A 288,358-nucleotide genomic window follows, 5' to 3' on the forward strand; every position below is an offset into this window, starting at 1 on the left:
ACGGGTCATTTTTCCTATAAAATATTCCACGTTCTGGATTTGCCTGATTGTTTCTTAGTGGTGATGCTATACTTGTTCCTCTATCTCCTATATGTACCATAAACTGGCAGTTAGAGCTAGACACTTGATTAGATTTAGTTTCAATTTTTATTTTTGACATCAGTAAATTATAGGTGGTGCTGTATGCTCACTACTGCATTACATCAGGAGGTATATAATATCTAGCTATCCCACTCTTAGTGATGTTAAATTTGACCAGTGGGTTCAGGTGGTATTAATCTGATCCCTCCATTATAAAATTCTCCATCACCATTTGCCTAATCTTGTTCATCCATTCATGATCATTGCCCTAGATTAGTGATTTTCAACCAGAGATAATTGTCCTCCATGGGACATTTGACAACGTCTGGAGACATTTAAAATTTTTTTTGTAGTTTTTATTTATTTTGAGAGAGAGAGAGAGAGAGAGAGAGCAAGGGAGGAGCAGAGGTAGAGGGAGACACAGATCCAAAGCAGGCTCCAGGCTCTGAGCTGTCAGCACAGAGCCCAATGTGGGGCTCGACCTCATGAACTGTGAGATCATGACCTGAGCTGAAGTTGAACGTCAGATGCTTAACCAAATGAGCCACTCAAGTGCCCCACTTTTAGTGGTTTTAAAAGGAACGAAATTTACTTGCAATTAGTAGTAAATAAGCCTTAGAGAGCTAATGCACAGTATAGTGAATATAAACAATAGTGCATTAGAATCCTGAAACTTGCTAAGAGACTAAATCTTAATTATTCCAACCACAAAAAAGAAATTATAATTATGTGATGTGATAGAAGTGCTATCACTACAATGACAATCATATTGCAATATATAAATGTATCAAATTTCAATAAAAATAAACAAAATAAATACAAATATTTTAAAAGGAATAAAGTTTTGAAAAAGAGTTAAAAAGGGACACCAAGGTGGCTCCATCAGTTGAGCATCCAGCCAGCTCTTGATCTCGGCTCAGGTCGTGATCTCAGTTTGTGGGATCAAGCCCTGCGTTGGGCTCTGTGCTGACAGCATGGAGTCTGCTTGGGATTCTCTCTCTCCCTTTGTCTCTGCCCCTCCCCGTTCACAAGTGCTCTCACTCTCTTTCTCTCTCTCTCAAAAATAAATAAACTTCAAAAAAAAAAAGGAGGGGCACCTGGGTAGCTCAGTTGGTTGGGCATGTGACTTTGGCTCGGGTCACCATCTTGCAGTCTGTGAGTTCGAGCCCCACGTCGGGCTCTGCAGTGACAGCTCAGAGCCTGGAGCCTGCTTCAGATTCTATTTCCATCTCTCTCTGCCCCTCCCCTGCTCTCACTGTGTTTTTCTGTCTCAAAAATAAAATAAAAACATAAAAAATAATTTTAAAAAAGGAATAAAAAGTGTGATTAGGATTTTTAGCTACCAGCTTTGATATACTATAACAAGATGTACCCTTCCCACTCTTCAAACTTTTAAGAGACATTTAGGACAAGCACAAGAAGTCAGATTCCACACTTTGGTGAGTAAAACTGGAGAATGTGTTCTCTATTGTGCCTCTGTCTAAGCTCAGGCCCAGGGCCATGCTATATCCCACAAAGCTGACCTCCAGCACTGGAACAGATTTTGGGATTCCAGAGTTTTCCTAAAAGAGAGGGGTAAGATAGTTGGTTGGTCAGATGCTGTGTCAGAATGCAGGAGGATGTTCAGAGACCACGTGATGAGGCAGATAGGTAAGGAATCAAAAGTGTGAGTCAAACAGGGCAGAAGTCTGAAGGATCATAGTCAGAGTTGGTAAAGATTGAGGGAAGCTGAGACACAGAATTCCTCAGTCAGCATGTGGTGCAAACTGGGGAAATGGCTGGTTAGAATATGATGCAGTGTAACCTCATCTTTGCTGTCATCCCTCACAAACATGACTTTGCTCTCTTTGTGAGCCTTTCTTTTGGCCAGAGAAGGGCCCCAGTCACTGGAATCACATAGGTACAGGCTACCAGGGGCTAGATGTGTGCTTGAAGAAGGCCTTAAGCTCTTCCATTTTGTGCCCGCTGCATACCACCAGGCCTGCTGCTTCCCTCTGTAGGGCTGGCATCTCCTGGAAGCCATTGGTGGATCCCGAAGAGCCCATTCCTCAGTCTCCTGGTTGTTGATATGGCTATGGGAGTGCAGGGGGTGAGGCCTTGTCCTGCTGCAATGGCAGGTAGGGGCTGCTGAGCTGGATCCTTGATCATCATGAATGGGCTGGCAGGAGGGCTATGGCTGAGCTTAGGGAGATTTGGTTTGGTCCAAATGGAATGGGAAGAGCCCACCTCACCAGCTTCTAGACCCAAAGATCCTGGTGCTGAGTGGACTTGCCAATTTCCCTTTCTTTAGCCCAGTGAAGACTTGCAAACCACTAATGAGATGTCAGGGCCTGGATAAAGTAGATGTCAGACATCTCATTGTTGATAGTAGATATATTCTGAATGGGAACAGGCATAGAAGCAGAGAGCAAGCATAAGGAAATTCAGCGTCCTTAATGTTTTTGTGCTGCAGTTTCCTCATTTGTATGGTGAGAATAATATTAGTGCCGACCTCATCAGGGTGCTATGAGGTTTACATAAAATAGTAAAATACTTGTAAAATAGTGCCTGCATATAAATAAACCATTGATGAATGTTAATTATTTCATTATAATTGTGTGTAAATTATAAGTCATATCATGTCATTCCCTTGATAACTGCCCCCCAACCCCAAATGATTCTCACTGCAAGTGGGATAATATTCAAATCTCATACAATGGTCTGCAAAGCTTCAGGTGATTTGATTCCTGCCTGCACCTCTCTCCTCATCTTATATCACTCTCCTCCTTCTTGATCACCAAACTCAAGCCATTCTGGCCTTATTTTCATTTCTTAAAATTATGAAGCTTTTTTTACTCTCAGGATCTTTGCACTTGCTCTATACATTTATAACTGGACAAAAAAAAAACTTAAAAAAAGAGACACTAAAATCAAGAATCCATAAAGTCTGAGAATCTTAACTACCTAATAATTTTTTTTAATTTTTAAAATGTTTATTTATTTTTGAGAGAGAGAGAGAGAGAGAGAGAGAGAGAGAGAGAGACTGTGGGGGAGAGAGGGGCGGAGAGAGAGGGAGACACAGAATCTGAAGCCGGCTCCAGGCTCTGAGCTGTCAGCACAGAGCCTGATGCAGGGCTGGAACTCACCTAGCATGAGATCTTGCCCTGAGGCAAAGTCGGGTAGGATGCTCAACCGACTGAGCCACCCAGGCATCCCAACTACATAATTATCTTAAACACCATAAGGTTAAAAAATGAAATAAAACACAACAGTCAAATGGTAAATGGGAAAAATATACTAGATTATGACAGATGAAGGGCTAATAGCTTAGTGGTTAAGAATCCAAACTCTAGGTTCCGACTGCTGGGTTTGAATCCCAGGTCCATCATTTACTATCTGTGTGACATTGAGCATCAATCACTCAATCTCTCTGTGCCTCTATTTCCTCACCTGTAAAACAGTGATGATAACACCTACTTCCTAAAATTGTTGTAAGGGTTAAATCTCTTTAAGAAAGCAACTCTTGGCATACTTTAGGTGTCATACAACTGTTATTTATTATTGTTAGTAAGCAGCCAAAAATACCAGCAAAGGATGTGAACAGATACCTCACATGAACAGTGATACAAAATGGCCAATAAATATTTGAAAATATGGTCAACTTCAGTCATAACTAAAAGCATGCATTCGTTTATTTCACAAATATTTAAATATTTATCAAGTGCCAAAGATTCTTTGGGAATAGTGAACATCTTTCTCTTAGGGAGTTTACATTATAGTTATTTTTATATGTGTGTGTAATATTTAATATATCATGTGGTGATAGTATTTTGAAGACAAAGCAGAGATGAGGTGTTATTTTATATAGAGATCAAGGAAGGACTCTGAGATAAGGTGGCATTTAAGGAGTAATCTTAAGTAATCGAGAAAGCCATAAGGATTTCTAGGGGAAGAGCTTTCTAAGCAGAGGAAACAACAAAGGCAGAGGCTTAGAAGCAGGAGCCAGCTTAGCTTATTCAAGGAACAGCAGTAAATCCAGTTTGTTTGGGGCAAGGCTGAATTGATAGGAAGTGAGGTCTAAGAGACTGTGGTCAGATTCTCTAGGGCTTTAAAGGCTAGGATAAGGACTTGGGACATACTAGGAGTAAAATAGAAAGCTTGCCATCATTTAGAATTGTAATCACCTATACATGACTGGGATCCAAATAACAAAGGCTCAAATAGGATGATGTTTCAAGTGTGATATTGATTCTAAAACATAATCAACTGTAAGACATGCCATTGTCTTTTAAATTTAATTTTTTAAATCTTTATTTATTTTTGAGAAAGAGAGAGAGACAGAGCATGAGCGGGGGAGGGACAGAGGGAGAGGGAGACACAGAATTTGAAGCAGGCTCCAGGCTCTGAGCTGTCAGCACAGAGCCTGACATGGGGCTTGAAATCATGAGTTGTGAGATCATGACCTGAACCGAAGTTGGACACTTAACCGACTGAGCCACCCAGGCACCCCAAGACATGCCATTATTATACGTGCCATCGAGAAAGAAAAGAAAATGCTGCCAAGCAGAATCATAAACTGTCACTCAAAGATTTCAGAGATGTTGAAATATGAATGAAGAGATATACCTCTTAGAGTTGGTAAAAAATGGCATTTTTTTTTCTCACGTAAGAATAGGTCCAGAGGTAATCATTTTCTTGGTTGCAAGATGGCTACTCAGCTATAGTCATTATACCCTCATTTCCAGGAGGAAGAAGGGGAAACTAGGAGGGGGGAAATGCCTTTTATTCTTCTATATTAATTTTGTGAAAGTCTTCCCCTAAAAACTCATTGGAATTTTTATTGGCGTTGCTTTGGATATGTAGATCAACTTGGAGAAAACTGTCTGATGCCCAATGTACAGTGCTAATCTGTAGATCAATATGTATTTACAGTCCCATTTATATTTCATAAAAAGGATAAATGTATACAGCATGCTTGTATTTCCCTAGAAAATTTCTGAAACGAGAAACTGTTAACAAGTGGTCATTTCAGGGGAATAGATTGGGTGTGATTGGCAGGGAAGAGAGGGACTTTAAATTTTCATGTTATGCCTTCTTGTAAACCTTTTTTAAAAAACCACAGATATTGTACACATTACTTTTATAATAATAAATAGAAACCAGGAACCTTAAAAGTAGAGTGTGCATTAACCTGGGGACACAGGTAGACTTTCCCCGGGGTAAATAAGCACTTAGAGTTTTAAGGGGATAAACTTCTTTATCCTCAAATTTCCTATTTCATATTTCCTAAAATTGATCTGCCAGAGAACACATGTGGTGGCAGAATCAAGCTGATTCTTTCCATCTCCCCTTTCAAAATGGTTCTTTGTGCACTTTACAAAACAAAGCATTCCTTTTATGCATCCAGAATCTTACCTGGGTGCACTGCCCCACAGTATAAAATCCTCAGGGCACCAGAGAGACACTTCCAAACATTGTTGTCAATGGTGAAGAAAAAAAAAAATTGCTCTAACAAATGAATGGGGATCAAATCCTTTTGCAGTTCAGATGGCTTCCAATGAAATGAAGGAAAACCCAATGGAGCTGTCAGCTGATAAATCAGGGAAAATAATTTTGAAGATAAATCATTGTATAATCCCCTCCCCCATAGATCTCTAGAGGAACTCAGAGACTTGAGTGACATTGCTAAAACAAACGTCCATTTCCATTTAGTTACTTATATAAACGAGGTTTCTGTGTGCTAACATTTAGCCAAACAAAAAGTAGAAAGAGAATTGATGCTGAATCCTGTTTCATTCTAGCAATAAGCAATATTTACCCATGGAGACACCCACTAACTTTTTTCAAAAAAGGGCTTTTCTATCTCTAATACATTTTAATTTTTATGTTTAATAATTACCTATCAAAATTTGTAATATATTTATAATTTTTGATCTATCATATTCTAATATTAATTGTCCTAATTCAAGCAGGAGTAAAATTTTTAAAAGATTTTATTTTTTAGTAATCTCTACACCCAACATGGGCTCAAAGTCACAATCCTGAGATGAAGAATCGCATGCTCCACTGACTAGGCCAGGCAGGTGCCCCAAGCAGGAGTAAATTTTTAAACAACCTTTAGAGCTTTAGGCTCACAGGAACATTTAAAAAGCGTTTAAATAGCAAAATATATACATACAAATTAAATAGCAAAATATTTTTCCCTGCAGGGAAATATAATAGGATTGTCAATAAAATAATTTCCAGTGCAAAAAATGTATTATTGGGGTAAAATTCTGTTAGAAGACTAAAATGGAATCGAGAACTTAGGGAGAAAAGGAAAAATTTACAACTTCCTACCATCAAGAACTCATTTATGAATTTTTAAAACAGATGATGGTGGCTCTCAAATCATTAAGGTATTTGGGTTTGACTAGTTTCAGGTAAAATGGTGACATAACAGTTTTGTTTGTGAATGTTAACATTTGTCAGAAATCACATTATTTGCAGCTGATTTTTTGATGCAAAATTTTAGATGGCAACTTAAAAATGTGTGAAGGAGCAAAAGGTTAAAAAATATTTTTTAAATGTTTATTATTTATTTTGAGAGAGAGAGTGGAAGCGAGCACAAGCGGGAAGGGGGGGGGAGGAGCAGAGAGAGAGGAAGAGAAAGAATTCCGTGCTGACAGCACTGAGCCACCCTTGGGGCTAGAACTCACGAATCCTGAGATCATGATCTGAGCCGAAATCAAGAGTTGGACACTTAACCAACTGAGCCACCCAGGCACTCCCAAAAATATTTTTAAGAAAAAAATGGACATAGCTCCACACTTGAAGGCCCCAAGGTGTCCCTTCTGATCATAGTTCTCATCGGTCCTCAAGAAAGAATCCCTCTCCTGACTCTTCTCATAATCATTACCCTGCTTTTCCTTACATTTTGACTATTTGTTTCTGCATTCTAAAGCAATATGGTTTAGCAAACAAACAGAAAAACCAGAGACAGACTCATAAGTACAGAGAACAAACTGGTGGTTGCCAGAGAGGACGGGGGTGGGGGGATGGGTGAAATAGGTGAAGGGGATTAAGAGGCACAAATCGCCAGTTATAAAATAAGTAAGTCACAGGGGATGAAAAGTACACGATAGAGAACGTAGTCAATAACATCGTAATAACTTTGTATGGTGACAGATGGTAACTGTATTTATCACTGAGAACACTAAGTAATGCATAGAATTGTATCATGCTGTACCCCTGAAACTAACATAACATTGTATGCCAGCTATACTGCAAGTAAAAAAAGATGAAAAAATATTTGAGTGTATTTTGATGTAAACCGATAGTTTTATGTATGTTTATACAAAATAAATATCCCAGGAAGTGTCATATACTCTTTTGCCACCTTGTGGTCAGAACTGTGTTCAACCCCAGGCGCCCCGGCTGCATGAGGAGGGGTCTCACCTTAAGTCAGTCCCTTCTGCTAGCCTTCAGTCAGGTCGCTGTGAGATAGACACGGTGACACTTGCGCAGGACTGAACTGAGACACAGGCAAGCAAGCCCGAAGCATGAAAAGGATTAGGCTGTCACCCCCACCCCCACCCCTGAACGTGATTCACGTCAAAAGCAACATGCAATCAGGAAAGAAATGTAAGGAAGTACAATAAAATTCTGACTTTTCTCATGGGGGCTACTTAAAAAAATAGCAAATGTCAAACTGTTTCCGATATTTTTTTTCTTGATTCTTTTGTTTTTGGTGCCTATTCTCTGCTGGTGACCTAGACACTTCCTTAGTCTGCCCTGATTGGGGAACCCAGCCCTGATTGTGGCCCTGGGGCAAGTTTGTTTGGTTTAGTGCTGCCCATAGCCCCTAGTACAACACCTGGCTCTGGGTTGGAGCTTTTGAAAACACATTTGCTGAGTGACTGATTGGAAAGCCCCCCCCCTCCACCCCCTTCCAGAACCTCCTGGACACGTGGGCTTCTGCTGGAGGTTGGATAATAAAGTAGTCAGGTTGCTTTGGTTAGTCTTCAGGGGTAGACAGTCTTAGGTACATAGAGATCTTTAGGTCTCTTTGATATCTGTCACTCTGGGGAGGTGGGATGGAGTACCTCTCCCTCCTCCCTCCAGTTCATGACCTCAGGCATTTTTAGCAGCAGCATTAGGAGCAGGAGCAGGATTTCTTCAGTGGGTATGCTAGTTGCAGTTCCTCTGGTTGCAGGTCACAAAGGGCAGGCATTTATTGGAAAGATGCTGGGGTGCTTCAAGGAATTGAAGCAAGAGTTGGCTTTGAAAGGCAGGGCACCATGGCAGCTCTGGGGGACCTTAGCTGTATGGGAGCCAAGCATCTCATTCTCCTTAAGGGCGCATAATTCTTGACAACCAACTCTCGCTGCTAACTCCAGGAGGCTTAGGCACCACCTCCTCCCAGCAGGAAGGGGCCGGCTGAGAGGTGATGTCCAGTGCCAACCAAGGAGAAGTCTGCTAGGGTATACTCAAGCAGCACAGCCCCGTAGCCAGACTGTGTATACGGGGTCAAGGCCAGCCATTACGGGACTCAGGGAACTGACTCTTCCTAGAACACTGGCTATCTACCTCTTCTGAGCCCCTTCCTGACTCCCTGGGACCAGCACCTGTGGCCATTTTCCACTGCCAGCAGCTCAGTGCTCTCAGACCCAGGCCCGCCCCCTCCCCCTGCTGGCTGCTACAACTACCGAAGCTGCTCCCCACCCCCTACTCCCACCTGCTGCCTATCAGGGGCTCTCTGCCAGACTTGGGGGTCTTGGGGCGGTGTCTTCCCCTTTCTCAGCGGTAGGGGAGGTGCCAGCAGTAGGCATGGCCTGTCCCTTCTGGTGCCCCCGGGCGGCTCAGCGTCTGCTGGGGCAGAGGGCATACTGCCAAACCCTCATCCCACCCGCGGCCTTTGGAGCCCGAGAAGGTGAGGAGCAGGCATAGATTCTGCAGAGCACCAATAAGATGGGCAAAAGGGATGTGCCTCTCCGGGCCCAGCAACCTTGGGAGCTCTGCCTCTCCGGATGTGGGGTCCAAGCCCGCCCCCAGAATGGACCTGGTCCTTATCTGTGAGGACAGGACCTGGGGTGGGAGGGAGCCTGGGACAGGGCTGGGGGCAGGCTCAGCTGTAGGGATGATGGCCTATCGTGGTTTCCGACTGCTCCTGAGGACCTGGACTCTGAGGGGACATTTCACAGCCCCAAAGACCTTTCTGGACTTTACTATTCCTCCGTCCCCGGCCCCGCAGGGCTGGGGGAAGCTGCATAGACGAAGGGAAGGACGGGGAAAGGGGAGGAGACGATGAAGGGGGTCAGAGCTGCGATTGGAGCTGAGAACTGGAAGCGCCTTAAAGAGACTGCGCGGTCCCCGCCCCCCTTCCCGCCAGCCTCAATGAATTAGAGCTGTGTTTCCCAAACTTGCCTGATCATAAGAATCCTCCCGGGCCCTAGTTAAAGATACAGGTTCCGGAGCACCTCCCTTCGCGATTCTGATTCAGTACGTCTGCGGGTGGAGCCGAGGAATCTGTAATTTTAACACACTCCCCACGTGATTCTCATGAACAAGCAAGTTTGGGAAATACTGAATTAAAGGAAACGGGGCCTGGCTGCCGAAGCGGCCTCCGCTAGGGGGCTACGGCGGGAGGATTCCCGGGGGGCGTCGCCTGCTTCCGCCGCCGCCTCCTTCAGTGAAAGTCCCTTTTGGGTCCTGCTGTCACAGCCACCGCGCTCCCTCAGGCTGGGCGGGGGACACCCCAGGTCTGCGTGGCCCCCGTGCAGCCACGCCCAGTGGCCGCCCGAGCCCTGCCAGCAGGGGGAGGAGCCGCCGCCAGTGGAGGCGGAGGAGGTAGAGGAGGCGGAGACGGCGGAGACGGCGGAGAAGGCGGAGAGGAAGGTGGAGGCGGAGGCGAAGGTGGAGGGGAAGGTGGAGGCGGCGGGGAAGGTGGAGGCGGCGGGGAAGGTGGACACCACCGGGAACGTGGAGACAGCGGAGGGTCTGGGCCGCCAGGCTGAGCTCAAGCTGGAGTCCGAACCCGAGCCCGTACCGGAGGCGGAGCAGGAGCCGAAGGGGGAGCCGAAGCAGGAGCTGGAGGATGAGAACCCAGCGCGGAGCGGCGGTGGCGGCAGCAGCGACGAGGTTCCTCCCCCCACCCTTCCCTCCGAACCCCCGCGGCCCCCCGATCCCTCTCCGCGGCGCAGTCGTGCCCCCCGCCGCCGACCCCGGCCGCGGCCACAGACCCGGCTCCGTACCCCGCCGCAGCCTAGGCCACGGCCCCCGCCCCGGCCCCGGCCCCGGCGCGGCCCTGGGGGCGGATGCCTGGATGTGGATTTCGCTGTGGGTCCACCAGGCTGTTCCCACGTGAACAGCTTTAAGGTGGGAGAGAACTGGAGGCAGGAACTGCGGGTGATCTACCAGTGCTTCGTGTGGTGTGGAACCCCAGAGACCAGGAAAAGCAAGGCAAAGTCGTGCATCTGCCATGTGTGTGGCACCCATTTGAACAGACTTCACTCTTGCCTTTCTTGTGTCTTCTTTGGCTGCTTCACAGAGAAACACATTCATGAGCACGCCGAGACAAAACAACACAACTTAGCCGTAGACCTTTATTATGGAGGTATATACTGCTTTATGTGTAAGGATTATGTATATGACAGAGACATTGAGCAAATTGCCAAAGAAGAGCAAGGAGAAGCTTTGAAATTACAGGCCTCCACCTCAACCGAGGTTTCTCACCAGCAGTGTTCAATGCCAGGACTCGGTGAGAAATATCCAACCTGGGAGACAACCAAACCCGAGTTAGAACTGCTGGGACACAACCCAAGGAGAAGAAGAATCACCTCCAGCTTTACCATCGGTTTAAGAGGACTAATCAATCTTGGCAACACGTGCTTTATGAACTGCATCGTCCAGGCCCTTACCCATACTCCGATCCTGAGAGATTTCTTCCTGTCCGACAGGCACAGATGTGAAATGCCAAGTCCTGAGTTGTGTCTGGTCTGTGAGATGTCTTCGCTTTTTCGGGAGTTGTATTCTGGAAACCCATCTCCTCACGTTCCTTATAAATTACTGCACCTGGTATGGATACACGCTCGTCACTTAGCAGGATACAGGCAACAGGATGCCCACGAGTTCCTCATTGCCGCGTTAGATGTCCTGCACAGGCACTGCAAAGGTGATGATGCCGGGAAGGCTGCCAACAATCCCAACCACTGTAACTGCATCATAGACCAAATCTTCACAGGTGGCCTGCAGTCTGATGTCACCTGTCAAGCCTGCCATGGCGTCTCCACCACCATAGACCCATGCTGGGACATCAGTTTGGACTTGCCGGGCTCTTGCACCTCCTTCTGGCCCATGAGCCCAGGGAGGGAGAGCAGTGTGAATGGGGAAAGCCACATACCAGGAATCACCACCCTCACAGACTGCTTGCGAAGGTTTACAAGGCCAGAGCACTTAGGTAGCAGTGCCAAAATCAAATGCGGTAGTTGCCAAAGCTACCAGGAATCTACCAAACAGCTCACGATGAATAAATTACCTGTTGTTGCCTGTTTTCATTTCAAACGGTTTGAACACTCGGCCAAACAGAGGCGCAAGATCACTACATACATATCCTTTCCTCTGGAGCTGGATATGACACCATTTATGGCCTCGAGTAAAGAGAGCAGGATGAATGGACAGTTGCAGCTGCCAACCAATAGTGGAAACGATGAGAATAAGTATTCCTTGTTTGCTGTGGTTAATCACCAAGGAACCTTGGAGAGTGGCCACTACACCAGCTTCATCCGGCACCACAAGGACCAGTGGTTCAAGTGTGATGATGCCGTCATCACCAAGGCCAGTATTAAGGACGTTCTGGACAGTGAAGGGTATTTACTGTTCTATCACAAACAGGTCCTGGAACATGAGTCAGAAAAAGTGAAAGAAATGAATACACAAGCCTACTGAAGTGACACAGACCTACCTGTAATGGAAGATGACAACACCTATACTACAACTGGCTTCGAGATTTAAAGGACCTACTTGCATGGCCCATGGGCCTGACAGAGTAAGAATTGAACAGTACCCAGTGTCTAAAAGGTCCTGGTTGGAAGAGAAGTAGACGGGGTGGGAGAAGAGGCTCTAGTCTAAACAGTCACTTAAAGGAGAATTCAATGGCAGGAATGCTCTAGGTGGGGAAGGCAGGAGCAGGGAAATCCTGACACTGGTACATATCCTATATTCCTCCAAAAGATTGTGTGGGAAAGTGTGGGGTGGGAGGGGGGTGGTGTGGGGGGGGTGTGTGCCCTTGTAACCATAAAACATCTTTCTCCATGGGTGTTTCAGCTTCAACTGACCAATCACATAACAGTTATATGTTTGGAGGGGGGGAGAAAAGTCTATACAAATGTAGCCCATTACCTATATGGGTCTGAAAGCAGAAAAGTGGAGGAGGCAAGGATATCTCATTGACAAACACCTTTGCCAGTTTCTTTGTATTCGTGATTTTTTGTGCTATTAAATGCAGTATTAAAAAAAAGAAAAGCCCATGAGGCTAGTGAAAGGTGAAGAAGGAAGGGGGCTTGTATAAGGGGAGCAATTGCTCCAAATGTAGAGAAGACAAAAAAAAAAATACTGTAAGATAAGCAACCAACACAGACAGGCCTCAGCTAAGAGTATAGTGTGTGAGTGTTTAAAAAAAAGCTGTATGATATACTTGAGCAAATCAATGAACCTCTTTGCGATTGTTTTCTCATCTGTACAATGCAGATAATTCCTACCTTAAAGGGTTATTGTTAAAGATTAAACGATATAAAATGTGTCTAAGTATCAAGTAAAAGGTTTGGAACTTTGTAGGGGCTCAGTAAACGTTTGTTGGATCTGAAACTTCTTCGGACCAGGACCAGAATGCATCAGAGGTGAGGGTTGGTCCAACCTGAGACCCATGGACAGAATGGACACACCTCGTGTCACATGCAGTCACTCACGCACATACACACACATGCACACACACTTAACGACTCCCTCCCCAACACTGTCTACTTGGAGCCTCAAGGCAATGGATTCCACCTTTGTCCCTATGTAAGGGCATCACAACCAGTGCCACACCAGGGTGTGGGGGGAGAACTACAGCTGTCTCCCAAAGGCCTTCTGTCCATTTGGAAGACCATCCTGTTGTTTCCATGACTAAGCACCCTGATGAGGGGACTCTCAGGACCAGTAGGCTGCCAGGCCTCTGAATGAGGGTGTTTGCTAGTCTTTGCCTTCCACAATCATGTGTGGGCTGTCACATTCACCTGTAGGCCTGGATCAGTTGAAAGACTATTTTCCAAAGCTCACTGGTCCACCAGCCCAAGGAGATCGATGGAGTGGCACATTGGCCTCTTCCCTGATTCTCCCAGAGGGCAGAACAGCCTGCAGAGGGCTAAGCCAGAACAGATGGGATGTGCCCAGGAGGGGGTAAGCATTGATGGTTCCTTCTTTTCTCCCCGGCATCAGGTACAAAAGTATCTATAACCTAGAAAATCTTTGTGGGGAGGGGGGAGACTATCAGACCCATGGGGCTTGGATCCACTGGCTCTGGTAAAAGGCTGGCTCCCCCACCCCCACCTACAGGGCTTCCCAAATCTACTTCATGTTCCACTCATTTGGAAAATATACGTTTATGAATGTGGTTGGGGATGCATCCCCAGCTAGCTCATAGATGTTGTTTAGGACAGGGGTTGTGTCTCCTCTTGGACCCTAGGCTGCACACTCAGCCCCTAGCACAGTTCCTGGTGCATAGTAAGCAGACAGTCAAAACACGTACCGATGAATCAATGAACCAATGCACCTTCCTTTCATAAGCAAAATTTTGCCACCACCCGGGGCCCAAGATCCTCAAAATATATAAAAGTGTTACCTTTGGTATCTTGGAGGAAGGGGGAGATCCAGGGATGAGTGGCCTCAGGTGCCACTTGGCAAATCAGTGCAGGGTATCTGATTATTTTTTTGGGATGTGTCTGGTAGGACTGCCTGGGAAGACAGCCATGTCCTCATTCCTCCTCTCTGCCATAGGTAGCGTTCAGTAAGGCATGTGCCACCAGATTCTGACTGCTTGCAGAAACTATCTTTGACATTTTTAAGCTTTTTTATTTGGAAATATTTTAAACGTAGAGGAAAGTTGCAAAAATAAAAATAGTGTAAAGAACATCTGTATGCCAGATTCACCTATTGCTAACAGTTTTTACCCCATTTACTTTATTGTTTACGTGAATGCACACCCTCATAAGTGTGTGTGTGTGTGTGTGTGTGTGTGTGTGTGTGTGTGTGTGTGTGTCTGGACCATATCATGGTAGATTACATGCATCATAACCCTTCATGACTAACGTACTTCATGCATTGCCTAAAGATAGGCATGTTCTCTACATTGATGCAATACTAGTATCTAATCTACCATTAGCACTTCAAATTTATCTGCTGGCACAATGATGTCCTTTACAGCATTTCCTTGTCCATCATAGGATCTGGTCTAGGGTGAGGTATTGCTTTTAGTTGTCAGGTTTAACCTGGAACATTTCCACAAACTTACTTTGTCTTGTATGGCATTAGCATTTTTAATACAATGCTCCTCATTTTGGGTTTGTCTGATACAGAAACTGTCTTTTAAATACCCTGCACTCAGGAATAGTTCTAAGAGATATGAATGGCGCGAGACTGCTGAAGCTGACCTCCCTGTCTCCGCTGGTGGAAGGCACAGACCACCAGAGGGAGCAGCTGTGCCTGGCACCTCCTGATTGAAGCACGCACCACCTCTGGGAAACACCATTGTCCCTCAGCAACAGGGGAGCCATTCAAGCCCAGCCCAATGCCCCTACCTGTCACCAACCCCCAAATTGAGCCATGGAGTGTAACAACAGCAGCCAGGGCCTGCTTTCAGATCACACCACCGTGGGACCCAGGGAATCATGTATTCAGCAGGTATGTGTTACCTTGAGCCCAGATGGAGATTCAGGCATGTCTGGCACATTGGGCAGGCACCTCCATGGTGGGGCCTTTAGGGGGATCAGAACGGAATGTCCTTGGCACCTTTATCAACATTCGCATGGGGGGCACAAGGAGGGGAGCAGGGAAGGGGTTAAGTACTTCTTAAACAGCTTCATGGGCAGAGTACGTGAAGATGGGGCCCCGAATAAGGAAAAACACAGGAGATGTCAAAAACAGTGGTTTGTGACTTACTGGGAACTTTCAGACACAACTGGGGTATTTTACATGATGCCTGGAATTCCCGTGTGAGCAGATGTGGGCAAGAGCTGATGAAATTTAAGCTAATTTTTAACTGAGACTCCCACAAGCTGTCATCAGCCAGCCAGGGAAACTCAGTTCCCATGTACATTTATGATCAGGGCCCAGAAGGGCATGGGCAAAAGATGAGTGCTCACAACTGGGGTCTTATCCACCCACAGAGCTCAGAATGAGGGACCATTCTGAGCTCTCTTTCACCCATCATACATGCCTTATATGTATGTAGGTTTTTTTGGCCTAACCCGGTTGAAAATTCAGAAGGCTACTACTTCCCATTTCCTGGAGTAGCCGAATGCTGAAACTTATTCTGGCCCACAGTTCACATACTTAACTGCCTCACTTCTTCCCCATCCACAGGGAATCCTGATCAGGGATGCCATCAACCAAGAGGTCTTTTCCAATCAAGAAACAGAATGGCCCCCACACAACTCATGTTGTCATAATGCAGTAGACCTGATGCCAGGAACCCGTGTTTGCACCAAATGTACACTCACACCCAGAAGTGAAGGCCTAGGTCCTCTGAGAGTATGAAGTTCAGCGCCCACAGCGTATGTCATTATACACTGTCCTTTCCCTGTAGTTGACCCAATACCATTTTTTTAAACTCATGTATCAAAGTATGTCAGATATATAGGAAAATGCACATATCATAAGGGTACAACTTGATGAATTTCTAGAAAATGAACAGAGCCCTGCAAACAACATCCAGATCAAGAAACAGAACATTATCCATAAGTCAGGCCCCACTTCTGCTTCCTTCCAGTCAATAACCCCAAAAAGCAAACCCTATCCTGACTTCTTTCACTGTAGATCAGTGTTGCCTTTTTTATGCCTTCTATAAAAGGAATGGTTCAGTATGTTTACTTTTGTGTCTGGCTTCTTTGGCTCAACATTTATGAGCTTCAGCTATGAAGTCTTTTTGTCACAAAAAATTATGAGGAATGTCATTATTTCTGTCTAATGAACCAAAAGTAAGAATCCATACTCTTTCTAGTGATTTCTGACATTGAGTCAATTCAAAGGGACATAGGCATTGCAAAGTTAGACCTCGAGAGTGTCTAATCTCAGCTATAAGAAAATGGTGGATGGAAAATAACCTTCCAGAGAATCTTGGGATATTTAAGTACCCCAGAAATGTTAATCTTGGGTCCTGTTCTAATAATCTTGGACCCCAGCCCTGTTCCAGTAGCTCCTGAATGGGATACTCTTTTCTAGTAAATCCTCAAACTTTAACGTGTAGCAGAGTCACCTTGAGGGCTTATTAATCCATAGATGCCTGGGTCCTGCCCCTAGAATTTCTGATTTTGGTAGATTTGGGATGGGGGCTTGAGAATTTGCATTTCTAACAAATTCCTGAGTGACACTTTAGGTTCTGGGATCACACTTTGAGAACCAGTGTTCTATTCAGTTTGTTTTCGCACTGTGGTACTCGGAGCCCAAGGAGGCTATGAAGGTGCTCCAGGGAGCATCTTGGAGAGCATCTTGGGGAGCAAGGGGGTGGGTAAATTTTTCTTACCTTTTTTAATGTTTATTTATTTTTGAGAGAGAGACAGAGTGAGAGCGGAGGAGGGGCAGAGAGAGAGGGAGACACAGAATCTGAAGCAGGCTCCAGGCTCCAAGCTGTCAGCACAGAGCCCGATGGGGGGCTCAAACTCTCAAAATTACGAACTGCGAGATCATGACCTGAGCCCAAGTTGGACGCATAACTGACTGGTGCCCCAAGGGGTGGCTAAATTGGTGAAGATCAGGAACTCTTTTTTTAAATGTTTATTTATTTTGACAGGGGGAGGAGCAGAGTGAGAGAGAGAGAGAGAGAGAGAGAGAGAGAGAGAGAGAGAATGAGAGAGAAAATCCCAAGGAGGCTCTGTGCTGTCAGCACACAGCCTGATGCAGGGCTTGAACTCGTGAACCATGAGATCATGGCCTAGAGCTGAAATCCAGAGTCAGATGCTTAACTGCCTGAGCCACCTGGGTATCCTAAATATGAAGAACTCTTAATCTCACTTTAACCAGAGCAGCTCTCTTCTTACTTATTTTATATTGTGGAATTCCAAATAATATTTTTTTAAATTCCAAGTAATACTTGAAGCAAAAGTTCTGCTACTAAAATTTTTAAAAGTTGGAAATCACTGTGCTAAGGAATTGTAGCCCCTGGGGGAATGATGTATTTGAACTACATGGGTGGCCTATCTGGAAAATAATCCAACATGCTACAGAGACCTGGCCTCCTATATGCCCTTAATCTAGATGGTCCTGCAGGGAACTTAATTTCCTTGGAACTTAAAGAAGTACATATTTATGAGAATGAAAGTGATAAGGGAAAATGCTTAATTATAAATAAGGTGCATATACATAAAGTATGTTTTTTTTTCTGGCAATATAGCATGCTAAGATGACATGAATAGCACTCCCCAACTATACACACATATTAACACTAGATAATCTATAACACAAATTTTAATTTATAGGTGACCTTAAAAAATATAAAATCAGGGGCGCCTGGGTGGCTCAGTCAGTTAAGCGTCTGGATTTGGCTTAGGTCATGATCTCGCTGTTCGTGGGTTTGAGCCGTGCGTCGGGCTCTGTGCAGACAGCTTAGAGCCTGGAGCCTGCTTTGGATTCTGTGTCTCCCTTTCTCTCTGACCCTCCCCTGCTCACATTCTGTCTCTGTCTCTCTCTGAAAAGTAAATAAAACATAAAAAAAAATTTTTTTACATATAAAATCACCAGAGTAACAAAAAGAAAAATTAAAGCCAGGTGAGTAATTGTAAACGGACACTGTAATAGCCCATTATGGTGCTGGTCCCAGGTATCAGACACTAGTGGCTAGGGGCTTAGACCTGGTAATATCATGCCCATGCAGGAACTCACACCACAGCCTCAAGTCCACAAGAGGCAGAGAAGCTGTGACTGAAACCTCTGGATAAAGCCTCTAGTAGCTTCTCTGTCTGTTAAAACTGGTTTGGAAAGTGAGTAGTGAAAAGTCTTATGCTCTCTCTGGAGCTACCATAAGAAATGAACACTCCAGGCTTATGTTATATATGGAGGTGGGGTCAAAATTTACCCTCTTGTGTGCTATGGAAACCACATGTGGAAAATTAAAGTGAAAATGGGAGCAGAACCATTCAAATCTCTAGAACCCCAGCGAGAGCAAATGTACATTTTTATAATCCAGGGCACATGGAACCTCACAGAAAAAGACAATATCTGCTGAATATGGGTTCAGAAACGAACAATAGAAATATACTTGCAAAAGAAATGATACACCATGAAGGAGAGTCACCAGGTGGCACAAGGAATAGAATTAGTATCCCCAAGAAATACTGATGAGAACTACTAGTCTTTTCTTGAGAGTGAAATAAGGACATTTTCAGAAAAAAACAAACCTAAGAAAGTGTAGCAATAATAGACTGTCACTAGAATAACTATTGAAAGATATACTTCAGGAAGAAGGTAATTGAAATCAGGAAGAAGGGGTGAACAGGAGGCAAGGAAGAGTGGACAAAAACTGACAAATGTGGGGAAATCTAAGTAGGTGTTAAGTATATAAAACAATAACATTGAATACTATGGAGGTATAAAAACAAGCTGGCACCAAACAATGGAGCACAAAAACATCTAAGACAGTGGGAGACTATTAATATTTAAAGCATTCTGAAGCTCTTGTGTTGTTTGGAAGAAGGGTAGGGATATTTGGACCTGAATTTGGACCTTGTTAAGTCAAGATAAATGTTTAAACATTTAAGAATATGGGCTTCTAGTTTCTGGTAATGGCAGGCTTGGTTATTTGATTCAACTTCTCTATTGAAGTAATGAAGTATGCTGGATAAAATCCTTCAAAACCACTTTTTTAAAAAAAATATTTTTGAGAGAGAGAGTGCACGTGAGTGGGGAAAAGGGGCAGAGAGAGAGAGGGACAGAGAGAGCCCCAAGCTCCACTAACAGTACAGAGCCTGACTCTTGGGGCTCGATCTCATCAACCCTGAGATAATGACCTGAGCTGAAATCAAGAGTCAGACACTTAATTGACTGAGCCACCCAGGCGCCCTGTAAACTTTTTTAAATATTTTTTTTCAATGTTTATTTATTTTCTAGAGAGAGAGAGAGAGAGAGAGAGAGAGAGAGAGAGAGAGAGAGAGAGAACATGTGCGCACACACAAGTAGGGGAGGGGCAGAGAGAGAGGGGACAAAGGATCCGAAGCAGGCTCTGGGCTGACAGCCCAGAGCTGGATGCGGGACTCGAACTCATGAACTGTGAGATCATGACCTCAGCCAAAGTCAGGCGCATAACTGACTGAGCCACCCAGGTGCCCCTCAAAACCACTTTAAAAGGACTGAAGAGCCAAGAGGACAGAGGAAAATGTCCAGGCCAAATTTGGATGAAAGCTTGTAACCAGACAGGTAAGCAAAATATTGGTGCACCAAAGCAATTTGCTCTGAGCATATTTGCCTACATTGCCCACCTGAGTATTGATTCAATGGCCACATAGGGCTAGAGAGACAGAAGTTAAGGCTTAGGGGCAGCCCGAGGTAGGAGTTTAATAAAAGAACCTCTCCACATTGAGCTGAGACCCCAATGGGCTACATCCGCTGCGTAAGGGCCAACCAGAATGAACATGCCTATTCCCAGCAATCCCAGAGAACTGTACTGAACGGCTGCCTTGACACCAAGCAGAACTCTTTTGCTTAAAATAAAAGGGGGGGGGGTAAAAGGAGGGAGTGCATATACCTTTTTGAATTAGTGTTTTCGTTTTCTTTGGGCAAATGCCCTGCAGTGGAATTAATGCATCCTATGGTATCTTTATTTTTAATTTTTTGAGGCACCTCCATACTATTTTCCACAGTGGCTGTACCAATTTACAATCCCACCAATTTACAGTTTACATCCCACTATGAGGGTTCCTTTTACTCCACATTCTCACCAATACCTGTTGTTTCTTGTGTTTTTGAGTCTGGCCATTCTGGCAGGTGTGAGGTAATATCTTATGGTTTTGATTTGCATTTCCCTGATGATGAGTGATGTTGAGCATCTTTTCATGTGTCTGTTGGCCATCTGTATGTCTTCTTTGGAAAAAGGTTTATTCATGTCCTCTGCCCATTTTTAATTTTTAATTTATTTTTTATGTTTATTTTTTTAAAAAGATTCTCCAGTAATTTTATTTTGCAAACATTTTGTATTTTATGTTTTATTGGCTTACACGTTATAAGGAGAAAAGTGTATACAATTTTGAACACTGAACTACTTATCATTTTAATATGAATTCAGATATACTTTATGTTTATTTCTAATTGACCTCCAAGTTGCAGCAGCTCATGAGTTTAGTATAAGTATTCTTTATTTTGTATTTTTTTTATTCTTTTATTTTTTAATTTTAATTTTATTTTTATTATTTTTAAAGATAATTTATTGTCAAGTTAGCTAACATACAGTGTATACAGTGTGCTCTTGGTTTCAGGGGTAGATTTCCGTGAAGTATAAGTATTCTTGCCATCCCATCCCACTTAGTCAAAGAGTTCAAGATACATATACAAAACACACATGTAAACAGACACAAGCCTTTGTAAAGTAAACAAATCTTTTATAATGTAAATAACTGTTCCTGTTTGGAACTTTCTACATGCAGTTCATGTCTTTTCTGAAACTGAGATAGTCACACTTATTTGACACAATCTTTATAAAGCAAAGTGTTTATCACTTTGCAAACTCAAGTAATTCTTGAGAGCAACATTTTTTTTATTAATCTAAAAAGAATGGAGTGTGGAAGGCCAAAGAGGAAAAATCACTTCAAATGATCAAAACAGAAGAGGACTGAAAATAATATACCTAATCATGTAGGGAGTAAAATTTTAGGTATAGATTCTATTGAAAATATTGATATTCAAAGGAATAGCTTTGGACCCATTGCCAACACTTAGATTTTTTTCAGTTAATTAAAACCAAGCATGTTGGTTTTATTTAGGAAGATACATTAAGTCTTTTTTAAAAATATTTTTTTTATTTTTGAGAGAGACAGAGAGTGTGAGCAGGGGAGGGGCAGAGAGAGAGAGAGAGGGAGACAGAGTATCTAATTGGCTGGGTCTCCACACTGACAGGTTGCGAACCTGATGCAGGAATTGCAAGATCACTACCTGAGCCAAAGTCAGTCACTCAAAGGACTTAGCCACCCAGGTGCCCCAAGAAGATACATTAAGTCTTTGAAGTAAGAATGAAAGGGTTGTACAATTTAATTTCTACATAAACGATTGTTTGAATATACAAAGTATCAAATATAAACAGTAGTGTAGCAAGAAAATAAATTGGCAGAAATAATTACTCAGCCAGTAGCAATAATTAAGACCACCATTTGAAAGATCTTCTATACACAAAGAATGAAGGAATATTGTTATAAGATTTTACAGCACACAACTGAATTCAATCCTAATTCATTCCTATTATGCTTCTTTCTTCTTCAGTATTAGTGGACACCCACATTACCTCCTGTCAATACATTGTGTTTATTATGTGAACTATCACAGGCAGGTAACGTCTTAGAATGCGAACACCTACAATAAGCTGCTTTAGTGAGACCCAAATCTTCAATGTTTATTTCATTCACCACTTTGAGATTTTCCTTTTGTATTTTAAGATTAATCAAGCTGTCCTGTTGTTTTTCCTTCTGGAGAAATGGGCGAATTGCAAGGTAGCCAAGTAGTACAAGTATACCAAGGAAAGGCAATAACCAAAGCCATTCTGAAACTGTGAGCTGAGTGAACCTAATAATGCTCTCGGGGACAGGGCCACTCTAGATACACGGAGAGCTGCACCTTCCTGATGTGGGCCACACTCTCCAGTGCTATCCTTGCCAGCAGCGTGCACTGCTTCCAGAGGTGCCCCCCCGCCCCCACCAGTTGAGTTGCTGCACCTGCTGCCCAAGAGCAGAAGTGGTGGGCGGGATGCATTGTAGCCTAGGTCCCACCACTGGGCAGGCCTCTGCCCATTTTTAAATCAGATTATATGTTTTTTTAATGTTTATTTACTTTGAGAAAGAGAGAGAGGGCAGGAGGAGGGGCAGAGAGAGGGAGAAGAGAGAGACAATCTCAAGCAGGCTCCAAGCTTTCAGTGTGGAGCCCCACACGGGCCTCGATTCCACATATTGTGAGATCATGACCTGAGTTGAAATCAAGAGTCAGACGCTTAACCAACTGAGCCACCCAGGCACCCCAGATTATTTGTTTATTTTGGTGTTGAGTTGTATAAGTTATTTATATATTTTAGGTATTAACCCCTTATCAGATCTATGATTTGCAAACATCTTTTCCCATTCAGTAGGTTGCTTCTATGTTTTGTTGATAGTTTCTTTCTCTGTGCAGAAGCTTTTTACTATATGCATTGCAGTGCTATTTATAAGAGCCAAGATATGGAAGCAGTCCAAGACCATTGATAGATTAATGAAAAAAGAAGATGTGGTATATATGTATGTACATATATGATGGAATATTACACAGCCATAAAAAAGGATGAGGTCTTGCCATTTGCAACAACATGGATGGACCTAGAGGGTATTATGCCAAGTGAAGTAAATCAGAGAAAGACAAATACCATATGATTTCACTTATATGTGGAGTCTAAAAAACACAACAAATGAATAAACAACAGAAGCAGACATATAAACCCAGAGAACAAACTGATGTTTGCCAGAGGAGAGGAGGGTGGGGGATGGGCAAAAAGGGTGACAGGGAGAGGGACATACAGGCTCCCAGTTGTGGGATGAATAATTCATGGAATAAAAGGTACAGCATAGGGAATATAGTCAATGGTATTGTACACAGACACACATATATATTTCCTTCACCTAAGAATTAATACACTTTTTTTTATAGCATAGTTAGAAATAATGACCACAGTCTATAAAACAAGTCTCAATAAATACCACAGCATTAGTTTCATTCAGACTACCTTCCCTGATTATGATTAAGTTCTAAATAAAAAACAACTACAAAGATGTTAAAAGAGGTTTTTTTTGGAATGTTTAAAAAACACTTTTATATAACTCATGGGTTAAAGGTAAATCATAATGTGAATTAAAAAGTATTTAGAACTGAATAATCATATAGATATCAAAACTTGTGGGATATAGTTGAAGCAGAACTTAAAGGGAACCGTATAGCCTTGAAATCTTTTTATTAGAACACAAGTCTAAAATGTAACAAATTTAAGCTTCTGATTCAAGAAGTTAGAAAAGTGGCAACAAATTAAACCTAATGAAAGCAAAAGAAAAAGCATAATCTAATAAGACCATGAAGTGATGAAATAGAAAACAAGGATGCAAAGGAGAAGATCAATAAAATCAAAACTTTGTCCTTTGGAAAGAGAAACTTCTGGCAAGATTGTACAAGAAAACAAAAGAGAAGGCATAAGTGAATAATCTTGGGAATGAATAGAGGGACAAAACTGCAGGCACTACAGAGATTTTTAAAAATTAAATTAAATTAAATTAAATTAAATTAAATTAAATTTAGGGGTGCCTGGGTGGCTCAGTCAGTTAAGAGTTGGACTCCTGATTTCGGATCAAGTCATGATCTCATGGTTCATGAGTTCAAGCCCATATCAGGCTCTGTGCTGACAGTTTGGGGTCTGCCTGGGATTCTCTCTCACCCTATCTCTCTGCCCATCCCCTGCTCTCGCTCTCTCTCTCTCAAAAAAAATAATAAACTAATAAAAAATTTTAAATTATATTTAATTTAATTTTTAAGTAGGCTTCACACCTAATGCACAGCCTAATGCAGGGCTTGAACTCACAAACCGTGAGATCAAGACTTGGGCTGAGATCAAGAGTCAGACACTTAACTTACTGAACCATCCAAGAGCTCCCTGACAGAAATTTTTATTTTTATTTTATTTTATTTTTTATTTTAAATGTTTTATTTTTGAGAGAGAGAGAGAGAGCAAGTGGGGAAGGTGCAGAGAGAAGGGGACAGAGGATCTGAAGCCAGCTCCATAGTGACAGCAGAGAGCCTGATGAGGAGCTTGAACTCACCAACCATGAGATCACAACCCAAGTCAAAGTCGGAGGCCCACCTGACCAAGCCACCCAGGCATTCCTATTTTGTTTTTAAAGTTTGTTTGTTAAGTTTATTTTTTTGAGAGGGAGAGCACGCATGCACGAGCAGAGGAGGGGCAGAGAGAGAGGGAGAGAGAGAGAATCCCAAGCAGGCTCTGCACTGTCAGTGCAGAGCCTGATGTGGGGCTCAAATCACGAATGTGAGATCATGACCTAATCTGAAATCAAGAGTCAGACACCTAACTGACTGAGCCATCCAGGCAGCCCCAACAGAGATTTTTAAATAATTTTAAAATACTACAGATTTTTAAATAATTTTAAAATACTATAAACAACTTTCTACCAGATACATATAATAGTATGGATGAGATGAACAATTTTCTAGAAACACATAACTTTGCAAAACTTATTTAAGAAGGAATAGCCTAAAAATATATACACATTTAAAAAAATTGAATCAAAAAAGTTTTCTTGAGGAGAGAGGGAAGATGGCGGCGTAGGAGGACGCTGGGCTCACCGCGTGTCCTGCTGATCACTTAGATTCCACCTACACCTGCCTAAATAACCCAGAAAACCGCCAGAGGATCAGCAGAATGGAGTCGCCGGAGCCAAGCGCAGACGAGAGGCCCACGAAAGAGGGTAGGAAGGGCAGCGAGGCGGTGCGCGCTCCACAGACTGGCGGAAGGGAGCCAGGGCAGAGGGGCGGCTCGCTGGCCAAGCAGAGCCCCTGAGTCTGGCTTGCAAAAGCGGAGGGGCCTGACGGACTGTGTTCCCACAGCAAGCGCGACTTAGCGTCTGGGAGGTCATAAGTTAACAGCTCTGCTCAGAAAGCGGGAAGGCTGGAGGACAAAGGGAGGGAGAGCTGCTGAGCCCCCGGACGACAGACCTCAGTTTGGTGGGGAACAAAGGCGCTCGCCAGCGCCATCTCCCCCGCCCATCCCCCAGCCAAAATCCGAAAGAGAACCAGTTCCTGCCAGGGAACTTGCTTGCACCGCGCAAACACCCAACGCTGTGCTTCTGCGGAGCCAAACCTCCGGCAGCGGATCTGACTCCCTCCCACTGCCACAGGGCCCCTCCTGAAGTGGATCACCTAAGGAGAAGCTAGCTAAGCCTGCCCCTCCTGCCCCTGTGCACCTTGCCTACCTACCCCAGCTAATATGCCAGATCCCCAGCATCACAAGCCTGGCAGTGTGCAAGTAGCCCAGACGGGCCACGCCACCCCACAGTGAATCCCGCCCCTAGGAGAGGGGAAGAGAAGGCACACACCAGTCTGACTGTGGCCCCAGCGGTGGGCTGGGGGCAGACATCAGGTCAGACTGCGGCCCCGCCCACCAACTCCAGTTATACACCACAGCACAGGGGAAGTGCCCTGCAGGTCCTCACCACGCCAGGGACTATCCAAAATGACCAAGCGGAAGAATTCCCCTCAGAAGAATCTCCAGGAAATAACAACAGCTAATGAGCTGATCAAAAAGGATTTAAATAATATAACAGAAAGTGAATTTAGAATAATAGTCATAAAATTAATCGCTGGGCTTGAAAACAGTATAGAGGACAGCAGAGAATCTCTTGCTACAGAGATCAAGGGACTAAGGAACAGTCACGAGGAGCTGAAAAGCGCTTTAAACGAAATGCAAAACAAAATGGAAACGACGACAGCTCGGATTGAAGAGGCAGAGGAGAGAATAGGTGAACTAGAAGATAAAGTTATGGAAAAAGAGGAAGCTGAGAAAAGAGAGATAAAAAAATCCAGGAGTATGAGGGGAAAATTAGAGAACTAAGTGATACACTAAAAAGAAATAATATACGCATAATATGGTATATCCCAGAGGAGGAAGAGAGAGGGAAAGGTGCTGAAGGGGTACTTGAAGAAATTATAGCTGAGAACTTCCCTGAACTGGGGAAGGAAAAAGGCATTGAAATCCAAGAGGCACAGAGAACTCCCTTCAGACGTAACTTGAATCGATCTTCTGCACGACATATCATAGTGAAACTGGCAAAATACAAGGATAAAGAGAAAATTCTGAAAGCAGCAAGGGATAAACGTGCCCTCACATATAAAGGGAGACCTATAAGACTCGTGACTGATCTCTCTTTTGAAACTTGGCAGGCCAGAAAGAATTGGCACGAGATCTTCAGTGTGCTAAACAGAAAAAATATGCAGCCGAGAATCCTTTATCCAGCAAGTCTGTCATTTAGAATAGAAGGAGAGATAAAGGTCTTCCCAAACAAACAAAAACTGAAGGAATTTGTCACCACTAAACCAGCCCTACAAGAGATCCTAAGGGGGACCCTGTGAGACAAAGTACCAGAGACATCGCTACAAGCATAAAACATACAGACATCACAATGACTCTAAACCCGTATCTTTCTATAATAACACTGAATGTAAATGGATTAAATGCACCAACCAAAAGACATAGGGTATCAGAATAGATAAAAAAACAAGACCCACCTATTTGCTGTCTACAAGAGACTCATTTTAGATCTGAGGACACCTTTAGATGGAGAGTGAGGGGATGGAGAACTATTTATCATGCGACTGGAAGCCAAAAGAAACCTGGAGTAGCCATACTTCTATCAGACAAACTAGACTTTCAATTAAAGCTGTAACAAGAGATGAAGAAGGGCATTATATAATAATTACAGGGTCTATCCATCAGGAAGAGCTAACAATTATAAATGTCTATGCGCCAAATACTGGAGCCCCCAAATATATAAAACAATTACTCATAAACATAAGCAACCTTATTGATAAGAATGTGGTAATTGCAGGGGACTTTAACACCCCACTTACAGAAATGGATAGATCATCTAGACACACGGTCAATAAAGAAACAAGGGCCCTGAATGATACATTGGATCAGATGGACTTGACAGATCTATTTAGAACTCTGCATCCCAAAGCAACAGAATATACTTTCTTCTCGAGTGCACATGGAACATTCTCCAAGATAGATCATATACTGGGTCACAAAACAGCCCTTCATAAGTTTACAAGAATTGAAATTATACCATGCATACTTTCAGACCACAATGCTATGAAGCTTGAAATCAACCACAGGAAAAAGTCTGGAAAACCTCCAAAAGCATGGAGGTTAAAGAACACCCTACTAACGAATGAGTGGGTCAACCAGGCAATTAGAGAAGAAATTAAAAAATATATGGAAACGAACGAAAATGAAAATACAACAATCCAAACGCTTTGGGACGCAGCGAAGGCAGTCCTGAGAGGAAAATACATTGCAATCCAGGCCTATCTCAAGAAACAAGAAAAATCCCAGATACAAAATCTAACAGCACACCTAAAGGAAATAGAAGCAGAACAGCAAAGACAGCCTAAATCCAGCAGAAGAAGAGAAATAATAAAGATCAGAGCAGAAATAAACAATATAGAATCTAAAAAAACTGTAGAGCAGATCAACGAACCAAGAGTTGGGTTTTTGAAAAAATAAAGCAAATTGACAAACCTCTAGCCAGGCTTCTCAAAAAGAAAAGGGAGATGACCCAAATAGATAAATCATGAATGAAAATGGAATTATTACAACCAATCCCTCAGAGATACAAACAATTATCAGGGAATACTATGAAAAATTATATGCCAACAAATTGGACAACCTGGAAGAAATGGACAAATTCCTAAACACCCACACTCTTCCAAAACTCAATCAGGAGGAAATAGAAAGCTTGAACAGACCCATAACCAGCGAAGAAATTGAATCGGTTATCAAAAATCTCCCAACAAATAAGAGTCCAGGACCAGATGGCTTCCCAGGGGAGTTCTACCAGATGTTTCAAGCAGAGATAATACCTATCCTTCTGAAGATATTCCAAGAAATAGAAAGGGAAGGAAAACTTCCAGACTCATTCTATGAAGCCAGTATTACTTTCATTCCTAAACCAGAGATCCAGTAAAAAAAGAGAACTACAGGCCAATATCCCTGATGAATATGGATGCAAGAATTCTCAATAAGATACTAGCAAATCGAATTCAACGGCATATAAAAAGAATTATTCACCATGATCAAGTGGGATTCATTCCTGGGATGCAGGGCTGGTTCAACATTCGCAAATCCATCAACGTGATACATCACATTAACAAAAAAAAGAGAAGAACCATATGATCCTCTCAATCGATGCAGAAAAGGCTTTGACAAAATCCAGCACCCTTTCTTAATAAAAACCCTCGAGAAAGTCGGGATAGAAGGAACATACTTAAAGATCATAAAAGCCATTTATGAAAAGCCCACAGCTAACATCATCCTCAACGGGGAAAAACTGAGAGCTTTTTCCCTGAGATCAGGAACACGACAGGGATGCCCCCTCTCACCGCTGTTGTTTAATATAGTGCTGGAAGTTCTAGCATCAGCAATCAGACAACAAAAGGAAATCAAAGGCATTAAAATTGGCAAAGATGAAGTCAAGCTTTCGCTTTTTGCAGATGACATGATATTATACATGGAAAATCCGATAGACTCCACCAAAAGTCTGCTAGAACTGATACATGAATTCAGCAAAGTTGCAGGATACAAAATCAATGTACAGAAATCAGTTGCATTCTTATACACTAACAATGAAGCAACAGAAAGACAAATAAAGAAACTGATCCCATTCACAATTGCACCAAGAAGCATAAAATACCTAGGGATAAATCTAACCAAAGATGTAAAAGATCTGTATGCTGAAAACTATAGAAAACTTACGAAGGTAATTGAAGAAGATTTAAAGAAATGGAAAGACATTCCCTGCTCATGGATTGGAAGAAAAAATATTGTCAAAATGTCAATACTACCCAAAGCTATCTACACATTCAATGCAATCCCAATCAAAATTGCACCAGCATTCTTCTCGAAACTAGAACAAGCAATCCTAAAATTCATATGGAACCACAAAAGGCCCCGAATAGCCAAAGTAATTTTGAAGAATACCAAAGCAGGAGGCATCACAATCCCAGACTTTAGCCTCCACTACAAAGCTGTAATCCTCAAGACAGCATGGTATTGGCACAAAAACAGACACATAGACCAATGGAATAGAATAGAAACCCCAGAACTAGACCCACAAACGTATGGCCAACTCATCTTTGACAAAGCAGGAAAGAACATCCAATGGAAAAAAGACAGTCTCTTTAACAAATGGTGCTGGGAGAACTGGACAGCAACATGCAGAAGGTTGAAACTACACCACTTTCTCACACCATTCACAAAAATAAACTCAAAATGGATCAAGGACCTGAATGTGAGACAGGAAACCATCCAAACCTTAGAGGAGAAAGCAGGAAAAGACCTCTCTGACCTCAGCCGTAGCCATCTCTTACTCGACACATCCCCAAAGGCAAGGGAATTAAAAGCAAAAGTGAATTACTGGGACCTTATGAAGATAAAAAGCTTCTGCACAGCAAAGGAAACAACCAACAAAACTAAAAGGCAACCAACGGAATGGGAAAAGATATTTGCAAATGACATATCGGACAAAGGGCTAGTATCCAAAATCTATAAAGAGCTCACCAAACTCCATACCCGAAAAACAAATAACCCAGTGAAGAAATGGGCAGAAAACACGAATAGACACTTCTCTAAAGAAGACATCTGGATGGCCAACAGGCACATGAAAAGATGTTCAACGTCGCTCCTTATCAGGGAAATACAAATCAAAACCACACTCAGATATCACCTCACGCCAGTCAGAGTGGCCAAAGTGAACAAATCAGGAGACTATAGATGCTGGAGAGGATGTGGAGAAACGGGAACCCTCTTGCACTGTTGGTGGGAATGCAAATTGGTGCAGCCGCTCTGGAAAGCAGTGTGGAGGTTCCTCAGAAAATTAAAAATAGACCTACCCTATGACCCAGCAATAGCACTGCTAGGAATTTATCCAAGGGATACAGGAGTACTGATGCATAGGGGCACTTGTACCCCAATGTTTACAGCAGCACTCTCAACAATAGCCAAATTATGGAAAGAGCCTAAATGTCCATCAACTGATGAATGGATAAAGAAATTGTGGTTTATATACACAATGGAATACTACGTGGCAATGAGAAAGAATGAAATATGGCCTTTTGTAGCAACGTGGATGGAACTGGAGAGTGTGATGCTAAGTGAAATAAGCCATACAGAGAAAGACAGTTACCATATGTTTTCACTCTTATGTGGATCCTGAGAAACTTAACAGAAACCCATGGGGGAGGGGAAGGAAAAAAAAAAAAAAAGAGGTTAGAGTGGGAGAGAGCCAAAGCATAAGAGACTCTTAAAAACTGAGAACAAACTGAGGGTTGATGGGGGGTGGGAGGGAGGGAAGGGTGGGTGATGGGTATTGAGGAGGGCACCTTTTGGGATGAGCACTGGGTGTTGTATGGAAACCAATTTGACAATAAATTTCATATATTAAAAAAAAAGTTTTCTTTTTTTTTAAGTTTATTTATTTTGAGAGAGAGAGAGAGAGAACAAGCAGGGGAGGGGCAGAGGGAGAAGGAGAGAGAGAATCCCAAGCAGGCTCCTGCGCTGTCAGTGTAGAGCCTGATGTGGGGCTCGATCTCATGAACCCATGAGATCATGACCTGAGCAGAAATAAAGAGTTGGTCGCTTAACTGACTGAGCCACCCAGGCGCCCCTAAAAAAAGTTTTCTAAGGTAAGATCTACCTACTTGGAAACCTACTTAATACAAACTGTTTCAGGAAATGTAAAAAGAGGAAACACTCCCATATCATTATATGCAATTGATATATAGTCTTTATGGAGAATAACCAATCTCACATACAAACTTAGATACAAAAATCCTTAAAATGCTAGCAAACCAAAGTAGCAATGCATATGAAAAAGATATATCATGACCAAATTTTATTTTTCTCAAGAATGCAAGTATGGCTTAATATTAGAAAATTGATTGAGACTTCTGGTCAAAGATGGAGGGTTGAATCTCACATTAGTTTTTCCTCCCTCCTGAGACATTACTAAATGGATAGCAAAGGGATTTTAGAAAGCAAAAAAATCCACAAAGACAAGGAGAGAGTATGCAAGAGCAATAAAATTGGGGGACCTAGAAAGCTCAGTTTTCAACTCCAACATGTAAAAAATTTAGAAGTTATTGCTCCCATGCTTACAATAAGAATGCTGGGCCAACTGAAAATAGATGATTTTCTTAGACCCATTGGAGAACTGAAGTCACAGGGCAATGTGCCACCTTGAAATCTGGAGACACAGGAAGATACAAAGAAATTCGGTACCTGAGTTGTGCTTATCTGGAATGGAAGCCAGTATAAGCAATAGAGGTAAGACCACGTATTTGACTAGTAACTTGGACATATTGCTGGAAACTGTGGGCTGGTGTGCGCACACAAACACACACACACACAGGGAATATATCATTATATCTCTATATATCTATCATTATGTCTACATATAGAGAGAGGGATAGCCTGTTGACCCTGATTCTTTGAATAACCCTACTAATACAAAAACAAGAAATAGTTGAAGCTATTTGCAGCAGTAATGGCCAAAAATGGTCCCAAGTTAATGACTGACACAAAACCACAAATCTGGAAAGCTCAGAGAACAGCAAGGAAGATAAACACCAAACAAAAACAAAATAAAACACAAAAAGCCCACACCTAACTTCAGAAAACTAAGGACAGAGAAAATCTTAAAGGAATACAGAGAAAGCAGATAACTGACTTAGTAGTCCCAAGAAAGCTGAATCCTAAAATGGTAGTGGACCAAGTAGAGAGGCAATCCCAGTTTACACAATGAGATTCTCAAAAACTTTTAGGAATTGATGGCATCAATAACTTCTGAAGGTAGGGGTGATGGTGAGACTAAAAATAGGAGGCTTGGTTAAAAAATCATTTAAGAAGCAGTTAGTGCACAAAGAAAAGCCGGAAGCCAATGATTTCACTGGCAAATTCTACCAGATGTTCAAAAGAGAATTATGAACAATCTTTTACAAGTCTCCCACAAAGTACAAGAGGACGAACACTTCCCAGCTGATTGTATGAAGCTTATATTACCTTCATACCAATGCCAGACAAAAACATTACAAGAAAACTATAGACCAATATATTTTATGAAAATAGATGCGAAGCTCCTCAACGAAATGCTAATAAACTGAGTACAGCAGCATATTAAAAGGATTATAAACCATGACAAAGACGGATTCGTCCCATGGTGCAAGATTGAGTCAACGTATGAAAATCAAACAATGAAGGCACCTGGGTGGCTCAGTCGGTTAAGTGTCCAACTCTGGCACACGTCATGGTCTCAGAGTATGTGAGTTCGAGCCCCGCATTGGGCTCTATGCTGACAGCTCAGAGCCTGGAGCCTGCCTCAGATCTGTGTCTCCCTCTCTCTCTGCCCCTTCCCCACTTGCTGTCTCTCCCTCTCAAAAAATGAATAAACATTAAAAATTAAAAAAAATCAATCAATGTAATACACCCTATTGATAGAATGAAGTGAAAAAACTCCATGATAATTTCAACAGATTTGATAAAAAACAAACAATATCAAGAGTTATCAAAGATATGGAGAAATTGGAACTCTTGAACATTGCTGGTTGGAATATAAAATGATGCAGCTGCTTTGGAAAACAGTTTAGCAGTTCCTCAAAAAGTTGAAGACAGAGTTATCACATGACCCAGCAATTCCACTCCTAGGAATATACCCAAGAAATATGAAAACATGCACACACAAAAACTCATAGATATACGTTTATGGCAGAATTATTCATAATAGCCCAAATCCAGAAAGAACCCAAATGACCCTAAACTGGTGAATGGAAAACAAAATCTGGCATATCTATACAATGGAATATTCAGCTACAAGAGGAATGAAGTATGTGCTACAACACATGTGCTACAACGTAGGTGAATCTTGAAAACATTACGAAGTGAAAGAAGCCAGACACAAAGTACCATGCATTGTATGATTCCATGTATAGGAGATGCTCATGATAGGCAAATCCATAGAGTCGGAAATTAGATTAGTGGTCACTTGGGGCTGAGGGGAAGGGGGAATGTCAGTGACTGCTAAGGGACAGGGTTTCCTTTTGGGTTGATAAAAATGTTCTGGAATTAGAAAATGGTGATTATTGCATAATCCTGTGAATATACTAAAATCCACCAAATTGTACACTTCAAAAGTGTGAGTTTTAGCTTCTTCATAGCAAAGGAAACAATCAACAAAACTAAAAGGCAACCAACAGAATGGGAAAAGATATTTGCAAATGACATATCAGACAAAGGGCTAGTATCCAAAATCTATAAAGAGCTCACCAAACTCCACACCCGAAAAACAAATAACCCAGTGAAGAAATGGGCAGAAAACACGAATAGACACTTCTCTAAAGAAGACATCCGGATGGCCAACAGGCACATGAAAAGATGCTCAACGTCGCTCCTCATCAGGGAAATACAAATCAAAAACACACTCAGATATCACCTCACGCCAGAGTGGCCAAAATGAACAAATCAGGAGACTATAGATGCTGGAAAGGATGTGGAGAAACAGGAGCCCTCTTGCACTGTTGGTGGGAATGCAAACTGGTGTAGCCACTCTGGAAAACAGTGTGGAGGTTCCTCAAAAAATTAAAAATAGATCTACCCTATGACCCAGCAGTAGTACTGTTAGGAATTTACCCAAGGGATACAGGAGTACTGATGCATAGAGGCACTTGTACCCCAATGTTTATAGCAACACTCTCAACAATAGCCAAATTGTGGAAAGAGCCAAATTGTGGAAATGTCCATCAACTGATGAATGGATAAAGAAATTGTGGTTTATATACACAATGGAGTACTACGTGGCAATGAGAAAGAATGAAATATGGCCCTTTGTAGCCACGTGGATGGAACTGGAGAGTGTGATGCTAAGTGAAAGAAGCCATACAGAGAAAGACAGATACCATATGTTTTCACTCTTATGTGGATCCTGAGAAACTTAACAGAAACCCATGGGGGAGGGGAAGGAAAAAAAAAGAGGTTAGAGTGGGAGAGAGCCAAAGCATAAGAGACTCTTAAAAACTGAGAACAAACTGAGGGTTGATGGGGGGGTGGGAGGGAGGGGAGGGTAGGTGATGGGTATTGAGGAGGGCATCTTTTGGGATGGGCACTGGGTGTTGTATGGAAACCAATTTGACAATAAACTTCATATATTGAAAAAAAATAAGGTTATACAAAAAAAATAAATAAATGTTAAGAAAAATTAAAAAAACTGTTAATTCTGTTAATTTCATGTAAAGTGTGAATTTTATGTCAAAAACCAATTAAGAAATTTCAAATAGTTAAGTGGGACATAGGTTGGCCTTTAATGTCAATATTAAGAGAACATATTAGCTAGACAATTTTAGGAAAGGCATTATATGCTTTTTGGACAGATGTATATGTTATTTTACATAATAATCCAAGGTACAATAACAGATAATTGATTATATAATAATTTTATTATACGAAGATAAGAGGTGTTTACCTATAGAGCATTCATGTTAAACAAAATAATTTTTTAAGTTATATTTAATATTAAGTTGCTGAATTCCATTTAGACTATAAATCTTTTAAGAAAAAGCCTTGAGAATTCCTCATATCTTGTGAAGATTCCATCTTTTCATGCCATAAAAGCAAAATGTTAAAATTTCATGTGATAGAAAAATTCCAAAATCTTGTACAACATTCATGATAAATCTTTAGTTCAGACTTAATAAAGATTATAAAGAGTTCAAAGAAAGGGAAAAAGTTTAGAGAAAAATGAGAAACTCCTGCCCCAAATATCTCATTCTTTCATTGAACTCAATTGAAAGTGAGTAGGGGCTCCTGGGTGGCTCAGTCGGTTGAACGTCCTACTTCAGCTCAGGTCATGATCTCGCCGTTTGTGAATTTGAGCTCTGTGTCGGGTTCTGTGCTGACAGCTCAGAGCCTGGAGCCTGCTTCGGATTCTGTGTCTCCCTCTCTCTGCCCCTCCCCTGCCCATAGTCTGTCTGTCTCTCAAAAATAAATAAAATTAAAAAAAAGAAAGTATTTAGTACTGAACATATGCACTCTAGCGAGCATAGGAGTCCAGCTGCTGACGGTACTGAGAAATTCATATTCTTGCATTGTGTCAAATTGTTAAAAGCCCGTAATAAAATTGTGATTGTAAAAATGCTTACTGATAAAATTTCAGAATTATTCTTGCATTCCAGGAGTCTATTCTATAATAATTATATTCAGCTTTGGCCTTGACTTTGACTGAATGTCATTCATATGTGCTCTGTGTACCACTATTGTCCAGAATATAAAAATCTCACTCCCTTTTAAAAAATGTTTATTGAGAGAGAGAGAGAGAGAATATGTGCTAGCAAGGATAGAAGCAGAGAGACAGAATCCCAAACAGGCTCCTCGTTGTCAGTGCAGAACCTGACTCAAGGCTCGAGCACACGAACCGGGATGACCTGAGCTGAAACCAAGAGTTGGTCGCTTAACTGACTGAGCCATCCAGGCACCCCTTAAAATCTCTTTTATAAAACAATAAGGATGCACAAGCCAATGGAAAAAATGAACAACAAATGAATAGGTAATTTGCATAAGAGGAAACCCAGATGGATGATATTCAATTTTACTAGCAGTTAGGAAATGCACATTAAACAATATTGATTTACCATTCTCATACTCATCAGATTGGAAAATTTTAAAAGTCTGAAAATACCAACTTGGCGCTGGCAAGGATGTTAGAGTAACTAGGATTTTCATATACTGCTGGTTGTATATATTGGTACCACTTTAGAGAGCAGTTTGGAGGTTTTTTATTTTTTTCTCTCTCACAGGTTGTGAAAGGGATGTGGTACCATCCAGCTACTGCGCTTCTAGGCATAAACCCCAGAGAACTCTTGCACAGACAGTATTGCTTTTTATAGTAAAATTTCCACCAGTGAGGGAAGGGATGAACAAATGTTGATATGTTAACACAATGGAATGCTTTATAGAAATGAAAATCAATTAACTTGATCTATATGTACCACCTGTATAAGCCCTACAAACATAATATTGAGTAACAAAAAAAAAGTTTGGAGGTGATACATGGAGTTTGATGTCATTTATGTAGATTTAATTTTTTTAATGTTTATTTCTTTTTGAGAGAGAGAGAGAGAGAGACAGACAGAGCGCAAGCAGGGGAGGGGCAGAGAGAGAGGGGGACAAAAATCTGAGGCAGGCTCCAGGCTGTCAGCACAGAGCCCAAAGCAGGGCTCGAATTCACGAACCGCGAGATCATGACCTGAACCAAAGTCGGGTGTTAAACTGGGCCACCCAGGCACTCCTGTAGATTTTAAAAATATACCAAACAGTACAGTTTTTATGGACACATCCATATAGTAGAAGTATAGAAACATTAATAGGAAGAATACAAATTAATTTCAGAATAATGGTTACCTTGGGGGAGGGACAGAGGGGAAGGGATCTGAAACGAGTACAGAGGGGACTTCATCTGTATCTGGAACATTTTATGTCTTAAAAAAATTTTTTTTAATGTTTATTTTTGAGAGACAGAGACAGAGTATGAGCTGGGGGGGGGGGAGGGCAGAGAGAGAGGGAGACACAGAATCTGAAGCAGGCTCCAGGCTCTGAGCTGTCATCACAGAGCCAGACATGGGGCTTGAACCCATGAACTGTGAGATCATGACCTGAACCAAAGTCGGATGCTCAACTGACTGAGCCACCCAGGCGCCCATGGCACATTTTATTTAAAAAAAATTTTATGCAAACATGCCCCAAATAACAAAATTTAGGGTACATAGGTATTTGTTCTAGCATTCTGTGCACTTTCTATGTGTTTGAAATATTTAGTAATAAAAGCATGATTTATTGCTCTAATCCACCATAAGCAATGCCAAAAGACTGATAACAAACTGAAAAATAGTTACAACTCATATCACACCTGGCTTCTTTTTCTAAAATACAAAGAACTCCTACGAATTTATATGAAAAAGACCACAATAAATATGTGGGCAAAGAATATTGACAGTTCACAGAGAGAAAAATTTGCTCTTACACATCAATGATTCTCAACCTCAGTCATAATAACAGAAATGCAAATTAAGACTAAGTTGAAATGCCATATTATATATATCAGATTAACAAAGATGAAAATAAAAAGTCTGCTAACTCACCAAATTGGTGAGGATGTGAAGAGACAAGACAGAGAGATGTTGGTAGCTATTAAACTGGTGCAGCTTCTGTGTACAGCAACTAGTCACTTCCATTTGTAGGAATTTATCCTACCATATATGCTTGCACACATGCAAAATGATGTATAAAGTTATTTACTGAACCATTGGAGACAACCTAAATGTCTATCAACAGAGATATGGTTAAATAATTTATGGCACCTCTATACAATAGTCTAAAATGCAGCTATTAAAAAACAAATAAACTCTTGATGTGTTCACGTGGAATAATTGGCAAGACACAGTAAGTGAAAAAAAGCAAAGTACAGAATAATAAGCATGAAATGCCACCATCACATATGAATGTATTATCTATCCCAGAGATATGGTTTCAATTATGTAAGCCATGTATGTTTACCTTGTATTAATCTCTGTCCACAAACACATGTGAAATAAATATAACCATATATATATATTTATAATATATGAAATTTATTGTCAAATTGGTTTCCATACAACACCCAGTGCCCATCCCAAAAGATGCCCTCTTCAATACCCATCACCTACCCTCCCCTCCCTCCCACCCCCCCATCAACCCTCAGTTTGTTCTCAGTTTTTAAGAGTCTCTTATGCTTTGGCTCTCTCCCACTCTAACCTCTTTTTTTTTCCTTCCCCTCCCCCATGGGTTTCTGTTAAGTTTCTCAGGATCCACATAAGAGTGAAAACATATGGTATCTGTCTTTCTCTGTATGGCTTCTTTCACTTAGCATCACACTCTCCAGTTCCATCCACGTGGCTACAAAGGGCCATATTTCATTCTTTCTCATTGCCACGTAGTACTCCATTGTGTATATAAACCACAATTTCTTTATCCATTCATCAGTTGATGGACATTTCCACAATTTGGCTCTTTCCACAATTTGGCTATTGTTGAGAGTGTTGCTATAAACATTGGGGTACAAATGCCCCTATGCATCAGTACTCCTGCATCCCTTGGGTAAATTCCTAGCAGTGCTATTGCTCGGTCATAGGATAGGTCTATTTTTAATTTTTTGAGGAACCTCCACACTGTTTTCCAGAGTGGCTGCACCAGTTTGCATTCCCACCAACAGTGCAAGAGGGCTCCTGTTTCTCCACATCCTTTCCAGCATCTATAGTCTCCTGATTTGTTCATTTTGGCCACTCTGGCGTGAGGTGATATCTGAGTGTGTTTTTGATTTGTATTTCCCTGATGAGGAGCGACGTTGAGCATCTTTTCATGTGCCTGTTGGCCATCCGGATGTCTTCTTTAGAGAAGTGTCTATTCGTGTTTTCTGCCCATTTCTTCACTGGGTTATTTGTTTTTCGGGTGTGGAGTTTGGTGAGCTCTTTATAGATTTTGGATACTAGCCCTTTGTCCGATATGTCATTTGCAAATATCTTTTCCCATTCCGTTGGAATATAACCATATTTTCAATAATTCAATCTAATTTGTGTCTCTGAGCCTTCATTTCACCAGTAATACTATTTCAGACCTATCCCCATCTACCACCGAAATCCAGATATTTTAGATAGTGCCAGGATATTGGAGATTGGCGGTTGGTCCTCAATCATCTGTCTACATAGTTTGCCACTAAGTAAATCTTGGGCCTCACAGTCCCATGAAGTCTGGTGGCTATCTGATGAATCTATGCCATGTTGGGAACATGTAATTTTCATAATGCTGCCTATGGCACCATCTGTTGAGTTGTGCCACATAGCAATACAGAAAAATGTATGATCATGGCTGATTAGATAGATAGATAAATAGATAGACACATGGTACATAGATAACTACTATGTGCCAGACACTGTAATGAATGCTGGGTATATAGCAGTGAACAAAACATGTGAAAATCCCTGATTTAAAGAGTCTATATTCTAGAGGAAAAGGAGAAGCCTAACTCTGCAGTAGTTTTATGAGGAGGCTGGAATGGAGGTTGAAGCCCATCTTGCCAGTGGAGTCCCAGACAGGATTTGGGGGTTGGTAGGAATGAGAAAGGAGATGGAAAATAGAGGAATGAATGATAGATCTGTGTACAGAACAGCTTAGTCTGTTGTCCTCCCCCACGCTACCACAAATACACATAAGCAACCCAGCAAAAACCTCTTTTATAAAGATATTGTATCATAAAGGCCTTGAATCACATGAATCTGATGAATCAGTGGCAGGGGCAGGGAAGAGGTGGTGGGGGGGAGAGCAATGGGAGCATTCCCTGGAGGGAGCAGTATTTTATCACTGATATTATTTAGAATTGCTCATACTTGGTGATAAAAAGCAGACTGAATTTTAGTTGATTATTATTATTTTATTTACTTCTTAATGTTTATTTATTTTGAGAAACAGAGAGCGAGCAGGGGAAGGGCAGAGAGAGAGGGAGAAAGAAAATCCCGAGCAGGTTGTGCTCAGTGCAGAGTCTGACTTGGGGCTTGATCTCAACGAACTGTGAGATCATGACCTGAGCTGAAATCAAGAGTCAAGACGCTTAACCAACTGAGCCACCCAGGCACCCCTATTATTATTTTAAAATTATCTAAAGGTAATATACCCATTTAATGTCCTGCCACCTGGTGTGGAAAGCTGTTCCCACCACGTTTGCCCTTGGTAAGGAATGACAAAGATAGAGGAGAGATGTTCTCCTAGAAAAAATAAGCTGACATGATTTGAGATAGAGTATTTGATTCAATATACCTTTGTCAAGGATGTGGGCTGCTTTATAGTGTCTTCAACAGGTAGCCAGCCCATCAAAATATGAATGGTAATCAAAAAGGAACCAGTTTAAGACCTATGTGTAGAAACCAGTGGGGGAAATGAGGAAGAGAAAGGACCATAAGGAAAAGGCAAAAAACAAACAAACAAAACCCACAAACAAAAAACAAAAAAAAAGAAAAAGGCAAATGAAGAGCACACACAATTAGAAGGTTGACCAAGGAGGGGATCCTGGGTGGTTCAGTTGGTTGTGTCCAACTTTGGCTCAGGTCATGATATCACAGCTCGTTAGAGCTCCACATCAGGCTCTGTACTGACAGCTCAGAGCCTGGAGCCTGCTTCAGATTCTGTGTCTCCCTCTCTTTCTGCCCCTCCCCTGTTCACTCTTTGTCTCTCAAAAAAAGAAAAAAAAACTTAAGGAAAAGAAAGAAGGTTGACCAAGGAAACACTGGAAGTATTACAGATATCATGATCATGTATAGATATTATAAATATCATGATGGTATGTGGTTATTATAGGTATCACGACGGCTCTTTAAAAGGGAAGCAGAAATAAGGTAAAAACAAAGAGGGAGACAAACCATAAGACTTAAATACAGAGAACAAACGGAGGGTTGCTGGAGGGGCGTTGGATGGGGGGACCGGCTAAGTGCGCGATGGGCATTAAGGAGGACACTTGCTGGGATGAGCACTAGGCGCTATATGTAAGTGATGAATCACTAAATTCTACTCCTGAAATCATTATTACACTATATGTTAACTAACTGGGATTTAAATTAAAAAAAATAACAAATTAAAAAAATAAAAAAATAAAAAGAGCACAGTTAAGAAATAATAGAGTTCAAAGAAGATATGTAAGACAGTAGGAGATTAAGAAAACACGTTATACAGCTCAAAACAAAATAGAAAAGAAAAATAAATTACAAAGCCACATTAGAAGCAAGCAAGCAAGCAAACTCCACAACTGAAAGTTTAGAAACATTGTGGAAAGGCTCAAGGAAATCACATGGAACAAAATAGAAAATATCAATAACATCATGATGATAGAACGTCTTCATTCAACTTCAGATACATAAGTGCTGGATAAATGGAAATAAAATGGATATACCCATGTTTAGAATCAAGAAGCAGAAATCCCCAAGTACCAGAGACAAAAAGGGAAGGCAAAGTTAGATCAGTGACCCTGAGCTGAAGAGGAAAATTAGTTAGGAGGGTATCAGATTTTGGCATACACTAGCAGCAATAATGGAAGGGGGGTCTGGTGACCTCTGTGGATCTCCATGATCTTTTCCAGGGTCCACAAAGTAAAAACTATTTTCACAATAATATGGAGATTTTATTTGAACTGATCACTCTCTCTGTCAAGTAAAACTAGAGTTTTCCTGAAGCTACTTGACCTATGATATTATAACACATTGAATGGAAATAGACTCCAGCTGTCTTCTATTAAGCCAGACACTAAAGAGATTTACAAAAATGTAAAACAATGAGATTATATGTTTTGCACATTTTGAAATATATGGTTATTTTTTATTATAAGTAGGTTATTTATGTAACATGTTTTCAGTATTGTTTTTAAATGAACTAATTTTTTTATCACTTTTAACTTCCATTATGGCAAAACTGATAGATATAACCCATATAAACTGATACTATTTGGATGTTTAATAATTTATTTTATTTTTATTTTAAAATTAACATATAGTAAATGTACTTTGTTGGCATACAGTTCGGTGAATTTTAACACTTGTGTAGGTTCATGTAAACATCACCACAACCAGAATAAAAAACAGTTCTATTACTCTGAAAACTCCCTTGTGCTAAAAAAAGACTCTTTTTAAAAAGATTTTACTTTTGCGTAATCCCTATACCAATGTTGGGCTCAAACTTACATCCCTGAGATCAAGAGTTACATGCTCCATCGACTGGGCCAGCCAGGTGCCCCCAAAACAGACTCTTAACTATAGAGAACAAACTGATGGTTACCGGAGGGGTGGTGGGTGGGGGGATAGGTGAAATATGAGATGCGGATTAAGGAGGGCACTTGTGATGATGAGTGATGTATGGAAGTGTTGAATCACTATACCGTACACCTGAAACTAATATAACACTGTATGTTAAGTATACTGAAATTAAAAAAAAATAAATTAAAAAACCCTCCCGTGTGCTATCCCTTTGTAATACTCCCTGCTCCCAACTCTGAAGCCCTGATAACTACTAATCTATTCCCTGTCCCTATTGTTACATCTTTTTGAGAATGGAACCATATAATATATATCCTCTGGGGCTTAATTCTTTCAGCACAATGCCTTTGAGATCCATTCAGGTTGAGATCCATCAATAATAGTTCATTCTTGGGGCGCCTGGGTGGCGCAGCCGGTTAAGCGTCCGACTTCAGCCAGGTCACGATCTCGAGGTCTGTGAGTTCCAGCCCCGCGTCAGGCTCTGGGCTGATGGCTCAGAGCCTGGAGCCTCTTTCCGATTCTGTGTCTCCCTCTCTCTCTGCCCCTCCCCCGTTCATGCTCTGTCTCTCTCTGTCCCAAAGATAAATAAACGTTGAAAAAAAAATAATAGTTCATTCTTTTTTATTGCCGAGTAGTACCAAAGTTTGTTTATCCATTCACCCGCTGAAGAACATTTGGGTTGTTTCCACCTCGGGGCTATTACAAATCAAGCTACTATGAACATTTGTGTACATGTTTCTTGTGAATATTTCACTAAGGTAAATATCCAGGAATGAGACTGTAGGATCATATGGTGAGTATATGTTTAACTTTATTTAAAAAAAAAAAAAAAACCTTCAAACTGTTTTCCAAAGTGTCTAGAACATTTTGCAGTCTGAAAAGCAATGTAAAAGAGCACCTGTTGCTCTACATTATTTGTTTAAAAGTTTATTTATTTATTTTGAGAGAGAGAGAGGAGAGTGTGCACAGAGTGGGAGAAGGGCAGAGAGAGAATCCCAAGCAGGCCCCATGCTGTCAGTGCAGAGCCCACCAAAAGGGGCTCATGAACCGTGAGATCACGACCTGAGCTGAAATGAAGAGTTGGACACTCAGCCACCTGAGCAGTTGGTTTTGCCCATACTTTTTATTTTAGCCATTCTAATAAATATGTAGTTGCAGCTCATCCTGGTTTTAATACGTATTTTCCTAATGGCTAATGGTGTTGAACATCTTTTTATGTGCTTATTTTCATCCACATATCATCTTTGTTGGTGTAATTGTTTAAGTCTTTTGGCCATTTTTTAAAATAGAGTTTTAATTTTCTCACTATCAGCGTTCTTTATACATGCTGGATACAAGTCTTTTGTCAGATGTGAGAATTGCAACTATTTCCTCCTGGTCTGGAGCTCCTCTAGCCATTCTTTTAATAGTGTCTTTTACAGAACAAAACACTGATTTTGATGAGGTTCAACCTATCATCTTTTTTTTCTTTTATGGGTCCCACTATAGTGTCATGTGAAAAAAGCTTTACCTAACCCCAGGTCATGAAGCTATTTCTCGTACACTTTCTGTTAGAAGTTTTATATTTACATTTACATCTATTTATGATTTTTAGTTAATTTTTGTATAAAGTGTGAGGTTCAGGTTGAGGTAATTTTTTTAGTACATGGAAATCTAGTTTTTGCAATGTCCTTTGTTGAAAATCTATTCTTTCTCAGGGCACTTGTTGTGATGAGCACCGGGTATCGTATGGAAGTGGTGAATCACTAAATTCTATACCTGAAAATAATATTACACTGTATGTTAACTGGAATTTAAAGAAAAACTTGGAAGGAATGAAAAGACTATCTTTTCTCATTCGACTTGCTTAACACCTTTGTCAACAATCAATTGCTCTTATTGGTATGGTTCTATTTCTGGACTCTGTATTCTGCATTGATCTATGTGTGTGTCCCTTCACCAATACCACACTGTCTTGATTTATCTAACTTCGTAGTAAGTCTTAAAATCAAGTAGTGTGAGGGGTATCTGCTGACTCCGTTGGTGGAGCATGCAACTCTTGATCTCGGGGTCATGAGTTTGAGCCCCATGGTAGGTGTAGAGATTACTTAAAAAATACTTTAAAAAATCAGTATGATTACCTTGAGTTTTTCTCTTTTCAAAATTGTTTTAGCTATCCCATACCTTTGTCTTTTCTTATAACTGTTGGTATCAGCTTGTCAATATTAAAAAATATATATATTGCTTGGAGTTTGATTGTGTTGATTGTGTTGTGTTGCATTGAATGTATGAATTAATTTGGGGAAAACTGATATCTTTACTATGCTGAGACTTCCAGTCTGTGAACATATGTTCCTCCATTATTTAAGCCTTCACTGGTTTGTTCCACCAGCATTTTGTAAACACTCTTGGTTTTAGACTTCCATGGGTCCATGCCAGGTTATACCAGAAGAAAGAAAGTGGTAAACTTACTCAAAATTTAGTGATACTACAAGATCTGGTCTTCTTCCCCAATACACTCTCTATTATTTACTTTCTGAGTCCTAAAATAGCTGTTCCATACATTCTGTCCAAGTTTTACAGTTGTATTTGGTGGGAGAGACAGTTTGGAGTTTGGAGTGCTTCTTACCAGAATGAAACCATAATTTTTAAGGGTATATGGGGTACTGAGATAAAAGTTTGAGACCTGTGGCATTTTAGGGACTGGCATTTTAATATTTTCACAGAGATTGAAGATGAGGCCATGAAGCAGGAACTTATTTCCATCCATTAAGCCATGACCCCCCCTTTCACACAAAGGGAACTAGTAAAATTTCACCTACAGGACCAGAAATATGGCAAGGAAGCTCACCATTTGTTCAGGAAGATAGGTGGAAAATAGTCAACTCTAAAATAAAAGGCTATATAATGAACAGCTTCGAAATCATTAGAGAAATAAAGATTTTTTAAAAAAGTGATTAATCCAAGGGAGGCAGGAATAGAGGGGGTGGGAAGAGGAAATATGGTTCAAAGAAAACACAGGGGCTTGTGTTTTTCTGATCATGATGAAGTAAAAGGGACAGGGTTTACCTTTTTGCCTTAAACAACTAAAAAGAATGGATAAACTATGTGAAACAATGGTTTTCGGACACTGGACACCAGGCAGCAAAGGACACTGGTCCTTGAGAGAAAGGAAAGAACCAAAGAGAACCCTATGATTACCTCAGCTTACTGCTTAGAGACTTTTCAGGTCAGAGCACAGGCAGGGAGAATCTAAAGACAGTCTGGCAGTCTCTCTGAGTCAAGAACAGAGTTGAAAATTCAAGGAGCACAAGGCGATGAGATTCACAGCACAGAGTTGCATGTGTGAGAGAGAGAGAGAGAGAGAGAGAGAGAGAGAGAGAGAGAGAAGAAGAAGAAGAAGAGAGGGCGAGAGAGAGAGAGAGGGAGAGAGAGAGAGAGGGAGAGAGAGAGAGCGGGGGGAGAGACAGAGGGCCACAGGCTCAAGCTCTCTGGAAGTATGCAGAGGGTTCTCCTAGAGTCTCCAGATAGTACTGATCAGCACATGTATATGAGGAAACTACCCAAGGCCAGGTAATGAATCACAAGAAATGAATATGGAGAACAAATGCTGGAGCTGAAACAGGGCTGGGAAGAGTTCATACCCCCAATATCTAGAGTGGAGGAATCTTGTAATACACAGGGCTTTGGGTAGAGTGCTGAGAAGAATAGTGCCTCGGTAGAGAACAATATTCACCATAAATTGCTGCTATGATCTATCGAGAGAAAATTAGAAATAAAATTTCCTGCCAATCCAGGAAATCCTCTCTTTGAATACAGAAAAGATAGAAAGCAGTTTTACTATTGAATATGCATTAAACCAGACTGTGATGCATTACAGACAATCTGCTAACGAGACTGCAAAGACAAATAAATCCCATTCTTATGGATGTAATTTATCCATTACATACATGTTCTTAAAGCACTGTTCTTGAAAGCACTGTTTGCTATACACTCTTTCATAGTTCATCCTAAGTTCACCTGGTAATTGGAATGGCCATCTGTGCTGGTTAATTGCCTTTATCCAAAGGGAAAACAAAACTTCTCATATCTTTACAACAAGCAGGTGGTTACAGCTTAGAGCAAGGTGCTTAGGCTAAAATCCCAGGATGATAGAGATATATAGGGGCACTATCCTCCTTGATGTTAACATTTCAAAGTGATGGCTCCCAGTCCCTTAACAAAAGCATTTTGGGTTACAAGGCTGGCAAGAGGCTTATTCAGTTCTCAAAAAGATTTATGTATATATCAGAGGGACAGAGGAAGGATTCAAAAATACTAGATTTCTTAGGAAATACTCTAAGAAAGAGGAGAGAGAAAAGTGCTCTTTCCTTTTCGTCAAGTTCTAAAGGGGAAGAGCAATTTTATTTTGATTGACCCTTCCAGATTTTACCTTACAAATGTTAGAAGCAAGCCTCAAAAGGATCAAACTTTTGCCAAGTAACTTAACTTCCTCCCAAAAAAAAAGCTAAAAATTATTAAAGGAAATACAGAAAATTTAGTACCAAAAAACATAAAACTCACAATTTTGGCAGCCAATAAAAAGTTACCAGGTATACAAAGAAGCAGGTATAAGAAGAAAAAGATAATAGTAATAGACCCCAAAATGGCACGGATGATAAAGTTAGTGGAAAAGCCATTAAAACAACTGTTAAAACATATTTCAGGGGTGCTTGGGGTGGCTCAGTCGGTTGAGCATTCCACTTCAGCTCAGGTCATGATCTCGCGGTTCATGAGTTCGAGCCCCACCTCAGGCTCTGTGCTGACAACTTGGAGCCTGGAACCTGCTTTGGATTCTGTGTCTTCCTCTTTCTCTTCCCCTCCCCAGACCTCTCTCTCTCAAAAATAAATAAACATTAAAAAAGTAAAAATAATAAAAAGCATATTCATATATTGAAAGCATATAGGAAAGCATGAATGCATTAAGGCGATAAATGGAAAATATAAATAAAAATCCACATGATTTTGTAGAGATGAAAATATATGTCTATAATATAAAATACATTGGATGAGATCAAGAGCAGATTGGATACTCCAATAGAAAAGATTATTGAACTTGAGTATACAGCAATAAATATGATTCAAACAGAAACACACAGAAGAAAAGTCTGAATGGGTCACCTGGCTGGCTGAGTTAGTAGAGCCTGCAACTCTTGATATTGAGGTTGTGAGTTGAAGCCCCACGTTGGGTGTAGAGATTACTTAAAAAAAAAAAAAAACTTTAAAATCTCACAGTTCACGAGTTCGAGCCCCAAGTCAGGCTCTGTGCTGACAGCTCAGAGCCTGAAGCCTGCTTCGGATTCTGTGTCTCCCTCTCTCTCTGCACCTCCCCCACTTGCTATCTGTGTCTCTCTCAAAAATAAATAAACATTAACAAAACAAAATAAAATCTTAAAAAAGAAGAAATGTCTGAGAATAAATGAACACATTAGTGAGCTGTGCGACAACTACAGGCAACCTAATACATGTATGATTCCCGGGAATGGAGAGAGAGAAGGGCTAAGAAAAATTATTAGGAGAAATAATGGCTGAAATTACACCAAATATGATAAATCCATAAACTCACAAATCTAAGAAACAAGAAACTCCAGGTGCAAGAAACATAAAGAAAATTACATTAAGGCACACTAAAATCAAATTGCTCAAAAAAAATAGTGATAAAGAAAAAAAGAATCCTGAAAGGGACCAGAAAAAAGACATATTATGCACAGAGGAACAAAAATAAAAATGATTCATATTTTTCACCAGAAACCATGTAAGGCAGAAAATGGTGATGTAACATCTTTAAAGAACTGAAAGAAAAAATTGTCACCCTAGAATTGTATGCTTACCCGGCAATAATATTTCAAAAAGAAGGAAAAATAAAGACCTGTGCAGACACACAGAAGCTGAAATAATTCATCACCAGCAGCAGCAGTACTACAAAAAATGCTAAAGGAAGTCTTTCAGGCAGAAAGACAATACCAGGTGGAAACTACGTGGGTAAATACAGTTTCTTTTCTTTATTTTTAAAATCTCTTGAATAGATGATTGCCAGCTTAAAGCAAAACAAAGAAGCAATGTATTATGGGGTTGATAACATAGGTAGAAACAAAACATATGAAAACAACAGCACAAAAGGCAAGGAGAAGGAACATGGAAGAATACTGTTGTAAGGTTCTTCTGCTACATGTGAACTGTTACAATTGATTGTGATTGGTGAAAGATCTATACTGTGTACATATACCATATAAATTAAAGATATATACTGTAAATCCTAAAACAATCACTAAAGTAATACAGCAGAAAGTTATTAAAAAGGAGATAACGTGTAATCCAAAAAAAATACCCATTAATCCGAAAAGAAGACAATAAAAGAGCAAAATGGGAATAAAGAACAGATGAAATTAAGAGAAAATAAATAGCAAGATGGCAGATTTAAATGCAACCATATCAACAATCACATTAAAGTCCAGGCAGAGACTGTCAGATTGGATGAAAAGGCATGACCCAACTATATGCTACCTATAAGATATCCACTTTAAAAATTTTTTTAATATTTATTTATTTTTGAGAGAGACAGAGCATAAGTGGGGGAGGGCAGAGACAGAGGAAGACACAGAATTGGAAGCAGGCTCCAAGCTCTGAGCTATCAGCACAGAGCCTGATGTGGGGCTCAAACTCATGTGCTGTGAGATCATGACCTGAGCCGAAGTTGGATGCCCAACTGACTGAGCCACCCAGGAGCCCCTAAGATATCCACTTAAATATAAAACCACAAACAGACTAAAAACAAAAGGATAGATATTCCATGTTAATCATAAGGAAGCTGGAGCGGCTATATTAACAAAGGATAAAGTAGATTTCAGGGCAAAGAATATTACCAGAGATAGGTGCTGTTTCATAATAATAAAGTAGTCAATTCATCAGATAACTGAACTTTAAAATGCATGAAGTAAAAACTGACAGATCTTCAGGGAGAAATAGACAAATTCTTAAGTATGACATTTTTAACACCCTCTTCTCAATAATCAATAGAACAAGTCGAAAATCAGTAAGGATACAGAACACTTAAACAAAACTATCAACTAATATGTCCTAATTCACATTTATAGAACACTTCCCCCATAACAAAAGAATATGCATTTTTTCAAGGGTCACACAGAATATTTACCAAGACCCCAAATTTTGAGCCAGAAAACAAGTCTCAGTCCATTTAAATGGATTCAAGTAAGACTAAGTATGTTCTCTGGTCCCAAAAGAATTAAATCGCAAATCAACAACAAGAAACCTATCTGGATAATCTCAAATTATTTGGAAACTAATGCACTCATAAATAGAGAAGAGAAATCACAGGGGGTGCTAGAAAGTATTTTAAGCTTAATGAAAATGAAAATATGACGTATCAGATTATGAGGGTGACAAATAGGGCAGCACTTTGCGGGGATCTTATAGCACTAAACACATTAGAAAAGAAGAAAGGTCTCAAATAAATAACCCAAGCTTCCATCTTAGGAAACTAGAAGAAGAGAAGCAAATCAAACACGCTAAACAGAATAACAGAAATAATAAATATTAGAGAAGAAATCACTTAATATAAAATAAAAAATTAGGAAAAATATCAGTGAAACCAAAAGCAGTCTTTTTCAAAAAATCAATATAATTAATAAGGTTCTATTCATACTGACTAGAAAAAAAGAGAAGATACAATTTACTGGTATCAGGAATGAAACAAGCAAACACTACAGATTCTAAACGTATTACAGGGATAATGAAGGAATATTATGAACAACTTAATGCCAATAAATCCAGCAACATAAGTAAAATAGGAAAATAATATGAAAGATACAAACCACCAAAGTCCATGCTAGATGAAATAGATCATCAAAACTGACCCATAACTAATAAAGAAATTGAATTTTTGTTTACAAACTTCTCTACAAAGTAAACTCCTGGCACAGATGGCTTCAAGGATGAATTCTACCAAACATTTCTGGGAAAAATAATAAAAATTCTATATAAACTCTTCCAGAATATAGAAAAGGAATACTGTCTCTCTAATAGTATGTATGTGGCCAGCATTACTCTAATACCCAAACAAGACAAAACAAAAACAAAAGCTTTTAAAAACAGACTACAGACCAATACCTCTTCTGAACATAGATGCAAAAATTTTTAGCAGAATTTTTGCCAATAATCAAATATATCATGAATAAGTCATTCATTTCAAGAATACAAGGAGAGTTTAATTTTTGAAAACCAACTGATGTAATTCACAATATTAAATGATGAAAAATAACAAACCATGTGATCACAGTAGATTCAGAAAAAAGTATTTTACTTTCTCTGTATGACTTACTTCACTAGCATAACACTCTCCAGATACCATATGTTTTCACTCGTATGTGGATCCTGGGAAAATTAACAGAAGACCATGGGGGAGGGGAAGGAAAAAAAAAAGGTTAGAGAGGGAGGGAGCCAAAACATAAGAGACTCTTAAAAACTGAGAACAAACTGAGGGTTGATGGGGCGTGGGTGAGGGGTATTGAGGAGGGCACCTGTTGGGATGAGCATTAGGTGTTGTATGGAAACCAATTTGACAATAAATTTCATATTAAAAAAATAAAAATAAAAATAAGAAAAAAGTGTTTTACAAAATCCAACATCCCTTCCTGATAAAAAAGTTTCAGCAAATTAGGAAAAGAAGGGAACCTCCCCAATCTGTTAAGGAATGTCCACAAAAACCCTACATGTAACATCATACTTGTGATGAAAAATGTAATGCTTTGACCTAAAGATTGGGAAGAAGAGAAGAATATCTGCTCTCCACATATATTCATTATTCTATTGGGGGTCCTTGTTGATACAAGAAGAAACAAAGGGTATACAGAGTAGAAAGAAAGAGGCAAAACTCTCTTTTTATTCAGATGACATGGTATAGTCTATGTAGAGAATGCAAAGGAATTCACAAAAGAGGCTATTAGGACTAATAAAGGAGTTTAGCTATGTTGCAGGCTACAAGATCAATATACAAAAATCACTTGCATTTCTAAATATTAGCTGTAATATCAATATCAATCAGGAACTAAATTTAAAAATCTATACCATTAACTATGGCACAAAACACTTAGTGATACAAATCTAACAAAATATGTGCCAGTTCTGTGCATTGAAAATGGGAAAACATAAGTGACAGAAATTACAAAATACTTAAATAAATTGAGAAGTATATTATGATTGTAGATATGAAGACTCAATATTGTTAGGATGTCAGTTGTCCCCAAATTGATCTAAATATGGAGTGTAATCTCAACCAAAATCCTACTGGAATTTTTTAGAAACTGAAAAGCTGATTCTAAACTTCACATTAATTCCCAGAACTCTGAATAGTCAAATATGTTTTTGGTTTTGTTTTGTTTTGTTTTGTTTTTAGGGAAAATGCAATTGATATATTGCAGGGTCAGATCCTGTCTTTATTTAAAATTTTATATTTTGTTCAATATGGATTTTTAGCATTAATTTTGATTTAAAAATACTGCATTAATCTATTATTTTATTACTGAGGTTTTGGTTCCTGATGAAATCTTTTTCCAGCTTTGAGATGTAATTGATATATAACATGGTGTACGTTTAAGGTGAACAATGTAATGACTTGATACACACTATTTTGGAAGAGGAGAATACAGTAGGAATAATTGCAACAACTTCAGGACTTATTATAAAAGTACAGTAATCAAGACAGTGTGGTATTGGCATGAATATAGGTAAATAGATCAATGGAAAAGAACACAGAGTCCAAAACTAGGCCCACAGAAATGACTTTTGACAAAGATGGAAAGGCAATTCATTACAGAAAGGACAGTATTTTCAATCAATGGTGTTCAAATTATTAGATTTCCACATGCAAAAAATAAACTTTGATGTGTGCCTCTTTCCATTTATAAAAATGAACTCAAAATCTCCAAATGGTCATAAAACTAAACGAAAAACTTAAAGCTTTAGAAACACCTAAAAAAAAAAAAACCCGGAAGTTATAAAACTTCGGGAAGAAAACATAGTAGAAAAAATATTTTTACCTTGAGTCAGGCACATATTTCTCATATATAACATTGAAAGTAAATTGGAATCCATTAAATTTAAAGCTGTGCTTAGATAAATGCTGTCAGGAAAATGGAAAGACAAACCTCAGACTGGAATAAAATATTTGCAAATCTATATTTAACAAAAGACTTGTATCTAAAATACATAACTTTCAAAAGCTGAATAGACCAGTAACCATTAAATAAGTCAAACTGGTAGTAAAAATAAAAAAAAGAAACTCCTCTTACAGAAAGGCACCAGATCAAAATGACTGTACCATAGTTTTTGGGGGGGCAGGGTAGAGGGAGAGATTGAATCTTAAGCAGGCTCCATGCCCAGTATGGAGCCCTATGCAGGGCTCAATCTCACAATCATGAGATAGTGACCTGAGCTGAAATCAAGAGTTGGGCACTTAACTGACTGAGCCACCCAGATGCCCCATAGTTTTGTTTTTTTTTTTTAAACTAACCTTCAAAATTATAACTTCAACTTTACTGGTGAATAAGAAAACCTAATCTATTAAAATTTTTAAAAATGTTTATTTATTTTTGAAAGAGAGAGAGAGAGAGAGAGAGAGCACGAGTGGGGGAAGGGCAGAGAGAGAGGGAGACACAGAAATCAAAGCAGTCTCCAGGCTCTGAGCTGTCAGCACAAGCCCGACACAGGGCTTGAACCCACATACCATGAGATCATGGCCTGAGCTGAAGTCTGGCACTTAACCAACTGAGCCACCCAGGTGCCCCAACCATTTTTTAGCCTAGAATAATCTTGAAGCACAAGCCTGAACAAGACAGTGCATAAAAATTTTTTTATATATTTTTTCCATATATATATATATATATATATATATATATATATATATGCAAGTAGGGTTTGTCCCATTATTTCAAAAGTAGCTTAATTGAAGAGTCTGTTGCTGTAATTCACCACATTAACAGATAAAAAGGAGAAAAACCATATGACCATCTTCGTTGTAGAAAAAGCAGATGATAAAACTAAACACCCATTCATAATTTAAAAACAACAAAATACAAAGATACAGAGGCGGACAAGGGTATCTACCCAAAACTTATATCAAACCTACTGCCATTGTTATCCAACATTATACTGGAGGTTTTAACAAATGCACTGAAATAATAAAAAGAAAGAAAACAGAAAGAAAGATTGGAAAAGAAGATAAAAATATAATTCACATGATATGGCTGTCTATGTAAAAAATCTGAGATACTCTTGTATCTAGCAACATTGTTGAATTCTTTTTAAAAAATTTTTAACATGTATTTATTTTTGAGAGACAGAGTGCAAGTGGGGGAGGGGCAGAGAGAGAGGGAGACACAGAATCCGAAACAGGCTCTAGGTTCTGAGCTGTCAGCACAGAACCCGACTTGAGGCTCAAACTCACGAGATCATGACCTGAGCTGAAGTCGGACTGAGTCACCCAGGCGCCCCAAGATAAGTGTGTTCTTAATAGGCTTCACCTATTTCACCCATTCCCCTCACCCACCTCCCCTCTGGCAACACCAGTTTGTTCTCTACAGTTAAGAGTCTGGTTTTTTTTTTTACTCTTTTTTTCTTTGTTCATTTGTTTTGCTTCTTAACTTCTACATATGAGTGAAATCATATGGTATTTGTCTTTCCATAGAGCCTTTCTTGTAAGCCATGATAAGGGGTATAGATTTTCGTTTGAGTGAGATGGGGAAGCCATTTAAAGGGTTTTGAACACAGGTGTAGGATAATTTGGTTTGTGTTATAAAAGGATCATTTTGACTTCTGTGTTGTGAATAGAATATAAGGTGGCAAGGGTAGAATCAGGGAGACTAGTTAGGAGGATATTACAGTAATCTGAGTGGGAGATCATGGTGTTTAGGAATAGTGAGGTAGTGGTGGAGAAGGTGAGAAGTAGTACAATTCTTGGTATATTTTGGAAAGAAAGCCAAAAGGATTTGCTAGTAGATGGGATGTGGGGTGTGAGAAAAACAGACATACCAAAGAGAATCAGGGATAGAATTAGGGTTAAGATTATGGCCAAAGTATTTTTACTTGAGTAACTGGAAGGATAGTTTTCCATCAGCTGAGATGGGGCATGCTGGGGGTAGTACAACTTTTTTTTAAAGATTTTATTTATCTATTTTTAAAGTTTATTTTTAAACAATGTTTCTTTTTTTAATCTTTATTTATTTTTGAGAGAGAGAAAGAGCGCAAGCAGGGGATGGGCAGAGAGAGAGGGGGAGACACAGAATCTGAAACAGGCTCCAGGCTCTGACCTGTCAGCACAGAGCCCGATGCGGGGCTTGAACTCACCAACGGTGAGATCATGACCTGAGCTGAAGTCCGATGCTTAACGGACTGAGCCACCCAGGCACCCTGGGGGTAAGAACAAATTTTTAAGGAAAAATCAGGGGCTCAGGGTTGAACGTACTAAGTTTGAAACATCTGTTAGACGTCTGAGTTCAGATGTCAAGAAGGCAGTTGGATTGTGATCTGGAATTTAGGTGAGACATGAGATTTAGAGTGATAAGTTTGGAAGTCATCAGCATATTAATGGTGAATAATGCCATGAGACTGGATGAACCCACCTGGGGAATGAACACAGACAGCATAGAGGAATAAGAGCCTTTGAGTAGTTAAGCACCACCTTAACCATTTTGTTCTAGCACAGTTAGGTTTAGGGATCTAAATGGTCATGGACTCTATATATTTTTTTCCCCATTCACCTTGGTATCTTCTACATTTGTCAGTGTCAATGTGTTTCCCTATGGTTTCTGTTGGCAACACCACTGAGCCCCTTGTGTCTGCCATCCGCAGCTTTTCACAGCTGGGTCAGTTAATTTCCCTACCTTCAATCAGTCCAGTCCTAGCTCCTGAAATATTTTGTACTGGATGCACGAAGAGTTTCGGAAATATCAGGATCTTCCTCGGTGGGGCTTAGGATTGAGGTGCTTCCCTGTTGGTTAGGAATAAAATGTCCTTCTCTGGGACTCTGCATCTCCATGAGCAGGAGTGAAGGGGATCGCCTAAACACTCACCCATTTCTCCCTCTTAACACTCACAGACTTGCCACCACTAGGTGCCTCAATAGTACCAGAACCAAGCTCTTTATGCCCTTCAACTTTTTGTCAGTCATCACAAGAACCCTGGTCACTACCTGCACATCTCATGTTATAATCCCATACAATTTTGTGTATTTATCTAACTTATCCCCACTTCTTAGCCCCATCCAGATCCTGAAATCCTCCTACTGTGCACTCTAGAATCATAATCCTGGTTTGCCCAGGACAATTCCGGTTTATGCATGTTGTGCCACTGTCCTTCCCAGTTTTAATATTTGTCATTCTCAAGTGTCCTGGATCAGATAGTAAATTATATAGTCACCTTATCTTGAACCCAAAATCTTAAAAAAATTTAACTTTATTTATTTGAGAGAGAGAGAGAGCGAGAGGGCAGGGGAAGAGAGAGAGAGAGAGAGAGGGACAGAGAATCTCAAGCAGGCTCCGGGCTGTCAGCGCAGAGCCCAATGCGGGGCTGGAACTCATGAACTGTGAGATCATGACCTGAGCTGAAATCAAGAGTCTGACACTTAACTGACCAAGTCACCCAGGTGCCCCTGAACTCAAAATCTTTAGCAAAGTTCCCTATATTCTTTCCCTGTTTGCTGAATGTTTCCCTCACCTTCTTGATCTGACTGAAATCTGGATCTACCCAAGGACTTTACAGCCCTCACCTGCAGCTTGAGGTCCCTCATGGCCACTTCAAAATCATTCTCCCTTTCCTCTCATTAAAAATTCCCATCTTTAGGAGCACCTGGGTGGCTCAGTTGGTTAAGCATCTGACTCTTGATTTCAGCTCAGGTCAAGATCTCACAGTTGTGAGATTGAGACCTGAGCTGGGTGTGGACCCTGCTTGGGAATCTCTCTCTTCCCTCCCACCTCTCTCTGCACCCCTCCCACACTTGCACACATACTCTCTCTCTTTCAAAAAAAAATTCCCATCTTTGAATTCTCTGTCACAGAATATATTATATATTATTTGATATAATATATCTGTATTTTTGTATAGACATATAACTATATTTTTGTATCCTACCTATGGTAGTTACCTATAGACCCTCAGGTTCCCCTCCAGTTTCTCAAAGATTTTAACTTCTGTCTCACTGTCACTCTCTCCAATTAATCCTGTCTTAATTCTTTGTGATTTCAATATCTCAATAGCTGATCCTTCCAACACCCTAGCCTCCAGTTTTTTGAAATCCTCCCTTCCAGTTTTGTCTTACACCTAATCATGGTCATTTGCCTCCATCATGTCATTACCAATAATTCCTACTCCTCTCCTGTATCCCCAGAGCTGAACATTGCTGGAGAAAAACACAAAATGACACTTTCGCTTTAAATTCAAGACCATGAACCTGAAGTGGGCACTTAATGTTGCCAGGAAATCACATAATATTATCCTGGTCCATTTGCTCTCCTGGTTTCCTAGACAACTATTTCATATCTTCTCGTCTCCCTTCAAACCTCTACCACCTCCACACCCATCCTCGCTCTCAGCTCATGACCTTGCTTCTGATTTCACTGAGAAAACAGAGACAATTAGAAAACAAAGCCCACTACTCATTGTGATGAGCACTGGGTGTTATATGTAAGTGATGAATCACCAAATTCTACTCCTGAAACCAATTTTACCTTATATGTTAGCTAACTAGAATTTAAATAAATACTTGAAATTAAAAAAAAGAAAGAAAACAAAGCTCACAAATTTCAACCACTGCATCTACCCAGCTACCTAAATCTATGTGTATATCCTACCCTTCCTCCTGTGACTACGGATGAACTGTCCTGCTCCCAGCTCAGCCAACCCCTCCACCTTTTTGCTAGACCCCATCCTCTCTGGCAATTCTCTCCTCTGTTGCCCCGTTTTCTCCTCTACAGGTTCTTTCCCATCAGCTTCACCATGGTATTATTGCTCCCACTAAAAGACGTAAGGGGTGCCTGGGTGGTTCAGTGGTTAGTTAAGCATCTGACTCTTGATTTCAGTTCAGCTCATGATCTCACATTTCGTGCGTTTGAGTCCCACATCAGGCTCTGTGCTGACAGTGTGGAGCCTGCTTGGGATTCCCTCCCTCCCCCTCTGACTCTCCCCCGCCCTTCCTCTCAAAAAACAAATAAACATCTAAAAAAATTAAAACATTTTCTTTTGAGCCACTTTTCCTTGCTTACAATCAACCCCATTTCTCTGTTCCTCTTTACTAGAATTGTCTATACTTGACGTCTACAATTCTTCTTTTCCAGTTCTTTTAAAACAGTTTTATTATTTGGAAATATAGATTTACAGGAAGTTGTAAAAATACTACAGAGAGGTCCTTTGTAAATGTTTATTTATTTTTGAGAGAGAAAGAGAGGGGTGGAGGGGCAGAGAGAGGGGGAGAGAGGATCTGAAGTGGGGTCTGTGCTAATACCAGTGAGCCAGATGTGGGGCTTGAACTCACCAACCAAGAGATCATGACCTGAGGCAAAGTCCGATGCTCAGCCAAGTGAGCCGCCAGGCACCCCAAGAGGTCTTTTGTAAAGTTCATCCAGATTCTCCCGAGTTATATCTTACAAACTATAGTATAATGTATAATCCAGGAAAGTGACATTGGGATAAAGTCTGTGAATAATTCTATGTCATCTTATCACATGTGTAGATTCGTGTATCCACCACTGCAATCAGGATACAGAACTGTTCCATCACCATGAAGATCTCTCTCCGGCTTCTCCTTTACAGTCACACCCACTCCCTTCCCTCCACCATCCCTAAGTCCTGGAAATCACTAATCTGTTCTCCATCTCTATATTAATTAAGTAAATAAATAAATAAAGTAAACAGAATCCTATAAGACCCCTTGAGATTGCATTTTTATGCTTACCATAATGTCCTTGAGATCCATTTAAGTTATTACATGCATCAATCTTTTTTTCCTCCCCTCTTGTTTCCATGTGTGTTACATAAAAAGGAGGTGGGAGGTAGTGCACCAGGGCAGTGGTGACAGCATTCATAGGTGCTGGATTAAATGGGTGGTGCCGTTGTGGGTCTCCATCAGGTGGTCCAGGATTAAGTCGGGCTTGGTGCTAATCTTTCTGTCCAGCTTGCAGTGCTCCACAGGGGAGAAGATTGAAGTTTGGGTGAGGTTAGTCTACACGGAGTTCTGTGGGACATCACAGTCCACATGCCACATCTGTCCAGCAAGGGGGTTTGGGCCAGCAGCACTGTGGCCTGCGCATTCTGCAGTATCAGGAGTCACCAGTAGGTCTTGTCCTGCATGTGTCCATGCAGTGGGGGCCCAATGCTGCTTTCCAGTGTGATGAACCATGAGATGTGCTTCTTCTCCCACACCACTGACTTTCTGCTGGGCCCCTCAGTGCCCACTCTTCCTCCCTGCAGAGATCCTCTAGAACATGTTCATGTGGGTGCCCACGTGGAATTCTGCCCAGCATGGCAGGCATATGCCCCCAAACTTCCTAAGCTCCCAACAGGTACATGTGGACCATGAAGTTACTGTTTCAAGCAGACACCCTGAAGCCCAGATGGGCTTTGTCCACCAGGAAGTCCACGCTGAACACCGCAAGGGGCTTGGGGTCCCAGGACCGGAGGTTCAGCATCTTGCTGTCTTCTTGGTAGCATAGCAAGGAGATGCTCTTCATGACAGCCTTGGCCCGGATGGAGTGCTTCATGCTGATCAGCTGGTGGATGTATAGCTAGTTTTCAATGAAGCCCAAGTCCCTCAGCTCACTGGCCTGCAGGCTCCACGGGAAGCTCTTCTGGCTGATGGCCATCAGGTGTCAGTTGACACAGAGTAATCATGGCCCCTTCTCTTCCTTCTCGTACAGGACCTTGTTCTAGGTCATATGGTATGTGTATATTTAGTTTATTAAGACACTGCTATTTTCCACAGTGGCTGGACCATTTTACATTCCAACAGAAGTATATGAAACATTGTTTCTACGTATCCTTGCCAGCATTTAGTATTTTCACTGTATTTTACTTAGTTTAGCAGTCCTAGTAGGTATGTAGAGATAGCTCATCATAGTCTTAATTTGCATTTCCCTAAAGGCTAGTACTATTGAGCATCTTTTTGTATGTTTATATACCCTCTGTATATTCTCTTCAGTGAAATGCTTCTTGGTGTCTTTTGCTCATTTTTGAATTGGATTTTTTGTTTTCTTTTAATGTCCAACTTTGAGTGTTCTTTATATATTCCATTCTTTTAGGCCTTGAAAAATGCTGTGCCACTTCCTTCTGGCCTCCATGGTTTCTGATGAGAAACAATGGCTTCATTCAAATAATTTTGTCTCCCTGAGTAAGGTGTCATTTATCACTTGATTCAAGATTTTTACTCTCTCTTCACTTTTGAAAAGTTTGATTACAATGTGTCTTGGCATGGATTTCTTTGGGTTTATTTTGTTTGTGGTTTGCTTAGCCATTGAGTCTGTAGGTTGATGTCTATTTATTTATTTGAGAGAGAGATAGAGAAAGAGAGAGAGAGAGAGAGAGAGAGAGAGAGCGAGCAGGGGACAGGGGCAGAGGGAGAGAGAGAGAATCTTAAGTAGGCTCTTTGTTCAGCATGGAGCCCAATGCAGGGCTCAATCCCACAACCCTGGGATCATGACCTGAGTTGAAATCAAGAGTCAGATGTTCAACCAACTGAGTCACCTAGGCGCCCCTGTAGGTTGATATCTTTTCCCAAATTTTGGAAATTTTTAGTTATTGTAGCTTTTGGTCCCCAAATTTCCATTTGGTTCTCCTTTATGTCATCTATTTCTTTGTTGAGACTTTATACTTTTTCATTTATTTCAAACCTGTTCTGAACTACTCTTTGAAGCATTTTATGTTGAATGTTTAAAATCCTTGTAATGTCATTCCAACATCTGTGTTGGATAGGTCTTGGTGTCTGTTGACTGATTTTTATTAGTAAGATTTTCCTGTTTCTTGTTATGAGAAGTGATTTTCATTTGTGACCTGGACATTTTCGATGTTATGTGATGAGTCTTTGGATCTTATTTAAGTCTTCTGTTTAGCTGATCTTTCCTGATACCATGTGAAGAAGGGGATGCCACATTGTTACTGCCAGTTGGAAGTGGAAGACCATGTTTCCTACCTTGTTTTCCCTATGGTGCAGGAAAGGCACGTGCATACAATTGGGAAGAGGTGAAAATTAAAGCTCCACACTAGGCCTCCAATGACACCACTCAAGCACTGTGTCATTCCTTAGGCTCCAAGGTCCCTAGCTGGTTTTATTTCTCTTTTTCTTTCAAAATCTTAGATTTATTTTATATCTAATGTCCAGGATTTTTGCTTAGTGAGAGGAGTAGGGATAAGTGTGTTTGCTTCATCATATCAACTGGAAGTTCCTCCTTTTCCATTTTTCTCCTAAACCCATTTGTACCAAGCTTCCATCTTCCATGGCTCTACCAAAACTGGCCTTGTCAAGGTCACCAGTAATTTTAACATTGCCAAATCCAATGTTGTCCTCATTTTACTTGACCCATCAGTTTAGTTACCTCCTTCGATCCTTCTTCTTAAAACTTTCTTCACTTGTTTCCAGGACACCATACCACTCTGGATTTTCTTCTATGATGTGGCTTCTCTTTCTTAGTTTTCTTTTCAGTTCCTTCTTGGCTTCCTGATTTCTTCATGTAGCAGTACTCCAGGGTTCAGTCTTATCCTATTCTCTCCTATATCTCTACTTTCTCTCTTGGTCATCTTATCTGATTTCATGGCTTTACACGCCATCTACTGTCAGCCTTTAAATTTGTATCTTTGGTCCAAACCTCTGCCCTAAGCTACATAGTAGTATATCCAGCTGCCTATTTAATATCTCTACTTGGATATATAATACGTATTTCAAAATGTAAAATATAAAAAACTAAATTTCTGATTTCCACCCTTCCCAAACCAGCTTGTCCTTCATTATTCCCAATGGCTCAGGCCACAAACTTTGGGATCATTCTTGACTTCCCTCTTTCTCTAACACCTCACATCCAATCCATTACCAAATCCTGATGGTGCTACCTTGAAAATAAATGCACAATCTGACCAATTCTGATCATCCCCACTGCTATCACTTTGGTCCAAGCTACCATTATGTCTTGTCTGGATTGTTGAAAGAGCCTCCTAACTTGTGCTTCTCCCTCCCACATAACACAGTAACCAGAGCGATCTTTTTAAGAGAGCAGTCAATCAAATCACCCCTCTTCTGAAACCCTCCCATAATTCCCAAGCCATGGCTCAAGCAAGAGCAAAATCAAAGTCCTTATGCTAGCCTACATAATCTGGCCCACGGTGAGTTCTCGGACCTCATCACCAACTAGTGTCTCTCTTCCGCCACACTAGCCTCCTCACTGTCCCCAGTCACATCAGGTATGCTCCCATCTAAGAGCCTCACACTTGCTTTCCCTCTGCTGGAAAAACTCCTTTATGTTCCAGCATGAGCTATTCTCTCACTTGCTTCAAATTCTTCTCAAGTGTCACCTCTTCTCAAAATCTTCTCTGACAACTCTATTTTAAATTGTAACCCACCCTCCAGATCTCTGCATACCCTTTTTGCAGATTCTTTTTTTAATGTTTATTTATTTATTTTGAGAGAGAGAGAGAGAGAGAGGTGGAAGGGTGGCGGGGGGAGAGAGAATCCCAAACAGGCTCTGCATTGTCAACACAGCCCGATGTGGGGCTCGATTCCACAACCATGGGATCATGACCTAAGCTGAAATCAAGAGTTGGACACTTAACCAACTGAGCCACCCAGGTGCCCTGAAGATTCTTTTTCACCTTACCTCCTACATATACCACATAGTATTCTTATTTATCTTGTTCACCGTGTGTCTTCACCTCCTTCCAAAAAGTATAAGCTTAATGAGAGTATGGACTTTTGTTTTTCTGTTCAGTGCTGTACTTTTTGTACCTGGAACAGTATGGCACATGGTAAGTACTCAGTTTATAAACAAATGAATATATCACCGAACTTTGGCTGTAGCATCCCAGTTCTAATGGGTAATGGCCATTTCATGTTTTGCAGGCTTAGAGTCTTAAAGTTTTGTTTTAAATTTGAATTATTAGGGGCACCTGGGTGGCTCAGTCGGTTGAGCGTCTGACTTCAGCTCAGGTCATGATCTCATGGCTCGTGGGTTCAAGCCCTGCATAGGGTTCTGTGCTGACAGCTCAGAGCCTGGAGCCTGTTTCAGATTCTTCATTTCCCTCTCTATCTGCCCCTCCCTTGCTTGTGCTGTCTCTCTCTGTCTCAAAAATAAACATTAAAAATAAATAAATTCGAATTATTAGTATTATTTGTTTTTACCTCCATTACATCTTAGAGTCAACTTATCTATTTTTGTAGGTATTGTTAGATTCTGGAGGTTGCCAGGATAATGGACCAATAGTAACAAAAAATAGAATGTATTTTTGTCATATTTTTATATTTTTATCTACATTAATAAATCACCATTCTGCATATTCTTTTTTTTAATGTTTATTTATTTTCAATGTTTATTTATTATTGAGAGAGAGAGAGCAAGCACAAATGGGGGAGGGACATTGAGAGAGGGAGACAGAATCTGAAGCAGGCTTCAGGCTCTGAGCTGTCAGCACAGAGGCCGACATGGGGCTTGGACCCATGAACTGCAAGATCATGACCTGAACAGAAGTCAGACATTTAATCAACTGAGCCACCCAGGCATCCCAATGTTTATTTATTTTTTTGAGAGAGAGAGTGGGGGGGGGGGCAGAGAGAGAGAGAGAGAGAGAGGGAGACAGAGGATCCCAAGCAGGTTCCGTGCTGATAGCAGAGAGCCTGACTCGGGATTTGAACTCACAACCATAGGATCAGGACCATAGCCGAAGTCAGACACTTAAACTACTGAGCCACCCAAGTCCCCCAATAAATCACCATTCTGCATATTCTAAAGTGAAGTAAGTCAGAGAAAGACAAATAGTACATAATTTCACTCATATGTGGAAGTTAAGAAACAAAACAAATGAGCAAAGGGAAGTAAAGAGACAAAGCAAAAACAGACTCTTAACTATAGAGAACAAACAGGTGGTTACGGGGGGGGGGGTGGGGGGATCGGTGAAACAGGTGATGAGGATTAAGGAATGCAGTTATCTTGATGAGCACTGAGTAATAGATGGAACTGTTGAATCACTATGTTGTACACTGAAAACTAATATAACACTGTATGTTAACTATACTGGAATTACATAAAAAATAAAATGGCCTACAAAAAAATATAAACAATGAGATAATGAAGGGAACATACAGACAGGAAAAATAGAACATAGCTCAAGGTGAGGTTAACACAAAATACAATCTATAAAGTTCTGTTCACTTACTAGGGTGGGCCAAACATTTGGCTCCGGGCTATCTAGTAGCCAAGGCAAAAAGAGAAAGACAAAAACGGCACCATCCACGCTGGTCCCATTCCTGAGAGCAATGTTGCCTAGTCCACCAGTAGATGGCGTACACTTCACGTGATTAGATTACAGAGCAAGCCCTTTAATAGGGGCCTTCTAAACTCAGCCTGATATAGATAACAACAACCATTCTTTCTGAATTACATACCTGGCTATTTACATACACCATTTACTTCTTAGTGCGGTTTTGGGGAGAAGCTGTTATTATCCCCGCTTTAGAGATACGGAGACAGTCTCAGAAGTAAAATCTCTTGCTCAAGCCTGGATTCCAAACTAGCTCTTATTCCAGAGTCTCTGCTTTTTCTATCACGCCACCCTGTCAACCTGCTGTCATTGGAAGAGTCTAAGGCAGATTTTCTTTTTTCTAATGGGTGGAGCTCTTGGGAAGCTGTCTTTGACTGGAGGGCTTTCTTGTTTTAATTTTTAAATATTTATTTTTGAGAGAGAGACAGAGTGCAAGTGGGGAAGGGACGGAGAGAGAGAGGGAGACACAGAATCCGAAGCAGACTCCAGGCTCTGAGCTCTCAGCGCAGAGCCCAACGTGGGGCTCGAACTCATGAACCGTGAGATCATGACCCGAGATGAAGTTGGACACTCAACCGAGTGAGCCACCTAGGCGCCCCTAGGCTCATTTGTAATTGCCCTGTGTATGGACAGCTTCAAAATTAACAAATGGCGTCTATGCCAATAATGGTAACTAACCTCATGACTGGAGAAACACTAATGAATACTACAGTGGGATAACATTGATCAAATATAAAAACATCGATAATACATTGTGTTGATAAAGCCAGGATGAGGGAGAGCCCTCTCGTAAATTGCTGGTGGGAGTGTAACTAACCAATCGAGGGCAATTTTGCAATAACTATAAAAAGTACACATACATGAGACTTTCATACCAAGATTCCATTTCTAGGAATTTCTCCTCCAGTTATGTTTTCATAGGTATAAACCGTTGTGTGTACAAGGTTATTCACTGTAGCATTGTGTGTAATAACAAAAAATGAGAAACAACCAGATGTCCATCAATGGAGGACTGACCAAATAAATACTGGTACATCCATCCAATGAGAAAACTCTTTATGTACTTATATGTAAAAGTCTATGAAAAAGCAAGATGTGGGAGCTGTGTACTTTCTCAATTTTATGCCATGGAAGTGTTTTAACTATTCAATGACATATCTGAAAGGTAATGTAGAAAAACAGTGTGGATAGCCTGTCAACAAATAGTTTTTAGATTGAAAAGCCAGTTAGTCAGCGTGCTGCCTTAGTATCAGCTAAAGAAAGATCCCATTAGCCTGTGAGCATATACTGGAAAGTCTATGATATGCAAAAACCCAGTTTTTACTGTTCTCTAATTGGTTCCAGCATAATTTTTCACAGATGGTTTCCCTGAGAAATTTTACTTTTACTTTTTAAAAATTTTTAATGTTTATTTTTGAGAGAGAGAGAGAGAGAGAGAGAGAGAGAGAGGCAGAGTGCAAACGGGGGAGGGGCAGATAGAGAGGGAGACATGGAATCCACATGGAATCTGTCAGCACAGAGCCCAATGTGGGGCTCAAACCCATTAGTCGTGAGATCATGACCTGAGCTGAAGTCGGATGCTCAACCGACTGAGCCACCCAGGCGCCCCAAGAAATTTTACTTTTAGAAAATCACATGTCAAATTGCCCTCAATCGGAGAGAAGTCCAATTCTATGTAGATTAGAGATGCTAGTATTCTGAGGGGGGGCAAATATGAAAGTTTGTTTCCTTTGAGGATTTGCAGGTCTCTAATCTATAAATTCATCCAGCTCTGTATAGCCCACTGTTCCGTGAGGGAGTTGGAGCACATGAAATAGCAGTGACTTCTCAGAACCACTGTGATACCTGTTCACCCACTAGCATGAGAGCTCCCTGAGGGCATGGCCCGTGTCCCATATATCCTTTATATTCATCACAGCTGTGCTTTTCAAACCATTTGTGACAGGAAGGACCATTTTCCCCCAAATCCATCGTGTACTAACACTTTTATAAAATACAATACAAATGAATTACTAGAAAACTCAAATCAAAACAAACACAGACAAAATATAAGCTCAATGTTTTGATGATTATATCCAACAGACATAGAATTACTCTGTCAAATTGTTAAGGTTTTGAAACATTTACTCTCAATTTCTTGTTGTGAACCAGTAATAAACAGTTTGTGGACTGGCACTGAGCCATGGACCACACTTTGAGTAGTACTGCCTTACAGCACTACCACAGCGCCCAGCTCATAGTAGGCATTCGATAAATGCCAGGTTCCATACATCATTCTTATGGTGTTTCCTATTTTGCAGAGTGTTTTCATATCCCTTTCCCCCTTCTATCCTCATACCACCTTCAGGATCCAGTGGAGCAGATATTATCACTTCCATTTGGCAGAAGAGGAAGTTGAGGCATGCAGATTAAGTGATTTGCCTGATGTGAAACAGCTTCTTAGTGTCAGAGCCCAAATTTGGTCTGTGACTCCTACCGCATTTGGGGGCAACAGCACTAAGAAAGCCCTCCAGTCAGGGCCGGGGTGGCTCAGTCGGTTTAAGGCTCTGACTTGGGCTCGGGTCACGATCTCACGGTTTGTGGGTTCGGGCCCTGCGTCGGGTTCTGTGCTGACAGCTTGGAGCCTGGAGCCTGCTTCAGATTCTGTATCTCCCTCTCTCTCCACCCCTCCCCTGCTCGCGCTCTGTCTCTCAAAAATGAATAAATGTTAAAAAAATTAAAAACAAAAACAAATGATCCTAGATCACTCTCTTTTCAGAATTTCCTAACCTGTTTCAGTAGGGCCCCTAAACTAGAGAATTTTGTTCATTTCCTTTGATTCTGCCCCCATTTTTCTAGAATGATCCCAGGTATTTCTTGGGCACCCCAGATATTTTATTTTAAAGCCAGTATCCCTGTGGGCTAACACAGTGCCTGGCACAATAGGAAGGGTTCAAACAAAATGTGGAACAAATAAATAAAAACAATACCATAATCATCCACTCGCTACTTTGTATGGCTATGTACTCATGTAATTATTTGTCTACATTTGCAATGACAATTTCAAAATTAAAGATAAAGCTGCTTTAGACATTCTAGGTGCCACAGTGAGCTATTGCTCTGGGGCCTTTGCTTTTGCGAAATTCACATTCAAGTGCTACCTTTTATTATATAGAGAAGTTTACAGTTTTATTCTTTTGTTATAGTTAACTTTTAAGAGCACATTGTGTTTACTCTTTGCTTTATAAGACCTGAAATGGCTTTTGATCAAAAGTCTGTTGACCGTTGTGGGAGGTAGGGTGGGAACATTTTTTTTCAATTTCTTCCACGCAAGTGGGGGGAAAGCAGAGGATGTGTTTATGTTGATTTATCTACACTCTTTTGGCCAGATTCCCTTGTGACCATGTACACACACTTGTAGGACGCCTGGCTAAGGATAAGGGTAAGAGAACACAGAGTTAACAGAATCTATAACTTTTTTTAAAAAGGTGTTTAGCTATTTACTTTGAGAGTGGGGGGAAGAGGAGCAGAGAGAGAGGGATAGAGAGAATCCCAAGCAGGGCACTGGCAGTGCAGAGCCTGACTCAGGGCTTGATTGTACAACTGTGAGATCATGACCTGAGCTGAAATCAAGAGTCGGATGCTTAACTGACTGAGCCACCTAGGTGCCCCAGAATCTATAACTCTTGACTAAATTATTAACTTTGCTTCATGAGCACCACATTCTAACCACTTCACTCAGCAAGGTACTGTATAGGCATTTATTACTCACCACATGAATAGCTCCTGCAAAACTCGGGGATCCAAAGGCTGAAAGAGAATTCATCATTATCATCATCAATAGTAATACTAGCTGACATTTACTGAGTGTTAGTCTTTTCTATTTTGCATCTTTTAGTACATTTTATCCTATTATCCCATTTTACAAGTAAGAAACCCGCAGCAGAGTGAAATTAGGTAATTTGAACGAGATGACACAGCTATTAAGTGTCTGAGTCTGGTTAGTTTTGAGCTCAGGAAGTCTGGGTCCAGAGCCCACTGCTATTACTATTTTGTTTTGCATTTCACAAAAGGTGAAATACTCTTTTTTTGAAATGTGTTCCTAAAGTCCCCAATGGGAGCCCTCCAACCTGTCGGCGGCCAGTGGCGACACCAAGTGGTAATATACATGTACTGCAGCCTTCTCCAACTCCAACGTAATTATCACTCCTGCTCAAGCTTTCCCAAATAAATTTACGTTCTAAGGTAGCTTCATGACAAGTCTGCTTCCAACCAGATTGCTATCCCTCAACCTCTCTTTTTATGGTCTCAGAGGAAAATACATCTTTTCCAAGGTTAGCTTCTCTTTTGCATTTCATTTCTATATCCCATGTATTTTACTCCATTATCTATCCCCTCCTTTTCTTGCCTCTTCAATTTCCGTTTCACCAGGGGCTCTTCCTGCTAAACCTGCAAATAAACTCTGGTTTCTTCTATCCTGCAATGACAAAAACAATAATGAACATTTCTCTGAATAATCACCCCATTACAATTTTTTTAATGTTTATTTATTTTTGAGGGGGAGAGAGTGCGCGCGCACGCGCGCGCGCGAGGGGGTAGGGGCAGAGAGAGAGGAAGACAGAATTCGAAGCAGGCTCCAGGCTCTGAGTTGTCAGCACAGAGCCCGATGTGGGGCTTGAACGCACAAACAGTGAGATCTTGACCTGAGCCAAAGTCGGATGCTTAATCGACTGAGCCACCCAGGAACCCCACCCCAGGTTCACCCTTTTAAAGAGGAGTTCCAATAACCGGATTCCCTTGCTCAAAAACCTTAATACTTTTTCAATCACTTTCTGAATGAAGGACAAATCTCAGTATGACATTCAGGATCTTCTAAAATTCGGTGTGAATTTCTGGTTGTATCCCCCATACACTTCCCTACCGTAAGCTTCAGTCACACAGGAGTACTCACACACGTCCTCATAGGTGATTTCCTTTGCACAAGGTATTATTTCCACTTGGGTTTACCTTTATCAGAGGAGTCCGCATAACTTTCCCTGGATTTTTTCTAGTTAACTTGTGGCTGTCTCCCACCCTCCCACCCATTACACTATGAGTGCCTGAAGGCAAGGAGGGACTAAATGTTACCAGATAAAGTAAAAATAAGCTTGGACTGAGAAAGCAAAAATCTGGCCATTCATCAGGCTGAAGTATCAGACACAGATAACGCCAGCTGCAAATATAACAGGGAACAGTCTTTCTCTCAAAGACACGCTACAGCTATAAAATGATAACAACTCCCTTTGAGTGACCACCACTTTTTTTTATTCCCTGAGAAACTTTGTTCTCTACAAACATAGACTATCAGAGACTTTGCTGCTTGAAATCATGCCAGTGAGAATAAAACATCCCGCATTTGTGTGGAGGACGTAAGGTTCTTGGAAACAAAGAAGCAGCCTGGAATTCCTATCCAGGTGCAGAACTTCGGATAAGGGCTATCTGGACACAACATTCCACATCTATTTTTTACTTTGGGTTCCCAAGGAAACCGGTGTCTGGGTTCATTTCACAGCCCAGACTCGATGTTGTTGACCCCTTCACACAGTGCTGCTTTGAGCTTACAGAAAACAGTCCTTCATTAAAATTTATTTAAACTCCACTCTTCCCTCCAATTCTGTAATGATTGTTTTCCTTTGGTTAGATGCCCCATGGTTTCTCTTGTGCGTGGTCTTCTTCATTGCAATAGTCAAAAAGCCTGACTTTTAGATTGCCTGGATTGACTATATGGATTCTGGTCTCAGTTTTGCTGATAACTAATTAGGATCATCTTAAATAAGTCAATGCACTCCATTGGCCTATTTCCTCTTCTGTAAAATGAGGGGCCTTTCTTTCAATCCTACGGTAATCACTTTGGCATCAGGAAGGTCTATTTTGGACTCTCAGTTCTACCACTTACTAAAACCTATGATTTTTGCTTTTCCGAGCCTCTGTTTAGTAAATTATTAAAATGGTGAGATAATACTGGGGCGCCTGGGTGGCTCAGTTGGTTAAGTGTGGGACTCTTGATTTAGGCTCAGTTCATGATGTCACAGTTGTGATATCCAAAGCCTTGCGTTGGCCACAGGGAGCCTGCTTGGGATTCTCCCCCCTTCCTCCTTCTCTCTCTCTCTCTCTCTCTCTGCCCCTCCCCTGCTCATGCTCTCTCTCTCACAATAAATAAACTTTAAAAAATGGTGATAATAGGGAAAACTGCTATGTAGATTATCCAGTGCTGCAACGAGGCTCAAGTACACTGTTATAAGCATCACTATATTTGATCACTATTCCTACTCCTGTTATGTGAGCTCAGAGAAGTTACCTAATCTGTCTGTGCGTCTGTTTTCTCATGAATAAAAGCGGAGAATGATAGTACGTACCCCAGTGCAATTATTGTGGGCACTAAATGAGATGAAAGTGAGTTAAGGGCTTAGCACAGTGCCTGGCACGTAATTAGAGGCTCAAAATATGTCAGCTAATGTAATTAGTATTAGATTACTACTGGCTATTCTGTCGGCCAGAAGCTCGGCATAAACAGTTTCATTCTAAGGACAAAACCCCAAAGAATCGTACTCCAGGTTATTAACAGTGAAGCATAATGGGAGCACTTCTTTTTCAAAAGCAATCGGCACGCCCAACACAGGGTTAGGGGCCGCCCAGTCCTCATTAAATATGGCAGCGAGCAGGGCCGACTTACTGCGGTTGCGCACGCGGAAACTCCTCCTACGTCGCTTTCTCCGCCCGGCCTCCTTCCCACCTCGCCTTACCCCCGCCCTGCCAGGGCAGAGGTGCCGGGAGAAGGCCGGGTAGGACGCGCAAGCGCAGACTTTGGCTGTGTTTGGCCGATACTTGTGAGGCGCCTGTCACATGAGCCGCGCGCCCGCTCCGCTCCCCCTCCTCCCGGCTGGGCTGTGAATGAAGCTCTGCCGGCTACGTGGGGCGCTAGCTCGGCTTGGTGTACTGGACGCCAGAGCCGACTGAGCGCTCGGCCCGCCGGCGGCCGAGACGGGCTCCGCCGCCCCTGACTTCGGCGACAGGTAAAGACAGATGGGCTGTCGCTTCCCCAACAGGTCCTTGGCGGGCCTCCGGCCCCCGGCCCACCCGCGGAGCACCCCCTGGGCGCAGCGACACAGGGGAAGCGCTTCCCCGATGGCTCGGTACCCCGGAGAGGGGGGTTCCCGTTGCCCGGCCGCCGCCGCCTGGCACTCGGAGGAGTTAGACCGGCTAGTTCCAGCCAGTGCAGGGCGGCATCTTCCCGGGAGCCCTGCCCTATTCTCCGAGCCAGGGTCCTTGCGCTGTCCCAGCGAAGTTTTCTCGCGGAGCGGCGCCAAGCCCGTCCCGCTTTTGAATGGGGGGGAGGCTGGCTGTAGGCGTCGCCTTTCCAGGACTGGGGCAGAGTGGTTTTGTCTGGTGAAGCTCTTTCGAGGCCCCGCTGTTCTTCCTCCCGCTCTGGACTCGCAGGTTGGTGTGGGTCTTAGCGAAGTGGACTCCAGACTCTCAGAAAAGTCGTTGTGGCGAGTTTTCCTTTTTCCCACTTAGCGCGGGTGGCTGGTTCTCTCCAGACATTCCAGGCTTGCGCTTGAGCGCCTTCACCCTGAAGGGGAAAGCTTTACCTTCACATTGATGCACGTTTACGTTTCTTAACATTTCAGAGCAAATCAGTTTCCTGGAGTGCTAAGCGAAATTGTACGTGTGCCCGTGTGATAAAGTCAGTGTAAGCTACCCCGAGTAAGTGAGGGAAATCCTGAAGTGTGGAGCATAAAAAGCCAGTAAGAATCTGCTTTACATAAACTTCATACATTTATTAGCAACTACCCGGGTTTGACTTCAGAGATGTTAAATTTCTCCTGGTCCCACGAGGCGCGGACCACTACTTAACGCGAAATAAGAGAGAGAGAGAGAGAGAGAAAGAAAGAGAGAGAAAGAAAACGGCAAACCAAAACAAACTGTCCGGGGTTCTAGACAAGTCATCGGAGCGCTTTTTCCTGGTGAATTCATCCTTGGACTTGGGACTTCCTAAGTTTTCTTGGACTTTCGCAAACCTTTGCTTATCCAAAGCATTGGTTCCCCCCCCCCCCCCATTGGTGCTGTTGGGGCTAGTGTCCACATTTACATTCTTTTCCTTAAACAAAAGTCATCAAGGAAGACCCAAATGATGACTCTCAAATTCGTATTAGTCTTCATGCATGCATTAGAGCTTTCATTTCGTGGGCGGAGGTGCTACTTGTGTAAAAGCTATGGAAATAGCAACCTACTTTCATGTTGACCAAGTCAAAAACGTGAGGTCTTTTGCTTAGAAAAAGCTGATGACTTGGGTGCTAAATAAGGAAGACCAATTTATTAAGAACTTGTTTAAATGAGCAGCACAGCGTTTAATATATTAAGCCTCTGAATCAAACGAAGTAGTCAGACATTATGTTTTTGTCCCCCTGATTCCTAGCTCCTTTCATATCCTTGCAAATAGTATTGTCCTAAGACCGAATTTGACTTTTTAAGTTTAGGAATTAGCTGAATTAATTGGTAGTACTTAAATTCGTATTCTATTTTTATTTTTTTTTCTTTTCTTCTTCTTACCCCTGATTATAAAAGCAATATATGCTTCTTTTAGGACATTGGCAAAGTGTGGGGAAGTATAGTGAAGCAGAGAGAAAGAACCACGACCCAAAGGGCATTGCTCTTAACTTTTTATTATGCTTGCTTGCTTCTCCATTCCTATACAGGGTCTATTTTAAAACTTTAAATATTACAAAAGTTGTTCTCCTTTCTACTAAGTTTTAAATGGCAAGTTGGGTGCTGGGGCGAGCGGTAGGAGAGGGCAATAGATATTATGGTGTTCTTCATTCCCCAAACTGTGGAATGTGAATATAGGGAAGACATTTAATGGTTATCTCATCCAACCACGCATCCTTTGAGATTCTGAAACCCATTTACTGAAGATCCAGTGATTCACGCAGAATTGGACAGCACTCAGTGGCAATAGTAACTGACTCTGGATCTTACCATTCTATGTTTGTAAAGCAGTACTTCGCTGGGAAAAACTCGGCACTACCCATGTCTGCATGTCTTTGAAGGAGAGGTTCAAAGAGGGACAGGAGGTAATTCTTAAAGATTTGAATTTTTTTTTCATTTCGATATTCATTTTGCTATTCACATTTTCAGGTTGAGGGCTTGAACTTCTTGCAGAAAACAAGGCCACACAGCGGCTGGTCTGTCTACATCCCATTCAAGCCTTCTTATGAAACTGGAGGGCTTTGGAAAAACAAGTGTGTGACACCAGCGTGGGAGAAGAAAGGCTGAAGATGGCCATGTGGCAGGGTAAGAAATCAGAACTTATTTCTCTAACTGGTTTTTCCTCCATCCCAACCCAACCCCCCAAGCTGGTGGCAGGCAGCCAGCCAACCCTTTCTCTAACCCTTTGTCTCCACAAGGACAAAAGTATATTAATTTAAAAGAAGATCAGGTGAACATAAGGGAAGCAAAACAAAAATAATATAAAAACGGAGGAGCACAAAACAGAAGAGACTCATAAATATGGAGAACAAACTGAGGGTTGCTGGAGGGGTTGTGGGAGGGCGGATGGGCTAAATGGGTAAGGGGCACTAAGGAATCTCCTGAAATCACTGTTTCACTATATGCTAACTAATTTGGATGTCAATTTTAAAAAATAAAAAATAAAATTAAAAAGAAGTTGCTGCTACCTAGAAGTTTCACCTATTTTAAAGTAGGGATGGAGAGGTAGGGGGTTATGTGTGAGGAAACACGATTTTTTTTTTCAAATTTGTGTTTTTCATTTGTTTCCTGCAAATTCCTTATCATAAGGTTCTCAATGGTGGGGGAGACAGATGTCAGCACCTCCCTGGCTTCCTCTTACCAGTAAAGACTTTAAAGCATATTTAATATTATAGTGTTTATATTTGGTGATGGAAGGAAAATGCCCGTTTTAATAGTATGAACTACCCAAGAGCAAAACTCAACGGTGGTGTCTTACCTGATGGATTTACATCTCTTGTGAACCTAGGAATTCCTACCACCTGCAAAGTTATTTTTATTTTTGGTAGCGTTCAGGGTCGTGTCCTTGGGGGAGTATCAGAATTTCTGGGGCTGTGTGGGATTTTTATGTTTTTCAAAAAGGAGCGTGGGTTTAAGAAATGATAGACAAACACTACCCAGACTGGTCTGTGACCCAGAAAAGGTTAAGAACCACTTGGAGTCGAATGCAAGAAGTTACATAGCTATAGGTATTCATCAGGTAGGTTTGTTGGTTGCTAATGTATCTGTTAAAACTTTCTCCTGTTGGTTATGGCTTCAAATACGAAGGCACACAAATGCAACATGTATTTTTGATGTATGAGGATTGTTACTTTGAAGATGTTTGTTGAAATGGGAATTGGCTTGTATCACTCGCTTTGGATGTTTATCAGAAGCAGTTTGGAAATCCTTGTTTAAATCGCGAGGTATTCTTTCATTCAACAAACATAATACAGACGTGAATAAGACACAGAGCCCTAGAGGGTTCCTTCTCTTATGGGAAAGGCAGACATGTAGACAAATGATTGTGTTAGGTTAAATTAAGTGTTAGAATAGGGAGAGGTGCAAAATGTCATGGAAGCCCAGAGAAAGGCATGATGAATTCTGAGTTTTGAGCTGGTCTAAAAAAAAAAAATGAGTGGGAGTTTGCCAGATGGGTGAATGAGAGAATTGCATTCTGGGCAGACAGAGAAGCACTGTTTGGGAACTTCCAAGTTGCTCCGTTTGCCTCGTGTGAGATGTGTGGGCCACGACCTCAGATGAAGCTGGGAAGGTAGTTGGAGGCCGGATAATAAAGGACCTTGTATGTTCTAGGAAGGATTTTACACTTTATCTGGGAGACAAAGATTCTAAACAGGGAAGTAACATAATCAGATTTTATTTCAGAAAGATTACTTTGGCCGCAGTGTTGAGGTGGAGTTGGAGCTGGAGAGAAAGAAAGCCAAGAGCTGGTTGGGAGGTTTCTGGTAGAGCACTTGAGGGAAGGAGTTGGGAGTCTGAGCAGAAGCGGGGGCAGCAAGGATAGAGAGCACAGGATGAATTCTACAAATGTTCTGTGACCAGATGTGGGGGGAACAGGGCCCGGGTTGACACCCAGTTTGGGTGCTTGGGGCGGGTGGTGCCAGTCCCCGAGATTGGGGACCTAGCCTCGGGAAGATGTGAGAAGAGCATATGGGGATGGATGGTGGGGAGTTAGTGTACTGACTTTGGTTTGGCTTCTTTTGCTTGAGACACCTATGGGCTGTTAGGTTCATGATTAAAAGGTGGTGCTGGAAGTTTGGAATGGAAGTTTGTGAAGGTGGGGATCTAAAATTTTGTTCCTAATGATGCATAAAGAGCTTGTGTTTTTTCTCTTTAGTGGAAACACCATTAGTAGTTAATGATTTATTTATTTTCTAATAAAAACATTCTAGTGAATACCAATTCTTAATAAAATGTCATAGTTTCTTCTTTTTTAAAGTTTATTTATTTTGAGAGAGAATGATAGAGTGAGAATGTGTGAGCCAGGAGGGGCAGAGAGAGAGGGAGAGAGAGAGTCCCAAGCAGGTTCTGTGCTCTCAGCAAATGGAGCCCGATGCAGGGCTCAATCACATGTACTGTGAGATCATAACTGGGACCAAATCAAGAGTCAGACACTTAACGGACTGAGCCACCTAGGTATCCCTGTCATATATATTTTTTGCCCCTGTCGTATTTTCTTAATAAATCATATATTTTGTTCTCTCAGGCCCTAAAATCGGATCTGCTTAAAATGACCTTGGAGTAAAACCACATTTTCTTAGCATTAGTGAATAGGGGAGTATTCCATATAAGTAATTGCAACTTATTTTTTGTTATGTGCAACATCTAAAGAGACAAGCAATAGTGACAATGATAGTTTGGCTGGCACTATGGTAGAATAGTTAAAAATACAGATTTGGGTTCAACTCTGATGGGTCCATCACTTGGTAGCTGTGAGACCTGGGACAAGTCCCTTACCCTCTCTGTGTCTCAGTTTCCTCCTCTGTAAAATGAGGATAATAATAAAACTCACCTTATAGGGTCATTTTGAAGATTAATATATACAAAGCACTTAGGACATAGTACGTGCCATGTAAATGTGTGCCTTTATTATTAGTAAGACATTTAGAATATTGCCCAGCATATAATACGTGCTCATTAAAATTTATCAGTAGCTGCTGTTGTTACTATTACTACTGCTACTACTTATACAACCACCATTATTATTGTCACTATTACTTTGCTATATCCTGGGGTGACCCTGGGACCCTGTTCTGTTGAGGGAATTTCAGGTTGTCCTTGGAAGCCCTACCCTGTGGTAGTCTGTTTGAGTCTTTAGGTAGAGGCTTAGATCTGAAGAGATCCTTAGAAAACATCTAGCCCAACCCCTAGAAGTAAAGTGACATGCCCGTGCTCAAACAGGTTGATGGTGATGACAGGACTAAAACCCAGGTGTCCTGGTTCCCTATTCCAGTTTTTCCATGGGCTCGGAGGAGGGAATGGGTGTGTCTATCCTCAGCTCAAGGAAGCTTGGAGTCAGTTTCTGGAGGTAGTTAAGGAACTCTAAGAGCTAGAAGAAGCCAATCCTCCTTAGTCTCTTGGGTCAGTGGTATCTAGTTCCTCCACAGAGAGTTTTGTCAGAACTCCCATACCCCTCAAACATGGCCAACATTATTATTTTGACTTCATTTGATGAAACCCTGTAACATATTCCCTGGCCGCTTTAAACATAGCCTCCTGGGCATAATTTAGTATTTTTGATAACTCAGGGTCATCATTAATACCATCAGATTTATTGATCTAATTGTCAAGAAGTTATTGACAAGAGAACTAGCCAGTTTGGGGTTGGATGAGGTTGGACACATATTATCAGGTATTATTTATTCAATTATCATTAAAATTTTTTTAATGTTTATTTTTGAGGGAGAGAGAGAGCAAGTGAGCATGAGCAGGGGAGGAACAGAGAGAAAGGGAGACAGAACCCGAAGCAGGTTCCAGGCTCTGAGCTGTCAGCACAGAGCCCAATGTGGGGCTGGAACCCAAGATCATGACCTGAGCCAAAGTCGGATGCTTAACTGAGCCACCCAGGCGCTCCCCAATTATCATTTATTAGGTACCAGTTGTGCACCAGGCACAGTGCTGAGCCCTAGAGGTGCAATAGTTAGTAAAAATAGGTATGGTCTCTACTCTCATGGAGCTTGCCAACTAGGATAAAGGTAGCATTTCAAATTCATAAAATCATTTATTTAACAGATGTGCTGAAGTAATTTGGAAAAAAAATGACACCAATATAAATTTAGAAGATTAAACTACTGTTTCTTAATAAAGGAGAGGGTGCATCAGAGTTGTCCATGGGGCTTTAAAAACTATTCCTACTCAGGTCTCAGACTCCCCAAATTGGAATTCAGTCTTAGGACCTGCACATTAAAAAAAAAAAACAAAACCAAAAAAACAAAACTCTGTAAGCAGTTCTGATGTGTAATCCTTTTTGGATTACATGTACACTGCTACATTGAAGAATGAAAACTTTGAAAAAGAGAGATGATAGGAGAGTATATAGTGTTGGGGTAGGGAAGGTATTTGTATGCATAATATCAAAGGTAAAGTAATAAATAAAATATTAATATAATCAACTATATGCAAATTTAAAATCCTGCAAAACCCGTGAAGTTAATGACAAAACTGGAAGCAGTTGCAACAAGACTCATTATTCAGAGCAATAAGAAAAATACAAGTATCTGACTAGAAAAATGTGCCAAGGTTGGGAATAGGAAAATATGTAAAAGAAGAAATCTAAGTGGCCAATAAATGTGAAAAAATGTTCTATCTCAGTGGTAGTCGAAAGGAGATTTAAGATGGCATACCATTTTCTCCAATATAATTTGCAAAGATTAAAAAGGAATGACAGGGGCGCCTGGGTGGCTTAGTCGGTTAAGCCTCCAACTTCAGCTTAGGTCATGATCTCATGGTTCATGGGTTTGAGTCCCGCGTCAGGCTCTGTGCTGACAACTCAGAACCTGGAGCCTGCTTCAGATTCTTTGTCTCCCTTTTCTGTCCCTCCCCTGCTCATGCTCTGTCTCTCTCTCTCTTTCTCAAAAATAAACATTAAAAGAAATATAAATAAATAAATAAATAAATAAAAGGAATGACAAAACTCAGTGTTGGCAAGGACATGAGGAAACAGGCATTCTCTTGCACTTCTGGTGGGAATGTCAGTTTGGCATTATCAAAAGCTTTAAAAAACACGTTTACCTTTTGACCCAGCATTTTTTTTGGAATTTATCCCAAGGAAGTAATTAACGACGTACACAAAAGTGTGTCAAGAAGGGTATTCATGGCAGCATTTTCTATAGTGGGAAAAATTGGTAACACTTGCATTCTGATGTAGTAATACAGTAGAATAGTATATCACTCCTACAAATGATTATAAATGTATCATTCCTATAAATGTATAATCATTCCTAAAAATGATTAGTGCCGAGTTCTACATAGAAATAAGTTCAGGGGTGCCTGGGTGGCTCAGTTGGTTAAGCGTCTGACTTCAGCTCGGGTTATAATCTTGTAGTCTGTGAATTTGAAGCTCGCATCAGGCTCTGTGCTAACAGCTCACAGCCTGGAGCCTGCTTCCGATTCTGTGTGTGTGTGTCCTTCTCTCTGCCCCTCCTGTGCTCACACTCTGTCTCTCAAAAATGTATAAATGTTAAAAAAAATAATAGGTTCATAATATGATGTTATATGAGTGGTGGGCGGGGGGAATCATATCCCAGATTATTGGTAGTTAAAAGCCTGGGATCTGGGGATGAAAGGTACATTGTAGGGAATATAGTCAATGGTATCGTAATAGCATTGCATGGTGACAGATGGTAACTACACTTATGTTGAGCACAGCATAATGTATAGACTTGTGGAATCACTGTAATGTATACCTGAAATAATGTAACATTATGTGTCAGCTATACTCAAATAGGAAAAAAAGTCTGGGAGGGGCCCTTGGGTGGCTCATTTGGTTAAGTGTCTGACTTTTGGTTTCGGCTCAGGTCATGATCTCCTAACAGTTACAGTGCGAAGCCTGCTTAGGATTTCTCTCTTCCTCTCTCTCTGCCCCTCCCCTGCTTAAGCTCTGTCTCTCTCAAAAAATAAAGAAACATCAAAAAGTTAAAAAAGAAAAGAAAAAAGTCTGGGCTCTGGGCTTAGGGTTAGATCGAAATCCTAGCCTTATCAACTGGGTAATGTTGGGAAGTTATTACCTGAGTGTTCCTCAGCTTCCATGTTAGTAAGAGAGGGATAAAATAGCAGCAAACCTAATAGTTCCCAACACCCAGTAGGATCACCTGGGGATCTCTTAAACCCTCCCAAGGCCAGGCCTCACCCAGTCGATTAAAATCCTCAGTCCTTAGGGACTGGATGCAGCCCTCAGGGTTTTTGAAGCTCCCTGGGTGACTTCAGTGTGTAGACAAGTTTTGGAACCATTGAGCTAACATATAAGGTGGTTGTAAATATGAGAAAATCACAGTGGCTGGCATGTGGTAAGTAGTCAATACGTGGTAACTATTATTAGTAACTGTTATTTTTTTTATTAATAATATGACCCCATTTTAATATATGTGTTTGTGTCCATGTATGTAAAATAAGAAAAACCTGAGGGGATGTGCACAAAAGTATTTAAAAAAGAAATTAGAATTGACTTTGTTTTTGCTTACTTGTATCTTCCAATTTCTCTGTAAATACCATGGATTCCTCACTAATTTTTGAAAAGTGTAACTTCTGAAGGAAATATCCAATATATGTGCACAGCTTTTATATGCTATTGTGTTTATAATAGTGAAAAACTGAAGACACAGTTTCTATAGTAGGGGAATGTAAGTAAATTATGGAAGGTCCATATAGTAAAATATGGGGCCATTAAATATGAAGACCAATGCTGAGGAAAATCATTATGATACAGTGGGAGAGTATATGGGATGATGCCATTTCCATCTTTGTAATTTAAGTGTGCAGTTCTTTGTGTCTCTGTGTTTACATGTTACACATATACCTGTGGATGTGATGATAAATATGGAATGGAAAGAAAGGAACCAAAGTTGTTTTTGGGGGGGGGGGGCGGGGGGGAGAATGTATGAACGGGGGAGGGGCAGAGAAAGAGGGAAACACAGAATCCGAAGCAGGCTCCAGGCTCCAGGTTTTGAGCTGTCAGCACAGAGCCCGATTTAGGGCTCAAACTCAGGAACCATGAGGTCATGACCTGAGTCAGACGCTTAACTGATTGAGCCACACAGGTGCCCCTGGAAAGGAACCAAAGTTGTTAAAGTGGCTATCTCAAGACAGTAGGACGCATTTCTGTTTTTTCCCCTTTTCATTCTTTTATTTTCCAAATTTTATATGATGAATATGTATTACTTTTGTAATAAAAATGAGTTATTTGAAAATGAGATACGCAATGATAGTGCCACCAACAAGGAGTGAATTGTGTGGGCTTCTTGACAACTGCTTCAGTCACTTTGTACCCCTTGCCCCTCCTCCACATTAAAAAAAAAAAAAAAGAAACCAAGACCCCAGGGGTTTGTTCAGAGCAGTTTTTTTTCTTTCTTTCTTTTCTTTTCTTTTTCTTTTTCTTTTTTTTTTTTTGCTATTAATACTTCCTCAAGTCCTCTTGTAATTTTTGGCCATCTCTCCTATTGACTCCAGAAACTCTTTTGGGAGTGAGAGTGGGGACAGGCAGAGAGATTATGCAAAAATTGGGAAATTACACTTACTCTCGTGTGGAGGTTACATAATGAGGTGAGGCGGCAAAATATGCCAGGATAAGCATGAAAATAAGACAGAGGAAAACTGTAATAAAACTTAGTTGCAACGAGAAACTCAGATTTAAAGGAAGTACATTTCAACCTTACAGATTTTTTTTCTTAGCACATCACAGTGTATCTTTAAACACTTTGGTGATTTAGCTAACACATGGGGGCCGGGGGAGCATCACAAAGCAGTTAGTGAGTTGGAGACAGAGTTTCAGTGTGAAATCTGGATAGCTGTGTGGCTTGATAGTTGGACCACCATCATCTAGGAAAAGCCATCTGCTCCTGCCTGTTGACCAAAACGTTAGTATCTGCACGGCTCTTAAACAAAAATCATGTTGTTAGAGCAGGAATAAGGAAGCAGAGCACCCACCCTCCCCTTTTTTTTCTTTATCTGGCATAGTGTCTCAACTATGGTAGGTACAAGAAAAGAATTCTTCATCTCTTTTCACTATTGCCTCTACAACTCCTCAGCGGGGCAGAAGAGGTGGGGATGAATAGGAGGTAAACAAACATGATCTTTCAGAAGATTTCTGTTTCTCTAAGAGCCAGCCATTCCGGGGCGCCTGGGTGGCTCAGTCGGTTAAGCGTCCGACTTCGGCTCGGGTCACGATCTCGCGGTCCGTGAGTTCGAGCCCCGCGTCGGGCTCTGGGCTGATGGCTCGGAGCCTGGAGCTCGCTTCGGATTCTGTGTCTCCCTCTCTCTCTGCCCCTCCCCCATTCATGCTCTGTCTCTCTCTGTCCCCAAAATAAATAAAAACATTAAAAAAAAATTTAAAACAAAGAGCCAGCCATTCCTTCTCAAGCATACAGTTGTGGAAGGAGCATGGACCGTGGAATCTGATACACCTGAATCTGAACCTGGCCCTGCCAGGTGGTGGCCAAAGTACCTAAACTCTGAAAGCCTCAATTGTCTCATCAGGGGTCAAGTGCGGTCTCTGGAGACAGACTCCCTGGGTTTGTGTATTCGCTGTCACTGCTACCTGTGGGCAAGTTATTTTATATACTGTGCCTCACTCTCTTCATCGGCAAAATGGGTTAATAATAATTGTACCTACTCAAAGGATTATTGGGAAGATGGAATGAGTTAATACATATATAGCCTTTGAACACTGCCTGGCACAGGTTAAGCACTCACAAATGTTGACCTTTGCTATTAAAATATGCAAAAGTATATGACAATATTTGCCTCACATGATTGTAGATGAGAATGAGAATCACCAAAATGTTCACCTGTTGTAGCTGTTCTGACTGTATTATAATCGCAGCAGAAAAAAAAATCGATATATTCTTAAAGGGATTTAAAAAAAGTTTCTTTTAAGTTTATTTATTTTGAGACAGAGACAGTGAGCAGGGGAATGGCAGAGAGAAGGAGAGAGAGAATCCCAAGCAGACTCCCCACTATCAGTACAGAGCCTGATGCAGGGCTCGAACTCACAAACCATGAGATCATGACCTGAGCTGAAACCAACAGTCGGACGCTTAACTGACAGAGCTACTCAGGCACCCCTTAAAGGGATGTTTTTAAACAGGAAAGGATCTTTCAAGGTGATCCATTTCAAACATTTCATCTTACAAAGGAGGAAACTGAGGCCCGGGGAAACTGTGAGTATCACAGCTGTCATATGGTGCTTTGAGCCAGGACGATGCCCCAGGCTACTGATAATCAGTGCTGCCTAGTGTGCTCTCTCTGCCAGTCTGTCTGCCTCTTTAGCCCTACTGCAGTTATACTGCCTCCCCTAGGCTTGGCTGTTTTATAATTTTCTGCTAAACATTAGTCTTTCCCCACTATGCATTATTGCTACTTTGAAAAGTTTAGGGTTTTTTTCTTCCCAAAGAATTGTTTTTTCACTGAGGCTTCCAAGGTGGTTTTTTTTTTCCTGTCACTCTGTTGGCATTTTTGAAATAAACTATAGGTTATGTTTTAACCAGAATTATGATTCAAAGCTTCCTGTTTCATGTAATGCTGTTCTGTGTGTGGCAGGATGGGAGGGGGGACTAGAAAGTTTCACTATGGGTGGCAGCAAATGCCAGATTCTTCTTATTTTTCCTACTTTCTGTTATAGACCTGTGGCCAAACCAGAGAAGCTGTTGAGGAGTTAATAGGATGAGGTAACCCCCTTAAGTAATGGCTTATTTTGATGCTTTTCAACCTGATACCATTCAGGCATTAGGTAGCATTTTCTTATATGTATTTAGGATTTCTGCCCTGACTACTTCCATGAAGAGCAACCCAGAAATTGCAACATAGAGCAGTTAGAAATAAATTCAGGAAAGGGACTATCTGGTGGAAATGAAATAGGTATTACCAAGCATGTGAGATACTCAGGACACTGAATCTTTTTCTTTCCTTCTTCTGCAACCCCCTACAAAAAGATAAGCACACTAAATTCCATTATTATTACTGTTATTTGTTTTAGGTTTTAATTTTAATCCTAGTTAGTTAACATACAGTGTTATATTAGTTTTAGGTGTACAATATAGTGATTTGACAGTTCTATACATTACATTATTGACATCTTCTGGTCAAAAAAGGTGTTCAGATGTAGAGAGCTCTCCTGGCCCTGTGTGTGCTAAGTCTTCTGGTCCTCACACCACCCTCCACTGCCCTGGTCTGGCCTGCGGCCACCTACAGCTCAACACTGAATATTCTCAGGTTGAAGTCATGGTTTTTCCTATTTAGCTTAAGAGTGGTAAGAAGCAGGTGGGCAGAGGAATCACTGCCATCCGAATTTTCAATTTTCTGCCAAGGCCTTCTTTTCCTTGGGTTCTGTACCCTGGTAATAAATAATAATAATAGAGCCTCACTCTCTCCATTGAATGTGCACCATCCACCCAGATATCAAAGCCAAAAGTCTGAGACGCACTGCACAGCCCTTGCCCTTCTCTGCTTGCAGTCGCCTCCTGATGGCCTAGATCGTATTCCTAGCAAATGTCTACTTTCCACCATCAGCTAAGGGTCCTCTATTTGTAGTCCTTCCTGAAACCTTGCCCATCCTCTGGTAAAATTAGCCTTTCCCTTCTTTGCGTGTTTCCCTGCTCTCTCGTATACGTCTTGAGGGCATTGGCTGTATTTGTTCAGTACATTTGTTTTCATGTCTGCTGTGTGCCAGGCACTGCATTGGATAGGTGCTGGGGTTAGAGCAGTGAACACAAAAGCCATGATTCTTGCCCTCCTGAGCCCTGCAGTCATGTGGGGGAGCTGGTATTCAAACATATGCACAAACATTTCAGTATGAAGTATTATGATATGAAGTAAAGTTCTAAAAAAAAAGAATAAGTGAGGCAGAATTTATTGGGAGAAGGGGTCTGAAATGAAGTAACAAGTTCAGCAGAGGCCAAAAGATGGATAGGAGCTATCTAGGTGAAGAGCTGGTGGAAGGGCATACCAGGGAGAGGAAATGAAGTGGAAATCCCTGAGGTGGCAAGAACCTGGATTCTTCTCCAGTGTGGTGGTCCATTGTGGCTGGACAATTGTGAATGAGATATACAGGGGATTGGGATGAACTGGAAGGGTGGGCAGTGCTCTGGTAACACAAGGTTTATAGGCCGTGTTACTCAGTATCCTAAGTGCAGTGTTAGGGCTTCAGGGATAGATTGCATGGGGCAGGGCAACAGTGAATGAGGGGAGGGCCTCATTCATCTTTGCATCCCAGCTACCTGACAGAGAGTACCCAGAACATACTATGTGCTCATGGAATCTTTGTTTAATGAGTAATAATTGCCTTGCCTTCCTACCAGGATTGTCATGAAGATTAAATGGGGTAAAATATGCTAAGGTGCTTTGCAACATACACAATGTTAAACAAGTGTTATTCTAGATGTGGTCCACTAGATTCTGTGCAGTGACGCTTACAGATGTTCACTATCATTGGAAAAAACCCGATTCTCTGTTAAAGTAGCAAAATCTTTCAATCAGATCATCCCATACCATGAATATTCTGATATACTGAGGTGTACATATTCAAAGTGTGCCTGCATTGCCAGTGACTTTAATTATGGGTGAGTGAAAACCACCTTATGTGACACCATTATATGTTAGAGATAAATTACCAGGAGCAGTGTATGTTTCTCTTCTGTGCTAAATTCACTCAGTAAATCTCCGAACCTAAGGAATGCATTATTTAGGAGCTGGATTAATTCTGTGGAATGGCACCCTCTGAATTTGCATTTGGACAAGGGCAAGGTTAATCACAGCAAGGTGAGGCTGCCACCAACTGTGGCATTTGGCTTCCAGAGTATGTTAAAATAAAAAATGTGACAAAATCATTAGGGCTTTGCTATTTTTGTGTTAAAATATCTAGTTCCTTATTTGAGCTACAGAAACTTCAGACGAGGTGATTGGTTTAAAAGCCCCCTTCTGACTTTGTCTCAGGTCATGATCTCACGGTTCATGGGTTTGAGCCCTGCGTCAGGCTCTGTGCTGACAGCTCAGAGCCTGGAGCTTGCTTCAGATTGTGTGTCTTCCTCTCTCTCTCTGCCCCTCCCCTGCTCATGCTCTGTCTCTCAAAAATAAATAAGCATTAAAAAAATTTTTTTAAAGCCCCTTTCTGTACAGAGTCAGAGGAAGTATTAGAGCCCACTTGGAGGGCAGATTGGAAGTTCTTATGAAAATGTAAGATGTGTATACCTTTTGTCTCTGAATCTAGTCTAAGAAGGAAGTGCACAAAAGTCACTTTTTACGAGGATGCTAGTCATTTCATTGTTGCTCCATTTTCACTACTGACAGTCTTGACGTCCGTCATGAGAGGCTGGTTATATTAATAATGGTGTATGGGGGCGCCTGGGTGGCGCAGTCGGTTAAGCGTCCGACTTCAGCCAGGTCATGATCTCGCGGTCTGTGAGTTCGAGCCCCGCGTCAGGCTCTGAGCTGATGGCTCGGAGCCTGGAGCCTGTTTCCGATTCTGTGTCTCCCTCTCTCTCTGCCCCTCCCCCGTTCATGCTCTGTCTCTCTCTGTCCCAAAAATAAATAAACGTTGAAAAAAAAATTAAAAAAAAAATAATGGTGTATGTATGCACCCAATGGAATGCTGTGCATTTTATGAAAAAGAATGAGGTAGATCTGTAGATAATGATAGGGAGTGGTGTCCAAGATACATTTTAAATGGAAAAAAAAGGTACAGAATGGTATTGTATGATCCCATCCGTACAACTGAAAGAAGGGGGGAGGTAAAAGGTAGATGGATATGAGTTTGTATATACATATGCATAGACATTTTCTGGAATGATAGATGAGAAACAGCAGTTGTTACCTTAGAGTTTAGGCATTGGCAGGGGTAAGGGTTTTCATTTTCACCCGATACCTTTCTATATTGCTTGATTTGTTTACAACAAGCTATAATGCCTTTAGGTAATAAAACTTGAATAAAACCTGTACCTCACTTGATTCTTTTCTTGATGCTATTCTAAGAAATAAAAGGTATAATAATGGCTGAGGTGAGAGGTCAGGTCTGAAGTATAGGAGGCAGAGTCTGGGCAAATCAAGGGCCTCTGAAAGCTGCCAGGGAATCATCATGGCCAGGGGGCTTAGGGGGGCTGTGGTTTTGTTAAAGCTTAATGCTAAGGGGTGCCTGGGTCACTCAGTAGGTTAAGCAACTGACTTCAGCTCAGGTCATGATCTTACAGTTCGTGAGTTCGAGCCCCGCATAGGGCTTGGTGCTGTCAGCGCAGCGCCCGCATCAGATCCTCTGTTTCCCCTCTCTCTCTGCCCCTCCCCTGCTTGCTTGCTTGTTCTCTCAAAAATAAATAAACATTAAAAAAAAGCTTAATGCTAAGAAAGTAAGTGAGAAAATTAGGTGAAAAAAATCATGATTTTATTCATTTTTTTCCTTTGTTCTTTTTTTTTGATGAAGCAATTTTAATTGTGTCATTAGTTTTGATATGTAGGTATTTTAATACCTAAGTTGCAGAGTAATTGTATTCTAGGCCACAATTAAGCAGTTAAGTGTCTTCGTGTCTGGATAAATAGTTGTTGTTCTTGTTCAACTTGTTTAAATATTGTATAAGGGAATGCTGGGCTACAGTTCCTTGAGCTTTTTGCTCAAGGTCCTGACAAGGAATACAGATATAGTCTTATGTTTGAAATGAAGAAGATACAGGTTGCCTTCCATTTACATAAGAAAGTCTTGATTAAACCCTCAAATGCTTTAAGCTCATTTTAGCTCACTCCCCCCACCAAAAAGACCACTTTTGCATGTGATATGAGAAGTAAAAGGTATGTTCAAATGAATGTCCTCTGGATTTGCTATAGTGAATAACTCTTTTACTCAGCTGTGTGTGTAGAGACCAGAGTCCCTAGCCTCTCAACTGGCTCTGGTTTGCTAATATTTGGAATTGTGGCCAGTGGATTAAGAAGCAAGATAAGTTTTACTCTTGGATGTATAACTGTACACATACGATGTATAATTGGGCAGGTGGCAGAGACTGGAATGATGGGAACAACTGTGAGAAAGGAGAAAGGCTCAGTAATTTCAGGTTGTAGATTGGCATAGAAAAAGGGACTCAAAGAGTTTAATTTTTGCGATATTTCCTGCTTGTGGAAACATAGAGCCCGAGGTGCTGCCTAGAGTGTGGTTTGAGGTTGAACCTGAACCTGGACCTGGAAGTTATGCTTAGAGAAGCAGACAGGAAGATTTGTTGATGATCAGAGAAGCTGTTAGAAATGGCCCTAGCTTGGAGTTGGCATAAATGAGGGAGGAACTGGGAGAAGAAACCAGATATTCTAAAAAGAGAAGACCCTGAGCCGAGAGTGGGCTGGACTTGGTATCTGCTGAGAGCCTGTGCTTGGCTGCCCTGTGTAGAAAGCAGAGGCTTAAATAAACAGTTGATGGGTGAGTGAAATGCAATTTGGTGGCCAAAATTCTGGATTATTTCTAAGTTTAAATCATTTAGTATCTTATGTGTGGACGACACTATTAGGTGTCACATGTTCAACTAAGAGGAAAGAGAAGCAGACACTGTCTTCCCCACAGCTAGTCTCTGAGGCAGTTAAAGCATGTGTACGAATTACCACGACCCAAGCTAGTGTTAGATATACATTATAAGAGAGGTTTAGAATACCACAGAAGTCAGACAAATGTGAGGAGGGAGCATCTGAGGTAGACCGTGTAGTATGAGATAGGTTCTTCTATAGCTGTTGATGTTAGAGATATGATTTCAGGCAGCAAAGTATAAGGGGCATTTGAGGGAATGGGAAAAAAATCATGCCAGGCCTGTTATATGCATCGTGTCATTAAATCCTTCTAACAACCCTTTATTGACTGAATTATTTATTGTCATAACTAGGGCACTTCTCAGAGTGAAGTCATATGCTAATCAGATGGGGTAGGCATAGACAGTGGCTGAACCAGATAGACCAGGACATATGAGGCAGTTGATATTAACCTCATTTAACAAATGAGAAAAAGGGTGTTCCAAGTCACATAGCTAAGAAGTGATAGAGCCAGGACTTGAATCTAACTGTGGCCCCCCAACTAAGAGATTCGTACTTCTATGAGCATGGGGGCAGTTGAAGGGCTTGGAGCAGGGAATGCCATGGTTGGAACTATGTAAGGCAGATGGGAGGGACATACTGGAGACTGGAAACCGGGAGGTTAGTTAGGACATTGCTGAAAGAGATGCAGGTAGAACTTCACAAGGGTCTGGATGTCAGATGTTGACCTTGGGGGTTTAAAGGAAGGGGTAAATGGGAAACACACCACAAAGGAAGAAGTGACAAACCTTGACTACTGCTCTGCTTTGGAGGGAGAAGAGTAAAAGGTGACTCAGGATTTTAAACTCTTTTAGTGAAAACATCATGTAGCCAAAAGCAGCCATCATAACCTAGAAAGGTTATGTGAGTTTTCATTAGCCTTCCAGACTCCAGAGAATATCTGCTTTGGGGCGCCTGGGTGGCTCAGTTGGTTAAGCGTCTGACTTTGGCGCAGGTCATAATCTTACGGTTCGTGAGTTCAAGCCCTGGTCCAGCTGTGTGCTGACAGCTCAGAGGCTGGAGCCTGCTTTGGATTCTGTGTGTCTCTGTCTCTGCTCCTCCCCTGCTTGTGTGTGTGCTTTCTCTCTTTGTCAGACAAAATTTAAAAAAAGAAAACCTGTTTCTGAGTACAATTGACTTACTGACTTATAGTCATGAACAAATTATTTGATCTTTGTTTGCCCACATGTACTTATTTGTAAAATGTAATGTTATTTGTCACTAAAAAGCCTCCAAAATAGCAGAGCTGGAATTTTTTTTTTTTAACCTCCACATTTTCGAAATTTCAACGCTTGTGCTCAGTAATGTGAAATTGAATCCCAGTATTGAGTACACTCAGTTTTATATTATATTGGCAACACAATAATGATAATATTGGTAAACGATGTATTGTCTTCTGCTTCTGTTAACATCTTTAATTGCCAGATGAATTCTAATGCCCGCTCTATAACATCTTTTCTATAGTTGTCTTAAACTGCTTTTTAAATTATTATGATTTAACTTTTTAATATGTTTATCTTAGCTCCCCAGACACCATAAAAAATACTCAAGGGACAGGAACATATACATCCCTCTGTTCTTCCTAATGCCTTGGAGGCATGCAGGAAATATTTATTAATTTGATTTGACCAGTTCATATGGCACAATAAGACCGTTTTACTTTTGTTTTGTACATTATACTTTGTTCATATGGTCTCAAGTAGCATTGGGTTTTTGGTAACTACATCTTACTATAAGCTCATAATGAGCCCAAAGCCTACTTCATTCTCCAAGTATGTGTGTACATGCACGCGCGCGCGCGCTTGTGTGTGTGTGTCTGTCATCGTCTTCTTCTTCTCCTTGTTAAAACTTTTCTGTCTTGGCTTTTACTCTTTTTGAACATTAACATAGTTAATTTATATTTCTTTTTCCTCTTGTTAGGTTTAGCATTATCATATTTACTTCATAAATATTTTGATCTAAGTAACAAAATATTGCTTGGTCTATTAGTTTTCTATTGCTGCATAATAAATGACCACAACTGTAGTGGCTCAAAACAATACTACCCACTTACTGTCTCACAGTTTCCATGGCTTATGAGTCTGTCATGGATTATCTGGATCCTTTGCTCAGTCTCTCAGGCTGCTGTCAAGATGTTGGCTGAGACCACAATCTCATCTGAGGCTTGCATCTCTTTCCAAGTTTATGTAGCTCTTGGGCAGAATTTAGTTCTTTGTAGTTGGAGGTTTGAGGCCCTCAGCTCCTAGAGGCCACCTGTAGCTCCCTGCCACATGGTCCTCTTCAGAGGTACTTCACAGCAGCTTGCTTTCAGGCAAACAAGGGATAAAGTCTGTGTCATGCTAGCAAGAAGGAATCCCCTATACAGTAGTCCCCCCTTAACCGTGGTTTCAGTTTTCCCAGATCAACTTGGTTTGGAAGTAGATGCCTTCTTTCTGACATGTTGTCAAAATTCATTCACATCACTTCATCTCGTCATGTAGGCATTTTATCATTTCCCATCATTACAAGAAGAAAAGGGTGAGTACAGTACAATATTTTGAGAGAACACATTCCCATAAATTTTATTGTATATTGTTATAATTGTTGTCTTTTATTGTTGTTGTTAATCTTTTGTGGTACCTATTTATACATTAAACTTTATCATAGGTATGTATGTATAGGAAAAAATATGGTATATATAGGGTTTGGTGCTATCCACGATTTCAGGCATCCACTGGGGGTCTTGAAACATATCCCCCATAGATAAGGGAGAGGGAACTACTGTATGTATGTACACAGTATGTATGTACACACACACACACACACACCCTAATCATGGGAGTGACCTCTCATTACCTTAGCTGTATTCTGTTGGCTAGAAGCTAGTTACAGGTCCCTCCCACACTCAAGGCAAAGAGATTATATAAGGACATGAACACAAGGAGGTAGGCATTATTCAGGGTTACCTATAGGTGTCTGGTACACTTGGCATAGAACTAAATGAGGCTAATTGAAGACTTAGCAGCTTACCATTCATTAATGGACACTTACCGGGTAAGGCTGTTCTAGCAGCTGTGACTCTACCTTTACTGTCATCCGACAGGTGCTTTTTTTTCATCTTGCTTACAAAGATGTAATGAGAGATGATGTTTAATAATATGCCTAAAATCATCATGCGAGGCCTTTTACTGAGACAGAGAGCACTGGAGCAGGAGTAGAATTGTGGACGGGGATTTCAGCGTGGATGGCTATAGATATTCAAGTAGAAATTCATCTCCTGCGGGCCTGTGGCTTAGGAGAGGGTTTGGGCTTAAATAGAGATTTGGGAATCTTTCATGTATAGATGGTAAATGGAGCCTAGGGTATGTGTATAGTGTGAGAGGGGAAAGGCGCCAAGGGTGGAGTTCTGGCGAAATCCAGGTACTCTGAGTGACTCCCCTAACCTTGTTATCTAACAACCCAAATGGAAAAGGAAACACATTATCCAGCTTCAGAGGGAAAGTTGTATTATTTTTGTTTGCTTCTGTCTTCATTCTCCTCTCTTCCTGTCTATTCTAGGTACTCCTTATCCAATTACCCCCCTTTTCTTCTGGTATCTTTTCTTCCTTTCCACTGGATCCATTTGCTAGCCTGTCCATAAACATGTTGTGGACTTCTTTGCTGTGCCCTCTAGGTACCAATACCCGTCTAGCTAGCCACTTAACCTTTCTGGACCTCAGGTCTCTCAAAGATTGAGGGACATAATGAAGGGAGAAGGTTATGATTTTTAAGTAGCCTCTTTCAGATCTGAATTCTGCACTGCCATGTTCTTGGCCTCCCGTTTTCCCTTTTTGGTTCTGCTGACAGTTGAGTTCCTTTTTGAAACTTCCCTCCCTTGGCCGCAGAGTTGTTGTACTCTTCTAGTTCTCTTTCTGCCTGCCTCTCCCGCTACTTCTTTGCTTTTGCTTTCTTCTGCTGCCTAATTACGTCCATATTTGGGAGTGTCAAGTTCTTCACCTTTTCTCTTTATACTCTCTCCCACTGTGATTTCGTCTTCCCTCCTCACTTCAGCTTTTTCGGTTTTTAATTATAGAAGTAATACATGATCACATGTTTATCTTAAGAAGCTAAAATATAAATATCTTGAGTAAAAAGTGAAAGTGTCCCTTCAGCCTCCTCCTCAGAGGGAACCACCATTATCATGCTGGTGTCCTTTCTTCTAGGGGTTGAGTCCCAGACCCGTAGCTTGAGCTCTATAGTTTTTTCGTCTGTGGCTGCAATCAAGATACCCTTACTCAAATGCTTCACTCTCAGCACGTCAATTAGTTAGCCGAATGACTTTGGGCATGTGGTTGATGTGATTCTTTCTGTGGTTGTTTCTATTCTGTGGTTCTTTTCATGTCTAACACGTATTTCTTTTGTGTCCCTGTAGCATTAAAAAGTAGATATTCCCTATATGTTTGTATGATCCTGTTATTTTATGGCTGATAAGTTCTCAATTTGCTTATATGTACAGGCCCCAGAAAGTAGAACAACTCTGTCAAAACTTTAGATGAAAAGGTAGTTGAATGGGCATGAGACCCAGTCATTGGGAACCAGACTGATCAGTAAATTAAAGCCAGGGTGCTACCATTAAAGAAATAAAATCATGGGCTCTAAAACTTAAATATCTTAGTCTAAAATAGTAGCTACAGCATCACTATTTGTGTAGAAACATTATTTTGACTCTGAAAAAGATATATGGATAACCTCTGTAGTGTAATAGGTCATTTTACAAAATTATTTTCCACTATATGTTCATTAAATGCAAATTAATGGGAAAGGTTATCCCTTTTGAGAATCCAGATTGCCAGTGGAAGTTGATCACTCCATATTGTATTAATGAAGCTGTGTCACAAGTAATGATACACTGAAAATTGCAGGTCTCTGTATAATCTTAATTCCAAAGGAATTCAGGGTAGGCATGGTAGAGGATCCATGGTAGTGGTTCTCACCTGGGAGCAGTTTTGCTCCTCTGAGGACATTTGGCAATGTCTGGAGGCATTTATGGTTGTCACATAACCATATCTAACTTCTATCTGGTGGGTAGAAGTTAGGGAAGGTGCTGAATATCCTATAATGCCCAGGCCAGTCCCCCACAACAAAGAGTTACCTGACCCAAGATGGCAGCAGTGCTGAAATTGAGAAACCCTACTTCAGGGAATTTGGGGTTAGGGGGAGATCCATGGAGGTGGTCATTGATGCCCCTTTGTGTTTATGCTGATGTCCTATAGTTCTTAACCTTGGAGGATATGACGTTTGTTTGGATTTCAGTGATAGCAACATCAATATCAGATAGATGAATGCTACTTACTTTTCTAGGTATTCTAATTATTTGGTTATTAATGGAAATTATCCCCAAACTTTGTCAATACTCTTTTTTTTTTCCAAGAGAAACTTCTCTTTAAGAGAGATAAACAAGAATGCTAAGATCTGATACAATTTTATCTTGAGATATTGCTCTGGTGTATTGCATTTTAACTCTTAGTCCTGAATATTGCAGGTGATCTTAAACTGAGATATAGTTCAGGAGTTTAAGTGGGTTGCCCAAGGCCGTGTACTGATTTAATCATAGAACCTGGTCTAGAAATCAGATAACTTAATTTCTAGGCCATTGTTCCTTCACTTCTGCCATTGCTTCTGTATTGCTGCTTCTCTGCTTTAAGTCTCCTGAAGAGCAGGATCAAGTATGTCAAAGATTGGATGGTCTTAGGTGCAGGCCATTTTGCAGATGTATACAAAAATATTCAACCTTACTAGTCATCTAAAACAACAACAACAGCAACACAAAAGTAACCCAAAATAATGCAAAGTGAAACTTTAAGGACCTATACTTTGTCACTTACCAGAGTGGATGCAGTATTACAGCAAATGGGGGACAGAGCTCAAAGGAAGTGGTAGGGTGAAAGGGTGCTAGTTTAACACAGCTGGATGGCATTTCTCTAAGCTACCATTTTGAAGAATGTTGCCTTTTGGGCTGGCTCCCAAACTGCATTTGGCTAACACTTTGGAATTTTAAATGGGTAAAAAAAATATGATTTTCTGTTGCTCCCAGCTGTCCTGCATGGTTTAATAGACAACTGTTTGAAAGAGAATAGAGGCAGCATTGATTTGCTTTATGAACTTGGGATATATGCTTTCTTCTTCGTGTGCTCAGTTACTTCATATAGTAAATTGAGGATGATAATGATGAAGGTAGTTAATATTTATTGAGCCCTTACAATTTGCCAGGTACTGTTCTGAAGCCCTTGTATGCATATTATATTATTAAAATTCAATACAGCTCTATAAGGTAAATGCTGTTATTCACATTTTTAAATGGAGGAAACTGAGGCAAGGAGACAATAAGTAACTAGCTTTTATAAGCTAATAAATAGTGCCTGGCATGAATTGAGATATGCTGTTAATGGAAAATACACACCAGATGTCAAAGAATTAATATGATAAGAATATAAAGTATTTTAATAATTTTTAAAATATTGATTACAGGTTGAAGTGGTAATATTTTGCATATATTGAGTTAAATGAAATTTACTATTCAAATTCATTTCACCCTATTTCTTTTTACTTTTTTTAATGTGTCTTCTAGGGAATTTAAAGTTACTTATGTGGCTAGAGGTTTTATATTTCTTTTAGATGACACTTATCTAGAGCGTTTTATCAAGCTAGCTCCTGCGGATGGGTGATCTCCATCCTGTCATCATGTACATGAGGCTAAAAGCTGAGGAAGGCTTAAAAATGTTAAAGATATTAGGATATAGTTTGCTGCTATAGTCAGTAAGGCTTTAAGGTGGACATTAGGTCTATTCTCTAATACTTTCATTATTAAGGGATGGGGAGGGAGGATGCTTTTAAACTTATGTGAGTTCTAAAGTTTTAGTCTTGTGTACATCTACTGAATAACTGTGTAAGATACTTGATAATGTGGCTCAGATAAAAAACAGTGACTTGGACTTTGCAATCACAGAGCTTATAATCCAGTAAAAGTACATGTACACACACGACTCTACGTTAAATCATATGTAATGAGTGGTAGAAACAAAGCGCTTAGAATCTTAAGTGAACAAGAGGTCATTTGCAGCTGTGGTGAGGAGGAGGGAAGGTTTGGGAAGGAGGTGACATTTGAGCTGGTTGGAGAAAGATGGATAGGATTTTAATAGAGGTCCCCTCTGTATTCAAAGGAACATGCAGAAATAGGTGACAGGTCATTGAGCTGGCATGGTTTCCTGCTTGCCAAAGGGAAGCTCTGTATGGTACAAGATGGAGAGAGGTCTGATACACTGAAATGAGGATTTTTAATGGCCCGTTTATGTTTATGTTGTTATGCCTCATTCAGCAGACCCCTTTCTTGCATATACCTATGAGCTTCAAGTTGTGAAACAGACTACTTATCTAAGTCTTTTTGATTTCTGATCTCCTGGATCAGCTAGGCAGCAAGTGTTGCTTAAGCACATAGCTTCTGTCTATGCATATATTTTTAGGTATGTATGGATAGATAGGCAGGCAGAGAAGTTGTTTTTAATTTTTTTTTTCAACGTTTATTTATTTTTGGGACAGAGAGAGACAGAGCATGAACGGGGGAGGGGCAGAGAGAGAGGGAGACACAGAATCGGAAACAGGCTCCAAGCCATCAGCCCAGAGCCTGATGCGGGGCTCGAACTCACGGACCGTGAGATCGTGACCTGGCTGAAGTTGGACGCTTAACCGACTGCGCCACCCAGGCGCCCCAGAGAAGTTGTTTTTAAACTATGGTTACAGTGGGCCAACCTTGAAATTTAGACTTAACGTGAATTTATTCTTATAAGTTGTTGTCTCAAGCAAATAATGGTATAATGGAGAGGAGTAAGTATAGGGGCAGGAAGAGGCCAGAAATGTTACCCTGACAGAAGATTCTCCACTTTGAAATGGAAGACGTGGAAAAAAATACCCTCCTCATTGTTCACCAATATGACTGTGTTCAATTCTGTCCTTTCCTTCCAGCTACCAATTGTTCATCAAGTTGATTGGTTTAGTTTTGTGTGGAAGTCATTTGGCATTAAAAGACTTTGGAATATTACTTTTAAAATAAAATATAGCCGTAAGTATGGGGACTCTTTATACTTGCAGGGCCTTTGTCTTCTAGGTGGATTTTTGTTTGTTTTATGCTAATAGGGTTTTTCTCCATTAATGTAGAAGATGCTTCAGTGACTCCATCCTGCTTCGTGGAGAATATCATACAGTTCATTGGCTTTTCCTTTCATAGAATCCTAAAATGGTAAAGCTACAAAGGGATACTCGTGTAGAATGTTAGTAACTAAGTCCCTAGAAATGATAATCCATCTCTTCTCTTTAAAAAAATTAATATGTTCTTATTATAACCAGAAAGAAGTGGGGCCAGGGGAGGCCTGCATTTATATTCTTGTCTCTGGCTTTGCAAATGTCAGGAATGGACCTGTTTCTCACAGTAATATTTATTATTTTAATTACATTTAAATCTTGACTCAATCTGGCATTTCCTTTGGGATGAGATATGAGGTCAAAAACTAACTTTTCCCCACAAATGTCGCCCCTCTTGTTTTATAAATGGGGAAACTGAGCCTTCAGTTGCAATTTATCCAGAGTCACTGGGCTGGCTAGTGGCAGAGCTGTTCATGACTGACAGACTAGTGCTCATTCTTTTGAGGTGGGTGGATTTGGGCTCGACTTTGGGGTTTGGTACTAACTGGCCTTTCACGCGGTATATGAAACAGGTCTCTGATAATTAGATAAGAGTATCTACCCGCCCCTCTGCCCATGCATACTCACTGTTTCACCCAGCTGGCTGCATTTTCTTGATTCTGCCCCTGTGGTCAGTTCAGACTTCATCCTTCTACTGCCGGCTGGCTGCTGTCCATGTTTATAAAGCAGTCAAAACCCAATAGCCCTTCATTGGAACCTCTGCTCCTTAAACTCTAGCTAGAACTCAGTGGATGGGAGTGCAAATTATCTGTAGAAACCCAACAAAGCACTTTTACAAGACCAGTGCTCTAACCCCTGAACAATGGAGGCTTCTCTTCAGAGCACTTTTATTTTACGGACTTGGCGTGTTTGTTTTGAGACTTCTGACAAGCTGTTCAGACAGTTCCCCACCACCCCTCCCCACACCACCCACCCAACTCCCTTGAGGTGCCATAAGCATGGCCATTGGTAAAAGTCTGAGAAAATTTGGCTGCTTCTGAATACAGGTTGTTTATTGTGATGATCTCAGTTTATTTTCCTCTGTCTTAATTTATTTCTCAGAAATTTATCTAGATTTGACTCAATATTTTATCTTCTGTCTGTAGTTTTAACTATGTACCACATACTTCAAAGACAGTTCAAGTTAGCAACTATTAAACTGACTTTCAACATGTCAGGGTTCTTTCTTTTTTTAATCTTTAATGAAGGAAAACCCTACTCTATTTCCCCAGAGGTAGAAATATCAATTTATGTGGTTCGAGCAGAGAAAACTTGTTAATTAAAACTGTCAAAGTGTAGTGAGCTTTGTGATTTTAACGTATGTTGTGTCAGCTGATGGGGGCAGGGGTTGGAATAGGAAAAGTTCACAGATACTTTTGTGATTCAATTATGATGACACTAATCTTCTGTTGGATTTTCAAAGCGCAGATTCTGGTAAAGCCAAACCTGATCCAAATGTGTAGAGAATTGCGCTGCTATCTGCGAGGTCTGTCTTAGTTCTTTGGGCATTAATGCTGTTGCTTTCACTCTCAAACAGCCTACTTTAGGACCTTTCAGCTAGTATTCTCTGTTGTTTGTTTGTTTGTTCCACTTTGTCTTATTTGGTTTCAGTTTAGGGGCCAGGTAGACAGAACAGACGATATCTAGCTCATTTAGTACCTATTCACAATGCATTATGCTTTTTTCCCCCTTACTCATAAATCTAGGATAAAACTAAAATTGTAGAAATGTGAAAATACTCTGCAAGAAAGCAAAAGAGAGCAAAGTTATAGTGGAATAACATAAAGAGCCATAACAAGATGGAAAAATATTATGTGTAAGAAAGGTTTTTGACAGCAGTGTCCCTTACCTTCCTCGTAAACTGTAGGTTTTTAAAAATGTTTCCTCTTGTTTTTCTTTTTGTTTTTGGGCTAGAGCCATACCACTTCCAGAAGGGCATCACTTTTGTTTCCAGGCCAAACTAGCCTATCAGCCAAGATTCCTAGAATCCTATTATCTTTCATTTGGTCTAGTCCAGGCTGTGACTCAGGCTAGCAGTCTGCTCACCCTGCTTTGGCCTTACCGGGTAATCATTCCAGTTAGTTCACAAGTAGTGGTTCCAGAGTGGGGATGCCTGAATTTGAATTCTAGCTCTGACACTTGACTAGCTGTGGTTATAGCCTTGGGCAGGTTATTTAACCCCTCTGTGCATTAGTGTTCTCATCTGCAAAATGGGGATAATGGTACACACATCACAGGATTATTTTGAAGACTAAGTCAGATAATAAATGTGTAGTACTCATTATGTCTAGTAGCACATTCTTGTTGCTATTACTATTATCAATATTCTACTGACACGAAGATTGGAATGTTTGAAAGTCCTTTATTTTTGAGCCGAAATCTCTTTTCAATCTCTAACCATTGTGCTGCACAGAAAAAAATTGAACCCTTCCCTGAATTGCCAGCTTTCATTTATGCGGACAGGTAAGGAGATGAGTGTGAAAGCACACTGTAAATTGTGAAGTGCCATACTACCTACAGTGGAGCTTTTAGTACTATTCGATCATGTTCTACATTGTAATTATTATCTAACCTCTCCCTTCCACCTACCACATCTCATCTTTTTCAGATGTTCCTTCTGGTGTTCTAGTGTTCTTCTAGTGTTCTTCATATAAGATTTCTAGATAATCATCTTAGTTGCCTTACTTGGGATAGCTTCTATTTATTCTTGTCTCCTTTAAATTTTTTTAATGTTTATTTTTTCAGAGAGAGAGAGAGAGACAGAGTACAAGTGGTAGAGGGGCAGAGAGAGAGGGAGACACAGAATCCGAAGCAGGCTCCAGGCCCTCAGCTGTCAGCACAGAGCCTGACGCAGGGCTTGAACCCATGAACTGTGAGATCATGACCTCATGAAGTTGGACACTTAACTGACTGAGCCACCCAGGAGCCCCTATTCATGTCTCCTTTAAAATAAGGCCTCTAGTACTTGACTTGGTCTTAGATATGCAGTGAGAATAGTGCAGAACATAGTGATAACATATTTACCTCCTCCATCCCTTAAAAATCTATACTTTGTAAGGGTGCCTGGGTGGCTCATTCAGTTAAGTGTCTGACTTTTGATTTCTGCTCAGGTCATGATCTCACAATTTGTGAGATTGAGCCCAGCGTTGGGGTCTGTGCTCTCATTGTGGAGCCTGCTTGGGATTCTCTCTCTCTGTCCCTCCCCTGCTCTCTCTCTGTCTCTCTCAAAATAAATAAATAAACATTTAAAAAAAATCTGTACTTTGTTAATGAAATGGAATATTGTGTCAGTTTGAGGGAATATGATCATTCTTCTGGCTCGAGCCTTTTCAGATGAAGTCCCATTAAACCTGTTGAATATTTTATTTTATTTTTTAAACCTGTTGAATATTTTAAAAACATAATTCACGTATTTTTTTCATCAGATAATTTTTTCAGCCATCTCTGTGCCAGGTACTGTACTGTGTGCTGGGGAATGCAATGGTGGGTTCTACCTTTGTCTCTGTTATATTTTGGCTCCTAGTCTAGCCTGTTGATATTATTGGACTTAAGCTCTATTTGAAAACAGATTAACTGTGTCTCTATGTTTTCTTTCATTCATAAATTTGGTGAACACGCTTTATCTGTCTTCTGTAATGTGTTGGGTTAAAAATGGCATGTCCGTTGTACCAAGTACAGAGCCCTGAGGTAAGCAGCTAGATCTCCTTTTGTGAAGTTGGCATTGATCTGTTAGTGTCCTTTAAAATGTTTTTTTTATTTTGAAAAAATTATAGATTCAGAGGATGTTGCAAAGAAATGTATGGAGAAGTGCCTTGCACCCTTCCTTCAGCTTCTCCCAATGTTAACATGTTACACAAGTATAGTGCAACATCAAAACCAAGAAATTGACATTGGTACAATCCATAGAGCTTAATTGAGATTGTGTGTAAGTGTGTGTGTGTGTGTGTATGTGTGTGTGTGTAGCTCTATGCAGTTTTATCACATACATGAATTTGTGTAACCACCACCATAACAAGATACTTAATTCTACCATCACTACAAGGCTCCCTTGTTCTATCCCTTTATAGCCACATCCCTTTTCCCCACCATGCCTACTCCCTGGCAACTGTTCCTCATCTCTATAATTATGTTATTTCACAAATGTCACATCCATGGAATCATGCAGTATATATCCTTTTGAGATGGGCTTTTGTCAGTGTAATTTTTTGAGGTTCATCCAAGTTTGTTCCTTTTTATTGCTGAGTAGCATTCTGTTAGCATTCTTTCTGAGTAAAGTTATTCAATCATAAATCAACCTACCTGTATAACACTGCAGGACACATCTCACTGAGTTTCACATGCATGTATTCTATGGGGAGAAATGACTTCAGTGACTTACTGAAACTCAAAATAGTTAGGGGTACTACCTCAATCTTCCAGTCTGGCTACCTGATCTTTGCTCATAACCATCAGTTTAATACTCCACCACAGACTGTGTTTTCCATCAAGATCAGCAGTCTTCGATTTCTGAGCTGTTTTAGAAATATCTGGCTTTAGTCTACGGCCATACCACCCTGAACGCGCCTGATCTCATCTGATCTTGGAAGCTAAGCAGGGTCCAGCCTGGTTAGTACTTGGATGGGAGAAATATATGACTTTAAAATTTAAATATCTGACTTTGGCTATTGTCAAACTACAGTCTTCCTTCAGCTTTGTAGTGGGCCAGGATTTTTCAGAGGTTACCGGCAATGGTTTCTGGATCAGGAATGTTGGTTATGTCAGTACCACGGGCCATCCTCGATATGGGCCCATGGACCCAAATTCATTTTCAGCTGCTTGCTGTTCTCCATATCTCAGCATCTGTTGGGCTATGGTGAACTATTATCCATGTTTGTGCTACCATTTCCAGTTTGAAAATTATTCTTATCATTTAAGATGGAATAGAAGTAGGAACCGAGTCATCTCACTGGTATTCTTCTGTGCTCACTTGCTGTCTCTGTCATCCATTCACCAAGATCTTCTACTTAGGGTCAATGATCTTATCTTGAAAAATCCAAGCTTGCTATAGCTACATTAGTTCCTATGGCCTGCCAGCCTATTTCCTGCATAGATCCATTGTGTTCTTTAGTCATTTCTCTTTTTTTTTCCCTTTAAGATCATGGAGAATTGGTGATATTATGAAAACCCCCCACCCCTGCCCCCACAAATCTTTTATTAAAATTTTTTTGATGTTTTATTTATTTTTGAGAGAGAGACACACACAGAGAGACAGACAGAGCATGAGCGGGGGAGGGGCAGAGAGAAAGAGGGAGACACAGAATCTGAAGCAGGCTTCAGGCTCTGAGCTGTCAGCACAGAGCCTGATGTGGGGCTTAAACTCCTTTACCGCAAGATCATGACCCGAGCTGAAGTTGGAAGCTTAACTGACTGAGCCACCCAGGCGCCCTACAAATCTTTTATTCTTAAACAGTAGCCCACTTAAGAGCCACTGTGGTCCCTTGTAGAAATTTTCACTCCCAATATCTGGGGAGTATCTTTGTACCTATCATTTTTTTTTTGTCCTTGGTCATTACTGCATGGTAATTAAGATGACATGGCCATATTTCCTAAAGTTTTTTTCACTTCTACTTTTACCAATCAGTTCTTTTTTTCTTGGTCAAACTTATACAGAGTTGTAGTTCCCCTTGCTGCTTCCTTGGTATCCTAAAGGGTGAAATGTCCCTTTATAAGTTCAGCACAGCCCTACCCCTTTCATAGGCACATTGTCTCTTGGCTGGCACTCCCTTCTAAAATCTCCTGTGTTCCCCAGAACTCCTGTTCTTTGGTCACTCTTTGGTCAAGAAATGTCTCTTTACTCTCAACCATATTTCTGGATCTCCTTGTCTTGATGGCACTATTTTCTTCACTGCCTTCCCTCTTAAACGGAAGCTGCTCATTCTCTCATAATTTCTCAATCTCAAAGCTGGTTTCCAGTGCCAGGATGTTGTTCAACAACTTTCCTTTTTCCTTATTCTTTAATATGAGTGACATCAGGTATTACATTGACTCTCCTCATTGGCATAGACTAATCTTTGGGTTACTTCCTCCCATTCTTAGATGCCTTTGGCACCTAGCTTAGTAGTCTATGCTATGCGGACTCCTGGCATCATCTTAGATCATGCCAGTGGCCACATGGATGCATTCTCAAATGCTCCAGCATAACACCTTGACCTCCAATAATATGACCTTCATTTTCGCTCTGCTTCAGCAATTTCCTTATATGGCCACACTTTGGGCCTTGTCACCAATTGGAACTGTTCTACTTTTGATATTTCAAACTCTAAAATTTAGCTTTTCGACTAAAACCTCTAGCCCTCCACATTCCTATTCCCTTGCTCTCACAGAAATTCTTTGACTTCATTGACCCTTCTAGTCCCTTCTCTTTTCTTGCCTGATTTTCAGTCCTCTCTTGCCTCTAAGGTCTTCACTCAATCAACCATTTCCCATCCACATTCAACTCTGTCAGCCATTTGATATTAATTCCCACTAGTATCCTCAATTCCCTTATGTCCGTCTTGTTTCCCTGCACCTGCCCTGCCAATCCCCAAAGCTAGATGGACTTTAGCATCTGTTTTCTTCTTCCCCGTTCCCAGGCTGCTGAACACTACTCAGGAAAATTGCCTCACCATGCTGATTATATCCATGACCAAACTGTGATTTCTGACCACAGCTGGATCCTCAACGGCTGCTTACTAATCCTTTTTTACACATTCCTTGTTGGTTCCTTTTCCAATTTCCCACAGCATCTGTTCCATTTTCTTACTCTGTCCTTTTGGTGCCCCAGTTTAGCCCTCCCTATCCCCAACTCCCTTGAGCAGATAATCTAGTTACATACTTCCTTGAAAAGATAGAACCCATTGGTTACAAACTCTTTCCCTCGAGAAAATATTTATTTCCATGGCTACTTTTAACTTCATTCTTTTTGTATCGTCTTTTCCAAGGCTAACCTGTCTTTTTGCCTATCTCCCTGTGCCCCCTTACAGGTATTCTTTTCCATTAATCTCTCCTTTCCCTCTCTTTTATCTTTAGTATTTTTTCACAAAGAGCTCTTTTTCTTCTGTCTATAGACATCCAAGAATCCCCCTTCCACCTACTTCTCAAGCATCTTCTTTTAATTCTACCATCCCCATAGACTAATGGGATATCTTTTTCCTTCATTTTATCAGAAAATTTCTTGAAAGAGTCATCTATACTTCTTCATCTTTCTGTCTTCAACTCATAAAATCTGGCTTGTGCACCCTTCCCTCTACTAAAGACTGACCTTTCATAGGTCAGCAGTGACTTCAGAATTCAGATTGAGTGGATTAGATGTCAGAAGAAGGGTAAGGGACAGAGGAGGGAAGAGGTGTGTGTGTGCGCATGTGTGTGCGTGTGTGTGTGTGTGTGTGTGTGTGTGTAAGTACATATACACTGATTTGCTCATGCCTGTTTAGAGGGGAAAGGAAGTATGAGGGAGAGGGGTAGAATTCAACACCGTACCTTTCTTCTGTTCCTGGGAAGTTCATAGCATGATGTAATAACATCCCTTCTTTCTTTATGCTTTTTTTCTCAACCAACTGCTATTTGCCATGTTTTCTCCATCTAGTTTGTTGAACTCCATAAGAAAGTACCATCATTTTATTGCAAGTAGTGATGATGATGGTGATGATGATGATGAATGATAGTGTCCACCTTTTGGGTGCTCACTGAGTACTTCACACTGTGATAGATATTTAAATGCATTGTAAGTTTTAATCTTCATAATACCTAGCAAATTAACTATTCTAATATCCATTTTATGGATGGGCCAGTGAAAGGTCAGAAAGAGTAAGTATCTTAACCAAGATCACATGACAAGTAAGAGGCAGCACAGGCAGTTCAGCCCTGGTCAGCCTGGCTTCAAATTTCTCTTTTACTATACTCTACTGCCTTCTATGATCTAGTGCCAGATGCCATCTCACTAGCTCTTGATTATGATAACCGTGAAGTCATATTTGCTTTCTGGTGTTTCAAGTACCCAGTGACTATTACCGCTAACTCAGTTAAATCTGTCTGTGGGCTTCTTCAACCCTAGGCACGATTTCTAGCTCTTTTGTCCAGTTGTCTCCTGAAGAATAGTAGGTATTTCTTCCAGTGTGGTTTTTCTTTCTATGTCACATTTTTTGTTAGTATTTTTACCCTTCCCTTAACATTTTACTTTGAGTCCATATTCATCATGTTAATGAATCTCTAGAAAAATCATTTCTTCCTGGTCTATGTGAAATTCCCTCTCTCCCTTGCCAGAAGTCCATCATTCTGAGATCTTAAGTAATTATCCAGAAAACCACATCCTATTCTTTGACATAATCTAAGTAGCAAGATACCCATTTCCCATATCTTCCCTTCTAGTCAAAAGTTATGACCTTTAACAGGAGGAAGGGGTGAAAAGCTTCCATACACCCTTAAAGTGTTCAGTTTTCTACCCCAGCTTTCAAAGTCCATAGATACAGTCTAGGTTCTTCTTGCTTGTATAATTTGTTCCCAGATCTAAACATTTGAAGGACTAAAAGTAAACTGGAAGGTGGGTAGCATCCATGTCCATCTCATTGAAAGAGTCAAAAATGTCCAGGATGGGAGAATCAGCTGAGGTGGGGGGAAGAAGCCCTGATGTCACTTGGGCTGAGGACAGACGCAGATAAAGACAACTGCAAACTTAACAGTAAACACTGTTTCTCCCAAAGTCATGCAACAGCTATAAAAAGCTACAAAGACACTGTTTCACTGAATACTGTTTTCTTGATGATGCACCAGACATGCTGTGCTGTATCCCTCTGTTACTGGAGATTCCTAATTTCTGAGCTGCCTTTACCTCATAACAGCACCTAGTCAATCCCTAGTTTATCCCAGCTTCTAATCTTGTCTCGTAAATAATAACCAATCCAGAACTGACCCCCATTTTCCTTATGTATTCCTCAGAATCATTCAGTAGGAACCCAAAAGATGCTTCCTTCTTCCATATTGGTTCCCTCCTCTCATGGTTCTTCTGGACTCCCCTCCCTTATGATGAGTAAATAAATGTGACTCTTTCAGACTATAGACTTGTCCTTGGTGGTCTCTGACATATTAAGCTTTAAATGTCACTCTCACCTTGAGAGGGCTTCCCCAAAATGAAAATTTGGCCTACTTAAATTAAGTTCAAGCCTAGCCCACTTCCAGATTTCTTGCTTTGAGAATGAAGGCCCCCTTCCTGGCTCAGCCTAGGTAAGGTGCTGGTAACAGATTGATATGATGCCATAGCATGAGCTAAAAACCCAGTAATAGAACAATATTGGGGGCTTGGCATGCCAAGGTCAGTACTAAACATGGTGGTAAAAGGGATTCAGACATGATGAGCAGCCAGACAGTGAATCCAGAAGGAGGTGAGCAGGAGGGACATTCATTGGTTTAAAAAATATTTTAAGCAAGTGTTTGAGTTGAGGGACAAGAGCAAGCTATTCTGGGTAGAGCAGACTGACTTGTGTAAAAGGGTGGAAGGCAGAATGAATGAGTCATGTTGGAACAATAGCCCTTCTCTTGAAACTGGAGAAACAAGGAATGAGAAAGCTTGCATTTGTTGATCTTTCTTCTTGGTGAAGTATATGGTTTGAGGACTGGGGAAAGGCTGGTTAGGGTTTAAGAAGGTACAGCTGATGGCCATCATAGTAAGATAAATCTAGTCTGGAAAGGAGGAGGAATGGAAATGTCTAGCAGTACCCAGGACAGAGTGGTAACCACTTGGCTGCTTCTTTTGAAGGCACTTGTTACCTGTAGGGAAGGTGCTTTCAACTTCTTACCTGGACCACTCAGAGCAAGGAGCTATTACTTCCTGCTTGATTCTGGTCTTACATTAAGAAAAAGTGAAGACAGTGTCCCTCCTTAGAAGAGATCTCAGGACAAATATTACAAACCAGGTCAGTACTGCCCTCAAAAGAGAGATGACAGGTGAGTTCTGTCCTAGTTACCCTGAAGACCTGTGCTGTTTCCCAGTGAGGCTATTTAGGATAGAGTCCACATTCTTCCTGTTTGTGGACCATTAAATCTTGTCTTTTTTTCTGATTATCACCAACAAGTGCTAAGGAATGCCTGCATTGCGTCATCATTTTGGCTGAAACCAAAACCTTAATTCTGATGCTTCTGTAGTAAACTACCACCTTTCTTATCTTGGGCAACTTCATTGAAGTTGGTTAACTGCTTAGGTGGTAACTCTTCCTCTTCTGAGTCTTTTTAAAAAATGTTTATTTATTTTTGGGAGAGAGTGCAAATGGGAGAGGGGCAGAGAGAGGGACAGAAGATCTGAAACGGGCTCTGTGCTGTCAGCAGTAAGCCTGATGCAGGGCCTGAACTCACGAGCTGTGAGATCATGACCTGAGCCAAAGTTGGATGCTCAACTGACTGAGCCACCCAGGCACCCTCCTGAGTCTTTTATTCCCTATTTGGATGTGATGCATGTTGCATTTTTAACTCTGACTTTAAAAATAACATTAAGTATGGCAAATTTGCTTTGGTTTGGAAGAATATTTGTTCAGCAACCATTTGTTGGGCACAACTATGTGCCAGAAAATGTCAAATGATGTTTTGAATAATTGAGTCACTTTGTTCAAATCAAAATGGTGAACTACTTACCAGATATGTTCTTTAGAAAGAGCTGTCAAAGGAGTAGTTGAGAGATTACACCTTGAAAAGAAAAACTTCATTAATTCCATCCAATTGTTAAGTAAAATCAGTGTATTTTAGTGAAAGGTGTAGCTTGAGGTAGACTTTCAAGTTATAGCTTTAATGAACAAGTAGCAACTTAGTACCAGGCTCTGTTCTAAGCACCTTACAAATATTAACTCATTAATCCTCATGATAGCGCTATGAGGTGGATACTGTTTTCACGCCCATAAAATAGATGAAGAAACTGAGTCACATAGAGGTTGAGTACCTTGCCCAAAGTTAACAAGGCTATTAAGTCGTGATGTTGGGATTTGAATATGGGCATTGTGTTTCCTTAGTCTGTGCTACCTGTACTGAGCGGCAGATTGGTTCTTTTTGAGGGATCTGTAAGGTCAGTTTGCCCAAGTGGACGGATATATATATAAATATAATTTAATTATATATAAATATAATTTATTTTTTATTTTTGTTTTTTCTTTTTTCTTTTTTTAAATTTTGCAATTGATGTTCTTATCAAACTCCTTTATCCCTGTATAAAGATTTTTCTACCCAACTGTAATTCAGCTTATGACAAATTCTGAATTAATGGTATTTATTCTTTTAGTTTTGTTATTTTTTGCTAGGTTTTCCAGTACTCATTCTGTGCCAGACAGTTGTCTCCAGGTCTCATCGTTTCAGTTTCATGAGCACACGTTTCCATTGCTCCCTCAACAGCAGATTCCTCCAGACCCCATGTGGGATGATTTTATCTTGCCTCAGTCTATTGGTGACTGAGTCTCCAAAGTTGAGGGAAAAACCTTTCTTGAAGTATATCACTCTGCACTTTGCACAGTGACCAAAAATTGTGTCACATACAACAAAATATATGTGCTCTCAGGGCACCGAGCAGAGGGATTGAAATAAATCAGTCAACAGTCACATGTTCCTCCTTCCACTTGGAAGGTAAATGCTTGTAATCCTATGTCTCCTCAGTTTAAAACCAGGAGCACCAAAGTAATAAAGGGGCTGAAGGACCTGCTTGGTCTTGGTCTAATGATTTGTGGGATTGTTTGGCCTTGAGAACATGTGATTTTTATGTGTTTTTTTTATCAGCTTTATTGAGACATGGTGACATAAAGTAACCTGCACATATTTAAAATGTACAATGTGATAAATTTTGTGATAAGTTCTGAAACATGCATACATCTGTGAAACCATCACCATAATCAAGATAATGAAGGTATCCATTACCTCCAGAAGTTTCTTCCCAGTCTTCATTCCTCCCTTCTGGCATTCTCAGCCAGCCCCCAAGCCAATCTGCTTTCTATCACGATGTGATAGAAATGGTAATTTGCACTTCTCAGAGTTTTATGTAAATGGAATCACACAGTATGCAGTCTCTATTGTTTGGCTCCTTTTATTCAGCATATTTAATTTTTTGAGATTCATCCATGTATGTATCAGTTCACTGGTTTTTGTTCTGTAGTGTGGACATTCCACAATTTGTTTATCTGTTCCCCTGTTGATGGACATTGGAGTTGTTTTTGGGTTTTAGCTACTGTGAATAATGCTACTGTGAACACTGGTGAGCACATCTTTCTGTGGACATACACTTGTATTTCTCTTGGGTAAATAGCTAAGATTGGAATGACTACATCATACAGTATGTGTATATTTAATGTTTTAAGAAACTGCCAACACATTACCCAAAGTGGTTGCTGATGGGAATGTAAAATGTAGAGTCAGTGAGTTTCAGTTGCTCCATATCCATGCCAATACTCAGTGCAGCCAGTATATTCAATTTTAGCCATTCTAGTTATGTGTGTAGTGAGTGCTATCTCACTGTGGCTTTAGTTTGTTTTCTTACTTTTAACTTGTATCCTATCTTAAGTGTTGTTTTTTAATGGACAGCATACAGTTCTTGCTTTTTAAAACCAGTCTTTTTAAAACCATATTTCTGTCTTTATTTGGTTTGTTTAGACTATTTATGTTTTAAATATAATTCTTTATGTAACTCACCTAGTTAAAGTATACAATTTAATGGCTTTTATTATGTTCAGGGTTGTGCAGCTACCCCGATAATCTTATTTTCGAATGTTTTCATCACCCTGAAAGAAGCCCTGTATCCATTAGCAGTCAGTCTCACTCCACTTTCCTCCATGCCAGCCCTAAGCCAGCCCTAATCTACTTTCTGTCCCTGTATATTTGCCTATTCCAGGAATTTCCTTTAAGTAGATACCTATAATATGTGGTCTTTTGTGACTGGCTTCTTTCACTTAGCATAATGTTTTCAAGGTTCCTCCATGTTGTAGCATGTAACAGTACTTCATTCATTTTTTGGCTGAGAAATAATTCCATTGTGTAGATATGCCACATTTTGTCCATCAGTCGATGGGCTCTGGAGTGGTTTCTATGTTTTGGCTATCATGAATAATGCCATTATGAACATTCACATGTAAGTTTTCGGGTGCTATGTTTTCATTTCTCTTGGTTATATACTTAGGAATGGAATTACTGGGTCATATGGTAACTCTCTGTTTACTATTTTGTGAAATTTCCAAAAAGTTTTTTTTCCCCCTAAAGCAGCTGCATCGTTTTACATTTCCAGCAGCAATGCATGAGGGTTCTAATTTTAACACATCCTTGCCAGCACTTGTTAGTGTCTGTCATGGGATGTCCTTCTCATTTATTTACGTCTTGTTTAATTTCTTTTAAAAAGGTTTTGGAGTTTTCAGAGTACAGATTTTATACTTCTTTTGTTAAATTTATTCCCAATTATTTTATTATTTTTTGAAGGTATTATAAATGTAATTAAAAAATTTTTTTATTAAAAAAATTTTAAATGTTTATTTATTTCTGAGAGAGAGAGAGAGATGGCAGAGAGAGAGGGAGACACAGACTCTGAAGCAGGCTCCAGGCTCTGAGCTGTCAGCACAGAGCACGATGTGGGGCTTGAACCCATGGACCGTGAGATCATGACCTGTGCCAAAGTCAGATGCTTAACCGACTGAGCCACCCAGGCACCCCATAAATGTAATTTTTATCTTAATTTCACTTCAGATTATTCATTGCTAGTGTGTGAAAATGCTCTTGATTTTAGCATGTTGGCCTTGTATTCTGCAGCTTTGCTGAAGTCATTTATTAGTTCTAATAATGTTTTAGTGAATTCCTTAGGATTTTCTGTATACATGATCATGTCCCTTGTATTTACAGATAGTTTTACTTCTTATTTTTCAGTCTGGATACTGTTTATTTATTTTTCCAGCCTAATTGCCCTGGCTAGAACTTCTAGTAACAGTACTGAATAGAAATAGTAAGACTGTATATCCTGCCTTTTTCATGATTTTAGGGGAAGCATTCAGTCTTTCACCATTAATTATGATGTTAGCTCTGGTTTTTTTGTAGTTGGTCTTTAATCATGTTGAGGAAGTTCTCTTCTATCCTGAGTTTATTGATTGTTTTATCATAAAAGACCCTGAGTAGCAAAAGCAATCTTGAAAAACAAAAGTAAGGCTGGAGGCATCACAGTTCTGGACTTCAAGTTATATTAGGAAGTTGTAATAATCAGAACAGTATGGTAGTGGCACAAAAATACACAGAGATCAATAAGACAGAATAGAAATCCTGGAGTGAACCACAACTGTTTGATTAATTAATATTCAGCAAAGCAGGTTGAGCTCAGTCGGTTAAGAGTCCAGGTTTAGCTCAGGTCATGATATCATGGTTTGTAAGTTTGAGCTCCGTGTCAGGCTCTGTGCTGTTGCTCAAAGCCTGGAGCCTGCTTCAGATTCTATGTCTCCCTCTCCTCTCTCTCTGCCCCTCCCCTGCGCTCTCTCTCTCTCTCTCTCTCTCTCTCTCTCTCTCTCTCATAAATAAACATTAAAAAAATTAAAAAAAAGAGAATATCCAATGGAGAAAACACAGTCTTTTCAACAAATGGTGTTGGGAAAACTGACAACAACATGCAAAAGAATGAAACTGGACTACTTTATTACACCATACATAAAAACAAATTCAAAATAGATCAAAGACCTAAATGTGAGACCTGAAACCATAAAAATCCTAGAAAAGAGCACAGGCAGTAAACTCTTTGACATCTGCTGTAGCAACTTCTTTCTAGATATGTCTCACAAGGCAAGGGAAACAAAAGCAAAAATAAACTATTGCAATTACATCAAAACCAAGATCTTTTGCACAGCCAAGGAAATAATTAACAAACCTAAAAGACAACCTACTGAGTGGGAAAAGATATTTTTATTTTATTTATTTATTTATTTTTCAATATATGAAATTTATTGTCAAACTGGTTTCCATACAACACCCAGTGCTCATCCCAAAAGGTGCCCTCCTCAGTACCCATCACCCACCCTTCCCTCCCTCCCACCCCCCATCAACCCTCAGTTTGTTCTCAGTTTTTAACAGTCTCCTATGTTTTGGCTCTCTCCCACTCTAACCTCTTTTTTTTTTTTTCCTTCCCCTCCCCCATGGGTTTCTGTTAAGTTTCTCAGGATCCACATAAGAGTGAAACCATATGGTATCTGTCTTTCTCTGTACGGCTTATTTCACTTAGCATCACACTCTCCAGTTCCATCCACGTTGCTACAAAAGGCCATATTTCATTCTTTCTCATTGCCACGTAGTATTCCATTGTGTATATAAACCACAATTTCTTTATCCATTCATCAGTTGATGGACATTTAGGCTCTTTCCATAATTTGGCTATTGTTGAGAGTGCTGCTATAAACATTGGGGTACAGGTGCCCCTATGCATCAGTACTCCTGTATCCCTTGGGTAAATTCCTAGCAGTGCTATTGCTGGGTCGTAGGGTAGGTCTATTTTTAATTTTCTGAGGAACCTCCACACTGCTTTCCAGAGCGGTTGCACCAATTTGCATTCTCACCAACAGTGCAAGAGGGTTCCTGTTTCTCCACATCCTCTCCAGCATCTATAGTCTCCTGATTTGTTCATTTTGGCCACTCTGACTGGCGTGAGGTGATATCTGAGTGTGGTTTTGATTTGTATTTCCCTGAGAAGGAGCGGCGTTGAACATCTTTTTATGTGCCTGTTGGCCATCCAGATGTCTTCTTTAGAGAAGTGTCTATTCATGTTTTCTGCCCATTTCTTCACTGGGTTATTTGTTTTTCAGGCGTGGAGTTTGGTGAGCTCTTTATAGATTTTGGATACTAGCCCTTTGTCTGATATGTCATTTGCAAATATCTTTTCCCATTCCGTTGGTTGCCTTTTAGTTTTGTTGGTTGTTTCCTTTGCTGTGCAGAAGCTTTTTATCTTCATAAGGTCCCAGTAATTCATTTTTGCTTTTAATTCCCTTGCCTTTGGGGATGTGTCGAGTAAGAGATTGCAACGGCTGAGGTCAGAGAGGTCTTTTCCTGCTTTCTCCTCTAAGGTTTTGATGGTTTCCTGTCTCACATTCAGGTCCTTGATCCATTTTGAGTTTATTTTTGTGAATGGTGTGAGAAAGTGGTCTAGTTTCAACCTTCTGCATGTTGCTGTCCAGTTCTCCCAGCACCATTTGTTAAAGAGACTGTCTTTTTTCCATTGGATGTTCTTTCCTGCTTTGTCAAAGATGAGTTGGCCATACGTTTGTGGGTCTAGTTCTGGGGTTTCTATTCTATTCCATTGGTCTATGTGTCTGTTTTTGTGCCGATACCATGCTGTCTTGATGATGACAGCTTTGTAGTAGAGGCTAAAGTCTGGGATTGTGATGCCTCCCGCTTTGGTCTTCTTCTTCAAAATTACTTTGGCTATTCGGGGCCTTTTGTGGTTCCATATGAATTTTAGGATTGCTTGTTCTAGTTTCGAGAAGAATGCTGGTGCAATTTTGATTGGGATTGCATTAAATGTGTAGATAGCTTTGGGTAGTATTGACATTTTGACAATATTTATTCTTCCAATCCATGAGCAGGGAATGTCTTTCCATTTCTTTAAATCTTCTTCAATTACTTTCATAAGCTTTCTATAGTTTTCAGCATACAGATCTTTTACATCTTTGGTTAGATTTATCCCTAGGTATTTTATGCTTCTTGGTGCAATTGTGAATGGGATCAGTTTCTTTATTTGTCTTTCTGTTGCTTCATTGTTAGTGTATAAGAATGCAGCTGATTTCTGTACATTGATTTTGTATCCTGCAACTTTGCTGAATTCATGTATCAGTTCTAGCAGACTTTTGGTGGAGTCTATCGGATTTTCCATGTATAATATCATGTCATCTGCAAAAAGCGAAAGCTTGACTTTATCTTTGCCAATTTTGATGCCTTCGATTTCCTTTTGTTGTCTGATTGCTGAAGCTAGAACTTCCAACACTATATTAAACAACAGCGGTGAGAGTGGGCATCCCTGTCGTGTTCCTGATCGGAAAAGATATTTTTAAATGAAATATCTGATAAAGGGTTAGCATCCAAAATATATAAAGAACTTATAAAACTCAAAACCCAAATAACAAATAACCAGATTAAAAAATGGGCAGAAGACATGAATAGACATTTCTCCAGAGAAGACATCCAGATGGTCAGCAGACACAGTGAAAAGATGCTCATCATCACTGATCATCAGGAAAATACAAATCAAAGCTATAATGTGAGGTCACCCACACCTCTCAGAATGGCTAAAATCAACACAAGAAGTGATAGGTGTTGGAGAGGATGTGGAGGAAAATGGACCCATACTGTTGGTGGGAATGAAATCTGAAGCAGCCACTGTGGAAAACAGTTGAAGATTCCTCAAAAAATTAAAAAAAGAAATACCATATGATCTAGTAATTCCAGTACTGGGTGTTTACCCAAAGAAAATGAAAATATTAATTCAAAGAGGTATGTGCACTCCTATGTTTATAGCAGCATTATTTACAATGGCCAAAATTTGGAAGCAACCCAACTATCCATCAATAGATGAATAGATAAAGAAGATGTGGCGTATATATACAAGGGAATATTACTCAGCCATAAAAAAGAATGAAACCTTGCCATTTGCAATGACATAGATGGACCTGGAGAGTGTTAAGTGGATTAGTCAGAGAAAAACAAATACCATATGATTTCACTCATATGGAATTTAAGAAACAAAACAAATGAGCAAAGTGTGGAAGGGAGAGAGAGAGGCAAAACAAGAAACAAACTCTTAGCCATAGAGAACAAAGTGCTGGTTACCAGAGGGGAGGGGGGGGATGGGTGATATAAGTGATGGGGATTAAGGAGTACACTTGTTGTGATGGGCACTGGGTGTTGTATGGAAATGTTGAACCACTGTATTGTACACCTGAAACTAATATAACACTATTTTTTAACTGGAATTAAAATAAAAGCTTTAAAAAAAGAGAAAATAGTGTGTCAGCCTCTGCCCTAGGAATGAGCTGGGGTGAGGGTGATCCAGGCCTAGTGTTCTTGGCGTGCTGCACCTGGAGTAGAGTTTCAGCCGTACAAGTGGGAGGTGGGTAAGGGAAGGGAGATTTGGTCTTTTTGGCTGCGCCTGATTGGAATACAACTTCTTCAGTGCCAGTGGGGGTGATGAGAAACAGCAGTTATCTGCCGCTCCTGGGGTGAAACAGTAGCCCCAGACTGGGAGTGGTGAGGGGAAGGAGCCCCCCACCCCCCCCCTTCCTGGCTACCCAGGGTAGAGCCTGTATAACACAGAGCTTGGGGAAGGGTGGTAAGGAAGCAAGTACTAGCTCAAATGCATCTACTCTCACTGTTCTTGCTGAGATTTAATACATTTTCTTCAATGTACGCTTCTCCATTTGCTGCATGCTCTTAGGACAATTTCCAGAGACTTTAAATGATTGCTTTTAAAAATAATTTTTACCAGTTAAGTTGTTGCTTTGCTGGGGAGAAAGTGGGCCATGCTCCTTACTCTGCCATTCTGTAGGTCTCAATGATTACAAGTTCTAGTTAAAAAGTTATATGGAAATAATTTCAAAGTTACAAAAAATTTGCAAAAAAAAAAAAATAGTACAAAGGACACCCTTATACCCTTTACCCAGATTCACTTATCGTTAACATTTTACTCCATTTGCATATTATCCCATTTGCATGCTCTTGTGTGCATATGCATATGTCTACATATTTTCTGAGCCACTTGAGGGTAAAACACATACATCATGGCCATTTTCCCTGAGTGTGCATGTCTTAGGAATAAGATACTCTTACATACCAATTTCACTAAACTTAATATTGATTCTGTAACCTACCATAGGAATTCTAATCTTCTATTTTTATCTCATGGTTTCTGCCTCTGGTTTTGTATGTGTTTTGTATTATAGATAATATTAATACAGCGTCACATACATGGGAGTCCATACTTGAATGTTTTCCTACTGCTAGGCCTGTACAATAAAAGGATTTGTGGAGCAACTAATCCAGAGTTTGACAAAGTGCTTTTATCATATTTATTGGCTCAGCTGATCCTACTACCACCTGTGACATAAGCAAGATATATTTCCCCACCCATGTCAAATATGAAGAAACACTGAGGAATTCACTAAAGATCTAAAGCTTTGCAATTGTTAGACCTGGGCCTCAACATCAAGATTTCTGACCCCAGAGTCCATACTCTTTCTGCACCAAATGACATTGCTGAATAAACTCTTAGCATCTACATGTGACTTTTCTGCTTAAGAATTCTAAAGCAATTTAAGGTCATATGACTCTAAAACCTGTGCCAGATGCTTCCAGCATATAAAGACATTGTGGCTCAGTGAGGTTAAGTGACTGTCATTCCCTACTCACCTCCCACCCTAAGCAAAGTAGGGAAAAGGAAATCTTACTGCCGTATCCCTTCCTCCTCTCAAAATGACCCCCAGATAGCCTCAGAAATGTTTGACTTGATTGCATAGCAACAACGTTTATATGGCACTTTACTGACTAGAAAGCATTTTAATACATTCTTTCATTTTAGAGGCAGGATAACCCTGTGAAAGCAGAACCCCAGGGTGATGTGTATGTATCTTCAAGTCTGAGCAGTGCTTCCTCTGGGGCACTGGCCCTTTGCCTCTACTCAACCCTGGCTCTCATTGTCCCCTCACCAAATTATCTGGCCACGCCCATGAATTCTTGTCACAGCCAGTGCCAGAGAGTCCTTTGAAACCAGACAATTTCTCTTTAGTCGAAGGTGGCAGTCTTTAGAGTGGGATATAGGAGATAATCTACTAGGAGTGGGAAGGAAATAATTAGAGGTTTTTTTTGCCCTTTCCTCTAGCTGTTCTTTCATTCTCTGTATCTTCCTTCTTTCTTTTTCTTTTTTTCTTTCTTTCTTTCTCTTTCTTTCCTTTTTAAAACATTTTTAATGTTTATTTATTGTTGAGAGAGAGAGCACGAGCAGGGGAGGGGCAGAGAGAGAGAGGGAGACACAGAATCTGAAGCAGGCTCCAGGCTCTGAGCTGTCAGCATAGAGCCCGATGTGGGGTTTGAACTCACAGTCAGATCATGACCTGAGCCAAAGTCGGATGCCTAACTGACTGAGCCACCCATGCGCCCCTCTTCTTTATTTATTTAAAGTTTATTTACTTATTCTGAGACAGAGAGAGTGCACAGGAGGGGCAGAGAGAGGGGGAGAGAGAGAGAATCCCAAGCAGGCTGTGGGGCTTGAACCCACAAATGGTGAAATCATGACCTGAGCCAAAACCAAGAGTCGGATGCTTAACTGACTGAGCCACCCAGGTGCCCCTCTCTGTATCTTCTTTTTTAGCAGCTTTATTAAAATATAAATCACATTCTGTCAACCCCCCTATTTAAAGTATATGATTCAGTGGTTTTAAGTATATCCACACTGATTGCAAAACATTTGTGTCCTATCAAAAAAGAAACCTCATGCCCTTTAGCTGCCACTCACTGCTCGTTGTCCCCAGCCCCCTAGCCCCAGGCAACCCCTAATGTGCTTTCCATCTCTATAGATTTGCCCAGTCTAGACCTCTCTTATAGATGGAACCACACAATATGTGATCTTTTGTATCTCGTTTCTTTTGTTCAGCATACTATTTTCAAGGTTCATCCATGTCATAGTATATAACAGAACCTCACTCATTTCTATTGCCCAACAATATTCCATCGTGTGACCATACCACGTTTCATTTACCCAGTCACCAGTTGATGGACATTAGGGTTGTTTCTACTCTTTTTGCTATTATGTATAATGGTGCTATGAACACTTGTGCACAAGTGTTTTGGTGGACATATGTTTTCATTTCTCTTGGAGATTACTGTGTTCCTTGGTTAGCATAAATGTTGTTTTCAACTCTGAGAGAAAAAAGAGAAAAGAAATGTGGCTCTTGGCAGGTTGGCAGGAAATAAAAGTTTTATGTGTTTTTTTGGCTCTCCATGTTATCCTTCTCACTCAGCCCTATTGTGTTGACCTTGCTGTTTAGCTCTTTACCCGTCTTCCTGCCTGCCTCTTACTCCTGTGAAGGATGCTGGGAGGTGAAAGGAAACATTTATGTAGTAATGTTGAAATACCAAGTACTTCACATTTAACTTTATAACAACCCTTTATGAGGTCATTGCTGTTGAACCTATTTAAAGATGAGGAAACTAAGGCTCTGAGACTGTGTGATGTGTTCAGAATCACCCAACAGTTAAGAAGCAGAAGTGAAATGTGCTCACCTCTACTTGATTCCGAAGCCCTTGCTCTTCCCATATACTCTGTCCCAGATGAGGTATTTATTGAGGTTCAGAGGATAGCCCTTGCCTGTCACTGGAAACACCAAGGTGGATGTATGGAGTGAGAAAAAAAAGGGAAGAGGATGCCAAGATTTTGATGAGACTACATAAGTGGGGTATGTGAGAGGTGGAATGGGATGGTAGGTAGATAAAAAGTACAAGCCGTGGGGAGGGGGTGCCTGGGTGGCTCAGTCAGTTGAGCGTCTGACAGCGCAGAGCCTTCTTTGGATTCCCTCTCTCTCTGCCCCTCCCTCGCTTGTGTGTGTCTTCTCTCTCTCTCTCTCTCTCTCTCTCTCTCTCTCTCAGAAATGAACATTAAAAAACCCCCACAAAATTAGAAGCTGGTTTGGGGAAGGAAGATGTTGGTGAGTGCTCAGTTTGAGATGTGTGGAATTTGAGAGCGTCATTCATTCAGCAGATGCTTCAGTGGCTTGTCTGTGCCAGGTGCATTGCACGACACTGGAGAGACACTGAAGAGTAACACAGCCATGGTTCCTGCCCTAATGGAGCTTGTGGGCTTTGTAGGGCAGACAGACAAAAACCATAATAATCAAGTGTAATGGGTATCGCCATAGAAGAGAGGAGAGGGATTTAATTGAGGCCTCTGCAGAAAGTGATTCTATAAGGCTCTGAGATGAGAAGAATTTCAAAATGGCTATAGCCTAAGACATAAATTGGGGAACGACATGGAATTACTGGAGATTCACAGGAGATAAAGAGTTTTAGTCGACATTCATAGGAAAGTTGAGAGTTGATAATGTCGTTTCACTCCACTTTCCTCCTTCCTACCTGGTGAGTTCTCCTCCGCTATCCCTTTGTCTAGGCAGCTCCTGCCCATCTTTATCATCATCTTTCAGAAAAGCCTTGACCCCCGTTCCATGTCCCCACAGTTTCCTGGGCCTACTTATCAATCACAGTCTCTTCTATTAATTGCAAACACCCTAAGAGGATGTGTTCATTAGCCTGAGTAGCCCCTCAGTGCCTGACACATAGTAGGATGTATGCGTGGATGGATTAAACAGAAAGGACCACATCTTGAGAAAGATCTGTATCTTGTACAAATAGGAGGAGGCTTTATCACATCACAGAAAAGGAGCTTGGTTGCCAGTGTTTCGGTTGTGACAATTGGCTGCAGGTGGTGTGGTTACTGGCATGTGGTAGAGGCCAAGGGTGCTGCTAAACATCCGACGGTGCACAAGACAGCCCCCAACAACAAAGAGTCAGTAGTGTGGAGGTTGAGAAACCCTGGTCTAATCTAAATCTAGTTTTGTACTGTTTTACCTAGAAGAGTGATCTCAAAGTGTGGACTCCAGGTAGTTGTGGCATCACCTGGGAACTCTTAGAAAGGCAAATTCTAGGGTCCCACCCCAAAGCCACTGAAGGAGAAACTCTGGGGTTGAGACCCAGCTCTGTTTGAATAAGCTCTCCAGGGGATTCTGATGCAGGCTGAAATTGGAGAAGCACTCCTAAAGTTCAAAACCTGGTTGGTAACAGAGCCAGCATCAGAACCTCCAGAGAAGCCAGAGTAGGAGTGACCAAGGAGTAATGTTAGAACAGTCCCCAGGAAGTGAAGATTTCCAGAGTGAAGTGGTCACTGCTATTAAATATCCCTGAAGAGTTGATAAATATGAGAACTGGCAAAGGGAGACAAGGCTGCTGCTCAGAGTTAAGACTCCTGAAATGGAGGGAGGTGAGGATAATGTCGTTAAGTGGTAGCCTGGAGTCGGAGGGGTGGGGACCTGAAAGCTTTTAGTTTGCAGTCATCTTTGCAAAGTGACAGCTTTTTGAAATTTATATTTCAGGTTAGGCTTGTGGGAATAACTTGCAGGTACTCTCATCCCTCTTAACACAGCGGCTCTTATTCTTTGTGTGATTTCTTTCAGGCTTTGTCTATGTATGTAACTATTTTTACAGTGGAGCATTCTGCTGTCACAATAAATAAAAAGGCGTTTTCAAAGGTTATGCCAGAGCAATAGGCAGTGTTTTGCTATGGCAGCAAAGGTAAACTTGATCTCATTGTCAGTTTGTTCGGCTTGGGGGCAGGGTGGTTTGGCAGAATTTGATGTTCTAGGAAAAGCCAGCCTGGTGCACTGAGGCTAATTTTGGAGATCTGGGAAGAAAACAACAGAAAACCCAATTTCACGACAGAAATTTTTCTTAAGCCTCATTAAGGAAGCTGAGAATATAGATAGGTAACTGGGAGAAAGGTCTCCCTTAGGACACTAGCTCACATGATATATAGCAGATACACAGAGTGCTATTTCAGAGCCGTCCTGTGGATTTTCTATTTTATTTGGATTCATAGTTGGATTGACTAGTTTTTTCAAGAAGCTTTTTCTTGAGTGGGGGTAGAGGAGAAAAGGATTTTACATCCTTATCTATTTTGGGGGAAGGAGAGTTAGAACAGGTGCTGGGGTTAGAGATTTGTTTCTCTAACAAATTGAGTATCTTAGGGAAATCCTCCCTAACGTTGGATATAATTTTTGTTTTAAAAAGCAGTTATTTTGCCTAGAGGATTTTTCCCCCTTCGTTTAAAAAAAAAAAAGACTTAATGATTATATGTGTGTCAGGCACAGGGCAATGAATCTTTGAGCACACTTTACGAGTCAGATAAATTAATGGAGGTATCCTTAGTTTATAGATGAGGAAACTGAAGTTCAAAGAAGTGAAATGAATGGTCAGAGTCAGACAACAAATAAGTGTCAGAGTTAGAATTCTAAATCCTAGTATGTTTTTCTCCAAGTGTACTTTAATTTCCACAGTAATAGTTGCCCTAGTGATCAGTTTCTTAGAGGTACCTGAGATGCTTTCGTAGCTCTCCTTTATTAGACTAAAATCAGTACCCAAGGTTGTATATCAGGACCATGGGGAAGGGGGAGACTTTTTCAAAATATGTGTCTAGACTGGCCCCAGAGAGGATATACTGAAGGGAGACTAAAAAAAAAATGAAAGAAAGAAAGGAAGGAAGGAAGGAAGGAAGGAAGGAAGGAAGGAAAGGAGGGAAAGAAAAGAAAGAAAGAAAAAAGAAAGAAAGGAAGGAAGGAAAGGAAGGAAGAAGGAAGGAAAGGAAGGAGGAAGGAAAGGAAGGAAGGAGGAAGGAAAGGAAGGAAGGAGGAAGGAAAGGAAGGAAGGAAAGGAAGGAAGGAAAGGAAGGAAGGAAAGGAAGGAAGGAAAGGAAGGAAGGAAAGGAAGGAAAGGAAGGAAGGAAGGAAGGAAAGGAAGGAAAGGAAGGAAGGAAAGGAAGGAAAGGAAGGAAAGGAAGGAAAGGAAGGAAGGAAGGAAAGGAAGGAAAGGAAGGAAGGAAGGAAAGGAAGGAAAGGAAGGAAAGGAAGGAAGAAAGGAAGGAAAGGAAAGGAAGGAAGGAAGGAAAGGAAGGAAGGAAGGAAAGGAAGGAAAGGAAGGAAGGAAGGAAAGGAAGGAAGGAAGGAAGGAAAGGAAGGAAGGAAGGAAGGAAAGGAAGGAAAGGAAGAAAGGAAGGAAGGAAGGAAGGGAAGGAAGGGAAGGAAAGGAAGGAAAGGAAGGAAGGAAGGAAGGAAAGGAAGGAAAGGAAGGAAGGAAGGAAGGAAAGGAAGGAAAGGAAGGAAGGAAGGAAGGGAAGGAAAGGAAGGAAGGAAGGAAAGGAAGGAAGGAAAGGAAGGAAAGGAAGGAAGGAAAGGAAGGAAGGAAGGAAAGGAAGGAAGGAAGGAAGGAAGGAAGGAAGGAAGGAAGGAAAGGAAGGAAGGAAGGAAGGAAGGAAGGAAGAAGGAAGGAAGGAAACCAGAAGAAGAACCACCTCCCCCAAATTTCCTCCTAGTGCCTTTTCTTTCCCAGAAGCCAGGCCGTACAAAGGCTGATTTTAGAGTGTGGAGCAGGTGGTGGGCAGGGCTGGGCCAGCCAGCAGCAAGCCGATTCAGCTGTAATGGTGACAGCTGCTCCTCTCCAGTTGCCCATAACTAGCTGATCTCAATCACCTGGAAGAGGGACAGGGCGCTGTGGCCATGGGCAACTGGTGTCAAGCTTCCGGGGCTCATATTTTATCTCTGTTGTAGACCAATGGTGAGACCTTGGGTAAGCTGATCCCTTAAATTCCCCAGGAGACACAGTAAAGTAGTGGTTAAGTGTAGAAACTTTGAGATCTGAGGAAGTGGGTTTAAGTTCCAGCTCCCCTGCTTGTACTAACTGTACACCCAGGCTCAACTTCATGGGCATGTATGTGACCTGTGCAGTCCTTCAGAGCCAGGCAGTTGAAAGGGCCTTGCACTTGGTTTAATTCTCTGTTGCTGTGTTGAAATTCTTAATTTTTGAACAAGGGACCCTACATTTGCATTTTGCACTGGGCCCCGCAAATTGTGCAGCTTGCCCTGTGTTACTGAACTGTTCTGAGTTAGTTTCCCCAACTGTTAAATGGAGATTGTACTGAGGTTTATGCAGAAGACACATGTGAGACATTTACTTGTAGGTGTAGAGTATGTGACTGGTTGATGTTAGCCATCCTTAACGAGGCAATGGGCCTCAGTTTCTTCATCTGTAAAATGAAAGTGCCAGATTAGAGTACGTCTTCAATTTCCTTTACAATATATAGTATACCTATAACATTCCCAGTAAGAAAGCACTTCGAAAAACATAGTGGCTGCTATTTAAATGTAAGGGTTCTTTTCCTTTCCTTATGGTCCAGATTAAAAAAAAAAAACACATTCACATTCATTTTCTCTGCTTAGAGCCTCTACCTGCCAGTCTTGAAATCTCCTTTGAAAATTCTTACATAATGATTTTAACTCCTATTTAATATATTTTAATTCTGCCTTGTCAGTGATAAGATGAATATGGTCTGAAGATCTAATGTATAACATGGTGACTGTAGTTTATAACACCGTATTATATAATTGAAATTTGCTGAGCGTGTAGAACTTAAATATTCTCACTAAAAAAGAAAGATAAATATGTGAGATGATGGATGTATTAATGAACTACATGGGCAGAATCCTTTCACAATGTATTCTTAAATCACCACAATGTATACCTTAAAGATCTTGCAACGTGGGGTACCTGGGTGGCTCAGTTGGTTAAGCATCCGAATCTTGGTTTTGGCTCAGGTCATGATCTCACAGTTCATGAGTTTGAGCCCCAAGTCGGGCTCTGCGCTGACACTGTGGACCCTGCTTGGGATTTTCTCTCTCTCCTTCTCTCTCTGCCCCTCCCTTGCTTGTTCTCTCTCTCTCTCTCTCTCTCAAAATAAACTTAAAAAATTTTAAAGATCTTACAACCATTATTTGTCAGTTATACCTCAATAAAACTGAAAAAAATAAAGAATGTGTCCTTTATTTAGTGAGTAAAATATGTTAAGTAGGGAGGTTTGAACTGTAGACTCCCAAAAAGGTAGACATTTTTTTCAACAAATGTGAGAGATAAAGGTAGGAGCAAGGTGTCTGTGGAAACATGGTGGGCGGGGATGAGGAGGAGGTCCTGGAGGGTACAGCAAGATTAAAGGAGTGTTTGTGGTTTTGTTTTAAATGGGAGAGTTGGACCACATGCATCACTGGACATAAAGGGGGGTCCCATGGAGACATTTGAAGCACAGGCCCCACAAAGGCAAGGAAGATCATTGCTGAAACGCAAGTTAGAGGGCCAATTTTGGAGAAGATGGGTGGTACTTCATTCTCTGAGATGAGCAAAAATAGGTTGAAGATAGTATGAATTTTTTCTTCTTATATACTGAAATACCTTAAAAGAAAAGAGGGCAGTATCTTTCCCACAGAGTACCAACTATTTATACAACCGTGTCATCTTTTTGTGTCCTTGTCATTTTTACCAAAAGACACATTTGTGTTCTATCTTTTTTTTATTCAAGTATTTGTCTCTTCTAACACTCCCCCACCATGGGCCAAACACTTTTGGTGACTAGATTTTAGTCCTTCACTAATGTACCAGAGTTTATTTAGCTATTGATCAATTTTTCAAACATTTGGGAAGCAGATGGTTTATTTGAGAGAATGAACTTAAACACGATTTTCACACATTGCTTATTTCTGTGTACCACAGGGTAGTTCTGAAGCTTTTTACCTGCCTTGAGTTATTTCTGTTCATTCTTCAGAATCAACAAAATATAATTCACTTTTAGCTTATCTACTTGCTTGGCAGTATCTTCATACACTTAAAAAATTCCCTCTACTATTAGGCAAACCTTTAGGTGATTTAAAAATTTTAGCCTCTCTACTTGCTTTACCTCTTTAGCTGTGCTTTTCCTACCTTTTTTTGGTCCTATAATTCTTATTCTTTTATATTGAAACAACAATGCTTTTATAAATACTAATTAGTCACCTTAAAGGTTTAGTACTGTCTTAATGTATGTGGAATTAAAGATATAAACATTCTTGTGATCACTGGGATACTGAATGAATTATATGCCTGTATGTGTCTTAGTTTTATATTACAGAATTAAAATAACGTTTTTATTGCTATAATTCACATATAACATTGTGTAAGTTTAAGGTGTACAACTTGTTGCTTTGATAATTTATTATATATTGCAATATGATTACCATCTTAGTGTTAGCCAGCACTTCTATCATAAAATAACATTTAAAATCTAATGCCACCTTTAGAATAACCAACAATAAATTCAGCCCATCCTTCAACTCTGTTAAAAGCTTTGTTTTTATATGATCTAGGATTTAGTGAAAAAAAATAATTAAAGTAGTCCAAAATGCTTTTTTAAAGTACATTTTAAATGGTATAAAATCATCAGAAAGTGTCCAAAAATTGTTTATCAATATATAAGCTTGTGATTGGAATTATTTATCACCAAATTTCTAAAAGCATTTTCACTTAATGGCAGAGATATAATGGAGAACAATTTAGGAAAGGTTGCCAAACAAATAGATAAAGGACAAAAAATAAACCTGAAATTAAAAAAAATATGAAAGAAACTGAAATGCTCTAAACATGCGCTAAAAGTCACAGAACTGTAGTGGTACACGGAAATGTCCAGTATATAAAATGCCAATGACTGAAAATGTGGATTTTTCTCTTATTTGTTGCTTTGACTTGATCACCTGGAGCCGACAGAGTACTGTATCCTTAAAGATTGGTATCGTTTGCCAGGAGAATAAACTGTGAATGTAGTGTTGAGTTTTATTATGAAGTTAATTGGTATGCAGTACTTTAATTGCTGATGAAGCTGAACATTTTTCAGTGTTCCTTTCTTGTTGGCATAAGATTTTTATACCTTTTGACCACTTACCCGGAGGAAAGTAGTATTAACTATCAGGTTGTATCAGATTTTAATGATTCTCTGTCTTCTTTTTCCACCAGAATTGTATCTGCTTTTAAATCTACATTGTTTTCCTTTTGAACTTTGTAATTTTTAATGTACAAAAAGCTATGTTTTTATTTAGTGATATTTATCACCCATGGGTGATAATTTCTTTTGCTTTGGTAGTAATAAAATTCTCTCACACATTGAATGTAAAAGTTTAAATGTACCATTCCATTTTCTTATAGTTTTTCATAATTAAAAAATAAGCTTGAATCTTTGACTCATCTGGAATGAACTTTAATCATTTCCACAAAAGCATCTATTAAAAGTTCCTTTTCCAAATGATCCATCATTTCTCACACTATAATCCAAAGACACCGTGTGAATTCTTTTTCTGCTATCCATTTGCTCACATGGTTGAAGTTGCTTGAATCCTATTCTAATTTCTGATTTCAAAGCTAACTCATGTCTCTGTGAGCCTTGTACACGTTTATCTACTTTTTAATCTGGAGATTCAAACCTTATACTACACCCTAACCCGAAAAGAATGATAAACCAAAAACTGCATCTTGAAATTGGATTGAAAGTCACCATGAGCATTTTATTTTGTTTTTCCATGCCTCAGCGACAGGGTCTCAGTCTTGGAAGATTTTTATTTTATTTATTTATTTGTTTTTTAAATGAAGTTTTCAAGTGCACACAAAAGTCAAGTCTTTCAAGATTCAGGGTTTGTCTTTTTTTTAATGTTTATTTTTGAGAGAGAGAGAGAGCAAGCAGGGGAGGGCAGAGAGAGGGAGAGACAGAATCTGAAGTAGGATCCAGGCTTTGAGCTGTCAGCACAGAGCCTAACATAGGACTCGAACTCATGGATTGTGAAATCATGACCTGAGACAAAGTCAGATGCTCAACTGACAGAGCTACCGAGGCACCCACCCCACTTTTTTTTAGGGTTTAAATCTAAATATTACTAAATTCCTTTCTATTACTAGCAGCCAGAGAGAAGTAGCTGTTGAACTTTTGAGAGTCTAGCAAAAGCACAGAGAGAGGAATGTATTTGGACTATAGTTAATTGTGTTAAAGCTAAATGTGAAGCTGAAACGAACATCATAAACCCTCTCAAGATTAAATTCACCAAACTCTCTGTGGCGTCATTAAGGAAATTAGCTGAAGTCCTTGGGTCCAATGCTCTTTGCCTCTCAGTCTGAAGGCTTTGTAGATGCTCCTATTCTAACTGGAGCTGGTGGGCCAAGCATGTGAGGGATTCTGGGAGAAATATCCTGACTGTAGTGGCAGTTGCTCTTCACTTTGACTGCCATTGTCACCCATGCTCATTTCTTTCTCTCTTTTGGTTCTCCTGATTTTGAGCTGTTTTACTTTCAGAGTGGCAACAGAAACAAAACATTGTTTTTAAGGCAGGCGACATTTAGGCACAAAGTAAGTTGGAAGTTTAAAGAATAAATGTAAAAATCCCTTTAAATGTTTTCAAGGGCCACAGATAGCCTAAATATATAGGCGTCCTCTGCCCCTGTTGGGAAACTTTTAATGTCTACTTACAAGATTTCTTTTTATATTCTAACAAATAGCATCGTATTAAACAGGATGGTGGAGGTTTTTTTCCTACCAGGGGCCACTGACCCACTGAAAGAATTCAATTAAGGCTCATAAGTTAAAAAAAAAAAAAAAGCAACTTTTGTTTTTTTGTTTTTTATAAGTGAATTATATGTTTATTTTTTTTTCAATATATGAAAATTATTGTCAAATTGGTTTCCATACAACACCCAGTGCTCATCCCAAAAGGTGCCCTCCTCAATACCCATCACCTACCCTCCCCTTCCTCCCACCCCCCATCAACCCTCAGTTTGTTCTCAGTTTTCAAGAGTCTCTTATGCTTTGGCTCTCTCCCCCTCTAACCTCTTTTTTTTTTTTTCCTTCCCCTCCCCCATGGGTTTCTGTTAAGTTTCTCAGGATCCACATAAGAGTGAAACCATATGGTATCTGTCTTTCTCTGTATGGCTTATTTCACTTAGCATCACACTCTCCAGTTCCATCCATGTTGCTACAAAGGGCCATATTTCATTCTTTCTCACTGCCACGTAGTACTCCATTGTGTATATAAACCACAATTTCTTTATCCATTCATCAGTTGATGGACAATTAGGCTCTTTCCATAATTTGGCTATTCTTGAGAGTCCTGCTATAAACATTGGGGTACAAGTGCCCTTATGCATCAGTACTCCTGTATCCCTTGGATAAATTCCCAGCAGTGCTATTGCTGGGTCATAGGGTAGGTCTATTTTTAATTTTCTGAGGAACCTCCACACTGTTTTCCAGAGCGGCTGCACCAGTTTGCATTCCCACCAACAGTGCAAGAGGGTTCCCGTTTCTCCACATCCTCTCCAGCATCTATAGTCTCCTGATTTGTTCATTTTGGCCACTCTGACTGGTGTGCAGTGATATCTGAGTGTGGTTTTGATTTGTATTTCCCTGATAAGGAGCGACGTTGAGCATCTTTTCATGTGCCTGTTGGCCATCTGGATGTCTTCTTTAGAGAAGTGTCTATTCATGTTTTCTGCCCATTTCTTCACTGGGTTATTTCCTTTTCGGGTGTGGAGTTTGGTGAGCTCTTTATAGATTTTGGATACTAGCCCTTTGTCTGATATGTCATTTGCAAATATCTTTTCCCATTCCGTTGGTTGCCTTTTAGTTTTGTTGGTTGTTTCCTTTGCTGTGCAGAAGCTTTTTATCTTCATAAGGTCCCAGTAATTCACTTTTGCTTTTAATTCCCTTGCCTTTGGGGATGTGTCGAGTAAGAGATGGCTACGGCTGAGGTCAGAGAGGTCTTTTCCTGCTTTCTCCTCTAAGGTTTTGATGGTTTCCTGTCTCACATTCAGGTCCTTGATCCATTTTGAGTTTATTTTTGTGAATGGTGTGAGAAAGTGGTCTAGTTTCAACCTTCTGCATGTTGCTGTCCAGTTCTCCCAGCACCATTTGTTAAAGAGACTGTCTTTTTTCCATTGGATGTTCTTTCCTGCTTTGTCAAAGATGAGTTGGCCATACGTTTGTGGGTCTAGTTCTGGGGTTTCTATTCTATTCCATTGGTCTATGTGTCTGTTTTTGTGCCGATACCATGCTGTCTTGATGATGACAGCTTTGTAGTAGAGGCTAAAGTCTGGGATTGTGATGCCTCCCGCTTTGGTCTTCTTCTTCAAAATTACTTTGGCTATTCGGGGCCTTTTGTGGTTCCATATGAATTTTAGGATTGCTTGTTCTAGTTTCGAGAAGAATGCTGGTGCAATTTTGATTGGGATTGCATTGAATGTGTAGATAGCTTTGGGTAGTATTGACATTTTGACAATATTTATTCTTCCAATCCATGAGCAGGGAATGTCTTTCCATTTCTTTATATCTTCTTCAATTACCTTCATAAGCTTTCTATAGTTTTCAGCATACAGATCTTTTACATCTTTGGTTAGATTTATCCCTAGGTATTTTATGCTTCTTGGTGCAATTGTGAATGAGATCAGTTTCTTTATTTGTCTTTCTGTTGCTTCATTGTTAGTGTTTAAGAATGCAACTGATTTCTGTACATTGATTTTGTATCCTGCAACTTTGCTGAATTCATGTATCAGTTCTAGCAGACTTTTGGTGGAGTCTGTCGGATTTTCCATGTATAATATCATGTCATCTGCAAAAAGCAAAAGCTTGACTTCATCTTTGCCAATTTTGATGCCTTTGATTTCCTTTTGTTGTCTGATTGCTGATGCTAGAACTTCCAACACTATGTTAAACAACAGCGGTGAGAGGGGGCATCCCTGTCGTGTTCCTGATCTCAGGGAAAAAGCTCTCAGTTTTTCCCCATTGAGGATGATGTTAGCTGTGGGCTTTTCATGAATGGCTTTTATGATGTGTAAGTATGTTCCTTCTATCCCGACTTTCTCGAGGGTTTTTATTAAGAAAGGGTGCTGGATTTTGTCAAAGGCCTTTTCTGCATCGATTGAGAGGATCATATGGTTCTTTTCTTTTATTAATGTGATGGATCACGTTGATGGATTTGCGAATGTTGAACCAGCCCTGCATCCCAGGAATGAATCCCACTTGATCATGGTGAATCATTCTTTTTATATGCTGTTGAATTCGATTTGCTAGTATCTTATTGAGAATTTTTGCATCCATATTCATCAGGGATATTGGCCTGTAGTTCTCTTTTTTTACTGGGTCTCTGTCTGGTTTAGGAATGAAAGTAATACTGGCTTCATAGAATGAGTCTGGAAGTTTTCCTTCCCTTTCTATTTCTTGGAATAGCTTGAGAAGGATAGGTATTATCTCTGCTTGAAACGTCTGGTAGAACTCCCCTGGGAAGCCATCTGGTCCTGGACTCTTATTTGTTGGGAGATTTTTGATGACTGATTCAATTTCTTCACTGGTTATGGGTCTGTTCAAACTTTCTATTTCCTCCTGATTGAGTTTTGGAAGAGTGCGGGTGTTTAGGAATTTGTCCATTTCTTCCAGGTTGTCCAGTCTGTTGGCATATAATTTTTCATAGTATTCCCTGATAATTGTTTGTATGTCTGAGGGATTGGTTGTAATAATTCCATTTTCATTCATGATTTTATCTATTTGGGTCATCTCCCTTTTCTTTTTGAGAAGCCTGGCTAGAGGTTTATCAATTTTATTTTTTCAAAAACCCAACTCTTGGTTTCGTTGATCTGCTCTACAGTTTTTTTAGATTCTATATTGTTTATTTCTGTTCTGATCTTTATTATTTCTCTTCTTCTTCTGGATTTAGGCTGTCTTTGCTGTTCTGCTTCTATTTCCTTTAGGTGTGAGGTTAGATTTTGTATTTGGGATTTTTCTTGTTTGTTGAGATAGGCCTGGATTGCAATGTATTTTCCTCTCAGGACTGCCTTCGCTGCATCCCAAAGCATTTGGATTGTTGTATTTTCATTTGCATTTTCCATAATTTTTTAAGTTTCTTCTCTAATTGCCTGGTTGGCCCATTCATTATTTAGTAGGGTGTTCTTTAACCTCCATGCTTTTGGAGGTTTTCTATACTTTTTCCTGTGGTTGATTTCAAGCTTCATAGCACTGTGGTCTGCAAGTGTGCATGGTATAATCTCAATTCTTGTATACTTATGAAGGGCTGTTTTGTGACCCAGTATGTGATCTATCTTGGAGAATGTTTCACGTGCACTCGAGGAGAAAGTATATTCTGTTGCTTTGGGTTGCAGATTTCTAAATATATCTGTCAAGTCCATCTGATCCAATGTATCATTCAGGGCCCTTGTTTCTCTTTTGACCTTGTGTCTAGATGATCTATCCATTTCTGTAAGTGGAGTGTTAAAGTCCCCTACAATTACCACATTGTTATCAATAAGGTTGCTTATGTTTGTGAGTAATTGTTTTATATATTCGGGGGCTCTGGTATTCAGCGCATAGACATTTATAATTGTTAGCTCTTCCTGATGGATAGACCCTGTAATTATTATATAATGCCTTCTTCATCTCTTGTTACAGCCTTTAATTTAAAGTCTAGTTTGTCTGATATAAGTATGGCTACTCCAGCTTTCTTTTGACTTCCAGTTGCATGATAAATAGTTCTCTATCCCCTCACTCTCAATCTGAAGGTGTCCTCAGGTCTAAAATGAGTCTCTTGTAGACAGCAAATAGTTCGGTCTTGTTTTTTTATCCATTCTGATATCCTGTGTCTTTTGGTTGGCACATTTAGTCCATTTACATTCAACGTTTTTTTTTTTTTTTAATTTATTTTTGGGACAGAGAGAGACAGAGCATGAACGGGGGAGGGGCAGAGAGAGAGGGAGACACAGAATCGGAAACAGGCTCCAGGCTCCGAGCCATCAGCCCAGAGCCTGACGCGGGGCTCGAACTCACGGACCGCGAGATTGTGACCTGGCTGAAGTCGGATGCTTAACCGACTGCGCCACCCATGCGCCCCAGTCCATTTACATTCAGTGTTATTATACAAAGATTTGGGTTTAGAGTCATTGTGATGTCCATAGGTTTCATGCTTGCAGTGATGTCTCTGGTACTTTGTCTCACAGGATCCCCTTTAGGATCTCTTGTAGGGCTGGTTTAGTGGTGACGAATTCCTTCAGTTTTTGTTTGGAAAGACCTTTATCTCTCCTTCTATTCTAAATGACAGACTTGCTGGATAAAGGATTCTCGGCTGCATATTTTTTCTGTTCAACACATTGAAGATCTCCTGTCATTCCTTTCTGGCCTGCCATGTTTTAGTAGAGAGATTGCTCACGAGACGTATAGGCCTCCCTTTATATGTTAGAGCATGTTTATCCCTAGCTTCTTTCAGAATTTTCTCTTTAACCTTGTATTTTGCCAGTTTCACTGTGCTATGTCATGCAGAAGATCGATTCAAGTTATGTCTGAAGGGAGTTCTCTGTGCCTCTTGTATTTCAATGCCTTTTTCCTTCCCCAGATCTGGAAGTTCTCAGCTATTATTTCTTCAAGTACACCTTCAGCACCTTTCCCTCTCTCTTCCTCCTCTGGAATACCAATTATGCGTAGATTATTTCTCTTTAGTGCATCACTTAGTTCTCTAATTTTCCCCTCATACTCCTGGATTTTTTTTATCTCTTTTTCTCAACTTCTTCTTTTTCCATAATTTTATCTTCTAGTTCACCTATTCTCTCCTCTGCCTCTTCAAGCCGTGGTCGTCTCCATTTTATTTTGCAGCTCATTAATAGCATTTTTTAGCTCCTCCTGGCTGTTCCTTAGTCCCATGATCTCTGGAGCAATAGATTCTCTGCTGTCTTTTATACTGTTTTCAAACCCAGCGATTAATTTTATGACTATTATTCTAAATTCACTTTCTGTTATGTTGTTTAAATCGTTTTTGATCAGTTCGTTAGGTGTCGTTATTTCCTTGACGTTTTTCTGAGGGGAATTCTTCCGTTTCATCATTTTGGATAGTCCCTGCAGTGGTGAGGGCCTGCAAGGCACTTCCCCTGTGCTGTCTTGAATAAGTTGCGTTGGTCGATGGGGCTGCAATCAGACCTGATGTCTGCCCCCAGCCCACCGCTGGGGCCACAGTCAGACTGGTGTGTGCCTTCTCTTCCCCTCTCCTAGGGGCGGGATTCACTGTGGGGTGGCGTGGCCCGTCTGGGGTACTTGCACACTGCCAGGCTTGTGGTGCTGGGGATGTGGCATATTAGCTGGGGTGGATAGGCAAGGTGCACAGGGGCGGAGGGGCAGGCTCAGCTCACTTTTCCTTTGCAGATCCGCTTAGGGAGGGGCCCTGCGGCACCGGGAGGGAGTCAGACCCGCTGGAGGGGTGGATCCGCAGAAGCACGGCATTGGGTGTTTGCTCGGTGCAAGCAAGTTCCCTGGCAGGAACTGGTTCCCTTTGGGATTTTGGTTTGGGGATGGGCGAGGGAGATGGCGCCAGTGAGCGCCTTTGTTCCCCGCCAAGCTGAGCTCTGTCGTCTGGGGCTCAACAACTCTCCCTCCTGTTGTCCTGCAGCTCACCCCTTCTCTGAGCAGAGCTGTTAGCTTATAACCTTCCAGATGTCAAGTCCCGCTTGCTGTGGGAACACAGTCCGTCCAGCCCTGCCGTTTTTGCAAGCCAGACTTGGGGGCTCTGCTTGGCCGGCGGTCCGCCCCTCCGCCCCGGCTCCCTCCCGCCTGTCGGTGGAGCACGCACAGCCTCTCCGCCCTTCCTACCCACTTCCGTGGGCCTCTCGTCTGCACTTGGCTCCGGAGACTCCGTTCTGCTATTCCTCTGGCGGTTTTCTGGGTTTTTTAGGCAGGTGTGGGTGGAATCTAAGTGATCAGCAGGACACGGTGAGCCCAGCGTCCTCCTACGCCTCCATCTTCCCCAGGTCTCCCTACCTACTTTTAAAGACAGAAGTCTTGAATTTTCAGATTTTTTAAAACCATTGTTTATCTACTTTATTTTTATTACTTCTTTCATGAGTAATTGGTCTTATTGAAAATCAGCCTTTAGGGGCGCCTGGGTGGCTCATTTGGTTGAGCATTGGACTCTGGATTTTAGCTCTGGTCATGATCTTGCAGTTCGTGGGTTCAAGCCCACTATCAGTGCAGAGCCTGGTTGGGATTCTCTTTCTCCCCCTATCTCTGCCCCTCCCCTTCTCTCTCTCTCTCTTTCTGTCAAAATGAATAAACTTTATTTTATTTTATTATTTTTAATATAATTTTTGTCAAATTGGTTTCCATACAATACCCAGTGCTCATCCTGACAAGTGTCCTCCTCAATGCCCATCACCCACTTTCAGGAGTGCTGATGCACTCCTGGCACATGTACCCCAATGTTTATAGCAGCCCTTTCAACAATAGCCAAATTATGGAAAGAGCCTAAATGTCCATCACTTGATAAATGGATACAGAAGATGTTGTTTATATATACATTGGAATACTGCTTGGCAATGAGAAAGAATGAAATCTGGCCATTTGTAGCAATGTGGATGGAACTGGAGGGATATTATCCTAAGTGAATAAATAAACTTTAAAATCAGCCTTTACTCCAAGCTCCCTAGACAGTGCCATGTTATTTAAAAAAATAATAAAAATAAAATTAGCCTTGCAGCCTCAGGCTAAAACCTGAGAGAACATGAAGAACAGTTCTTTTAAAGTGATTTGTTAAAATTTTTTTTCAAATTTTGCATCTACGTTCACAAATAAGACCTATCTGTAATTTTCCTTTTGAGATTTTAGCCTTAAGTCTGGTGTAATAACCAAGCTGACATTCACCTCATGAAAATGAATTTGATAGAACACTTTTAGGGACCATTTCTGTGATAGGATTATCATTCATTTAGTATTTATTTTTTTAGTTTTTTTTATTTTATGAAAAAAAGTTAATGTTTATATGTAAGAGAGAGAAAGAAAGAGTACGAGAGTGGGAGGAGCAGAGAGAGAGGGAGACACAGAATCTGAAGCAGGCTCCAGACTCTGAGCTGTCAGCACAGAGCCTGATGCAGGGCTCAAACTCACGAGCTTTGAGATCATGACCTGAGCTGAAGTCAGACACTTAACCGATTGAGCCACTCAGCACCCCTTCCTTTAATATTTAAACATAAGTGAGATTTTTGTTTCTGTTGAAGTTTGTTGATAATATTGTTTATTTCTTTTTTAAAGTTTATGTATTGAGAGGGAGTAAGTGTTCTCGCATGCGCACGTGCAGGCTGGGGGGGAAGGGGGGGAGGAGAATCCCAAGCAGGCTCCGTGCTGTCAGTGCAGAGCCTGACATGGGGCTTGATATCACAAACTGAGATTATAACCCAAGCAGAAATCAAGAGTTGAACACTTAACCATCTGAGCCACCCACGTGCCCCAATATTGCTTATTTCTTTGGTCTGTTTAGATTCTCTAATTCAATTTACGTATGTAAGCTTTTTTTTTCCCCAAGAGGTTATTCATTTCATTCTTTAAAAACCATATTTGCATGTGGAACTCCCTAACAATTTAAATAGTTTTGCATTAACTATATATCTTTAAAGTCAATAATTTGTGTGCTTTTCTCTTTTTGTTTAATTGTACTAGCAGTTCATTAGTTTTTTAAAACTGCTCTTAAGAGAGGCATATAGAATTATGAATATATCTTGATTCACTGTTTATATTTTAAATAGTCCCTATTTTGATTCCGTTGTCATTTAAAAAAGATATATTTTTACAGTTTCCATGTGGCTTGGGTATGTTCTTGTATTCCATTTCTTATCTTACTGTCTTGTGCTGTGTAAAAGTCCTATAGTATTATTCTTATTGAGAATGTCTGTAAGTATATGATAAATTATTGTGAAAAAGCGTTTTCCCAAAATTCTTCACTAGAATATTATGATTAACCTGGTGATTATATCATAGTGTGGTTGTTTTGTTTAGATATACTGAATTCTTTCATTGTTGTTTTTGTTGCTAATTTGATTCTTTACATTCAAATGATAGAATATTCTTCAGGTGGGATTGTGTTTGTCGTATTAAATTTATCAGTTTTTTGTTTTGTAAAAAATCATTAGATTTTTCTTTTATTGAGTAAATATTTAAGAAATCATTATCCGGTGCTTTTGTTTATCATTTTATAATTTGGGGGGGGGATTTAAAATTTGCTTTTTTTCAGATTCTGTGACTAATGTCTTGACTCTTTTTAAAAAAAATTTTTTTAGATTTATTTATTTTTGATAGAGACAGAGCACAAGTGGGGGAGGGGCAGAGAGAGAAGGAGACACAGAATCCCAAGCAGGCTCCAGGTTCCCAGCTGTCAGCACAGAGCCGGACGTGGGGCTTGAACTCACAAACTGCGAGATCATGACCTGAGCTGAAGTTGGACGCTTAATAACTGAGCCACCCAGGCACCCCATGTCTTGCCTCTTAATTTGTATTAGCAAATATGAAAAGAGTAGCCATTTTTAACATGTATTTTTATCACCAATTAGGATCATATTTTGTTTAATTCAATCTATAATTATTTGTATTATATTTATTACATAAAATTTAGCATTATAAATATCCTATTTCACTTAACAGTGGACTGTTTTTTCGTTTTAAATTCATACTCTTGTATATTTGAGAGATGGTTCAAAATGATGTGAAAGGATGGCCTTAATTCCTTAACTTATGTTATTTTCTTATTGCTATGTCCAGTAATTGTTTTATTTCTAATAATCTAATGGTTATTTGCCATAGAACTGTTGTCTTATGTACTTTTTAGAACATCCATCTTATTCTGCTTTTCTTATGCCATCTTAATTGCTGCTATTTTCATTTTGTCATTGTGACTTTGCTTATTTACTTTTAGTATTGCAAACGTTTTAATTGAACCTGGTTTGCTTTTTTTAAAAACCTTTTTTAAAAGTTTATTTATTCTGACAGAGAGAGAGAGAGAGAAAGAGAGAGAGGTAGAGAGGCAGAGAAGCAGAGAGGCAGAGAGAGAATCCCAAGCAGGCTCTGCACTGCCAGTGCAGAGCCTGGTGCAGGGGTCGAGCTCATGAACCATTAATATCATGACCTGAGCAAAAATCAAGAGTCAGATACTTAACTGACTAAGCCACCCAGGCACCCTGGGCCTGGTTTGCTTTTTAAAAAGTCATAATAAGTGAGTCCTAACTTGATTATTTTTTTTAATTACTAATGCTTGTTATTCTTTGAGATTAAAAAAAGTTGATGTGCTTAATTTCTTTTTTTTGTATTTTATTTTTATCATTTATTTACTTATTATTTATTTATTTATTTATTTATTTATTTGAATGTATGAAATTTATTGTCAAATTGGTTTCCATACAACACCAGTGCTCATCCCAAAAGATGCCCTCTTCAGTGCCCATCACCTACCCTCCCCCCCCCCATCAACCCTCAGTTTGTTCTCAGTTTTCAAGAGTCTTTTATGCTTTGGCTCTCTCCCACTCTAACCTCTTTTTTTTTTTCCTTCCCCTCCCCCATGGGTTTCTGTTAAGTTTCTCAGGATCCACATAAGAGTGAAACCATGTGGTATCTGTCTTTCTCTGTATGGCTTATTTCACTTAGCATCACACTCTCCAGTTCCATCCACGTGGCTACAAAGGGCCATATTTCATTCTTTCTCATTGCCACGTAGTATTCCATTGTGTATATAAACCACAATTTCTTTATCCATTCATCAGTTGATGGACATTTAGGCTCTTCCCATAATTTGGCTATTGTTGAGAGTGCTGCTATAAACATTGGGGTACAAGTGCCCCTATGCATGAGTACTCCTGTATCCCTTGGGTAAATTCCTAGCAGTGCTATTGCTGGGTCATAGGGTAGGTCTATTTTTAATTTTTTGAGGAACCTCCACACTGTTTTCCAGAGTGGCTGTTGATGTGTTTAATTTCAAAGAAGCTGTTGTGTTGTGATATGTCTGGCCAGCTTCACCAAGTCATTTTTTTCTTTTATTAACAATTAACATTATGTTTTAAAAACACCTACATGGATGGGGCGACTGGGTGGCTCAGTCGGTTAAGTGTCTGACTTCGGCTCGGGTCATGACCTCGCGGTTCGTAGGTTTGAGCCCCGCATCAGGCTCTGTGCTGACAGCATGGAACCTGGAGCCTGGAGCCTGCTTGCGATTCTGTGTCTCGCTCTCTCTCTGCCCTTACCCTACTCATGGTCTGTCTGTCTGTCTCTCTCAAAAATAAATAAACATTAAAAAAAATTTAAAAACAGCTACATGGAATTTCTTTTCTAGGATATGAAAATAAATTGCTTTTCCCTTAGTCAAACGTATATAAGGATTTGTTTGTTCAAAAAATCCGTTCGGTGTTTTAATCTTTATGTTTGCAGATATTTACCTCATTCTTATGTGGTAAAACTTTAGGGATGATTAAGAGTTTCCCTTTGCATATATAGTGTCATTTTTCATCCTTATTCTTAATTTAGAAAAGAGCAGTTATTGAAAAAAACACAGTGTTTAGAAATTGACTTTTGTGCCTCCACTAGGAGATCTAATAAACTATGCAAACATTTAGCAAAATACAGAAGTTTTTTCCTAAAAGCAAAGTGACTGTATGGTCTTCCAGCTTGATTTTTCCGTAACCTGACATTTGAAAAATAAAATCATATCAAATTATCTATATCTGTATATTTATAAGCCTTAAAAATATATCCTCAGTTAAGTCTATATATGAATGGACGGTTTGTGGCTAACTTTATATCCCACCTACTTTTCTTCTGCCACCAAGTCTAATGTTTTGGAAAATGCTGTCCCCCATAGTCAGGAATAGAAACAAAAAATATGGAGAGTACAGCTGGGAAAGTAAATATACTTTAAAAGTGTGAAATTAATTCTAATGCTTAATATAAATAACTTTATAAATATCTCCTTTTATTTTTTTAAAAGCCTTTTATCATTATTATTATTTTTTAACGTTTATATATTTTGAAGGAGAGAGAGCATGTGCATGGTGGGGGGGGCAGAGAGAGAGGGAGAGAGAATCCCAAGTAGGCTCCACGCTGTCAGTGCAGAGCCCAGTGTGGGGCTCGATCCCAGGAACTGAGAGATCTGACCTGAGCTGAGATCAGGGGTCATACACTTAACTGACTGAGCTACCAAGGCACCCCAATATCTGCTCTTTTAAAATAAAATGATCTCTGCTATTCTTTCCACCTCATTCAAATGCATCTGCAACATTTCATTTTTGGTTAGCATAATAGAAACTTAAGAAAGATACAGTAATAGTAATATTATATATTTTCTCCAAAAAATTTACATGAATACTTTTTTTCCTTTTAATGACCTACTTCCTTTAGTTTTTATTTTAAATACTGTGCATAGGCAAAGCAGTACTTCCTATGTAAAACATAGTGTTTGCTGTGAGGTTCATAAACATTCTCAGAGAGGCAAAAAGGTTTTCTGTACATTTCCAAAATTATAAAGTAAGTAAAAAGTTTAGTGAATTTGTTTACTGCAGGACTTCTCAGAGTTTTTAATATGTTTGTGTGTTTCCCAGACTTTTTGTTGACCATAGGACAATCATACTTTTTTTTTCTTTTGAGGAATACAGTAACATCTCCTAGAACCAAGTGGTCCATAATTCACAGTTTACAAAATGACAGTCTAGGGAGTATACACTTACATTCATTCAGAAGAGGCTGTTGTACATGATAATTTTCTTTTTTTAATTTTTTTAAACGTTTATTTATTTTTAAGACGGAGAGAGACAGAGCATGAATGGAGGAGGGGCAGAGAGAGAGGGAGACACAGAATCGGAAGCAGGCTCCAGGCTCTGAGCCATCAGCCCAGAGCCTGATGTGGGGCTCGAACTCACAGACCGCAAGATCGTGACCTGAGCTGAAGTCAGATGCTTAACCGACTGAGCCACCCAGGCGCCCCATGTACATGATAATTTTCAAAAATAGAAGATTATATAATAAGGAAAAATGCAAGGCACATTCAGGAACAGTTAATTCAGGCATAGTATAGGCCAGAAGCTTTAGTGGTGACAAGAGAATCAGCTTATATTGCCAACACATTTTTTTTTGAAATGACATAGTCTCACCCCACCCTAGGTCCACCATTTATTGGAGTTTCTTGAAGTGTGACCTCTTAAGACACTGTAGCCCCATAGCCTTTCCTTTGCTTCTTAATCTGTTCTAGGTTGTTGGTTGTCCGCTGTACCCTTAGGTGCTTTCTTATTTTCCATAGCCCCTGGGGTAAACAATGCATTTCTTATCCAAGATAGATGGTGTCTTATCTGGTAAAGCTTTTTCCCCAGCCAGATTCTGGGAGCAATTTGTCTGTATATCCTTTTGGAAAATTACTAACAGTAATACACTTAGATAAAAGCAGTCTACTAAATACTGCTTATTAAATCATAAGAATCAACCCCTTACAGGTACAAGTTTGGCAAGGGGGAAAAATCACTACTTTTCATATAAGATGCCCTTGGAAGTACTTATGTACCACAAACCAAATGTTAACAGACTTGTGGTGTCTAAAAAATTTTTTTTTAATGTTTTATTTGTTTTTGAGAAGGGGGGTGGCTAGAGAATTCCAAGCAGGCTCTGTGCTGACAGCAAGGAGCCCAATATGGGGCTCGAACTCAGGAACTGTGAGATCATGACCTGAGCTGAAGTCGGGCGCGTAACTGACTGAGCCACCCAGGCACTCCCAGACTAGTGTGTTTTAACTGTAAACTTTATATGAGGGTATTTTCAAGGCACAATAAAACATTCTTCCTGAAAGTTCTCAAGCAGAGGTCATCTTAATTAGATTCTGTTAAATCTCAGGTGCCATTCTGTTGCCTATGCCTGTAAGGAGGAGTCCCAGGGAAGCATTGCTATTTAAACCTTTACAGAAAGGCTCCTCCCCTACAGTGTCCTCTACAGATAGCCATTTAAAAAAATTTTTTTAAACTATTTTAGTTTTTGAGAGACAGAGACAGAGAGTGAGCATGAGAGGGGCAGAGAGAGAGGAAGACACAGAATCCAAAGCAGGCTCCAGACTCTGAGCTGTCAGCACAGAGCCCAATGCGGGGCCCAAACCCATGAACGTGAGATCATGACCTGAGCTGAAGTCGGACTCTGAACAGACTGAGCCACCCAGGTGCCCCTACAGGTGGCCATTTTAACATATATGAATTCCAGTGCAGTGGAATCTCAGGGTAGAAACCATGTGGGTTAGTTTATAGATGATACAGATTTGATGAGGTACAGATCTGTAGTCTCAGTATTTGAAGTGCTACTTTTCTAGCCCTTTCTTGTGTCCCATGATTATACCCCTTGCCCCACCCAGCCTCCCCAGAAAAACCTCTCCATCCTCCAAGTAATTCCGTGTTTTGAGGTTCCCCACATTCCTTACTAGCCTCTGTTTACTTGTCATCCTTGGTCGAGGCTTAGCTTTTCCACTTAGAGAAGTGAGGTCTCTCTGTGTTCAGCTTACAGCTAGAAACTTTGGAGACCTGTTTCTCCTTTCTTACCCCCAGATGGCCAATGTCTCTAAATTTTGCCTCTTGTGGCACCTGGGTAGCTCAGTTGGTTAGGCGTCTGACTTTGGCTCATGTCATGACCTAACAGTTTGTGGGTTCAAGCCCCACGTTGGGCTCTGCTGACAGCTCAGAGCCTGGAGCCTGCTTCCGATTCTGTGTCTCCCTCTCTCTGCCCCTCCCCTGCTCACGCTCTGTCTGTCTGTCTCTCAAAAATAATCAATCAATCAATCAATCAATCAATAAAATTTGCCTCTTGTTCTACAGCGCTACTATCCATCCCTCTGGGCTAGGGGCAGGGAGTCAAAGTCAGCACCCTCACCAGATTACTGCATTAAGTCTAATCCCTGGGTTTCTCCAGGAGATTGATCTCAAACCCAGCCAACTGCTGCCAGACTCTGCCTCACAAAATAACTTCTTTTTTCATGTCACTTCCTTATTTGTGAACCTATGAAGACTTTCTAATGCTTAATGTCTCCAGTAGAAATTCCTCCAGGCCCTTGGTATCATATCATGTCTCCTCCAGCTTTCCTCCCCACCCCAGCCATGTGAGTCAGATATATCTTCACCCTTCTCCATCAGTGCTTCTCAAAGGATCTGTGCTGAGAGACCCGCTCTCTGTTATTTTTATAACTTCTCACCCATCAATTCAATGGATTGATACTATAATACAATAAAAATCATTAGTAGAATGAAATTATAAAGACATCTAAAATGTAAGCTTCATGTTTATTATTAGATTCACAAAACATAATTACTATGTCAAATTGCAATAAAAGTCTCTAGATACTTAATAATTTCTGGCCTGGTCTTGGTGAACACCGGTAATAAAAAGTTGGGGGCTGGCACTAGGCCAGGAATTACACTTTGAGTAGCACTGTACCTGCCCCAGCTTGGAATACCCTATCTCTTTGATCAGTCTTACCTGCCCTTGCTAGAAGGCCCAGACTGTGTGCCCCCTCCCACTCCCATCCCTGTAGCTGTACTAAATCTATACTGAATATACCCCTTCCTTCAATCACCTACAGTTAATACTGCATTGCTTAGCACCTGATAGCACATCACATTTTATTTTTCTGTAATTGTTGCATCTCTCTTAGTACCTTCCACCTCCTGCCTTCCAAAGTAACTCGAGGTCCCAAAGACATAAAGTGTGTCTTCCAAAAAAAATATTGGATCCTGACACCTAGCCATATAAGTCTCTTGATACATATTCGTTAACTGAATAAATGAATCTTCTTCTATCCAAATAAAAGTAACATTTTTCTCCTCCCCAAATGCATTTTCCATAATACGTAGCAGGCACTTAATGATAACATATATTTAAAAAGTATGTTAATTGACCATAGTTTGGGCACATACAGAGTACTCACTTTCCTTTTCCCTGTTGTGTAATCTTTTAGCTACTGTATAGGGTTATACCTGTGGCAACAGGTTTTGGTTGGGTGTCCTGTTTCTCGTAGGTATTTTCTGCTGATTCAGATTGGTTATTCTTGGCCCAGATTTTATGATCCCGTGGCATGTCACATGTTAGGAATGTTTTGAAACTTCAAAAATGGATTCCTATTGACCCAATTTCTTTCTTTCTTTCTTTCTTTCTTTCTTCCTTCCTTCCTTCCTTCCTTCCTTCCTTCCTTCCTTCCTTTCTTTCTTTCTTTCTTTCTTTCTCTCTCTCTCTCTCTTTCTTTCTTTCTTTCTTTCTTTTCCTTCCTTCCTTCCTTCCTTCCTTCCTTCCTTCCTTCCTTCCTTCCTTCCTTCCTTCCTTTTTTATTTATTTTTTTCAATATCTGAAGTTTATTGTCAAATTGGTTTCCATACAACACCCAGTGCTCATCCCAAAAGGTGCCCTCCTCAATACCCATCACTCACCCTCCCCTCCCTCCCACCCCCATCAACCCTCAGTTTGTTCTCAGTTTTTAAGAGTCTCTTATGCTTTGGCTCTCTTCCACTCTAACCTCTTTTTTTTTTTCCTTCCCCTCCCCCATGGGTTTCTGTTAAGTTTCTCAGGATCCACATAACAGTGAACACATATGGTATCTGTCTTTCTCTGTATGGCTTATTTCACTTAGCATCACACTCTCCAGTTCCATCCATGTTGCTACAAAGGGCCATATTTCATTCTTTCTCATTGCCATGTAGTACTCCACTGTGTATATAAACCACAATTTCTTTATCCATTAATCAGTTGATGGACATTTAGGCTCTTCCCATAATTTGGCTGTTGTTGAGAGTGCTGCTGTAAACATTGGGGTACAAGTGCCCCTATGCATGAGTACTCCTGTATCCCTTGGGTAAATTCCTAGCAGTGCTATTGCTGTTGTTGACCCAATTTCTATTAATTTCTGTTACGCATACATACACCATGCGATGCTTTTTCTCTTTAGGGGTTAGAGTAAACTCTGAACTGGGAGAGTATTACAGTTGTCCCAAATTTGGAAATGGCTGAATCAGCATGTCAGGTTAAGCGGCCCAGTCTGCATACCCCTTAATCAACGGATAATTTCTCCCCTAGGCATTTAGGTGCAATGTGGGTTCTTATTGCCCATGCGCCAGTAGTCCTCAAGTAGTCAGTTTATTCCAAAAGCCAGAATGCTATATGCTGTTCAAGCATTTCTGCAGCAGTGTGTAATGATGCCACTAGTTTAGCCAAAGGGTGCTGGGAAGTTTCTATTAAGATATAACCCATGGACAAAATAGCGTGCAAATCCAAAGTTACAGCTCAGTGGTTTATCACCAGGTGAACACACTCATGTAACAGAGGGTGGTGAGGATTTGACTGGGAACTGTCTTTCTTTCACAGACCCGGTGATGGTTTCTTGAACATACGGCGTTAGCAGAGTATATGTTATGAAGCGTAAACTGTAAATCCTGTGCAGAGGTACAGCTCAGTTGAGTGAATTAAGCCTTTGACTGTGTCTCATTGTCCTGAGATCATTGACGCCATCTGTCTGGCAGCACAAATTCTGACAACTGCTCCACTCTATAAGGTCTTTCAGTTCATTTTAGTCAAAAAGCATTCCAGGTGTTTCAAATTATATTTAGTTGTGGTTAGTGGCAAATTTAGGAGCTGGCTGGCTACATCTTCTTGACTTGTGCCATAGAATCTGCAAAAGGGTCTTGGGGGTTGGTGTCTTCCACCTCAATTTCTCTTCCTCCTCCTCCTCCTCCTTTTTCTTTTTCTTTTCTTTTCTTTTCTTTCTTTCTTTCTTTTTTTTTTTTTTTGCCTTCGGATTTCAGCTTGGAAAAATTACCAAAAAGGTTTCCATATCCCCATTTTTCCACTATTACTACTTTCTTTGGGTTTCAGAGTTTGAAAATTCTGACATACTATTTTATGCATCTTACCATAGGATTTGACACAAACCTCATAAAATACCTGTGCTCAGAAACCTGCCTGTTTTCTTCCTTAACATCCTCTGTGGTTTGTAGGGTAGGCCTTTTAATCAGTACCCATATTAAAATACCCAGTGACTATCCAGGCACATCACTGGAGGAATCTCCAAGTCCTCTCTTTAGGAATAAAAAAGGAACAAAGAGAAGAAATACTGTGGTTTGTGTCAAGGAGAAAAATGGCCACACTGCTAAAAAAGTCTTTTGCAACAGAACTAGCACTTTGCTAGGACAATATGCTGAGTGTTCTGTATGTTGTTTTCTTCATTTTTTTTTCCTAGCAATAATTTCTTAACTCAATGATATATTAGCCTTGTGGCAAGCTAGCAACTTAAGATTGTTTTTAATGCAAGTCATTTGCTTTCCCTTATGATGAATTCAGGGATGTATTGAAATTATATAGGTTTGTGTGTATGTGGAGCTATAATTTTTCCTTGGTTTATAATGTAGTTAATTAAGTTCTGCTGGCCCATAAAAACCTAGCTGTTACAGTTACTCTTAGGCAGAGCACAATAGGGTACGTGACTTGGTGTGCTGTTGTTTCCTTGAACTAACTGGGAAGGCCTTGTTACTTGGTGGCTGGTGGGCAATGGGAGAATCAGGACAATAGCTTAAACAGATTTAAGAGTGCAGCAAGACAAGCTAAGAAGTGTGAACCTCCCTTCAACTTCTGGCATCAGAGAAAGATATGCTGGGCCTCTGTAGATTTCAGTCTCATTCTTCCCTGGCTTGAGCCTGAGATTCTAGGCAGTTAAGATTTCCTCCCCACACCCACCTTCTCCACCACCCGGGGTCAGCCCCAGAGCAGCATTTCCCCAGAGACCCAAAGAGGAAGGGTTTCCGGTTATCCTTAATTTTTAATTTAAGGGCTTTGTTTAACCTGAATGCTATGGGGGGGGGGGCAGTTTTTCAGTTTAAGGGAAGTATCTAGCTGGATTTTGTGGTCCTTTGTTACTAAAGTTCTCAAATTGCAGAACTTTTAGTATCATATACTGTGTGTTTTTCATGTGTTAAATTGCAAAAGGGGAGAGAAGAGTAGGGAGGGGAACCAGAGTGTCCTCTTATGTGCTCTTCTAAATTCAATATGCGATCACTGAGAAGAGAAATAAGGGCAGAGGTTTTCAAATTAAATAATTAGTTTGAACCCTAATCATTGTATAATCAAAAATCATTTCTTGAACACCTGTTATGCATCTAGCACCATGGATGAGGATACCAGAGAAAAATGTCCAAAACCCAGCTATTCTCATGCTTATTATTCAAGAAACAACAAGGGCTGTGGAGAATGAGAATATACTCGAGAAGCGAGGAGCATTGCCCAATGGGAGTTTAGGAAAGCAGAGTATCATGAAAGAAGTGAAATATGAGCTGGGCCTTTAAAGACAGTCAACATTTGGGGTGCCCTGCTGGCTCATTCGGTAGACCATTACAACATTTGATCTCCGGGTTGTGAGTTCAAGCCCCACTTAGGGTGTAGAGATTACTTTTAACAAATCTTAAAGACAGTCAAAATTTGGTCAACATTTGGCCATGTGGAAAGGGAGGGTGACAATCCAGTCTGGCCCAGGAACACAAGTCTGATTGGGGGCAGTGGGGGGCTGACCAGAGGGAAATTGGCTTGACTGGGCAAGAGGACTGTAGAGAGTCTGGGAAGCAGGGTGGAGGAGTGTGAGATTGAGTGTAGCCAATAGGAGGGACCAGTCTTGGGGAGGAATAACAGATAACGAAAGGTGTAAAACCATCTGGACCAGACTCCAAAGGGAAAGGGGGGGGGGATAGAAAGTAAGGGAAAAAAATATGATATGTTGCAAACCAGAAAGTTTGGACTTGGTAACAAATCAAATGCAGGGATTACAGTAGGAGGGAGGAAAAGGTAATTAACATTTTAAGTTGGTAAACTCAAAATAGCAATAGTGATTGCAAGCAGTTTGGGGAGAAGAAAATCTGCTATGCAGAAAGGTAATGGGGTGAAGATGTATCTTCTCCATATATCTTGTCTCTTGGACCTAAATTCAGATCAAGCTTATTGATAAGCTTACAATGTAGAATTAGAGTGAGATGTAGGTGGTATTTGCCTTGCTAGCAGTCACCACACCTTGGGTGGCTGGTTAGGCAGAATAGTGACTGAAGGATGGAGTGTGTGCCCTAAAACCCGACACACCCTGAAATCTCCTTGAATTAGTAAATTGTTTTATCCATATCTTCTTGCACAATAATGGCGTAGGGGAAGTGATTTGAATAGCTGCTGATAAGACAGTTTTGGGCCCTGGAAATGGCAATACTTCAAACAGAATGGGAGCAGCTGTACTTAGCCTAGAAGCAAACAGATTTATTTCACAGATAGTTATGGAGCTGTGGCCTGTATCTGAGGCCTCCAAATGATGTCAAAGCCGGTCTCCCCTTTGGGAGAGATAAGACACAATGCAAATAACTTGAATGCAGGGCAGAATGTGTGTGTTAAGTGCTATGTGAGCCACTCAGAGAGACATTCTTAGAGGGGATTCTTGGAGGAAATGTAGAGTGCAAAGGCTTGACAGCTCTTAAGAAAAGCGTAAATAAAGAGATAATGAATCTATTCATTCTGCCAGTTCTCCAAGTTGTAAGACGTAATAAGTTTATGTACCAGATGAATGGTGTGACTGTGTCTATTTTTAGAGGGGACTTAAGTTCATGAGTAAAGTCCTTCCAAATTGTCTTTTTTTTGTTTAAATTTCACTTGAGCAATGAAATAAAATCCACTCAACTGCCAGCTTTATCATATGCTGTATCTTGGCTTTTGAGCTACAGGGGTTGGGAAATGAAGGAGAAATCGGTGTTTCACATTGGGAACACCAGCACAGAATAGGTAGATTGCTCAGAATTAAGAGTAACAAAAGTATATTAAATGCGTTGGTATCTGTGCAGTGAAACAGCATTCCATTTCCATTTCAGTGAAGGATACTAAGACCCAAAATACCTAACTCTTAGCCCAAAGGCATTATTATCTGGGCGTTAATGCTGGAATCCTTGGCATTTTCTGATGTAATCATGCCCCTGCTTAATCAGCCAAGTTATGTAGGTTGTTTAAAGTGTCCTTCATGCTCCTCTCCTTTCTGTTGGCTCAGCCAGCACCCTCATTCAAGCCTTGTTCCGAACACTGTCACAAGATTCATTTTCATAAAACACCTCATAGCACGAGTTACCAATTCCTGCTCTTGAAATCCACCAAATCCCTCTTTACCACTCCATCACTTCCTTTCTACTCTCCCATCTACTCAGCCTTGTCCTGGCCCTCCTGAACTATCTCTCATGTATCAGCTGCGAGGATCGAGCTTTAGATTGATCTCATGGCAATCCAGATTTCCATTTGCTGCTAGACTAAACTTCCCGAAGAAGCGTTTTGTTCTCCAACTTCACCAACTTTGGTAACTGCCCATTGACCAGAGCTGTGTTTTGTGGGCAGGCCAGTCATTTGTCCTCATGACCTTCATGTCCATGTGGACCTGCTGTCTTCTTTTAAATAGGCTAATGTAAATGATTAAATATCTATTTTCATCTCATCCCAAGCAATAAACTCCATACCAAAGTGAATTGGGGGTTAGTTTTAGTTTAGTCCTCTTCACACTCAAGTTGACACACTGGGGGAGATGTCAGTGAGACACCTAAACATTCCCTCTCCAGAGTGGTTGCTCACCACACGAAAGTCCAACTCATTGCTATTCTTGCACCATTTTAAGGACCACAGGATGGCATTGACCTTATTCACCCTCATCTTTCTGGCAGAACTCTCCATTCCAGCCATACTGGTTTATTAGTGACTTCTTAGGTAGCACCTTTAGGTCTTCTCCTCCCCTGTCTTCTGGAATACCCTCCTCCACCACCTCTTCTCTTGACCTGTTGACCTCTTTCCCATCCTCTTAGTTCATTCTCTGCTGTAACCTGTTTGGGTCTGCAGCAGTGTCTCTCCTTTCTAAGTTCCTGCATTTTCATCTATTGCCCTGTGTCACTGATTCAGCTTTTCATTTTATCTGGCTTAAATTCATCTGCATGGCATCCCCAGTCTCAGAGTGAGATGGATCTCAGAGAATGTTGCATGGGACTCTTACTTGGTGCAGACACTTCAGGCTCCCTGAGAACAGCAGTCACATTATCCATATTAAGCCCCAAATATATGTCTCCTTTTTAGCGTTTCTTCACTCGGGTGCCATTAAAGTTACCATTATCTTGTGATTTTTCAGGAGCTCATTATCTAGCTTATCCTGCTTATCACCAACGTTTCCACCAGAAGTATCAAAGCCAAAAGTTTATTATCTCACCTCCCACGTGTTGTGTCCCTGTTGTACAGTCTGTATCTTCGCACCTTACCTCAGTACCTCCTCACTCACCTCCTCAATACATACGTACAGATGTCTTGGACTTCAGTCCATTTTGCCACCTTCTCCTTTACTTCAGAATTGTAATAATGAACATTTTTATGGGAGATTCCACCTCTGTGTCTGTCTCCTTAGTTCTTATTCTCTCTCTCTCTCCCTCTCATCCCCTCTCTTCACCCCCACCCTGTCTCCCTTACCCCCAGGTTGCTGAGCACAGAGTAAAGTCTGTGTTTACACTAAGTACTAAACACTAAGTACTAAAGGGTACTTAGTTTAAAAGCTGTGTTTTGTGGGCAGGCCAGTCATTTGTCCTCATGACCTTCATGTCCATGTGTTTTAAACTAAGTACCCTTTAGTAGCTCCTTCCTGGCCCTTACAGGGAGAAAGTGAGCAGTTGGGGTCACCCTTCTTACTCTCCTACCACCCTCTCTGTTCCTGTCAGCATGTGGGTGCCCACATATACCTGCATAGAGCAGATTGCCACATGAACCTTCTCACAAGCAGCTGCATGAAAAAGGTGCAGATAAACAAGCCTTCTCTCCTTAGACCTACAAGCACACCCACTTCCTGACCTGCTTGCCACCTCACAGGCCTAATATGTGTCAGAGTGTGAATTTTCTCAGCTTCCCCTCCCACATTGAAGGTTTGCAGGTAAATGAGCCTTTCTGTGACTCCTTTCTCTCTCTCTCTCTCTCTCTCTCTCTCTCTCTCTCTCTCTCTCTCTCTCTTTCATGAACAGAGTTCCAGAGAGAAGAACCTTCTCACCCCATCACCCTTTCATATGGAGGCGAGTTCCAAATCCTGTTCCCACTTGTAGAGTTTGCAGGAGAGTGAGCTTGCCCCCAGCAGGCAGGATGGAGATTTCTTAATGCCTTTCTTGTAGGCATGATGAATAGGAATGAGCTTTATTACAGTGACACCCACCCCACCCCAACATACACACATAGGTGATGCATGCAGGAGTGTAAGAGAAGGCGCCTCCTTATTACCCTTGGCATTCTCATACCTGTGTCTGCACGTTCTCTGTGAAGAGCAGAAGACTCCAGACCTGTTTGGTCTCACAAGGCTCACATATTGGGGTGTGAGCTGTCTCAGGTTCCCTCCCCCACAGAGGCTTTACCTGCATGCAGTCTTTCTGAGCTGTGCCCTGTCCCTTAAACCTAGCATGCCTTCTCAGTTCCCTTCCTACAAGCATGCTTTGTAGGACAGCGGGCTTTCAAAAAGTTGGCTCTGACTCACAGGTACATGATTGAAAATTTTTTTTTAATGTTTATTGATTTTTGAGAGAGAGATAGAGTGTGAGCAGGGGAGGGGCAGAGGGAGAGGGAGACACAGAATCTGAAGCAGGTTCCAGGCTCTGAGCTGTCAGAGCAGAGCCCGACGTGGGATTTGAACCCACAAACTGTGAGATCATGACCTGAGTTGAAGTCAGGCATTCAACTGACTGAGCCACACAGGCACCCCTCACAGGTACATATTTATTCAGATTTGTACACAAACGTGCACACACATATAGTGAGGGAGAAGAACCCTTCTGAATGTTAGTGTTTGCCTTGTATGGTGGGGTGTGTGGAGGAATAAAAAACATCTGTTTCTCTTAGGGCAAAAAAATAGGATCAGAAACTGGAGTTTATCCTTCAAGGCTGGCAGGCAACTTCTAAGCTATAATTTGTTGGCCAAACAAGATCGAAGTCTAAAGAAAAAGTGTCAGGTGAATACACATTTGGCTCTTTGTGGTATAATTAGTGTTGTCAAGCCAACTGACATCTAAGGAAAAGAATACGAGAATTATCCTACGGTTAATAAGTTTGCTTGCTTAGTCTGTACATTAAAAGCCCTTTGTCTTTTAGTTTCAAAAGCTTTGGAACATTGTTCAAATGATGATTATTTACGTCCTAAAAATAGTATGAATATTTATGATGTTTTAACATTGTTATAGGATTCATCAGTAAGCATTCCTAGACCTGCCCCATTTCTGCCTCTGTTCCTCACTTCCCCCCAAAAGCCCCCCACTGTCTATGCAAGAGTGTAAGCCTCTTAAACTGTCCCATCTTTTCCACCTTGAGCATGCAGGATTATGAGCTTGTTTTCCTTTAACAGGTTTCCCCAAACACACACACTCACTGGAGAGTGAGCCTGCTGATGGGTTCTCTCTCTTATGCACCCTGTCTTTTGGAGTGTGTGTTCTCCCATGCTCCCTCCCACTTGCCTCTCTTACCTTACACACCTCTTTCACATGCACACACATGTGGTATGCTTGTAAGAGAGACACCTGAGTTCTCCCATTTCATCTGACATTGCATGACTATGACCTTCTAGTGCTGCCTTCCTCCCACGCCCATACATGGCTTAAACTGAAGTAAAAATAACCTTGTTATTACGACCTCCCAGAGCACATACACTGATTGTGTCAGTCTGGTCTTTACTCCTTTCTTTGTGTACATCCATATATGCATTTATGTCAGGAGCTTGAGCCTTCTTATGATAGATTCTTGATCTTTCTCTCTGTCATCTTCCCTCTCCCATACATGTACCCAGGATATGCCAGAGAATGAGTTCTTCTCACCTTTGGTTCTCATACATGCATGGGTATGCATTGCTTGGGGTTTGGTGGCTGGGTCTGCTGTCTCAGCAGACAGATTGCCTGTGGTAGAATACTGGTGCAGTCCCTTACCAGCTCTGTGATCCTAGCAAGCGACTTTTCCTCTTTGTGTCTCAGTTTCCCCAATGTATATAATTTAAAAATTAAATTAAAAAATTAAAAGCACTGCCTCCTTCTTTGGCCCAAAAAGTTCCTCCAGATTCTGCCCATTTCTCTGTTCTGCTTTACAGTTTATGCTTCTTCCACTCTCTCTTGAACACCCTCCAGTTAAGGCTTTAATCTTCACCCCACCACTAAAATTGCCCTTGTCAAGATCCCCGATGCTCTTCACATGACCCAGTTCATTGGGCAATTTCATCATCTTACTTGACAGATTCACACACAGTTGCTCATTCCCTGTGTCTTGAGACTCTTCCTGGTTTCCAGGACTCCACACTCTTGGTTGTCCTCTTACCTCACCAGCCTCTCTCTCTCAGCCTCTTTTGATGGCTTCTCCTCTTCCCGAATTCTAAACAGAGAGATTTAGGGCTTAGTCTGTGGATGACTTCTTTCTACTTCTCACTTGTCCTTAGCAGTCCTCATTTTGTCCTATGGCTCTAAATACCATCCTATGTGGATGACTTTCAAATGTATATTTCCAGATTGGACCTCTCTCCAGAATTCCAGATGCATGCATCCAAGTGCGTTCTCGACATCTGCCCTTGGATTGTCTACTTAAGCACCTCAAACTTTAACACAAGCAAAACTGAAGTCCTGATCTTCCTGTCCCCTCCCTCCAAAAGGCTTCCTCCTCCCTCAGTGTTTTCTCAGTAAATGCCCCCCCCAAAAAAATTGCTCAGGGCAAAGATGCATAGGATTTTAATATGCTGGTCTTTGGATTCATCCTTGACACTTATTTTTTTTCCTCCATATTCCAAATCTACCCATTGTCAAATCTTGTTGGCTCTCCTTTCAAAATATATGCCTCATCTGACTGCATTTCATACAGCCTCTTGTCACCTCCTCCATTACTTCCACCCTAATCCAAGTCTTCTCTGTGCTGACAGGTGAGTGAGTCTTCCACTCCCACTTCTCTCTTTGTCTCTCTCTCTCTGACTCTCTTTCCTCTTGCTGTTCCCCTTTCCTATACTCTGCTTTCCTTTAACTCCTCCCCCACATGCAGCTTGAGCAAAAGGGAGGCTTATTGCAGTCCCTCCCCTACCTCCCAGCCACTATTTCACGTATGTATAGGGATGCATGTGTTCGGGACAGTGAGCCACCATATTGCCCCAGGCCCTGGCCTTGCTTGTCCACCTGCCCACCTGTGGCTTACTCCACATTCTTTCTGCATCTTGCTTGGGGCCTGTGTGTGTGTGCACATGCACGTGCACACACACGGAGACAGGAGAGTGAATACCTGCTACTGTTCTCCCATCTTTTGCCAGGCAGAAGGTGTGCTTTCTGACATCACTGCCAATGTGCAGGAGAGGGAGCCTTGGCTCATCTAGCTCTCATGCCCTTTCTCACACACAGGTGAAGAAGGTTTTTCTTCTGTTCTCTTTTTTATATCCTTTGCTTGCAGAAAGCTACACTTTTTGAATCTCCTTCCTATGATTGGGCATGAAAGTGAACCTTCCTAGCAAGTATATCACCTTGTTTCTCCCTCTGACACTCGGAATGGGGCCCTCTCACATGCTTGCCTGGTGTACACTCGTGTGCTCATACTCTCTCTCCCTCTCGTATGCATATGATGGTCAGGAGATTGAGCCTTCCTTGTTGTGTCTTCTTTCTAGAAACACTAGTACATAAGATTCTGAGCTTTCTTACCATGTGTTTCTATGCATAGTCCAGTGTGGTGTCATCTGTCAAATAGGGATAGTGATGATTGTCTTGTAGATATATTACGGGGATTTAATGAGTTAGCACATGAAAAGCACTTAGGACAGTGCCTTGTAAATAATAAACACCATAATGGTGTTTGGAATAAAAACAAAGAAAAAAGAAAGAAGGAAAATGGGAAAGAATAGGTAGTAGTGAACATTCCTGAAGGTACATCTGTGAATGTATACACAGACATACCTTCTCATTATAGCACATCTGGGGCACAGTCCCATACTACCTGTCCAAGTGGGACGCATGCACCCACTCACATGTACACTGTACAGGAGAGTGGATCTCCTGACTTGCTTTCTCTCTTACATGCCTTGAGTGTAGGACCGTTGACATCTTAATTACCCTCCCACACCCAAGGCTTGCAGGAGGGCAAGCCACCTCCTTCCTGTCCAGTGCACAGGCATGAGCATGAACACATACACACAGAAGGCAATTGAGGTCTCGATGGACCCCTCCCTCGTAAGCCCCGTATATGGGATATATACCATTGCCACCAAATCCCCCTCTAGATGACTGTCGCACTCCATGTGTGCCCCTCCTGCCTTACCCACCAGTGCTCTGCCCTTGGCTTCCTTACTGCCCCTAGGCAGCCCTCAGGCTGATGCACTTTGGTTTCTAGAGCATACCCACACATTGTGCCAAGAGAGTGAGCCTTTCCTTGCTCCCTCTCTCACATCCCTTGCATGGTGGAGGGTGAGCTTTCTGAAAACCCCTCCCACATGCAGGGTTTGCAGGATGGTGAGCCTCTACTTTCCTTGCTCTCTTGTGCCTGTGTGCATACACATACACACACCTTCACAAAAAAATAGATACACATAGATGGTGGGAAGGAACACAGGCCTCTGCCCTGTGTTCTTTCTCCCATCTCAGTCATGGATAGATTTGCAGGAGGTCTGTGAGCATCTACTGTGTGATGGGCACTCTCCTGTGCACCAGGGGTACATCAGTGATCAAAAGACAAGAATCCTTGCCCCAGTTAGGGGATACAGGTAGTGAACAAAGGGAGTAAATAAAATACCATAGTATGTCAATTGGTGATCAGTACTCTGGAGAATCATAAAGCAGGAAAGGAGATAAGGAATGGGTGGGGCAGTGGCAGTGAAGACCATGGTAAAGAAGTTTCAGATCAAGGAACACAACAAAGAGGCCATTGTGGCAGGAGCCGAGAGTTGCAAAGTAGTAAATGATTGAAGAGACAGAAAGCTGATGATTAGTATGTATTCCCCAAAGTTGAGAACTTTCATTAAAAAAATCACAACCATAATACCATTATCACACTTAATAATTAACAGTAGTGAATATAATCAAATATCCATTGTTCAAATTTCTAATTGTCTCAAAGTATCATAAATTAGGATCCAAATCAGGTCCATACATTGCATTTAGTTGATAGGTATCTGAGTCTTTTAATTATAACTTCCCTCCTTATCTGCATTTTTTTTCCTGCTTGTAATTTATTTGGTGGAAGAAAGTAGGCCATCTGTCTTGCAGTTTTCCCACAGGCTGGATTGTTCTGATTGCATCCCTGTGGTGTAGTTTACATGTTCCTTTTCCTTGTTTGTATTTCCTGTAAACCGATAGTCGTATCTAGAAGCCTGATTGGATTTAGGCTTAATTTTGAGGATGGGGTCAGAAGTACTTCCATCATGAGGCACATAATGACTTGTTGTCTCTCTTTCTGGGATGTTAGTTCCTAGAGCCATTATTTTATTAGGTTTGCCAAATGATGATATTCTAATTCCATTATTCTCCATTTATTAGCTGGGATGCTTCTATAAAGAAAAACTTCCCCTCGCCTACTGTTTGATTACCCAATGGTACAGGTCTTTTTTTAGGAAGGGCAAGATCAATGCTTGATTCTTTGTCAGCACTCAAAATAATGAGTTGGCTTGCTAGTGTGCTCCAAAGAGGATTTAAAAAAAATTATTGTGATAAGTTCATGGATTTAAATACATTTGATCTTTTAACCTGTTGCACTTCTTATCCTCAGTGAAGCTCAAATGTCCCATCTTTAGTCAGGGGTAGCATCTTCAAATTGGCTCCTGAGTTCTTTGACATGGCCCCAGTAGCTATTTAATAGCTTCTCTGTCTTCTGGGTTGAAAAAAATGTTCCAGGTTCATCTCAAACATCTCTTTCCCCAGACTTGGAATCTGCCGTGTCTTCAATAAGCTTTGGTTCCTTTCATTGGATGTGGTATTTAGAGACTACATTCTGGGCACTAAGTGTGCTCATTGCCTTTGGATTGGTCATTGTTTTCAGGCTTTTTCAATGATCATAAAATAAAAAAGTTTTGTGTTGGTTGCTTTATCTTGTGTCCAGATAGAATATATGAGTTCATTCTTTTTAAAAAAATTTTTTAATGTTTATTTATTTTTGAGACAGAGAGAGGCAGAGCATGAGGGGAGTGGGGGTCAGAGAGAGGGAGACACAGAATCCAAAGCAGGCCCCAGGCTCCGAGCTGTCAGCACAGAGTCCGACGTGGGACCCGAACTCACTGACTGTGAGATCATGACGTGAGCCAAAATCGGACGCCCAACCGACTGAGCCACCCAGGCGCCCCTATATGAGTTCATTCTTACACTTCCAATTAAAAATCAATATTCCAGGGGTTATACTTGCTTCCTTTCAAAAGTATTACTCTAACTGTTGTGTTGCAAATAGTCTATAAGAGAGAGCAAGTACAGAAACATGGAGACCAGTTAGGAGGCCACTGAAATAATTCAGGTGAAAAATTGATGGAGACATGGTGGTAGTGTGGAAGTATGAGGGTGATTAAAACTGGTTAGATATGGATATATTTTTAACTGTTTGTTTATTTATTTATTTTGAGAGAGTGTGTGCAAAAGTGGGGAAAGGGCAGAAGGAGAGAGGGAGACACAGAATCTAAAGCAGACTCCAGGCTCTGAGCTGTCAGCACATAGCCCAACGCCGGGCTCAAACCCAGGAACCGTGAGATCATAACCTGAGCTGAAGTCAGATGCTGAACTGACTGAGCCACCCAGGCGTCCCAGATATAGATATATTTTAAAGTTAGAGCCAATGGAATTTACTGATATATTGGATGTGGGATAAGAGAGAAAGAAGACTCAAAGATTGAACCTTCTCCTTCTTTTTCATGTATGAGTTGGGCACTTGAACTGACACTGGGTGTGTGGGTGCCTGAGCCTTCTACCCTATTCCCTCTTTCTAATCTTAGTACTCAGATGCAGGTGCTGTCCCAGTGCAGTGCACTTGGCAAGGATTCCCAGAGGGTGAGAAGTTCATACTTTTCACAGATCTTCTTGAATGTCTCTTGGATTTGGGAATTCAGTAGTGGGCAAAACATTAGGGGCCCTGGACCTACTGCCTCATGAGCTTGTGCCTGAGAATAAAATTCCTCACTACCATTAAGCCTGCCTTCCTGTGTTTAAGGGGTTAGGAAAAGTGAGCTTTTTCTGTTGTTCCTACCACACCGCCCCTGAGAGCCCCTTCATGCCTATACCTGGTTATTAGTGCTCTTTACGTGCAATTCACCTGGGCAAGGTTTCAGAGCAGGCTGAGCCTTATCTGCCGATGTACCTATACATGACCTCCTGCTGTTATTTATTTACTTACGACTTTGTGACAGTCTGCTGTTTGTAGGGACCCAGCAGTAAACAGGACAGTCATAGCCCCCTGGGTACACTGGCTAGTGGGCACATACAGGAAGATGCACCGCATTTGTACCCACTGTGCAAGTGTGCACATGTGCCGAGGATGGTGGCGAATGAGTTTACACTTTAGTCCCCACTTGCTGAGCACCCTGTCCCCATCCCCAGGACAGATAGGGATATCTCGGGGTGTGGAACTGTCTGCATAGAGTCCCAGAGGTGAGCAAGGATACAGCCTTGCTGCCCTGACCCTGCACTGTTGAGCTGTCTGTTTTCTTCCCTGAATGGGGAAGTTGCTGAATGATGGTGCACTTGCTTATTAGTGCTTTTTCATGCATCCACAGATACAGATACCTGAATGTACATATATGCACAAGCCAGCTAGCCAGGAGGATGAGCAGGCATCAGAGGCCCACACTTAGCTAAGTGCACAACATACATAGGCAGTTGAGTGTTCAGAGATGGGAGACCCCAGAGCTTTTTGATTTCATACTCACAGGGACAAATACCCTCATTTTCACTCATTCATTTGTAATTTCTTCTCTATTTCTCTCTTTTTCATACTCAGTCACTCACTCACTCACTCACTCACTCACTCACTCAAGGAATTCACTTTCTGGGGGGTTCCTGGCTGACTCATTTGGTAGAGCACACAACTCCGAATCTCAGGATCGTGAGTTCAAGCCCCACATTGGGCATGGAGCCTACATTAAAAAAAAAAAAAAAAAAAAAAAAAAAAGAGGGTCACCTGGGTGGCTCAGTCTGTTAAGCACCCAACTTTGTCTCAGGTCATGATCTCTCAGTTTGTGAGCTTGAGCCCCACGTGGGGCTTGCTGCTGACAGTGCAGAGCCTCCTTGGCATTCTCTCTCTCCCTCTTTCTCTCTGCCCTTACCCCGACTTGTGCACATGCACATGCGTGCTTGCTTGCTCTTTCTCTCTCCCCAAAATTAAAAAAAAAAAAACAGAACAAAACAAAACAGAAAAAAAAAGAATTCACTTTCTGAGTCATTCTCCTCTGAGTACTTTCTAATACATGCATGCATGTGAAACATTCAGGAGAGTGATCCATCTTACATATTTCTTCCCTGGGGGAGAGTGGGGTTTCTCAAACTCCCTCCATCATGTGGGGTTTGCAGGAGGGCAAGCCTCAGCTTACCTCACTGTCTTGAATGAGCTGCATGTGCTCACTTCCCCCACCCACACAGAACTATATATACACAAATGCATGCCCAGTGTGAAGGCACAGCTCTCTGACTCTCTTGCAGTTGAACTTGAGGTTGCTCTTGCAGTTAAAGTCTTACCTGTTCAACAATGAGCTCTCCAGATGCCATTCTCATGGTGGATTTGCAGGAAGGTCCACCTTGTTGTAGTGGTTTCTCCCTGCTCTAGCGTTCTCTCTCTCTGTCTCTCTCTCACGCACACACACACACACACACACACACTGTAGAGGAGAGGGAAACTTCTAATGTTTTCTTTCATATTGTTTATATGTGAAGGAGTGCGACCTTTTTGATAAGCAAGATTGAAAGATAGACTCATCAATTCATGTACACACAAGGAGTTCAAGAGAATGAATCTATTCATTCTCCCCGTGCAGGTGCTTGGTCTGATATACATTCAGACCTCTTTCCTCTCACATGTCCCTTGCATACAGGAGTGTGACCACTGTCCTTAAAATGCACCCTCATTCAAATCCATATACCCCTCTAAATGGAGGGTAAGAAGTATAAACAATGATAGCTGTGTGCCATCAGTTGTGCTCCACTTCACCTTGATTTGTCATCTTGTTTCATTTTCCTGTCACTGTGAAGAGGTAACCTATATATTACCAAACTCTCTGTGTGATTCTTTTTTTAAATGTTTGTTTATTTTTGAGAGAGAGAATGAGAAAGAGAGAGTGGGGGAGGGACAGAAGGGGACGGGACAGAGAATCCTAAGCAGGCTTTGTGCTGTCAGCAGCGAGCCCCACGCGGGGCTTGAGCTCACAAACTGTGAGATCATGACCAGAGCCGAATTTGGATGCTTAACCTACTGAGCCACCCAGGTGCTCCTCTCCATGTGATTTTGATGGAGGTTGAAGTTTAAGAACAACAGCATTTAACTGTGAAGGATATGAGGGATCATGAGCTTGGTGGAGGCTCATAGTCATTCTCTTTTTCCTCTTGCTCACATTCCCCTCTCCTTTGTCTCTTTGTCCATGTGAGTTTATACCTTTTTGTCATTGTTTTTGTTGTTATGTGAGGGAACCAACAAAAACAAAATGAATGGGTGTTCAACCAGACACCTTTAACGTGAAGTTCAGGGACCTTCTCTGTACTTCTGCATCATCACAAGTAAGTATCTTCTGTGAAGAAGAGTGAGGTCTCTTGTTAAACCCCTGTAGGGCCTTTCTGGTCTGGCTCCCCCTCTCTAATCCTTGCTACCTGGGTGAGAGTGCTTTCTGGATGCAATGCACCTGGGCAAGGATTCCGAGAGGGAGAGCTTCATCTTCATTTCAGACAGAGTATTTTTCTAGCCTCCTTCCATTCCACAGGTGTTTATGATCACCTCTTCTAAACATGATAGCAAGTCAGGTAGCGAGCACGCATGAGCACACAAGGCACATCTGTTTCCTGTCCTTGTATTGCTTACTGTCAAGGGAGAAGAATAGAATTCCTTATCAGTCATTACACCTACTTGCCCTGAGAGTGGGAGGGCCACTGAGTAGACTTCTCATTGGCATTGTCACCCACAAATACACACACACACACGCAAAAGCATGAGTCTTCTCTGATCTCACACAGAACAATTCAGGAGAGAGTAGTCCCTTTACATGAGATTAAGACTCTCCCATCATAGGTTCACATACACGTGCTTGCACGCGTGCGCGCGCGCACACACACACACACACACACACACACACACACAAAGGGCAGGTGCCTGAGCCTTCTTATCTGCTCCCCCTCTCGAATCCTTGGAACCTAGGTGTGAGTGCTGTTTCCATGCAACACACCTATTCAAGGATTCAAAGAGGCTGAGCCTTGTCTGCATGTAGAAGGACCGAACACCTGTATATCACCTCTTCCACTTTCTTTCAAATATTTGAGTTTGCTTTGAGGTGCAGACCCTGCACTGGGTGTTAGAGATACAATGGTGAATAAGATAGGTGAGGTCCCTGGCCTGGAGCCCTCATTCCTGGGCTCTCCAGAGGACACCCGTGGGAAAATGGACATCATTCCCTGTGGACAGACTTACCCTTATGTTAGGGCATGAACTTTCTTTTTATTTTGGCTTACTGTATATCAGATAGATACTGTAATGGGGAAATATACATTGGGTGATAAGACTCACACAACCAGGTGTTGCCCTCAATGAGCTTATAGTTTAGTAGAGGAATGGAATGGAAGAAATATCCCCTTACTATACCATCCTCCAATGTGTTCATGCACGAGTGCCCATATACACAGGTTGTCCCAGTCTTGTTAAACCCCAACCAGACAGCCAACACATGCAGACTCACACGTGTGATCTGAAAAATGTGCCGCTCACAGTGCATGTTCAGAGGCTCAGAGAATGGCTGTGTGACTTTGTGCATGGGGATGAATACATACGCACACCCTGGAGGTGCATCAGTCTTATTAAATGCTCATAGTGATGCTTTGTGGGAATGGAACCCTGAGAGTTAAGTATGTACATACGCACACACACAGGGTGCAGGTGCCCAAGCTCTTTGCTCCGTCTTTGTCATCATGTGTCCCTGGGTGAGAGTGCCTTCTAAATGCAATGCACCAGGGTAGGGGTTCTGGAGGGCAAGTGTCCTCTGCATGGAGAAGGACAGAGGATCTGTACATTACCTCTCAGCTGCTTGCTGCGTGTTAACCTTCCATCTATCCCTCATTCATTCTTTCCTTACACGAATAATATTTATTAGGCACTGTGCTGGGCATTGGACATGGAAGAGTGGATAAGACAGACTTGGCCCCTGCCCTCCTGGATATTATAGTCCAGGGAGGAGAATGGACTTTGTCATTATCCACAACCCCTGCATGTGCTGGGAGTAAGTGTGTCACATAGGGGACTTCTTATCTGCCACCCGCCCCACAACTTATAAACACATGTGACTGATATATGTAGGAAAACCTCTTTAGTTCAATCCTACATCAATGCACTGGGCAAGAACGGTAAGCCTTCTCATTAAACACACACATACAAGGCATGCAGGTGCTGGAATCTTCTGGTCTGGCTCTCCCTCTCTAATCCTTGCTACCTGGGTGAGAGTGCTTTCTGAATGCAGTGCACCTGGGCAAGGATTCCGAGAGGGAGAGCTTCATCTTCGCATAGGACAGAGCACCTCTGCATCCTCCCTCCTCTCCTTTCTGCAACTACCTATTGAGTACCTCCTCTATTTCACGTGTTGTGCTGAGAACACAAGATAATGAGCCACAGCTGGTCTCTCCCTGCAAGTTGGAGAATGGACTCATTCTCATTTGTTATGCCTGCATGTCCTGGAGGTGGGTGGGTTGCATGCTGGGACTTGAAATGCCCTGCCCTGGTCTCACAAATATGTGTGTAGGAGAACCTTCTAAACCTCAGTACAATCCCACATAAATGCACAGTGTTCAGGGGAAGGGCCTGACTGAGCACACACACACACAGATACACACACATGTATCACCAGTGGGCCCTGACCAGGTGCTTCACTCTCCTTCAGTTGGTCTAGCTGCCAGTGCTATCTTGGATCACTGTCCTTGTTGGAGGACTGCAGGGGAATGAGCCTTGTCTACATTTAGAAGGACACAGCTCTTGTGCAGCAACTGTCTCTTCTCCTTTCCCTTCCTTCCACAGATAGCTGAGTGTCTCCTAGATGTCAGGTACGTATGTCAGTCACAGAGAATGAAACTGGGATCAAAACGGACAAGGCTGCCTACCCTGACATTCTGGTAGGGGACTGATAAACCCACTATGACTCATAGATGCTATGGACTAATAGGCCACTGTTCAGAAGGATGAAGTAGGTCTACGTGTTGCTTGCTATCCAATGTGCAAACATGAGTATGTACAGGTTATGCCAGAGTGAGATTTCTCACCACCCCACTTCCCAGACACACTCAGTGATGTGGACCTGCCTGCAGACTCCCACTTACAGAGAGGGCAGGAGAACGAGCATGCTGTACTGCCCCACTCCCATGTCAGCATGCAGACCAGTGTGCTTTCCTAACCCTCCCTTCCCTAGGGACTCAATGAGGGAGTCCTTTACTGCTGTTCTCCTTCATGCTGCTGCGCACAGAGATCTTTTCTTTACCTTTCTGTATACTCCCATGTGAACACACTATATGCAGAAAAGAGAGCCTTCCCCATAAACACACACACACACACACACACACACACACACACACACACACTCAGGTATAGAAACATAGAGGGTGTGTCCCCTGCCCACAGAACTGCACCCACAAGACACTGAGCATCATTAGCAGCAGCCTCTCACCTGTGTCCCATGTGCAGGGCAGTGAGCTTTCTACATGCTCCTTCAACAGCCAGAGCTTGAATGAAAGTAGCCCTTAATGCTTACCTCACATGTGCACGTATGGGAAAAGCATGCCCCTTTGTAGTCATAGGCAGTCACCCATGAGCACAAGAGTGATGTTTCTTGCACACACATACACGGTCCGAAGATGCCTGAGCCTTCCATTCAGGTCCCCCTCTCTCATTCTTGGTGCTTGGGTACAAATGGAGTCCCAGTCCATTGCCCTTGTACAAAAATCCAGAAGGGATCTCATCCACATTTAAAAGTAGAGAGTTTTACATCACCCCTCTCATTCTTCAATTTCTTTAATATCTATTTAGAATAGTGGTTCTCAAAGTGTGCCCACTGGGCCAGCAGTATCAAGTATCACCTTGGAACCTGTGGGAAATGCAAATTCTCAGACCCCACTCCTGACCTAGTAAAATTTTGAACCACAGAAGTCTGTATTCTAACAAGCCTTCCCACTGATTCTGATGTTTCCTCAAGTTTGAGAATCACTGGTTTAGTGTAAGTGCCGGGGACACAGTGATAGGCAAATCAGGTGAGAGCTCAGCCTGCAAAGGACTTAGCCAGTAGTGGGTGGGAGGGAACGAGCTTCCCCATTTTTCATACACATTCTCAGGGCTGTGTCCCTGCAAGCTGTGGCAGGGAGTACATCTGTTCATGACTGTCCCTACCTCCTCCAAAACCACACACTTGGCCAGCATAGCAAGCTAAGTGAACTTACAGCCAAGATTGTATTAGGGGAGAGCTTTATCATTACTTTTCAGGGCATGAACTTAACACCATAGGTACACACAGACACACATGTGCACTCATGGGGTGCAGAAGAAGGTACTGCTCCTTCTCCTATACCCATTGCATATCGGAGTTGTTAATTCTCAAAGCACCTCCTGTGTGCATGGATTACAGGAGGATGAGCCTTGTCATCATGAACCTTCTGCCAAGCAATTCAGTCAACACATATCTACTGACCACATTTTATGTGCCATGCATTATGCTGGAAGTGTCCTGCTGAATACAAGACAACTTCTCTCTTTATAGAACTCCCTGTCTAGTGGACATGCGTAGCAAATGAACTTCACCAGGCCTAGAAAACAGGAATGCAGGGTGTGCCAGGAATAGAGCCTTTTCATTCTGCACGTATCCATGTTCCTCCTGTGCACATGTGCAGATATGTACATATATAGAGACACATTTCTGCCCCAAATCAAAAGGCAAGAGATAGACTTCATTTTTCATTATGTTTGAAGAAGTGAGAACTTCCTTATTACATACACACTTGAATGCATTTATGTTGTGCAGGTGTCTGGACTGTGACTTTTGGCTGCCCCCCTTCCCCTATCTTTGTGACCTAGGCACGAGTGCTGGCTTATCAGTGCAGGGGAATTGTGCAAGGATAAGAGATTGTGACCTTGGTCTATGTATAGGACAGAGCCTGTACAACACTTCCTTTCCTGTGCTTGTTCGTTCAGTTATTTGTATGTGCATTTCTTTGCCCATCATTTCACAAAGGTACTGAGTTCCTGCTGTTTGGGGGATGTCATGGTAAACTAAATAGGGACACCAGCCTTACAGTCTGGCAGGTTCGTGGAGAGTCAACTTCCTCCTAAAAATGCCTGTGGATACTTGGGCTCAGGGTGCAGGAATCGGGCTTCTCCTTATTCTCTCACAGAGATGTGCACATGGTATGCACATCCTGAGCCTTCTTCTCAGTTCCCCCTTTCATATCCTTGTGAACTAGATGTGAGTACTATCCTGGTGCAGTACACCTATCCCGGGACTCTGAGAGGAGCCTTTTTCTGCACATAGGACGACAAAGCACCTGTGAATCACCCCTCTCTCCTTCCTTTCTTCTTCTCCCTTCCACAAGTATTTATCGAGCAAACGTGCTAAATTGTGCTGGGCAATGGTAGTACACAGGATAGTCTTGGCCCTTGTCTCAAAGAATACGTGCAGGAGAGTGGACTTCCATGTCACTGAATATCCCTGCCTGTGCTGAGTTTGGGTGGGCCACAGAAGGGAGCCTCTTCTTAATACCCCCTCCCAGTGTACACAAACCTTGAGACTTCTTCCTGCTCTCATGTGGACCTATGTAACAGAAAATCTTCTCCACCTTGAGCACTGCAGGTGCTTCAGCCTTCTGCCCTGCCCCCCCCCTCTAATCCTTGCTATCTGGGTGCTAGTGCTATCTCAATGCAATGCACCTGGGCAAGGATTCAGAGAGGGTGGGCTCAACTGCACCAAGAAGGACAAACTATACATCTTCCTCCCTCTTCTTCCCTCCCTCCTTTTCTTCTTCTTCTTTCCTTCCTCCCCTACTTTCCTCCTCTCCTCCCTCCTTCTTTCTCTCTCCCCTCCCTTTCTTCCCTATCCTGTCCGTCCGTCCTTCCTTCCTTCCTTCCTTCCTTCCTTCCTTCCTTCCTTCCCTCCTTCCCAGTGAGTTTTTCAGTAACTGGTGGGTGTTGGGGAAGCACAGAAAAACAGAATAGTTAGGGATTTGGGGCTCTCTGTCTGGTGGGCTTGTCTGTGTTCTAAAAGAAATGTCTTTATCAAATAATGTCAGTGTGCTCAGGTGCCCAGAGTACTGGATAGTGAGCTTTCTCTTTTTTCCTCTGCTATCCTCCACATGTAGGGTGCTGGGCTGGGACCAGAGCTTTCCCATCTGCTCCTTCCCTCACTTCCTTTCAACCTGGATGTGAGTGCTATCTCAAGTATGGTCTCTAGTCAGGGCTTCAAATAGAGGGAGCCTTGCCTACATATGGCAGGACTGAGTGCTAGTATGTCCCCCTACTTGCCTTCCTGAAAATGTATGGAGTTTCTGGAGTGTGTCAGGCATTGTATTGAGTGTTAAGAATACAGTAATGAGCAAGACAGGCATTATCAGTGGCTGTGCCCTCTGGTGACACCTTTAGGAGATGAAACTTCATCTAGATCCATGGTGCAGATGGGCACAAATGTTGGGGATACTAAAGAGTAAGTCTTGCCATCCCCTCCCAACTACTGAGGGTACCCTCATGCCATACCCTCTGAGGATAGGGAGATGTGCCCATTGGTGGAGAAGCATCACACCTACAGGATGTGTAGGAGTCTGAGCTCGTAAACTGTCCCTTAGCTCCCAGGAACTGCAAGAAGAATTGTGAGCTTCCTTAAGATGTCCACCATAGACTCTTCTTGAATTGGAGAGGGGGTGAAGAGCAGGGGTCCCTTCTTATTGCTGATCTTGTATGCACGTCACGCTTTATGGAAATGATAATAGCCTATATCTTTATATTACCTTACTATCTGCCTATTTCCACCCCCTCTTTCTCCCTCCCTCCCTCCCTGTCTGTCTCTCCTGTCCTTAGTACCTTGTCATAAGTGCTTGCTGTACAGTGCTCTGGTACAAGGACTCTAAGAAGGTGAGATTCATCTGGCATGGACAGGTGCACAGTGCCCTTAGATTGCTCTTCTCTCCCATTCATTCATTTACTTCTTTGATAAATATTTATTGAGTGATCTCTAGGTGTTGGGGATTTAGTGGCCTGGATGTGCTTATTACCTGTTATGCACACCTATGGTGTGTCAGGTTGGGCCTTGTCATTGTAGACAGACATATGTATGCATACACACACATCCAGTACTGGAGCATTCTGGTTGCATGTGTGCTCTCTGTCTCTCTTTCACATTCATTGCACATAGGTGCCATGCTTTCTAAATCCATCACCTATATGCCTGTATCTTAAAAAAAAAAAAAAACATGCATCGTGATCATGTAGGAGGACTGTTGACCTTTACATCACTTCCCTCAGATTTGGTTATTCTCTCAGCACTTATTTAGGGAGCATTTACCACATGCCAGCCACTATGCTGCTTGCTAGAGATACTGCAGTGAACACCCAATAGACAGCATTGGGTGTTTGGCCTTGTGGGCACGTATAGGAATTTCTTAGAAACTCTTAATATGTTTTCTGTTCACTTTTTAACTTCATTTTTGTGTGTAAAAAGAGAGGTAGAAGGAGGCAGAAGGGTATTGTCCCAGAGTTCAAAGTTGTGTATCAGCAGCACATTTTGTCTCCTGGAAATGAGGGGGCAATCCAGTGAGTTAAGAGATCTAGGATAAATCTCTAAGAGAAAATGTGGGGAGGGGTGGCAGAGTTTGGATTTAGCGTAGCATTTTTAGCCTGTCCCTACTGTGGCTTTAGCATTATTCTCCAGTACTGACTCTTTCCTTCAGCTAGGCTGATCTGTTTATTCCAACCTTTCTCAATGCCTTTGCCCATTGCCCATTACAGATATATGATTTTCAGGTCAGCATAGCAATACAGAATTACAAAAGGTGAAAGAGAGAGACAGACACTACATTTCAGTCTTCTTTCTCAACTTCCTAAATAGGTGGGACTTAAAAATTCTGACTCTTGAGGGGCTCCTGGGTGGCTCAGTCAGTTAAGCATCCAACTTTGGCTCAGGTCATGATCTCGTGGTTCATGGGTTTGGGCCCCGCATCGGGCTCTGTGCTGACAGCTAGCTCAGAGCCTGGAGCCTGTCTCTGGATTCTGCGTCTCCCTCTCTCTGTCTGTCCCACCCATGCTTTCTGTCTGTCTGTCTGTCTGTCTGTCTGTCTGTCTCTCTCTGTCTCTCTCTCGCGCGCGCGTGCGCGCTCTCGCTCTCTAGCTCTCTAGCTCTCTCTCTCAAATATAAATAAAAAACATAAAAAAAATTAAAAAAATTCTGACTCTTGGTTCTTCTCTTCCAACTTCTCCCAATATATTCTGCAGAAAAGACTCAAACTATGTAGTATGTACCCCTTAACTTCTCTATACCCTAAAATCCCTTTATGTTTACTGCTCAGCTTTGCTCTTATTTTCCTTAGACTTTATCTCTCTCTTTAAAACTTAAAAAAATCGAGTATAACTAACATATGGTGTTATGTTAGTTTCAGGTGCATAATATAATGATTCAACAATTCTATACATTTGTATTTCTCTTGATGTACAGGGCCAGCAGAATCAGCATTCCCTGGCACCTGGTTAGAAATGCAAATTGTGAGCCCCACCTCAGACCTAGGGAATCAGAAAGTTGGAGAGTAGGCAGAGGTCTGAGTTTTAACAAGCCCTGGTGCAGGGGTTCTGATGCATGTTGAACATTGAGAACCACTGGTTTGAATAACGAGATTTCTGCATTCCACAGGATGATTTTTAGAGTCAGAATTTCCTTATGTGTAAATTTCCCTTTTAGTTTCCTTTGATTTTTTTTAACTTAAAAGACCTTTTTTTAAAAGCAGTTTTAGGTTTACAGAAAAATTGAGCAGAAAGTACAGAGAGTTATCATATATTTTCCCACCTCAGTTTCCACTATTATTAACATCTTGCAGTTAGTGGAATGCACTTTTACATTTAGACCAATATTGATACTTTATTATTAACTAAAGGCCATAGTTTATATTAGGGTTTCCTATTTGTGTTGCACATTATATGGGTTTGGACAAATATATACTAATGTATATCTACCATTATAGTATCATACAGAGTAGTTTCACCATCCTAAAATCCTCTGTGCTCTGCCTATGCAGCCCTCCCTCCCATAACCCCTGGTAACCACTGATCTTTTTACTATCTCCATAGTTTTGCCTTTTCCAGAATTTCATATAGTTGGAATCATGCAGTATGTAGCCCTTTTAGAATGACTTCTTTTAGTTCAGTTCAGACTCTTCCATATCTTTTCGTGGCTTGATAGCTCATTTATTTTTATCATTGAGTAACATCCCATTATCTGGATGTACTGCAGTTTGTCTATCCACTCACCTACGAAGGGCATCTTGGTTTCTTCTAACTTTTGGCAATTATGAGTAAAGATGCTATAAGCATCTGTGTGCAGGCTTTTTTGTGGACGTAAATTTTTAAGTCATTTAGGTAAATACCAAGGAGCACAACTGCTGGATTGTATAATACGAGTATGTTTAGTTTTGTAAGAAGCTGCCAAACTGTCTTCCAAAGTGGCTGTACCATTTTGCATTCCTACCAGCAATGAATGAGAGTTCCTGTGGCTTCATCAGCATCTGGTGTCAGTGTTTTGGATTTTGGCCGTTCTGACAGGTGTGTAGTGGTGTCTCATTATTAACTTGCAATTATCTGATCACACATGACGTTGAACACCTTTTCTTATGCTTATTTGCAACCTATATATCTTATTTGGTTAGGTTCAGATCTTCTGCCCATTTTTTATTTGGATTGTTCCTGGTTGAATTTTAAGAATTCTTGTATATATTTTTTTTAGTGTTTATTTATTTTTGAGAGAGAGAAAGACAGTGCAAGCAGGGGAGGGGCAGAGAGAGAGGGAGACACAGAATCCGAAGCAGGCTCCAGGCTCTGAGCTGTCAGCACAGAGCCCGATGTGGGGCTTGAACCCACGAACCGTGAGATCATGACCTGAGCTGAAGTCGGACGCTTAACTGACTGAGCCACCAACGTGTTCCAAGAATTCTTGTGTATTTTGGATATTAGTCCCTTATCAGGTATGCCTTTTGCAAATATTTTCTCCCAGTATGTTACTTTTTTCCCCCATTAATAGGGCTTTTGCAGAGCAGAAGGTCTAATTTTATTGAAGTCTAATTTATCAGTACTTTTTTTCATAGCTCATACTTTAGGTGTTGTTGTAACTAAAAAGTCTTTGCCAAACCCAAGATCACCTAGGTTTTCTCCTATATTATCTTCTAAGAGTCTTATAGTTTTGCATTTTACATTAAGGTCTATCTGTGATCCATTTCGAGATAATATTTGTGAAATTTGAAGAACTGTGTCTAGATTCTCTTTTTGGCATGTAGATGTCCAGTTGTTCCACAAATCATTTGTTGAAAAGAGCATCCTTTCTCCATTTAATTGCCTTTGCTCCTTTGTCAAAGATCTGTTTTTGTTGGGTTGATTCCTGAGCTCTCTATTCTGTTTCATTGATCAATTCGTCTATTTTTTTCACCAATACTACACTGTCTTAACTACTATAGCTTTATAGTAATAAGTTAAAATCATATAATGTCAGTATTCCAACTTTGTTCTTCAGTATTGTGTTGTCTGTTCCAGGTCTTTTGCCTATCAATATACACTTTGGAATCAGTTTGTTGATATCCATAGAATAACTTGGGATTGCATTGACTCTATAGATGAAGTTGGGAAGAACTGACATCTTGACAGTATTTAGTCTTCCTATCCAGGTGCATATAATATGTCTCCATTTGTTTAGGTCTTTGATTTCTTTCATCAGAGTTTTAGAGTATTCCTCAAATAGATCTTGTACATATTTTTTTTTAGATTTATACCTAATTATTTCATTTTGGTGCTAATGTAAATGGCATTGTACTTTAAATTTCAAATTGTAATTGTTCATTGCTGATATGTAAGAAAGTAGTTGACTTTTGTATATTAACCTTGTATCCTGCAACCTTATTATACTTGCTTATTACTTCCAGTTTTTTGTTGTTGTTGATTTTTGGGATTTTTTACAGACAGTTATGTCATCTGTATCCTTCTCAATTTGTGTACTTCCCCTCCCCCCCTTTTTATTGTCTTTTGCATTAGTTGGAACTTGTAGTAATATGCTGAATGGGAGTGGTGAGTGTGGACATCCTTGCCTTGTTCCTGATCTTAGCATAAGACATCTAGTTTCCCACCATTAAGTATGGTGGTTGCCAAAAGAGAGGTGGGGGGGGAGGAGCAAAATAGATGAAAGGGATAAAGAGTACACTTATCTTGGGGCACCTGAGTAGCTCAGTCAGTTAAGCATCTTGATTTCAGCCCAGGTCGGGATCACACAATTCATGAGATTGAGCCCTGAGTTGGGCTCTGTGCTGACAGCATGGCTTCTGCTTGGGATTCTCTCTCTCCCTCTCTCTCTGCCCCTCCCCCACTCATGCTCGCTCGCGTGCTCTCTCTCTTAAATAAACTTAAGGAAATAAGAGTACACTTAATAAGCACCGAGTAATCTATAGAATTGTTGAATCATTATATTGCACACCTGAAACTAATATAACACTCTGACCAAAAAAAGTATGATATTAACTCCAGGGTTTTTGCAGATGTTCCCTATCAAGTTGAAGAAGATCCCCTTCATTGCCAGTTTGCTGAGAGATTTTCATCATGAATGGATGATGGATTTTGTCAAATGCGCTTTTTTTGGCATCAGTTTATGTTCTCATAAGGTTTTTCTTCTTTAGCCTGTTGATGTGGTGCATTACATTAATTGATTTTTTAAATGTCGGACATGCCTTTCATGCCTAAAATAAACCAACTTGGTCATGTTATATAATTCTTTTTATACGTTGTTGATTTCAGTCTGCTAATATTTTGTTGAGGATTTTTGCAACTGTGTTCATGAGACTTACTGGTCTCTAGTTTTCCTTGCTTATAATGTCTTTGTCTTGTTTTGGTATTAAGATAATTCTAGCCTCATCCAATGAGTAAAGAAGTATTCTCTCTGTTTCTGTTTTTTGAAAGGGACTGCAGAGATTATACTTTCTGTTTTGGAGGGTTGTTAACTAGTGATTCAATTTCTTTAATAGATATAGGCATATTCACTAATCTACTTCTCTTTGTGTTGTGTCTTTCAAGGAATTGGTCCATTTCATCTAGGTTATCAAATTTGCGGGCATAGAATTGTTAATATTTATTATATTTGTTATGTGCATGGGATGAATAGTGATGGTCTCTGTTTCAGTTTTGATATTAGTAATGAGTATCTTTTATGTTTTTTCTTAGTTAACCTGGCTAGAGGTTTTGTTGATTTTTCTCTATTGCTTTCCTATTAATTTTATTTCTGCTATAATTTTTATTATTTGTTTTCTTCTGCTTAATTTCGGTTTAGTTTCTTCTTTTTTTAGTTTTGTAAGGTAGAAGCATAGGTGAATGATTTTAGAGCTTTTCTTCTTTTCTAATATATTCATTTGATGCTATAAATTTTCCTTCTAAATGCTGGTTTGCTGCATCCATAAATTTTGATAAGTTATTTTTTCATTTTCATGTAGTTCAAAATGTTTTTAAAATTGCTCTTGCAACTTCTTTGACCCATGTGTTATTTAGAAGTGTGTTGTTTAATCTTTAAGTATTTTTACTTTTTTCCAGGTATCTTTCTGATATGGATTTCTAGTTTAATTCCATTGTGATCTGAGAACAGACTTTGTATGGATTTCCATTTTTTAAAATTTGTTAAGCTGTATTTCATGGCCCAGAGTGTCATCTGTCATGGTGAATGTTCCATGTGAGGTTGAAAAGAATGTTATTATATGAAGCATTCTACTGATGTAAGATCCATTTGATTGATGATGCTGTTTAGTTCAACTATGTCTTTACCTATTTTCTGCTGTTGGGGACTGTCCATTTTCAGTAGAGGGGTATTGAAGATTATCATTATAATATGGGTTCATCTATTTCTCCTTGCCATTCTATAAGTTTTGTCTCATGTATTGTTTTATGCTGTGTTGTTAGGCATGTATATATTAAGGATTGTTATAGTTTTTAAAGAGAATTGGCCCTTTATTGTTATGTAGTGCCCCTTTTTATTCCTGATAATTTTTCTTGCTCTGAAGTCTGCTTTGAAATTAATATAGCTACTCTAGCTTCCTTTCTCCATATCCTTGCTTTTAATCTATTTGTGTCTTTATATTTAAAGTAAGTTTCAGGTCACCTGTGTGGCTTAGTTCAGCATCCAACTCTTGACTTTGGCTCAGGTCATGATCTCACGGTTGTGAGATCGAGCCCTGTGTCAGGCTCCACACTGAGCATGGAGTCTGCTTAAGATTCTCTCTCCCTCTGCCTCTTCCCTGCTGCCATGTCCTCTCTCTAAAAAAAAAAAGTTTCTTGTAGAAAACATAGTTGGATATTGTATTTTTATCTACTCTGATGGTCTCTGTCATTTAATGCATGTATTTAGATCACTGACATTTAAAGTGATTATTGATATGGCTGAACCTCTATATCATCTGCCATATCGGTTGTTTTTTCCTATTTGTTGTCCTTGTTTTCTTATTGTCTTCCATTCCTTTTGCCTTCTCTGGTTTTAATTGCACGTTTGGTGTGATTGTATTTTTTTCCCTCTGTTTAGCATAGTAGTTATACTTCTTTTTTTAATGTTTATTTATTTATTTTGAGAGAGAGAGAGAGCGAGCAAGCAGGGGAGGGGCAGAGAGAGAGAGAGAATCCCAAGCAGGCTCCATGCTGCCAGTGCAGAGCCCGATGCAGGGCTCGAACTCCCCAATGGTGAGATCATGACCTGAGCTGAAATCAAACATTGGACACTTAACCAACCATAATTATACTTCTTTTTAAAAAACTTTTCTTAGTTGTTGCCCTTGTGTTTTCAATATACATTTATATCTAATCCAAGTCTTCTTTCAAATAACAACACTACTAAATGGGTAATGCAAGTGCCATATAATAGAGTATTACCACTTGCTCCCTTCTGTCCACTATAATATTGCTGCCTTTCATTTCACTTATCTATACCTGAAACTAACATGTTGTATGTCAGTTATACCACAAAGCAAAAAAGGCAGATAGGAAAAAAAGAATGAGGAAATATTTTATTTTACTTACATTTATTCCTTCTAGCATTCTTTATTTCTTTATGTAGATCCAGGTTTCAAACCTCTATAATTTTTCTTCTTTCTGAAGAATTCCTTTTAGCACTTCTTGCAAGACAGGTCTTTCAACAAATTCCCTCAATTTTTTTTTCCTGAAAAAAAAAACCAACTATTTCTTATTCAGTTTTGAAGGATAATTTCTCTAGATTCAGAATTCTTGATTCATGGTTCTTTTTAACATTTCATGTATTTCACTCTTCTTCCTTGATTGCATGGATTCTGAAGAGAAGTCTGATTTAATTCTTATTCTTACTCCTCTATAGGTAAGGAATTTTTTTTCCCTGGTTATTTTTAAAAATTTTTCTTTGTCTTTGATTTTTCACATTTCAAATATGATATGCATGGTTGTAGATTTTTAAAGATATTTTCCCTCCTTGGTGTACTCTGAACTTTCTGGACCTGTGATTTGGTGTCTTTCAGTAATTTTAGGACATTCCCATTCGTTTCTGCTTCAGATATTTCTGTTGTTCCTTTCATCTCCTGGTATTCTCATTATGCATATGTTACATCTTTTGTCATTATCCTGCAGGTTGATACTCTATTCATTTTTAATTCTTTTTTCTCTTTGCATTTTAGTTATGGAAGTTTCCACTGACATTTCTTCAAGCCTGCTGATTCTTTTCTTCTGTTTTTTTTCTTTTCTTCTGTTTTATCCAATCTATTGATGAACCATCAAAGACATTCTTCATTTCTTTTAGAGACCTTTCACATTTCATTTAATTTTTTTCAGTTTCCATCTCTCTACTTACATTATCCTTCTGTTCTTGCATGTTGTCCACCTTTTCCATTAGGGCCCTTAGCATATTAATCACAGTTATTTTAAGTTGTTGGTGGGATAATTCTAACATTCCTTCCATACCTGACTCTGGTTCTGATGCTTGCTCTGTCTCTTCATGCTTTTTTTGTCTTGGTGTTTCAGTATGTCTTATAATATTTTTGCTGAAAACTGGACATTGCATACTGATAAAAGTAACTGATTAGGTATATAGGCCTTTAGTGTGAGGTTTTATGTTTATCTGGATAGGGGTTGGTATGTGTTTACTGTTTGCTGTAGCTGTGTGTCAGAGACTAAAATTTTCTCCAGTGTCTTTGTTTTTGTCTCCTGTGCACTTAGTTTCTCTAGAGGTGACTTCTTAAATAAGGTTTAAAACATGTAGTTTTGGCAGTTATATTCCCCTGTTGTTAATAAGGAGCCCTGTTGATGTGGTAGTAAGGTGGGGGGGGGAGTATTATTTGATAGTCTTATGATTAGTTTTCAGTCTTTTAGTGAGCCTTTACCCTTTAGTTGTGAATTTCCTAAGTGTTTCTCAGTTTTATTTCATTTTGTCGCCTCCTATACTTAAGTGAGACAAGAATACTAGAGAGAACTAGAATTGAGTTCTTTTTTTTTTTCCTCAAAGTTGATTAGGCTCTGGTAAAATAGTCTCTCATGAGGGCCAGCCTTGATAAACAACACAGAGTGCTCTGGTTCATTTCTATGCCCTCAATTGAGAAGCACAGGGGAGTGTTCTCTGGTTCTCACTGTGAGAACTAATAAGGTTCCTAGGGGTATAATTTATACAAGTTTTGGGTTTCCCTAAGACTGGGCCCCCTTAAGTTCTTAACTCTCAAACTTGTGTACCCTGAGCTTCTGCTAATCTTCAGTTATATCTTATTTTCTACTCCAGTACTGGTTCTCATGGAGGTTTCTGCTTGTGTAAGGTGTGATTCTTTGTATCCACGTCTGTCTCCCCAGTTTAGGGAGCAACAGTTTTCCTTGTGAACTCAGTTCTCTGATGGGTCTAGGAAGAATTGTTGGTTTTCACTTTCTTCAATTTTTTTTTGTCATTGTGAGGATGAGAGTGATGACTTCCAAGCTCTTTACCTACTTGACCAGAAACCAAATCCTCCTTTGATTCTTGTTACTTGGATAATGTATCCACCTTTTCTATTACCTTTGTCAGTGATGACACAGATATATTCTATTTCTGTTCCTTTCACTTCATTTTATTGCATACATTCCCTGATGGAAAAAGTTGCTTATTTTAATACATATAAATCCATTTTATATCTTTAACATATAAATAATTTTGTGTAATCTCTATATCTGGAATAAATATACTGTTTTGTGTTCTTTAAAAATCAACTGAAAACCCACCCCCCTGCATAAATACAGGGCTATCAGTGGGAGGTAGGGCTGCATAGACACTTGTTGCCTAACCTGCTAGCAGTATGCCATGCCCACCAGTTCTCCTGAGGACTTTCCCCCTCCAAGTCTGCTACCATTGGCCCTGCACTCAGGGCAAATTTTGTTAAAGCTTTGAATGTGCCTCGCCCACCCGCAGGGTTCACACACAGTCTGCTGCTGCGCAACACCCAGTCACCATGCTGCCTCCAGCCACCTTTGCATTCTGAGCCTAGCTGTGCCCAGCCATTGCTGTGCACTGTGTCTAGTCTTCTGCCCCTGGCTGCCTGACGGAACAGCCCCCAGCTGCTACAGTGCTTCAGGGGATCTAGATTATGACTAGTGGCTCAGCACAAATTTTGGTAACACAGCCATCCCACTCCCAAGTTCCCTAGTGAGCATGCCCCATCAGAGCTGGCCTGCCTAGGTCCCCAGTAACACCACAGAGAGCAAGCACAGCCCACAACAGGCGGTGAGTCAGTTAAGACAACTGCACTGAAAGGAAAAGTGACTCAGACAAAACAGCAGGGCATAAGCAACACACATGGGATACTCTCCGAAAGTACAGGTTCTGGTAAACAAGGGACACTGCACTGCAGGGCACTCCAGGACCTCTTTTTCATAAAGTCACTACTTTCAAGAGCAGAAGACATGCTGACTTTCTTCATACACATACACAGATACAGAGAGGCAGACACAATGAGTAGAAAGAGAAATTTATGCCAAATGAAAGAACAGGGCAAGGCCACGGGCAGAGATCTAAGCAAAACCGACATAAGTAACATGCCTGATAGAGAATTTAAAGCAATGATCATAAGGATACTCACTGGACTTGGGAAAAGAGTGGAAGACATGAGTGAGACCCTTAACACAGAGATAAGCAATAACATAGCAGACATAAAGGGCTCAATAAATGAAATGAAAAACAGGCTTAGTGGAATAAAGAGCTGGACAGAAGAAGCAGAGGAATGAATTAGTGACCTAGAAGACAGAATAATGGAAAATAAGATGAACAAAATAGAGGATTATGCAAAACAAGAATAGACTTAGGGAACTCAGTGACTCCATCAAATTTAATAACATTCATATTATAGGAGTTCCATAAGAAGAAGAGAGAAAGAGGGAGGGCAGAAAATTTATTGGAGAAATAATAGCTGAAAATGTCACTAATATGGGGAAGGAAACAGATATCCAGATCCAGGAGGCACAGAGAACTCCCATCAAAATCAACAAAAGCAGACCCACACTGAGGTATATTGTAGTTATAGAGGGCTCTTTGAGTGACATCAAAAGTGACAGTATGAAAGTATGAAACATAAAAGCACTAAAAGTGAATATTTCTATAAAAGATAGTCAACGAACTAAAAAATAAAAGGGCGTAAAATATAAAAACATATACCTAAAATGTAGGGAGAAGAGGAGAAAAGAATGGGCTTAAGCTTAAACAACCATCCACTTAATATAGACTGCTATGTGCAGAAGAGGTTATATACAAACCTAGTGGTAACCATATATCAAAAACCACTAATAAATATGCAAAGAATGAAGAGAAAGATATCCAAAAATATCACTAAGGAAAATCATCAAACCGTGAAAGAAAGACAAGGATCAGAGAAAATCTTCAGAAACAACCACAGAACAAGTAATAAAATGGCAATAAATACATATGTATCAGTAATTACTTTGAAAGTAAATGGATTAAACACTCCGGTCAAAAGGCATAGGGTGACAAAATTGATAAAAAACCAAGACCTACCTATATGTTGCTTACAACACATATTTTAGACCTAAAGACACCTGCAGATTGAAAGTGAGGAGATGGAGAAATATCTGTCATGCTAGTGGGTGTCCAAAGAAAGCTGGAGTAGCCATACTTATATCAGGCAAAATAGACTTTAACACAAAGTCTGTAAATAGAGACAAAGGACACTATATGATAAAGGGGACAATCCACCAAGAAGATATAACAATTGTAAATGTTTATGTACCCAATATGGGAACACCCAAATACAGAAAACAGCTAATAAGAAACATAAAAGATTTAATTGATAGTAATACAATAATGGGTAGAGGACTTTAACAGCCACACTTACATCAGTGGATAGATCATGTAAACAGAAAAGCAACAAGGAAGCAATGGCTTTGAATGACACACTGGACCAGCTGGACTTAACAGATATATTCAGAACATTTTACACTAAAACAGCAGAATACACATTCTTTTCAAGTGCATACAGGATATTCTCCAGAATAGATCACATATTAGCCCACAAAACCAGCCTCAACAAATTCAAGAAGATCGAAGTTATACAATGCATCTTTTCTGATCACAAAGCTATGAAACTAGAAGTCAACCACAAGAAAAAATTTGGAAAGACCACAAATACATCGAGGTTAAATAACATGCTAATAAACAATGAATGAGTCAACCAGGTGATAAAAAGAAATAAAAAAGTACATGGAAACAAATGAAAATGAAAACACAATGATCCAAGAAAAGTGATACAACACTTTTGAGATACAACAAAAGTGGTTCTATGAGGAAAGTGTATAGCAAGACAGGCCTATGTCAAGAAGCAAGAAAAATCTCAAATGAACAACCTAACCTGACACCTAAAGGAGCTAGAAAAAGAACAGCAAACAAAACCTAAAACCAGCAGAAGGAAATGATAAAGATTCGAGAAAAATAAGTAATATAGAAACTAAAACAGATCAATGAAACCAAGAGCTGGTTCTTTGAAAAAATCAATAACATTGATAAACCTCTAGCCCAAAAAAAGAGAAAGGACTCAAATAAGCAAAATCACAAATGAGAGAGGAGAAATAACAACCAACACCAGAGAAATACAAATGATCATAAGAGACTATTTTGAAAAAACTATATGCCAAAAAATTGGATGACCTAGAAGACATATTATAAACAAATTAAGAAAAGTTGCAGGATACAAAATCAATGTACAGAATCTGTTGCTGTTCTGTACACCAATAATGAAGCAGCAGAAAGAGAAATTAAGAAAATAATCCCAGTTACAATTGCACCCAAATTAATAAGATACTTAGGAATAAACCCAAACAAAGAGATGAAAGACCTGTACTGTGAAAACTATAAATAGCTAATGAATGAAATTGAAGCTGAAACAAAGAAATGGAAAGATATTTCATGGTCATGAATTGGAAGAAGAAATACTGTTAAAATGTCTACACTACCCAAAGCAATCTACACATTTAACAATCCCTATCAAAATACTAACAGCATTTTTCACAGAACTAGAATAAACATTCCTACAATTTGTATGGAACCACAAAAGACTCCGAATACTGAAAGCAATCTTGAGAAAGAAAAGCAAAGCTGGGGGCATCACAATTCCAGACTTTAAGCTGTATTACAAAGCTATAGTAACAGGATGGTACTGGCACAAAAAGAGACACAGAGATCAATGGAACAAAATAGAAAACCCAGAAATGAACCCAAAACTATATGGTCAATTAATCTTCAACAAAGCAGGCAAGAATATCCAATGGGAAAAGGTCTTCTCAATGAATGGTGTTGGGAAAGTTGGATAGAAACATGGACAAGAAAGAAACTGGACAATACACAAAAATAAATTCAAAACAGATTAAAGACATAAATGTGACCTGAAAGCATAAAAATCCTAGAAGAGAGCACAAGCAGTAACTTCTTTGACATTGGCCATAGCAACTTTTTTTCTAGATATATTTCTCTGAAGCAAGGGAAATAAAAGCAAAAATAAAATATTGGGACTATATCAAAATAAATACCTTCTGCAGAGCAAAGGAAACAATCAACAAAACCAAAAGGCAGCTTAAAGAATGGGAGAAGATATTTGCAAATGATATATCTGATAAATGGTTTATATTCAAAATGTATAAAGAACTGACACAGCCCAACACCCCAAAAATAATCCAATTAAAAAATGGGCAAAAGTCCTGAATAGGCATTTCTCCAACAAAGACATCCAGATTGTCAACACACCAGAAAAGATGTTCAACATCACTTATCAACAGGGAAATGCAAATCAAAACTACAATGTGATATCATCTCACACCCATAAAAATGGCTAAAATCAACAACACAAGAAACAACAGGTGTTGGCAAGAATGTGGAGGAAAAGGAATTCCTACTTTAGTAGGAATGGAAGCTGGTGCAGCCACTGTGAAAAACAGTATGGAGGTTCCTCAAAAAGTTAAAAACAGAACTACCCTACTATCTAGCAATTGCACTACTGGGTACTTACTCAAAGAATACAAAAAACACTAAATGAAAGGAAACATGCACCCCTATGTTTATAGCAGCATTATTTACAATAGTCAAGATATGGAAGCATCCCAAATGCCCATTCATTGATATATATATATCTCACTTAGTCTTCATCCATATATATATATGAATATTATACATCCATAAAAAGAATGAAATCATACCATTTGCAACAACAAGGATGGAGATAGAGATTTTCATACTAAGAGAAATAAGTCAGAGAAAGACAAGTACCATATGATTTTACTTATTAGTGGAATTTAAAAAACAAAATAAATAAGCAAAGAGGAGAGGGAGAGAGAGAGAGGGAGGGAGAGAAAGAGAGAAGGCAGGCAAACCAAGCAGCAGACTCTTAACTATAGAGAACAAACTGATGGTTACCAGAGGGGAGGATGGTGGAGGCATGGGTGAAATAGGTGATGGGGATTAAGGAGTGTACTTGTTATGATGAGCATCGAGTGATGTATGGAATTGTTGAATCACTGTATTGTACATATGAATATATTATAACACTGTAGGTTACCTGGAATTAAAATTAAAAAAGAAAAAAAAATCAACTTAAAACCCATCTGGAGTTTATTATACTGTTGTATATACTGTATTTCTATATTATTTTCCATTTTGATATCCAGCAATCTCTCAATTGTTTACCAAAAAGCAATTCTTATGTTTGTGTTGATTCTGGTTTATTAGCACCTACGTTCTTATAATAATTTGTATCCATTGCTGGAATCTCTATTGTTATTCCAGTGTCACAAGTTTTTAATGATTGTTTCTCTGTAGAAGGTTAAAATCTGACAGGATGTTTGCCATATTTACATTTAAGAAAATGGAAAATTCATAAATATGTGGAGTTTAAATTACTTGCTACTGACCAATCAATGGATCAATGAAGAAGTTGAAAGAGAATTTTAAAACTACCTTGAAACAAATGAAAATAGAAATGTAACACACCATAATTTATGAGATGCAGCAAAAGCATTTTTTAAAAATAATTTTATTTTATTATTTTATTTTTATTTTAGAGAGTGTGCAAGCAGGGGAGAGGGGTTGGGGGGAGAGAAACACACAGACAAAGCTGAAAGTTATTAGGAGGAAGGAAATAACAGAGCAGGAATAAGTACAGAAGAGATCAATGAAAGTATGATTTGATTCTTTGAAAAGATAAAACTGACAAACATTTAGCTAGACTCACCAGGGAAAAAAAAGAGAAAGGACTCAAATAAAATCCAAAATTAAAGGGGAGATGTTACAGGTGATACCACAGAAATATAAAGATCATAAGAGACTACTATAAACAAACATACGTTAACAAATTGGACAACCTAAAAGAAACGGATTAACTCCTATAAACATACAATGTACCAAGACTGAATCAAGATGAAATAGAAAATCTGAACAGACTAATTACTAGTAAGGAAATTGAATCTGTAATCAAAAACCTCCCAACAAACAAAAGTCTTGGACCAGATGGTTTCACTGGTGAATTCTAGCAAACATTCGAAGAAGAATTCATTGTAATCCTTCTGAAATTCTTCCAAAAAAATAGAAGAGGAAGGAATTCTTACAAATGTATTTTATGAAGACAGCATTACCCTGCTACCACAAGATGAGAAAATTACACAAGAAAAGAAGATTACAGGCCCATATATCTGATGAACATAGATGTAAAAATTCTCAACTAAATATTAGTAAACCAAATTCAGCAATACATTGAAAGGTTCATATACCATGATCAAGTGGGACTTATTCCAGGGATACAAGGATGTTCAACATCTGCAAATAAGTCAATGTGATACACCTCATTAACAAAATGAAGGATTAAAATCATGTGATCATCTCAGCAGATGCAGAAAAAGCATCTGACAAAATTCAACATTCATTTATGATTAATACTCTCAACAAAGTGAGTATAGAGGAAACATATCTAAACATAATGAGAGCCATATATGAGAAGCCCGCAGATAACATCATACTCAATGTTGAAAAGCTGAAAGCTTTTCATCTAAGATCAGGAACAAGACAAAGATGCCCACTCTCACCACTTTTGTTTTATTAAGATTTTATTTTTCAGTAATCTCTACACCTAATGTGGGGCTCAAATGTAGAACTCTGAGATCAAAAGTCACATGCCAGCCAGGTGCCCTAGCCACTTTCACCACTTTTATTCAACATAGTATTGGAAGTCCTAGTCAGACCAATTAGTCAAGAAAAAGAAATGAAAGAATCTAAAGTGAAAAGGAAGGACTAAAACTATGCAAAGCAATCTACAGTTTCAGTGCAATTCCTGTCAAAATTCCAATGGCATTTTCATAGAAATAGAACAAATAATCCTAAAATTTCTATGGAACCATAAAAGACCCCAAATAGCTAAAGCAATCTTGAGAAAGAAGAGCAAAGCTGGAGGTATCATGCTCCATGATTTATTTTATTTTATCTTTTACATGAAACTTATTGTCAAATTGGTTTCCATACAACACCCAGTGCTCATCCCAAGAGGTGCCCTCCTCAATGCCCACCAACCACTTTCCCCTCCCTCCCACCCCCCATCAACCCTTAGTTTATTCTCAGTTTTTAAGAGTCTCTTATGGTTTGCCTCCATCCCTCTCTAACTTTTTTTTCCCTTCCCCTGCCCCATGGTCTTCTGTTAAGTTTCTCAGGATCCACATAAGAGTGAAAACATATGGTATCTGTCTTTCTTTGTATGAGTTATTTCACTTAGCAGAACACTCTCCAGTTCATCCACATTGCTACAAAAGACCATATTTCATTCTTTCTCATTGCCAAGTAGTATTCCATTGTGTATATAAACCACATTGTGTATATAAACCACAATTTCTTTATCCATTCCTCAGTTGATGGACATTTAGGCTCTTTCCATAATTTGGCTATTGTTGAAAGTGCCGCTATAAACATTGGGGTACAAATGCCTCTATGCATCAGCACTCCTGTATCCCTTGGGTAAATTCCTAGCAGTGCTATTGCTAGGTCATAGGGTAGATCTATTTTTAATTTTTTGAGGAACCTCCACACTGTGTTCCAGAGTGGCTGCACCGGTTTGCATTCCCACCATCAGTGCAAGAGATTCCCATGTCTCCACATCTGTAGTCTCCTGATTTGTTCATTTTAGCCACTCTGATTGGTGTGAGGTGATATCTCAGTATGGTTTTGATTTGTATTTCCCTGATGAGGAGTGACATTGAGCATCTTTTCATGTGCCTGTTGGCCATCCGGATGTCTTCTTTAGAGAAGGGTCTATTCATGTCTTCTGCCCATTTCTTCACTGGATTATTTGTTTTTCAGGTGTGGAGTTTGGTGAGTTCTTTATAGATTTTGGACACTAGCCCTTTGTCTCATATGTCATTTGCAAATATCTTTTCCCATTCCATCGATGTCAATACTACCCAAAGCAATCTACACATTCAATGCAATCCCAATCAAAATTGCACCAGCATTCTTCTTGAAGGTAGGACAAGCAATCCTCAAATTTGTATGGAACCACAAAAGACCCCAAATAGCCAAATATTGAAGAAGAAGACCAAAGTGGAAGGCATCACAATCCCAGGTTTTAGCCTCTACTACAAAGTTGTAATCATCAAGACAGCATGGTATTGGCACAAAAACAAACACATAGACCAATGGAATAGAATAGAGACTCCAGAATTGGACCCACAAAAATATGGCCAACGAATCTTTGACAAAGCAGGAAAGAATATCCAATGGAAAAAAGACAGTCTCTTTAACAAATGGTGCTGGGAAAACTGGACAACACCATGCAGAAGGTTGAATCTAGACCACTTTCTTCCACCATTCACAAAAATAAACTCAAAATGGATAAAGGACCTGAATGTGAGACAGGAAACCATCAAAACCCCCTGACCTCAGCCGCAGCAATTTGTTACTTGACACATCTCCAAAGGCAAGGGAATTAAAAACAAAAATGAACTCTTGGGACCTCATGAAGATAAGAAACCTTCTACACTGCAAAGGAAACAATCAACAAAACTAAAAGGCAACCCTGATTTAGAACTATATTACAGGGGTGCCTGGGTGGCTCAGTTGGTTAAGTATCTGACTGTGACTTGGGTCATGATCTTGTAGTTGACAAGTTAGCGCCCCACATCAGGTTCTGTGCTAACAGCTCAGAGCCTAGAGCCTGCTTCAGATTCTGTGTCTCCCTCTGTCTCTCTGCCCCTCCCCTGATCATGCTCTGTCTCTCTCTCTCCCAAAAATAAATAAATGTTGGAGAAAGGAAAGATGGCAGCGTAGGAGGACGCTGGGCTCACCGTGCATTCTGCTGATCACTTAGATCCCACCTACACCTGCCTAAATAACCCAGAAAACCGCCAGAAGACTAGCAGAACGGAGTTTCCGGAGCCAAGCGCAGACGAGAGGCCCACGAAAGAGGGTAGGAAGGGAGGAGAGGCGGTGCGCACTCCACGGACTGGCGAGAGGAAGCTGGGGCAGAGGGGCGGCCCGCCGGCCAAGAAGAGCCCCTAAGTCTGGCTTGCAAAAGCGGAGGGGCCGGTCAGAGTGTGTTCTGACAGCAAGCGGGATTTGACATCTGGAAGGTATAAGCTAACAGCTCCGCTCGGAGAATGGGTGAGCTGTAGGACAACGGGAGGGAGAGATGTTGAGCCCCAGACGACAGAACTCAGCTTGGCAGGGAACAAAGGCGCTCCCCAGCGCCATCTCCCTCGCCCATCCCCCAGCCAAAATCCCAAAGGGAACCAGTTCCTGCCAGGGAACTTGCTTGCACCTAGCAAACACCCAACGCTGTGTGCTTCTGCGGATCCATCCCTCCGGCGGGTCTGACTCCCTCCCAGTGCCGCAGGGCCCCTACCGAAGCGGATCTGCAAAGCAAATGCTAGCTGAGCCTACCCCTCCCGCCCCTGTGCACCTTGCCGATCCACCCCAGCTAATATGCCATATCCCCAGCACCACAAGCCTGGCAGTGTGCAAGTACCCCAGACGGGCCACGCAACACTCGGTCAATAAAGAAACAAGGGCCCTGAATGATACATTGGATCAGATGGACTTGACAGATCTATTTAGAACTCTGCATCCCAAAGCAACAGAGTATACTTTCTTCTCGAGTGCACATGGAACGTTCTCCAAGATAGATCACATACTGGGTCACAAAACAGCCCTTCATAAGTATACAAGAATTGAGATCCTACCATGCATACTTTCAGACCACAATGCTATGAAGCTTGAAATCAACCACAGGAAAAAGTCTGGAAAACCTCCAAAAGCATGGAGGTTAAAGAACACCCTACTAACGAATGAGTGGGTCAACCAGGCAATTAGAGAAGAAATTAAAAAATATATGGAAACAAAAGAAAAAGAAAATACAACAATCCAAATGCTTTGGGACGCAGCAAAGGCAGTCCTGAGAGGAAAATACATTGCAATCCAGGCCTATCTCAACAAACAAGAGAAATCCCAAATACAAAATCTAACAGCACACCTAAAGGAAATAGAAGCAGAACAGCAAAGACAGCCTAAATCCAGAAGAAGAAGAGAAATAATAAAGATGAGAGCAGAAATAAACAATATAGAATCTAAAAAACTGTAGAGCAGATCAACGAAACCAAGAGTTGGTTTTTTGAAAAAATAAACAAAATTGACAAACCTCGAGCCAGGCTTCTCTAAAAGAAAAGGGAGATGACCCAAATAGATAAAATCATGAATGAAAATGGAATTGTTACAACCAATCCCTCAGACATACAAACAGTTATCAGGGAATACTATGAAAAATTATATGCCAACAGACTGGACAACCTGGAAGAAATGGACAAATTCCTAAACACCCACACTCTTCCAAAACTCAATCAGGAGGAAATAGAAAGCTTGAACAGACCCATAACCAGTGAAGAAATTGAATCAGTCATCAAAAATCTCCCAACAAATAAGAGTCCAGGACCAGATGGCTTCCCAGGGGAGTTCTACCAGACGTTTAAGGCAGAGATAATACCTATCCTTCTCAAGCTATTCCAAGAAATAGAAAGAGAAGGAAAACTTCCAGACTCATTCTATGAAGCCAGTATTACTTTGATTCCTAAACCAGACAAAGACCCAGTAAAAAAAGAGAACGACAGGCCAATATCCCTGATGAATATGGATGCAAAAATTCTCAATAAGATACTAGCAAATCGAATTCAACAGCATATAAAAAGAATTATTCACCATGACCAAGTGGGATTCATTCCTGGGATGCAGGGCTGGTTCAACATTCGCAAATCCATCAACGTGATACATCACATTAATAAAAGAAAAGATAAGAACCATATGATCCTGTCAATCGATGCAGAAAAGGCCTTTGACAAAATCCAGCACCCTTTCTTAATAAAAACCCTCGAGAAAGTCGGGATAGAAGGAACATACTTACACATCATAAAAGCCATTTATGAAAAGCCCACAGCTAACATCATCCTCAATGGGGAAAAACTGAGAGCTTTTTCCCTGAGATCAGGAACACGACAGGGATGTCCACTCTCACCGCTGGTGTTTAACATAGTGTTGGAAGTGCTAGCATCAGCAATCAAACAGCAAAAGGAAATCAAAGGCATTAAAATTGGCAAAGATGAAGTTACGGGTTAACTTTTTGCAGATGACATGATATTATACATGGAAAATCCGATAGACTCCACCAAAAGTCTGCTAGAACTGATACATGAATTCAGCAAAGTTGCAGGATACAAAATCAACGTACAGAAACCAGTTGCATTCTTGTACACTAACAATGAAGCAACAGAAAGACAAATAAAGAAACTGATCTCATTCACAATTGCACCAAGAAGCATAAAATACCTAGGGATAAATCTAACCAAAGATGTAAAAGATCTGTATGCTGAAAACTATAGAAAGCTTATGAAGGAAATTGAAGAAGATATAAAGAAATGGAAAAACATTCCGTGCTCATGGATTGGAAGAATATTGTCAAAATGTCAATACTACCCAAAGCTATCTACACATTCAATGCAATCCCAATCAAAATTGCACCAGCATTCTTCTCGAAGCTAGAACAAGCATTCCTAAAATTTCTATGGAACCACAAAAGGCCCTGAATAGCCAAAGTAATTTTGAAGAAGAAGACCAAAGCGGGAGGTATCACAATCCCAGATTTTAGCCTCTACTACAAAGCTGTAATCCTCAAGACAGCATGGTATTGGCACAAAAACACACATAGACCAATGGAATAGAATAGAAACCCCAGAACTAGACCCAAAAACGTATGGCCAACTCATCGTTGACAAAGCAGGAAAGAACATCCAATGGAAAAAAGACAGTCTCTTTAACAAATGGTGCTGGGAGAACTGGACAGCAACATGCAGAAGGTTGAAACTAGACCACTTTCTCACACCATTCACAAAAATAAACTCAAAATGGATAAAGGACCTGAATGTGAGACAGGAAACCATCAAAACCCTAGAGGAGAAAGCAGGAAAAGACCTCTCCGACCTCAGCCGTCACAATCTCTTACTTGACACATCCCCAAAGGCAAGGGAATTAAAAGCAAAAATGAACTACTGAAACCTTATGAAGATAAACAGCTTCTGCACAGCAAAGGAAACAACCAACAAAACTAAAAGGCAACCAACAGAATGGGAAAAGATATTTGCAAATGACATATCGGACAAAGGGCTAGTATCCAAAATCTATAAAGAGCTCACCAAACTCCACACCTGAAAAACAAATAACCCAGTGAAGAAATGGGCAGAAAACACGAATAGACACTTCTCTAAAGAAGACATCCAGATGGCCAACAGGCACATGAAAAGATGCTCAACGTTGCTCCTCATCAGGGAAATACAAATCAAAACCACACTCAGATATCACCTCACGCCAGTCAGAGTGGCCAAAATGAACAAATCAGGAGACTATAGATGCTGGAGAAGATGTGGAGAAACGGGAACCCTCTTGCACTGTTGGTGGGAACGCAAATTGGTGCAGCCACTCTGGAACACAGTGTGGAGGTTCCTCAAAAAATTAAAAATAGACCTCCCCTATGACCCTGCAATAGCACTGCTAGGAATTTACCCAAGGGATACAGGAGTACTGATGCATAGGGGCACTTGTACCCCAATGTTTATAGCAGCACTCTCAACAATAGCCAAATTATGGAAAGAGCCTAAATGTCCATCAACTGAGGAATGGATAAAAAAATTGTGGTTTATATTCACAATGGAATACTGCGTGGCAATGAGAAAGAATGATATATGGCTCTTTGTAGCAACGTGGATGGAACTGGAGAGTGTGATGCTAAGTGAAATAAGCCATACAGAGAAGGACAGATATGATATCGTTTTACTCTTATGTGGATCCTGAGAAACTTAACAGAAACCCATGGGGGAGGGGAAGGAAAAAAAAAAAGACGTTAGAGTGGAAGAGAGCCAAAGCATAAGAGACTCTTAAAAACTGAGAACAAACTGAGGGTTGATGGGGTGTGGGAGGAAGGGGAGGGTGGGTGATGGGTATTGAGGGTACCTTTTTGGATGAGCACTGGGTGTTGTATGGAAACCAATTTGACAATAAACTTCATATATTGAAAAAAAATAAAGTTACGGTTATACAAAAAAATGAATGTTAAGAAAAATTTAAAAAACTGTATTAGCATGCATTAGTAATTAAAACAGTATGATAGTGGCATAAAAACAGATATATATATATATATATATATATATATATATATATATATAATCAGTGAAATAGGAGAGAAAACCCAGAATTAAGCCTACACATATATTGTCAATTAATTTATACCAAAGGAGTCAAGAATATGTGGTGGGGAAGGGACAGTCTCTTTAATAAATGGTGTTGGGAAAATTGGATAGCTACACACATAAAGAATGAAACTGAACTACTGTCTTGTACCAGAAACAGAAATTAACTCAAAATGGTTAAAGATTTGAATATAAGACCTGAAGCCATAGTCATAGAAGAAAACAAAGACAATAAGCTCCTTCACATAGGTATTGGTGATATTTGGTTAAACTGACACCCAAAGCAGGGGCAACAGAAGCAAGAATAAACAAGTGGGTCTACATCAAACTAAAAAGCTTCTTTACAGCAAAGGAAACCATCGACAAGATGGAAAAGCAACTTACTGAATGGGGGAAAAGATTTGCAAATCATATATGTTAATGGACTAATACCCAATGTATATATAAAGAACTTATAAAAGTCTATAATAAAAAAATCCAATTAAAAAATAGGCTGAAGATCTGAACAGACATTTTTCTAAAGAAGACATACAGATGGTCAACAGGTAGATGAAAAGGTGCTCAGCATCATTAATCATTAGGGAATGCAAATCAAAATCACAATGAGATATGACTTCACACCTGTCAGGAGGTTTATTATTAAAAAGACTAAAAATAAGTGTTGGTGAGGATGTGGAGAAAAGGGAATCCATGTGTATTTGTTGGTGGGAATCTATATTGGGGCCATCAGTATGGAAAACAGTATGGATGTTCCTCAAAAAATTAAAAATAGGGCTACCATTTGATCCAGTAGTTCCACTACTGGGTATTTACCCAAAGAAAACAAACACATTGGTTTCAAAAGATATATGCGCCCCTCATGTTTATTACAGCATTATTTAGCTAAGATGTGGAAACAATCCAAGTGTTCATAAATGGATGGATTGACAAAGAATGAAACACACGCACACGCACACACACATGATGGACTATTACTCAACCAACAAAAAGAATGAAATCTTGCTATTTGCAATAATATGGATGGACCTTGAGGGCATTATGCTAAGTAAAATAAGTAAGAAAAAGATAAATGCCATATGATCTCTCTTATATGTGCAATCCAAAAAGAAAAAAAAAAACTGAGCTTCTAGATACATGTGGTTTATAGATTGGTAGTTTCCAGAAATGAGGGGGTGGGAGTGGCAGACATGGGTAAAATGTTTGTGTTTTTGTTTTTAGTTTAAATAAATTGAATTTTAAAAAAGATAATGCACACACTAGTATCCTTGCCTACTTATTCTTTTAGATGAATTTCACTATCAATCTTTTAAGTTGTATGAAAGATGCCATGGGGACTTTAGATTAATATATAGATGTAGTACAATTCAAATTAGTATCTGTTTCATTTTTACTATATTTAGACTTCCCATCCAAGAGCATGGTAAATCTTTTGATTTATATCTTCTTTTTTTTCCTATTTGACTTTTTTAATTTTTTAAATGTTTGTTTATTTTGGGGATAGAGAGAGAGAGCGAGCAGGGGAGGGTCAGAGAGAGAGGGAGACAGGATTTGGAGTGGGCTCTGCACTAACAGTAGGACCCTGATGTGGGGCTTGAACTCAGGAACCATGAGATCATGATCTGAACCAAAGTTCAACATTTAACTGACTGAGCCACCCAGGTACCCTTATAAATTTTGAAGTAATGTTTTATTTTGAGTTCATGTCTCTATCATAAATAATTGTATTTTTTACTTCTATGGTAGTACCTAGCAAAGTAGTTGTTTCTTGTGTATTGACCTTATGATTTCTGAATTCATGCATTATCTTTAGTTATTTTAATTAATATTCTTAGTGTTGTATAGCTATATCTTATGCAATCCAAACATCAGAATTTTGTCTTTCTTCCTTGCCTGTATATATTCTTCACTTTTTTTCATCTTAAAGTATTTCTTGTACTGTATTAAATATAATTGGCAACAGGAGGCATCGTTGCTTTCCTGTATTAAAGAGAATGCTATTTTGCAGCTTGGTTTTAATTTAGATATTCTATATCATGTCAAGAAAGAAATCCTCTACTTGGAATGTTAAAAATTTTTTAATCCAGAATAATTGTCAATTTAAGAAATCCATTCTTGACATCTGTTAAAATAATTATGGCTTTTAAAGTTTTATCTGTTGATCTGATAAAGTATGTTCATAGTTTCCCTCATGATACCAGTCTTACAGTCTCAGAAAAAAACTCCTTATTTATAGCAGACAGGTCTTTCAATGTGATGCTATATTCAGTTGGTTAACATTTATTTAGGAATTTTACTCGTTTATTCCAAAGTGAAAGTGATCTATGAATTTTGAGCATTGTCTTTGTCAGGTGTGACAGACCCTTGTCCTTGAACCGCATGACACTTCTCTAAGCATCTCGTTAATTTCTCTCTTGAAATCTTTTTTATAATAAAATGTTCTCACATTTGAAGAATCTCTGAGATAAAACCAAAGAAAAGCTGATCTACTAAAAGAAGATAGCACATTATTTTAATTTTAGTTTCTCTGAATTTTTAAAGCCCCCTTGTTTCTTTTCTTTAATTATCTACTAATGTCTTTTTTCTGTTCATCTGTTTGGATCCAGTTTTAATAGTTTGAAATATCTCTTTATCAAGGCTATTACTTCTTTGGGAAAAAAACATATAGAAAATATTGGTTTGTCACTTGCTTTACTGTCACAGCAGCCACATGGTCTCTTCTGACTGGCTTGTCCTCTTCCTCTGTCTGACCAGTCTCACCCAAATATGGTTTCTCCATTCTGTGTTCTTTCTCTGGTTCAACAGTTCTCAAAGAGTGGCCTGGGGGCTCCTGAGACTTTTGAGGGGTCTGAAAAGTCAAAAATTATTTTCGTATGAAGACATGTTTTGTCTTTTTCACTTTCATTTATTCATGAATAAACAGTGGAGTTTTTTAGAGGCTGTGTAACAGGTGATGTCATCGCTCCTGTTGCTAATGGAAGATGTGAACCCGGATCCAGCTGTCTTCCATTAAGACAGACATTGAAAGATTTTCAAAGTGCCTCTCATTAATTTTATTTTGGAAAACGTACAATTTATTCTTTCCAAAAAATGTTAATATATAGTGATTTTAGGATTGTATTTAAATGCATTAAAAAGTATTTATTTTTTTTAACATTCCTGGGTTTTAATTTTTAATACAGGCAATAGCTATGGATAGAACCCATATAAATAAAAGCTCTTTAAGCTCCTCAATAATTCTGAGGACTACAGGGATCCTGAGACCAAAATGTTTGAGAACTGCTGCTGTGGTACTGCCTGCTTTGTATCCTGTCTTTTCTCATAACCCGTACTTATCTGCGAGGAGGACTCCCAGATGAAGACTATGTTGTGAGACGCAGCACTATTATTTCCTCCTGGGATTTTTTTTTTTACCCACAATTTTGACAGACAAGGTGCCTTGGCTTAAGGATTGGCCCAATCCTCTGAAATAAGCACCTGCTAGCATCTTCGAGGTTTGCAAATCACTTCTGCTTCTTAAAATAAAGTAACTAAAACTGGAATTGGACTATAAACTAGATTATTTACTGAGTTCTCTCTTTGTGTCAGGCGCTTGGGAACAAAGATTTAAGTTACCCTGTCCTCAGGTAGCTCAAAGTATAATGGGTAGCCAAAAGCTGATTTTATATGTGTGCCAGTTCTTATCACCTTTAGTGTTATACTTAGGATTGTCTTAATATTTTTAAAAAAAATTTTAACATATATTTCTGAGAGGGAGAGACAGAGCATGCACAGGGGAGGGACAGAGAGAGACAGAGACAGAGACAGAGAGACAGAATCTGAAGCAGGCTCCAGGCTCTGAGCTGTCAGCACAGAGCCCAATGCAAGGCTCCAACTCATGAACCGTGACATCATGACCTGAGCCGAACTCAGATGCTTAACTGACTGAGCCACCCAGGTGCCCCTAGGATTGTGTTAATGTTTTATTTTTAATAACATGATAATACTTGTAGCTTGGTAGATTCTATAATGCCTCTCAAGTTTTTCTTCCTCTTGCATTTTCTCTTTTCCACTTTGGCAGCATCTGGCATATATTACACAACATGCCATGTGCAGGTCAACAGATATTTTTGTGGAGTAAAAATAAGAAATAAGAAAGTTTATTGCTTCTTTGTGCTTGTTAGCTTTGGAATGTGTGATATACTTTTATATATTCATTGAAGGGCCATATGTATCAGCCCACCCATTGGTTTACACATTTGTTTTTTCCAAGTGGGCTAAATGAGATGGAAATATTAATTTATATAAACCAACATATGTCTCTGTCACTAGTAAAACAAGATGTCAGTATGGTATACCGTAAACTAGTACCATCCCCTGCCACACACACCTGGCTCTTTCAGTACAGCCTTCAGAAATATGTACCCCTCCTCCTTCCCAAATCCCCTACATTTAAACAGGAAGTAGCGAACTACCTTCCTAGCCCTTTACCCCTCTGTCTTCCAGCCCACTGCTGCTGTATGTACCTCTTAAAATCATGTTTTTATCATGTTGCTCCTTAAAAACCATAGTGACCCCATTGACTTACCAGGTCCTTCATGATGTATCTCCATCCATTTGCTCACAAACAGCTACCCTGTCTTCTAGGCAAGCACAAATGCCAGCCTCATTCTCATCTCAAGCCTTTGATCATTTCTTTTCCTGGGCCTGGAATACCCTCTCTCCTCCATGAAGCCTTCTCTGGCTTACAGTCTCCTCTCCCTTTTCTGAATGCCAATTGTACTTTCATTCTAGCAGTTTAGCACTTAGCTATGGTGCAAATTGCATTATGTGAAAGTTTTCTCCCCAACTATATCATAAATCCCTTGAGAGTATTGAAAAGGTAACTAATGTTTTTTTGTATCCCCAGTTCCCTACCATCACAGTGCAAGGCATAGATTTATTGAGGACCAGCCATATAAATATGTTGGTTGGCCATTAACTCTTCCTCCCCAACTGGAATCCTCTTAGTAAGGATTTATTGAACACCTACTCTGTAATAACACTAGAGTTGCTGGGACAACAGAAATGAGAAGGGCTTGGTGTAGTCACAAGACTTAAGTGGTAGAGATTATGTAATTAACATAGATACCTCAACAAAGGAGGTGTTGAGGGAAAAGCCTATTTGAGCTGGTCCTAGATGGATTGAATGGGATTTAATCAGGCTGAAAAGAGGATGGAGGACTGGATGGGATTCCAGATAGAGTATCTGGCTTAAGCAAAGGCATGGGGGTGTAAAAGTGGCTTATATGGAGTATAATAAATTTGTGGCAGAGGATACGTCTGTCTGGGTAGATGGGATCTAAATTTGATAGGGCTCAGAATGCCTTGCAGAGAAATTTAAACTTGACCCTATAGACACATGTACCCCAATGTTTATAGCAGCGCTTTCAACAATAGCCAAATTATGGAAAGAGCCTAAATGCCTGTCAACTGATGAATGGATAAACACAATGGACGTGTTTATATACACAATGGAATACCACTTGGCAATGAGAAAGAATGAAATCCTGCCATTTTCAGCAACGTGGATGGAACTAGAAGGTATTATGCTGAGTGAAATAAGTCAGTCAGAGAAGGGCAGATATCATATGTTTTCACTCATATGTGGATCTTGAGAAACTTAACCGAAGACCATGGGGGAAGGGAAGAGGAAAAAATAGTTACAAACAGAGAGGGAGGGAGGCAAACCACAAGACTCTTAAATACAGATAACAAACTGAGGGTGGGTGGGGGGTGGGGGAGAGGGAAAATGGGTAATGGGCATTGAGGAGGGCACTTGTTGGGATGAGCACTGGGTGTTGTATGGAAACCAATTTTTTTTTTATATTTAGTCATACCTAGTTAGGTATATATTTTTATTTTTTTTCAATATATGAAATTTATTGTCAAATTGGTTTCCATACAACACCCAGTGCTCATCCTAAAAGGTGCCCTCCTCAATACCCATCAGCCACCCTCCCCTCCCTCCCACCCCCCATCAACCCTCAGTTTGTTCTCAGTTTTTAAGAGTCTCTTATGCTTTGGCAACTTAACATAAACCCATGGGGGAGGGGAAGGAAAAAAAGAAAAAAAAAAGAGTTTAGAGTGGGAGAGAGCCAAAGCATAAGAGACTCTTATGTAAACCAATTTGACAATAAATTATATTAAAAAATAAACTTGACCCTATAGGCATTGGGGAACCAGCTTTATGATTTTAAGCAAGAAAGTGGCAGAACGCACTAAAAGTGCCTTTAAGCTGAAAGTGTGAAGCTGTGTAACACAAATATCAACCAAACATTTCTCCTTAATTGCCCTCCTCCCCAACCCTCCATTATATGACAAGCCCTATATGCAATCTACTAATTGGGATAATATGTAAAATCCCCTTACTTTGTTCCTGCCCTACCCTAAATTCTGGCTGATCTCAGGTTTGTGGCCATCTAGAGGTTTGATTTATTCCAGAGGTGCCATTTTCTGGACTGACATGTCATAGTGAAGTCACAAACTTGTGGAAAGACCACTGGGCTTGGAGTTTAACTGCATGTGGGTTTGAATCTCAACTGTAAGGAATTTATTTCCTCATTATTCTGCTGCTTTAACTTTTTTTTCTCTTGAACTTTTTTTAAAGTTTATTTTATTTGAGAGAGGGAGAGAGGAAGGGAGAGAGAGAGAGAGAGAGAGAGAGAGCAAGAGAGAATCCCAAGCAGGCTCCACACTGTCAGCCCAGAGCCCAACAGGGGGCTTGAACCCACAAACCATGATATCATGACCTGAGCTGAAATCAAGAGTCAGATGCTTAAACAAGTGAGCCACCTAGGCGCCCCTCTCTTGCAGTTTTTTTTTTTTTTAATGCTTACTCATTTTTTGAGATAGAAAGAGTGTGAGTAGGGGAGGGGTAGAGAGAAAGGGAGAGACACAGAATTGGAAGCAGGCTCCAGGCTCTGAACTGTCAGCACAGAGCCAGATGCAGGGTTGGAACCCACGAACTGTGAGATCATGACCTGAGCTGAAGTTGGACACTTGGCCGAATGAGCCACCGAGGAGCCCCTTGAAGTTTTTTATATCTGCAAAATAAAACCAATGGCTCTACCAGAATGGATTATCCATAGGCAAGTATCACTTTTGAGTTTTAGTAACTGTGCTTATTTCCTTTGTTGAACTCCTATTTTTAGCATCTGTTTTGCTTGACTTGCTACTTCTAATTTTCTTTTGTTGACCCTTTATTCCTATGTACTTATTAAGGAAGCACTTTATAACCCAAACAGTGAAGCAGATAGCTGCTCCAGGAAATGTTTAGAATGAGGCAGCTCAATTTAGCTGGATTCTTCTGTGTCAGTGGGTTACAGGAAGGAGTTTGTAAGGTCCCTATGGGTAAACTGAAAAGTTTTCCAGCTTCTCCTTTGTGAGTCTTCATCCTGTAGTGTCATCATTTTGTTTTAATGAATTCCCAGAACAATAGGTACACCCATCTGAAAATATGACTACAGGACATATTCCAAATCCAGACATAAATTATTTTTGGACTCCCTATACTTTTTCTTCCTATGATTTTTGTGGCTAATGTAGAGTTGCTGGCACTATGTATTTTACCTCATTTCCTGAATGAAACATGTAAGCAGTGGAGAGAGAGGGAAAGGATTCTGCATCATTTTGTAACTTTTCTTGATTTTCTTCAGTGCTAGTCACTGTATGGACTTCATGGGAATTTAATAAATTTAAACAGAAAGAAAACCTCTTGAGTTGTGCTACCATATTGGCCTGAGTTCTTCTCATAAGCTAAAATGATGCTTGTTTTTAGCTAAGATTTCTAGAAATCGGAATACCTACTCTTGAGATAAAGTGCTTTTGGTGGGTTTGTTGAATGTAGTAAATCCAGAGCTAGACAAATATTAACTACAAATATGGACTCTGATGCCAACCTGCATTTAAGAAGGAAAGTTGAGGTGGAGGGTGAGGGCAGGGAACATGTCTTGTGTGGATTTTGTGATTTGCATTTAAGTTGATGTTTTTTCTGCTGTATTTTTAATTTTCATCCTGTTGAGTTTGAAGTAGCAACAGAAGTGTCAGGGTAGAGTTCTTGGGAATTCAGGACTAGAGCTTGAGGTAGAGATAAGAGCTAGAGATAGTAGGCTTTTTTAAAGAATCAAATAAAATAAATCAGATTAAGGTGGAGAAGGATCTGTGATCTCAGCCAGATACAGAGCAAAGTAGAGGGGCTCTTTTTCTTCTTAAATAAAAAGTAAAACACTTATTCCTGGATGACACGAGGGAAGACCGAAGTTCAGGATTTCCTCTGTGTTGTCAGTAGTAGGAAAAAAACTGCTAAGGATCCTGTGGTGGGTCAGTTTCCCTAGAAGCAGAAACTGAGACAAGGCATTCTGTGTAAGCATGTTGTTGTGGGAATGCTCAAAGAAGGGGAATGAAGGAAACAGGTAGAGCAGGGGAAGGGGAAAGAGTCCAGTGAGGATGAAAGATTGGCAAGCAGCAGTGAAGGAGCTCAGCTAAGGCCATAGAACATGGATTCTTAGTACCCTAGTACCTATTTGATCCACATAACAAAGTTAGAATTTGTGTAGCTAAGGAAATGGTTTCATGATCAGTCATTTTGTACATTATTAGTACCTTTGCATAAATGACCCTACCTTCTCTACTTGACCATTTGTCACCACACAAGCATGGCAATGTGTGGAGAACTTACTGTTCCTGTATGTACAGACTTCAAGCTGTTTGTGCATATTAAGGGAGGAGACTGGGAATGCATTTGTTTTCTTTATATTTGTTCTTATCCATAAGTGATGGCAAGTTTCCCTTGGGATATCTGTTCTCTTGGTTTCAACCAACACCTTGATGTTGATAACTCTCAAATCTTTGTCTCTCAATCTTCATCTCATCTGACCCATCTCGCATCATATTTGTGTCTGTCCCATGATGATTTGTACACAATAGGTGGCTCATAAATGTCACTCACACTTCAGTCAAGCTGGTCTCTATTACACATGAGGTATTAGGAAGTTGAACACATGATTTAGAGCTTAACTTTTTAAAAAATATTAACTGGGAAAATAGCCTCTCTGAGTTTGTTTCCTCGGGTGCACTAGGAGTAATAATGCCACAGCATAGGAACATTGGAAAAGTTAAGTGAAAGAATTCAGTTTAAGCACATAGCCCAGTGCCTAAAAATTGATAAGTACCTGGTAAATGTTGGTTCTTTATCCTTTTCGCTCAATGTTTAAAATATTTAATTTATCTGTTCCAATTTTCCAGCCCTATTGCTTAATTTATCCCATCTGATTTTTCCACATTCATTACACATAATTCAGATAACCTAAAGTAAGAAGTTTCTTAAGAGAATTGAAATACCTCAAAAGGAATATTGTTTGCCAAATCCAAAAGAACTATGCTGACTATGATTTTGGATCAAGATCTCATCAAAAAAATGGGAGGAGGGGGCAGGGCTAGGTGAAGTAAAGTTGACTCTAATGTTTTTTAAAATCAACATACTAAAATTTTTTGAGTAAAATTTATAATCTGAAGATTCACATTTAGGGTGTAGGAAATGTTTAATCTTTAATATTACATTCTTCAGCAGAGAACAACATTAAATGGCATAACATGCCTCTTCATTTCTGAGCATCTGCATTGTGTTATGAGCTCTGGGAGAATCAGAGCCATAAGATAATGTTTCTCTACTCCTAAATGGACAGAACATTTCTCAGTAGTGATGTCTAGTTTTTATTTCCATTGATTACTTGTGAACTCCCATGAGTTTTGTACACCTATCCTCATTTGGTGTGCTCTTTTGCATGGTTCTCAAAAAACTGCTATCGGCAGTTATGGCAGATATCAACTGCTATCAACTATATGGTAAGGGTAGAGGAACATTACATCTGAAGGGTAATTGAATATACTAAATGGTTTGCATGTCTATATTGTCCAAGTAAGAACATGAAAGAAAACATAAGAATAAGTGGTAATCCTGATTAGACATTTTTCCAAAGAAGACCTACAGATGGCCAACAGACATATGAAAAGATGCTCAACATCACTGATCATCAGGGAAATGCAAATCAAAACCACAATGAGATATTACATCACATCACTCAGAATGTCTAGTATCAAAAAGGCAAGAAATAATAAGTGTGGAGAGGATGTGGAGAAAAGGGAACTCTAGTGCACTATTGGTGGGAATGTAAATTGGTGCAGTCACTGTGGAAAACAGTATGGGGGTTCCTTAATTAAAAATAGGAATAACATATAATCCAGTAATTCCACTATTGGGTATTTACTTAAAGAAAATGAAAACACTAATTTGAAAAAGATATATGTACCCCTATGTTTATTGCAGTATTATTTACAGTAGCTAAGATATGGAAACAACCCAAGTGTCCATTGACAGATGAATGGATAAAGAAGATGTGGTATATATACATAATGGAATATTATTCAGCCATAACAAATAATGAGCTCTTGCCATTTCAACAACATGGATGGACCTAGAGGATATTCTGCTAAGTGAAATAAGACAGAGAAAGACAAATACCATATTATTTGTCTTATGTGTGGAATCTAAAAAACAAAAACAGACTCAAATAAAAAAAACAGATGGTTGCCAGAAGGGACGAGGGTTGGGCAAGATAGGTGAAGGGGATTAAGAGGTACAAACTTCCAGTTATACAGTAAATAAGTCACAGAGATAGAAAGTACGACATAGGTAATAGCGTCAATAATATTGTAATAATGTTGTATGGTGATAGTGACTACACTCATTTGGTGAGCACTGAATTATGTATAGAATTGTTGAATCACTGTGTTGTACACCTGAAACTAATATAACATTGTATGTCAACTATATTCAACAATAAAAAAAAATAGAATAAGAAGTAACTCAATGGGAATGCAAGCTGGTGCAGCCACTCTGGAAAACAGTATGGAGGCTCCTCAAAAAACTAAAAATAGAACTACCCTACGACCCAGCAATTTCACTACTAGGCATTTATCCATGGGATACAGGGGTGCTGTTTCGAAGGGACACATGCTCCACCATGTTAATAGCAGCACTATCAACAATAGCCAAAGTATGGAAAGAGCCAAAATGTCCATCGATGGATGAATGGATAAAGAAGATGTGGTATATATATACAATGGAGTATTACTTGGCAATCAAAAAGAATGAAATCTTGCCATTTGCAATTACTTGGATGGAACTGGAGGGTATTATGCTAAGTGAAATTAGTCCATCAGAGAAAGACAAATATCATAAGACTTCACTCATATGAGGACTTTAAGAGACAAAACAGATGAATGTAAGGGAACGGAAACAATATAAAAACAGGGAGGGGGACAAAACATAAGATACTCGTAAATATGGAGAACAAACAGGGTTACTGGAAGGGTTGAGAGATAGGCTAAATAGGTAAGGGGCACTAAGGAATCTACTCTTGAAATCATTGTTGCACTATATGCTAACTAATTTGGATGTAAATTTAAAAAAAAAATTAAAATAAAAGAAATAAAAAGAAGTAACACAAAAGGTGGAAACTAACTAAATGTCCATCAACTGAATAATAATGGATAAACAAAATATGGTATATCCATATGATGGTATTATTCAGTCTGAAAATGAAATAAAGTACTGATACATGCCAGAACATGGATGAGCCTTCAAAACATTATAAGTGAAAGAAGCCAGACACAAAAAGCCACAATTTATATATGATTATATGAAATACCTGGAATTGGCAGATCATTGAGACAGAAAGAGAATAGCAATTGTAAGGGGTTGGGGGTTAGGAGGGAGTTATGTTTACTGGGTACAGAGTTTCTGTTTGTGATGATGAAAAATTTCTGGAAATAGAGTGATAATTGCAAAACATTGTAAATGAAGCTACTGAATTGTCTAGTTTCAAATGGTTGAAATGATAAATTTTATGTGTAGTTGCCACAATGAAAAAAAAAGATAAGCTTGAAGGTCATTGTAATGAGCCTCTTGTTTTTGTTTCTGCACAGGGGCCATGGATAACAGAGGCTTTCAGCAGGGGAGTTTCAATAGCTTCCGGAGCAGCTCCAGTGATGAAGACTTGATGGACATACCAGGGACAGCTATGGATTTTTCCATGAGAGATGATGTTCCTCCCTTAGATGGGGAAATAGAAGGTATCATTACTGTTGATGACAGTTTTTCTTTTTAAAAATTATTTTAAATGTACATACAGTAAAATTTATTTTCTGGTACAATCTTAAGAGTTTTAACACATGCATAGATTTTTGTAACCACCACCACTGACAGGATACAGAACAGTTCAGCACCCTCAAAGAATTCCCTCCTGCCTCTTTGCAGCCAGACTTCTTCCACCCCCAATCCCTGGTAACCACTGATCTTTTTCTGTTCCTGTATTTTTTTTTTTCTTTTCTAGAATGTCATGCATGGAGTCACATAGTATGCACCTTTGAGACTGACTTCGCTACTCAGCTTAAGGCCTTGGAGATTAATTAAAGTTGTTCATTCCTTTTTTCTTGCTCAGTAGTATAGCCTGAAGTGGGATCACTGGGTCATGTGGTAAATGTATGTTGAACTTTATAAGAAACTGTCAAACCATTTTCCAGAGTAGCTGTAACCATTTTATATCTGAACTAGCTGTGTAATGAGAGTCCCACTTGTTCCCCATCTTCAACAGCTCTTGGTATTTCCAGTAATTTTTATTTTAGCCATTCTAATAGGTGTTATCCCATCATGGTTTTATTTTAATTTCCCTAATGACTTCTGATATGGAACATCCTTTCATGCACTTATTTGCTAACCTCATTTCCTGTTTGATGAAGTGTCTGTTCAAATCTGTTCCCTCTTTGGGACACCTGGGTGGCTCAGTTGGATGACCCACCGACTTCAGCTCAGGTCATGATCTCACAGTTCATACGTTCAAGCCCCACGTTGGGCTCTGTGCTGGCAGCTCAGAGCCTGGAGCGTGCTTCCGATCTTGTGTCTTCCTCTCTCTCTGCCCCTCCCCCTGCTTGCAGTCTGCTCTCTCTTTGTCTCAAAAATAAATAAACATTAAAAAAAATTTTTTTTAAAAATCTGTTCCCTCTTTCATAATTGGGTTTTTATTATCGGGCATGCATTCATATAATAAGAATTCCCTTCATCTATTATTTGGTTAGCCAGTACCATCATTCTTTTTGATAACTCCATATAATTTCATGATAGAGCTGCCAGAATTTACTTAATCAAGTTTCTATTGATGCACATTTCCGTTGTTTTCAATCTTTTGCTATTACAAACAATACTGCAGTGTGTGTGTGTTTATTCTTTAAGTATATTAGAGCATTTCTGTAGCATGAGTGTGTGAGTGCTATTTGACCACAGCCTTGCTGGTGCTGAATAGTCAAATTCTTTTTTCACCTTTACAATAGGATAGGCAAAATAAATAAAGAAATATTCATTATTGTTTTAATTTTTACTTTTTTAAATTAGTGAAGTTGAACATATTTTTGTATGTTTACTAACCCGTTAAATTTCTTTTTCTGGAAGTTTCCTGTTTATATGATGTTCCTATTTTTCTGATAGGCTGATTATCTTTTCTTAAGTTTTTCTAGGAGCCCTTCATATATTATTATTATGTTTCATCTAATGTAGGTTGAGTGTATCTTTTTCCATCTCTGGTTTTGTTTAAATTTTTTTTAAATCTACAAATATTAAAATTTTTACATAGCCAGATATATCACCCTTTTCTTTTGTGACTTCTGAGTTTCTTGTTGTAATTATAAAGGACTTTAATTAATAAATATAATATAATAAATCTATATAATTCCTTAAAACTACTGTCTGATTCTTTAACTGATTGGGATTGCCATTCTCAGCGTAAAGTCAGAGGACAAGAAACTACTGTCAGAATTTATTATTTAGCAAATTTGTATAAGAGGCATATGACATTACAGAAACTTTGCTAGGTTCTGGGAATTAGCAAAGATTTAAGGCACCATCCCTGCCTTCATAAAGTTGATTCTAGCTGACTAAGCAAACATTAAGTACTTATGATAATACCTACCTCTTAGAGTTCTTTTCAGGATTAAATGAAATAGTAACATAAAGTGCTTATAATAGTACCTGGCATGGAGCTAATGCTCAATAAAATGTTAGCTGTCATTATTATTATTGTTATTTTATTTCTGTTATAAGCCTATATTATAAGTGTTATAACTCTTATAAGAACTTAGCAGAAGCATCCTGTATGTTTGTGTGTGTCTAGGATTGGAAAAGTTTTCACAGAAAAGGTGTGTTTGAGAAGGGCCTTGAAATATAAGTTATTTGGTAGGAAGAAGAGCATTCCAGACAGGAAGCAAGATTTTATAGAGATATCAGCAGACACATGATACAGAGGTATAAATAAGCAAAATATAAGCCCAAATAAATAAAGTGGGGCCTTGAATGTCATGCTAGGAAGTTTGAATTAACCTTATTGTCACTGTGAGGACAAACTCCTCCACCCATTCATTCAACAAATACTTTTTGAATACCTGCTATGAAGCAGGCACTTTTATAGGCAGTGGAGATACAGTGGTGGGATTAACATAGATAAGATCCACATTGATCTGAAATTTAGATCTAGTCAGGTAAATGAGTAAGGGAATAGACTACTTAGTTAAGTATCCATTATAATTAGTATGAGGATGGAAAGAAAGTGAAGGACAATAGATGGTAACTGAGGAATACTACTTTAGAAAGGTTAAGAAGTTAGAAAGGTCAGGGAAGGCCTTTCCAAGGAGGTGACCAATTTGGGAAGAACATACCAGTAAGAAATTGTCTAGTAAAGGTGCCTCAAGACAGTAACAGTAGAAGAGAGCCCTTGAATTTATTTTATTTTATTAAAAAAATTTTTTTAACATTTATTTTTTGAGAGACAGAGTGTGAGCGAGGGAGAGGTAGAGAGAGAGGAAGTCACAGATTCTGAAACAGGCTCCAGGCACTAAGTCCCATGCGGGGCTTGAACTCACAAACCATGAGATCATGACCTGAACCGAAGTCTGTCACTCAACCGACTGAGCGACCCAGGTGCCCCGTAGACAGCCCCTGAATTTAAATTTCATAAAAGAAAGGTACTCATGGTTTGATATTTAATGGTTTTTCATATTTGCCTATTTCTGTGAAAGGGACTTGTATTTGTGTATCACTTCCACTTATATGTAGTTAAAACCCTCGTGAGTCAGTTATGACAACTACTAGCCCAAGTGAAGTGGTCAGTCCATAAACTGAAGCTGGCCACATCTTTTTGGGGGGGAGTGGGGTAAGATAAGTATTTTTCTCAATTCTCATTTTTTTATTATTACTTTTTAATATAATTTATTGTCAAATTGGAAGCTGGCCACTTCTAATAAGCCTTCCGGCTAATCCAGATTATTGCTTCTGATTGAAAATAATACCATATAGCATCCATATCACCAAAGTGCTTTTTGTGTTCACATTGCTCTCAATAAATGATGGAGGCAAGTGAGTGTCTATTATTCCTATTTAATAGACATGAAAGCTGAGGCGGGCAAGATTTTGACATTGCTTGTGACTATAGAATGTGTTTTTCCAGGAGTAGTCCTTCACCACTTTTCATTTGCCTGTACAGGAGAATTACTGCTTGTGATTTACAAGGTCTGACCATAAAGCGACAAAGGTGTTTTCTATGAGCCACACACAAAAATCAGTCCATTTACTGTCCTCTGTAGTGATATCATTTTCTTGCATAGCTTTTTAATTGTTCTTATTTTATTTAATGTTTTCACATGTGGTTTCCTAACATACACAACAACAACAACAGAAAAAAAGGTCATAAAGTCCTTGATGTCAGTGGTGAGACTGTGCATAAAATACTAACATTTTGTACCAGGCACAATAACACGTACTAAAAAGATTAGTTAAAAGGAGCTTGAAAGGCAGTAGAAGTGGTTCTTGTTTTCCAGATGGCTAGAGGGATTGATTTATGAGGAATGAGTAAATAAATTATGCATGGCGTGGTTAAATGCATCTGAGGTAGTATTATAGCAGTCTGTAAATGAGAAGAAACATAAACATGGAGGTCTCAAAGAAGGGGAGAGGGAGGAAAAGAGGAAAAAGGGTTTAAGTAATAAGAAAAACTTCAGAGCTGTTCTCATAGTCCATCTGTTCTCACTTGCCTGACTCTGCAGCCTGGATGTTATGGTCGGCAATTCATTCATTCAGCCATTCAATTATTCAGTATTTATGGAACACCCAGATAGGAATGCAGCGCTGTGCGGTTTTAGTAATGCTTATCAGTTCCCTTGTTTCCCTCACCCCCTTGTCTTTCTACCTCACATGCCTGGCTACTCCTCTCTGACTGAGTGAGGACACAGGTAAAGGCACAGAGGCATGAGAGAGCCTTTTCTAATCATGAAACAGAGTCTTGCGCATCTGAGTTCTGAGGCTCCCGGGACAGAATGACTGACAGTTGGAGCAGGAGGGAGGATAGCAGGGGATGGGGCGGGAGATCTAGTTAGAAATCTGGGTGAGATCTAGACTGTCTGTGCTTCTGGACCTTTTCTTGTAACCAAGGAGTCATCAAATAATTTAAAAGCAGAGGAATGATATGATCAGAGTGGTGCTTTAGGGAATTTATGGCTGTGTGGAGGATGGATTCAGGGGAGGAGTGGGTTGGAGACTGGAAGACCAGTTAAACTGTTATTTTTTAAAAAAAACATCTATGTAAAAGATCAAAAGGCCTGTATTAAGACAACAGGAATGGAGAGGAAGGAATAGCTTTTGGAGGAATTTCAAAAGGGGGCTTGGTAGGTCCAATTAGATATGGGGAATAACCTAGAAGAGTCACAGATGACTTCAAAGCCCAGGTGGAGTATGAGGGCAGGCCGAGTCCCCCTCGTGTGGGGGAACATGCCCACACCACCCCTGCAAGCCTCGGCATAACCTCCCAATGTCCCAGGGAAGGAAAAATGTCATTTACGTTTTTTTAAAAAAAATTTAATGTTTATTTTTAAGAGAGAGAGAGACTGCATGCGAGGGAAAGTGAGCGGGGGAAGGGCAGAGAGAGAGGGAGACACGGAACCCAAAGCAGGATCCAAGCTATCAGCACAGAGCCCGACACGGGGCTTGAACCCATGCACGAACTGCAAGATCACGACCTGAGCTGTAGTCAGACATGTAACCAACTGAGTCACGCAGGCACCCTAGAAAAGTGTCTTTTAAAATGAAACACATGGCAGTGTGTGAAATCCACCAGGTAAGCTGTGAAACAGTTGCATTTGTTCTGCCCTGCTGCAAGGAAAGATTATAATATTCCTCCAGAAAGAAATGGAAAACATCTTGGGCTCTGGCTCATGGGCAAACCTGTCAGCACTTCAGTTGACTCAAGCAATTGTGTGGATGGCACAGGGAGAATAAGTAAAGAGAATTTGGGATCTATCACCCTCACAATGCTATAACTTGCCTAAACACTTAGCCTGGGAGAATAGCAATTGTCACTGCTGCTTTTTGAGCTGGAAAAAAAAAAGTGGCCTGTATCCAAAGCTCCATGGGGCACATAAACCACACCAGTTTTATATGCTGAAGCCTCCAAATGAGGCTTATTATGATGTCCACAGGCTTTACAGGCTTCCTTTAGGGTACTTGATAGGAAAATACCTAGTCAGATTTTAGAACCTGTGTCGCTTTATCTCTCTCCATTTATTTACTGGTATTTGTGTCTTATCTAAAATACATGCTTTATGCAGATACACAGTTTTTACCTAATGTCCCATCCAGGATACCACATTGCATTTAGTCTTTATGTCTCTTTGGTCTCCTCTTGGCTGTGATGGCTTCTTAGACTTCCTTTGTTTTTGATGACCTTGACAGCTGTTTTTTCAGTAGCCTTTAAATTTCATTGCATACCTGTGTCCTTTTTTCCCCAGTTTCAGTGAGAGATAATTGATAGACATCACTATGTAAGTTTAAGGCTTACAGCATCATGGTTTGATTTATGTATACTGTGAAATGATTACCACAGTGGGTTTAGTTAAAATCCATCATCTCATATAGATACAATCAAAAGAAAACGACGTCTCCTTGGGATGAGAACTCTTAGGATTTACTCTTAACAACTGTCCTATATATCATACAGCAGTGTTAACTGTTAGCGGTAGTCCATCATGTTGTACATTATATCTTATTTATGTTATAACTGTAAGTTTATACCTTTTTGACCACCTTTCTCCAGCTCTCCATCCTCCTACCCACTGCCTCTGGTAATCACACCTCTGATCTCTTTTTCTATGAGTTCTTTCTTTTTTTTTTTTTTTTACATTCCACACGTGAGATCACAAAGTATTTGTCTTTCTCTGTCTGACTTATTTCACTTAGCATAATGCCTCCAGTGTCCATCCATGCTGTCACAAATGGCAACATTTCCTCATTTTTAAAGGCTAAATAATACTCTATTGTGTATGTATATACCACAATTTCTTTATGCATTCATCATCGATGGGCACTTAGGCTGCTTCTATGTCTTGACTATTAGAAACAATGCTGCAGTGAACATGAGAATGCAGATATCTTTTTGAGTTAGCCATTTTGTATTCCCATCAGGAACAAATGAAGAGTTCCTGTTCCTCCAGATCCTTGTGAATGATTGTATTGTCAGCGTTTTAGATTTTAGCCATTCTAATAGGTGTGTAGTGGTATCTCATTGAATTTGCACTTCCCTGATGACATAGAATGTTAAGCATTTTTACATTTACTCTTTGCCGTCTGTGTATCTTTGGTGAGGCCTAGATGTTTCTATTTAGACCTTTCTTCTTTTCTAATATAGGTGCTTAATGCTGTGAATTTCTCTCAGCACTATTTTGGCTGCATCCTACAGATTTTTATATCTTATATTTTCATTTTCATTTACTTCAAAATAGTTTTTAATTTGTCTTGAGACTTATTTGGCCCATGGGTTACTTAGAAGGGCGTTGTTTAATTTCCAGGTATTTGGGCAGTTTCCAGCTATTGCTCTGATTGGTTTCTAGTTTAATTCCATTGTGGATTTATGGAAAATGGCTAGGAGTTGGGCTGTTTAATTTGGGGCTGTTTAAAGTGTAACTGTTTGTGCCAGAGAGTTAAAATTTTGTAGTGTCCTTGTTTTGGTGTCACCTCCTGGTATCTTGTGGCTGTGACTTTCACAAGGTTTAGTCCAGTGGTACAGTTTTTGTTTTCCCTGCCCCATACTTCTGTTCAGACCACAGCATTCACCATCCATTTCCTGGAAGCCCAGGCCCTTGTTGACTGTTCTTTTTTGTTTCCTTTGGGTGAGAAGAGAAGGCTGGCCTGGTGGTATCTGCTGGAGTGAAAAGAATGCCCTTCCCCCAGCAGGGATGAGGCTCAGGCAAAGTATTTCCCCCTGGAGCATAGTCCTTTGGTGTAGAGAAAGCTCTGGGGTATTTCACAATGATTACTCTTCCCCTCCCCTTGTCAGAGCCAGGAAGGGATATTTCTCTTATCTTCCCTATGAGAACTTGGTTGGGTTCCCGGAGGTAGAGCCCACAGAAGGGTAAGCCTCAGAGGTGTCTCATGCTCATGCAAGTCTACACACTCAGCCTTTCAGCCATTCCTCAAAGTTGCCATTCAAGTGTCCCTGCCAGTTTATGTTCCCATTGGTTTCTACTTCAGGTAAGCAGATCTCTTTGTGTCTTTTTGGAGAAACCTGTCTCTTCAGACTTGGGTGTTTTGGTGGCAGTTTCCCCTACAACCTTAGTTCTCAGAAGGGGCCATGACTTTGCAGTTTGTCCATTTTTTTCTTGTTTTAAGGATGGGAGTGGCAGATCCTAAGCTTTTTACTTGCCAGAGCTGAATCTGGAAGCTCCCCCCCCCCACCCTTTTTCTCAATTAGTGAAACCACTTTGGTCCCCTCTTGAAGGGAAAAAAATTTCAGAGACCCTTTGGCAGTACTATAATCCAGAGTGGATTATTTTTAACCTTACTTTGTTCTGACTTATAACATGGGGTAAAAGGGTTGCTGTAATGTCTTAGGAGTGTTTTGTGGGTCTGTGGCTAGCAGGTACTCCACAGATACTGTGGCCATGTTGGTACAGCTATAGTTAGCCATATGCCAGAAGTGATGGGTCCCAGGTTGTAGTATACTTCACAGGTGAGCTGACTCTTTCTTTTCTAGGGATTGTAGTGCCATTTTATGATCCTGCCAGAAGAATGAAATCAAAATACCATTTGGAATTCCTCAAAGCTTAAGAAGTGTTCTCAAAAGTCATTCAGTACAATGTATTAGTGACAAAAAAAAATCATTGCTAAAATGATAGAGTATCAGAGTTGGAAGGGACCTTAAAAATCACACTTGCTAATCTTCCCTCATTTTACAGACAACCTGAAACCTGAAACCCACAGAGATTAAGGCAGTTGCCCAAGGTGATACAACTAGTGATTTGTGGAGTAGGGTTAGAACCTGTACCTTCTCACTGCTGGACAACAGGGCTAATGGCAAAGACTTTCTTTGCATTGTCTTTCATTTAACAACTTTGTAAGCCATCTTCCTCGCGGTGTTTTCCTCCTGGTGTTCTCCAGAAACTGTCACCTGCTTTGTTTCTAAATACTCCAGTGATCTGCCTCTCAGAATGAAAGTTTGCCCTTTGCAATGTCCGGTCTCTACTCTTCTGGCTGTGTTCTCATTCTTTTTCTTTTTAGCCATCACTATGTAACACAGAGATATACCTCACTATTGAAGATTCCAACAACACACGTGTATATAAAATGTGAAAGGCTCCCCTATACTAAGCATTCCAGAGATAACCCCTCAAACTAATTCAATGTGACCCTGTCAATGCTTTTTCTATCCAGTTAACACATAAGCACACAATTTAAAAAAATTCTACTTAATGGTTCTGTGACTTTTTTCACATAATGTGTTTGAGAGACTTTGCTATTTCAGTACACATCAGTTTACTCCTTCCCGTGAGCTATTCCCCCCTTACCAGACTCCTTCACTGTTGCCAGGTTTTCACTACTACTAACAGTGCTGCAGTGAATAACACACATACATTAGTGTGTACAGGTACCAGTGTTTCTTTGAGAGCAGTTCCTAGATTTTATATATCTAACTCATTATTTCTGTCCATGACATCACATTATTTCCATGAGTCCAAGACGAATCTCCTAATTGGTATTTCTTCTTGAAGCTTTTGACCCTGCCAAAGAATAATTGCTAATCTCTTGTCCCCAACTTCCTTTTGGAGATTAATAGGTAGAAACCAATGCAGGCTCAGTAGAGAAGAACTGGAGAACTGCTGCATATGGAACAATAATTGCAAGTTATTACACAGGATTGTGCTACCCAGCGGGTTATGCATTTTAGGGCAGCGTCTCCCTACCCATTACATTCCCCAGTCCTTTTGTCAATCCCATAAATGTGTAAATTTGAAAAGGAAGGAGTGAAGAGCGAGTAATAGAGCTGAGGGATGTTTTCTTTATATGGACAACCCCCTCAGCAACTTTGTCAAATCCAGCCCCTCTATTTCCAGTTCTACATTAATTTTAGTGGCATTCTAGTCCAGCGAGAGTCTGCAGATACCAAGCCATAATCCACATGCTATTTTTCCTAATTTTTGTTATGTCTGGTAGTTAACACCCTGGTTCCAGTGGTAAAGAAGGTGGGTTGCATTCAGAACTTCCAGATTAGAGCAGATGCTGGGAGTAGGAGGCATAAAAGGGACACCCCGAAGCAAATGTCTACAACCCAGTGGGGATAGAGCTGTATCTGTTGGGAAATGAGTCCAAAGGTGGTCTTAGAATCTAGATTCATGCTTGGCTCTTAAGTCTTTTTCCCTATCCCTTGCTGCCATGCCCCATCTTCCTGTATACTTCTCAGAATCCTCAAACTTAGTTTTGTAGATTTGCAATTTTTGCAGTCCTATTACCTGCATCTCTCACCACCCCTCATACTGTCTAGCTTTCAGCAGAGTTGAGATAGAGAGGTTCCTCTTAGTTGTCCTTCCTACTTCTTAGACAACTTTAAGTTGTCTTTCTTTCTGCAAACAGAAACCAAAGCAGTCAGTCCTTAAATGAAATGTGTGCAAAACAACACAGGCACTGACGAGTGATACTGGATGTCTGATGCAGTGCTTGGCAGTATCCTGCAGCGTCCTGATGTTTCAGCTGCTGAATCAGGGGAACATTCAGGAGCTTCTAGGGGATGGTTGGCAGGGGGAAGAGGCCTCAGGAAAAAGGAGTTATTTATCTATAGCTCTGGAAGCATTTCAGTATTTAACAACCAATATGGCTGTACAGATGTGTATCAATGGATAGTTTCCTTGAACATGTGTCCCAGAGACCAAACTAACACAGTATTTTAAAGCATAGCATGGTCCTGCGGTACTTCCCAGGGCTAAGATGGGAGAGCTGCCCCACCAACATTCGCTTTTCAGCTACTGGGTTTGAGTAAGTTTGAAAGCAAAATAGAAGCAAAATGGAGGCACAAGTTCATAGAAAGGCCCTAAAAATGTTGACTAATTATTGGGGTTTCAGCTGTAATGTAGTCTCAAACATAGAGATGAATGTAATGTGTAAGTGTTCATAACTCTCTGGGAGATCTAGAGTGGATGAACTAATACAAGAAAGGGTAGAGGGTGCAGGTATGGAAGTGAGAAAAGGCATACATTAGGCTCTTAGTACTTGCTGTTGAATGAAGGTAAATTTTAAAAAAACCGCAGGATGAATATCTGCTGATGTATGCTAGGTAGAGTGTTGAAGTTCTTGTAGATGTCCTTTCAGCCTTGCAAACATACAACATATCCCTGTAAAAACTGAAATACATTTTTTAAAAAAATTGGACTATTTTCGGGTCCTGTGATGCGTACCAACAGCCTTGCCTCATTTCTTTGAGTGTTTCTTTCTTTAGGCCACTTTCTTTAGGCACAATAAGTGCCCTCCTGCAGCTGCGCTACTACTAAAGCAGTATTTCAGGGTCTGTGCACGAGGTTTCTCTCTATCCTCTTTCCCCTTGTGTTTTTGTTAGTGTTTAACTCATTCACTTAATTGGTTACTGTTAAGCCCCCCAGGTAAATTTCTAATGGCATATTGGTTAGGGGTTGAAACAAACATTATTCTCAAATTGGAATTTCTTTTCTTGTTTTTTAAGGGGTTGCCTAGTTTTAAGCGTCATGTGAGTTTTAGAAAAAAAAAAAAAAACCAACCAACTGTACAGTAGTTTCCATAAAGGGAAATGAACTAAATGCATTCATTTATTATGCCTCCTCATACAAGCAATGTGCTTCTAAAGACCCATTGTTAAGTTTTTAGACCTAAGTGTAACCTATGGGGAGAGGTGTTTAAACATTGACTTTTTTTCTGACTGGTTTTCTGGGTATTTTCCCCAGACTCAAGCAGCGCAAATTACCCTTTGGGGGCTTTTAAAAAATTATTCAAATTGAGATCTAATTGTACTTTAACTTGAATCATTTTCCTATCAGAGTATTAAATTGTTTTATATGTAACTTAGAGCACATGATGCCTTCAAAACTTACTCAAGTTAAGTTTTATCTTTATCTTTTTTTTTTTTTTTTTGGTATGGAGGCAAAACTCTAGACTTACTTAAGTACCTCAATATGACATGTTGCATCCTTGTTCAATTTCACTCTTCCTTCCTTGGCAGAGAATTTACACACCAGAAGCTTAACTCTTAATACACTGGTTTTGAAAAGCCTTTTTGGGGACGCCTGGGTGGCTCAGTCGGTTAAGCGGCCGACTTCGGCTCAGGTCATGATCTCGCGGTCTGTGAGTTTGAGCCCCGCATCGGGCTCTGTGCTGACAGCTCAGAGCCTGGAGCCTGTTTCAGATTCTGTGTCTCCCTCTCTCTCTGACCCTTGCCTGTTCACGCTCTGTCTCTCCCTGTCTCAAAAATAAATAAATGTTAAAAAATAAATAAATAAAAATAAAAAAAAAAGAAAGAGTGCAAACAATTTAATCCCTCTCATTGATGAAACCTAAAATAGCTTTAATATCATTGTTATTATTATATGCTAAAATATTTTATTTTTCCTATTATAAAAATTATGATGGATATTTAAAAAATCCTGGCCTATGTTTGTGCCAAATGCCCATTAAGTGGTCTTTCTATACTGAAAGTTTTAAAAACCAATGACTAGAACACCGTATGTTAACTACACTGTAATTAAAATAATAAAAAAAAAACAGGGGCACCTGGGTGGCTCAGTCGGTTGAGCATCCGACTTCAGCTCAGGTCATGATCTCCCAGTTGTGGGTTCAAGCTCCATGTCGGCCTCTGTGCTGACAGCTCAGGGCCTGGAGCCTGCTTCAGATTTGGTGTTTCCCTACCTTTCTGCCCCTCTGTGGCTTGTGCTCCATCTCTCTCTCTCTCTTTCATAAATAGATAAACATTAAAAAATATTTTTTTAATAAATTAAAAACAAAACAACATTGTAGGAGCCACTGACACTTTTGAAATAAGAAGATGATCTGATCAGCTCTGTGTCCCAGAAAGATAACTCTGTTGTCACCAAATGTTAACCCTATTATTGTGTTTTTACCATAGGCTGCATTAAAAACTGGTCAGCATTTCTTTACCTTATTTTCACAGTAATATTAATTGAACCTACACCTGGCAGTCTGTATAACAAACATATGCTAGAAATTACAAATTTGGCAGAAAAGGGAATTGTAATTAAATATCATTTTAGTACAAGGACTGCATCATAGCTACCAAACCTAGTTTTCAAGGGAAATAAATTTACATGGAATAATAAAGTCACTCCCCTAGAAGCTGTGATGTAACATTTAAAAAATACATGAACTTACATCAGTTATTAGCATGGTACCAGTTCTACCATCCAGTCATTGTACATTGAGGAACTATACATTTTTTAAATACCAAAACATATAGTATCTTGAAGTGTAAAATAATCTAGTAAGATAATGTAAATCTTATCAGATAATGTAAGTGAATTCTGCAGGTGCCTTCAGAAACTATATGTAGGATTCTATTTAATAAACAATGACTTTGAGGGTCGCCTAGATGGCTTAGTCGGTTATGCGTCTGACTCGATTTCAGCTCAGGTCTCTATCTCAGAGTCTTGAGTTCAAGCCCTGCATTGGGCTCTACGCTGGACACGAAGCCTAGTTAAACAAACAAACAAACAAACAAATAAATAAATAAAGGATGACTTTGAAGGAGGCTTATGAGTTTGGGCATACAATTCTCTTTGAGTAAGATATACACACTTGTCTAAAAGTACAGCTCTATAACATAATTACACTTAAGCCACAAATAGCTTTTGATTTTTAAGCTTTGTAGTTCATTGCCACAACACCATCAGTTGCTACTTCATTTTAATTCTTCTCATTAATGCTAGTTTAGTTCATCAAGGGACTGAGATGTCATGATAATGACAGACGAGACTGAAAGCATACAGATTTCATGAAGTTCCTCACATTTTGTAAGGTTTTGTTGTAATAACATTTCAGGATGCTTTGGGCCCTAAGAATTGATGAGAATGATCACAGCATTTGAAGCCCTCCATTTAGGTCTGATTATTGGAGCACACTGACTGGATTAATGTTTAACAGCGGCTGTCCTGCAGATTCACTAAGGAAGTTGAGAGATGGTGATTTCATTCTTCTTTACTCGACCAGCCTTGTTGCACAGTTAATTAAGACCTGCTGAAGAATAGCCTTAGGAATAGGGCCTGGGAAGGGAAAGCCTTTTAAATAATGCAAATAGAAGAGTGAATTTATTTTCACAGCTGAAATAGCTGGTTTTCCCCAGTTTGGATTAGTGAGATCAGATTTGATTTTGCTGGCTGGGTAGAGAACTAATATAAAGAAACAACTCCTTTTCTGGACCATAATCTGAGTTTTAAGTTACTACGTGCTATTAAAGAGCTGAGCTTGTAGAGTACATTCACATGCAGTTCCATATTTCATAATTTTCTGTAATTATCATATATACATAGAAAGACATATAACACATGTGTACAGTTTAAAGAATGATTATAATATGAACACTCAGTTAACCACCGATCAGATAAAGAAAAATTACCAGCATTCCAGGAGCCCCACCTTCACCATGTACTCTATCCAGATGGTGACCTCTTCTCTCCTCTGGGTAGCTACTGTCTTTACTTTTGTCATTTTCTTGCTTCTCTTTGTAATGTAGCAACTTATATTTGTATCATAACACACTGTAGTTTAGGTTTGCCTGGTTTTGAACTTATATGAATAGAATTATGTTATGTGCTCTCGTGTCTGGCATCTTTCAGTGTTACACGTCTGAGATTTTCTCTGTGTTTTTGCCATCCAGTGAAATTTCTTTAAAAAGCCTTTTCTATATTTGATCCTCTCCCTTTTTTACTTAGGATCCCTCTAAATGCTTTCAGTTATTCCTCCTTTGCCTTCTTGGATTTTCTGCTAAATAAGGTCTAAAGACTCAAAGTTGTCTGGACCCCAGTTTTGTGAACATATCCGACTGACCCAGTTTGATGGCATTCGTTTAGATGAGACTACATCTTTAAGGCTTCTGTGCTCGGTTAAAAATCTTCCTTTCTCCAAGCTGGTCCAAGGGTCTGGTCACGTGACGCCACCAGTGACATCACATTCTGACCGCGGGGAACACTGGTGGTTCTTTAGGTGGCGTTTGTTCCTGTGAAAGGCAGAGAACGCAGCAAGTGCCCTTCTAAAGCAGTGCATACCGGGGCTCCTTCTGTAAAAGCTCCTCAACCTAAATGACCAAATGCTGGCTGCCAAAGTTATTTCTTCCTTGAGGCAGAAAAAAAGAAAGCTGTGATTGAAGGTAAGCAGACTTGAGCCCAGCCAAGGACTGAAGTGTGACCCCAGGGAGAAGGGGATCTGGAGAATCACAAGCAGTCTGTTGTTGGCTTCTGATCACTGCCTGCTGTTTCAGAGCTGCCTGACAATTTGCGTTTCTAACAGGAGACTATCTACAAAGGAGGAGGATGCAGTGCTCATGTTACCTAGTGATGTAATAGGATTCTTTCTTTCCTGTTAGGAAGCTGTTGCAGATCTTCACTTTGTCTTAATATCCTTAGAGCTGGGGGCCTCATTTGCTATACAGTGTAACATTATATAGCTATTGGATGCTTTTAAAAATCAGTTTCACAAAATCCTTTTTAAATTTCTCCTGAAAGGAGAGCCCTTAAACCAGAGCAAATTCATTTGGATCATTAACCTGCTTTAAAAAGTAAATTTCTGGTTGTTTGGTGTCCTGTGTTCATGTCAGCATTTGTCTGGAGAATTGAAACAGCTTGGTGGTTTTTTTTTCCTTTTTTTTTTTTGCCCCTCTCACCATACTTTATTTCCTTTCTGCCCTCATTTCCTAGCTGGCTGTTTCCGTCTAAGCTCTCAAACACACAGCATTAATCTTTATCAGTATGCCACTGTCATGATAGGAAATGCTGGGCTGGTGATTCAGCAGCCAACCATTTTACAGCCAGGTAGGCTTGAAGATATGGAAAGGACTTTGGTTAGGGGTTTTAAGATTAACTTGTTAACCTCCTCCACTCCAGCCCCACCCCCACCCTCAATATGATTTAGATTCTGCAGAGCTTTTCCTTTTAAATGTGTGTGTTGCCGATAAAAGGTACACTGAATTAGGTATTCGGAAGACTTAACGATTTGTAAATCAGGTACAACTTGGGAGTTAATTCCCACTCACCCTATGAGAGTGCTGAAGTTGTCTGTAGGAGTTTAGAGTGAAGATGGGGATGCAGATGTGGGGAAATAGGTGGCAGCTTGGGCCTACTTTGGCCTTCTCTGCAGAGGAATCCATCACCAGTCTGGGTAAAGCTTTGTCCCTGCCAAGGTTGATGCTGCAAATGTGAGCTTTGGCTGGTTGCATTAAATGATAGCATTACTCTGCATTTTTCCTCAGTGTGCATTTGCATAAATTCCTGAATACTGTTCTACTTTTTGTGTTTAATAGTGAAATACTGTTTCACCAGAGGATGGTGGAAATATTCTGAACAAGTTTGTCAAGCAGTACTGAGTAACCTTGTGTGTGTACAACTTCTGAGTTTTAATACTTCTTGCTCATCCCCACTGTTCAGCGAATAAACCTTGATTCCGCTGATATTTATTGAATCTCGGATATGTGTTAGACATGAGAAGGCAATGATGACTTGGATATGGGGCTGCCCTCAAAGAACTTCCAGTCTAGAAAGGAAGACAAAACATTTGCATAAGTAATTATAACAGAAGCACCAACAGCAAAGCAGATAAAGGACTGTGGTTGGACAAGTGGATATGTTTCTTCCATTGAAAGATCAGGGACAGACATTTCATCACCAAGCCATGCAATGGTCTTTAAATCTCTACTTGTAAGTCTTAGACTGTTCTGACATACTCAGTAAAAGTTTCTGTAAGCCCATTACATCAGGGATCAAAGTCTACCTGTTGAAGGGAAATATGTACATTCTAGCCAGCCTAACTCTTGAAGAGGCTGGCATGCTTTCTTTGGAACTCCCACTCAGGCAAAAGCTACGTCTTACAATTGAACTACTGCCTTATAAATGTAAAATGGTTTCTGATGTGCTATGTCTACAAAGATCTTTGACCCTTTTGTCTCCCTTCCGTAACAGAAACTGAATTACCTAAGGGGCTCCAAGCTCCTGCATTTTGTTTCATAAATCCTTTCCCACTAAGCTTCAACTCCTGTCAGTTCTCCCTTTGTGCTGTCACGCTCATCTGTCCCTTTCCATTCATACTGCCTTAAGACACTCATCATTTTGTGCCTAGATCACAGAAACTTTCGAATGTGGTGGATGTTCCCACCAGGTGATTATATTGCTTAATCAGCACAACCTAACTATAATCATCTGATAGTTTAAGGACTCACCTTTTGGTACTCAAAAAGGAGGTATTAAAATGTTTAGTGTCCAGGGGCACCTGGGTGGCTCAGTCGATTAAGTGTCTGACTTGATTTCAGCTCAGGTCTTGATCTCATGCTTCGTGAGATCGAGCCCTGTGTGGCAAGGGTTGGGGGTGCTGTCAGTGCAGAGCCTGCTTGGGATTCTCTCTCTCTCTCTCTCTCTCTCTCTCTCTCTCTGCCCCTCTCCTGCTTGCTTGCTCTCTCTTTCTCTCTCGAAATAAATAAACTTTCAAAAAATGTTTAGTGTCTGAGGTACTAATGTCTATTTCCTGTTCAATACAGAGGAAAAGTCATACAATGGTGGAGGAATAGGTTCTTCAAATAGGATGATGGACTTCTTGGAGGAGCCAATCCCTGGTGTGGGGACCTATGATGATTTCAATACAATTGACTGGGTGAGGGAGAAGTCTCGAGACAGGGATAGGCACCGAGAGGTAAGACAAAAGATGATCCATGTGTAAGTGTTAGAAAACAGCAGGGAAAGAAGTTGAAGATCTGTAATTCTTTATATGTATGCTCTCCTTCAGCCCTGGATGTGGCTGAATCTCAGGTTTCCATTGGCAATGGAATTATTTTCTAATTTATTTTTATTTTTAGGGTATCTTGTATATGATTTTAAGAAGAATTTATAATTAATGATGATTTATCTTCCTATAGTAAGTAGTTGAACAGGATCCTTGCAGCCCTGAAATGGGTATAAGTGCCTATAAAGAGGTGAAGACAAACTTGGTGGAGTGGACCAAAATAAGTTTCAAAGATCTTCTTCCTCTGCCTCATTTCCCTTTTATGGTTTTCCTTTGAAACAGGGTTTTTAGAACTAAGAAAAGAAAGGGGGCTTCCTTTAAAGGAATAAAAGAAAAAAAAATTCAGAGCCTTGGTGTTTACTGAAACATATGGGATAAAGTCCTTGCGATTATGGCTCTCAGACAGCCATAAAAGAAAATGTGTGCATTCAACTCAAACCCCCAAGACCAATCAGATCCAATTTAAGGATATTAATTTAATATGATAGGTAATAGGTGGCATTCATTTATGGCTAAGGCCCAGATTCTTTAGAATTTGGTGAAGTTCCCCACCTTTCTTTTTTCAGAGTACCACTAAAACTTCTTAAAGCAGTCTGCCAGGGTCATTTGCCTTTAACTTGTTGCTATGTATCATTTAAATCAGGGAATCAAAATTTCTAGCTCATGTCAGGGCCACATGGAGAGCTTATGAAAGCGGTAGGGCCTCAGCCCCAGTGATCCTGATTCAGTGGTTGATCTCCTGGTGAGACATTTCTTCAACCTTAGGTGCTATTATTTTTCCTTTTGTATTATTTCTGTTTTGAGGCCAAATTTAAAATTTGATTTTTACCTTGTCCCTTTCTCTCCTGAGTTCATGATTCCCTTCTCTCAGAGCCAGGCAAGTCTCCTGAGCAGTCAGGTTCAGATTGCTTTTTGTTCTTAAGCCATTCCCAGCTCCTTAGTGATCTTCTCATGACCACTTAAACCCAGGGGTCAGGTTGTCCCAGGTACAGGTTTTGAAAAATTCCTCTGTAATCTTTGGACTTGTGATAATCTCACGGAGTTTTCTATCCTAACTAAAGAAGGGGATCTCTACGAAACACTCTTATGTTTTTCATAAGGTTTCTGATATTTGGGAACACACACATACCTGTCCATCATATCTATTCATCACTCAGGCTTTAGAATTTTTGCTGTCTGTAATTCAGAGTTCAGTTTGTCATCAGTTGCATATTCAACATGTTATTTACATTGTGAAAGTCACCCATGATATGACAAGGGCATATTTTCCCACTATATGAAAATGGCTGCATCTGAGACACATTATGCCAACTAATGACAATTCAAAATCAATTAGAATGTGTTTATTAAGTGTTCAAAAGGGACTGTTTTCTTTGCATTAACTGCTCATCATCAGAATGGAAACACTGTCACTGAAAAATGTTACCTCATCTACTTTGAGCACTAAAAGTAGAAACTTAAAGTCTCAGGTCAAAATGAATTTTGAAACTGCTTTTAAAAGTTTCATAATAATTTGTGATTGTGATGTCACTGTAGATGAAGATGGGGCAGCTAAGTCACAATTTCAAAGATAAGAAATAGAGGTTCAGAGAAGGGGGAAGCCCAATGACAAAGCTGTCAGAATACTTGGTTTTGAAATAAATGTGGGCACTGAAGGGCTAAATTGACAAGGCTAGGGCCTAAAAGGCAAAACTTTCTGCACCTCTTGATAGTCTCAGCTATTCCCAGCAGGTTTTTGAAAATAAAGCGAAGCATCCCTGATACCATTTAATATCTGTGATCAGTGAGGGGAGCAAGTCCTGGAACTTGCCAGCCCTGAAGCACTGCCCTAGGTAGCAAGCCTCATGTTGTCCTTTCACCACTGAAATAAGTCTGTGTTTGTTGATTCTTTGCAAAACAATCCAGAAACCATCCCTAGAATATCTGATGTCTTTGGCAGAAAGAGACCACTGCAATAAGCAAAACAGATTGACGGGATACAAAATTAGCAGCTGAATGGGGGAATCCCTGACTAAGGTACTTGGAGCCATTGCTCCAGTACTGTCCATGAAGGTGGTGGGGTTCAGTAAGACGAGGCTCACTAAGCCTCCCAAGTTCTTGGTGATGTTTGTTCAGCCCGGGATTATTTGAGCAGTAACTCCAAATTGGTCTCTGTTCCTGATGAATAGATTTGTCTTTGTACCTCTTTATTGTGTGTTTTAAGGTGAAAAAGTAAGGGTGTGTGTAGAGCATACCAATTTTTTCTCATTTTTCCCTAGATTACCAATAAAAGCAAAGAGTCAACATGGGCCTTAATTCACAGTGTGAGTGATGCTTTTTCTGGCTGGTTGTTGATGCTACTTATTGGGCTCTTATCAGGTATGGTAAACTGTGTTTGTTTCCTAAACAAATCTCTTAAAATCATGGTGTGCCCCTCCCCCAATCCATGAACCAAGTTGAGTGCTGTGCTTTACTGTTTTCCTACATGAAATAAATTGCTGGTAGACCTTTAGGAAGCTTGATGTTCCCATATGTAAAGGGATACTAATACCTGTATCTCTTTCCTGTAAATGAGGTTAAACAAGGAAATGTATTTAAATGAATTTATATGCTATAAAATATTGTATCCGTTTTAAGGTGCTGTTAGCATGCCTTTCAGTGATTGTCTTGAGGAAGAGCCCTTCTGTTAGAGACAGTCACTTTTTTTATTAAAAAAAAATTTTAATGTTTATTTTTCAGACAGAGCTTGAGCAGGGGAGGGGCAGAGAGAGAGGGAGACACAGATCTGAAGCAGGGTCCAGGCTCTGAGCTGTCACCACAGAACCTGACGCAGGGCTCGAACCCACGAACTGTGAGATCATGACCTGAGCCAAAGTTGGATGATTAACCAACTGAGCCACCCAGGTGCCCCAACAATCATTAAAAAACAAAAAAACACATAGTACATGAGATTTATAAGAGAAGATACAGAAGAGAACTTCCTGAGAGACCTTTGTATCTCTTTCTTAAACATCTCTCTCATTTGGTGGTGAAGAGCAGTATGAAAGATGTGGCTCATACCCTCAGGAAGTTCACAATCTCAGTCTTTCATGCTGGCTGAGGAGTGGGATGGTCCTACCCTTTCCTGTCATCTCCGGCGACTTCCCAAGCCACTCTAAACAATATATGATCTAACTAGGAATGGTACACTTGCTATGCTCGTACAGCTTGAAAACAGGCTCCCAAGCAGGCTTCCCTTCCCACGGGAGAAGCAGAAAGCCAAGAACACGTGACAGAGATTCTGAGTTGTATCCTTGTGGCATTAAAAGGTGGGCCTAGGAAGATCTGGAATATTGAGCTGAAAGGGACGTTAAGTGGGAAACCTGGAGGTAGAGGGCATGAAATAGCCATTAGCACAGGCTCTACTTTGCAGCTACCTGAGTTTGGACCAACCCCATGGCTTGCTAGTTTTGTGACTTTTGGCAAGTTTCCTAACCCCTGGAAGCTCTAGGGGCTAATAAGAGTTCCTATAGTACATGTTTGTTCTGAGGACAGAATAGTAGATAAATGAGATCTAGCACAGGTAGCTCTCAGCACAGTGCCCACAATTGCTTTTTGGTTTTTTTTTGCCCACAGTTTTTAATAGCGCCACTGCAGCTGTTACCTAGAAAAAATTTATGAGCCATGGAGTATAAATAAATAAATGTTATATACATATATATAGATAATACATACATATACATATATACATATATGTGTATATATATCATATGATTGCTGCAATGAAGGATGGCTCGTCCATAGCCGGGTTTTCAAAGATTATCTAGGGAAGGGGTCAGCAATGTCTTTTTGTAAAGGGCAAGATGGTAAATATTTTAGGATTTGTGTGCCAAATGGTCTCTGTAGCACAAAAGCAGCCACAGACAATAGGTAAGTGAGCACGGCTGAGACCAGGCAAAACTTTATTTAGAAGCATAGAGGCAGATTTGACCCTTGGGCCATAATTTGCCAACCTGTGGTCTAGGGTGTTAAAGCTACTCCTTCTGGCTTGCACAGGAGAGAGAGAATGGTCTGGCCAGTTTTTAAAAAATTTTTAATGTTTATTTTTGAGGGAGAGAGAGACAGAGTGTGTGCAGGGGAGGGACAGAGAAAGAGGGAAACATAGAATCTGAAGCAGGCTCCAGGGTCTGAGCTGTCAGCAGAGAGCCTGATGCGGGGCTTGAACCCACGAACTGTAGATCATGACCTGAGCCAGTTGGACACTCAACCACCTGAGACACCCAGGAGCCCCTGGTCTGGCCAGTTTAGAGTTGGAAAATAATAGACCAAGTGGTGTGTAATGCTAAGTACTGCAGAGAGGCTGCAGAGAAGGAAGAGGGCTGAGAAAATGTTATATAATTTAGCAGTTGGTAGGATACCAATGATCTTGGAAAGCTATCTCATAAATATTACGAGTCAGATTTCAAGGGGAAGCAACCAGTGTAGAAGTTTTGGAGATATTTGGGGGTCATTAGAAGGAGAGAAGGGACAGAAGCTTGAAATGGTAACAAGGACAAAGGAAGGCATTTTATTCTGTAGGGTAGGGGAAACATATTAGGAAAAGGAGGAGAAATAGCAATAGAAGGGAAGATAAGATTGAGGGTACCGCATTAAGTAGAATAAAACATGCACACGTGAGACAACATGGGGAACAAGCCTAACTCTGTAACACATGTTAATTTTTGAATCTGGGCAGTAAGTGCAGTAAGAATTAGAAGAAGGAGAAGGTAGGCATGGCCAAGAGGAGGTATCAAACAGTGTGTTAGATTTGATTAGGTTATTCAAGTATGTAAATAACCTGTGTTAACACTTTTAGCACCTACCCAAACATACATATGACATGGCCTCCAGCCTGTTGGAATGTAGGTATAATATCCTCAACTTTTTAATGTATTTCTTATCACTAGGTGGCCAGTGAATATTTTTCTTTCCCTTGTACACAGAGGGCATTTTGTTTTTAAGTATTGCAGAGCAACAATAGAAGCAGTGTGCCTGAATACAGAAACAGTCTGGGAATTCAGAGGCTGTGAATTTTATGATGTCTTTGCTATTTCCCTAAAGCATGATTCTAGACCATTTAATTTCTTTATGCCAGAGTTTCTTCATCTGGACAACAGAAATGATGAGAAAGCCAGAAGTTTCTATAACTATCTTAACCCTACCAGTCTATTAACCATAGCACATAAATCCCCATTCACTATTCATCTTCTCATAATTTTCTTTGATGGATGCATAATAAGTTTTCACTACGAAAACTTCAGAATGTTCACATCCTAGGTTCAGAAGGCTTCAACGTGTCTATAGCTTCATCTAATTTTCCACGTGCATTGCAGTCTACGCTTTTACCGATTCAGTTCCCTTAGCCTAGAATGCCTTCCTGCCACTGCTCAGATTCCCTCATCCATGGAGCAAAATTGCTAACAAAGCTGAGTTCTTCTCCCCATAGTCTTCAACAGCTCCCTTCCTTCCCCCAACCATGTCAAATAAATATAATATTCTTCAATGCAGGCAATCCACATTTTCTCAGTCTTATATAATAGTGAGAATAAAATGATCTTTAATAAACTCGACTGTATTCATGGATCGGTATCCATCAACTGTAAGTCAAAGCAGAGTCTTTGCCATGTAAATCAACTAAAAGGCAAATATTCAGGCTCCTTGCTCCCACCCCACCACTTTGCCTCTCCTCAAGTTCCCCGTGTATAGAAATTCTACTGACATGGTGTTTAATGCAGACAGTGTTTTGTGTTTTGTACACTCCTGAACAGGCATGTAATGACAGGTGAAGTCTATTAGAGGTGATAGGTGGAAATCAAATAGACCATCAGAAAGAGGTTGCAAATGGAACAGAAAAGTTTATGATTACCCATTATTTTGATGCCCTTTCCCTCGTTTTCTCTGACAACTTTGGCCTTCCCTTCCCTCCCCTCAAATCAGGCTCTTTGGCTGGCTTGATAGACATTTCTGCTCATTGGATGACAGACTTAAAAGAAGGCATATGCACAGAGGGATTCTGGTTTAACCATGAACACTGTTGCTGGAACTCTGAGCACGTCACCTTCGAAGACAGAGACAAATGCCCTGAGTGGAATAGCTGGTCCCAGCTTCTCATCAGCACAGATGAGGTAACATGTTGTGAAGATCGCAGAACCACTGACTTTTATTCTTTTTTCTTAAAGTTTATTTATTTTGAAAGAGGGAGAGTTCAAGTGTGAGTGGGGGACAGCAAGAGAGAGAGGGAAAGAGAACCCCAAGCAGGCTCTGCACTGTTGTTGCAGAGCCTGACACAGAGCTCGATCCCACGAATTGTGAGATGATGATCTGAGATCAAAGAGTTGGGCACTCAACCGACTGAGCCACCCAGGCATCCCCCACTGACTTTTATTCTTACATTTGCTTCATTTCTTTTTTTTTAATTTATTAAAATTTTTTTTTAATGTTTATTTATTTTTGAGAGAGAGAGAGAGAGAGACAGAGAGAGTGTGAGCAGGGGAGGGGCAGAGAGAGACGGAGACAGAATCTGAAGCAGGCTCCAGACTCTGAGCTGTCAGCACACAGCCCGATGTGGGGCTCAAACTCAAAGACTGTGAGATTGGGGTGCCTGGGTGGCTCAGTCGGTTAAGCATCCGACTTCGGCTCAGGTCATGATATCACAGTCTGTGAGTTCAAGCCCCGTGTCGGGCTCTGTGCTGACAGCTCAGAGCCTGGAGCCTGCTTTGGATTCTGTGTCTCCCTGTCTCTCTGCCCCTCCCCTGCTCATGCTCTGTCTCTCTCTGTCTCAAAAATAAAATAAAAACATGAAAAAAAAAAAAGACCGTGAGATCATGACCTGAGCCGAAGTCGGACGCTTAACCGACTGAGCCACCCAGGTGCCCCACATTTGCTTCATTTCTTATACTGTACTCATGACAATTGTGGAATGTGCCCCCATTTTCCTTTTCATGAAAAGGGGAACCAGTGCCAGCTGCCTTTCTCTGTGGTTTAAGCGCAGCCCTATTTCCATCCATCTCTTCTGCCATGCGGAATCATTTGATGCTTACATAGTGGCTTAAAAGTTTTGCTTTTTTTTAAAACAGTCCTGGTGTTTCTTCTCAGTTGTTAGTACACAGTGTGACTCAATCTGTCTTTCTCTAATAATTCCAGTAAAAATGTCAGAGCCAGCCAACAGGTACGCTATAATTTCTAACTAAGATGGAGTGGGTTAAAAATGTATCCATTGTATAGACTCCAAAAGTAATTTTCCCCTGAGCATTGCATTAGAACATTTTTTATAAAAGGAATACATTCCGTATCAAAATAACAGAAATGCAGGAATAAAATTGCCCATAGCCTGCTTTGGAGATTAAATCAATATTTTCATTTGTCCTTGTCTCCTAGCGTATATTTTTCAGTATAAAAGTGACTTTGTTTTTCAGTTCCTTCCCTTTCTATTATTACCATTTGGGTTGTTTGTTGGATCTCTCCTACTAAAAGCAAAAACACACAAAACAGAAGAAAGCAACTCTTAATTCCCATTTCTATTCTGTCTTCCACCAACTAAGACAGGTACCATCTCAGCTCACTACTCATTTACTCTGTTGGCGAAGTAACTGAGACAAGACTAGGATATTTATTTATACATTTATTTTTTTTAATTTTTTTTAATGTTTTTATTTATTTTTGAGACAGAGACAGAACATGAGCAGGGGAGGGGCATAGAGAGAGGGAGACACAGAATCTGACGCAGGCTCCAGGCTCTGAGCTGTTAGCACAGAGCCCGATGCGGGGCTCTAACTCACAGATTGTGAGATCATGACCTGAGCTGAAGTCGGACGCCCAACCAACTGAGCCACCCAGGCGCCCCTATTTATACATTTAGAATGCATTTTTATTCCTACTTTGGTCCATAGACGATTTGAAATGGTGTGTGTGTGTGTGTGTGTGTGTGTGTGTGTGTGTGTGTACGCATACATACACACAGTCAAGGGAAAAGAAGGATAGGAAAATAATAAAATCAGAAATCAGAGTGTTTATGTACCTATATGACTGTACACATTGGCTTAGGGAAAGAGCTCAATTAAAGGGTTAAACACATGCCATATGTGTGAGAGGTTTTAGATCTATCCTTCTCAAACTGGAGTAAGGTCTGTGTGCCAGCTGGTGGGTGAAACCACAAAATAAATGCTGTGTGCCTTCTCAGAATATTTTTTTTTTGAAATTACATTTAATTACAAAGGAATGCAGAAGTCCCATGTTCATTAATATTAAACAATCTATGTTTCAGCTCTGCTCCTGAGTGTCCTACCCCCAACCCTCTCTCCTAGATTAGGAATACTTGGGTAGAAAAGTTTGAGAAGCCTTGGAATTTAGGGTGAGTGAGTGTGTGTGTGTGTGTGTGTGTGTGTGTGTGTGATTCCTTGCATTTTTTTGATCAGTGGTGAAACAAGGATATGATCCATAGACTTTATTTCACCAGTTTTATACACATAGGTGTGTGTGTGTGTGTAGTTCTCTGCAGTGTTACCACATGTGTAGGTTTTTGTTATCACCACCACAATCAAGACATAGAACTATTGTTCCATTACCACAAGGCTCCCCTGTGCTACCCTGTTATAGCCTTGCACATGTGTTTAAGTGTTCCAACTATAGCGTTCAAACTGGAGCTTGAGATTTGCTCAAATGACAGATTTCTCTGGCTGTTTTTTTTTTTTTTTTTTTTTTTTTTAACGAATGAAATCCTTGCCTGGAGAGAGTCTTCTAGATTCTGAGTTCTCCTGCCAAGAACTTGGCCTCCAGGTCTCTGCCTCTAGTCAGTTTCAGCTACTTGCCTTTCCATTCCCTCTCTCTCTCTGTTTCCCCCCTCTGGAGCCTTCTTCCTCCCTAGCTTCATTTGAAAGACCAAGAGACAGCAATTATCTATTCCTCTGAGGGACTAAACTAATGGAAAAGTTGTGTCAAAGCTATAACTCAGAAAAAAAATCTGAGCAGTTTGGCTCTCCTTCTCTAGGTCAGTGAATTATTTTAATTACGTTTTATGTTTAAATCAGAAGTCCAGTGAGTTGTGTTTCATATACTTTGAGTGAGTTTGAACTTCTAATATTTTTATCAGTAAGCATTCTCTCCTAATGTTCAAAATAGCTTTCTTTGTAAGATGTAACTGTTTGTAAGCCCTTTATGTTGGTGACTCCTTATTCGTGGTCAAAATTATATTTATTTTCTGGCCATCTTCATTATCATAGGAGGATAGTCTCAAAAGTATATTCTCTCCATTTTAGAAATAGCTGTTGCTGTTTTATTCTTTGGGACAGCTGGTGTCTCACTGGTTTCGTTTTATGGTCAGAGCCTGAAACTTTCTACTTGCATATTCTTGTTGCTGAGTCTGTGATAGCAAAACTCTTGCAAAGATGTGGTGATTCTCTATAGAACTGAACTGTGTATTTAAAGAAAAAACACTCAGGAATTTTCAACACTCTAACCTTCTATGAGAATTTGACACCAATGTAGGTAGCCAGCTGGTCTTCACCTCAAATGTGTAGCCAAAGTTCAGCCATTCCAGTAAAAGAGCTTTCAAGACTCTTAATAAAATTGGCATAAAATCATATATATTTGACTACAAAACCTATCAAAGTGTTCATAAGGAACAGGAGTTTGCTTCAGGTTTTTGTTCATTCTTCGTTTTTGTCCATCCTTAGAAGCCGGTATTGGTTTCCTTTGGGTGTAGCAAATCCTCTCTTTTTCAGTACCAAGTGGGCTGACACTATTTCAGTGTTGCCTTTCTGACAATTCTGGAAGGAACATCTTGAGCGATTTAATACTGGTCTTTTTCTTTCTGATCTCCTTTCCTGAAAACTGATTACTCAGAAGGGCGGCGTGCCTCACTAAAACAAGCTTCTTTCTTTTCCCTTGTTCCAGGGAGCCTTTGCTTACATAGTCAATTATTTCATGTACGTCCTCTGGGCTCTCCTATTTGCCTTCCTTGCCGTGTCTCTTGTCAAGGTATTTGCGCCTTATGCCTGTGGCTCTGGAATTCCTGAGGTAAGTCTCTCAAGTGGTTTATAAATGGTGACAATAACGATTCCTTCCTGGTTAAAAGCCTTTAGTATGTATTCCAGCATATACCACAATTTGAATATAAAACAGGATCAGACTCTGAGGAAATCTAGAGTCTCTCTAGGTCTTTCCTCAAGTCTTCTCTCAGTCTGGGCTACCTGGAAACTAAAGGGAGTTGATTCCTAGCCCCCCTGGGGGTTCCTGGTGAATTAGGCCCCTTGAAGACCAACCCCCACTCCCTACCCAAGAAGCTCCCAGGGTCCCAAGATCCTGGCCTGAAAAAGTAGTGGTATTGTCAACTTTGTTAGAGTTGAAGAAACAAAGCTATTTTGCTACATTTCCTACAATATGATTCAGGCTAGGAGGGTAGTTGAAATCCTGTTTCTAGCTACTTTGGGTTTAGATTGCTTGACAGTGACTGAAACCACTGAGATTTGAGGTTGCCCAGATGACCTTACCCCTCTCTGTTTCCTGACCAAGTCATAGTTATAAATTTCTTTCGCAGAGAATCAAGGCTATACTAGCCTGTAAGGATATAAGTAAGGAAAACACGCCCCTCCCTGCCCCTCTTCTCCATATACACAGACTCCCATGCTTGTACTCCCTTGCCCAGCTAACACATGGCCCCCCAAAATATAAGGAACATGAAATCTTAAAGAACAGTTCTTGCTTTCCTGGGCTTCCAGGCTTCCTCCCAAATTGGGGTCACTGTAGGTCAAACATTTATAGGTCATTTGTTCAAAAGGTGCAGTTTCTATAATGAGGTCCAGATTATTGCTTCCCAGCCTTGCTTACTTGCTTAGCCTATATTCAGTCTCTCTGTTTTTGGCCTGCAGATAAAAACTATCTTGAGCGGTTTTATTATTAGGGGCTATTTGGGTAAGTGGACCCTGATTATCAAAACCATCACGTTGGTGCTGGCCGTGTCATCAGGCTTGAGCCTGGGCAAAGAGGGCCCCCTAGTGCATGTGGCTTGCTGCTGTGGGAACATCCTGTGCCACTGCTTCAACAAATACAGGAAGAATGAGGCCAAGCGCAGAGAGGTAAGAACAGGTGGCCCAAGTATTTTCTTTGTTGGTGAGAGCATAAATGGAACAGTCTTAGGGATGAGAATTTGGGGATTCTCCCAATGTCAACACAGACACCCTTTGACCCAGCAGCTCTACCTCTAGGAATTTAACCTACAGACATCCTAGCGCGTGTGTGTGTGCACAAAGGTATGCATTTGGGAATAGTTCATGTGCAGCATTTGTCAATATCATGAGAAAATGAAACCATCGCAGTGTCCACCAATGGGACTGATTTGAATAAACAGTATTCTGTCCATGCTGTAGCATATTATGCAATCGTTAAAAAAAGAGAGCCTTATGTACATTGACATGGAATGATGGCTATAAAATATCATTCATTTTCAAAAGCCAGTTTTGGAACAATGCATACAAATAATAATTCAATTAATGGTTTTTTTTTAAATTATGTAAATGTGCACCTAGAAAGAAAATGTCTGGAAAGTGGTTTTACTACAAACTATTAAAAATGTCTACCTGCAGTGAGTGGGGAAGTGAGGTGGTAGTGAAGGACTTTAACTATAATAACTTTTACTATATATAACTATACAAGTATGTGTTGTTTCTATTACAAAATAAGTTACAAAAATAGTAGTAGATTTTTAGAAGCAGTCGTTTATTCCTGTGAACGAATATGAACTCAGCCTGTGTTTCAGATGCCAGCTTTTTCATCTTTTATTTCTACCTACTGCCACACTGAATGAGTTTCTCTATGTATTGGAACTCTCTCTGCCTTCTGCCTCAATCCCACCAGAGTAGTCCTGCCACAACATCTCTGTAGTGGTTCTCATGTTTATGCAGTTGCTAACGTATATCATTTTGAAGAGGAAGAGCAGTTTTTAAAAATGTTCCAAGTCATTGGTTACTTTAATCCTGATATAATGAAGGATTTAAGAAAATAATGGTTCTTGCTCTATTTTCCTTGAATTACAAAGAAATCACATATGAAATGGGTCATGGCCAAGGTCATCTCATTAGAAAGGATTTTTCACAAAATGGGAACCTAGTGATTTATTCTGAAAACCAAACAAAACAAAATAAACCATAAGGCCCAGAAGGAAGCTCAAAGATGTTGAAACTTCAATTATGGAATACATTTTGATAGTTCAAGGGGGAAAGTTCTTGGCAGGAGAAGAAGGTGAGCAGGAGAGAGAGGGAGAGGGAGATCTGAGTAACTTGTTTAGCTACCTGTCAAATGGTAGAAGGGCATAAAGGCAGTATTCAATTGCTGAGGTTGTTGGATGGTAATAATGCACAACAGAAGCTAAAGAGATGGAAAAAAAACATTTTAACTGGCAAGAGTAAAGTGTTGATTGCTGCTGGTTTTGCCTGGGCAGGGGTGACTTTGAAACTACAGATTGCCAGTTACTTTCATTCCATAAAATTGGCATTTCTGTTCAAGTAGTTCCTTATAGAAGGGGAGTAGTTCCTTATGAGAGGGAGTTTGGGCTATTTCTCTGTACAGATGTCATTTATTCCTCTAACTAGACTCAGGAATATTTGCATCTTGAGCTCACTTCCTATTGTTTATTTTAGACTTTCCAGTTATTTCTTCCTGTTGTTCTCACCATCGGCAGCCACCCTTTTGTGTCCTGGGAACTTGTCAAAGTGGGCAGATGCTTGAGGGTAGAATAGGGATTTGAGAAGGAAGGGCATGGACAGACTCCACTCGGTCAACAAAAAAAAATTAAAGCAAACTAGCCACCATGATTCTTTACTTTTTCTCATAATTCATCCCAAACAGTCACTGAAATGCTTTCAATGAAAGCCAATATATAGCTATGGATTTCGAAGTCCTCCCAAGTTAGCCCTGGAGATCTCACTCCTTCCTCCCCTTCATTTTCCTGCCCTGCACCATCCTGCCCAGAGAAACCTGCCTATTTATTTTGCCAAGAACCATTTTATTCTTCAAAAACTCTTAATTTTTAATCATCTTTATTTTTTAATGTTTATTTTGAGAGAGAGCATGCATGCATGAGTGGGGGAGGGGCAGAGAGAGGGAGAGAGAGAGAGGATCCCAAGCAGGCCCCACACAGTCAGCACACAGAGACTGATGTGGGGCTTGATCTCAAGATCCGTGAAATCATGACCTGAGCCAAAATCAAGAGTCACACGCTTAACTGATGGAGCCACCCAAGCGCCCTTAAACTTTCTTTTAAAAATTTTCCTTACGAGTACAAATCACTTCTCACTCCACAGCAACCAGAATCTAATGAAAGGACCTTTTCTTCCCATTAATTCGGTGTGTTTTTCATGCATATTTTACATGCACATGCATATGCCTGCCTACAAAGGTAGGGCTAAGTATAATACTTGCTCTCTTTCTCTGTCTCCTTGTACCTTTTTATTTCCCCCTGATAGCTTCTCCCCCTTCCTCTTCCTCTTCCACATAGCCCTTTTCATTGCCACACTGAAACACCCTTAGGTCTTCTCTTCCCTTCAAAATCTATCTCCTTGCTTCTAGTTGCTTCTAGTTGCCTCCCTATTTCTTTTTCCACAGGTCACTATGTATGAAGTAGGGCACATAGTACAGGAAACCCCAACTACCCATTGTATGAATATTTGCAGCTCCTGAATAGATGTGAGCCAATTGTTATTTCAGTTTTGTATCATCACAGCCTTCTCTAAACTCTCATTTAAAAGGCATTCCTTAACAGAGAGTGCTGTATAAATACATCACTGAAAATTCTTCATTTAGATGGTTCCTAGGTCTACAAACTCAATTTCATTAGTGAATGGAGAGTATTGGGGCTGGGGGGCATGATGTGGAATAAAGTACATGCCTGAATTAATTACAGAGGAAAGACCCTTTGCCTGTTCAAGCATTTGAACTGTGTTCAAAATTTAACATGCAGTGTTTGCTCTCAAATAAATATAAATTGAATTTTGTCTTTGATAAACTGGTTACAGAGCATGTAAAGTTTCAAAAGAAATGTCAACCACTAACGTTCCTTTTAAACATGTGATTGACAAAAGAAAGGTGGCATTATTTCTGTCACTAATTTTGAGTTTTGGATTGTAGGTCTTGTCGGCTGCAGCAGCAGCTGGTGTATCCGTAGCCTTTGGGGCACCGATCGGTGGAGTGTTATTCAGCCTAGAAGAGGTAACTACTTTTAACTGTCTGTAGAACATGCATGTTGCTTTTGGGTCAGGAATTCTGGCCAGTGTGTATGTATGGTGCAGTCCCAAAGCTCTCTGCTCAACTCCGTGTTTTACCACATGACCAGAGATCTCTGGGCAGTTTTTTTGTCCTGAGCTCTCATTCCTGCAGCACCAGCTTTTCACCTGGAACTGTGTCTGCATACTGCTCTAAGTTTGCTTTCCCACATTCTTTCTTACAGGTCAGCTACTATTTCCCTCTCAAAACGTTGTGGCGTTCATTCTTTGCTGCCTTGGTGGCAGCATTTACTCTACGTTCCATCAATCCATTTGGAAACAGCCGACTGGTTCTGTTTTATGTGGAGTTTCACACCCCATGGCATCTCTTTGAGCTTGTGCCGTTCATTCTGCTGGGTATATTTGGTGGTCTGTGGGGTGCTTTGTTTATCCGCACCAACATCGCCTGGTGTCGGAAGCGTAAGACCACTCAGTTGGGCAAGTATCCTGTCATAGAGGTACTTGTTGTGACAGCCATCACTGCTATCCTGGCTTTCCCCAATGAATACACCCGCATGAGCACAAGTGAGCTCATTTCTGAGCTGTTTAATGACTGTGGCCTTCTGGATTCCTCCAAGCTTTGTGACTATGAGAACCGTTTCAACACAAGCAAGGGGGGTGAACTGCCCGACAGACCGGCTGGTGTGGGAGTCTACAGTGCCATGTGGCAGCTGGCCTTGACACTCATACTGAAAATTGTCATCACTATATTCACCTTTGGCATGAAGGTGAGGAGATTCTTTTGATGTTCAGTGGATATATGTGTGGCTATGGGTTTGAGGGGTAAAGCCAAGATATAAAATCTTCAAAGCTCCTGTGGTACTTCCAACCCCACACAACATTATCCCCCACCCTCAAAAGCCCTTTTTGCCCCCACATGTCCTCCTAACTTCCTAGAGAATTGAACTTCTATCGAAAATTATCTAAGCCTAGTTTTAGGCCAAATGCACACCTCAATGATGAGATGTAAGTAGAAATGTTTTCTCCTTTTCCATGGAGCACATATTTTGCCTTCAGAAAGGATGGTGAGGTATTTATTCACGTGCATTTTGTATTAAAACAATATCTGCCCAACATGTTTTTGGTCCTTATAGGGTGGCTTTAGAGTTTGCCAATAAAGCAAAATATTAAGTTGAACCAAATGAAGTAGCCAGTACTCAACTATTTTGACCACTAAAAGAGCAATCTCATCAAGTTCAACCTGATCTATAGCTAAATGTATTCTTTACAGTCATTATCAGTGTCCGTGTATTGAGAACTTCACAGGTGATCCCAAGTTAATATTGAAACTCTCAACAGCAGACATCAGGCCAGCATCTTTTATTTTCAGTACCTGTTATCATTTCTGTATTTCAGAAGAAACCAGAAAGGAACATTTGTTAAGGTATTTTCCTCCTCCTTCCTAGATTATTTGTCTTTCCTTTAGCACCCAACTACTGAGTTATTCCCCTCTATTCAAACCAGACAATGAGAGACAAGCGCTCAGTTTAGGCAGTGCTAGAAACCTCTGAATTGTCATGCATCTTCCTAACACCCTGGAAAGTCTTGCTGTGCTTCTTGAGTTGTTTTTTTGTTTGTTTGTTTGTTGTTTGTTTGTTTTTTCCTCACGGCTTCCTTCTTTTAAAGTGAACGGTCAGACCATCAAACCCACCCAGATTCAAATGCATCCCAAAATTGAACACAAGTTATTTAAAAATAATCTGCTATTTCAATGATTTTGCCCTTGTCATAACTTCCTTCCCCTAACACAGTAAATTGAGATTTCACTGTAGTATCCTAGGAGTCAAGAAATAGAGCAGGAGACAGATGAGAGGGTTTTTTTGTCATTGTTGGTTTTGTTTTGTTTTGTTTTTTGGATACTCATGCAATCCATAGTTACTACCTCATTTTTAAAATGTAATCATTTCGTCTTTATACTGTTACAAAATAAAATGAAACCTCATGTACCATCCTTTTCATGTGAGCAATGGGTTAAGATTCAATATATGAGAGTGGTTTTAAGCATTGCATTTAAACCCCAGCACCAGTATTTACTGTATCTTGAGCTTGGGTGAGTTACTTAACCTCTCTGAATCTTAAGTTCTGTGCGATTTGGGAATAATAACGCCTATTCCTGGGGTGGTTATAAAGAACTGAGGAAATCTTGTTAGTGGAGTATCCAGCATAGAGCATGGAAGATAGTCAATAGAGGGTAATTGTTGTTTATAAGAATTCAGCATTGGGGGAAAATGTCTGCATATATGAGAAACTCCATCTATTTTCCTTTTTCTTTGGGAAAGGCTTAATTTCTGCCTCCAGTTCTGTGTTGGTCTGGAGAGTTCAGGCTCTTGCCTGATGGACCCCGAATCAGGGTAAGCTTCTTTGCAGTCGTACTTGCCTGCGCGTCCCAGAGAACCTCTAGCCCCTGTAGCATTACACAGATATTTACGGCCACTTGCTAGCATAGTGCATAGTTAAATTGTCATTGGCCTGTTTGCTTCGCAGAGGGTCAGTCCTCTAGCCCTTACCACATGCCAGGCAAGCGCATCATTTCTCACTAACCATCTGTTGCTTTCTCTTTGCAGATCCCATCTGGCCTGTTTATCCCCAGCATGGCTGTTGGTGCTATAGCAGGCCGACTTTTAGGAGTAGGAATGGAGCAGCTGGCTTATTACCACCATGACTGGGCCATCTTTAATAGCTGGTGTAGTCAAGGAGCAGATTGTATCACCCCTGGACTTTATGCGATGGTTGGGGCTGCAGCCTGCTTAGGTGGGTAGTGTTTGCATTGATTTCAAAGAAGTTGCCACACAGGTGACAGAATAAAGATGTGTGATATTAAACACAGTCGACTGCAGAGTTTGAGAGTGCAAGCAAGCACACATGAGCAGAGGAGGGGCAGGAGAGAGAGTGAGAGAGTGAGTCAGTCTTAAGCAGGCTCCACGCTCAGCACAGAACCTGACGCAGGGCTCCAGAGGTCATGAGATCATGACCTGAGTGGAAATCAAAAGTCAGATGTTCAACCTACTGAGCCACCCAGGTGCCCCTGAAGGTTTTTTTTTTTTTTAATGAGCATCCATTTCCTGTTGGGTTTGCCATTTTTCAAGTGCTTTAAGAAAGCATTCTTTATCCTATAGCTATATTCCTCCCTTTTGAGAGTAATTTTACTCTCAAATTTCATCCTACTAAGGAAATTATCAGAAACTCGGGTAAGGATATCTGCCCAAGAATGTTCATCACAGTATTATTTATGATAGCAAGAAATTGGAATCAATTAAATATGTACAGTAAGGGACTGGTTAAATAAATTATGGTGAATCCATATAATGTTATACTATATAGCCATTGAATGTGATGCTAATATTTAACATCTTTAAATCCAATTTAAATGAATTTGTAATAATATATGAAATGTTCCTGACATAAAGTGGGGGGAGGGGAACATGGTGGGGAATTAAACATATAATATGAGCTCACCTACCTACAAATACATATTTTTGCATAGCGAAAAACTTGAAAAAGTTGTTCCAAATTTTCACTCTGCTTATTTCTAGGCAGTGAGCTTATGGATAATGACTTTCTTTTATATACTTAAAAACAATGTTTGAATTTCCCACAATGGCCTGTACATTCCAGAGAACCTATAGTCCTAGCAGTGTTATACCAATTGTGGATATCTTTTGCAATTACTTTTCTAATTAGGGGGGAGAAAGCAGCACACAAATAAGAAACAAAAGAAGAAAAATCCAGATGGCATCTGGTGCTTTTATAGATATTATTTTGAGAAATCTGACTCACATCCATTATAGACTTACTTTAACCCAGCCGCTGGGGTCTGTGCAGTTATAGGTGAGACCTCCTTTTAGCAATGCTTCTGGTACATGGGCTTTGCCTGGATGGGCTCCTGTCACAGGCCCTTAATTGTAATGAATCTGGACTTCTGTTTTTAGTAGCCTGTATCTGTTTCCTTGTAGGTGGGGTGACTCGGATGACTGTTTCTCTCGTTGTCATAATGTTTGAACTAACTGGTGGCTTGGAGTACATTGTGCCTCTGATGGCTGCAGCCATGACAAGCAAGTGGGTGGCAGATGCTCTGGGGCGGGAGGGCATCTATGATGCCCACATTCGTCTCAATGGTTACCCCTTTCTTGAAGCCAAAGAAGAGTTTGCTCATAAGACTCTGGCAATGGATGTGATGAAACCCCGTAGAAATGATCCTTTATTGACTGTCCTTACTCAGGACAGCATAACCGTGGAAGATGTAGAGACTATCATCAGTGAAACCACTTATAGTGGCTTCCCAGTGGTGGTGTCCCGGGAATCCCAAAGACTTGTGGGTTTCGTTCTCCGAAGAGATCTCATCATTTCAATCGGTAAGGATTTCAGAAAGGGGATGATGGAATCCACTATGGAAATAAAATAAATATGTGCAAAATGGGGGACGACACAGGGAGGACAGGACCAATGAGGGGCCAGAATGATAGAACTGGCACTTCTATTTTCAACTTTTTTTTCCTACTTCTCAAATAGAAAATGCTCGCAAAAAACAGGATGGAGTTGTGAGCACTTCCATCATTTATTTCACTGAGCATTCTCCTCCGATGCCACCATACACACCACCCACCCTAAAGCTTCGGAACATCCTGGATCTCAGCCCCTTCACTGTGACTGACCTTACACCCATGGAGATTGTAGTGGATATCTTCCGCAAGCTGGGACTGCGGCAGTGCCTGGTTACGCACAATGGGTGAGAGCTCTTTGGTGAAGGCAAATTGGATCGTGGGAGGAAAGAGTGTAGAGAGATAAAGAAGAACCCAATTCATCTGAACATTAGTAGCATGTATAGGGCCTTTTGAAGCTCTGAGATGAAGACAGATGTGTTTCTTTTATCATCATGATTAATGGAAAAGGAGTTTGGGGAAGAAAGTGTGATTGGGAAATGTGAACTGCTGGCTGCACATTATAAATAACACGGCCCCTCCCCCACAAAGGAAACGGATGTGTTCTTGTGAAGAGACAGCACCAAAATTATAATGATATTAAGTATTATTCATATACTATTTGGTCCTTATGATACCTGTGTTGTTATCATTGGAGGATGATAAAGCCAAGTTTCAGTGAGGTTTAAAGATTTACACAAGAGCCCACAATCAATATATAGTAGGGAGAGGCTTTAAACACAAGCCTTCTGACTCCCAAGGCCAAGGCTCTTTCTTTCAGGGATATTTCTTATGCAGTAAAGGAAGCCCTGCTATTTTTATTGGAAAAGAAGGGAGGTTGAGGAGAAGGGTGGATTTTTTTCTAAACATGGTATGCCAATCCAGCAATTATATGAGAATTTCACTCTCTAAAATTTCTAAATGTTATAACAGATGTCTTGCAGGATTGAAATCAGCAAGGGGACTTTCCCTAACTGATTCATTCAACATTTACTGAATCCCCTACTTCATGCAAGAAGGTATTCCACTAGACTCCATGGAGACACAAAAGTGAATAAGGCCCTTCTCTGCCCTCAAGGAGTGCACAGTGTCATAGGGAACCTAAGAACACAGGAGCATGCATTCCACAACAGCAAACAAGACAAGTGTGTAGATCATGCCATTGCTGCAAGGGGGTCACGGTCATTGCTGGCCTGTAGGATCAGAGAGGGTGTTCTGGAAGAGCAGCATTTGAACTGAGTGGCAGGAGATAAGGTTCAGATACGTAGGGAATATTTAAAGCAGAGGAAATAGCAAGATGTGAGACGTGAAGTAGAAATGCCTGCAGCCTGTTTAGGGACCCATGTGCCGTCCCATTTGCTGGGCACACATAACACTGTAAGGTGCAGTTAGCGTTTGAAGACAAAGTTGAAAAGGCCTGAGGAGGAAAAGCATCACCATTGAGAATGTTAACTACCGATTTGTTTTTGTTTTGTTGCCTTGTTTTCTTTTAGGCGATTGCTTGGAATCATTACCAAAAAGGATGTGCTAAAGCATATAGCACAGATGGCGAACCAAGATCCTGACTCCATTCTCTTCAACTAGAATCACAGGGTTGTGCTGGATATAAAACAGGAAGGACATTGCAGACCATGGATGTATTTTATTAACTGGGTACCCAAAACACATTTCCCATATTTGGATGGTGAAGTTATATTAGTGTGTTGTCTCTTTCCTATAAGTTAACCAGTTGCACTACATAATCTCTGGAATTTAATCTTCTCTTTAGGAGAAAATACAGTTAGGCTTCTGTGATATCGCATTAGGAAGAGTTCATGAGAGAATAAACAAGATTGCTAGGGTTTAATTCTTTAAAAATTTTTTTTAATTTAAAACATAATTGTTAGCCAATATGCAATCACTGAAAACTATGCAAGAAAAATTCCAACCGTCCTGACCTATAGCCTGCAGAAAGCTCATGACCAAGTCACTTTTTTGGACTCTGTCATTGGTGGAAGATGAAGTGTAAACTAAGGGGCTTTGCTTTTCCGAACACAGAAAAGAAAGCCAGAAGGAAAATAGTAATGCTGTTTTCCAGACTGTGAAAATTCAGTTCAAATGTTTTCTTGTTCCTGTTACAATATTTAGCATTATTAGTTTGTGTGTGTGTATGTGTATGTTAATATCTGATTATAAGACAATGCTGCTTTGGTTAACCTCCTCTAAACAAATTTAGAGAGGTTGACTTTTATAGCTTGCTTGTTCCTGGTACTCTTTTGAAGTGCACAAAGATAAGTTATGGAACTTTCCCCTTGTCTGCCAAAAGGGTGATTTTCCAGATGGTATTTGTTAGTCCAGTAGACAAGGACTTTGCCATGAATTCGTTAGTAACAAGGAATGATTTCTCCAGCTTCCTTGAAATGAATGATTAGTAAAGTTCTAAGCCAAGTCAATGACTAGGAATTTCATGTTTTTTTGTGAGGTCCCAACTAATTCTCTTACCCAGATGCCACCTCCATGAGTGATGGTGCTTTAGGCTTCTGGAATATGTAAGAATAGTAAAGGGAACCAAATCTGGACTGCATACTGATAAACCAGGGAAGATCCTGAGCTGTATCTGCATTCTCATGCATTCCTTCGTGAAGACCACCAGTACTAAAATAACTGGGCACTCATGCCTCCTTCCAGTGTTAAGTACATATAACAGGCCAGTTGTTGTCCCTGTGAGCATGAATTAAGGCTTGGGGTACTTAAAAATCCATTTGAGGCATTGGAATAGGATAGGCAGCTGTGACTCCCTTGGGGTTCCTTAAAATTCTAAATAAAATACAGAACCATCCTAAGACCCAGGGGTGTGGACAAGGCCTGGTGACACCAAAGGTGCTTGTATCCAATTGAAAAGGTGCCTGTCTCAATTTTCTACCACCTTTACTGCAGTAGAAAAACATCACACTGTAGGGACGCCCGGTGGAATCACAGAGCTACCACCATCATTCCGATACCGGTTTCATTTCCTGTTGTTGTCCCTATGTGCAGCTGGTACCCCTTGTTTTCCTCCATTCTTTTCCCCTCCCTCTCCTCAGTCCTGAGTCCTGTCTTTGGGATTGAGCGCCATGCCTGGTTAATCATTCCGATTTCAAAAAATAACTTCCAGGGCTAGTTAAATTGTAAACCAGGGCTCAGCAATCTTAGGGCACGTGGACCAGAGGAAACACACAGCCATTGGCTTTGCTCTGTAGCCCAGTTGCTGCCACTGTGCCTCCCTCCCTTCCTGTGCAGATGCCCACAGCAGCAAGACTTAACTGCCAGGGCTGCAAGTTCAGCCTTTCCTGTTTGACAAGTCTGTTACCCCCCACCCCCACCCCTTGCACCACCATTCCAGCCTAGAACCATCAGTCACTAGGGATATCCTCCCCCGCCCCCTTCCCCTTCCCCCAACACCTCAGGGTTCCTCATTTTAAAAGTTGCTGAGCCCTGAATCTAGAATTTCTTTTTCTTCCTTTTCTTTCTTTCTTTCTTTCTTTCTTTCTTTCTTTCTTTCTTTCTTTCTTTCTTTCCTTCCTTCCTTCCTTCCTTCCTTCCTTCCTTCCTTCCTTCCTTCTTCTTTTCTTTTCTTTTCTTTTCTTTTCTTTTCTTTTCTTTTCTTTTCTTTTCTTTTCTTTTTCTTTTCTTTTCTTTTCTTTTCTTTTCTTTTCTTTTCTTTTCTTTTCTTTTCTTTCTTCCCCTAGTTCTTATCTTTCCAACATCTGAAATTCTTTTATTGCCCAGAACTGGACAGCCAAGGCTTTTATTGATTTTTATCTTTCAAATATCAAGGCAGTCACCAGAGTTTCTTTTTTTAAAGTATATCAGTCTAACATTTTAATGAAAGAGAAAAAACTCCCTAGGTTATATTCTATTATAGTCATGACTCAGTCACTTTACATCTTTTGTCCCTTCCATGCCACTGATTTCCTCGAATGAGATGAGGCTATGTGCCAGACCACCCCTGTGTATTGCGTAGAAGTCATTCTTATCTGTGTATTTCTGGTTCACTGCCTATCTGTTCTTACTAGCCGTCCAGCTAAAGTTTGCAAAACAGGAAGTGTTAGTATTTCTGGTATTTGATGACAATGAAAAGCTTGGTCTCATTTCATAGGGCAGCAGCAATATGGAGGGTGTCTAAGTTTGCCTTTGTGTTTCTTCTAGGCTCTGTTTTTGATTTTAGACAGATGAGCCAGTGTTAAGGTGCTACTTCAGAGAATATTTCGAGAAATCAGATAACACTGTGCCAAGGTATACTTTCTAGATGCTAAGCACCGATTGGCCCTCCAGAGAATAATAGCCTTTTGATACCTCACTCCTGATAAATCTCATCCATTAACCTCAGCTTCTCAGGAATCCTTGTAACACATATGCTAGAAGTAGCTATAGTGTATGGTATTCATTATATGTCCAATCCTATGGTTTGGCTCAAAGGTTGGCTAATTGTGGCTACAGTTCTCCGCTAGACTGCTAGCTCAGCACCTTAACACTCTAGAGTTTCTTGTCTTAAGGCAAAGGAAAATGTTCTTTCTGCTATTGCCAATTCAGCAGTTGGACATACTTAACCAACAAACAAAGCTGATACAGGGAGGTCTGTCAGTCGCCTCAAATGGCCACATACCTCAATGGCAAAAGGCTAGATAATCTGTGATTGGCAAATTAGTTTGAGTTGAAACTAGTCTGTTTTGGCATTAAGAAAAGAAAATTGCCCGACACAAGGGAAGGAGCTATAAAAGAATGCCAATAAGTGCTTCAAGAGAGTTAGGATTTTCCGAGGGAAAATATGCCGTAGACATCCAGCCATTAAAAGAGTGGGAGTCTACAGGTTCATTAATAGTCTAACTGGTATATTTTGTATAGTCAGGTTTTCAATGTAAATAATTAAAGAAGCCAAAACAGGTAATGCATGGTTATACCGTTGGAGGGAAAGAAGCAAGGGACTGAAAATGCAAACTAATGGCCACTTTCAAGGTCGTTTCTATTTGGATGTTTGTTCAGACACTCTCCTCTTTTCTGGCCCCAGCTTCCTTCTGGTTCAGGCCAACTGTCAAGTGGAGGTGGTATAGTCCAAAGAACTGATAGCCTCTGGTGGATAATCTGACACTGATGACACTTTGGATTTTGCCAGTAGGCAGAACAAATGATCAATTCGCTGAATGAACAGCAAAGCAGTTCAGTTGTTTTGGCACCAGAGGCTGAAACTGAACCCCTTTTCAGGAAAAGCCGAGCATAGTGTAAATTTCTCTAGCAAGTCTCCAATTTCATTTGAACATGAGAAAGAGAAAGTAATGGGGATTTAGTGTGGTCTAAGGCTGTGAAGTAACTCTGAACCATGATGTTATGAACTTGTTCAGGTGTGGGGGGAGCAAATCTATTTTTAAAAACTCATCATGCAGTAGAGTATGTCATGCACAGAAATCATGGCATATTACATTATAGGTTTTAAGTATTTGAATCACCTGTCTCCATTGGGTCTCAATCTTGGTTTGTGTTGTGATGTGATGAACAGGAAGGTGAACTTACTACCCCATGGTATCTTTGTTTTTGTTTTTTTAATCACAAGGGGTGCAGCTTTTGAAGTTGAGTTTTTAATGAAGATAGTGAAGACAATATTGAGAATTTGAAATGGCCAGTGTGTTTTACATTGCCAAAGTACTTACTGATGACTAGCCATGTTGCCACCCATCAGTTCAGAGAAAGCAGGAGAACATTTTTCATGGTGGTACACAGAATATTGAGCTTGAGAAAACCCTGAGAAAAATTAGAAATTTAGAAAGTAGATGGGAAGTAGGATATTTAGTCCTGAAAAAAATTGATGTCTAAATATGTGGTCTGAACTTAAGTGTCCTAAAACCTTGATTTTTTTTTTAAACCACCTCTGGGTTTGCCTGAATTCCCTTTGGGGAGAGAATTGAAGGATGTGGCAGTGGAAAAGCCCCAGTAAGAAAATATATGCGTTCTTACAAGATGGTTGGAGGAAGGCCAGCCATCCTGTGCCCCAAGCCATACATCCTAGCATTTATAAACTGCTCGATCATGTGCCTCAGGTAGAGAAAAAGTCAAGTGGTCTTTCAAAGACTGTGTTTTCCATGTCAGGGACAGGCTCAAAGCAACATTTAGCTGGAGGCAGTCGGCTTTTATGGAGAAGGCTGACCCATGGCATCTGCTCACAAAGGAGGGCAACGTCTACTGCCATTGCCTAAATGATAAGCTTTAGGTAGATTTTCTTGAATTTTGATAGCAAAATATTTTTTTAAATCTCTATTTTAGCCTCCCTAGAACGTACTTATTGAAATGTATTATGAAAAAGAAAAACGTGAGGGTTTCTCAGATCAGAGCTCAGGGAGTTGTGTCAGTTTGCAGTGAAATTAATGTAATGGACCTGTGGCGGCCATTCAGTTTTGCTCTGCCTCAATTTCAGTTGTGTGCTCCAAGGAGAGAAGTTCTTGGAACAGCAAGTGTTTAGCAACTTCACGTTACTCCACAAATGTTTGCTGGCTGCAGTCTCACTTCTAAACATCTGGATCTGGGCAAAGTTTTAAAGTGATGTAAGAAACAAAATTGTTTTTTTCCACTGTGCAGTCCGATTTTGCCGAATTTCCCAGGAAAGAAAGTATATGATGTACAGAGTTCACATTTCTTGGATGAGACCTATCAAGTCACCCTGCCTAATCCCACAGTCATAAATTCCTACCTCTCAGTTCCAACCAAAGGGTCTTCAGCCTTTGCGTGCACTCACTGCATGCCCAAAGTTTGGCCTTTTAAAAGGAGAAACAGCATATGATGGTTTTTAAAAAATGATCTTTGCCTCTCCTTCTCTCTCTTCTCCCCCCCCTTTTTTTCCTGTCATCCACAAATTCACATTTTTCTCAGTTTGCAAGTGTGCTGTTTTGAATGTGAACCTTGGGGAAAGGACAGCATCTCTCTGAGAATAGAGAATGGAAGATGCTTCTGAGTTGGTGGGCCAAACAGGGCTTTGTGCCACTGTAGAGGCCAAAGCCAGTAGTATTTGTTGAGAGTGTTGAGGGCTTTAGCATCTCAAGGCAGACATATGAAGTAGTCAGAGCTAAACATTATCGTCTACTCATCCAAACCTATTGAAAGTCAGCGGCAGCCTAGGATTTAGTGAGTGAAATGCCATCTGGCAAAATGGGGATGAGGGAGTAGCCTGAGATGGTTTTATCAGGGTGGGAATGTTCAGTCTCATTATCATATTGAGTGTACCTCAAAATACATGGTCCTTTCAAGAGTGCTCATTTTCCATTCTCCATTTCACTTCATCCTTTTTCCTCCCTCCTTTCTCTCTCATTGCCCTGCCTTTTAAGTACTCAGCTTTTCAATAAGTATTTACATTTTTATTATATATTTGGTCCTTTAGGACTATGTAATGATTAAGAATTAATTGCATTCTAGATTTAAAACAATGATGTTTGATATTTTGTTCTTTTAAACTGTCTTTTGAAGCTATGCTGCTAACCAGGTACAGGCCAGAAAGGAGTTGGACCTGACCGACAGCACCCTGGTCATGTCACCTAAGGGTGACATTGATGTCATCATGGTGACTCTTCTCTATTTTACCAAGGCCAGCCTCCTGCTCTTACCTCTGTTCATTCATTCCTGGCTCTGGGAAAAATATTACCCATTGGGTGAGCTGATGAGGCCAGGAAGGTAAGAAAAGCTGGGTTCCTGCCCATGGGCCACATATGAATTCTCTGTAATACGCTCATTTGTAGGGCCGGCTCCAACTGCAGTAGCCAAAGAAAACCTGTCTGACTCCACATTTCAGTTCCTAAGTGTTGGTAAAAGTTCAACTGAAGCTAATGTGTAGATATCGGCAGTAGCTAGGCAAATACAGAAACTAGCATCAACCAAAGCTAATATAGCCCAAGTTTTCCTAGGAAGCTTGGTGCTGAGCTGTTCAGAGCAGTTATTTATTGGAGTGTTGCCAACCCTTAAGTCATGCTTTCTTAGCTTTATTCTAGCTTATGGAGATGTTGGTCCCCATTCATAGGCACAGCCGGTACCAAAGCTATAGCTTACTGCTCACTTCATTTTGCTCCCTAGTCATGCATAGCAACATAGTCTAAAAAGGAAGACATAGGCTGGGGAGTTAGGAGACCTGGTTTCTATTCCTTATGCTTCTACTAACTAGCCTCGAGATCTTAACCGCTCTGTGCCTCAGTGTTCCCATCTGCAAAATGGGGATAGTGTTAATTGCCCTACCTACCTCACAGGGTTGTTGTGAGGATAAACTGAGACAATGAATGGAAAGTACGTTGACAAGTAAGTGCTATGCAAATCATAAGAAATGGAAACAATCATGTTAAAGGCAATGGAATGGACATTGGCAGAAGGGTTAATGGGATTGTCCAGCCCTTTCTCTGTGGTATAAACCCGGGTCGCCATTGCTTTATACATTTTCACTTAGCACAGATTTGTAATTATGCATGTAATAAAGCACAGCCTTCTCCAACCTGGTGTTTGGTGTGTTTTTGAAGATTCCAAGTTTTATAGCTATTGATTGCTGATCACAGAAGCAGGGAGCAGGGTGGAGGGAATCGGGGAAGGATAGTATAAAAGGTACCTGCAAACTCCTATGAGCAGGCTCACTTCTTAAAATGATTCATAAGGAGCGCCTGGGTGGCTCAGTTGGTTAAGCGTCCAACTTCGACTCAGGTCGTGATCTCATGTCCCATGAATTTGAGCCCCGCATCGGGCTCTGTGCTAACAGCTCAGAGCCTGGAGCCTGCTTCGGATTCTGTGTCTCCTTCTCTCTCTCTGCCCCTCCCCCACTCACGCTCTCTCTCATTCAAAAATAAATAAAAATTTTAAAGACTTTTTGAGTGATTCATTAGATACTTAATTGTTTTTACATTTATAGATTTAGTAGGACTTTTTACCATAAGGAGACAAATGAGGGGCAGCTTGGCATTTTCTGAGAGATCCCAGATACCTCATTTGTTACGGCTACTTAAATGTTCCTGTCTCATATGTTGGTGATACTTTCCTGATGACATGAGAATTAACAGGGAGCTGTATTCTTTTTCTGTCTTTTTGAGTTTTAGTGATGTAAGATGGTGGGCTTTTACAGGCCTCTTGCCTACAGTCACTCCTTAGAAGAAGTAGGATGGGTGATTGGAATGTTCCTCCAATGAAAAGTAAGGTTGGCAGTACCCTCTTTATGGTATGTGGAGATTAAATTGTTTTCTGTGGGAAACCCTCTGAGGTGACCAAGGAGGGAGGCTTTGTGGGGAGGTGGTTGAATACGCAAACATTTCCTTTTCACGCTTTTGTGGAACACAGAAAACAAAGGAAAGCTATACTTTGAAGTATGGCTTTCCTACTTTCTCTCTTTTCCTGCATCTGATTGCGCCCCCATCCCCTGCCTGTTTCTGTTAGCCAGATCGCTAATAAGGCAGCTTACCACATGTCCCAGTTTTTAAGGTTTGTCGCGTTGATATTTGGTCACACCCGCACTGGTGTTGACTTGTTGCTACTAAGAACTTTAATGCCTTTGGCCTACTTGGTATCATTTTAGGAAGGATACCTCTATATAAAGATAACTCCCTTGTAAGCCTGAAATTCCACAAAGAAATTTGAGTTTCTGATGTTATTTATCATTTTCCTAGACCCCTTCCACACTATCACTATTCTTGCCTCTAATCTCAATACCTTGGGTAAAAAAACAAAAACAAAAACAAAAAACAATACATCTAGATGTTCCTAGCAATCAACAACTTACTGTGAATTAGAGTGTCATGTCTGGTCACTGTAGGGCTCAGATAAAAGTGGCTCTGGTGGAGTTTGAGGTACAGATCAATACATCATCTGGTACAGGAGCTGTGCAGAGAAACACCTGGAAATGACCACCAGATGTCAGTGCAATCATTAAAATACCAATGTAGCTATGGTTTGGTCAAAAGAGAACTGTGTCTGAGGGTAGGTGAGGCAAGAAGCATTAATTCATACTTACAGTTAGATGGTGGGAATACAAAATTCAATCATAAGGTATTTATCAGACATTCTCTCTTTACTGTGTGTGATAAAGCTTATGCTTTTCTCATTATTAAATCAATCATGGCATTCCTTACTTTTAAGGAGCTTATCTGAATGCTGTCATTTCTTTTTCAGAGCAGTGTCCTGAAAAAAATGAGAAAAGAAGGACTCCAGTCCTTCCCTCATTAGGATGGCTAGATAGTGTATGATTAGGATACTTTTGACATGGTGGTGTTAATAGTTACCTAGGAAAACAGGTGTCAATTGGAGCTATTGTACATATCTTAGTTTGGGCCACTATGACAAATTATCATAGAGTGGGTGGCTTACAAAAAACAGGAATTTATTTCTCATTGTTCTGGAGGCTAGAAGTCCAAGATCAGGATGCCACCATGGTCGGTCTTGGTGAGACCCCCTCTCCTGGGTCAGACACTAGTAACAGCTCATTATATCCTCACATGGCAGAAAGAGCTAGAGAAGTCTCTGGAGTCCCTTTTATAAGGGCACTAATCCCATCCATGAGGGCTTCACCCTCCTGACCTCATCACCTCCCCATGTCCAAATACCATCACAGTGGGAATTAGGTTTTTAATATATGAATTTTGGAGGGACACAAATATTCAGTTCATAATACCATGCAAAGGAAGAAGTGTGGTAGAAGTAGGTAACTATTATTATCTCCAGCTCTTGGCCTTTGGACTCTAGTTCCAGAACTCCCAAGCTCCTTCTCTAGGATCTCAGGCCCTGCCCTTCCCTTGAGCTCCCAAGGCCCATCTCCTAGCCTCTCTTCCCTCCTTCATAATAAGCAATTTCAACTGCTACTGGGATGTGAGGTAAGAGAGGTGTTCGAACAACCACAAGTGATAAAGTCTTGTTCTCAAAAAAGAATAGCAGGTCTCTGGGCAGAGAGCAACATTCAGGGTGGCAGAAGATATTTTTGGCTTTTGACTCCCCTTAGGCCTCCTTAAGCCTAGGAAAAAGTTCCCTGTCTATACATTACCCACTGCGAGTGTCTTGATTCAGGAGGCTGAAGATAAAATGGAAGATGGTAGATAGATAGATAATAGAGAAAGAAAGAAAGAAAGAAAGAAAGAAAGAAAGAAAGAAAGAAAGAAAGAAAGAAAGAAAGAAAGAAAAGAAAGAAAGAGAAAGAAAAGAAAGAAAGGGAAAAGTATAGGATTTGCAACCAGAGGACCTAGACTCAAGGCTTATTGTAAGGGAACTGCTGCCTCTCTCAATCAAACAAAACTCGGGATCTCTAAGATTGACTCTGAAGGAAGAATCTCCTCTTGAAAATGGACTTCTGGGGGCACTTGGGTGGTGCAGTCAGTTGAGTGTCTGACTTTAGCTCAGGTCATGCTCTCTCGATTCGTCCATTCAATCCCCATGTTGAGCCTTGTGCTCACAGCCTGGAGCCTGCTTCAGATTCTGTGTCTCCCTCTCTCTCTCTGCCCCTCCCCTGCTGATACTCTCTCTCTCTCTCTCTCTCTCTCTCTCTCTCTCTCTCTCTGTCTCAAAAATAAATAAACATTTTAAATGAAAAAAAAGAAGAAAATGGGCTTCTGGATCTCACAATATGGCTGTGAGCTCCATAAGATTCTCCTCACCGTTTAGGCAATTTTTCTGGTTATTTCACTGGCCTAGGGGTGCATGGGAGATCACTTCTCTTTAAATATCCTGGCCTAAGTGTGCCTCTATAGCACAGCTGAGATGGAGGTAGAATTTTTAATCTAAAAGCTCAGGGAAAATAAAATGTGACGTGTAACAAGCTCATTGGGCATATCCTGACTATGCATCAGAATGATCTGAAATAGGTATTAAAATACAGATTCCCAGAGGTTTGGTGCTAAATCTTGGACTTGTACTTGGAAAACCATACGGGAATATTATAGGCTTCACCTCCCAACCCTGAGCCTTATCAGCCTCCTACATGGTGGGAGCCATCTTAGCACCACCTGGGAGAACTCATTATCCTACCTGTGAACTCTTTTGTCCCAAGTACTAGGTACAGGGCCCAACCCAGAGCAGGACCTCCAACAACACAGCACTAATGGGATGGCTGTTTGTGTAAAGCTTGCCTTCTTTAGTTCCTGTTTCTTGCTTGAAGATGTGTCTCTTTCCAAAATTACACCACCTTCCAGGGTCACCACATTTACCTACCCAAAGCAGTTATTTTAGAAGTTACTACCTAATGATCACCATCTTATACAACCCTTTGCAAGTGATGGAGGGCATGTTTATTTCAGGCTCTGCTACTCATTTGGCTCATGGTTTGACCTCTCTTAACCTCAGGAATCACATCTGTAAATTAGGAATGACGATAAAAACTGCCTTATTGGATTGGTGAGATGAATTGAAACTGGGAATGAAAACTGAGCTTTATAGGGTGCCTGGGTGGCTCAGTCGGTTAAGCCTCCAACTTCGGCTCAGGTCATGATCTCAAAGTTTGCAAGTTCAAGCTCTGCGTCAGGCTCTGTGCTGACAGCTCGGAGCCTGGAGCTGCTTCGGATCCTCTGTCTCCCTCTCTTTCTGTCCCTCCCTCCTCCTCCAACCCTCTCTCTCAAAAATAAACATTAAAAAAATCTCTAAAAAAAAGAAAACTGGGCTTTACAAGTTGGCTATACAAACATCATCACTATTCACTTGCTCGTGAGGGCTAAAGGATAATGTATGAGAATAGTCAATTTATCTATGGCTATACCACCCTGAACACACCCCATCCCATCTGATCTTGGAAGCTAAGCAGGGTTGGGCCTGGTTAGTACATTGATGGGAGAATAGTCAATTCATAACCAATGTTTATTGGGCACCACGAGGTATTAAGGATTCAATGAAAGGAAAACACAGGCCCATTCCCTAGATGACAATCTAAATCACAATTTAGAATGGCAGAAACCAGTAGTCTATTCCAGTGACAGAATATTTTTTTCCAAGTCCAGTATCTATGGGCTTGGCAGCCTCTCCTGAATATTAGCAGAATTTTGGCATCTCCTCTCCCACCAAAATATTTCCTGATCATTTCTGCCTCTGAGACTGGAATATAACACCAAATCAGGACATCCCAGGTACACTCAAACCAATCTGTCAGCTATGGTTCTCAAGAAGGATGCACCCACTTCATTCTTTCTGGCTCTAATGCCCACTTGGCCACATCTGAAGCTGGCAAAGTTACCTGGAGAACTATTCCTCACCCTAGGTACCACCCAGCCTGACAAAGCCAATTTTACCTCTTTCCTCTTTGCCTGTCCTCCAGCATAACTCCTGTTTCTAGTTCCAGTCACAAAACAAAAACTCCATTGTATGTGGATAAATACCAACAGCATGGCTGTGTGTATGTGGAGAGTGGAGAGGAAGGTTGTCTACACTAGCAGCCATATGCTAGAAATGATTTATTACACAAATACCCTTGAACTTCACAACAACCCCATGAGACAGGCAAATATGAGGAAACTAAGACCAAGACTTGGTTGTGATTTGTTCAGTATCTCAGAGGCAGGAAGTGCCGTAACAGAAACTGTCTCTCATTGCTTTTGATCTCAAGTTGAATGAGCTTTCTACGACTAATCTTGTGGCTTAGTGCTGTTCATCCTGACCATTTCCGGATCAGTTTATGGGAAGGAGGTAATAGGAGCCCATCTGGTTGGGCAGTTGGCCTAGTGTTAAAAATTTACTATGGTAAGAATCTGTGTAGAAACTGTGTAGAGATTATCAGAGACAATTCTAGGAAGGGGATCTCCAAAGGTTTCTTTTAAAATGTGGATGTGTAGGGGTGCCTGGGTGGTTCAGTTGGTTGAGCGTCCAACTTCGGCCTAGGTCATGGTCTTGCAGTTCCCGAGTTGGAGCCCCATGTTGGGCTCTGTGCTGACACCTCAGAGCCTGGAACCTGTTTCAGATTCTGTGTCTCCCTCCCTCTCTCTCTCTCTCTCTCTCTCTCTCTGCCCCTCCCCCGCTCATACTCTCTCTCTCAAAAATAAATAAACATTAAAAAAATAAAATGTGGATGTGTAGAAGAGTGAGGCACGGGAATGGATAGGGCTGGAGGAACAGTGTCTCAGAGCCTGTATTTGCTAATTTACCTCTGTTGGTATTATTTGAGGTTTTTACCAAGCTTTTATAATTTTTTTAATTGTACACATCCAGGAAAAGAACACAATATTTTTATTTGTAGTTATACAAATGTGTTCATCTCCTCAATTGGAAGCTAAATTTGTTTTTCCTGTGAACTAATGATAAATAATGAAAACTAAAGCCTCAAGTCCAGTAAGTGGTTGTTATGAGAATTCCCATCCCTAGCAGGAGGGCCATATGACTCATGCAGGCACAGGAGGCTGTATTCTCTCATAATCTAACATAGCAGCAAGAACGATCCTTTTAAAACATAAATTTTATCATGCCACTTGCCTGGTTTGAAAGCCTTTGGTGACTTCCCATTACATCGAGGACAAATCCAACCCCCTTACCCTGGCCTCTCAGGCCTTCTGTACTCTTCATCTGGCCTGCCTCTCTAACCTCATGTTATGCGTTCAATTGTTTCTACCTAAAATTTATATGTTGAAGTCCTAACCCCAGAACCTCAGAATGTAATCTGATTTGGGAATAGGGTTGTTGCAGATGTAATTAGTTAAATTACTATGAAGTCATACTGGAGTAGGGTGGGCCCTACTCCAACATGACCAGTGTCCTTATACAAAGGAAAACTTTGGGGGCACCTGGGTGGCTTAGGTAGTTAAGCATCTGACTTCACCTCAGGTCATGATCTCGTGGTTTGTGGGTTCGAACCCTGCATCAGGCCCTGTGCTGACAGCTCAGAGCCTGCTTGGGATGCTCTTTCTCCCTCTCTCTCTGCCCCTGTCCTGCTCTCTCTTTCTCAAAATAAATAAATAAACTTAAAAAAATCCTTTAAGTAAAAAAAATAAGAAAAAAAATTGGAAACAAGCACACATACAGGGAGAATACCATGTGAAGGTGAAGGCAGAGGTCAGGATGATGCTTCTTGAAGGCATGTCATAGATTGCCAGAAAAGCACCAGTAGCTAGGAGGGAGGCATGAACAGATTCTCCCTCGTGGCCTGAGAAGGAGCCAGCCCTGCTGACACCTTGATCTTGACACCTTGATTTCGAACTTCTGGCCTCCAGAACTGAGACAGTGCACTCCTGTTGTTTATGCCCCCTGGTTTGTGGTACCACTTTGCTATGGCAACACTAGGAAACTAATACACCTCATTTCTCAGTACTTACCCCTTCTGTTACTTGCTCTTAGCACACTATCTTCTTTTTTTGATTCACCACATGGTTTATTCCTGCCTCAGGATCTTGGCACTAGCTGTTTCATCTCTCTCAGATGTGTGTCCCTCAGACTTTTACGTAACTTGCTCTTTCTCGTTATTCAGTTTAAATGTCTGTTATAGAGGCCTTCTCTGACCTCCCAGTCATTCTTAATTGCTTCATGCTCTTTTTTTCCCCTCTTGTGTACTCCTCATCATCTGATGTTTTCTTGTTTATTTGTTTATAGTCCCCCAGTTAGAATGTAAGTGCCATAGGGAGTTTGTTCCCCACTGTATCCCCAGCTTCTACCCAGACACACCTGGTACACTACAGGCACTCGATAAATATTTGTTGAATGAATGAATGAGGGAATGAGTGGGAAAAATTTGATAAATTCTTTTTATTTCTTTATTTTTAAAAATTTACATCCAAAATTAGCATATAGTGCAACAATGATTTCAGGAGTAGATTCCTTAATTCCCATTACCCATTTAGCCCATCCCTCCTCCCACAACCTCTCCAGTAACCCTCTGTTTGTTCTCCATATTTATGAGTCTCTTATGTTTTGTCCCCCTCCCTGTTTTTATATTATTTTTATTTCCCTTCCCTTATGTTCATCTGTTTTGTCTCTTAAAGTCCTCATATGAGTGAAGTCATATGATTTTTGTCTTTCTCTGACTAATTTCACTTACCATAATACCCTCCAGTTCCATCCACGTAGTTGCAAATGGCAAGATTTCATTCTTTTTGATTGCTGAGTAATACTTCATTGTGTATGTATGTATGTATGTATATACACATTTTCTTTATCCATTCATCCATCGATGGACATTTGGGCTCTTTCCATACTTTGGCTATTGTTGATAGTGCTGCTATTAACATGGGGGTGCATGTGTCCCTTTGAAACAGCACACCTGTATCCCATGGATAAATGCCTAGTAGTGCCACTGCTGGGTCGTAGGGTAGTTCTATTTTTAGTTTTTTGAGGAGCCTCCATACTGTTTTCCAGAGTGGCTGCACCAGCTTGCATTGCCACAAACAATGCAAAAGAGATCCTCTTTCTCTGCATCCTCACCAATATCTGTTATTGCCTGGATTGTTAATGTTAGCCATTCTGAAAGGTGTAAGGTGGTATCTCATTGTGGTTTTGATTTGTATTTCCCTGATGATGAGTGATGTTGAGCATTTTTTCATGTGTTGGTTGGCCATCTGGATGTCTTCTTTGGAGAAGTGTCTATTCATGTCTTTTGTACATTTCTTCACTGGATTCTTTGTTTTCTGGGTGTTGAATTTGATAAGTTCTCTATAGATTTTGGATACTAACCCTTTATCTGATATGTCATTTGCAAATATCTTCTTCTATTCTGTCGGTTGCCTTTTAGTTTTGCTGATTGTTTCCTTCGCTGTGCAGAAGCTTTTCCTTTTGATGAGGTCCCAGTAGTTCATTTTTGCTTTTGTTTCCCTTGCCTCTGGAATGTGTTGAGTAAGAAGTTGCTGCAGCCAAGATCGAAGAGGTTTTTGCCTGCTTTCTCCTCTAGGATTTTGATGGCTTCCTGTCTTACATTGAGGCCTTTCATCCACTTTGAGTTTATTTTTGGGTATGGTGTAAGAAAGTGGTCCAGGTTCATTCTTCTGCATGTCACTGTCCAGTTTTCCCAGCACCGCTTGCTGAACAGACTGTCTTATTCCATTGGATATTCTTTCCTGCTTTGTCAAAGATTAGTTGGCCATACATTTGTGGGTCCATTTCTGGGTTCTCTATTCTGTTCCATTGATCTGAGTGTCTGTTCCTGTGCCAAATAAATTCTTTTTTTTTTTAGATTTGTGCTGTTTTTTTTTTGAAATTTTTAAAATGTTTATTCATTTTTTGAAAGAGAGAGACAGAGAGAGAGAATGAGTAGGGGAGGGGAAGATTGAGAGGGAGACACAGAATCCGAAGCAGGTTCCAGGCTCTGAGCTATCAGCACAGAGCCTGATGCAGGGCTCGAACCCACGAACTATGAGATCATGACCTGAACCAAAGTTGGACCCCCAACTGACTGAGCCACCCAGGTGCCCCATAAATTATTTTTTTTAAGTTTGTTTATTTTGAGAGAGATAGAGACAGCACGAATGGGGGAGGGGCAGAGACCGAGGGAGAGAGAGAAAATCCCAAGCAGGCTCCGCACTGCCAGTGCAGACCCCGATGCAGGGCTTGAACTCACGAAACCGTGAGATCATCACCTGAGGTGAAACCAAGAGTGGGGCACTTAAACTGAATGAGCTACCCAGGCACCCTTTGAAAAATTCTTAATGAATGATAGATTCATTCATTCATTAAGAATTTATCAAACCTAGGGGCGCCTGGGTAGCTCAGTCAGTTAAGCGTCTGACTTCGGCTCAGGTCATGATCTCACGGTTTGTGAGTTGGAGCCCCGCATAGGGCTCTGTGCTGGCAGCTCAGAGCCTGGAGTCTGCTTCAGATTCTGTACCTCCCTCTCTCTGCCCCTCCCCTGCTCATGCTCTGTCTCTCTCTGCCTCTCAAAAATAAATAAACGGTAAAAAAAAGAAAGAATGTATCGAATCTAATGATATTCATTCATTCATTAAGAATTTGTCGGGGCGCCTGGGTGGCTCAGTTGGTTAAGCATCCGACTTCGGTTCAGGTCATGATCTCGTGGTTCGTGAGTTCAAGCCCTGTGTCGGGCTCTGTGCTGACAGCTCAGAGCCTGGAGCCTGTTTCCGATTCTGTGTCTCCCTCTCTCTCTCTGACCCTCCCCCATTCATGCTCTGTCTCTCTCTGTCTCAAAAATGAATAAACATCAAAAAAAAAAAAAGAATTTGTCGAATGTCTACTACTTGATAGCCACTGTGATACAACTCAAGGCACAAAGGCAAATAAGATAGGGTCTCTGCCCCTTAGACTTTCTAAAAGTCTGTGGCTACTGCCAGGTGCCAGTACTGGTGTAGGAGAAAGAGCATGGGCTTTGGAGTCTGATAGGTCTAAGTTCATATCCTAGGTCTGTCACTTACTAGCTGTGTGATCCCAGGAAAGGCACCTAACCTCTCTGTACATGAGTAATCTCTTTTGCCAAATGCAGATGATATTAATACCTGACCCAGGAAGTTGTAGTAAGGCTTTAAATGACATAATGTGTATAAAAAGCTTAGCATCTGGAACCCAGTAGATGCTTTAAAAATGGCATTCCACTTCTACTTTAAATAACCAGAGTCCATCTGCTTACAGGTATTTGCTTCCTTTTGGGGGGAAATTAGCAGTTCCCTAGGACAGTAGTAGAAATAATTCAGCCTAAAGGGAGCCCCTGAGTGGCCCCAGTGCTTTTATCAGGGATCTCTGAGGAGCCATTCAGGTGGAGGAGCCCCATATTGGAAATAAACACCCAACCTATTTCCCTTCATATCCCATATATGAAGTAGTCATTCAATCATTTGTTTGTTCATTCATTCATTTATTTAGTAATTACTTATTGAACATGTATTCTGTGTCAGGCACTGTGCTCAGTGCTGGGGATAGAGTAGCAAACAACACAGATATGGTCTTTATCTTCACAGGGCTTAGAGTCTAGTAGAGGTATTTCTGTTTTGTTTTTTAGGTACCCTTTCATCAAATATTCATTGGGCCTGACAGTTTTTCTCTATTTAGGGGGAATGGTGACCATGGTCACCAGTTGTCATGCCACCACCAGTGGTTACCCAGATGAACAAGTGGTCCTGGATCTGGGGCAGGTATAGGCAGTGGTGTTTATCCTTGGGATTTTTTGGGCTTGGGAACCCTCTGAAAATTATCTTCCAAAAAAAAGTTCCGCATATTGAGTGCTTGGTCTGTTTCATGCACTAGACTCCTTATTTCACATCTATTATTTCATTCAATCCCCATGACAACCTTGAGAAACAGACACTTTTATTAAAATACTTTATGTAGGGGGGCACCTGCATGGCTCAGTGGATTAAACATCCAACTTCGGCTCAGGTCATGATCTCATGGTTTGTGAGTTTGAGCCCCATATTGGGCTCTGTGCTGACAACTAGGGTCCTGGAGCCTTCTCTGGATTCTGTCTCCCTCTCTCTCTGCCCCTCCCCCCACTTGTGCTCTGTCTCTTTCTCTCAAAAAAATGAATAAACATTTAAAAAATTAATTAAAAAAACTTTATGTTGGGGCACATGGGTGGCTCAATCAGATAAGTGTCCAACTCTTGATTATGGTTCAGGTCATGATCTCACAGTTAGTGAGTTCGAGCCCTACACCAGGCTCTGCACTGACAGCGCAGAACCTGCTTGGGATTCTCCCTCTCTGCCTCTCTCTCTGCCTCTCCCCTGCTCATGTTCTCTCTCTGTCTCTCAAAATAAATAAAAAACCCAAAAAATAAAATATTTTATGTCAGGTGAGTAAAGGGAAGCTCATGCTGGTGAGAAAGTGAAAGTGAAGTGACTTGCCCTAGGTTACATCAATAAATCCAAGTCCAGATCTGTATGATTTCTGAGCCTCTTTCTATACCACAATCCTTAAATTTTTCCATAGGATATTTCTGCTAAGAAAGCATTGCACAGGGTTGACTTCTGGAAGCTAGGAGATCCCTTGAAAGAAAAAGTAAGGGTCCACTATATAGACAAAATTTCCTAAGTTTCCATACCTTCTTGTATTAATTATCTATTCCTGTGTAACACCAGTGCCATAAACCTAGCAGCTTAAAATAACACACATTTATTATATCACAGTTTCTGTAGGTCAGGAGTCTCGACACAGATTATCTGGGTTCTATGTAAAGGCTGTGATCAAGATGTTGGCCACATCTGGGATCGCATCTGAGACCCGACTGGGGAAGAATCCATATCCAAGCTCACATGATTGTTGGTAGAATTCAATTTCTTGTGGGCTGCTGGACTGAATGCCTTAGTTCCTAGCTTGCCAACAGCTGGAGGGCACTCTTGTTTCCTCGCTGTGTTAGGGTTCTTCAGAGACACAGAACAGAGAGAGAGACAGAGAGACAGAGAGAGGGAGAGAGGGAGGGAGGGAGAGATAGAGGAAAGAGAGAGAGAGAGAGGGGGACATATTTTAAGGAATTGGCTCATGAAATTATGGAGGTGGCCAGTTCAAAATCTGCAGGGTGGGCCAGCAGCCTGCACACTCACGTAAGAGCCAATGTAAGTTTAGGGCTGTCTGCTGGCAGGATTCTCTCTTGCTTGGGGGAAGTCAGTCTTTTATTTTATTTGGGCGTTCAACTGATTGGGTGAGTCTTCAGTGGATTTAACTGGGGTTGAGTCCATTAGAAAAAAAGACATACCCACAGATCTGTTCAAGATAAGCCCTTTTCTATCTTGGACTCCTGAGATCGCCAGGTACACAGCTTGTAAACTTTCTAAAGGAAAGACCCTATTGTTCAAGACGTTCCATGAGGCACACCCTTAAATCTCTTGAAAGGGCCTTTTGTGTGACTGAACACCACTCTGATCCTTTGATCTTTCTGAAGACTAACAAAAGTTTGTACAGTCACTCTCTCAGCCTTTTCTTTGTGTCATCCTTTCCGACCAGTGTTCTGAAGCCATTTATTTCTTTCTTTCTTTTTCTTTCTTTCTTTCTTTCTTTCTTTCTTTCTTTCTTTCTTTCTTTTTCTTTCTTTCTTTCTTTCTTTCTTTCTTTCTTTCTTTCTTGTAGAGCAGATATCTAAGAATTTATTGATCCAGAATAACTAAAACTTTTATCCATTGAGTAACAACTCCCCATTTCCCATACTCCCTCACTTGTGAAAACCACTATTGTATTCTCTGCTTCTGAGAATTTGGTTATTTTTAGATGCCCCATATAAGTGGAAACACCACAAGTGCCAACTGACAGATGAACAGATAAAGAAAATATGGTACAGACACAAAATGGAACATTATTTGGGTGTCAAAAAGAAGGAAATCCTGCCATTTGTGAAGCCATTTCTTAATTTTAGCATCTTCTGCCATCTGGAGAGACTGAAAATCATGAAGTCTTGGTTCCTTTTTGGTTTAACAGTTCTCCCTCAATTTATCTCTCTCATTTCACATTTTACTATGAACAGCAAGAAGAAACCAGGCCACACCTTCAACACTTTGCTTGGAAGTCTTGTTAAGCAAATAAGCAAGTTCATTACCTAACGTGTTCTACTTTCCATATAACTTCAGGCAACAATTTCAATAAGCTTTTTTCCACTACTTAAAAGGGATTCCCCAACAGCCCTGTGCCTGCCACATGGTAAGTGCTTAATAAATTTTACTATTGCTATTACTCTGTACACAGTAGCAAAAATAACACCTATTTTCCAACGTTATTCTGAAAATTCCATGAGATCATACATGAAACTTCTTGGTATATAGTAGGTATGTAGATCCCTTCCCTTTACTTCTGCTAGAGACTGAATGTTTGTGTCCTCCTAAAATTCATGATGTTGAAGCTCTAAACTTTAGTGTAGCTGAAACTGGCGTAAGGAAGTAACTAAGGTTGAATGATGTTATAAGGGTGGGGCTCTGGCCCAGCAAGATTAGTGTCCCTTTAAGAAGAGACACCAGTTGCCTATAAGAGATATGGAGAGAAGACTGTCATGTGAAGACAGAAGCAGATACTGGAATCATACCATCACAAGCCAAAGAATGCCTGGGGCCCCTGGAAGGTAAAGAAAGCAAGGAAAGATTCTCCCCTAGAGGTTTTGGAGGGAGCTTTCTTGGTGTACTTCTAGCCTCCAGAATTGTGAAAAAATAAATTTCTGTTGTTCTAAGCTAAAAGAAAAAAAAAACCAAAGGAGAAGAGACACCAGAACACTCTCTCTCTCTCTTTCTCTCTCTGTCTCTCTCTGTCTTCCTTTGTGTGCATTCACTGAGGAAGGGCTATCCATGTGAGGACACAATGAGAAGGCAACTGTCTCCGAGCCAGAAAGGGAGCTCTCATAAAAAATTGAGCATGTTGGAGGGTGCCTCAGTCTGTTAAACGTCCAACTTTGGCTCAGGTCATGATCTCGCAGCTCGTGAGTTCAAGTCCCGCGTAGGGCTCTGTGCTGACAGCTCAGAGCCTGGAGCCTGCTTCAGATTGTGTGTCTCTCACTTTTTCTGCCCCTCCCCTGCTTGAGCTCTGTCTCTCTCTCTCCAAAAAATTAAAAGCATTAAAAAATAAAAAATGCAAATACTAAAAATAAAAAATAAAATAAATTGAGCATGTTGGGGGGCACCTGGGTGGCTCAGGTGGTTAATTGTCCATCTCTTGCTTTGGGCTCAGGTCATGAACTCACAGTTTATGAGTTAGAGCCCTGTGTCGGGCTCTGTGCTGACAATTTTGAGCCTGCTTGGATTCCCTCTCTCTCCCTCTCTCTCTGCCTCAATGCCACTCACTATCTTTCTCTCACAATAAATAAAAATAAACTTTAAAAAACTGAGCATGCTGGCACCCTGATCTCATACTTACAACTTCAAGAACTGTGAGAAAATAAATTTCTGTTTTTTAATCCACCCATCATATGGTATTTTGCAATGGCAGCCCAAGCAGAGTGACACACTTTCCTTGGGTGAAGCCGTTAGAATTCAGAGATCAGAACTCACCTCCCTCAGCTCCGACTGTTCAGCAGATGACATTTGGACATGTGAAAAGCAACAATCTGCTTTTTAAATTATGGTGTTTCATTTTCTAGGATTAGAAAATATAGGATCATTGTAGATAAAAAATAGGAAAATGCAGGAAGTCATAGTGGAGAAAGTTAAATTCTGTACAATTCCTTTACTCACAGATACCACTGTTAAGGCTTTGGTGAACATATTTTTTAAAATTTTTTCTCAGTCTTTATTTTTGAGAGGGAGGAGGGGCAGAGAGAGATGGAGACACAGAATCTGAAGCAGAATCTGAGCCGTCAGCACAGAGTCTGACACAGGGCTCGAACCCACGAACTGTGAGATCATGACCTGAGCCAAAGTCGGAAGCTTAACTGACTGAGCCACCCAGGCGCCCTGGTGAACATATTTTTATTATTTTTCTATATATGCCAGTTTTCACACACACACATGCACATAGAATTGGAGTGACGCTAATCCATGGTGCTTTATATTCTTTTTCTCCCATTTAATATCTATTGGAGCAGATTGCTTTCCACAGATGTCTTTTCTTCCAGAATGATTTATCTCCTGGGCTTTTGACTTCCTGTTCTCCAGTCTATTCTGAGCCAGCTTCAGTCTGTTTCAGGCCCTGGCTCCAAGCCCAAAGGAGCTGTGCCCCTGTGGATTTGCCTCAGGACATGTGACTGCTCAGTGACTATGTTTTCACCTGCAACCTGGCTGGGGAAGATGACAGGAAATGACAGCTCTGGGGAACAGGTAAAAGGAGCAAACCAGACTCACAGATTCCAGTCTTCATTTACTAAAGCACAGCAATTACAACCAAAGCCATAGGTTAACATAGAGTGAGGGAATGCAAATAGACACTGGGATGACTGAGAAAAACCCAAGGTTAAAAATGATCCTGTGATAAATATCAAAAATTACACCCCAGCTGGGATTTCAACTTTGGCAAAATACACATGGGTTAGAGACTGTAGTTCTCCGTACTTCAAGAGTGGTTTCATTAGCATTCCACCGTATTTTCCATTTCATTCAATATTCTTTGAAAGAATGGCTTTTAAAAAGAGTGGCTTTTAAAGAACACATGGGCAGCTTAGTTGGTTAAGTGTCCAACTCTTGATTTTGGTTCAGGTCATGATCTCATGGTTCGGTTGGGTTCGTGAGATGGAACCCCACCTTGAGTACTGTGATCACAGTGTGGAACCTGCTTGGAATTTCTCTCTCCCTCTCTCTCTCTGCCCCTCCCCAGCTTTCTCTCTCTCTCTTTCTCTCAAAGAGAAATAAACTTTATTTAAAAAATGGCTTTTTAAAAACAGCTTGCTTTTGGGTACCTGGGTGGCTCAGTCCATTAAGTGTCCAACTTTGGTTCAGGTCATGATCTCATGGTTCATGAGTTCAAGCCCCATGTTGGGCTCTGTGCTGACAGTTTGGAGCCTGGAGCCTGCTTCAGATTCTGTGTCTCCCTCTCTCTCTGGCCCTCCCCCAGTTGTGTTCTCTGTCTCTCTCAAAATAAATAAATAAACTTAAAAACAGCTTGCTTTTCATATTAAGAAAGAATATGAAAATATATTAATAAATATATTAATAAAATAGAATATTTTACACAAATAATGAGATTAAAGCCTCCAGTGTTGGAGGTATATTTTGAGCCTGGTTTTGAGCCTGATATACCTAGAAGGAATTGAGGCTGGGAGTAGTTCAAAACATGAACAGCAGGGGAGTGATGCATAGGCAAAAAGTATAAAGAAGCAATTCATAGAAACAGCACACATGGCCCATAAGTACATTAAAAAGCCACTCAACCTCACTCATAGTCAAGGAAATAAAAATTAAGATTGAAAAAAGTTTGATGTTTAGGTTGGAAAGAGTACAAGGAAAGGGACATCCCCAGACAACCTGTGGTGGAATATAGATTGATGCAACCTTTATAGAGGCCTGTTGGGCATGATCTCTTCAAGTTGTAGGTGCACTTACCCTTTGTCCCCAGTATTCCTCTTCTGGGAACTATTGCTACAGAAATAAACAATTGTGCAAAGCTTTATGTAAAAGTGTATTTATCTCAGCATTGTCTGTATCATGGAAAGGTAGATATAGCCTAGATATATATATCAATATAGGTGTGATTAATTAATTATGGTACAGCCCTATTGTATTGTAAAATACCCTATGGTACTTTAATAGATGGCACTAGAATTCTCTTAGGGAGGGGAACACAATTTTTAAGGAAACTTGCTTGATAAGCGTCTTGTAATGTGGAAATTGAGGTCCTGAGGAGTTGGGCAAGATGGTAAGAAGACAGTGAAAATTGGGGTGCCTGGGTGGCGCAGTCGGTTAAGCGTCCTTCAGCCAGGTCACGATCTTGCGGTCCGTGAGTTCGAGCCCCGCGTCAGGCTCTGGGCTGATGGCTCAGAGCCTGGAGCCTGTTTCCGATTCTGTGTCTCCCTCTCTCTCTGCCCCTCCCCCGTTCATGCTCTGTCTCTCTCTGTCCCAAAAATAAACGTTGAAAAAAAAATTAAAAAAAAAAAAAGAAGACAGTGAAAATTTTCTCTTAGGGAGATGGACAAAGGATTTTAAGGACAACGGTATCAAGTTGTTGTTTTTTGTATTTCTATAGTATCAATTCCCCTTCATTACTTCAAACTTTCAGTAAAGTCTGCTACACACACAAATATGTTTTGGGATTTTGGTGGAAATTAAAAAGAGACTGATCACATGCAGTGGTTGCTTCAGATAAAGGAGAAAAGATCAGCCACAAGAGGTAAAATGTAATTAGGACACAGAGTAACTCAGCAACAGCCGATTCTTCAAGCCAAAAGTGACCAAGTGACATTGAGAATATAGACATCTTGGAGAGAACATTGAACTAACTTCTCAGGTCTGGGATAGGGAAAAATTTTCAATTGACATATGGAATTTAAAATTTTTTAATGTTTTTATTTTTGAGAGAGAGAGAGAGCACAAGCAGGGGAGGTGCAGAGAGAGAGGGAGGCAGAGGATCTAAAGCAGGCTTTGAGCTGACAGCAGTGAGCCCAATGTGGGGCTTGAACTCACCAACTGTGAGATCATGATCTGACCCAAAGTCAGATGCTTAATGGACTGAAGCACCCAGGAGCCCCTACATATGGAATTTAAGCCTGTGGTCTCTGGAGTCAGATATACTGGATTGAAAACTTTTCTCCAATACTGACTAGCTATGTGAACTTGGGAAAGTCAATTAAACACCTTGTGCCTCAGCTTTCTTATCTGCTAAATGAAGATGGTAACAGTACCGTCTCATAGGTTTGTTTTGAGAGACTACAAATTATTTGAAGGTTAAATGAGATCCTATCTGGAAAGCACTTAGAATAGTGCCTGAAACAAAGTAAGTGCTCAGTGAAAGTTAATCATCATCATCATCTACTTGGGTTATAAAAGTAATAGATGTATTTATTGAATATATAACTACCATGTTTCCTCAATCCTATGATTTGCTATTCTTTCAAATTTCTGAAACTGGGACTCATCATATAATTATTTTACATTTACATTTAAAATCATTTCTCTCCCCTTTTGAATAATCCAAAAACTAACTGCCTCCCCAAACCATGCTGAAATCTAGTGCTTCTCAGGCTTTAACATAGGGGCCTTGCTAAAATGCAGATTCTGATTCAGTAGGTCTGGGGTGGAGCTTGAGATTCTGTAGTTCTAATGAGCTCCCAGGTAATAGCAGGGCTGCTGGTCCTTAGACCATGCTCTAAGTCACAAGGGTCTACATCTCTGAACTCTAACCTGTCAGAGGCCAAAGATGTCACTGGTTGGAATGGGAGCCATATTGGAGTCAGGCCTGTTGAGGGAGCCTTCTTGATGCAGCAAACTCCTGGTCCTTCAGTCATGGGACTGAGGTTTTGGAACAGTGTGGATATCTCCAGGTGAAAAACAAAATCTGAGGAGGATAGTGAACATCTTTGGTAACATGGAATTGTTATGTCAGCCATTCTGAATCCAAACTGCTTAGATGTCAGAAATTCTGGAAAAGAGACCCAAAGACCTTGGCCTTGTTGGGTTTCCCTCTAGTCAAAGCTTACTAATGAGTCTTCTGCAGTCACCTCACACAAACTCAATATGTATTATCTCAGCCTCAGGTCTCCACCTAGAGTAAAACCAGCCCCTCCAATTAGGCATCAAGGCCTGGGGATTCTTTAAAAACTTTTTAAAATTCTTTTAATTTATTGTGGTAAGATCACTTAACGTATCTACTCTCAAGACATTTTTTTTATTTTTTTTTAACGTTTATTTATTTTTGAGACAGAGACAGAGCATGAACAGGGGAGGGGCAGAGAGAGAGAGGGAGACACAGAATCTGAAACAGGCTGCAGGCTCTGAGCGGTCAGCACAGAGCCCAACGCGGGGCTCGAACTCACGGACCGCAAGATCATGACCTGAGCCGAAGTCGGACGCTTAACCGACCGAGCCACCCAGGCGCCCCTCAAGACATTTTTAAGTGTACAATACAGTATTGTTAACTATAGGTACAATGTCGTACAGCAGATCTCTAGAGCATATTCATCTTATTTAAGTGAAATTTTATGTCCGTTGATTAGGAACTCCCCATTTCCTCCCTCCCCCCAACCCTTGCACAACACTATTTCCTCCTTTATGAATTTGACTATTTTAGATACCTCATTTATTTATTTTTTTTTAATTTTTTTTTCAACGTTTATTTATTTTTGGGACAGAGAGAGACAGAGCATGAACGGGGGAGGGGCAGAGAGAGAGGGAGACACAGAATCGGAAGCAGGCTCCAGGCTCTGAGCCATCAGCCCAGAGCCTGACGCGGGGCTCGAACTCACGGACCGCAAGATTGTGACCTGGCTGAAGTCGGACGCTTAACCGACTGCGCCACCCAGGCGCCCCTTTAGATACCTCATTTAAGTGGAATCGTGCATTAGCCTTTTTGCGAGTGGCTTCTTAGCACGTCCTCAAGGTTCATCCATGTTGTTGCATATGTTAGTTTTATTCTTTTTAAGGCTGTGTGCACAGACCACATTTTCTTTGTCAATTCCTATTAATTCACAACATTTTTGCTCTCTGGTTCCTCCTGTGCTGGTATGTCCTTTACCTCTCTCTTGTGCTGTCACAGCCTCCTATTGCTGCACCAGGTTCCTGGTTTCCCCATCCCAAACTGGTCTGCCCACTCTTCACAATGATTTTTTTCTAAAATATTTCCATTTTCCCCACTGCTTCAATACTTTCCTCAGCCACTCCTTTCCCATCTGCACAAATCTTCCACTTGTACTCAGGTCTCATCATTGTCCTTCTGAATACATCATCCCCATTCCAGAATCCAAGCTTTGATTTATTCTGTACTTCCCACTCACAGTACCTTCCCTCTTCCAGGAAATGTTTTAGGAATACCTAAGAGTAACTACCATTTATTGACCACTTACTTGATGCCTAACTCTGTGCTAAGCACTTTACATAGATTATTATTTATTACAATAGCTCTATGAGATACATATTTTACAATTATTCCCATTTGATGTGAGGAAACTAATTTATCCCAGACTATCTCTAGACATGTAGACTCTGCCTTTGTCTTTTCTTGCTGATTCCCAACCCCCCTCCATTTCTATTTAAATACCATACCACTACTTTCAAAGAATATAGGAGATAAATTAACTAGGCTTTGAAGTACTTCTGCATTCTGATTTAATAAACTAATTATTTATAGCTTGCATTTTTGTTGTAAAGAAATGTTGCTTCTAAAGATTTTGAAGGACTTTTAAGCCATTTTGTTCAAATAGACTGTTTAGACATTTTCTCTTTAGTCTTTTTTATTATTGAGGTACTCAGCAAACCCCTTCTTCCTGGATACAGTAAAGCTGAACTTCAGCTATGCCCCTGTCACAAACATAGTAGTCCCAAACAAGAAACATCAGAATGAGTGCCTGATGCACTTGCAAATAACAGAATGAAACTCATGGGCACACAGTAATGTCTCTGCAGCTCTGAGGAAGAAAGTGGACTGATGGTATTGGGGTTGGGGAGTCGCAAACTGGGACTGATGGGGTTTCCTTTTTTACTCTTTATACTTCTATATTGTTTGATTCTTCTTTTTACAATGAATGCTATTTGTTACTTGTGTAAGAAAAAGCGGTGCAGTTACTTATTCAAAAATAAATGACAATAGGCAAAAAGGAAAGGTTAGAGAGAGACTGCAAAAGACTCATAATCATCCAAAGCTAGTTCTCTCCAGCAATAAACAGGTGATGTCTTTTGTTACCTATTAGAATGGTAAAAAGATTTTAAAGTTTGATAATGCTCATGGCTGGAAAGCATAAAGAGAAATAGATGCTATTCTCTACTGTTGGTGGGAGGTTGGTACAGGGTCTTTGGAGGAAATTTTGCAGTGTGCATCAGCATTTACATACATGTATCTTTGGCCCAACAATACTACTGCTAGGAATTTGCCACATGCATATATACTCAAAAGTGTGTCAAGATGTAAATATATAAGGACATTTACTGCAGAGTTTGTTCATATTGGCAAAAACTAAATGTCTATCATTCAAGTTTGGTTAAATATACTGTGGTTCATCTATTCATATTAAGAACAGTAAGCAGAGAGAGAGAGGAAGATGGCGGCCGAGTAGGAGGACCCTAGGCTTGTCTTGTCCCATGAACACAACTAGATATCTATCAAATAAACTGAAATACCCCAGAAAGAGACCTAAAACTGACAGAACAAACTCCACAACTAAAGAGAGAGAAAAAAGGCCCCATTGAAGAAGGTAGGAAGTGCAGAGACATGGTTAAGGGGAGAAATGTATTGCAGGTGCTGTAGGGGAGGGATCGGTGGTCACAGAGAAGGGCAATAGAGGAGCACACAGGGGAAGACACAAGGAGAACATTTTCCCAAAGCCATTTGCTTGGAAAATGAGAGGGGCTGAATTTCATGAGTTCTTACATACAACCGGGAGCTTAAAGTCTGGAGCTTTAAAGGTCATCAGGATTCACTGAAATAGAGCCTACGGGTCACTGCAATGCTCCAGGAGAGAAGGCAGCAAACATCCTGGGGGCAGTTTGGGAACAGTGATCTGAAGAACCCCTGAGGCACCCAGTGAGGGATTTTCACTCTTCTCAGAGTCCCTGAGAGGCAACTTACACACAGAAGCTTCTCTGGGAAAAAGGAGCTGGCTGATGCCATTTCCCTCTCCCACCCCTCAGCATAATAAATACAGAGCCACCTGCAGGAAGTAGCACAGCACACACACTGGCTACCTAACTTGCTTACACCAAGCCCCACCACCCTATACTCTGGCAGGACTGCCCTTCTCAGTCAAGCTTGCAATTTCAGTGCAGTGGGCCCCTCTTCTAGGAGACCAGCAGAAATCCCTTCCCACACTATGTCTTCCAACCCATGAGTGCTGCAAGGCCTCAGTTCTGGTAGAAGTGGTGTCAGGTCTCATTTCACAAGCAGACCAGAGCACACCTAGTTAAAACTCACCACTTTCAGGCTAGGGACCAAACACTGCCCACAGCAGGCAAGGAGTGCCTCTGCAGATAACTTGCCTGAAAGATAGACAAGTCAGAAAACAATAGCAGATTGCATGAAGCACACACCAGAGACACTCCCTGAAGTGACAGGCCCTGGGCACTATATGAACTCTTATTCATAAAGTCATTACTTTCAGGAGCAAAAGACACAACTGGCTTTTATAACACAGAGAAGAAGACAGAAATTTATACAAAATGTAAAGATAGAGGTATTTATCCCAAAAGAAAGAATAATATAAAGCCAAAGCCAGAGGTCTAAGCAAAACAGATATAAGTAACATGCCTGGTGGATAATTTAAAGCAGCAATCATCAGGATACTCACTGGGCTTGAGAAAAGAAGACACCAGTGAGACTCTTATCGCAGAGATTAAAAAGTTAAAAAAGAGGAGCACTTGGGTGGCTCAGTTAAACATCTGACTCTTGATTTCAGCTCAGGTCAAAAAATAGAAAAATAAAGGCAAACTTCCAAATTTATTCTATGAGGCCAGCTTTAACCCGATACCAAAACCAGAAAAAGACTACACTAAAAAAGAGAACTATAGGCTCCTGATGAACATGGATGCAAAAGTTCTCAATAAAATACTAGCAAACTGAATCCAAAAATACATTAAAAAATTATTCACCACTGTGGGGAATAAGCTTAGGAATTCCCTGAGCCTGCACTGATGGGTTAACAAGGCATAAAGAATTAGAAAGCCATAGGATGAACACACCCAAGTTTGGGTAAACAAAGTTAGGTAAATAAGATTAGGCAAAGGCCAAGGCCTCCAGTATGGGACAAAGGTATAGGACATCAGAAAGCTGCTTTCACAGGAAAGAAGGACCAAATTATGTAAACAGGTAAATAGGGCTATAAGACCACAGCAGTGAAGTTGCCCAGAGCAGAGCTAATTAGCAAAAGAAAGATGCCTTGTTGACCCTGAGGTAGCATGCTGTCTTTCTTGTCCCCAGGCCAGTTTAGGAAACCAGAGGTGGGGCCTCATGTTTGCTGTAAATAATCTTCCAGCACCAGAATCTTGTTTTGTATTGACCCAAACCCCTAACACTGTGTACCTCCAAAACCCCCTTTTCCCCACGCCCATGACTTAATGGTCATGGTTTCATTGTGCACACCCATCACACTTGTAAGCCTTCTGATCCTAATAAAAATGGAGCAAGGACCCTTAGGGCTTTTGTCTCCTCCAAGACATTAGCCTCTCTCGCATTTAAAAATTGTATTTATTTTGAGAAAAAGAGTCAGAGTGTGAGCAGGGGAGGGGCAGAGAGAAAGGGAGACACAGAATCTAAAGCAGGCTCCAGGCTCTGAGCTGTCAACACAGAGCCTGGCGTGGGGCTTGAACCCACGAGCCATGAGATCATGACTGGAGCCTAAGTCGGGCACTCAACTGACTGAGCCACCCAGGTGCCCCAAGCCTCTCTTTCATTTTTAATCCTTCATCCCTCTCTTGCTGGACAAGAGAGATCTCCAGACACAGAGTCCATAACACTTCACAATCAAGTGAGATTTATTCCTGGGTTGCAAGTTCAATATTCACAAATTAATCAACATGATACACCACATTAATAAAATAAAGAACCATATCCTTTCAACTCATGCAGAAAAAGTATTTGACAAAGCACAACATAAATTCATGATAAAAATCCCTCAACAAAGTGGGTTTAGAGGGAACATACTTCAACATAATAAAGGCCATATATGAAAAACCCATAGCTAACATCATCCTAAATGGGGAAAAACTGAGAGCTTTTCCTCTATGGTCAGTAACAAGACAGGGATGTCCACTCTCATCACTTTTATTCAACATAGTACTGGAAGTCCTAGCCACAGCAGACAAGAGAAAGAAACAAAAGGCATCCAAATAGGCAAGGAAGAAGTAAAACTTTCACTATTTGCAGATGACATGATACTATAAATAGAAAACCCGAAAGAGGCCACCAAAAAAACTGGTAGAACTGATAAATGAATTCAGTTAAGTCCCAGGATACAAGATCAATGTACAGAAATCTGTTGCATTTCTATACACCAATAATGAAGCAGCAGAAAGAGAAATTAAGGAATCAATACCATTTACAATTGCACCAAAATAATAAGATACCTAGGAATAAAATCAACCAAAGAGGTGAAGAAATGTACTCTAAAAACCATCAAACACTGATTGAAGAAATTGAAGATGACACAATGAAATGGAAAGATATTCCATGTTCTTGGATAGGAAGAACAAATGCTGTTGAAATGTCTATGCTACACAAAGCAATCTACACAATGCAATCTGCATCAAAATGCCAGCAGCACTTTTCAGAGCTTAAACAAAGAATCCTAAAATTTGTGTGGAACCACAAAAAGACCCTGAATAGTCAAAGCAACCTTGAAAAAGAAAAGCAAATATAGAGGCATCACAATACCATTCTTCAAGTTATATTACAAAGCTGTAGTGATCAAAACAGTATGGTACTGGAATGAAAATAGACACAGAGATCAATAGAACAGAATAGAAAGCCCAGAAATGAACCCACAATCATATGGCCAATGAATCTTTGACAAAGCAGGAAAGAATATCCGAAGGGAAAAAGACAGTCTTTTCAACAAATGGTATTGGAAGAACTGAACAGTCACTTTCAAAAGAATGAAACTGGACCACTTTCTTACTCCAAAAACAAAAATAAATTTAAAATGGATTAATGACCTGAATGTGAGATAGGAAACCATAAAAATCCTAGAGGATAACACAGGTAGTAACTTCTTTGACATTGGCCATAGAAACTTTTTTCTAGATATGTCTCTTGAGGCAAGGGAAACAAAAGCAAAAGTAAACTATTGGAACTACATCAAAATAAAAAGCTTCTGAACAGCAACAGAAATAATCCACAAAACTAAAAGGCAACCTATGGAATGAGAGAAGATATTTGCAAATGAAATATCTGATAAAGGGTTAGTATCCAAAATATATAAAGGACTGATAAAACTCAACACATGAAAAAAGAAAGAATACAATTAAAAATGGGCAGAGGACATGAATAGACATTTCTCCAAAGAAGACATCCAAATGACCAACAGATATGTGAAAAGATGCTTATCATTGCTTATCATCTGGGAAATACAAATAAAAACTGCAATGAGATTTCACTTCATACCTGTCAGAATGACTAAAAACAACAACACAGGAAACAACAGGTGTTTGTGAGGATATTGAGAAAGGGGACCCCTCTTGCACAGTTGGTGAGAATGCAAACTGGTGCAGCTGCTCTGGAAAACAGTATGGAGGTTTCTCAACAATTGTGCTACAGTATTTACCCAAAGAATACAAAAATACTAATTCAAAGGAATATATAAACCCTAGTGTTTACAGTAGTGTTACGAACAACAGAAAAATTATGGAAACAGCCCAAGTGTCCATTGATGAACATTGATGAACATAGATGAATGGATAAAGATGTGGCATGCATGTATGTGTAAATATATATATATATATATGAATATATATAAGAATATATGTATATATATATATACACATATATATATATATATTACTCGGCCATAAAAAAGAATAAAATCTCACCATTTGCAATGACATGGATAAAGCTAGAGAGTATTATCCTAAGTGAAATAAGTCAGTCAGAGAAAGACAAATACCATATGATCTCACTTATATGTGGAACCTAAGAAACAATTGAGAAAAAAAAAACATATATATATATAGAGAGAGAGAGAGAGACCAGGAAATAAGACTCTTAACTATAGAGAACTGTTGGTTACCAGAGGGAGGTGGGTGGAGAAATGGGTGAAACAGGTGATGGGGATTAAGGAATTCACTGGTTGTGATGAGCAATGGGTAAGGTATGGAATTGTTGAATCATTATATTAAATACCTGAAACTAATATAACACTTATTATATATTAACTATATTATTATATAACACTTGTTATAAAATAATAATATATATAACACATAACACTTATAGTATGGTAACCACACTGGAATTAAAAAAAATTTTTTTAAGAAGTAGGTTAAAAATATATGTCTAGAAAATGATACACTGATCAAAAAAATATGTCATGGTTATACTAATATCAGATAATTTAGACTTCAGAATGGGCCAGCTCCTGGAAAAAATATACACTATCAAAACTCACCCAAGGTGAAATAGATAATCTTAAAAGTCCTACAGTGATTAAAGGAATTTTATCAGTAAATTTTAAAGCTTTGGAAAAAGATATCTTAAAGCCCAGATGACTTTGCTAGAGAATGCAACCAAACACTTATGGAGGAATTAACATTAATTTTCTGAAACATTTTCCAGAAAATAGAAAAGGAGAGAATGCTTCCCAATTCATTTTGTGAGACCAGCATCACCCTGATGTCAAAATCTAAGATGATGTTTTTTTTTTTTTAAAAGAAAGCAACTAAAGATCAGGATCTCTCAGAACATAAACATAAGACCCCTTAACAAAATATTAGCAAACAGAATTCATTAATATATGAAAATAATTATATAGTACAATCCAGTATAATTTATATCAGAAATGCAAGGCTCATTCAATTTTTAAGACCAATCAATGTAATCCATGATACTTACAGGCTAAAGAAAAAAAAATCCCATAATTATACCAGTTGATGTGGAGAAAGCATTTGATGAAATGTAACATTCATTCCTGAGGAAAACTCTCAGCAAACTCAGAATAAAAACAGAACTTCCTAAACTTGATAAAGAGCACCTATAAAAAAACCTATAGCTAATGTCATACCTAATAGTGAAATACTTAATGCTTTTCACCTAAGATCATGAACAAGTCAAGGAGATCAGTTTTCATCACTCTTACTTATCATAGAACTAGAAGTCTTAACCAGTAGTACGGGTAAGAAAAGGAAATATAAGGCATACAGATAGGAAAAGAAGAAATAAAATTGCACTTATTTGTAGATGATATGATTTGTTACATGAATAAACACAAGTAATCTATAAGAACTCCAAGAACTAATGAGTGAATTTAACAACATTACAGGAAACAAGGTCAACAAACAAAAATAATCTACCTCTTTATACTATCAATAAACTATTGGTAACCAAAATTAAAAACACAGTACACTTACAAACATTTCACCAAAAAAAAAAAAACCAGAAAAAAAAACCCCAGACATACTTAAATATAAATGTAAGAAAACATGGACAGAATCTTCATGTTGAAAACTATAAAACCTTGATGAAAGAAGTCAAAGAAGGAAGATGGCAGTGTAGGAGGACGCTGGGCTCACTGTGTCCTGTGAATCACTTAGATTCCACCCACACCACCCTAAATAACCCAGAAAACCACCAGAAGTCTAGCAGAACGGATTCTCCAGAGCCAAGCATAGACGTAGACGAGAGGCCCACGGAAGAGGGTAGGAAGGGCGGAGAGGCGGAGCGCACTACACAGACTTGCGGGAGGGAGCTGGGGCAGAGAGGCAGCCCGCCAGCAGTGCAGAGCCCCTGAGTCTGGCTTGCAAAAGCAGAGGGGCCAGATGGAGTGTGTTCTGACAGCAAGCCGGACTTAGCATCTGGAAGGTTAATTAACAGCTCTGCTTGGAGAGCGGGAGGCTGGAGGACAACTGGAGGGAGAATTGTTGAGCCCCAGACGACAGAGCTCAGCTTGGCAGGAAACAAAGACGCTCGCCAGCGGCATGTCCCTCGCCCATCCCCCAGCCAAAATCCCAAAGGGAACCAGTTCCTGTCAGGGAACTTGCTTGCACAGTGCAAACACCCAACCCTGTACCTCTGTGGATCCATCCCTCCGGCAGGGGTCTGACTCCCTCTTGGTGCTGCAGGGCCCCTCCCAAAGCAGATCACTAAAGGAAAAGCTAGCTGAGCCTGCCCCTCCCGCCCCTGTGCACCATGCCGATCCACCCCAGCTAATACGCCAGATCCCCAGCACCACAAGCCTGGCAGCATGCAAGTAACCCAGACGGGCCATGCCACCCCACAGTGAATCCCGCCCCTAGGAGAGGGGAAGAGAAGGCACACACCAGTCTGACTGTGGCCCCAGCGGTGGGCTGGGGGCAGACATCAGGTCTGACTGCGGCCTCGCCCACCAACTCCAGTTATACACCACAGCACAGGGGGAGTGCCCTGCAGGTCCTCACCACTCCAGGGACTATCCAAAATGACGAAACGCAAGAATTCCCCTCAAAAGAATCTCCAGGAAAGAGCAACAGCTAACGAACTGATCAAAAACGATTAAAACAATATAACAGAAAGTGAATTTAGAATAATAGTCATAAAATTAATGGCTGGGCTTGAAAACAGTATAGAGGAGAGCAGAGAATCCATTGCTCCAGAGATCAAGGGACTAAGGAACAGCCAGGAGGAGCTAAAAAATGCTATTAATGAACTGCAAAATAAAATGGAGATGACCACAGCTCGGATTGAAGAGGCAGAGGAGAAAATAGGTGAACTAGAAGATAAAATTATGGAAAAAGAAGAAGCTGAGAAAAAGAGACAAAAAAATCCAGGAGTATGAGGGGAAAATTAGAGAACTAAGTGATGCACTAAAGAGAAATAATCGACGCATAATTGGTATTCCAGAGGAGGAAGAGAGAGGGAAAGGTGCTGAAGGGGTACTTGAAGAAATAATAGCTGAGACCTTCCCTGATCTGGGGAAGGAAAAAGCATTGAAATCCAAGAGGCATAGAGAACTCCCTTCAGACGTAACTTGAATCGATCTTCTGCACAAATTATCATAGTGAAACTGGCAAAATACAAGGATAAAGAGAAAATTCTGAAAGCAGCTAGGGATAAACGTGCTCTAACATACAAAGGGAGACCTATAAGACTCGTGACCGATCTCTCTACTGAAACTTGGCAGGTCAGAAAGGAATGGCAGGAGATCTTCAATGTGTTGAACAGAAAAATTATGCAGCCGAGAATCCTTTATCCAGCAAGTCTGTCATTTAGAATAGAAGGAGAGATAAAGGTCTTCCCAAACAAATAACAACTGAAGGAATTCGTCACCACTAAATCAGCCCTACAAGAGATCCTAAGGGAGATCCTGTGAGACAAAGTACCAGAGACATTGCTAGAAGCATGAAACCTACAGACATCACAATGACTCTAAACCCATATCTTTCTATAATAACACTGAACGTAAATGTACTAAATGCGCCAACCAAAAGACATAGGGTATCAGAATGGATAAAAAAAGAAGACCCATCTATTTGCTGTCTACAAGAGACTCATTTTAGACCTGAGGACACCTTCAGATTGAAAGTGAGGGGATGGAGAACTATTTATCGTGCTACTGAAAGTCAAAAGAAAGCTGGAGTAGCCATACTTATATCAGGCAAACTAGACTTTAAAGGCTGTAACAAGAGATGAAGAATGGCATGAGATAATAATTACAGGGTCTATCCATCAGGAAGAGCTAACAATTATAAATGTCTATGCCCCGAATACGAGAGCCCCCAAACACATAAAAAAATTCATCACAAACATAAGCAACTTTATTGATAAGAATGTGGTAATTGCAGGGGACTTTAATACCCCACTTACAACAATGGATAGATCATCTAGACACATGGTCAATAAAGAAACAAGGGCCCTGAATGATACATTGGATCAGATGGACTTGACAGATCTATTCAGAACTCTACACCCCAAGCAACAGAATATACTTTCTTCTCAAGTGCACATGGAACATTCTCCAAGATAGATGACATACTGGGTCACAAAACAGCCCTTCATAAGTATACAAGAATTGAGATCATACCATGCACACTTTCAGACCACAATGCTATGAAGCTTGAAATCAACCCCAGGAAAAAGTTTGGAAAACCTCCAAAAGCATGGAGGTTAAAGAACACCCTACGAAATAATGAATGGGTCAACCAGGCAGTTAGAGAAGAAATTAAAAAAATATATGGAAACAAATGAAAATGAAAATACAACAATCCAAACGCTTTGGGACGCAGCGAAGGCAGTCCTGAGAGGAAAATACATCACAATCTAGGCCTATCTCAAGAAACAAGAAAAATCCCAAATACAAAATCTAACAGCACACCTAAAGGAAATAGAAGCAGAACAGCAAAGACAGCCTAAACCCAGAAGAAGAAGAGAAATAATAAAGATCAGAGCAGAGATAAACAATATAGAATCTAAAAAAACTGTAGAGCAGATCAATGAAACCAAGAGTTGGTTTTTTGAAAAAAACTAACAAAATTGATAAACCTCTAGCCAGGCTTCTCAAAAAGAAAAGGGAGATGACCCAAACAGATAAAATCATGAATGAAAATGGAATTATTACAACCAATCCCTCAGGAGTACAAGCAATTATCAGGGAATACTATGAAAAAGTATATGCCAACAGACTGGACAACCTGGAAGAAATGGACAAATTCCTAAACACCCACACTCTTCCAAAACTCAATCAGGAGGAAATAGAAAGCTTGAACAGACCCATAACCAGTGAAGAAATTGAATCAGTTATCAAAAATCTCCCAACAAATAAGAGTCCAGGACCACATGGCTTACCAGGGGAGTTCTACCAGGCATTTAAAGCAGAGATAATACCTATCCTTCTCAAGCTGTTCCAAGAAATAGAAAGGGAAGGAAAACTTCCAGACTCATTCTATGAAGCCTGTATTACTTTTTCCTAAACCAGACAGAGACCCAGTAAAAAAAGAGAACTACAGGCCAATATCCCTATGAATATGGATGCAAAAATTCTCAATAAGATACTAGCAAATCGAATTCAACAGCATATAAAAAGAATGATTCACCATGATCAAGTGGGATTCATTCCTGGGATGCAGGGCTGGTTCAACATTCGTAAATCAATCAACGTGATCCATCACATTAATAAAAGAAGAGATAAGAACCTTATGATCCTGTCAATCGATGCAGAAAAGGCCTTTGACAAAATCCAGCACCATTTCTTAATAAAAACCCTCGAGAAAGTCGGGATAGAAGGAACATACTTACACATCATAAAAGCCATTTATGAAAAGCCCACAGCTAACATCATCCTCAATGGGGCAAAACTGAGAGCTTTGTCCCTGAGATCAGGAACACGACAGAGATGTCCACTCTCACCGCTGTTGTTTAACATAGTGTTGGAAGTGGTAGCGTCAGCAGACAACAAAAGGAAATCAAAGGCATCAAAATTGGCAAAGATGAAGTTAAGCTTTCACTTTTTGCAGATGACATGATATTATACATGGAAAATCCGATAGACTCCACCAAAAGTCTGCTAGAACTGATCCATGAATTTAGCAAAGTCGCAGGATACAAAATCAATGTACAGAAATCAGTTGCATTCTTATACACTAATAATGAAGCAACAGAAAGACAAATAAAGAAACTGATCTCATTCCTAATTGCACCAAGAAGCATAAAATACCTAGGAATCAATCTAACCAAAGATGTAAAAGATCTGTATGCTGAAAACTATAGAAAGCTTATGTAGGAAATTGGAGAAGATATAAAGAAATGGGAAAACATTCCGTGCTCATGGATTGGAAGAATATTGTCAAAATGTCAATACTACCCAAAGCTATCTACACATTCAATGCAATCCCAATCAAAATTGCACCAGCATTCTTCTTGAAACTAGAACAAGCAATCCTAAAATTCATATGGAACCACAAAAGGCCCCGAATAGCCAAAGTAATTTTGAAGAAGACCAAAGCGGGAGGCATCACAATCCCAGACTTTAGCCTCTACTACAAAGCTGTAATCCTCAAGACAGCATGGTATTGGCACAAAAACAGACACATAGACCAATGGAATAGAATAGAAACCCCAGAGCTAGACGCACAAAAGTATGGCCAACTAATTTTTGACAAAGCAGGAAAGAACATCCAATGGAAAAAAGACAGTCTCTTTAACAAATGGTGCTGGGAGAACTGGACAGCAACATGCAGAAGGTTGAAACTAGACCACTTTCTCACACCATTCACAAAAATAAACTCAAAATGGATCAAGGACCTGAATGTGAGACAGGGAACTATCAAAACCCTAGAGGAGAAAGTAGGGGAAAACCTGTCTGACCTCAGGTGCAGCAATCTATTACCTGACACATCCCCAGTGGCAAGGGAATTAAAAGCAGAAATGAACTTTTGGGACCTCATGAAGATAAAAAGCTTATGCACAGAAAAGGAAACAATCAACAAAACTAAAAGGCAACCAACAGAATGGGAAAAGATATTTGCAAATGACATATCGGACAAAGGGCTAGTATCCAAAATCTATAAAGAGCTCACCAAACTCCACACCCGAAAAGGAAATAACCCAGTGAAGAAATGGGCAGAAAACATGAATAGACACTTCTCTAAAGAAGACATCCAGGTGGCCAACAGGCACATTGAAAGATGCTCAACGTCGCTCCTTATCAGGGAAATACAAATCAAAACCACACTCAGATATCACCTCACGCCAGTCAGAGTGGCCAAAATGAACAAATCAGGAGACTATAGATGCTGGAGAGGATGTGGAGACACGGGAACCCACTTGCACTGTTGGTGGGAATGCAAACTGGTGCAGCCGCTCTGGAAAACAGTGTGGAGGTTCCTCAAAAAATTAAAAATAGACCTACCCTATGACCCAGCCATCGCACTGCTAGGAATTTACCCAAGGGATACAGGAGTACTGATGCATAGGGGCACTTGTACCCCAATGTTTATAGCAGCACTCTCAACAATAGCCAAATTGTGGAAAAAGCCTAAATGTCCATCAACTGATGAATGGATAAAGAAATTGTGGTTTATATACACAATGGAGTACCACATGGTAATGAGAAAGAATGAAATATGGCCCTTTTTAGCCACGTGCATGGAACTGGAGAGTGTGATGCTAAGTGAAATAAGCCATACAGAGAAAGACAGATACCATATGGTTTCACTCTTATGTGGATCCTGAGAGACTTAACAGAAACCCGTGGGGGAGGGGAAGGAAAAAAAAAGAGGTTAGCGTGGGAGAGAGCCAAAGCATAGGAGACTCTTAAAAACAGAACAAACTGAGGGTTGATGGGGGGTGGGAGGGTGGGGTGTGTGAGTGATGGGTATTGAAGAGGGCATCTTTTGGGATGAGCACTGGGTGTTGTATGGAAACCAATTTGATAATAAATTTCATATATTGGAAAAAAAAAGAAGTCAAAGAAGATTTAAATATGCCATGTATAGATTGGAAGGCTCTACATCATAAAGGTATTAAATCTTCCCAAACTGATTTATACATTCATCGGATTTTTTTTGTAGGTAAAGACAAGCTTAACTTATTTTTTTAGAGAGAGAGAGAGGGGCGCAAGTGAGCTAGGGGAGAGAGAAAAAGAGAGAGAATCCCATGAGGGGCAGAGAGAGGGAGAGAGAGAGCAGGGCTCAGCCAAAGTGGGGCTCGAGCTCAGGAGCCATGAGATTATGACTTAAGCCGAAGTCAGATGCTTAACTGACTGAGCCACCCAGGTACCCAAAGACAAGCTTATCTTAAAACATATCTGGAATGGCAAAGATGTCAAAATAGTTAAACAGTATTGAAATGGAGAGAGAAAGTTGAAGGAATCACACTGCCAAGTTTTAAGACTTATTATGTAGCTACAATAATCAAGTCACTGTGGTATTGGGGGATGCACAGACCCACAGAACAATGGAACAAAATATAGAATCCAGAAATAGACACACACCAATCTGCTCAGCTAATTTTTGACAAAGAAACAAATACAATCTAATGGAGAAAGGATAGTCTTTTCAACAAATGGTGCTATAATAACTGGACATCAAAACCTCACAAAATACGAGCCTCTACGTAACTCTCATACCTTAAACAAAGATGAACTCAAATGAGTCATAGATTTAAATGTAAAATGTAAAAATATAAAACTTTTTTTGCAGAGAAAATAGGAAGAAATCTTTGTGATCTTGGGTTAGAAGAAGAGTTCTTAAATATGACACCAAAAGCACAATCCATTAAAAACATAAATTGAACTTTTTGGGGGGCACCTGAGTGGCTCAGTCTGACTTTGGCTCAGGTCATGATCTCACAGTTCATGAGTTCAGGCCCTGCTTCAGGCTCTGCTGACAGCTGAGAGCCTGGAGCCTGCTTTGGATTCTGTCTCTCCCTCTCTCTGCCCCTCCCCAACTTTCACTGTATCTCTCTCTTTCAAAAATGAATAAACAAATAACAAGACAAGGTGTAAACTGGGAAAAAATATTTGCAAACCTCAGATCCAGCAAAGGACTTATGTACAGAATACAAATAATGCTCTAAATTCAACAGAAGGCAAACGATCTGGTTCAAAAATTGGCAAAAACTTGAACAGACACTTTACGAAAGAAGATGATTGGATCTAAAAACTCATTAAGAGATTTTCAACATCACTTGTTATTAGTGAAATGCAAATTAAAATCATAATGAGATACCATTATACACCTATTAGAATGGCTACCATGAAAAATACTGACAATACCAAGTGCTGAAAAGGAAATGTAGTCATTGGAACTTTTATACATTTCTGGTGGGAAGGAAAAATGGTAGATCTACTCTGGAAAACAGTCTGGCAACTTTTTAGCATATAACCCAGTGGTTGCACTCCTGGGTATTTATCCTAGAGAAATGTAAATGTATGTTCACACAAAAAACCTGGGGTGCCTGGGTTGAGCATCTGACTCTTGATTTCAGCTGAGGTCATGATCTTATGTTTTGTGGGATCGAGTCCTGCGTCTGGCTCTTTGCTGTGCCTACTTGGGATTCTCTCTCTCTCTCTCTCTCTCTCCCCTTCTGCCCCTCACATGCTTGCTGCTCTCTCTCTCTCAAAATAAATAAATAAACTTAAAAAAAACACCTGTACATGAATATTCATAGCAGCTTTATGTATAATAGCCCCAAACTGGAAATAACCTCCTTCAATGGCTGAATGATTAAACAAATTATTATACATCCATACAATGAATTACTACTTAGATATTAGGAGAAATAACTACTGGTGCAGGCAACAACAGGGGTGGATCTCTAGGGATTCATGCTGAGCAAAAGAAAGCTAATCCCAAAAGATTCCATACTTTGTGATTCCATTTCTATAACATTCTGAAAATGACAGAATTATAGTTGGAGAACAGCTAAGAAAAGATAGGGAAGGAGAGGGAGTGTGTAATTATAAAGTGGCAGCATGGGGAGTTCCTTTATTGTGACAGAACCCTTCTGTCTCTTGATTGTTGTGAGGATTATATCCATCTGCACATGTGATAAAATGTAATAGAATTAGACACAAACACACACTAAAAATGAGTCTGTGCAAAAACTGCTAAAATCTGAATAAAAGCTATAGTCTAGATAATTGTATTGAGCCAATTACTTTCCTGGTTTTGATATACACTTTAATTATGTAAGATTCCACTGTTAAGGGAAACTGGGAAAGGGGACACAGGACCTCTCTGCTAATTTTGCTACTTCTTGTCAGCCCATAATAATTAAGAAATAAAAAGTTAAAAAGAGAAAAAAACCTAGAGTTGGCTAGTTAAAGCTATCCTCTAATGTTGTCGCACTCATATAGCCTTTGTTTTCTAAAGATTATTTGCCCAAGCGTGACTTTTCAGAGTGTAAATCTTGTTGTAAGTGTCACTGAATAGCTCTTGATTTTTAGGAGCTACCAGACTGAAGAAATGCAAAATCGAATACTTGGGCAAATTATTAGCCCTAAAATAAAGGTTCTTAACCTGGAGCCCATGGACCAGGTTTTTCAAGTCTGATAATGACCTCTTTGATATTTTAGAACGGTGTTTTGGGGTTTATTTAGAAGCTATATGCACACATGAGAAAATATTTGTCAAGTACTGATAATTAAAATTTAAAATGAAAGTCTCCCAGTCCCAGAACTCTAGTCTTTCTATCCAAATGTAATTTCACATTTGACACTCTTTGTGTAGTGTCCCAGGGAGAAAAAAAAAACCCCACAAATGGTAGCATACTATATCCACAGTCCCTTGCTTTTTACAGTTAAAAATACATCATTAATATCATTCCATATCAGCACAGCTCTACCTCTTGGTTTTAAATAGCATACTGTTCTTTTTTTAAGTTCTTATTTAAATTCCAATTAGTTAACATATAGTGTAATATAAGTTTTAGATGTATAGTATAGTAATTCAACACTTCCATACAACACTCTGTGCTCCTCACAAGTACACTCCTTAATCCCCATCACCTATTTAACCCATGACCCACCCACCTCCCCTCTAGTAACCATCAGTTCATCCTCTATAGTTCAGAATCTGTTTCTTGGTTTGCCTCTCTCTTTTTTCCCCTTTGCTCATTTGTTTTGTTTCTTAAATTCCACATATGTGTAAGATCATATGGTATTTGTCTTTCTCTGACTTATTTTGCTTAGCATAATACTCTCTAGCTCCATCCATGTCATTGCAAATGGCAAGATTTCATCCTTTCTTATGGCTGAGTAATATTCATAAATATATTTTTTGTTTGTTTTGTTTTGTTTTCTTGGTTGACCCACTCATTGTTTATTAGCATGTTGTTATTTAACCTGCATGTGTTTGTGTGCTTTCCAGGGTTTTTTTTCTTGTTGATTTCCTAGTGTTGTTGTCAGAAAAGATTCATGGTATAACCTCAATCTTTTTGAATTTGTTGAGGCTTGTTTTGTGGCCTAATATGTGATCTAATCTGGAGAATGTTCCATGTATACTTGCAAAGAATGTATATTCTGCTGTTTTAGGATGGAATGTTCTGACCAGTTCATCTGGTCCAATGTGTCATTCAAATCCATTATGTCCTTGTTGATTTTCTGTTTGGATGATTTATTGAGGTAAGTGGAGTGTTAAAGGCCCTTACTATTATTGTATTAGTATCGATTATTTCCTTTATATTTGCTATTAACTGCCTTATGTTTTTGGTGTTGTCATGTTGGGTGCATAACTATTTACAATTATTATATCTTCTTGTTGGATTGTACCATTGTTGCATCCACACGACTCCTGAAACAGAATGCTACGGGCACCAGTGACAGTCACAACAAAATTTATTGCAATGAGAGGCAAGGCCAACCGATCAGGAGCGACACTCTTGACCAGAGTGCAGTCTCGAACAGCTGGGGTACAGAGTTTTTATAGCCGACCACATCGTCTTATCATCACCTGGGGACAGAACAAAGAAATAGTTCCCAGATGGGGGTGGAAACAGTTCAGACATGCCCTTGCCCCAATCCAATCAAACACTAAACCAGTTGATTTTCCTTAAACTTTTGTTCCTTTGATTGATAAGACAAGGCTGTTATCTCTTAATCTACAGTGTTAAAACAAAGCTGTTATTTCTTAAGGCTACAAGTTAGCCCTACACTACAATTTAACCCTTACATTATGAGTGCTTTATCTTTGATATGTTCTTTTTTTATCTCTTTGTCAAGAGTCTCACTGATGTCCTCCACCCTTCTCTGGAGAACTTTTATGATCATTACTTTAAATTCTCTGTCAGACATATTACTTATTTCTGTTTTGCTTAGATCTTCTGTTGTAATTTTGTCCTGTTCTTTCATTTGGAACATATTCCTCTGTCTCCTTATTTTGTCTACCTTTCTGTGTCTGTTTCCATGTGTTAGGAAGGTCAGCTACATTTTCCACCCTTGAAAGTAGTGGACTTATGAAGGAGAGGTCCTGTAGTGCCCTGCATTGCAGTGTTCCCCATTCCCCAGGACCTGGTGCTTCAAGTGTGTCTCCCATGTGTGTTGCTTTCATCTTGATGTTGTTATGTGAGTTGCTTTTTCTTTCAGTCCAGCCGTCTGCACTGACTCTGTTGTAGGCTATTCTTGCTCTCTGTAGTGTTAGGGAGACCCAGGCAGTCTGGCTCTGATGGGGTATGACCACAGGAGGGCTCAGGGGCAGGGTGGCAGTGTTAGCAATATTTCTGCTGAACCACTCGTCCTAGGCCAGATTTCCTGAAACAGGGTGGCCAGAGGTGCAGCATATGTGCATGAGGTGTCTGGGTAGGGGACGTGCACAGTGTTACCAAAATTTGGGCTGGTCCCAGGGACAAGGCCATCATGCTTAGAGTGGGCGAGTCCTCAGGAAAATGCATGGACAGGGTGCACTGCTAGCAGGTTAGGTAGCAAGTGTCTGTGTAGCACTGCCTCCTGCGGGTGGCTCTGTTTTTATGCTGAGATGCAGGGGAGGAAAATGGCACCTGCCAGCTCCACTGTTCCTGGAGAAGTTCCCCAACATGCTCCAAAATCATTATAAACAGATCTTCTTCCTTCTAGTCCCATTGTTATGCAAAGTGTTGCTTCTGTGTTGCCTCAGGCTGCTGTCTCTTTCAGGGAAGAGAACCGGCTATCACTTGCTATCCAGGCTTGGGCAGTGCTGACTCAGCTGACTTTTAAAGCTCTAGGCTCCAAGTTCTGCTAAGTTATACAAACTCACAGATTTAGCCCCTCTGGTTTTCAAAGACAGACATTATTGAGACTTGTCTTCCCCTTGTGGGCTCCCTGGTGGGAGGGCCTGTTTCTCATAGTCTCTGTGCCCAAAGCTCTCTCCTTCCTGAGGGCTGCTCCTGACCATACTTCTGTCCTTTCTAAGCTCTCAGATATGGCTTATTCTCTTCACATAGTTGTGGAGATTGTTCTGCCAGTCTTCAGCTCACTCTCTGGTTTGTTTAGACAGATGTGAGTGATATCTAGTTGTAAACATGGGACAGGGTGAGCTTAGGGTCTTCCTACTCTACCATTCTTCCAAGCTCCTCCCTTATTTTTAGTTTACTTCTATTGTTATATTTGAAATGAATTTCTTGTAAACATCAAATAGTCTTAAATGACAAAAGAGAAAGTCTCAAGCAAAGAGATCAAAATATAAAGAAAAGCCAAATGGAAATTTTAGGACTGAAAAATATAATAACCAAAAAATTTTAAGTACACCATAATGACAGAATGGGGACAATAAAGGGAAGAATCAAGGGGCGCCTGGGTGGCGCAGTCGGTTAAGCGTCCGACTTCAGCCAGGTCACGATCTCGTGGTCCGGGAGTTCGAGCCCCGCGTCACGCTCTGGGCTGATGGCTCAGAGCCTGGAGCCTGCTTCCGATTCTGTGTCTCCCTCTCTCTCTGACTCTCCCCCGTTCATGCTCTGTCTCTCTCTGTCCCAAAAATAAATAAACATTGAAAAAAAAATTAAAAAAAAAAAAAGGGAAGAATCAGTGACTAGACCAATAGAAATCATCCAGTAAAACCAACAGAAATAAGACATATTTTTAAAAAAATGAACAGGGCCTAGAAACATGTGGAACAATAATAGAATATACAACATTTATATCATCAGAGTCCCAGAAGGAGAAGCTAAAGATGAAGATGAAGCTGAAAATATTAGAAGAAATAATGGCTGAGTTTTTCCCCCAATTTAGTCAAAAGACATAGCATACAGGGACACCTGGGTGACTCAGTGGGTTAAGCGTCTGACTTGGGCTAAGGTTGTGATCTCATGGTTTCTGAGTTCAAGCCCCTCATTGGGCTCTGTGCTGACAGCTCAGAACCTGGAGCCTGCTTTGGATTCTGTGTCTCCCTCTCTCTGCCCCTCCCCCCCCCCTCAAAAATAAATAAATATTTTTTTTTAAAAAGACATAGCATACGGATTCAAGAAGCTGAGAGAAAACCAAACAGGATAAACCCAAAGAAATCCATGCCAAGACACTTCATAATAAAACTTCTGAAAACTAAGACCAAAAAAAATCTTAAAAAACAATTTTATACAAAATCATAGATCCAAATGATAGTGGAATTCTCAAGCCATGGAGGCCAAAAGGAAGTGGCACATTTTTTAAGTGTTGGAAAAAAAAAGGCTGGGTCAATACAGAATTCATGATCTATCAAAAATATCTTTCAGGAAGGCACTTGTAGTGATGAGCACTGAGTATTGTATGTAAGTGATGGATCATGAAATTTAACACCTGAAACTAATGTTACACAATATGTTAACTAACTGGAATCTAAATAAAAACTTGAAAACAAAATCCTTCAGGAATGAAGAGAAAATAAAGACATTTTCAAATAAGGAAAATTAACAAAATTTGTCACTAGTGGTACTGTCTTAAAAGAATGACCAAAGGAATTTTTCATACAGAAAGGAAACGGCAATGAAAGGAAAACTTGGGACATCAAGAATGAAGAAAGACCAACTGAACAGGTAAATATAATAGATTACATATGAACAGGTAAATATAATAGATTACATATCTCCTTCTAAGTCTTAAAAATTGTTTAGAAATGTTTTTATGTTTTAAAAAATTGCTATATTATTGAAAACAAAACTACATTGTCTGATGTGGTTCACAATGCATGTAAAGGAAGTATTTAGGATAAGTTAATTATAATGTGAGAACATAGGGACACCTGGGTGTCTCAGTCGGTTAAGCGTCCAAATTCGGCTCAGGTCATGATCTCCCTGCTCATGAGTTTAAGCCCCACGTGGGGCTCTGTGCTGACAGCTTAGAGCCTGGAGCCTGCTTTGGATTCTGTGTGTGTCTCTCTCTCTGTCCCTCCCCTGCTCTCTCTCTCTCTCCCTCAAAAAGAAATAAACATTAAAACAATTTTAAAAATGTGGGAGCATAATAGGACCAAAATGGACCTATATTTCACATGAAGTAGTAAAATGTCAATACGAGGAAGATGTGATAAATTACATGTATATACTACGATTCCTAGAACAAGTAAAAGCAAACAAAAAACAAAACAAAAAACCTGTACAAAGATGCCATTTACATCTGGCATTACAATTTTCCCTCCAATTTCAGATAACCTTCCTTTGACCATTTCACAATAACTCACAAACTGCAACATTTCAACACTTGCTTCACACTTTTTTGCCTTTCCTAGATTGTCAATCTTTCCTGAATAGAATGTAAGCTCTAGAGGGCATAAAACTTGTCTGTTTTGCCTATTACTGTGTCTCCAGAATGTAGAACAACGGCCTGGCACATAGTAGCTGCCTTGCCACATAGCAGCTGACAAATATTAATTGAATGAAGAATGAATGAATGAACTTTGGCAAAAAAGATAAATACTAAAAAGGGAAATCTAGGACTAACATTATTTGTAAACAATATGATTGTTTACATAAAAATCCAAAACAATCAACTGAGAAACCATTAGAGCCAATAAAAATAATTAAGCAAAGTGAAAAAATACAAGAGCAACATACACAAAGCAATAATGTTTTTATATGCCAGCAATAATCTACTAGAAAATGTAATAAAGAAAAGATCCCAGGCACAATAACTCCCAGAACTATCAATTGCCTAGGGGAAAAAAAACTAACAATATGTGTACAAAATCTAGATAAAGAAAAATATAAAACTTTACTGATGGGCATAAAAGAATATATGAATGAGGTGAGAGAAATATTACCTTTCAGTATGGTAAAATCAATATTGTAAAGATGTCAGCTACTTTAAAAAGTTTATAAATTTAATCCCAATCAAAATCCTAATGATATTTTTTGCAGAATTCAATAAATTGATTCTAAAAAATTTCTTGGGATGAATATTTATTTGGAGAAAAAAAATTAAAAATCCCTTGGAAGAGAAAATGTAGGAGAAGAGCTGAGACAATTTTTTTGTGCAAATGCACAGCCTTACAGACCACCAGGAATCTGTGAAAGCCTACTATGCCTGTCTCGTTCCTCAGATCCCCCTGTTACATTTCCAGTTGTTCTGCCAATCTGTTGCTTTCTCTACCCTGTCCAGAGACCTCAGGTTACTTGAGATATTTGCCGAATTCCCTTAGCTTTACCCAAGACTCCACATTTCTTCTTAAATAAATGCTTCACAATTTGTTGTATGCTTTTGGTCACCTTTCTAGCTCCCTAAGGGAACTGGCAGGAGATTTGCCCTACCAGATAATCAAAATGTACCACAGAGGTGTAGTAATTAAAATGATGTGATAATGAAACAAAAATTGACAAGTATATCAATAGATCAGAATAGGGAGTCCAAAATAGATACAAAGATATATGGGTCATCTTTTTACAGGGGAGAAGGGATGAAGTACTCAATAAATGGTATTAGGAAAACTGGTTATCCATGTAGGTCAAATAAAATTATAACTTTAAATCACAACTTTTAGAAGTGTAAACTTCAGATAGATTAATGGCCTGAACATAAAATATAAAATTATAAAAGGAAATATAGGAGAGTGTTTTAAACCTTAGGGTAGGGTAGGCATAAAACAGAAAGATACAGGTAAATAAATTTGACTGCATGGAAAGCATAAAACATCTCTAAGACAAAAACATGAAAACAAAAGTACTTCATAATGGCTAAGGACTATCAGATTACCTAATGTTTGTCATTTTGTGAATTGAATATTAAAATGATTTTGACAAATTTTGTTTTGTTGTGTGCTTTTGGGCAATGAAGAAACAATCTTTGCCTTATGTTTTAAGACAGCAAATCCTCTTTATTTTGGGTCTATTTGAAAATTACACTATTTTTATGGATAAAGAATTTTGCACAACAATTAATAAACAATTGTAGAGACTTTCAGAATAGCTGGGCAAAGAGCTTGGAAAACACTCTCCCTACAAAAAACAATGATATAACTTAGATTATCAAAAACAACCCCTTAGGGACTCTAGAAAGGTGACCAAAGGCATACAACAAATTGTGAAGCATTTATTTAAGAAAAAATGTGGAGTCTTGGGTAAAGCTAAGGGAATTCGGCAAATATCTCAAGTAATCTGAGGTCTCTGGACAGGTTGGAGAAAGCAACAGATTGGCAGAACAACCGGAAATGTAACAGGGGTATCTGAGGAACGAGACAGGCATAGCAGGCTTTCACAGATTCCTGGTGGTTTGTAAGGCTGTGTATTTGCACAAAGCTGCATACGTGCTCTGAAGAGACTAGACAGGGCCATATCTATTTATGCCAGGATGAATAAAAAGTCTTGCATACAAAGAAAACAAAAGCTTGGACAGACTAGTAAACTGCCTGAACATCGAATGTGTTCCTCAAACCACACCAGATTGATTGACAAAGGGTGGCAGTCTTAGTGGCTAAAAGTGTTTAAGCACAATTTCTGATCGATTATATATAGGCTGACCATTAAGCTATGCTCACTCAGTGGCAGCCTCTATGAAGTCAGGCTTAAAAATAAAAATGAGAATTAAAACAAACAAACAAACAAACAAACAAAACCTCAACAGGCATCAGCAGCTACACACTGCAGGAGAGACAGACTCTACAAAATGAATCCAAGCAAGTCACTAAATAAATGAACAAACAAACAGCAATGACAGCAGCTGCGGGGGTGGGAATCAGAATTCAGATGCAATACAACATATTATCTAAAATATCCAGTTTTCAGGGCACCTGGGTGGCTCAGTTGGTTGAGCATCTGACTTCGGTCATGATCAGGTCATGATCTCACAGTTTGTGGGTTCGACCCCTGTGTTGGGCTCTGTGTGGATAGCACAGAGCTGGAACCTGCTTCGGATTCTCTCTCTCTCTCTCTCTCTCTCTGTTCCTCCCCCACTTACACTCTGTCTCTGTCTCTCTCAAAAATAAACATTAAAAAAATTAAAAATAAAATAAAATATCCAGTTTTCAAGGCTCCTAGGTGGCTCAGTCAGTTGAGAGTCTGACTCTTGATTTTGGCTCAGGTCATGATCCCAGGTTTGTAGGGTCGAGCACTGCATTGGGCTCCATGCTGAGCATGGAGCCTGCTTAAAATTCTCTCTCTCTCTCTAAAATAAAAAATAAATACAAAAAGTAAAATAGAATATCCAGTTTTCAACAAAACTTATGAGACTTGCAAAGAAATGGGAAAGTGTTAACCACACAGGGTAAAAAGCAAGCAATAGGAATTGCTTTGAGGGAGCCCAGATGTTGACTTAGCAGACAAAAACTTCAAAACAACTATTCTGTCTGTCTATCTATCTATCTATCTATCTATTATTTTAATTCCAACATAGATAACAGAGTGGTATATTAGTTGCAGGTGTACAATATAGTGATGCAGCAATTCCATATATTACTCAGTGTTTATCAAAATAAGTACTCCTAATCCTCCTAATCCTCTTCCTTATTTCACCCATCACTCCACCTACCCCACCTGCTCTGGTAGCCATCTGTTCATCTCTATAGTTAAGAGTCTGGTTTGGGGTGTCTGATTTATTTTCCTTTGTTCATTTGTTTCCTAAATTCCACATATGAGTGAAATCATATGGCATTTGTCTACCTCTGACTGGTTTATTTTTCTTAGCATTATAATCTCTAGCTCCATCCATGTTGTTGCAAATGGCAAGATTTCATTCTTTTTTATGGTTGAATTATATATATATATATATATATATATATATATATATATAATCACATCTTCTTTATCCATTCATCTATCAATGGACACTTGGGCCACTTCCATAAATTGGCTATTGTAAATAATGCTGCTATAAACATAGGGGTGCATGTATCCCTTTCAATTAGTGTTCTTGTGTTCTTGTATTATTTGGGTAAATACTCAGTAGTGCAATTGCTGGATAGTAGGGTAGTTTTATTTTTAACTTTTTGAGGAACCTCCATATTGTTTTCTACAGTGGCCACACCAGTTTGCATTCCCACCAACAGTGCATGAGAGTTCTTTCCCTCCACATCCTCACCAACACTTGTTCTTTCTTAAGTTTTTATTTTAGCCATTTTGACAGGTGTGAGGTGATATCTCATTGTAGTTTTGATTTGCATTTTCCTGATGATGAGTCATGTTGAGCACCTTTACATGTGTCTGTTGGCCATCTGGATGTCTTCTTTGGGGGAAATTTCTGTTTATGTCCTCATCCATTTTTAATCAGATTCTTTCTTTTGATGTGTGTTGGGTTTTATCAGTCCTTTATATATTTTGGATAATAGCCCTTTATCAGACATGTCATTTGAAAATATCTTCTCTCATTCAGTAGGTTGTCTTTTAGTTTTGTTAGTTGTTTTCTTTGCTATGCAGAAGCTTTTTATTTTGATGTAGTCCCAATAGTTTATTCTAGCTTTTGTTTCCCTTGCCTCAGGAAACCTATTTAGAAAGATATTGTTATGACTGATGTCAGAGAAATTAATGCCTATGCTCCCTTCTAGTATTTTTATGGCTTCACTTCTTACATTTAGGTTTTTAATCCATTTTGAGTTTATTTCTGTGTATGGAGAAAAGAAATGGTCCACTTTCATTGTTT

The 288,358-nt window shown here is 40.4% G+C and overlaps 2 protein-coding genes and 1 pseudogene across 7 annotated transcripts; 2 read left to right on the plus strand and 1 right to left on the minus strand.

The window, feature by feature from the left end:
• Positions 1–10,425: 10,425 nt before the first annotated feature.
• On the plus strand, positions 10,426–16,796 carry USP27X (ubiquitin specific peptidase 27 X-linked). The gene is made up of 2 exons (XM_053202318.1): positions 10,426–14,976; positions 15,658–16,796. The coding sequence occupies exon 1, from the start codon at positions 10,669–10,671 to the stop codon at positions 11,983–11,985; it is 1,317 nt and encodes a 438-aa protein (XP_053058293.1). The 5' UTR covers positions 10,426–10,668; the 3' UTR covers positions 11,986–14,976; positions 15,658–16,796.
• A 4,936-nt stretch (positions 16,797–21,732) lies between these two features.
• On the minus strand, positions 21,733–22,239 carry LOC106988279 (CDGSH iron-sulfur domain-containing protein 2-like; annotated as a pseudogene).
• Positions 22,240–70,594: 48,355 nt separating this feature from the next.
• CLCN5 (chloride voltage-gated channel 5) lies at positions 70,595–243,321 on the plus strand. Of its 6 annotated transcripts, none has more exons than XR_008290106.1 (15): positions 70,595–70,730; positions 72,853–73,008; positions 198,779–198,925; positions 215,932–216,083; positions 218,432–218,531; positions 222,108–222,295; positions 226,062–226,184; positions 227,036–227,242; positions 230,289–230,369; positions 230,608–231,150; positions 232,987–233,173; positions 234,376–234,774; positions 234,932–235,148; positions 236,334–241,391; positions 242,308–243,321. XR_008290106.1 is itself a non-coding variant. In XM_053202319.1 (15 exons), the coding sequence occupies exons 3-15, from the start codon at positions 72,993–72,995 to the stop codon at positions 236,422–236,424; spliced, it is 2,451 nt and encodes an 816-aa protein (XP_053058294.1). In that variant the 5' UTR covers positions 70,598–70,730; positions 71,346–71,421; positions 72,853–72,992; the 3' UTR covers positions 236,425–243,321. The 6 variants fall into 6 exon arrangements, 5 of the variants coding, with proteins under 5 accessions (XP_026909971.1, XP_053058294.1, XP_053058295.1 ...); XM_053202319.1 differs by adding an exon at positions 71,346–71,421 and having other exon boundaries at positions 70,598–70,730; positions 236,334–243,321; XM_027054170.2 differs by having other exon boundaries at positions 236,334–243,321.
• The last annotated feature ends 45,037 nt before the right edge of the window (positions 243,322–288,358 follow it).

The sequence above is a fragment of the Acinonyx jubatus genome, chromosome X, assembly GCF_027475565.1.
Source record: "Acinonyx jubatus isolate Ajub_Pintada_27869175 chromosome X, VMU_Ajub_asm_v1.0, whole genome shotgun sequence".
In the NCBI taxonomy this organism is placed as follows: domain Eukaryota; kingdom Metazoa; phylum Chordata; class Mammalia; order Carnivora; family Felidae; genus Acinonyx; species Acinonyx jubatus.

Coding starts and splice junctions, on each gene's coding strand:
- USP27X (XM_053202318.1), top strand. CDS start 10,669: ATGTGTAAGGATTATGTATATGACAGAGACATTGAGCAAATTGCCAAA.
- CLCN5 (XM_027054170.2), top strand. Junction 226,185..227,035: donor GTGGCTCTGGAATTCCTGAG/GTAAGTCTCTCA, acceptor TTTGGCCTGCAG/ATAAAAACTATCTTGAGCGG. Junction 227,243..230,288: donor ATGAGGCCAAGCGCAGAGAG/GTAAGAACAGGT, acceptor TTTGGATTGTAG/GTCTTGTCGGCTGCAGCAGC.